Genomic DNA, 229840 nt, shown 5'->3' on the forward strand with positions numbered 1-229840 from the left:
CGTTTATAAATAATTTAATTTGATTGAATTTTCCAATATTTATGGATTTTTTGTGAAAAAATACTTGACTCATTTATCAATATGGATTATTCATTAACCTCTTTATGAATTCAAAAAAAATTTTTTGTGTAAAGATACTATCATTCATTTCATGTAATGTTGTTAATATTAATTGTAAAATAATACATCCTTTTCAAACATTTTTATTTTTGTAACTACTTAAATAAATTTATGTATTTGCTTATAATTTTACTTTGAATATTCCGTGCTGATTTTTAAATCCTACTATACATAATTGATTTAATTAACAAATTATTTGTTATTAATTTTACCCAACTATCAAAAGAACGAGATATAAACGAAAAAAAAAGGTCACTTTCAGAGGACAAAATTGCTGATTCAATGCTAGAAATGATGACATGTCAATCCAAAATATACGAAAAGCAGAACAATCCATCTCAATATACGAATCCGTAGAAAAGCAGCTAAACAAACATTACGACTCACGATAAGTAAATGCTCATTGGTCCAAATTTCAGAACGGAGAGGTCCGCATGTGGCCCACGAGTCATACTTTGCCCACCCCTGCTACTAAACCAAGGATGTTATTTTAACACTGGACGTTGGGAGTTGGAATCTTAATCTCGACAACACAAGTCGAGCTTCTGAGCGTTGCAATTATTTGCTCTTATCTGGCGTTGGAAAAAGAAGAAAGCTGCTTATCGGAACAATTCTTCTTTTAAGGATAAGATAATGCGTGAAAGGTACACACAGACAGAAAGAGATTTCAAGATGTCTGCCCTGCATGTAAGGTAGCACGTGACATGCGTGGGTTTTTCCCCAATACTTGTGGGAGCGCGACACAAAAACCAAGTAAAGTGTTGGTGTTCTCTTCGGAGGCAGTTTTAGGGCCATGCTGGAATTTTCTTCTTTTATTATGAAAGTTGGAATGTAATTAAAAAGAAATATAAATATATAGTCTATATTTTGCAACAGAATCATAAAATTCTACCTTTTTCTGCAAAACCTCACTCATTTAACTCATTCGCTGCCATTGACGATCATAGACGTCCAATCATGTTGCTCTTTTCTGTTTATCACTAGTAGACGTCCAATCCATTTGTACTGGGAGAGTACCCTCCCACTTCAAATTGATTTGTCTATCGCTGTCCATGGCAGTCAGTGAGTTCATTTTATATGGAAGTAAATCAGTGACACCTGAATTTGAATTTCTAACAGATTTTTTTTTTTTTCAGCATCAAAATTCAGCAGCACAAAATTCAGTCGCCGAAATTCAGCTTCAAACATTTCAGTAGCAAAAATTCTGTTACAAACAATTTTGTGGTAGAAAAAAAACAGTTGCAGCATCCAGGTAACTAGTGAGAAGCAATAGATCCTCATTTAATTTCAAGATTTCATCCTGTGGAGAAGTACCGTAATTTCAGGACTATAAAGCGCAACGGAATATAAGCACTACGGCCAAATTTCACAAAATTTTAGAAATAAATCCACATATTTGCCGTACCTGACTATAAGCAACAGGTGTCAATGTCTTATCATTGGATATTTACATTGAATAGTTTTGATTGACCAAAATTATATTAACTAAATAAACACGCATTAACACCACTGACTCGTGTTGTCTGAATGCTTAGAAACTTAAAGAAACAGGTCACCACAAAGATATATAATCCACTTTACCATGCCTTTTAAACTTGAAGTGGATGAAATCCTCTCAAAAACAGATAACGGCTAGCGCTAGCCCTTATATAGCAGCTTTGTTGTAATGTGGCAATTAAGTCCTCCGAGTGCCAACGGCGTGAAAACGGCTAATCAACGCTAGCATCGCGTTCTCTTTTCGTAGCAAATAGTGGATGCCCATCCATTTAAAATTGTTATTTTGTAGCAGTATATAGTATCAGTTGGAGCCATATTCATCCATAAAATCCTGAGTTTTTGAGTAGGTCTGACAAATTTCTTGCAAGCTTAATCGGTGCAAGCGTAGGAGCTGGGAGCTTTGTCATGGCAAAATCTGGAAAATAAAAATGAAAATAAAATATGTCCAATGACTCCAATCCCAAATTTTTATTTATTTTTTGTTTGCCCCCCACCCCCACAAAAAAAATCCATAAATAAGCCGCTTGCTTATGAAGTAGTGGCTTATAATCCGAAAAATACAATACAAGAAGCATCTGCTGCAGCAAAAGGTGTTCGCTCATTCATGTCTTCAGTGGGTATGACGACTGACAGTACATTAAAAGTGGGCCATAGCATATTGTGATTGTTGCGAATATTGAAATGAGACAGGGATCAACTGCTTTTTTTCCTGGGTCCCCAAATGTTTCAACAGAATGTTTTGTGACTGAATTTTTTGCAACTAATTTTTTTAGCAACTGAATTGTCGCTACAAATTTTTTTTTTTGCAGTTGAAACTTTTTGCTACTGAATTTTTGCGGCCGAATTTTGAGGCTGAATAAAATCAGTGTTAGAATTTCAATGCTGATAAAATAAAACAGTGCTAGACATTCAAATTCAAACTCTATTGGCGCCAAACGTGGGTAGTAACGCGTTACATTTACTCCGTTACATTTACTTGAGTAAGTTTTTTAAAGAAGATAATGTACTTCGAAAGTAGTTTTACCACACAATACTTTTTACTTTTACCGGTATTTCAGTATATTTATGATAAAACACTACTCTTATTCCGCTACTTTGGGCTACACTAGAGTTGTTACATTTTCCCTCTTTAACCTACATATTGACTTTATTTTTGCCAGAGATGCTGACAGTGGCTGTCTCCGTTTCACCAATGAGACGTCACAACATTAACCACCATGACTCCATTATACCAATCAGAGGTAACAATGTCTATTATCCACTAAAGGATACTCATGCTCTTTGGATGGGTGATGTTTCATTTTTCCCGTCTGAATTCTATGGTTTTGGTGTATTTTTTTTTTTTCTAATATGGTCATGTAATAGGTTTTAGTACAGCATAATAATAAGAGTTTATATAGATGAAGTTGTGCTGAGAAAAAAATATAGTGATCCCTCGCTACTTCGCGCTTCAAACTTCGCGCCCTCGGTCCATCGTGAATTTTTTTTTTTCAATTAAAATAGATAAATACAGATGAGCTGTCCCGATCTGATTACGTAGTCTCCCTCTCCCTCCTGCTGCTTTTCTTGGTCTGGCAGTGCACTGGAGTTGCTTATTAAAGTTAATGATGATTGATAGAGGTTAAGGTTTTATCTTGCCGGAGATGCTTGGAAGTCAAAACCTCAAAGCGCCGCATGTGTCAATCATCGTTTAGCGTGTTCAACAGTTGCTGTGTCAACTTATTGAGTGTAAATGAACAGCTTGAGCGGATTTGAGGGGAGTCCCTCAATGAAGCATTTAAGAAAGACAAGCTTTTTTATACTTTATTTTTGTTTAAAAATAATTCGGTGGGGCAGTAACATGTTTAAAACCATCATAATTTTTACATTTTTAGTGCTTAAAAACCATTTATTAAAATATATATGGCGGAAAACACTTAGGTGACTTGAAGACCCCCAATTTGCCAAAATTGAAAATTGTCCGATTTGCACGTGTGATACATCATCGGAAAGCTTAAAATGTCAATTTTTGGGGGAAGAAAAATTGTGAATTTAGAAAAAAAAAAATTTTAAATAGCAAAACCCTAACTGGAGGTGAGAGCAGAATTAAAGACGCCATGATTTTAATGAGATATTATCGCGTACTTACCTTCTTTCGATCCAAAAACTCCATGTAGCATGTATCCCTGAGTGTCAAGACACAGATGTGAATGGCCAAAGCTGGATTTCTTCGGGATTTTATGGGTGAAACATGGTAATATAACAAGGGTCGCGATGCAGAAATCGCAGACGTCAAGGAGTAATCGAGATTTTAATTTTCATATAATTACCCTTTTAAACGTTTTTTTTTTTCAATTTTTCTTTTTCAATTTTTTTCTTTGTTTGGATCGATTATTTATCATCTAAAATATTGGAGTAACTGCGACAGTAACGAAAAAAATACAATTAAGTGATAGTTATGGGGTAGTTATCCGTGACTATTTTACAGACACCAATTTTTTTCATTGTGACGTAATTTGTTTAAAACTTTAAAATATGCGAGTAAATAATTTTTTAAAGTCTTTTTTTTCAAACGAAATATTAGACATCAATCAATGATTCTAAGCTAAAAATGATGGACATTTTGAATAAGAAATACAATTACGTACCTTGTTTTTATGGCTGGGTTGAAACAAAAGCGGTTGCGGGACGTCTGTAAACGGGGGTTTTCAGGGTAAAACTGACAAATTAAAAATAGTTCGGGGACTTAATGCGCTATGAATCTGCTATTGCAGCATATAGACATATTGTTCTATCAGACACAAAAGTTCTTTTGGCTTAAAATACAGCAGTTCATTTTATAGAGGGGTGCGAGAGCAGAAACTGCTTTTTCAGCCTTTTCTGTGTTTTCCGCCATATACTTTTTCATTTTTTTAAAATTTTACTTTGGGAAAAAAGTTTACAAAAAAAAAAAAAGTCTTATATGTATCTCATTCCAATTGTAAATCCTTATATGTATCTCATTCCAATTGTAAACCTGAATAAGTACATTGAACACACACAATTTTTTTTTCTTTTGTGGGGTTGGGGGCGCTGCTTCACAGTTTTTCACTTATGGCGGCGGGTTCTGGTCCCGATTTACTGCGAAAAATGAGGGATCACTGTATACCGTTATTTAACAAAATCCGACATTGTAAGCAGTTACTCACGATGTTACTTATTACTTGAGTATTCTTTTCAACAAATACTTTTTTTTCACTTGTACTTGAGTAAATTTTTGGATCACTACTTTTACTTGAGTAATATTTAGAAGTAACTCTACTCTTACTTGAGTGAAGTTTTTGGCTACTCTACCAACCTCTGGCTGGCACAGATTTACTTCCATAATTTTGTCATTACTCCTCACTTTTACCTTTGTCCCTTTCCCTTCCAGTTTGGCCCTAATATATTAAGCTGATACAAAGTAGCAGGAATGGTGTGCGCTTCTCTGACTTGCATTTTCCTTCCTCACACTGGGATCGCGCTGATAATTCATCATGCTTCTCCTCTTGTACATTCCCTCCTAATGGCTTTCTCCACTGTGAATATTGTTGTTGTAGAAGGCCATTTATCAGCCAGGAAACTCACTTACAGCTTTAGTTGAGGAACAAAAAAAAATTGGCTCCACACATGGGGGGTTAGACTAAGGTGTCATCATCAACGCTTTTGGCACTTTTTACCTTCCGGCACAATAAGAAAAAAAATAGAGAAAAAAAAATCATGAAATATCTATTCGTGTGTATAAGCAGCAGCAAGATGATTACGAACAAGTTGTAATAACAGTAATTTCATCAGCGCCGCTTTGTACAGCGGAGACGCACCGAGCACGTCTTGTATCTTTTTGCACCACAGAATATATGATATATTGTAAATATATAGATTCTATTCTGAGAGGGTGGTCTCGCGTCCGTGTGTGCGTGCGTGTCTACGTCTGCTCAATTTGTACAGAGAAGAGTCTAGTTTAAAAGAGAGACAAACAGAGTTATAGTTATTAACTAAGACAAGCTTTTATAGGCTTTAGAGCGATTACCATGGCAACACAGAAATTACGATCATTATTACAGTAGTATTGTATTATTAAGAGGAGATGTGCAAAGGGCTATGCTGTTGATGTGAATACCCTGTCTCTCTCACACACACATGCATAAACACAGCAGCCAGATGAACACTGAAACTCATGTATTTTCAGTTTTTGGGGGGACGTTTGTTGGGTCAACTTCTAGTGACTTCACGAGGTCCATTCTGCATGTTGGACTTCAAAATCTGAACAGCTCCAGTTTTTGTTTGAGTCACCGTTGTCGTGTCAAACCGTGTCATTTTCGACTATGTTTGTGGTGTGAATGCTAAAGAGCACATCAATTGTTTGTCATTGACCTACAGTGTTTACTAAAGTGCTCGTCATTTTTTCAATAGGAACATTCTCAGACAGGTTGACACATTTTCGTATGTAACCACTTTTAACCACCAATTTCTGGATAGCTGATGTCAAAATGTTACAATCTGTTTTGCCATTAACAACTTTCCACTTTATGGCAAGGGTTAACTTAAATAGGAAAAAGATTTTTTTTCCCTCATTGATTCAAGCAATTCCTATATTGCAGGGGTGTCCTCATTGGGTGCCATTGACGGCAATACACGTCCAATCCATTTTGAATGGGAGGCATGGCAGCGATCATTCGTTTATCTAGGTCGGTGGCAGTGAAACATGATCACCCAATTCCAGCTTTCCCAGTTGAAATGGATTTAACGTCTATAAGTGTCAATGGTAGTGAATGGGATAAGGGCTACAAGCAACAAAATAGTCAGATGTACTGTAGTACCTCTACATACAAAGTTAATTCGTTCCAGGACTTTGTAAGTCGAAATGGTCGTATGTGGAGTAGGATTTTACCATAAGAATACATTATAATACCATTAATTTGTTCCACAGCCCATAAACCTATACTAAATCCTTAATAAATGCTGCCGGAACCATTGCAAAAAGCAATTACATAGAGCAAAACAAATAAATTATGAATAAAAATCAGAATGATAATATAATAAAAGCAATAGTAATAATAATAATTCCTGTAATAATGTAAAAAAATGGGTTCTAATGTAGCAGACTTTTTTTGGCTGTACCCGAACGCACCGCGGGGCTGAGTGAGAGAGGACATTTTACTCTCACTTTATTCAGCTGGGGTGGACAGTAGGCATGTTGTGTTGCACAAGCTGTGAAATAAACGATTAAAAACCTGACGAAGCTGGCGATTTTTTGGAGATGTTACCACAATAATATTTGTCACTTTAAATTATAAAGACTGGCGAACGGAGGTCAGAGGGGGACCGTCGAGATCGTAGACATATTGTCGAGCCAGTTCACGGACGCGCACACCACGCTCATATTTTTCCAACTTCATTTTAATGGTAAACCTCACCTTTTTCCTTTTTACACCACCTGCACTAGCATTCTTTGAACCCATGTTGATTTCTCACCAGCAAATCCGCCGTGTGTTCATCTTGCAGGAAAACAAAGAAATTGCGGTGCTGTCATAAATCATCATATTTTGAGCATGTTGTCGGATGTGGAAACAAATAGCGAGTGAAATTTTACCTCGGATGTCAATAAGATCGTGTTTTGAAGCGATTGTATGTCGAGGTACCACTGTAAATGGATATTGCAATATATTTATATTTACACGACTAAAACAAACTATGCAGAACAAAGAGAAAATTTCCAGGGACATTTAAAAAAAGGCAAGAAAATAACAACCAAGATATTTCAATTTACCGCACTGGACTATTTTTTAAATACATTTATGTATGTAAAACAAAATGCTGAAATGCTAGTTTCCTCCATTGATTTCAACATGTTGTCAAGTTTTGACCCCTGAGTTAATAGACAGGCACTGTTGAAGTTACTAGCTCCATCTTCAACTGAATATAGGCGGAGTTTCAGCTTCTTACGCAAGGATATACAGTGGTACCTCTACATACTAAGTTAATTCGTTCCAAAATCTAGTTTGGAAGTCAAAATGGTCGTATGTCGAGCAGGATTTTCCCATAAGAATACATTATAATTCCATTTATTCGTTCCACTGCCCGAAAACCTACACTAAATCCTTAATAAATACTGCTGGTACTATTGCAAATAGCAATCACAGTACACAGAGTAAAACAAGTAAATTGTGACTAAAAATTGGAATAATAATACATTAATAGTAATAATAATAACACCTGTAATAATGTGACAAATCAGATTCTAATGTGGCAGATGTTTTTCGCGTGGTGTACCTGAACACACCGCGTGGTTGACGTGCCAGAGTGAGGGAGGACTTTTCACTTTCACTTTACATGGTCAGCTGCAGAGGACTGTAGGCGTGTTGTGTTGCACAAGTCGATGGAATGAATAACTAGAAACCTGACGAAGCTGGCGATTTCTTTGGCGATGTTACTACAATAATAATTCTCACCTTAACTTATAACGACTGGCGAACGGAGGTCGGAGGAGAACCGTCGAGAGTAGACATTCTATGGCCATATTGTGGAGCCAGTACACGGATGCGCAGACGATGCTAGTATTTTTCTATTATTTCCAACATCATTTCAATGGTAAGCATCACCTTTTTTTCACAAACTGCACTAACATTATTGTAAGCCATGTTGATTGTTCTCACAAGAAAATCTTCCGTGTGTCCGTCTTGTGCGGAAAAAAAAACTGCGCCGCGGTCATAGATCATTGTCTTTCAAGCATGTCGTCGGATGTAGAAACAAATGGCGAGTCAAATTTTACGTCCGATGTCGAAAAGATCGTGTGTCAAAGCGATTGAATGTCGAGGTACCACTATATTCATAATTCGCTATGGGCTATAGTTTGGACACCCCTGCTGTATTGAAATGTAAAGGAAATCATTGTCACGTTTCAAAAAGAATCGTATCATGGAATATTGTTTATTTTCCATGACAAATTTTCATTCCGAACTGAGAACCTTTTAATCAAATTTCCAATCGTTCCACATACAGTATTTGAAATTTGTAAAATGTTTCACATTTCTGAACTTGTCCAATGACAAAATGTGTATTTCATTCAGGACAACCTTCAACCCATTTCTCCTTTTTCCATGAGAAATGATCCCAACTTAAACATTGGAAGAAAACTATCCACATCTTTCCATGCTGATCCAATTTCAAAACAATTCAAAACATTCATGCCATCTCGGAGTTTTTTTTTTAAAGATTCACACTTTTCTCCAGAATACCACAATTCCAATGTGCAATCCTTACAAACGACTATGTATGTAATTCTTCCCTTTTAACTTTAAATTTTCATTCAGTCCATTATGATATCTAATTTCCACACCTAAAAACTCTGAAAGTTCCCTGAATTCCACTTTTCTTAAACCATTTCATTAACTAATCACTTGTTTTATAGTATAATCTGCAATTTCAAAGGTTCTTCAGTGTTTAGGTTCTGTTCTCTTCAGCATACACACACACATTAAGACATTGAATTTGATACTTTTTATTGTCCTCCCCATTTTGAGCGTTCCTCCATGCCTCCTTTTTCGCATTGTCATGGGGATGCGGCTGCCTCATGTATCCTCACTGTGGAAGCACTGTCATGAATATTTGCACCCTCACGCTATTTATAAAAAGAAAAACAAAAAACAAAAGATTTCTTAAAGATGAACATGTTTATTATAAAACATAAAAACAAAAGGGGTATTTCTATTTATTTTTCTTTGTTTGTTTGGAGAGGATGAAAGAATAAAGTAGTTTTTACTCTCTGTGCATCTTTGTGTGTTGTCAATATTGATTCCAAAGTGTCGAGGAGCTCTAATGAAAGATTTTGCAGCAGGTGGATGAAGGGCAGGGAGCTTATGGGAAAATCAGCCTTCAACGGTTTTCCTGTGAACTTATTCATTACGGTACGGGGATGTAAAATATTGAGTGTGACAGCACTTGCGCGAATGGACATGAGCAAAGAGACACGGTAGTCTGCACGTGAACTAAGAGGTGATTTGGCTTATACAACACACCAGCAGAAGGTTTAAGGGAAGAAAAAAAATACAATTTGTCATTTCGGACTAGCAGAAATTTATTTAGTACCTCCACTTTCAGGGGTTAAAACGTATCATTTTGTAATCAATTGCATTAGTTGTCCTTAATGTGCATTTGCTGAGATTTCCCAAACTTGAAAGATGTTTGAAATCAGAATTGGTGATCACTTTTTCTGTCCTTCAAATGTGAGGTAATTTCACCCTTAATAAGGTATGGGCCATAAGCCAGAGGTTTACAATTCGGCCAACTGGGTCGTTTTGCCTGTCACACACTTTATAGCCCATTCGTACCATTGTTGTTTTCCTCACTGATGATGATAATGAAAATGTAACTCATTGCGTTAGCATAGCATTCACCTTAGCATTCAGCATTGTCTTAAACTCTCGGACAACATTTTTTTTTTTTACATAGAGTTCGTAGCATTAATTGAAAATGATGTACTGTTTTCCTGCATAGTGTGTATTATCATCACAAAGTCCTTGTAGACGCTATAATATGTGCTCGCGTGTCAATTTTCCTTTGAAATTGTTGGAAATATGTATTTATTCATTTTTGGATTAATACTTTTGAATTTTACAGTCGAAAACCTTTTGAGGAAACGTCGAGTATTTGAATTGCAGCAAATTATTTTACATGCAAAAGGTACTATCAAAATTACATCACAACAGAAAATGTTTGGGACTAAAGTGCAAAGGCTGCTCACAAAAATTATGTTTTGTTTTTTTGTTCAATTTTGTCCTGTAGAATTGACACGAAGAATTATGGAAATGCTTCCTGGTACTTAAATCTCTTAGGTAATTTTGTTTTTTTGTATCCGGATTCTTCCCCTTTTGGATCCTTGAACAAAAGAGCAGCTTCGTCACAAGACAGGTGGGCGGAGTCTATCTCACAGAAGCAACAGGAGAGGCGTTCCCGTCGGCACAGTCAAGAGAGCGAAAAGCACACGCCAGTAGAAATACAACCTTTCAGAATAATAGTACTTGGTCCAAACATTCATCGCTAAACTGCTCATTTTTCCTGCTAAACATGTGACAATTAAGTTGAATTAGCCACGAATGAACGCCATTATAGTTCTCAACACCCACGAATGAAAAAAAGATTTATTCAAATAAATCATTAGATTACTTTGAAGCACTAATTGGATTTTTTTTTTTTAACGTAGAGTTCATAGCATTAATTGAAAATGATGTACTGTTTTCCTGCAGAGTGTGTATTATCATCACCAAGTTGGTGTTGTGCTTGTAGACACTACAATATGTGCTCCTGTGTCAATTTTTCTTTGAAATTGTTGGAAAAATGTGTTTTATTTATTTTTGGATTAATACTTTTGAATTTTACAGACGAAAACATTTTTTAGGAACAGTCGACTAAATCTAGGCGAAATGTAAGTTGTCGACGACGAAACCTTGACATGGATAAACACATTTTCAAATGACTAAAATATGAATATGAAATTTAAAACGGCTGCCAAAAACCATTTTAAATCAACAAGAAGTGACCTGAAATTACCCCAAAATCAAAAACAATAAAATCCAAACTATGAAAGAAGTGACCCAAAATCAACAGAAAGTGACCCCTGAGTAACCTAAAATGAGCAAGTGATCTGAGTTCAACAGGAAGTAACCTGGAAATGCCCCCCAAATCAACAGGAAGTGGCCCGGAAATGCCTTAAATTCAACAGGAAACGATCCAAAAATATACTGTAAGTAAGTACCCTAAAATTACAAGGAATTGACCCAAAAATAACTTTGGCTTCTACAAAAAACAATAGATGTCCAATTGACTTAAACTGGAAGGAATGGCTGTAAGCTAGTTCGGCACACATGAGATATAATTGCCATGAACGTGACTCGTGAACCAAAATGAGTTTGATACACCTACTTTATAGGGCAAGTGACTATATTTGGTCATTTTAAAAGACTTAATTAGGAATTATTATTATAAAATTATCTTTTTAAAAGGATCAATCATTATTGTATTTTTTTTTTACATTTTTATAAAGAAATTTAATAATTAGTACCATGTTAATAAAAACGAAATTAATGACATTAAAATTAATTAAAACAAAGACACTGGTTATGGCCCCAAGTAACACTTTTAAGTAGAATATGTTTTTAATAGTATTTAACTCATTGCATGCCATCAATGGCAATACATGTCCAATTCATTTAGGCCAGGAAGACTGGCTGTGAATGCTCATGTAAATGATGCAAATGAATGAAAGTCATTGGTAGCCACTGAGTTAAATGAGTGCCCTGTAAGGGTTTAAAATCAATCAATCAATCAATCAATCAATCAATCAATCAATCAATCAATCAATCAATCAATCAATCAATCATAATTCGTGCATCAAAGGGTTAAGCAAATATGAGGAAATAGTCAAAGAAACTTGGCAAACATGCTTTATTTTATGTATTTATTTATTCATCGATTTCTACAACAGACAGCTAAAACAAATTGCTCAACATGAACGGATGTCTGAGTCAGTACCGTAATTTTCGGGACTCTAACGCGCACCTGACTATAAGCCACGACCCACCAAATTTGACACAATAGCGACATTTGGTCATAGGTAAGCCACACCGGACTATAAGCCACAACTTTCCTCACTCTATTATGGGATATTTACACCAAAAGAAATTAACCGGTAACACTTTATTTGACAGCGGCGTCCTAAGACTGTCATAAGACTGTCATAATCATGACATCACACTGTCATGAACATTAAATAATGCTTATGACATATCATTTAGTGTCATCTCACTTTTGAATAGATGTAAAAGATGCGAGCACAAATGGAGTTAGTGACAAAATTTACCGGATGACACTTCATGACATCATAAGCATTCATTAACGTTGAAGGGAGTAGCATCCTTTCCCATATTTACTGTTTGACTGTTTGTATTACTCTAACACACCTGATATAAAATAAATAGCATTTAAATCATAGTTTAAGAAAGCAAGTAGAATATATTTGACATTATGAGTAGATGGACTTGGGGTGATTGGACTTAACAGCGCCAAGACAATGGACAGATAAGGGCATAACAGATACAGGATGCCTTCGGACTATGTAAGCCAATCGCGCGCGTCATGCAGCTTAATAAGCGAAATTGACGCTGACGGAGGAAGACAAGCAGGTGACGGCCAAGACATCTACAAGCCCATGTCTGGGCCACCAAATCCCACCATCAGCTCTTCTGGGGTCTAGCAATGGACAGTGCAGAACAAATGTGAGATATCCTGTCTTGCCACAAGAAACGCCTGATAACAAGAAGACTCCACGGCTGAGAATTTGAACACTCAGCGCTCCTTTTGCCCAACCTGCAAAAGAAAATTACCCTAAACAACACCCAAACACATCCTTCTCCCAGACCACAGCTCTCCTAACCAGAGCCTTCAAAAGACTGAACTCTTTAGCTAGCGCTATCTTTTCTCAGGAACATTTTTGTTTACTTGTTGTTTTTCGACCCTGGAGCCAGCTTTCCTCCTCGCCAGGGTCTATTTGCTGTCAACTTGTGTTTCGAAGCCTTTTTCCAGCTTTTAAAATAGAGGTAGTTCAAGGGATTAAAACTAAAGTGAACGCACAGAGTTTGGCCTTTTGGTTGAGTTGTTGGTATTTCGCGGCCCGGGTCATTGGAATTGCACTAGCGCGGTGCCAGCGGTTCGGCTGGCATTATTCCGGCAATCTGGCTAAATGGTCAATTTCCAACAATGCCCGTGACAGTACCTTGTCATAATCATGACGGTCTTATGACAGTCTTATGACGCCACTATCAAATAAAATGTTAACTATATTTACCCAAATAAATCAACAAATAAGCCGCTCTGCACTATAAATTTCAGGATACAAAATGAGGGGGAAAAAGTAGCGGCTTCTAGTTCGAAAATTACGGTATTTTTATAGGCATTTTAACATCTTTTATCAAATTTCTCTACGCGTAATTCAGCACTTGTGAACACTTCCAGCACCAGCGGCTCAACTTTATAATATATACTCAAATAAATATTTGTGATATTATGTGGAAAAAGTGCCTTTATTGAGAAACAATTGCTTTACGGCTTGAACGAAAAGAAGTTTTAGAAATACATCTGCGGAGATGCGTTCAACTGATTTTCAAATCTGAAGTGGGTCATGTGGTAGCATAAGTAGAACACTGCTTGCAGCCAAGGGCTTAGGTTTGGTCTCAACATTGGTAGGGACGATGTAACAGCATACCCTGCATGTACACTTTTTGCTGGGGGCGGGGCATTAATAAGACCAAACAGACTGGGTGAACGGGGGTCAGGGCTACATTTCTCACAAATATGAACCTAATTAATTGATAGGCTAAATGGTTAATGCAAATTAGATCTGTATTGATGTATGGTGTATGTACAGTCCCTGACAGAAGTCTTGTCGTTTATCCATTTTGTAGACACAATTGCTAATAACCTGACTTTTAGTTATTCAGTTGGGTTCAGAAAAGCTAAGACCCTCCCAAATGATGATGAATGTACAAAAATATATTTGTTTCACTGAAAAAAGATTTATCATTTAACTAAGACATAAAGGTCAAATTTTGTCAAGACAAAAGTTTTGTCGCCTAAAGAAAGTAGTGTGAAAATTGAACAAAAAATGTACTTGAAATACAAAAACATGTTACATAACATAAGCGAATTAAGTAGTGGTGCTGTGGGATCCAAATTTAATATTTTGTATGACTTCCATGGGCTTCAGCAAGGATTCATACAATTTATTTATGAAGTCATCAGGAACATCAAAAGAAAGCAGTCTTGCATGCCTCCCAGAGTTCATCAACATTCTTGGGTTCCGTCTTCCATGTTTCCTCTTTCATCCTACCCCAGACATGCTAAATGATGTTCACGTCTGGTGACTGGGCTGGCCAGTCCTGGACGATCCTGATCTTCTTTGCCTTGAAAAACTTTGAGGTAGAGATTGAAGTATGCGATGGACCACCATCCTGCTGCAGAATTTGTCCCTTTTTAAGGTTAGGAATGTAAGAGGCAGCTAAGATTTGTTGCTATTTCAGACTATTTATGTTGCCTTCCACCCTGCAGATCTCTCGCAAACCCAGACCATGATTTAGCCACCACCAAACTTTACTGTTTTCTGAGTGACTCTCGGATCCACGCGGACTCCAGTAGGTCTCCTGCAATATTTGTGGCGACTGTGGTGTAATACAATAGAAGATTCATCTGAAAAATCCACCTTTTGCCACTTTTCCAGCGTCTATCCTTTTGACAGCCTGTGGGCCTTGGCAAATGCCACACGGTTTTTTAAATTGTCTGCACCCTGAGAGATAAATAGTCTAAAATATCAACAAATCTTAGCTGCCTCTTACATCCCTAACCATAAAAAGGGACAAATTCTGCAGCAGGATGGTGCTCCATCACATACTTCAATACTCTGGAGTCACAGTACTTATGTGTGAAATTATTAACACATTATTATATCATTTCACATGTTATTTTGCTGTTTTGGAGTGACACTGATGGTTTGGTAAACTTGTTAGCATGTTCTTTACGCTATAGTTATCTGAATAACTCTTTATAGCTATGTTACATTAACATACTGCCCACGTTCGCATTTCGTTGTTCATGCATCATGTAACATTATCATACTGTACACTTATTCAGCATGTTGTTCTGTATTTATTTTAAATTGCCTTTTAAGATGACATGTCTGTTCTATGTGTTGGATTTTATTTGATTTTTTTAAGGAAACCCCCCCAAAATGCGACTTATACTACGGTGTGACTTATATGTTTTTTTTTTTTTTTACCCCCTTCATTGCGCATTTTACCCTCTTCATTGCGCATTTTTGGGCTGGTGTGACCAGGGGTCGCGTTAACCGAATATTTTCCGTCGTTGACCGGTTTTTTAAAACAGTGACGGAAAAAACTGAAGTCCATCCGTCATTTTGACAGGTTGCAATTCACACGCCAGACCACAGGGTGGCGAGTGAGCATATTAATTAGCTATTCTCTCTTGATGCATGACGTCGTTGGCCTTACTCGGAAAAATGTCGAGGCAACTGAGTGTTTGCCTGGCACGGCCAGACTGTTCTCCCTGTATTTTTCAAACACTGAGAAAAAAGTCTGGGACACAGCCTCTCGAGTTGGTACAAAATCAATCGACAAATCAGATTTGTTTATTTGCGTGACGTGTTCTTCACGAGCAACGTCACTCTTGCGCGCCGAAAGTCGTCTCTACAACAACACGGATGGCGGGAGAGCCGGGAATATGTTCCAGTCCGCGGTAAATTCAGTTTTAAATGAGCTAAAACACATCGACACAAGACATTGACAACAGTCTGTCTCGCGCTAGCCATGTTGAATAAACTCTGTTCTCCTCGTATATTTACTTCCGCGCGCAAGTCCCTCGTCCTGCCCTCGTCGCTTTGCTAACGGCACGTCTGCCCGTCGCTGATTGGTGCACTCTGCTGTCTGTTTGCCTCTTGTTAAGCTTGTTCGGACAGAATATTAATTAAAAATGAATGAAAACTAAATACTATTGAATATGTCATTATTATCATTTTAAAAATGTAAGTGACGGGTAAAAATAGATTATGACCGGATTTTTATGACACTGTCAGTCAAAGTGACAGACAACGAAAAAGTCTAGCGCAACCTCTGGGTGTGACTTATACTCGTGTGCGACTTATAGTCTGAAAAATACGGTACTAACTTTCATGTGTACTGGTTCAGTTGATAAACTGTTCGTTTCTAACCTTTGTTTTCAAAAACTACTCAAGAAACATTTTTAAAACTTCCAGAATAAATGTCTGGATTTTATAAGCAAATTTAAAGTAAAATATTTAAACATAAATTATATTAACATACACAATAAATACAAACCGTTAAAAAATTAACATTCCTCTTAAGACCACTCAACATTTTCTGTCTAAAAAAATATGGTGGAAAACACAGTCAAGGCTGAAAAAGCAGTTTCTGCTCTAGCATCCCTCTTTAAAACAAACTGCTGTATTTTAAGCTAAAAGAACTGTTGTGTTTGATAGAACAATATGTCTATATGCTGCCGTAGCAGATTCATGGCCCAATAAGCTCCCGAACTATTTTTAATTTGTCCATTTTACCCTGGAAACCCCTGTTTACAGATGTCGCACAACCGCTTTTGTTTCAACCCAGCCATAAAAAGTAGCTCAGTAATTATAGTTATTATTCAAAATGTCTATGAATTATAGCTTAGAATCATTAATTGATGTCTATTATTTCGTGAAAAAAAAATAAAAAATAAAAACGACTTTAAGAAACTATTCACTCGCATATTTTAAACTTTTGAACAAATTATGTCACAATGAAAAATTTGGCGTCTGTAAAAAAGTCACGGATATCTACCTCATAACTATCGCTTAATTGTATTTTTTTTTTGTTACTGTCGCATTTTCTCTGATATGTTAGATTATAAATAATCGATCCAAACGAAGAAAAAAAAAAAAAACGTTTAAAAGGGTAACTATATGAAAAAGAACATCTCAAACACTCCTTGATGTCTGCGATTTCTGAATCGCAACCCTTGTTATATGACCATGTGTCACCGATAAAATCCCCCCAAAATCCGGCTGTTGCCATTCACATCAGTGTCGACACTCGATGATACATGCTACATTGAGTTTTTGGATTGAAACAAGGTAAGTACGCGATAATATCTCGTTAAAATCATGGCGTATTTAATTCTGCTCTCGTGTGCTCTCACCTCCAGTTAGGGTTTTGCTGTTTACAAAAAAATATATTTTTTTAATTTTTATTTTTTTAAATGCCCCCCTGTTCAAAATTTTACTTCCCCAAGAAAATTGAGATTTTAAGCTTTCCAATGATGTATCACACATGCATATAGGACAGTTTTTAGTTTTGCCAAATTGGGGGTCTCATAGCGGAACTTCAAGTCACCTGAGTGTTTTCCGCCATATATTAAACATAACAGAAAAAACGTCTTAGTCAGGGATTAGCAAAAATAAATAAAAATTGAGCCTTCCTTTAGCATGTTTTCTTTAGACTGTCAACACTTTCCTGTCAATCAATCAATCAATCAATCAAATTTACTTATATAGCCCTTTACAAAACCTGAAAGGCCCTGCGTCCCGGGACCTCTCTCTCTAAACAGCTTCTTGTTCACGTTTTTCTGGTTCTAAATTTTCCGACAGAGTTCACTGCATTTCTCACAGTTCAATCAAGGTTCACAGTAGAAAACACATACAGGAGAACACTTCTCTCTAAACAGCTTCCTACTTGAGTTTAGCAGGTTAGCAAGTTCACACAGTTGAATGTAATGCTAACTCGGATGCAGGTCGGACTTTCACCAGCCAAATTAGTGGTGTGTTTCCTACCTCCACAACATCTTTTTACATCCCTTACACTGGCTGCAACTGGTCGAAACAAAACTTGTAATATCCCTCCTCTTCGAAGGGGGCGGAGGAGGCGGCATGTTGTATTTCTGTGTCGGGGTTGGCTGCGCGTGCGTGTGGAAGGGTGGAAGTCATCAGCCAATCAAAGTGCGTTTGAGGGGAAAAAATGGACCGGTACATTCAGAAAGTGAAAGGCGGTAAATGTGAAAGTGAAAGTCTGAACATGATTAAAATAATTCACTTAATAATGGTAGGGTCAATTCTGTCCTTACAACATTTGGGAATACAATCTAAATGGCCTTTATAACTGAACTAATTAGACAATGCAAATAAGGGTGCTTAAAAGTTGGTAATGGTAAATTTAAGCATCCTGAAAAGTTGGTAGTGTTATGTCCCTACTGTCCCTATGCAAACCTACGCCCTTGCTTGCAGCATATCCTTAAGAAAAATGCAGAATTGTTCACGATCGCTTATGAGCATCCCTTAACATTTAGCATTTAAGGAAAATTAGCATTACCACCCTACCACCTGTAATCATAGCGAAAGTAACTTGAAAACGGGCAGCTTTTTTCAGTTTTCTCCATGCCTGTTATGGGATGCTACAAAGGCACTCTCAAACACAATTTATAGTTCAAACCTTCAAGTGAAAGTTTCTGAGGAGAAAGTTTATTTGTAAATTATTATAAAATATTTTTTTTTTGACAAAATAAAGCCATTGCATCTTGGGGGCTTCATATCTCATCTTGATGTTCTGTGAGAGGCGTCTGGATTCAGTAAAACGGCTTAAACGTATGTGAGACTAGCCAAAGCCTGTTCATTTTCTAATAACAAGATGGCTCTATTCCACCTAATATTCTTTAAGGATGCTGCTAATGCATGTATAAAAACAAAATAACAACAAAAATAGCACTGGAAGAAACGGGTGCAAATACCTCTTGAGAAAAGGATCAAGACCAAAATTGGAATGCAATCAACCATTCAAGCAAGTAGCAGGATTTACAAAGACGTAGAAAATAAAAGAAATATGGCTCAACAAATCATCTTACAAAAAAGCAACAGCTTTCAATATGATACAGTCATGACAATACGCAGTGTGTGCAAAAACATGATAGGACACTCAGAGTGCTCCCACTTCTTTCCCTACCCTGAAAAGGACTAGGTCCTTGAAGGGAGCAATGTTCCAAAGACAGTCTTGTTCTCATCCTTCCATCTTCTTTTTCTTTTTAATACTCCCAAAAATGAACACACCCATCTTCTGGTAAAAGTGTCGTCTACATCGTGGTCTCTTCCCATTCCAGTTCAATGTCACCTGAACACGTGTAGACATTGATATGTGTTTAATTGCCCCCAGAAATTACAGTTCATTTGCTCAAAATAATGTTTAAAAACTCAATATTTGCCCCTGATGGTGGTAGCAGTGATCATTCGCTGCCAACCCTCCCATTCAAAATGGGTTAGACATCTATCACTGTCAGTGGCAGCTAATGAGCTAATAATTTTCTTAAATTTCCTAAAGTCTGGGAAACATTTGACTATTGCGCATGCTGTTTCGTACCTTCCATGGCATCCAGAGAGTCCATCTTCTCCAGAGCAGAGTAGCTGACAAACCAAATGGACTGACTATTGCCTTTGTTGTTGAGCAGTTCCAGCGTGCTTTGGTGTAAAAAGATGTACTGGGCCTGACACACACACACACACACACACGCACACACACAGATTCCTGAAAATAGCAAGCGACACTAGCAAAACCTGCTGATAAGCCCAAAATGCAGCACATATGCAACCGAAAGTGACAATAAGTACTGAATGCTCAATCTGTCTTCCCCTAATGAGGCTTTAGTTGCTTTCCACACTCTATAAAAAGCAGTATGAACTACACATACAGTGATCCTTTGTTTTTCGCCGTTAATGGGGACCACAACCCGCTGCAATAAGTGAAAAACCGCAAAGTAGCGCTCCCCCCTATCAAAAAAAATATTTTTTTGGTAACACTTTACAGTAAGGCTCCCTTAATTAACATTAGTTAATGTATGTTTAGACAATAATGTTTAAGTAACATTACAATAATTAATATACAGTATTTTTCGGACTATAAGTCACGTTTTTTTTCATATTTTGGTTGGGGGTGCGACTTATACTCAGGAGCGACTTATGTGTGAAATTATTAACACATTATGATCTAATTTCACATGTTATTTTGGTGTTTTGGACTGATGGTTTTGTAAACTTGTTAGCATGCTGTAGTTATCTGAATAACTCTTAATAGCTATGGCCACGTTCGCGTTCTGCCTTTGGCAATGTATGTTCAATTGTATTATTGACTTTTTTATATTGAAATGGATGCATCTAGTTTATTGCGCTTTCACGCCCACTTGGGAGCGCACTCGCACTTGTTTACGTGAAGAAGAGCGCTCGCACGCCAGAAGAAGACAGACAGCTACGTAGCTCTGAGTGAGTGAGTGGGCGAGTTAGCGAGAGAGAAAGACGGCTGCGAACCTATGTTCATTGTTTATGCTTTTAAAATATCTCTACAGAGGCAACGCCTGCGTGTATCATCTTTTCTGTTGTTGTTGTGTGTTTTCCACCCGCGATCGGACACTTAGAGCCAGTTGTGTGGTTGTTTGAACAGTGTGCTAATGCTAGCGAACGCATGCTAACCTGTTACGTTATTGCTGTAATAGTACCTAATTATCATTTATTTATGTTGATGCGAACCTGTTTGCTATCGAGGACCAAATTGATTCAGCAAATTATGCGGACGTCCAGCATTGTCTTTTTGGAGTTCGCTGTATATAGCCAGGACCGAGCAGTAGCGTCCTGGTGAGGACAGTATATTCGCAGTTCGTTGTTCATGCACTGTACACTGTACATTTATTCAGCATGTTGTTCTCTATTGTATTTTTATATTAAATTGCCTTTCAAGATGACATATCTGTTCTATGTGTTGGATTTTATCAAGTATATTTCCCCCCAAAATGCGACTTATACTCCGGTGCGACTTATATATGTTTTTTTTCTTTTTGTTGGGCATTTTATGGCTTGTGCGACTTATACTCAGGTGCGACTTGTAGTCCGAAAAATACGGTAATAGCTTAACTAACATTTATTAATATATTAATTAACATGAGTTAATGCATTAGCTAATGCATTAGTTAATGCATTAAGTAATGCATTAGTTAATGCATAACCAGGCAGTAACTAATGATTTGGTAAAATTAAAAAAAAAAAAAAAAAAAAAGGTCTATATAGGGTTAGGGTTTAGGGCTTAGGGATAGGGTTTGTTAACTTAGCATTTATAATTTCTTAGTTAAGGGACACATGTGCTACACTTTACAATAAGGGTCCAAAAACATTCAGTAATGGTTAATTAAGGTTAAGTAATACTTATGAGGTACGTTCACGTGAAACACCATTCTAAAGGTTAGGTTAGCAGAACAGCACACTTATCCCTAACTAAGAAATTCCCCCCTCTTAACCTTTATTAACCATTACTGAATGCTTTTTGGATCCTTATTGTAAAGTGTAGCACATGTGTCCCTTAACTAAGAAATTATAAATGCTTAAATTCCCCCCTCTTGACCTTTATTAACCATTACTGAATGCTTTTTGGACCCTTAATGTAAAGTGTAGCACATGTGTCCCTTAACTAAGAAATTATAAATGATTAAGCGTCCCCCCCCCCCCCTTAATCTTTACTAACCATTACTGAATGCTTTTTGGAACCTTATTGTAAAGTTTAGCACATGTGTCCCTTACCTAAGAAATTATAAATGCATAAGTTAACAAACCATAACCCGAAACCCTAACCCTATATAGGCCTATATATATTTTTAATTTTACCAAACTATTAGTTACTGTCTGGTTATGCATTAACTAATGCATTACCTCATGTTAAGTAATATATTAATTAATGTTAGATAAGCAATTATATTAATTATTGTAATGTTACTTAAACATTAGTTATTATCTTAAAATGCATTAACTAATGCATTAACTCATGTCAATTAATATATGAATAAATATTAGATGGGATTAAATGAATTTTTGTCATGTTAGTTAAACATAAGTTATTGTCTAAAAATGCAATACCTAATGTTAATTAAGGGACCCTAATTGTAAACTGTTACCTCTTTTTTGGTTAATGTATACATTCAGATCTATCATTGGAAAGAGATACATATATGTTTTTTTACCTTTTTTCCCAAAGTATATATATATATATTATATATATATATATAAATTTTATGCATACATGTATATTTTGAAGAATGTTTTCAAGCACTTTAAATGTAATAATTATGATACGTTTAAAACATGCTACTGTCCAACAGAATTATTTTTAAACAAGGAAAAAGTAGATGCCCAATCCATTTTTAAAAAAGTAAAAGAAAAAACTTAAATCCACTTAGTCCACTTAAATCCGCTCCCGCTGCTCACTTATACAAAATGAGTTGCCACAGCAACTGTTAACAAGTTAAACGATGACTGACGAATGAGCGGCATTGAAGGTCGATTCTCTGGCAAGATCAAAGCTTAACCGTCTGTCAATCATTGTTTACTTTAATAAGCAACTACAGTTTACTCTCTGACGATTTAAAGAGCAGGGAGAGGGAGGGAGGGAGCGAGCGTGAGACAGCGCAATCGGCTCAGGACAGCACATCTGTATTTATTTATTTTTAATGAAAAAAAATCCGCGATCGACTGAGGGTGCGAAGTTTGAAGTGTGAAGTTGTGACGGATCAATGTACATTCTCTTGTTCATTTAAAAAAACAAACTATTTATTCATTCATTCATTCATTTATTTAACCCCCTTTATATAACAGAAAACTGTACTTATTCAGTTTTTTTTTTCCAACCGTATTTATATATATTTTTTTGTTATGTTGAAAAACAATCAAATAAATGTTAAGAAAGCATTAAGTAAATATGCTCTTTTTTATTCCATTATATTTACAATTTTTTATTTAATTACTTACATTCATTTAAAAACTTTTCTTGAATTGTGAAACAGAAAAAAAAATCCTCTTGTTTTTATCTATTTTATAAACCTTAATGTCTGTCAATTATTGTTAACTTTAATAAGAAACTCCAGTGCACTACCTGACCAAAAAAAGGAGCAGGAGCCAGAGTGAAACTACATGATCGGATCGGGACAGCACATCTGTATTTATTTATTTGTTTATTTTTTTAACTGGAAAAAAACATCCGCGATGGACTGAGGGCGCAAAGTTTGAAGTAGCGAAGGATCACTCTATTCTTTTTACTTTGTGAAATGATGATACAGTTAAACAATTCCATAGTATTCATAGTCCAATTTTTCTTAATCAATGATTATTCAACTATAAAAAAAAATCTTTTGAGGCAGCCTTAAACAGCGTCGGCAACAAATGTCATCACATGATCTATAAGTGATGAACGAGTCGGGTGATTTTAGGATAGCTCCATGCTTCGTTAGGATTGGGGAATCCTGCTCACAATACACATTTAATCCACTGCCAGATCATAATAGTCAAAAAAAGAGTATTTTCTAATAATGCCTCAGAGGGAATGGGATCACAGGAGGGCATGAAGAGTAAAGTAGGACAGCTACACAGACATTTGCTGATGCTCAAAAGCAACGAACACAATTTAAGAGGATATTCTGTAAGCAGCATTATTTTTGTGCGTGTTGCTTTTCTGGAGGTAGTTCATCTCAATTGCGTGTACTGACCAGATTCTGAACCATGCACATCCTCTCGCTGCGCAGCTCAGCCACCAGGCCGTAAATGTCCACAAAGTCGTGATCTCTGATGTGCTGAATGAGATGGTCCAGAGCGATGAACACGCCTGTTCGGCCAACGCCAGCACTGTGGCCACAGACACACAATAATCAGGGGTGCTGTATAGGGGTGAAAAGTGATACTGATTCTAAGAGCCCATGCCCGGATGGGGGTCCACAAAGAAAATTAGAACATCAGGCAATCGTTTGCAAATTTAAATATTAATCATTATGATTTTAATAGGAATAAAATGGAGGGTTTCTTTTTTTTGTTTTGCTTTTGGCAAAGAGTAAACACCCAGAGAGCATATGTATTGCCAACCCCCCCCCTTCCCCCTGAACCCCTCATATTTTCATTAAATGGTTTGGCCCGCCCTTCCTTCGATCAGACGGGGAGCAGCGGTGCGCATTTACACCAGTCAATAATGACTCGGAGTGCGCTCCGCGCAGTACTGCGGAAATGTTTTCCAAACAAAAATCGGGTTTTCAAAAGAGGAAAGAAAAGAAAGCAAAACAGGAGATGGGTAGAAAAGGCCAACACGATGTGACAAAGTACATCACAAAGGAAGGTTGGTGTCTTGTGTCAGTGTAGTGCTGAAAATTAACCTGTTATCTTAACTCCGGAGCGAGGTCCCAGCTCACTCAGTAGGATTTTAACGGCCTCAATGAGCGACATTCACCTATTCAAAACCATGAATTCCAAATAATGACGGCATTTTTTGGTATCCTGGTATGGAAATGTTCTTTTTTAAAATCGGCTTGAATCCAGTTTGTCAAGAATTTATTGAATTTAGTTTGTCATCAATTGAATTTAGTTTGTTAACAAGGGACCTCGCTTTGTAGCTGTAGCCCAGGGGTCGGGAACCTATGGCTCGTGAGCCATATCTGGCTCTTTGACGGCCGCATCTGGCTCGCAGACAAATCTAATTATATATATATATATATATATATATATATATATATAAAAAGCTTCGTTATACACCCTTTGCGCATTGTGCAAAATGGCGACGATCCCTGGCGACTAGAAAGCCGGTTTGCAGTTATTTTTGTGGGAAAGTGGCAAACATACATGTCGTTGCGTCGATCAATCTATTTATCTGTCTATCAATCGCATTGGCAATGCAGATGAGGCGACTAGAAAGCCGGTTTGCAGTTATTTTTGTGGGAAAGTGGCAAACATACATGTCGTTGCGTCGATCAATCTATTTATCTGTCTATCAATCGCATTGGCAACGCAAATGAGGCAGACACTGATCGAGTGGGGTCGCCATATTTTGCTGTCAAAAAGAGCGGCCGATGTGCGCATGTGCTTAGTAATTTTCCCACGGTTTTAGTTTCGTTTTCCCCGCTAATTTTGGAAACCCTTTTGAGATGATGGCAAAAAGAAAAAAAGGCGAGGAGTATCGTACTTTTCAGCAGGAATGGACAGAGGAATTTGCCTTTGCGGAGAGAGGTTCTGCGGTTTGTCTAATATGCAATGATAAAATTACATCTATGAAAAGGTCAAATATAAAGTGGCACTTCGACACCCGCCATACTACATTTGCATCAAAATATCCGGCGGGGGACAACAGGAAGAAAGCATGTCAAAAGCTTCTTACAAGAGTGCAAGCTAGTCAGTAGCAAATCGGTGTTTGGACCAAACAAGGTGACTGGAATTCAGCTAGCTTTGCTGGCGCTTTAGCAATTGTGAGGAACGGGAAACCATTCATCGATGGGGAGTACGCCAAAGCATTCATGCTTGATGTTGCCAATGAACTTTTGGATGACTTTTCAGATAAAGACAAGATTATTAAACGGATGAAAGACATGCAGCAAGAACTGTTCACGAAAGTACCATCATGATGTCAAATCAAACTGAGGCAACGCATGAAGGACATGAATTCGGCTCCATTTTTTTCACTCGCTTTGGATGAGTCAACGGACGTAAGCAATTTATCACAGTTCAGTTATACATTACGTGAGGAAAGTCTGGCAGTTTTGGCTATGCAAGGGACAACAAGAGGGAAAGATTTATTAAAGTCCTTCATTGAGTTCGCTAAAGAAAAAAATGGACAAACTTGTGTTCCGTGTATGGTTGGAAAAAACATAGGATTCGTGTCGTTTCTTTGTGAACATGAAAAGAGACGTATCGTAAGTTTCTCAATGCCTGCATGACGCTTAACCTCATCAAGTATCAACCAGACTACAACGCCATCAGCAACACCATGCAGCACCAGAAGTCGCATTAATGGTGAGAAATACTCATCATTGATTTGCAACAGCATAACAATGTTATTAAAAAGAATTCTGAGACTTATTGTACTTAAAAAATGTTGAAATTACATAAAATGCACACATTACTCGTATTTTTAGTTTTAAACATATTGTATGGCTCTCACGGAATTACATTTTAAAAAATGTGGTGTTTATGGCTATCTCAGCCAAAAAGGTTCCTGACCCCTGCTGTAGCCAATAGTGGAGATCACGAGTTTCCAGATGAGGCTAAGCCGACTCCATAATGAAATACTGTAATTGTTTGCTAGCTAGTGTTTGCTCCACTTTTTGCTTACATTTACTCAGTACAGCAGGCAAACCCTTAGCAATCTCTTCATACTAAAACAGTTGTATACTGTATACTTTAATGTACACTGTAGTACAGTTAAGTTAAAACAAAACATTTATTCGAAGTCATGCATCATTGTATTTGCTTTGAGAATATGTCTAATAAAAATATATTTAGATTGTAAAAGATAGCCTTCAGTACATTTCTTATAGATGATATGAGTCTATTCATTATTGCTCTATATGCTGTATGTTTACATAAATATATTTTCATCTTAAATTAATGCAGAAAAAGCACAAATTAGTGTGTAAAGATTCACCAGAATGCAGGAAATGACCTAGTAGATACTCTAAATGTGTGTGTGTCCCCCGGCAATGGTGGTGGGCAATGGTCCCTCTAAGCTGCGCGCGTGCGCATTCGTGCACTGCTGGCACCTACTCTGCGCACAAGAAATTCAATGCTGCGCACAAAAAAAAAAATCAACAGAAACGTATTAATTGCGTTGTAACTCGGTGAGTGACAGGTGTCCAGGAAATTATACGATAAGTTTCACTTCCGCTACGCAGCCAATCATAGCATTGACATTGCTTGTGTATTGCCCAGCCTACACGCGCGGTGTAGGTTAGCAAGCTGACAACAGTGCGTGAGCGCGGCGGAGTTGAGAGACGCAAAGGCCAACCCCTTATCATGGCGAAACGAACGGGCAACGACACCTCCACTCACCAAGCCAAAGTAAAAAAGAAATGCGGTTCATATAAGATGGAGTGGCTGTCGGAGCATGTGCAAATAGACGAACAAGCGGTGAAACTGAAGCCAAAGTACCAAGTGAGTTTTCAGAGGGAAAAATCTGGACTGAATGGAAGTTGGACTACCTCAAGCGTCATATTCAGCAGAAAAGTCATTTGAAAGCTGTTGAAAATTACAAAGACTCAAGATGCGACTGGGGATTGGTACATTATTGCGGGAGAATGCAAAAGACCGACAGAAGAGAAACGAGCTGTCCCACAAAATAAAATCTGACCCAGAGCAAGTTGAAGTTCTCATTGACAATATTTTACTTGCCATCGAAATGAATGCGTCAATGGTGTCAGTTCAACAAATCCGCAATCACATGGCAAAGTATGTGAGTATACCAGAAAGCTAGCGAAGTAAAAACTATGCCTCTGAATTTGTAAACTCAATCACACCAAATGCAAGTCCTATATATTAAGACGTGAAAAAAAAAGGTACAATTTCAGTCAGATTGGTGTGTATTCTAGTGACCTTTATTAAGATATTTTAACTATGGATATCAATCATTAAATGCTCTTACTACTAGATAATTTACGGGCAGTAGAAATGCTAATAGGCGTGAAAAGGCGTGATACTGGTGTGTGGCCTCTATGTACCATATTTTTCGGACTATAAATCGCAGTTTTATTCTTACATTGTACTCTGGAGCGACTTATATGTGAACTTATTCACACATTATTATATCCTTGTTGCTAGTTAGCATTATGCTATTGCTATCTGAATAACTCTAAATAGCTTTGTTACATTGACATACCAGGCATGTTCTCAGGTCGTTGTTTATGAGTCATGTAATGTTAGCATACCATACACTTATTCAGCCTGTTGTTCTCTATTGTATTTTTATTCTAAATTGCCTTTCAAAATCTTGGTGGTGGATTATACCAAATAAATTTCCCCCAAAAATGCAACTTATACGCCGGTGCGACATATATGTTTTTATCTTTTCATTGCGCATTTTTTGGCTGGTGCGACTTATAGTCCAAAAAATACGGTACACATCTGATGTTGCTCATTGTGGGCCGCAGTGTGCTCAGGGAGATTGTGCGTTTGCTCAGACACATGAAAAATTAGAGGGAACATTGGTGGTGGGGCCCAAACTGATATCTTTTCATGGGGCCCAAAAGCCCTGGCAGCGCCTCTGACAATAATGACGCTATTTTTGTTGAATTAGTCATTTCTCTCCATCAAACAAGTTCGCTTTTTTGGCTGCCGTTAGATAAATAATTTGCTCATTTACTGGAAGACCTCTCAGTTAAAAAACGCATATCATTCACGGACATCCCTCTGCAGGTACCTGCAATGAACTGCTATGGTGGTGTTGTCGTGGCGGTGCGCTCGGACTGCCCGCACAAACTTAATGAGGGTGCCGCAGCATTCCGGGACACCGTGCTCAGGCCACGATGTGTAGTTAAAGTGGCGGACCATAATGTAGTGTCCATGCTGCGGAGAAAGAGAAAAGAAGCTTTCATTTGAACTACACTTCACCATATTGCAATAGACTTCATCTTCAATTGACTAGACAGTCCCTACAGACATTGCGCCACGCCTTCCCGTAAGGGGCTGGGCCAGGCAGAGAGTCGTGCACTACACACGCTGCTCTCAAATGCTGGATTTAGGTGGAAATAGGACGAAGGTTTTACTGCATACAAGCAGGCAGGATTATCTCATGGGTGATTTGGTCGTGGATTAATGTTAATTTTTATTTTAAATAGCACCATGCATGCACTTTGAAACGTGAAAAAAATCAATGGGAAAAATTTGTGTAACTTTGGCTTGAAATATTTACGTAAAATCAATGATAACTGCCCATTTTTTGCTTTTAACCAAGAATCTAGACTGTTTTACATTCATATTTACAGAAATTCCGCGATTTAGGCATTTATCTACAATAATTTTCAACTTAAAAAGCTCTGTGTTTCGTGATGGCCGCCATGTTGGATTTAACAACACTAACTTTTGCATGAAATATTGACGTAAAATGAACGATAACTGTCCGTTTTTTGCTTTTAACCAAGAATCTGTTTTACGTTTATATCTATAGAAATTCCACGATTTAAGCATTTATTTACAAGAACTTAAAAAGCTCTTTGTTTTGTGACGGCGGCCATGTTGGAGTTTGTATCGCTACACATGAGTTGCTATTTCTGGCAAAAATTTATATATGTTACTATTGCTAAAGATCCTGAAAATATAGGTGATTATCTCTGCATTTGGTGGTTTTTGTGCATCTAGCGTAAAATCTGAGAATTTTATAGCCATTTTGGGTTTTTGTTATACTTATATAAAAAAATAATTAATCAGGATTTCATTCTGGAATGACTTTGAATTTTTTGAAGGCGCTGCTCATTGAGACTCATATCTGCCTATGTGAGGTGCCCGTTTTGGTTTTAGGTCGCTAGTGGCTTTGGTTTTGAAAATATTTGAATTTTAAAGTTTTTTTAAAATAGGTCCCCTACGTATCGGCCTCGAGCCCCGTGTCCCGTCAACTGATAGTGAAGTCTATGATATTTCGTATCTTATCCCCCATTCTTGAAAGTTTCTAGTTACTGAACAAACTTACACCTCAAAAACATTCATGTCAAGGTTTACATTTGAAAGTTGCATAGGTAAGTACTTTTGTATTCACACTCATTATACTTTGGGTTAAAGAAAAAAAAAAAACTTTTTACAGAAGCTTTTATTATATCACAGGTATCACCTGAAAAGTGCAAGACCCAAGGCGGAAGGATGATGGCGCCAAGTTTACTAAAAATAATACAAATTAGGGTGAACAGGTTATTAATTTGAAAAAACGGTGGTTGCCAAGGACTTTTGAAAGGCAATTATGCCTCATGCTTCTTTAGCTATTTTCTCAGATTTTTTTTTTTTTTTTTTTAATCGAATTCGACAGCTTTGACTTTGACAATTCCAAATTATATTTCAAATACCTAAAAAAAAAAAAATCAAGAATTTTTTTTAAACAAAATACACAAAGGAAATTAAATTCTACGGAATATACACTTGTCACAATTCGGCTGAAATTCCGTTTTGTAGAAGCGGTTTTGTCGCAAGGAAAATTCTGAATATTTTTTTTAACATTTTCAAATTGGCAGGTAGGCTTGCACTACAGAGACCCAACAATTTGAATGCAGTGGTGTCTCATTTATGGTAGGGGTCACACTCTAAAAACAACCCACATGTGAAATCCGCAAAGTTATCAGCTTTATTTTTTCCAATGATTATATGTTTTGGGTGGGGTTGTCTGACAAATTACAATGACTTTTAAACTGATATCCCAATATTGTCCAACTCAAAAAATCCAATACCGATATCAAACTGATACAAGATATATGCGGTCGTGGACTTAATATATTATGATTAATTGTATTGTGATGCCTAGCAGGATGCTTTAATAATGATAAATGTAACAACTTCAAGGTTTTCCAAATAAACATTCTGTGGAAAAATAAGAACAACTTCAACTGAAGTTTTGGAAAAAGTGCCAATATTGCACCACTACATTTATTGTTGAAATCAAAATTGTGCAAACAAGTGTAAGTGCACAGTGCAAATCGGGCACTGCCATATCACAAATGCACATGCACACTGGCCAAAACCGATAATGAAAAACCAATGTCGATAATATCCAATATCATTTTAAAATGCTTTTATTGGCTGATATATCGATCAATTCTGGTTTTGAGGATGTAAGACACTTTTCTCAAGCAGGCATTAACGTTCCTTGTTTAAATCGAAGTTCAAATCAGGACACAGACAACAATCTGTGTTAATATGCTGTACATTTTTTTTTTTTTTTAAATCAAGTACTCTATACAGTCAATTAAATATCCAATTGTTCACAATTTTTCCCTTACAAAACACCAAATCCCACTGTATCTCCATGAAATGAATGTTGTTTTATGTTACCTTCTCCACTTTAAGTGTTCTGACAGTCCAATCAGGAAGGATTTCTTCGGATACTTTTGAAATAAGGATGTCACCAAACACCGACATGGGCTTGTTGTCCTCCGGCCAGTATTTGTGACAACGAATCTAAAACGGGACACGCAGTACATCTGTGAAATCAAACGGAGATGGATTCTCAATAAACACTTTGAAATAAAAATATTGACGCACTCTGCCTTTTTCGTGACACTGCGTGAGCATAGCGATGGTGCGAGTGCCTGTTTCCCAGATCAGTTTCCAAAAGTCAGCCACTGTGTTGGGCAGAGGACCCTGTGTTGCGATGAACTCATTGGGACACAGGTAGCCCTTTAGAACACAGACATATGATGTGTAACTACTTATTTAAAAAACAAAAAGAGCTGCATTTTCTCACATTCCAGCAATTGATACTTACTGAGACAAAGCTAGCGTTGATGTAGTCTGAGCCTGCAGTTCCTGGTTCTGACAGCAGTTTTACCCGATTGTTGTTATCTGAACATAACAATGGATATTAGTAAATCCGATACCGATACAGCACTAACATGACGACATCGGTATCAGGAAGTACTAAGAAATAACGTGACAATGCTGTGCAATAGTGGTGTCAACAATAATCGATGCGGCGATGCATCCCGATGCGGGGCATGGACGATTCGATTCGATGCGGGCAACAAGCCGAATCGATTCAGCGCATTTTAAAAGATATAAGTACGTTCAAAAATCTTCCCTGCGCAATTCCGGTGATGCATCGGATTTGGTTTCCCCATTTGTATTATTATTCTCATGTTTCATTTTTTTACACACTGCATAACTCTGGTCAAATTTCCCACCAACCTCGTAGAAGCCAAAATGTCTCCAGATGTCTGCTTTCAATGTCTTAGGTGCATCAATAATCTTTCTCGCGCCCTCTTTCTCCGCTTCAGCCATTGTTATGTTATGTCCTATCTCTTAGAGGTTAGATCTTGTGCCCGAACCCGAACGGGTCGGGTCGGGCCGGGCCCAAAATGTTAAGCATTCACGTTCGAGTTGGGTTGGGCCGCCGCGCCGGACTAATAAATTATTTTTAAAAAATGGGATAAAACCGAGAGCAGGCTCTCTGTATTGTGCATTTGCTTGTGCACGCACATGAACGCAGTGGCGCCGCCCGCTTTTTCTTCTTCTCCTCCGCTGTGACGCTTGCGATTTGTTACGAAAGGCACTTTTATTTATGCACACAAAGGCAACACAAATGTGATCCTTTTGAATCTTCTCCTCTGGGTGTCTGCAAAATCGAATGTTTTTTTTTAAATTTTTATATTAAACTTTCCCAGCGTTATTTCGTTGTGTAAATGCTTTTATAAGGATCATAAAAATATGTGGCTATTTAAACATTAAGAAAACTTGCGTTTTTTTTTTCCCTGCCAACTGAGAATCCGTTACGAAAGATACTTTTTTATGCACACAAAGACAACCCAAATGTGATCCTTTTGAATCTTCTCCTCTGTGTGTCTGCAAAATCGCATGTTTTTTTATATTAAAATTTCCCAGCGTTATGTCATTGTGTAAATGCTTTTATAATGATCATAAAAATATGAAAACTATTTAAACATTAAGAAAACTTGCGTTTTTTTTCTGCCAACTCAAAGAAATGAAAATAAATTGCTGCTGCTGCGTTTTTTTTTTCGCGTCACTCCAAGCCGGGTTGGGCTTCAATACCAGCGGGTCGTGTCGGGTTGGGCTGGATTTTTTTGGCCCGCTCTAACCTGCACTTCATTTTAATTCATTATTTCCTATTGTTATGTGGTAGTTACTGATTGCATTTCTAAGTTGATTGCACATATATAGTGGGCTAGGCCTAAATTTTACTTTTGTTCTACATTGCAATTTAGTTGATGTTTTGTTTGCAACTGAACTGATCCCTGGATTGATATTGCGATAAAGATGCTGCTGCACTACAATATTTTCTTTGTCGTTTTCTTTAATATTTACTTGAATATTTTTATTGATGGGTCGTTGTGACTAAAATACAGTGACTGTTATTACTTATTTTGCACAGGAGTTCAGATGTTGCACTGTGTGAAAGGTTGCTACTGTGTGTAAAAAAAGAGAAAGCCCTGGTCTCATTCAAAGCACTAATTAAATGCTGTGATCAGTTTTTTAAAAAAATATATATATATCTGAAAGTATTTTCATTTGACTTCAACCAGGAGTGACACAAGAGCCAATAAAAAGTTGTTTAATGTCTGACCGCTTGTGTTGCCTCATGGTTCACGAAAAATATGCTTTGCTTCCCAGGCTTTAATGCATTGCGATGCATTGCCGAATCGAACCGAATCGAATCGTGACCCTCCCAATCGTAATCGAATCGAATCGTGAGGGCAGTGCCGATGCACACCTCTACTGTGAAATATGCACTCCCTGAGCTCCAGTTTCCAAACAGTAGGTTGCCCTACCCAAGGTAGCCGCCAGCTACTCATGCCGGTGCAAAAAAGCTTGCCGCCCTTCCCAAAATGATGATGGACGTCCAGTTATGACTAATCATCCTTCTGCTGTAAATTTAAATTAGTTTATCATTAGTAGACCTCCAATCCATTTGAAGAGGGACATTGGCAGCGAATGGAAGTTTGTTCCTTTTGCTGTCAACTAGGTGAACCTGATTTGTGATACAAAGCTCACGATAACAATGATCTCACGATATAGCGTAACAACGAGTAACGATACAGTGCCTTGCAAAAGTATTCGGCCCCCTTGAACCTTGCAACCTTTCGCCACATTTCAGGCTTCAAACATAAAGATATAAAATTTTAATTTTTTGTCAAGAATCAACAACAAGTGGGACACAGTCGTGAAGTGGAACAAAATTTATTGGATAATTTCAACTTTTTTAACACATAAAAAACTGAAAAGTGGGGCATGCAATATTATTCGGCCCCCTTGCGTTAATACTTTGTAGCGCCACCTTTTGCTCCAATTACAGCTGCAAGTCGCTTGGAGTATGTTTCTATTAGTTTTGCACATCGAGAGACTGACATTCTTGCCCATTATTCCTTGCAAAACAGCTCGAGCTCAGTGAGGCTGGATGGAGAGTGTTTGTGAACAGCAGTCTTCAGCTCTTTCCACAGATTTTCGATTGGATTCAGGTCTGGACTTTGACTTGGCCATTCTAACACCTGGATACGTTTATTTTTTAACCATTCCATTGTAGATTTGGCTTTATGTTTTGGATCATTGTCCTGTTGGAAGACAAATCTCCGTCCCAGTCTCAGGTCTTGTGCAGATACCAACAGGTTTTCTTCCAGAATGTTCCTGTATTTGGCTGCATCCATCTTCCCGTCAATTTTAACCATCTTCCCTGTCCCTGCTGAAGAAAAGCAGGCCCAAACCATGATGCTGCCACCACCATGTTTGACAGTGGGGATGGTGTGTTCAGGGTGATGAGCTGTGTTGCTTTTACGCCAAACATATCGTTTTGCATTGTGGCCAAAAAGTTCAATTTTGGTTTCATCTGACCAGAGCACCTTCTTCCACATGTTTGGTGTGTCTCCCAGGGGGCTTGTGGCAAACTTTAAACGAGACTTTTTATGGATATCTTTGAGAAATGGCTTTCTTCTTGCCACTCCTCCATAAAGGCCAGATTTGTGCAGTGTACGACTGATTGTTGTCCTATGGACAGACTCTCCCACCTCAGCTGTAGATCTCTGCAGTTCATCCAGAGTGATCATGGGCCTCTTGGCTGCATCTCTGATCAGTTTTCTCCTTGTTTGAGAAGAAAGTTTGGAAGGACGGCCTGGTCTTGGTAGATTTGCAGTGGTCTGATGCTCCTTCCATTTCAATATGATGGCTTGCACAGTGCTCCTTGAGATGTTTAAAGCTTGGGAAATCTTTTTGTATCCAAATCCGGCTTTAAACTTCTCCACAACAGTATCTCAGACCTGCCTGGTGTGTTCCTTGGTTTTCATAATGCTCTCTGCACTTTAAACAGAACCCTGAGACTATCACAGAGCAGGTGCATTTATACAGAGACTTGATTACACACAGGTGGATTCTATTTATTATCATCGGTCATTTAGGACAACATTGGATTATTCAGAGATCCTCACTGAACTTCTGGAGTGAGTTTGCTGCACTGAAAGTAAAGGGGCTGAATAATATTGCACGCCCCACTTTTCAGTTTTTTATTTGTTAGAAAAGTTTAAACTATCCAATAAATGTTGTTCCACTTCACGATTGTGTCCCACTTGTTGTTGATTCTTGACAAAAAAATGTAATTTCATATCTTTATGTTTGAAGCCTGAAATGTGGCGAAAGGTTGCAAGATTCAAGGGGGCCGAATACTTTTGCAAGGCACTGTATATTGGTCAGGAAATCATTCTAGGATATTCTACAAAACAACTAATAAACAGAAAAACAAGCTATCTTCATCCTTGTGCTGCAAGTTAATCACAAGTAGACGTCCAATCCATTTGAACTACAAGGGTAGCAGCAAATTAACCACTCCCACTTCAAACGGGCCCCACCCACGTCTATGGCCATCAGTGGCAGCCAATTCCAGGCAACGAGGTAATTTTTGGCCATTTCAGGTGACTGATTTTAAACCACCTCCTATGGATTTTTGGGCATTTCAGGGTCACTTCCTGTTGATTGTGGAAGTGACCCGGGACTCTCCCAAATGAATAGGCAGTGACTCAATCTCAATCTCAACAAATGCCTGTCATTTTTATCTTAGAATCATTAATCAATGTCTAATATTTCATTCAAAAACAAAAACAACTTTAAAAAAATTATTCACTCGCATATTTTAAACTTTTAAGCAAATTATGTCACAATGAAAAAATTGGCGTCTGTAAAAAAGTCACAGATATCTACCTCATAACTATCGCTTAATTGTATTTTTTTCGTTACTGTTGCATTTTCCCAGTATTTTAGATGATAAATAATGGATTAAAAAAAAAAAATGGAAAAAGCTGTTTAAAAGGGTAAATATATGAAAATGAAGCTCTCGACCACTACTTGATGTTTGTGATTTCTGCATCGCGACCCTTGTTATATTACCATGTTTCACCCTTAAAATTCCCAAAACATCCGGCTGTGGCCATTCACAGCTATGTCTTGACACTCGGTGATACATGCTACATGGATTTTTTTGATTGAACGAGGTAGGTATGCGATAATATCTCGTTAAAATCGTGGCGTCTTTAATTCTGCTCTCGCGTGCTCTCGCCTCCAGTTAGGGTTTTGCTGTTAAAAAAAAAAAAAAAAAAATTTAAATGCCATTTTTTTTCTTCCCCCAGAAAATTGAAGTTTTAAGCTTTCCAATGATTTATCGCACATGCATATAGGACAATTTTGAAAATTGCCCAAATTGGAGGTCTGAGAGTGGAACTTCAAGTCACCTGAGTATTTTCCGCCATAAATCATGTATATTTCTTTTTTTAAAAAAAAACATGGTCCTGGTACAGTATCTGGTAATATCCAGGGGTGAAAGTGGCTAGAATTTCTTGCCGGAATTCTCCGACGTGAACGTCGCCACGGAGCCAGAAATTTTCTTTCTTTCTTTCTTTCTTTCTTTCTTCTTTAATTTTTTTTTTTTTTGGGGGGGGGGGGGGGGGGGTCAAACATCTTAAACTACTTAAAATGCAAAGAAAACTGTTTTAGCAGTTATTTCCATAGCACATACAAAAATTGATTTTTATTCAAAATTGTATTTTTCAATGATTTGCAAAATAAAAGTTAACAAAAACAGTAATAACCCCAAACTCTATCTCCTATTTTTTATTTTCCCTTATTTCCTCACATACTAAATGCCAAATCTCAATTTTAACTACCTAAGAACATAGGATGTATATTAAAATTGAAATTAATGAAAGCATTTCCTTTTTTTTTTTTTTTTTAAATAATAAAGATATAAGTAACATACATTCAGAAAAATAAGTACAAATGACATATTATGCAGAGTGAAATGAAATATAGTTTGAACATTGACTTTTTGAAATCATAAGGAAATGAATAAGTAGCCTAACATAAATGAACAAATATAAGTTCAACGGGCACATTGACAGCTAAGATGTTCTGAACCTCCCCATCAGAGCAAATAAAACCAAATATGATAAATAAGCCTCCTTAACTCTTTCGTTGCTCTTAAAGATTTGATCCATTTTATGTTGCAGTGCCCTTTTTTGTCGCATCAATTCAACAGCTTTTTTTTTTTTTTTTTCTGTACCAGAAAACATGCACATTTGAACCAATCAAAGGTAAATATCTCTACTGATCCCATGTCAGTATGTCTGCTAATTGAACGGATAAATGAATCCAGGCGTTTTGCTTTGCTGCGTGCATTCGCACATTGACGTGACTCATCATCGTCAGACTCAGATAACTGCAGTAGCTGGGGAAACCTCCATGCCGTCCGTGGAATAAAATAAATAATAAATATTGGTGGAAACGGATTACACTACACAAGCACTTTATTATGCTTGTTGTTAACACTTGTGTATGTAAATCTGATGTTGGTAAATTGTTTTCTTCTTGGCATGTGTGTCAGCATAGCATTTAAAAATTTAAATTTTTTTTTACATAGTGTTTTGACAGTTGCAGTCATATTTTCGGAATCAAAGCACAGTGTACTGGAACAGCATTCCGGCCCTGAATCTTATACCGAAACTGCGTTCTGGCCCTGAATCTTATACCGGAACTGCGTTCCTGACCGTTCCGGCCCACTTTCACCCCTGGTAATATCAAATTGGAATCGAGTGAAAAATGGTAATGCTGCAATACGAACGGGTATGTGTAGCTCAACCAGGGGTCGCGTTAACTGAATATTTTCCATCATTGACCGATTTTTTAAAACGGTGACGGAAAAAACTGAAGTCCATCCGTCATTTTGACAGGTTGCAATTCACACCCCAGACCACAGGATGGCGAGTGGGCATATTAATTAGCTATTGTCTCTCTTGATGCATGACGTCGTTGGCCTTACTCGGAAAAATGTCAAGGCAACTGAGTGTCCGAAGTTTCTTCAAAAAGCCCCAAAACGACGATGGTGTTGATAAAAGAGGTGAAAAAAGAGGGACTGCACAAGCGGGCACGCAATGGCGTACCGCACGCAGGCTATTTTTAGACCGTGACGTCGCATCGTAAAGCGGAAGTAAAGCCGAAGTGGGACATTATAGACCCGCCCTCGCACAGACCCAACGTAAAAAGTGCTACTTTTCTCCGGAAATGAACATGCCGATCACGCATTGCTTTTTTGGAACTTGTAGGAACGACTCTAGACATTACGACACACGAAGGATGTTTTCTTCATACGTTTCCGGAAACCAAAATCTCGAGAGGAAAAAATGTGAAGACCGAATCAACTTGCGCGGACTTTAACACCAGCTCGGCGAATCCATTCATGTTTCATATGCAGTAAACATTATGTTGGGTTGGCATGGTCTCTCAGAGGACAAAGAGGTAAGCCATTTTTATATTTTTAACATTCTTTTAGCGTAACGTTGTGCTGTACTGCTTCTGTCTGACAATGAATGACCTGAAAAGAATTATCAATGGTATCTGACTGCCACTGTTACCGTTTGTTATATAAATAAAAAAAACGACTTTAGTGAGGGGGAAGTGTAAATAAATTATAGAATTAAGATGTGTTATCAATGAAAAAATTAAAAGTGTTCGTTGGCTGTCACTGAGTAGCATTTGCGATCGCTACACAAAGCTAACTAAATTACCCCCAAGAACGGTAAGAGACGTAGGACAACCAGAGGATATATAAGAAAGACAGGGCTGATAGTAAAGGATAGCTTGTTGAAACAGGAGAATGTCATTGTCAGTCGCGTCGATAAAAAAGCTAAAGTTATGCTTAGGTCGGCTCGTTTTTTTTGTCTTTTTCAGCCTTCGACACTAAAGCCATCTCTTTAACTGAACATTTTTATGTTCTTCCACATCTTTGCCAGTGAATTTGGCACCAGGCACATCATTTTCGGAGAGAATTGGTAGGTTTAGCTCTGTAAACATCTCCTTCGTACACAATTTCCATTCATTTCCTATTAGGGACAAACGGTGGCTACCTACTGGGGCCACAGTCAGCTGTTTTTGTCACTGTGGAGAAAAAGTTACTTAGGCTACATTCATACTACAGGTCTTAATGCACGAATCCGATTTTTTCGTGTTTTTCCGACTCGAGTGAGGCATTAACTTGACGGTCTGAACGTGACAAGTCGCATAGAACGGGACCATTTCAAATCCGATCTGGGTCACTTTCGTATGTGGTATAAATCCGATCTGGGCCACATTTTTCCAGACTGTCGCGGCGGTCTGTACTGTCCAGTCCCGCAAATCGGATTTAATGCAGCAATTACGTCATCAAATAGCGAGAGAGTCGTTACCGTAGCGATGCACCTGTGCGTTATTAGCGCCTAGCTTGCCTTTCGGGGAAGGGCTGGGCTTCACAACAGTCATAAAAAACAAAAATGGGTTGAGGATAAGCCTGAGAATGCTCAGTTTTCTCTGTTACAAGTGAGCAATATTTCAACATTGCTTACACGGCCGAGAGAGAGTCGGGACAAACTGCCGGTATGTGTGTGTGACGTGCACGGACAGTGCGTGCATGCTATCGATCCATATAAACTTTGAATATTTGCCTAAACGGGGATTATTTATGTCTGTTATTTGTGTCCACCTTTTGAAAAGCAAAATATGATATCCCTGGAATGACGGATGACGTCTGTCATTTGTTTTGATTGTTCTGCGCATGCGGGTCTTCTTGCTTAGCGGGTGTCGGACTGCGAATTAGTGCGCATGCGTAATACTTGAACGGTCTCAATGGATAAAGGCAGTCTGAACGGGCACGCCAAAAAAACGGATATGACAAAAAATCGGATTCGTGCATTAAGACCTGTAGTATGAACGTAGCCTTATTCATCTGCTTGATGTGTGATGGCACGGTGTTGATTCTCTGTTAAGCTTGTTCGGACAGAATATTAATTGAAAATGAATGAAAAATAAATACTATTGAATATGTTGAAGCTATATGCAATGTTAAGAGTCTTGTTAGCTGGAATTGCTGTGTCCAGCCGCTGTAGCTCTGCTGCTCTCTGTGAACTGTCTATTCAAGCCGGAACGCGCGCGGCTCCTAAGTGTCTCTGTCACATGACTGTGTCGTAGCCGGTAACGCGCTTGGCCAAATGGACACACGAGTACGGAAAGTGAATTATGCTAAACAAAGGGTCACCACAATGTCATTATTATCATTTTAAAAAATTAAGTGACGGGTAAAAATAGATTATGACCGGATTTTTATGACCGTGTCAGTCAAAATGACAGACAACGAAAAAGTCTAGCGCAACCTCTGAGCTCAACTAAAAATTATTTGGCCCTAGTATTGCCATTAGAAAACGAGTCTGCCTGTGAATGCAATAGGTTTATCTGCCATGTGCCAGTATACTCACAGGGCTTTATGTTGGGGAACCGGTTCTTGGATTTGTTCCAGGGCAGGTCTGCGTCTGTGGTGGCTAGATCCTGAAGCAGTTTTGGGAGCTCCTAAAGGGGGGGGGGGGGGACATGTTGAAAAGCGTTTGATTTGGAGGTTAGAAATCAGTTTCAGTCAAATTTGATGTTTCCATACGGAAAACTCCTCCTGGAATTTGCTGTTGTCGTTGGAGCACAGATCCTCAACATGCTGGAGGAAAGATTTCTTGTTGACGGGCCTGAAAGGATGAGCCTGTCAGAATTTATCTAGAAACACTGACTTTTCCATTTTCAGTATACGTACTAGGCAGGTTACATAACAACAAGAGAAACTGTTTTGTGTGCATATTTCTTTCGTTTTGTGCCAAGTCATCAAAATTGAGTATGTATAATAGAACATTTTTTTCCAGTAATAGAGCTAGTTTTATTTTTAGTAGACAATGAGTAGTGAGTAATTTAGCAGTAGACAACCTCATTAGACCCCCAGGCACATTAGGTACATAATAACTATTATTATTTTATTTATTTATTTATTTTACAACAGCAGATGCAATGTGGAAAGTGTCCGTTGAGCGTGTGAGTAACACTACCATACAGTGAGCAGCCCCAAACATTGTTTTGGGATGCCGCAGCTACTGTCAGCATATTATTTATACACAATTATACATTATTTATGCAGGATGACTTACTTGAGCGATTTCCGGTAGCTGAGGAGTCTGGATGAAAATAGATAGCAGAGTAAAAAAAAAAAAAAGAAGAAAGAAAGAAAAAGCTCAATCACAATTGCTTCTGTGCTATTTCTGAAACAGAAAATCCTCAGAAAAGAAATTCTTTTATCTTGTTGGTTTAAGCAAAGGGGGAACATTTTTTTTAAAAAACCAAAAAGAGACTGATAAATGTATTTAAGCCTACACATGTTGTACAGGATGGTCAAAGGTTTTTTCAAGACTTATTTCAGGAAGGAACGTTGCCAAGAATAAAGGTAAGATGGTAGGAAGGAAACAAAGGAGGATGAGAATGGAAAAAAGGGACATGAAAAAATGAAAAGAAGGAAGCGAGAGTGTGATGGAAGCACAAAAATGTATCAAAAAATATAGATGAGAAGCGGGATGAGGAAACAAAAAAGGATGGAAAGAAGGGATGAATGAAGTAAGCTAAGAGGAAAAGAAAAATAACTTAGAAATGAATGAAAGAACGGTTGAATGGAAGCCAGGGAAGAAGGATAGCTAGACGAAAGGGTAGCCAATGAAAGAAGGATGGGGGAGAATAGGAACAAGCAAAAGATGATGAAGAACAGAAGGAAGGAAATGGGGGAAGAAAGAAAAAGCAAGGAAAGAAGGATGGGAGGAAGGGAGTCATTGCTACTACTAAACGTAATTCAATGTACAAAGAAACCACACCATTATTTTGAAGCACCACTCCTTATTTAGAACCTCAATTCTGTCTTGTACGTAACTAGGGTTGAACTATATTGGAAAAAAACTTAAATTGCCACTTTTTGGGCCTTGCGATGTATATTGCAATATAAAAACTAGAAGAATTTTCACCAGATGACTTGAATAGCTCTGTTTGAATGTGCTGCTGTTGATCTTCATGTGATGTAAAGAACTTTGATTTGCCTTGTGTTGAATTGCGCTATACAAATAAATTTGCCTTGCCTTGCCTTGTTCGGGAAGACTTTGGTTGACTCACCAATGTTTTTGTAATGGTGTATTGCATTAAGTCATTTATTAGATTGAGTTTTCCCTTTGTTCTTCTCATTTATCCTTGTATTTCAAATGTTTTTCTTTTATATTCTTTAAACAATTATCATATTCTTCCACTATAAAAACGTTATCTTAGTGTCTGTATTTTTTGTTGCCTTATTTAAGGTGCTTCAATTTATTTTAATTGTATTTATTTATTTATTATTCATTTAAGACCTGAAAGTGCAAAAAATTGCAAAACTGAAATACAGCATATGGTTGTATTCATGTAATTACATTTAATCCCGGCGACAGGGATTTATGCCATGTTTCGGCACATTTGCTGCTTTTATCAAGCAAACCAAAAGTTTCCGTGTTCAAAAAATAATCTTAATAATTGCACACTCCGCGATAGGACTATTGCGCATGCGCACATTGCGATGGCGATATCCATCCGTCCGTCCGTCCATCCATCCATCCATCCATCCATCCATCCATCCATCCATCCATCCATCCGCTGCTTAATCCGGGTTCGGGTCGTGGGGGCAGCAGCTTTAGCAGGGAAGCACAGACTTCCCTCTCCCCAGCCACTTCAACCTAGCCTGGAACTCCAGACTCACCGCTGTTCCAGCTATAGAGTCTGGGACCTAGCTCCTTATTGGCCTCTCGAGCCCGTACGAAATCATCCGTGCAATCAGATTTGTTTATTTGCGTAAAGTGTTCTTAACGAGCAACGTCACTCTTGCACGTCGGAAGTCATCTCCACAACAATGGCAAACAGGAGAACCGAGAATATGTTCCTATCTGCGGTAAATTCAGTTTTAGATAACCCAAAACACATTGAGTCGCTAAAACCAACAGTCTGTCTCGCGCTTGCCCTGTTGAATAAACTTCTCCGTTCTCCGCACTCCTTGTATGTTTACGTCCTCGTGCTACAGTTTCTTGTCGCTTCACTAACATCACGTCCGCCCGTCACTGATTGGTCCACTCCGCTGTCTGTTTGCTGTGGCTCCCTGGGAATTTGATCCACTGAACAGTCGCCAGACTCTATAGCTGGAACTGTTAGGTTTTGTGTTGGTTTTCTCCTACAGGGTGACCCAAAAAAAAGTTTACACTGCCATAATACAACTTAAATGCCATGTTTATTCATCTTAGAATTAGAATTTAATCACAAATTATACATTATTGTAAAGAACATGTACAGTACACTCTATTTTTCAATGTGTCCTCCCTTAAGTGTCACAACAGCCTCCAGGCGCCTGCGGAACGCTTGACAGGTCTTCTTTATGTAGGATGCTGTCCTCTTTTTCCAAGATCTAACAATGGACCTCTTCAAGGCTGCCACAGAAGTTTGTGGCTTCTTACAGGCACTGTCCTCCACAGTTGCCCATATGCTATAATCCAGGGGATTGAGATCTGGACTCTGGGGTGGCCACATATCACCTTGTCAATCAACTTTTTGGTCCACACAGATCGGGCACTTCCAGACCCAGGTTTTCGTGAGGCTGTTCCAGTATCTTTCAGCATCTTTTTAACTTTGTAGACTGCACATCTGGATATTCTCAGATTTGCTGCAATCTCAGTAGGTGTCAGACCGGCACACAGCAATTCAGTTACAGCTAAAGTTTTCTCCATTTTCAGCAGAAGCACAGGAATTGTAGAGACGAGAGATTACCAGCTGCATTGAATGACCTTAATGAATCACTTAAGCATGACAACCTATTTAGATATGTTTCAATGGCTTTTAAACAAGCAGTCAACTGAGTGTAAACTTTTTTTTGGGTCACCCTGTAGTGTGACTTGTCTCTGTGATTGCCCACTGATTTCACCTGTTGTGCCTTCTCCTAATGTGTCCTGCAATCTGCATCCTACTGTGTTACCCAGCTGTTCCTCGTTGTCTCGTTACCCCTTGTCTGCGTGTGTGTATATAAGCACCCAGTTTCTTGTCACTCCTTGTTGCGTCATTGTCAACGTCAAAGTCTATGTCAATGTCTTTGTTCATGCCAGCGTCAACTTTGCCTCTTCCTACGTCACAGCCCTCATGACCCTCTGCCTAGTAAGTTTTTGAGACCAGTCTTTTGCCAATACCCTGGGTTTTGTTTGCAACTGTGTTTTTGGGATTACCTCAGTTTTGGTTTGTACTTTGTTTTTCTGTTGGCTTTAATTAAACTGCTTTTGCACCACCTTTTTGCCTCGCTTCCCTTTCCCTGCACTTGGGTCCACACACCACCTGCCTGCCCAGCATTCCTGACAGGAACAGCGGTGAGTCTGGAGTTCCAGGCTAACTTCAACCAGCTTGTGCTGGCTATATACATCAATATGGCTAGTTTCATACTACAGGTCTTAATGCACAAATCCGTTTTTTTTTGCCATATCTGTTTTTTTAGCGTGCCTGTTCGGACTGCCTTTGTCCATTGAGACCGTTCAAGTATCACGCATGAGCCCTAATTCGCAGTCCGAGATGCGATCAGTAAAGAGACCCGCATGCGCAGAAGCATCAAAACAAATTACAAATGCTAGCTGTATGTCATTCCAGAGTGATCATATTTTGATTTCCAACCAGAGGACACAAATAACAGACATTAATATTCCCCGTTTAGTCTTATATTCAAAGTTAATATGGACTGATAGAACGCATACACACACACACACGAGCCTTGACGTGTGTACGTGAAATGACGTGGGTGTGTCAGTTTGCTCCGACTTGGCCATGTGTGCAATAATAAAATAATGCTCATTGTACAGAATGAAAATTGAAAATTGTAAGGCTTATTCTTTTCTTCATTTTATTTTTTTATGACTGTGGTCAAGCCCGCTTCGTGCTTAAAAGCAGAGTTCAAGCTAGGCGCTAATGCCTACATGGGTGCCGTCCTCCGTGCCTCTTGCCCTTTGCTGACGTAATTGCTGCATGAATTCAGATTTGGGAGTCTTGACAGTTCAGACCGCCAGTCACGTTCTGAAAAAATATGGCCCAGATCGGATTTGAACTACATACGAAAGTGACTCCGATCGGATTTGAAATGGTCCACTTCTATGCGAGTTGTCCCGTTCAGACCGTCAAGTTAATGCTTGACTCAAGTCAGAAAAACAGGAAAAAATCAGATTCGTGCATTAAGACCTGTAGTATGAACCTAGCCTACGAGACATCAGTTGACCATTTGCAGTGCATTGCTGCCACCTATGTATGTACGTGGGTTGAAGTTTGTAGTATCGAGTATTGAATACAGTACGCAGGTCCTCCGGCGGGATCCCAAGGTGTTACCAGGCCAGCGAGAGACATGGTCTCTCCAGCGTGTCCTGGGTCGTCCCCGGGGCCTCCCGCCAGTGGGATATGCCTGGAACACCTCTCCAGGGAGGCGTCCAGGTGGCATCCGAATCAGATGCCCGAGCCACCTCAACTGGCTCCTCTCAACGCAGAGGAACAGTGGTCCGACACTGAGTCCCTCCCGGATGAGGGAGAGCCCGGACACCCCGCGGAGGAAACTCATTTCGGCTGCCTGTATCCGGGATCTTGTTCTTTCGACCAACAGCTCGTGACCATTGGTGAGGGTAGGAACGTAGATCGACTGGTAAATCGAGAGCTTCGCCTTTTGGCTCTGCTCCTTCTGCTCTCTCAAACGATATATTGTGCAGGCCTACTTGTAACCATGATTTGAAACGCAAGATACAAATCCCAACCCAAGCTTTAAGCCCAATCTTTAAAACAAGGGTAAATATAATAACAAGCATGTAATAAGTTGGGGGATAGCTAACCACTAATGTGGACTGCAGTAAACAAACAAAAATGTCCTTTTGATGACCCTGGTAATTCTTTTCCATTTTGACCCCACGAAGCAGATAAAGCTTCCCTATGATTGCCCTTTAAATTTGTTTGTCAAGCAGGTTGGATAAAGCAAGAGTAAACAAATAACACAAAAAACAAACTTTGCAGTGTGGCCAAACTTAACTACAGTATATATACAGCAGCAAAGGACAAATGAAAATTGGAAAACAGCATGTAGAAACACTTACTGGATGACGTATATCTCCTTCCGTCTAAAGAAGAAGGATGAATATCTGCTGGGAGAAACAAACTTGGTGAGAGAGGCCAGACTAATAAACATCCCAAACTTGAGGTGATCTTTTCAGAAAAGAGTCAACATTGGCAATAGGAGTGTGACAAAATATTGAAATGGTGATATATCGTGAGACTTTGTATACCAAAAGGTTATCGATATGCTCCTGCCAAGAATCGAGATGTCGTTTTAAAAAGGTGTCAGTGTTCAAAAAAGGAACCGACAAGTTGCTACCAAAATCTTACACCATAATAGTGTTATACAGTTATGTTTTTATGTATAGTTATATAGGTATTCCATTGACGCCATTGGATGCCCAGTCCGTTAAGACTGGGAAGGGGAAATGAACGGTCGTTCATTCGAAACCATTCTTTCCGATTTTCAGGGCATTTAGAGGTCACTTTCTGTCCATTTGAGGGCATTTACAGATCATTTCCTGTTGAGTTTGAGTCACTGCCTATTCATTCCCGGGTCACTTCCTGTTCTGTAACCCAAAATCAACAAAAAAGTGACCCATAAAATGCCACAAAATCAACCGGAAGTGACTGAAAATAACAACTAATGACCTGAAATGGCCCAAAATTACCTTGTTGCCTGGCAGTGGCTGTCACTGATGACCATAGAAGTGGGAGTGGCTGCCATTGACGGTGCTCGACGCCCAATCCATTTAGACTGGGAACGTTTGTTCATTCGGAACCAGAGCATTCACAATCATTATTTCCGATTTTTAGGGCATTTCCAGGTCACTTTTTGCTCATTTTAGGGCATTTCCTGTTGAGTGTGAGTCACTGCCAAATCATTTGGGAGATTCGCAGGTCATTTCTGTTCGTTAATTCAAAATAAGCAGGAAGTGACCCATGAAATACCCTAAAATCAACAGAAAGTAACTGAAAATCAATAGGTAATGACCTGAAATGGCCCAAAATTCCCTCAATACCTGGCATTGCTTGCCACTGACAGCCAATCCGTTTGAAGTGGGTGAGGGTGAATGAACATTCGTTCATTCGCTGCCACCCTCCCACTTCAAATGGATTGGACGTCTACTAATGATAAACTCATTCCAATTCACAGCAGAAGGTTGTTTTTCTGTTTATTAGTTTGTAGAATATCCTAGAATGATTTCCTGAATTTATCGATAATCGTTGTATCGCCATATCGTCAGATCATCGTTATCGTGAGCTTTGTATCGCAAATCGTATCGTATCGTGAGGGACCAAGAGGTTCCTACCCCTAATTGACAATCATAAATGTTAAACTGTTTTCATATTTTTAGTGTGTGTGGTGTGAAAAATTTCTACGTGTGTTACCCATTCAATTGGCTGGCTGTCACTGACGGCAGAAGACATCTAATTCATTTTGACTGGGAGATCTGGCAGCGATTTGACGTCCATCTCCGTCAACAGCGGCCATTGAGTTAACGTGTTACAAATTGCATATGATTGTATGGAAGAATATTTATTTTAATGACATGCATAAGTGAGTCATTATAACAGATTCTGGCAGCATCTCATACAAAAGGAACGTATTGTATAAGACAGAAGCCGCTTAAGGCAAAGATTAATATACACTGACCTCAAATATTTGCTGAAGTATAAAAAGAGTGGCTCCCTTTCACCAGAAGCATGCAGTATAATACGGACAGCATATTAAGGACCTGTATCTTTAAATATTTTATGGCACTGCCATATATTATCTCTTAAGTAGTGAAGTTGGACAAATTAAAGAGTAAAAGGCAGTTCAGTGACACACTGTTATTTACAGGTTTCAGTTTTATGATGTTCTTTATCCTCGAGTACTTATTCATTTTTATAATAGGAAGCGTAACGCAATGTGAACCTTTTTGTATTGACCTTAAAGGATATTTACGGTATTAACCCTTTCGGGAACAGTGGTCACAATAGTAGACATCTATTCAAATGTTATCATTAACTTAACTCATTCACTGCCAACTCAGGCCACAGAGTTTGTGTTGCGGTAGTTAGTAGAAGAGGGAAATTGATACAGTATTGAAAACACCTATTGCTGTTCATGGCAGACAAAGAGTAAAGCTATATGAGGTCACAAGATTCATAAAAGAGAAAAAATACACGCGGGCACACTTATTTGAGTTCATATTTTTATCCTGCTTCTTTCCAATTTATTAAAAAAATATTTAAAAACAATTTTGGGGGATTAATTCTATTTGGAATTGTTTATATTTTGTGTTACTCATGGATTTAAAAGAAATAAATTCATTCACATCTATTTATTTTTTCCCCGCAATGGATCCGTCAATTAATTCTATTTGTTAAAAAAAAAAAAAAAATATATATATATATATATATATATATATATATATTAGGGCTGTCAAAATTAACGCGTTAACGCGCGGTAATTATTTTTTTAAATTAATCACGTTAAAATATTTGACGCAATTAACGCACATGTCCCGCTCAGACAGTATTAAGTTTTACAGCAAGGCTTTTTGTGCTAACAGCGAACTCTTGTGGTCGCTTTGCGACATGGCTTATTGGTTTTCTCCTCTCGTTCAATATGGCTGCAAGACGTCTCTGTTGTGCTTATATGATCCTTGGACAAGATTTGTCCGTAAGTATGGTTGTTGTAAAGAATGTACATATTATGTTAATAAGCGAAATGTTATATTTTTTGTATGAGACACTTTTTGTTTATGTTTAGTTAACCTGTATAGCGTGCTAAGCTAACGTTGTTGCTAATGCAATGCTTGTGTACTTTTTTTTGTAGTTTTAAAGGGGACAATGGTTTGAGACCAATTTATTAATAAATCAGATGAAAAAGGCAGAAGTCTGATTATTAAGGCGTCGTTCACTAGCTGTCTAGCGTTGGAAAAAGTAGACGCTTCGGAGTGAGGACAGCATAGACAGATTTGAATGACAGTAGATTGAAATGCCCACTACAGTCCTTATGTACCGTATGTTGAATGTATATATATATATCCATATTGTGTCTTATCTTTCCATTCCAACAATTTATTTTACAGAATATATATATAATTCACAGAAAAATATGGCATATTTTATAGATGGTTTGAATTGCGATTAATTGCGATTAATTACGATTAATTAATTTTTGAGCTGTAATTAACTCGATTAAAATTTTTAATCGTTTGACAGCCCTGATATATATATATATATATATATATATATATACAGTGGGGAGAACAAGTATTTGATACACTGCAATGGGTTTTCCCATTGGCAGCTTTTTTTTACCACTGTTGCTTGGTGTGCTTAGTTGTAGTATTTGTAAATATCTATGTATATCAATGTATATCCACAGCAAATTGTTAATTGATCTTTTCAAAAATGTTTTTAACACGTAGAGGGTATTCAAACAATTACATTAAAATAAATTAACATTATTAAAATACTATTATTAAAATATCCTCAGAAGTTTAGCAGTTTAGTGTCAAGTAATAAGTGTCTCAAAGTAGCCTTACTGAGGAAGGTTTCGCCCAACCCCCTCCTGAGCTAATGGCTGAATATGCAAGTAAAGAGAAAGTAGCTTGACTTAGGATGGGCCAAACCGGTCAGGCAGGTTTGGAAGGAAGGTTTCGCCCAACCCCGTCCTGAGCTAATGGCTGAATATGCAAGTAAAGAGAAAGTAGCTTGACTTAGGAAGGGCCAAACCAGTCAGGCAGGTTTGTATTTGTTTGAATACCCTCTACATGTTAAAAACATTTTTGAAAAGATCAATTAACAATTTGCTGTGGATATACATTGATATACATACATATTTAGAAATACTACAACTAAGCACACTAAGACACAGTGGTGAAACGAAGAGCACCACACATGAAATTGCTGGGAAAAAAATATGCAAGATTAGTAAATACCACTCTTGGTTCAGAAACAAACTATCATTCAGGTTTCATACAATGGTGTAAATATTACATTGAATTTGAAACCTAATTAAATTAAACTGAACTAGTGCTCCACATCTGTGTTGTGGACCCTTCCGTTAGTCACAAGTGTTTGTTTTGTTTGCTTTGCTTAAATTAATTGAACAAGTTTAATACATCCAAATAATATTCTAACAGCTGATGACCAGTGTTATCTACTCTCAATGTGTTTTCTTCAGTCAGAAAAGTAATAGTTAAAAAAGATTAATCACGATAAAAAGTGCACTAATTAGGGGTGTAATAAATAAAAAATCGACACCACAAATTGTAATGTTAGTTTATTGTTCATTGTGTTTCTTCATTTGTAATGTTTGTTTTGTTTTTCAGTTTTGCTAAACGCACAAGTGCACTTAGTGCACTTTTTATCGTCACTTTTGGTTACGTAACAACTGGCCAAACGGATTTATGACGTTCGTGAGTGTAATGAGGTGTCCCAATTCGTAGGGCTGACGTTTCAAGCCCTAATCCTTATTGCTTCGTTTGAAGGGCCAAGGGATGTGGGAAGAAAAACAGAAATGGGATCCGGCTGGTGGTGCATAAGTAATGGCCCCATTTACAAAACAAAGGCTAGGTTCGGCTTGGGGGCGGATCCCAGGGTGTCCCACCCTTGGTAATATTAGGGAGCACCAGAACCCCTGGTACTTCTAGTGTTAAGCCTTGGGCAACTTTACATTTGTAAAGATGAATTAAACATCCATTTTACCCCAAATAAAATTCCCCAAAATGTTGACTGAATGAGATAAAATAAATAAACTCACCAAAATGCTTGTCTTTCAAAGCATTTATATACGTCATCTGTGCATTTTAGGGGAATTTGCGCCAGTCTGTCCACCTCAGAATGCCACATTTTATGTTAAAACGCCCAAGTTACATTTTGCCTGAGTACGAGGGTTTCACTCTGATCCTCTGTTCACTCTTGCCCGAAAATGGTGAGCTTCGGACGGCCGTGCAAGGAGCGCAAACCGCCCGGAGCCTCCTTGCTGAAAGTTCTCGTGCTCAAAAATGTCCACATGTTTTCATTCCACATGTTCATTTACAGTTTATCTGTGCATTGCAACTCAATAAATGACAATAAAAGTCATACTTAACCTCAGAGTGCCACATTTTGGGCTAAAACAGCCAAAGACGCATTGCGCCTGACAAACGGAATCCATCCCGATCCTCCATGTGCTTTTGCCCACACATAGTGACAGGAGAGCGGCGCATGGCACCAGGAGGTTCATTGCTGTGTTTTCATCCAAATATGCTCCAAAATGACCATGGCGGTTAGGGTTTTTATTGTTCAATAAGATCCAGAATTAAGTTTCGTCCGAGAACCAGTATTTCACTCTTGACAGTCAATGGGACGTGCGCATTGTCTTGAAGTCCAAACTATGGGGCGATGGGCAGGGGGACAATTAATGAGAACCAGTATTTTACTCTTGACAGTCAATGGGGCGTGCGCATTGTCTTGAAGTCGAAACTATGGAGCGATGGGCAGGGTGATAATTAATCGCACGTTAAATAAATTGACGGCGTCAAAGGGGATTTGCGTTAACGCCGTTATTAACGCGTTTAACTGACAGCATTAATATATACTGTATATACAGTGGGGCAAATAAGTATTTAGTCAACCACCAATTGTGCAAGTTCTCCTACTTGAAAAGATTAGAGAGGCCTGTAATTGTCAACATGCGTAAACCTCAACCATGAGACAGAATGTGAAAAAAAAAAAACTGAAAATCACATTGTTTGATTTTTAAAGAAATTATTTGCAAATCATGGTGCAAAATAAGTATTTGGTCAAAACCAAAAGTTCATATCAATATTTTGTTATGTACTCTTTGTTGGCAATAATTGAGGCCAAACGTTTTCTGTAACTCTTCGCTGTTGCTGGTATTTTGGCCCATTCCTCCATGTAGATCTCCTCTAAAGCAGAAAAAAAAAAATCTTTTTTAAAGAATTTATTTCCAAATTAGAGTGGAAATTGAGTATTTGGTCACCTACAAACAAGCAAGATTTCTGGCTGTCAAAGAGGTCTAACTTCTTCTAACGAGGTCTAACGAGGCTCCAATCATTACCTGTATTAATGGCACCTGTTTTAACCCATTATCGGTATAAAAGACGCCTGTCCACAACATCAGTCAGTCACACTCCAAACTCAGCTATGGCCAAGACCAAAGAGCTGTCGAAGGACACCAGAGACAAAATTGTAGACCTGCACCAGGCAGGGAAGACTGAATCTGCAATAGGTAAAACGCTTGGTGTAAAGAAATCAACTGTGGGAGCAATTATAAGGAAATGGAAGAGATACAAGAGTACTGATAATCTCCCTCGATCTGGGGACCTACAGAGAACTGGGACCACAGTAACAAAGGCTACTATCAGTAACAATGCACCGCTAAGGACTCACATCCTGCACTGCCATGCAGACGTGTCCCCCTGCTGAAGCCAGTACACTTCCAGGCCCGTCTGCGGTTAGCTAGAGAGCATTTGGATGATCCAGAAGAGCACTGGGAGAATGTGTTATGGTCAGATGAAACCAAAATAGAACTTTCTGGTAGAAACACAGGTTCTCGAGTTTGGAGGAGAAAGAATACTGAATTGCATCCGAAGAACACCACACCCACTGTGAAGCATGGGGGTGGAAACATCATGCTTTGGGGCTGTCTTTCTGCAAAGGGATCAGGACGACTGATCTGTGTAAAGGAAAGAATGAATGAGGCCAAGTATCGAGAGATTTTGAGTGAAAATCTCCTTCCATCAGCAAGGGCATTGAAGATGAGACTTGGCTGGGTCTTTCAGCATGACAATGATCCCAAACACACAGCCAGGGAAACAAAGAAGTGGCTTCGTAAGAAGCATTTCAAGGGCCTGGAGTGGCCTAGCCTGTCTCCAGATCTCAACCCCATGGAAAATCTGTGGCGGGAGTTGAAAGTCTGTGTTGCCCGACGACAGCCCCAAAACATCACTGCTCTAGAGGAGATCTGCATGGAGGAATGGGCCAAAATACCAGCAACAGTGTGTGAAAAGCTTGTGAAGAGTTACAGAAAACGTTTGGCCTCCGTTATTGCCAACAAAGGGTACATAACAAAGTATTGAGATGAACTTTTGGTATTGACCAAATATTTATTTTCCACAATGATTTGCAAATAAATTCTTTAAAAATCAAACAATGTGATTTTCTGTTTTTTTCCCCCACATTCTGTCTCTCATGGTTGAAGTTTACCCATGTTGACAATTACAGGCCTCTAATATTTTCAAGTGGGAGAATTTGCACAATTAGTGGTTGACTAAATTTGCCCCACTGTATATCTTTTTATTGCCCATCACAAAATACAAGCTGGTAATACTTATACAGTATACTACAACTTAATGTCAAATAGGGGCTGCAAAATATTGTTCCATGGCCATAGTTTGAGACCCCGGTAAAAAATATGAATGTAATTTAAGCAATCAAGAAAAAGAATCATGAAAGGGTAAAAAAATATTTTTCTTGCAATTTGAAACACCTAATGTATAACCATTTGGGATATTCATAAAATTTGCGTTGTTCAGTCTCTTTTCCACTGTGTTCTAAAAGTCCACTCAGTAAGACAGAAAATATAGATAGTTTTAAGCAAAGCAAAGACGAAGGTTGGAGAGTTGCAGACAGCATGTCGCCTAAGAAGAAAGGAGCCAACATAAAGCCACGATACCGCCGCGCCGTTTCGAAGACGCCGCTTCTATTTTTGCTCAAGCTCGGTAACAACAAGATGATTTAGCGCTGACGGGAACGTACACCATGTTGGCAGTGACAGAGACACTTTGGTCTTGTTGAATTCACATTTAAAGACGTAAATCTGGAACAGCTCCAAGTTGCCAATACTTGTTCATTGTCATTGTATCGGTCTAAATTGTATGTCCATCGCTGCCAGTGACAGCGATGGACATACAATTTATTTTGACTGGGGATAGGGTTAATCCGGGGGTCAGCAACCAGTGGCTCAAGAGCCGCATGTGGCTCTTTAGCGCTGCCCTAGTGGCTCCCTGGAGCTTTTTAAAAAATGGAAAAAGATGGGTGAGGGAAATATTTTTGTTTTAATATGGTTTCTGTAGGAAGGACAAACATGATTCTAACTCATTAATATTGTAATGAAGTCAAACCAGGCAGCATTGTACAACAGACTAGTCATGTGGGGCGTCATTCTCTATAGGATGCACTGCAGGGAAAATACATATTTAATCATGAAGGCTCATTATGTATTTGTAGCCAACGTAGTCATTTTGATTGTAGGCTGATATAGCTAATATAGATACATACAGCATGTGTTGCCTTCATTGTAAGCCTTATATAAGGATTTTAATTTTTTGCGGCTGCAGACATATTCGTCTTTTTGGTCCAATATGGCTCCTTCAACATTTTGGGTTGCCGACCCCTGAGTTAGTCAAATGGATTAGATGTCCATCGCCGCCAATTACAATGAATGAGTTTGTTATTATACTGACCGGTTGACTTTTTCTTGCTTAAGCTCCAAGTCTGCCACGGCAATCAGCTGATCCAATTTACACTTGGTCTCGATGATCTCCGCTTCTCGGGGGGAATACGTGCCGCCCTCCTTCTTGCGCTGGTGGACTCTGGCAAACATGATAACTTATTAAATGTATAAATTAAGCATTTTCTTCAAAATTAGTTCTACTGTTATATTCTCGATAAATACAGTCTGTCTGTTGGTTGGCGTGTATAATTATGTTCAAAATAACTCAAGAACAAATGAAGGGATTATTATCAAACTCGCAGGATATGTTTGTAATATGAAACAGAAGAGGTAATTCAATTTTGGGGTTATGAGGTCAAAGGTCACAGAGGTTCAAAAAGGCATTTTGCGATAACCTGATAACGAACTAGCCTATTTAACTCAAATTTGCAAGGTAGGTGATATGATGACAAGAGAAAGAGTGATGACATTTTGGGCATGAGTGCAAAGGTAAAAGATGTTATACAATAAATGAACATAACATTTGGGTGTCAATGTTCGAATTTGACTTCTTAGGTGAAGGTCTGCCACTCTGGTAAACTATACGTTTGGCATCTCAGTGTCATATTACAAAAAGAGTACCCTTATGTTTTCACCATTTCCTTTTCTACGACTGTCAATTTTACTTGTATTACTTGGCTGGCGACTGAGTGCTTTGATTAATTTCGGAGTGTTTGATAAATGCGTTAACAACAGCAGTGAGTGATTCCGCCTCCTTACTTGACAGACGCGCAGATGATGACAATCAGCAGCACTGCCAAGAAGAAGGAGAGCAGTACACCAAGGATGATCTGCTCATCTCTGCTTAACAGGCCGTAGACTATGAGAGACAAAAAGGTGCATTTCAATACATTGGAATATTTTAGAGAATATCATTTACAGTTATGTGAAAAAATTAGGACACTCCATTAAATATTCAGTTCATTATTAGGAAATGTTCACATATCAATGTCTGATATTGTTTTTCTTTATCTCTGGAAAAGAAAGTGATTTAATAGCAGGTAAACAACAAAAAATAACATTGTTTTACTCATTAAACCAAATTTATCAACAAAAATGCATACACTAACTGAGGAAAACGTTAGGACACCCTACCACCTAATAGCTAGTGTTACCCCCTGTGGCTGAAATAACATCAGTGAGACGCTTTTGTAGCCATCTACTCGTCTTTGACGTCGGTGTGAAGAAAGTTTGCACCACTCCTTAATGCAGAATACTTTCAACAGTGACTGACTGTTGAAGTGAGGGAAAACACCATGGTGAGATCAAAGGAGCTGTCTGAGGCCCTCAGAAAGAAGATTTCACAAGATCTTAAATCAATATAAAATCAGCCATCCCACTGTCTGAAAAATAGTCTACAAGTGGAGGACATTCAAAACCACTGCCAACATGCCCAGGTCCGGCCGTCCAAGCGAGTTCACCCCGAGAGCAGACCACAAGATGCTGAAAGAAGTCTCCAAAAACCCTAAAATGTCATCATGGGACTTACAGCAGGCTCTTGCTACTGTTGATGTGAAAGCGCATGCCTCTACAACCAGAACGAGACTTCACAAGTTTAACCTTCATGGGTGGTGTGCAAGGAGCAAACCTTTGCTCTCCAAGAAGAAAATGAAGGCCAGACTGAAGTTTGCAAGAGTGAATGTAGATAAAAACCAGGACTTCTGGAATAATGTTCTTTGGACAGATGAATCTAAAATGGAATTATTTGGACATCAGAACAGAGGACATGTTTGGCGTAAGTCCAATACAGCATTCCAGGCAAAGAACCTCATACCAACTGTGAAGCATGGAGGTGGAAGTGTCATGGTTCGGGGACGCTTTGCTGCAGCAGGACCTGGCCAGCTCACCATCATAGAATCCACCACGAATTATATTGTGTATCAGAGGGTGCTTGAGGAACATGTGAGATCATCTGTGAAAAAATTAAAGCTGAAGCGGAACTGGACCCTGCAACATGACAATGACCCAAAACATACCAGTAAATCCACCAAGGACTGGCTGAAAAGGAAGAAATGGAGAGTCCTGGAATGGCCAGTCCAAGCTCAGATCTTTAGTCCATTGAGATGCTCTGGGGTGACTTGAAACGGGGTGTACATGCAAGAAACCTCAAACAGCTGAAAGTATTCTGCTTTGAGGGGTAGGGCAAACTTTCTTCAGACCAATGTTAAAGACTGGTAGATGGCTACAAAAAGTGTCTCACTGAAGTTATTCCAGCCATTAGGTGGTAGGGTGTCCTAACTTTTTCCTCAGTTAGAATATGCATTTTTGTTGATAAATTTGGTTTAATGAGTAAAACAATGTTATTTTTTGTTGTTCACCTGCAAACAAATCACTTTCTTTTCCAGAGATAAAGAAAAAAAATATCAGACATTGATATGTGAACATTTCCTAATAATGAACTGAATATTTAATGGGGTGTCCAAATTTTTTCACATGACTGTATTGCGGTACTTTTATTTGAAATGCGAAATTCATATGTTCAATAGATTAATTATGTAAACCATTTTCACCTAAATAAGTTTTAATTCATTTTGAAGCTTTCTGATATGATATCCTCATTTCCCACGTCAATGGGTTTAGATTTTTTTAAAGCTGTACATTAAAATCATCAATACTGTTATACAACAATCAAGAAACACAGTATTTCACTCTCGGTTAATCAAATTCTAACAGCTATCAGGAGCACTGACTTATATATACATTTTACAATCCTAATTCTAACTTCTCCTTCATAATCCATGAAAAACTATTTTTCCCCAAAAGTATATCATCTTTATTTCATAGCATTTCTCTTTCCTGCATACCTTCAGGAAAGTGTATTTGGATATATAATTTGTTGACCAACCAGATTTTAGTATCAAATCGATGAATTCTGAAATTTTAACGGGATAGTGCAAAAATTAAGAGTTGGAATTATTTAAGTAAATCCATCCATCCATCCATCCATCCATCCATCCATCCATCCATCCATCCATCCATCCATCCATCCATCCATCCATCCATCCATCCATCCATCCATCCATCCATCCATCCATCCATCCATCCATCCATCCATCCATCCATCCATCCATCCATCCATCCATCCATCCATCCATCCATCCATCCATCCATCCATCCATCCATCCATCCATCCATCCATCCATCCATCCATCCATCCATCCATCCATCCATCCATCCATCCATCCATCCATCCATCCATCCATCCATCCATCCATCCATCCATCCATCCATCCATCCATCCATCCATCCATCCATCCATCCATCCATCCATCCATCCATCCATCCATCCATCCATCCATCCATCCATCCATCCATCCATCCATCCATCCATCCATCCATCCATCCATCCATCCATCCATCCATCCATCCATCCATCCATCCATCCATCCATCCATCCATCCATCCATCCATCCATCCATCCATCCATCCATCCATCCATCCATCCATCCATCCATCCATCCATCCATCCATCCATCCATCCATCCATCCATCCATCCACTTTTTAAATCAAACTACTGAATTAATTTATCAACCATATTTCAACGTGAGTGGAGTATATACCTGCAGTTTTGATATGGTCAGAGTACTCAGAGTCAGTGTGTTGGCCCATGATGTTAGTTGCTCTGAACTTAAACCTGTCGAATATAAAGCGTTAATTTTTTGTTAACTCAGTTAAACACACCTGCTGGAACGCGCTCCACTTACACGTAAACAGTGTTGGCCTTCAGAGGTCCGTTACACAAAGCGTCAGTGTGGTTCTCTCGTAAACACTCGTCTTGATCTCCTATCACATACGTCTCCGTCGGGGTATGATTGTGTCGGTGGTCTCCAGATACCCTATGGGTGTCCCTCAAGCACTGCGGGTTGGGGAAGCCCTGATCGGTCAAGTACGGGCCGGGCTGATCGAAGAAGGCGTCCCTCCAAGTGGTTAAGTTTGCGATATCCTTCACTGTGACATGATGTGAAGCAGAAATATTTTTTAATGCGTTTGGCAAACTGACAGACTCAAAGCGACATTTGTGAAGAGTCGTACCCCCTGATTCAGCGACGATGACCTGAATTTTTGTGATTGGCCCGTTCTCGTCACTGTAAAAACAAGCTGGCATGCGAATGGTGATACTCCTGTGGGTAACCATGGCAACCCCTCTGTGGCCGAGCGCTGCCTGGGGTCTTTGGGCGGGCTTGGCTGGAGCTGTAAAACCATACAAATTATCAACATTAAGCCACATGAGAACAATTACATGGACCCATACAGTAAACAGTACAGTATGCACAGTATACAAGTGTTTCTCGAACTTTAGCTTCAAATCCCAATACTACTGCGTAAACACCGTTATAAGGTACGTACTCACTGGCTGTCATTGACAACGCAAGACATGCAATCCATATACATGAATGTTCGGACTATATGCCGCTACTTTTTTCCCCTCATTTTGAATCCTGCAGCTGATAGTCCAGTGCGGCTCATTTGTTGATTTATTTGGGTGAAAAGGTTACACTTTATTTGACAGCGGCATCATAAGACTTTCATAAGACCGTCATAATTATGACATGACACTGTCATAGGCATTAATTAATGCTTATGACAGATGCATCTGGCAAATTTTGTCACTAACTCCATTTATGTCCAGCTCGGATCTTTTACATCCAATCAAAAGTGAGAAAATTGATGTAATGGATAAAATTGTTACCGCTTAATACCTTTTGGTGTAAATATCTCTCAATTTAGTGAGGACAGCTGCGCCTTATTGTCCGGTGCCGCTTATCTATGAAAAATGCCGTTTTTGAGTCAAATTTGGTGGGTGGCGGCTTGTAGTCAGGCGCGCCTTTTAATCCGAAAATTACAGTAGCTTGGGTAGGTTGGTAGCGATTATTCGGTTCCAGTCTCTCCTAGTTAAAATGGATTGGACATCTACCCATCACGCCCGTTTAACGTCAGTGCGCCAGATGCAGCCCAGATCTGCACTATGACAGTCCAAATGATAAATTACGCACCGTTCTAGGGCAGACCGTGCAGACCGGACGCGCTCAAAGTCTAAAATTTAACGGTCGAAGTTTGACGTCACTGTTAACGCGCACCTGAAAGGCAACTAAACACGCAGGAGTCACGACATATCAGCGGACGACAGATTTGTATGGTTAGTGCTTTATTCAAAGTTAAAATCCTGTTTTACTCAACCGAGCATTAATAAAATGGCCGGTGTATTCAAGTGATCTGCCATGTCTGCAAGTTAAGTAATTGAAAGTTTGTTGCATCACAACTTATGGAGGGAGAAGGCATTTACTCTATGTTGATGTAAATGTTTCAATGTTTGAATTCTATTATTCAAACTGAGCCCCTCCTCCTTGTGTTTGTGTATTTGTGTCACTGCCTTGATTGCACAGATGGGTGACCCTGTGACCAGGTGCTGCTGATCATCGTCAGCAGCTTACTTAAACCGGTCCTTGGCCTCACATCATCGCCAGATCAACAACTGACTGATGTGACGTTCAGCTAACAAAGAATCTTGTAATGCTGATACTGAGCTCACTTTTGTTTTTATTCCCCCCTAGTTCCTTTACTGCTTGCCTGCCAAAATGCCTGCCTGCCAGCTCACCTGTTCTATTACTAAACTGCCCACCAGATTTTTCGGACACGATCTGCCACTCCCTCTCATCTTCAATGAACTCTTTTTATCACTGCCAGTTTGCCTCTGACTTGTAAAAATAGGTCATCTTTAATGTAGAGTTGCTTGTTCCAATTAAAAGATATTGTAAAAAAAAAAGTATTGTTATGGTGCATTAATATCTTAGCATTAATAAATTGTATGAAAAATCATGTGTGTTATTATTTCTTTTAATAGAAAAAAAATATTTGCAATATAAACACAATACAGTATGACACATTGAACAAAATGGATCCCCAAATTTAATGCCGAAAACGGTTTTGATACAAATCTGGCCCAGATTGGGTAACATATGTGCCACATCCAGGCCATACATTAATGTAGTGTGCGAATTTGGACCAGTCCTGGCCCAAAACTGGTTGCTGATCCGGCAAGTGACTCCATACTGAGTTTGGGCCATTGTTCAAAAAGACACTGGGGCATATCCGTTTTACGAAATTGGGCCGAAATTTGCAGTACATCTGACCCATATCTGCTCCAGTTATATTTTGCTATCTTGGTTGTGTTGTCAATGACAGCCAGTGAGTTAAATTCTGGGGACCATAACCTGAGTGTATTTCTGCTTTTATTAATGTGACTAATTTTGTTTTTATTAAAATTTTATTTAGTATGTATTTTTTACTGATAAACAGGAATACAAAAAAAAAAATCCTTAATAATAAACACACGCACGCTTATGTATATGTATATATATATATATATATATATATATATATATATATATATATATATATATATATATGTATATACATATAAGTGGGGCAAATAAGTATTAAGTCAACACCAATTGTGCAACTTCTCCTACTTGAAAAGATTAGAGAGGCCTGTAATTGTCAACATGGGTAAACCTCTACCATGAGAGAAAGAATGTGTGTTTGATTTTTAAAGAATTTATTTCCAAATTAGAGTGGAAAATAAGTATTTGGTCACCTACAAACAAGCAAGATTTCTGGCTGTCAAAGAGGTCTAACTTCTTCGAACGCGGTCTAACGAGGCTCCACTTGTTACCTGTATTAATGGCACCTATTTTAACTCATTATCGGTATAAAAGACACCTGTCCACAATCTCAGTCAGTCATACTCCAAACTCCACTATGGCCAAGACCAAAGAGCTGTCGAAGGACACCAGAGACAAAATTGTAGACCTGCACCAGACTGGGAAGACTGAATCTGCAATAGGTAAAACGCTTGGTGTGAAAAAATCAATTGTGGGAGCAATTATTAGAAAATGGAAGACATACAAGACCACTGATAATCTCCCTCGATCTGGGGCTCCATGCAAGATCTCATGATAAGAACGGTGAGCAAAAATCCCAGACGCACACGGGGGAACCTAGTGAATGACCTACAGAGAGCTGGGACCACAGTAACAAAGGCCACGATCAGTAACACAATGTGCTGCCAGGGACTCAAATCCGGCACTGCCAGACGTGTCCCCCTGCTGAAGAAAGTACACGTCCAGGCCCATCTGCAGTTTGCTAAAGAGCATTTGGATGATCCAGAAGAGGACTGGGAGAGTGTGTTATGGTCAGATGAAACCAAATTAGAACTTTTTGGTAGAAAAACAGGTTCTTGTATTTGGAGGAGAAAGAACACTGAGTTGCATCCGAAGAACACCATACCCACTGTGAAGCATGGGGGTGGAAAAATCATGCTTGGGGCTGTTTTCATTTCAAGGTCCTGGAGTGGCCTAGCCAGTCTCTAGATCTCAACCCCATAGAAAATCTGCAGAGGGAGTTGAAAGTCCATGTTGCCCAACGACAGCCCCAAAACATCACTGCTCTAGAGAAGATCTGCATGGAGGAATGGGCCAAAATACCAGCAACAGTGTGCGAAAAGCTGGTGAAGAGTTACAGAAAACGTTTGGCCTCCGTTATTGCCAACAAAGGGTACATAACAAAGTATTGAGATGAACTTCTGGTATTGACCAAATACTTATTTTCCACCATGATTTGCAACTAAATTCTTCAAAAATCAAACACTGTGATTTTCTGTTTTTTTCCCCCCACATTCTGTCTCTCATGGTTGAGGTTTACCCATGTTGACAATTACAGGCCTCTCTAATATTTTCAAGTGGGAGAACTTGCACAATTAGTGGTTGACTAAATACTTATTTGCCCCACTGTATATGATACGATAATTTTAATTGAGAGATGAGGTCCATGCAGACATAACATTTTGCGTTGTTTTGACCACATTTGTATACCAAATGTTAACATTGTGGCCTACATGACCCCAAAATGTAATGTCCTCATATGTGGATGCCAGGTCTTTATGTTTTTTTCACTTGCCCAGTAAAGGGTTAAATGAAATATTCCCTGCAAAAATACGGGAAAAAGTAGACCTCCGCAGGACAAGTACAGACAGGAATTTAATTTAGAAGTGGCAGAAGTAGTCAGGCTCGAGCTGGCATTAAGTGGGAACACTGTACCTTTGATCCCTGTTGTTATTTGGACATGTGGGCTTGGTGGACTCCGTCCAGCGCCGTTCTTTGCTGAAATCTAGACAAACACATTGCATCTATCCATTTATCCAACAAAACTATGAACACAGCACTTTTGTTTTAGTGTCATTTTTTGTCATTAACTGAAAAGGGACACTAAAATGCAGTAAATACAACATGCAATAATAGCCCACACCCCTTTACCTGAATACTGTAGTCATGACCACCTTTCAGACCGTCGATGACAGCACTCAGAGTGTTGTTTTCTTTTTGTATGGTATTTAAGCTGATGTTCCTTACTAGGACCTCTTTCTCGTAGATATACACAAAGTAAGACGTAATTTGTCCGTTGGGCTCTTCGGGGGGTGTGAAGGTCACCTTGACTCGGTTTACCTCATCTGGGATGATGGACACGACTACATTCTTTGGTGGGTCTTTAGGCTCTGCGGACACACAACAGACCACAGAAAAGCATTTTAATTATTATATTATTTAATTTGGAATAAATGCTGTCATTGCTCTTTAGTGGTTTTGGGTTGAACTGCATAATAAATATATTGCATATTACCAAAATATGATTTTTACATTTGATGTTGTTACATATATATATATATATATATATACAGTATGTGTGAAAATAAGTATTTGAACGCCCTGCGATTTTGCAAGTTCTCCCACTTAGAAAAAATGGGCTGATTTGGAAATTTTCATGGAAGGTGCTTGTCCACTGTGACAGACAATCAGAAAAAAAATCCAGAAATCACAGTGCATGATTTTTTAACAATTTATTTGTATTATACTGCTGCAAATAAGTATTTGAACACCTGTCTAATAGCTAGAATTGTTAGCCTCAAAGACCTGTTAGTCGCTTTTAAAAAGTCCAACGAATAAGTGGAGTGGAGGTGGACTTTTTGAGTCTGACTTTTTGACCTGTTTGAGGTCGTTAGCTGGATATAAACACTTGTCCACAACATACTATCAGGAAGACTCCAATTCCTAACATGGTCAACACCAAACAGCTGTCCAAAGACACCAGAGACATAATTTTAGACCTCTACAAGGCTGGACAGGGTTACGGGGCAATTGCCAAGCTGCTTGGTGATATAAGACCCACTGTTGGAGCAATTATTAGAAAATGGAAGAAGCTAAACATGACTGTCAATTTCCCCGGACTGGGGCTCCATGCAAGATCTACTTCGTAGGGTCTCAATGATCCTAAGAATGGTAAGAAATCAGCCAAGAACTACACAGGAGGAGCTGGTCAATGACCTGAAAGGAGCTGGGACCACCATTTCCAAGGTTACTGTTGGTAATACACTAAGACGAGACGTCATCATGCATGGCCAAATGGTTCCCCGGCCTAAACCGGCACATGTCCTGGCCCGCTTTAAGTTTGCCAATGACCATTTGGATGATCTAGAGGAGTCTGGACAAAGTAAAGTGGTCATATGAGGTCAAAATGGAACTTTTTAGTCTTACTACCACTCATAGTGTTTAGGGGAAGAAGAATGAGGAATGCCATCCCAAGAACACCATCCCTACTGTGAAGCATGTGGTTGGTGGCATCATGCTTTGGGGGCATTTTTCTGCATACTGGACTAGACGACTGCACTGTATTAAGGAGAGGATGACCAGGGCCATGTATTATGGTATTATGAGATTTTGGGAAAAATACCTCCTTCCCTCAGTTAGAGCATTGAAAATGGGTCGTGACTGGGTCTTCCAACATGAAAATGGCCAAAATAAATAAATAAATAAATAAATAAAAAAAGTCTCCAGACCTAAACCCAATTGGAATCTTTGGAGGAAGCTCAAACAGCCCAGAAACCTAATTGATCTAAGATCTGTGTAGAGCTGTGGTGTGAAATCCCTGCTGCAGTCTGTGCAAACCTGGTGAAAAGTTACAGGAAATGTTTGACCTCTGTAATTGTAATCAAAGGCTACTGTAGCAAATATTTACGTTGATTTTCTCAGGTGTTCTAATACTTATTTGCAGCAGTATAATAAAAATAAATTCTTAAAAAAAATCACACAATGTGATTTCTGGTTTTTATTTTTAAGATTGTCTCTCACAGTGGAAAAGCACCTACTATGAAAATTTCAAACCCGCCCATCATTTCTAAGTGGGACTAACTTGCAAAATCACAAGGTGTTCAAATACTTATTTTCCTCACTATTTATATACATATATTTGTCATTGCTCCAGGTCGATATCGATTATATAAAAGCTCAATTCTGGTTTCAAAATGAATCCATTTTTATAGTATATCTTATTACCTATTCACTTAACTAGATAATTAATATACAATGTTTCTTTTTCATTAACCATTTTTTATAGATATGTTATTAACATCTATCTCCATCATGATTCCAAATTACTTCAGTAGGAATTACAAACATTCTAACTTTTCAAAGTAAATATTCTATAATATATCAAATTTGAAGGAATTAATAGTATTCTGCTCAAGACCACAGTAACCAAGACTTACCCCAGACCAAAATCAAGTCAAAACCAAATCCTTCAAAATGTGGTCTTGTGAATGTTCTTGAGTGTTACTAGTCAAAACACCACAAATCATTTGGAGTAGAGAAGAAATATGATAAATTCTCTATACACCTTCTTCTAATGTTTGAAACACAAAGGGCCCAATGGCCTTCCCATCTTCAGCAGCAAGTTCCACGGGGCCAGTGAAGGCAGTGACCATCACAGAATAAAGCGAGAATGCAGTCAAGTTTGTCACGAACACTGTGGTCAACTCCTCTGGTGCTCTGATGAAGGAGTAATTAAAACTGTGACTTTCCACCTAGAGTTGCAAGAGTTCAAAATATTCAGTTTAAATGGCAACCTAAAATGCGTTTATTTGAAAGTGAAAGAAATGACCTGCACGAGATAGGATGTCGGTCCTGAAATAATGTCTGGAGGGTCCCAGTCTATACGAAGGCTGCTGGAGGTGGGCAGCACTCTGATGTCACGTGGAGGGGCATCTGGATCTGAGAGATAGACACACATATCATCACTTCTTTCCTTTTCCCTGCTTCACTCATTAGTTCCGTTCCCTCAGGATCTGCTAATTTCAAAGATTATGGAGGAAGCATTACAGATGATTACTGTTTCGTTGCATCAATGTGAACATTTTCAAATGATTAATCATTACACTGCAACACTTGTTAAGAGCAAGGCTTAAAAGGAAAGTGAACACAACTCATTAATGAATGCACAACAGGTACGGGTGCATCATCGAGGATTTATCCATTCATTATCTTTTGCCATCTTCAAAAAGGTCATGTAGAAGTGCAGGAAAAACAAACACCACTCAATTCCCATGACACTAATTAGTTAAATGGATAGATGGAATTTTGTCACGCATAGTAAAATGATTAATAAAAGAAATTATGGTAAAATATTGGCACCTGTCGTTGCCAGAATTGTACTGTTTGAAAAAAAAAAAAAAAAAAGTAATATTTACTGTTAAACTAACAACAAACTACTGTAAAAAGAACAACATTTTAAGTGCTGTTTTACAGCAAACTCCTGTAAAAGGTATATGTGTAACTAGTCTGATTGTGGCATCACTGCACTTTCTAGATGGCAATGATCATTTGCTGCCAACCAATGAGTTAATGTAACATTGAATCTTTGTGTTTGTACTAGGGCTGTCAAACGATTAAAAATTTTAATCGAGTTAATCACAGCTTAAAAATTAAATAATCAGAATTAATTACAATTCAAACCATCTCTAAAATATGCCATAATTTTCTGTAAATTATTGTTGGAATAAGACACAAGACAGATATATATACATTCAACATACTGTACATAAGTACTGTATTTGTTTACCATAACAATAAATCAACAAGATGGCATTACACATAGACATTACATTCTTTGTGTTAAAGGGATCCACGGATAGAAATACTTGTAGTTCTTAAAAGATGAATGTTAGTACAAGTTATAGTAATTTTATATTAAAACCCCTCTTAATGTTTTCGTTTTAAAATATAAAATTTGTAAAATTTTCAATCAAAAAATAAACTAGTAGCTCGCCATTGTTGACGTTGCCGAGCGGTGACGTCACATGGGCTCCCTGCCGTTTTTCCACAGTGTCTTTAACTACGTAAGGTAGTGATTGAAATACACCACAAGGTGTCAATGGCGAGTTATAAATTACTTAGAAATCAAGCCAATGAGTGTGTTTTGTCCTTCGACTGACACCGTAGTTCCCTGTTTACTGGTCCATACATTGTACACGGTCATTTGAGTGTTGGCTTCACAACGTACGAGACCTCTCATAGTTTCTATATTGTGACTGAATATTGCCATCCAGTGTATTTGTTGAGCTAAACAAAATGTTTGAATAGAGTTTGACCAAAGTCTGAGTGAGTTTTATGTGTATTTTGCATAGCTATTTTGATTGAGAATTAACATTATTATTTTTTTTGCGATAGGAATATATATATATTTTTTTTTGTGCTTTCACTAAATGATACTTATATTTGTTGTGAAGGAGTGACCAAAGCTTATGCCAATAAACGGCGTGGTCCAATGAACGCCTGTGTCCACTCGCCTTTCTCTGCCTCTTAGCTCTCAATGTGCAAATAATTGTAATGTGTTTGAGGCAATGCATGTGCGGGTCATTCCGCGCATGCGTTAAATGCGTGAAATATTTTAACGTGATTAAATGAAAAAAAAAAATTAGGCGATATATATATATATATATATATATATATATATATATATATATATATATATATATATATATATATATATTAACGCGATAAATTTGACAGCACTAGTTTGTACTTACTCCCAGCCAAGGTGCGTACATAATTCCACTGAGTAAATTCCCCAACCCCTGCGTTGGTCACTGCTGCCACTTTGAAGCGGTAGTGTCTGTACTTTGCCAGATGATGAACCGTGATATCAGGGGCACCTTCCGAAGCGTTGACTGAAACCGTGACGATTGAATCTGCGCAGTTCGAGGTCAGTTCTCCAAGGTTTAGAATGTCGGGCTCACATTGAGTGGCGAGCAATTCCATGACCAGGTGGTACTCTTTGAGTAGGCCCGGGATGGAGATAGGGGGAGTCCACTCCAGTGTCACGTTGACGGCTGTGACCTGAGAGACGGTGAGGAATCGAGGCGCAGATGGGGCTAAACACAAAGATCAGGATTAAGGATTACATTTAACATCCATTCTGCTTGTTTTCAATTCTGGCAAAGGATTACATTGATAGCGTAGGTACCTGACTCTGAAAGTGTGGAAGCGGTGCAGTTGATTTGCTCTCCAGGTCCTACGGAGTTCACCGCGGCCACAGTGAGTAGATAGTACTGCTCTGGGGGCAGTCCACTCACTGTGTATTCTACTGTGTTGACCTGGTATGAGTCCACCTCCAGTGCAATCTCATAAAAGAGGATCTGCCCATTCGGGTTGACTGGAGGGTCCCAAGATAAATGAATAGAATCCCAGCTGATTCCTAAACATGACAGGTTCCTCACAGCTTCTGACACTGCAAACACAAAGCACAACCTTGTTGATCTTCTAAAATTAGCTCATGTAAGGATTCATGTCTGACGGAGTAGTATATCTACGTAGTTCTTTTATTAAAAGTGACTGTATTATCGCATTATGAGCAAAGCAGAGTGAATTTGTGAACTTTAAAAGGACAGAAAACATTTAGATCAGGGGTGTCCAAATCGGTCTTCAAGGGCCGCTGTGGGTCTTGGTTTTTTATTCCGACCAATCGAGCACAGACAGTTCAACCAATGAAGTTTTAGCTAAAACAAGCAGCACCGGACTAACTAGACTTGTAAGCAGTGTTGGGCACTTTACTTTAAAAAAGTAATTAGTTATAGTTACTCACTACTTCTTCCAAAAAGTAACTGAGTTACAAGTAACTAGTTACCAGGGAAAGTAACTATTTCCATTACTTTAAAAAGAAGTTGCTGTATATCAAAGAATTTGAAATTTTCTGAGCAGTATTCGAGTCAGTTGAATAGAGAAGAACAGACAGGTAGCTGTGTTATAGAACCTTGTAATATTTATTGCACCTCACCAGCAACAGATTTATCTTACACTTGAAGTGCAACAAGAATAAACAGATTTGAATTGCTTACCACAGATGTCGACAAAAGCTTTGCCCATGAAATAAATTACACTTTACATGCACGTTCTTTCCTTTAATTTCGACCAACTTGAAATAGTGTTTATATCTCCACCTTGTAAAGGACAAATTTTCCTCTGAATGCTCTGCCATCATATCCCTTCGCATCTGTTTTGCATGTGTGTGTTTGCCGCACACGCTGTTCCGGTTTGTGTGTGAAAACCCCAGCTCTGAAGTACGTGCGCTATTAGGCTCGAGCGTTTGCGTCACAGAATGGGGGATCACGTGAGATTTGACAACAACGCAGCCATATTGGAAGCAGGTCTGGCTCGCGGGACATTAAACTTTAACTTGCCAGTTCGATAAAGAGACAAACTCGTTACTAAGGAAGAACAGATATTTGATCAAACTTAAGGATGTGAACAATGTTGACCCTTACGAGCAAGCCGAAGACAAATGGAGTAAAGATGTCGACGGGCTTCCACAATTACGCAAAATTGACATTCTGCTGTATTTATTGTTTGTTGTATGTTACTAAACTCATCAGCGATTCCGAAATTACAAATCGCTACAAAGCTACGAACAGTTTTGCTGTGGATGGGTGCAGGACCTGCACATGATGACCGTATCAAACGGCAACTCCATCGTTCTTGCAAAGGGAGGCTATGTGTGTTTACTATTTTCATTGCCATGAACCTGAACGCACCCCAAGTCTTGAATGACAAATAAACAGAGCAGAGTAGACTCGGTACTACGGCTGGTAGTTTCTTCAATTTAATTTCAAAGTAAGTAACGCACCGCTTTTGACCTTCAGTAACGATAACACCGTTGTAACGGCGGAAAAAATAATTAGTTAGATTACCCTGTTACCGTAAAAATAACGCCGTTATGTAACAGCGTTATTTATAACGGCGTTATTCCCAACACTGCTTGTAAGACACACAGGGTGAGAAGCTCGGTCATCTGGGAGGGACTCGGTGTCGAGCTGCTACTCCTCCGGGTTGAGAGGAGCCAGTTGAGGTGGCTTGGGCATCTGGTTCATGTGAGAAAATTTTATTCATGCTTAAAACACAACCATTATACATCATATTTTGTATGCTTTTGTTATGCTTTCATGAGAACATTGTAGCATAGAGCATCGTTATATTAACCTGTTTGAGTGTGCCTTGACTATTGTAGACTGTATCACAATATGCCCAAATATGGACTGTTATGTTCCTGTGTTTTCCAATATGCCCTGAATGAATACAATGGGTATCTCTGGACCCCCTTATCAGATCTGACTCACTCTTTACCAGCCGGGACCAGTGCTCAAGGTCTAAGCTCAAAGATGTTTTTGTATGGAAAAATACCCAGGTTTGTGAGATGATGAGTTTCGTTTCTTAGTAAGTTTCGTTTCACGGTGGGCTTTGGCACCGCCCTTTCAACAGTATAAATGTCCAGCATCTATTTTACTTCTGGGTGATCACAGCTCCTGGCTGAATCACATCATTTTGTACCTTGTTTATAAAGCCTTCGAAACAAAGCAATCCATGGTTGGGGTCTGATTCATTTCTCATGATCGCTATCGAGGTAACACTTGTTCAAAATTGAATTTCCCTGACAGTTCAGAGGCACCGGGGACGACCCAGGAGGGTTTTGTTGTCTTGTTTTATTGGGATGAAATCCAGCACCCACTTCAGCCCTATGTGGAATTGTTTGGACACCCCTGATCTAGGTAAAAATGATGTTTATGTGAAAGATAGTAGCTTCAAAGTATTTAAGTCAACAAATTGTGAATTTCCTAGACCCGTGATAGTGGAGAAAATAATGTTTAAATGCAAAAAATAACACGGCTCATGAAGTCAGCCGCCACGCACATACAGTACACCCGCGGTCGAAGGTTTTTTGACACTTAACCATTCATTCATTAGGATGTGAAAGTGTCTCAAAACCTTTGACCGCGGGTGTGTACACAATGGGTATAACAGATGTTATGAAGAAAGGTGTACAATCTAGGCTACGTATATTTCATGGGCTAAAATAGTACTGGAATTGATAAAATGGCTCCCCTTGATAGGAGGCGGCCACTTCCTGGAAGTACTGGCTTGTATTTAACATTTTTCTACACTATCACACATCAGAAAATAAAATTATGTGTTTTTTTTGGCAATCTATAAAACAGCATTCTTTCCGCAGGGATGCGTACGATTGACATTTTTGCTTCACTATTCAAGAAGTGTATTTTTTTGTCCAGTTTCTTCCAGATGATTATCTGTCAGTCATTCATTCCATTGCCATTCCTGTCTTTTCTTACTTGATTCGTTGGTGGTGAAGGTCACAGGGCTGCTAAACTGGTTGCCATGGCCCACTCGCGTATAACTGTAAACACTAATCTCGTAGGACCTATGAGGCCTGAAGCCTGAGATGTACTCAGTGGTTGATGGACCAGATGAATTCTGTAATGATGCACATACACACACACACGTTTAAGAAGAAAAAAGAAAAAAAAAACAATCTCGATTACTTGCTGATGATATCTTATTGTATGCGCACGTGTGGGTGAATATAATGTTAACTCCGAGTGGCATCTGGAGTGTGAAATTAGAGCCGCTAATCCGTGTGACAGGTGTGTATTTTTTTACTGAGCGCATCTCCCGAGTGCTTTTTCATGTTTTCGTTATTACGGATTGGGCTTCCGGCGTGTGAAATTGACGGTACCCGGTGTGTGACGGTGTGTGTGATGAGCTCTCGGATGCGAAAGCCATACTGCAGGACCACCCCGTTGGGCTCCAGGGGGGGCTCCCAGGTCAGCCAAATGGACACTGCCGTGTGGTTGAAAATGGTCAGGTTGCGGGGAGGAGACATTGGGCCTAGAACACAAAAAGTTCTGAATCAATAGGACTTGCATTATTTGTTTTATTACTCGAATCAATATGTAGTATGTAGTCTTAGTGGCATGACTCACTTTAGACAATTATGGAGACCACTAACCACTCCTAACTGTTCCAGATTCATAGACCGTGTTTAATTTTTGTTTTCATCAATCAAGTTAAGGCTCAGATCCAGAATAAAAAAAGCAAGACTACATTTGATTGAACTGGTCAAGTTCACTTGACGCATAGACTTCACTATAAGTTGACGAGACAGCTCCTACAGACAGCTGTTGCCATAGTCGTGCACTCCCTGTGGGTGTGGTATTACAGTAATAAGGAACCTCTTTGATGAGTTGTGTGCACATGTAATGAGAAGCACAGTGAATAAGGAAGTATTTTTTCACTTAAGTCGTGGCCTTACATGTACTTAGATTGAGGAAGTACATAAAAATTTACAAGAGTTTTCAACTTTAAAAGTTCTTTGTTTTGTGATGGCCACCATGTTGGATTTTACATCCATACACAATGGCATAACTTTACATTCAAATAAACAGGTAATATTCGGCCAACAATCCGTTTTTTGGCAAGAAATTAGTAATTTAGACGTTTCTACGTCCGTACAAAAAAAAAAAAAATTCGGCTTTTACGTGTTTTACTTTATGTAACATATCAATCTAACCACGAGGGCCAGCTAACCGGCAACATGTGCTGAGACAATAGTGACATCGGAATTCAACTTAAATAAGTTGAGATTGTATTTAGAAGAATGCAAAATTAGCTTTTGTTGGGTAAAATTAAGATGATTCTGCATGCTTTCCTCAAGTATTAAGTTTCTGTTTTAAAATATGAGTGATTTATTAGCGGTTGAAAACATGTCAAAATTGCACTAAATAAAAAAAAAAATTAAGTCACTATTTCGGGCAAAAACTTGCATGGTATGTTGAAAATATAGGTGATTATCTCTGCATTTGGTGATTTTTGTGCATCTAGCGTAAAATCTGAGAATTTTATAGGAATTTGTATGAAAGTTTTGTATATAAAAAAATAATTGATTGGGATTTTATTAGGGAACGACTTTGAATTTTTTGATGCCATTACTCATGGAGACTCATATGTGCCTAAGGGAGGTGCCCGTTTTGGTTTTAGGGCTTTGGGTTTAATAGGCCCCCTGCGGAGCGGCCCTGCGCCCCGTTTCCCATCAACTGATAGTGAAGTGCATGCTTAACGCATACGTTAGGCAGAGAGTGTGAGTAAAGATAAGTTCACTTATTAGCCTGAAATCAGTTAGAAGAGATATACATACACAGTTCCTTGCTATTATTGTACAATTGCAAAAAGTGGATAAAAATAATGTTGCTGTTGTAATTTTCTTCTAGTCTGCCACTACACATGTGACTGTGACAACAGAGCTACTGAAGATGCAGGAAGAAATCCTCCAGCCTCTTTGAAAGGTGTGGCAGAAAGGCTTGGAAGTGCATTGGCTTGCCAGGGGAATCACTTCAAAGGGGAAAACATTTTTGATACACTTGATGGATCATTTGATGGACTCGAGCTGTAGTAATCCACACTAATTGTGGTGGCAAACAAGTGAGGTTGTTTTTACAATTTTTTTTGAAGTCATGTATACCAAGCCAATTAGGCTTAGTGAAATTAGTGAAATTCGGTGGTGTGGTTTGTTTGTCTCAGTATTTTTCAGTCTAGTCTGACACACAGTTGCGCTACGTAAGGACAGTGTTGTCACCAACGTGTTATTGTTAAGAATATTGTATTCATGTACGAAGAACATTTTGAATAGAAAATGTAAGAAAGGTTCGCATTACGTGTTTGTTTTCATGGTAACCGCTCACAGTTACGTCCTGTTTTGGTCTCGAGTCACACGCGCTAAGTGTTTTGGGACTGAGAAAGGCGTGTGCCAGCGCGGCGCACATTCGAGCTGAGTGCAGCCACCTGTGGAGATGTGCGAGGGAATATTAATCTATGTGCGTCCATGAATGAACATATTTTTCCTTCATTCTGGAGGGTTGGAGCGATAGGTTGGAGCTGCTACATGCATGGCCGTTTTGTAGCTTTGCCGTTGCAACGGTAGGTAGTCATCAGCAAACATTGTTTACATCATAACATTTGTGTTGCACATTTAAGCTGTGAGGTGGCATGTTTGTTTAGCATCTTTGGGATGTGTTGTAAGTCCGATTGAGTGTATAGTGCTTAGTTGCTGCCATGTTTTGTGGCCAAATTGCCCGCCTGTGTGTACGCCGTACTTCCGGGTTGTGCGCGCGCATCCGTACCTGCCCCCACCTTTGTGTTTATTGCACTCTGCAATTCATTTGTGTGTTGTTGATTATTCAGTGAATTTGCATTGTTTTACATTGGCACTGACAAGCTGTTAACCCTAACCTCTATCCCATAACCCGTAATTCAGAATTTTGGACATTTGGGTTAGTTAGTGGGATTTAATTAGTTGGTGGTGTTGATTTCAACAAATTACATTCAGTTTATCAGTTACCGTATTTTTCGGACTATAATTTGCGTTTTTTTTTTTTTTTTTTCATATTTTGGCTGGGGGTGCGACTTATACTCAGGAGCGATTTATGCGTGAAATTATTAACACGTTATGATATCATTTCACATGTTATTTTGTTGTTTTGGAGTGACACTAATGGTTTGGTAAACTTGTTAGCATGTTCTTTATGCTATAGTTATCTGAATAACTCTTAATAGCTATGGCCACGTTCGCGTTCTGCCTTTGGCAATGTGTGTTCCATTGTTTTATTGACTTTTTTTTATATTGAAATGCATGCTTTTAGATTGTGGCGCTTTTACGCCCACGTGGGGGCGCACTTGCACTTGTTTACGTGAAGAGCGCTCACACGGCAAAAGAAGACGGACAGCTACGTAGCTCTGAGTGAGTGGGTGAGTCAGCGAGAGAGAAACACGGCTGCGAACCTACGTTCATTGTTTATGCTTTTAAAATATCTCGACAGAGGCAACGTCTGTGTGTATCATCTTTACTGTTGTTGTGTGTTTTCCACCTGTGATCAGACACTTAAAGCCAGTTGTGTGGGTGTTTGAACGATGTGCTAATGCTAGCGAACGCATGCTAACCGTTTATGTCATTGCTGTAAAACAACCTAATTATCATTTATTTATGGTGATGCGAACCTGTTTGGTATCGAGGACCGAATTGATTCAGCAAATTATACGGACGTCCAGCATCGTAATTTAGGAGTTCGCTGTATAGCCAGGACTGAGCCGTAGGGTCCTGGTGAGGACAGTATTATCGCATTTCGTTTTTCATGAACTGTACATTTATTCAACATGTTGTTCTCTATTGTTTTTTTTTTTCATATATTAAATTGCCTTTCAAGATGACATATCTGTTTTATGTGTTGGATTTTATCCCCCAAAAATGCGACTTATACTCCGGTGCGACTTACATATATTTTTTCTCTTCGTTGGACATTTTATGGCTAGTACGACATATACTCAGGTGCGACTTGTAGTCCGAAAAATACGGTATTTGTTAGTTTCAGGACTCCGGAGTGGCCAAGGTAGCGCGAGTCAATGGTGGTTGAAATCAACTCAATCGACTAATTACACCTCCACTAACTCAAAGATTTAGCCTTATGTGAAAAATTCTGATCTTCCCCTTTAAATTCAATTATCGGAAACTCAATTACATGCGATGGCATACTTCTGTTGTCATTGTTATGTTGAGGCGGCAAAGGGAGAAAAATTGGGAAAAACCAACCGATAACTTATTTTTAAAGTAAATGAATCACTTTGATAATGAAGTAATTAGTAAAGTAACAAGATTTTTTTTGTCGAGGTGTAACCAGTAATCAGTAATTAAATTATTTTTTTCAAGTAATCTGTTAAAACACTGGTAAGGAAGCAGGTTAGACAATGTGCTAATAATTATTAGACACAGACACTCGAAGACGAAGGACGCATTCGATATTTTCTGCGTCCTATATGGTATACTGGGGGCAGGTTTGAATAAGCTTCGGCTTCTCCCGTCTGCCCTTTTCTTTTCGGGTTGAATTAATTGTACACACATATAAATGCTGTATGTTCATGCCTGAAGGGAAAATGAACGAATGAATAAATAAATAAATAAATAATTTGGTTGGAATGCACAGGCAGGCGTGTTTAAAAAAAAAACAGCCGTTTGCCCATGGTGTGATTATGCCAATTCCATTCGCCGCCAATCAAAACCTATCGTGTCATCCCTTTCAATTTAGGCTGCCATTGATGGCGATAGATGTCCAACCGCAAGGCCTGACAGTGAATGATCAAAAGCAGGCTGGTCATAACCGAAGCTTACGCTTACATGAAAATAAAAATGCTTCGGTTTTTGCGCTTGAACACGGCTGAAATGTCTACAAAAACAAAGTCTTTAGACAATGCACCAACATACAATATGACTGCAGAAGTTCCCCACGTGTACACATACCCCCTTCATCAGAGTGCAGCGCCATTATCAGCGCTGGCCCCGAGCCTTTACGTGTTGCCGCTGTGACACTCAGGTTATAAGCAGTGTAAGGCTGCAGATGGGTGAGCGTGAAAGAGTTGTTGGGTGTATAAGTGGTGTTAGAGCCCCCTGGGCCGGACAGCATGAGGATGTACTCTGTAATCTTTCCATTGGACTCCAAGGGGCGCTGCCACTCAACGGCGATGGAGGAAGACGACAAGTTGACGGCAGAGACAAGCAGTGGAGCAGAACTTGGGGCTGACGGCAAAGCAAATACAGATGCATTACATACACACAACAACGCCCACAGTTTGAGTCCCTTGACTTCTGTTCGACCGTGCCTTTAAACTACTGTAGTTTGTCACAAGTAGACATCAATGGCAGCCAATGAGTTAACTAACCGTCATCGTCCGTCCTCAGGTGCATGGTGCTGGTCTGGTTATGTGCTGGACCAGCCCCAGTTGCCGGGGTAACAGTTAGCACGTAAGGGAAATATTTCCTAAGTTTGGTGAAGAGAAAGACCGTGTCCGTGGTAGTGCGCCTGATGGTTTTGTTGACCACCTGAGGGGCTTGATTGGGAAGAACTGGGACGATGCCCGCCTCTTGTAGAGTGAGGATGTAGTGGGGACGGCCATTTGGCTCCAGTGGAGGGTCCCAGCTCACGATGATGGCAGTGGAGCTGAAGATTTGAGCTGTGAGGTTGTGGACCGAGTCAGATGGCACTGCATGGAAGAAGTTGGGATAGTGTCAGACTCATGAAACACATTGTTTTTATTTATTTATTTTTTTAAATTAAAGGGGACATATTTTGGAAATGATAGATATAATAATAGATGTATGGAGTTTTTTCTCACAAGACAACTTTAATTTACACTACATGATCATGTTAGTCCATTATTCCAACATAAACATCATAAATATAGACAATTTGGTCCAGATTAGTTTGGTGTCCTAAAATACAGAGCTATTTTCAAGTGACAGCTGGACTACGCTAATATGTCTCCTTTAATGTGAATGAGTCAGTCAACATTTGTCACGAACTGTCATTTTATCCGCAGTGTTGTGGTCAACAGGCAACAATAGAAACATATGGAAATGTTAAGTGACAGTGATAGAGAACAAAAAAGTGGCATTAAGAAGGGAAATATGCCTTTAGGGATGAAGGGGGAAAGAGTTTGGGAAGATAATACTCATCCTGAATGTTTAACCTGAGAAGCATGGAAAGGGTAAATGTAATATTTAAGATGAATTAGTGGATTGAAGTAGGCCAGGTATGTGTGGAGTCAGTGCCAAGGGGGGGGGAGTGAACCCCCCGCTGGGCTTGGCTGAACGGCAGAGACGTGGCGTGGTGGTCCGCTGTTCGGCTGAGAGTGGAGCGGCTAGATCACGGGCAGAGATACACAGTCAGTTACCAGGCGTCATCACTCATGATTATTCTTTGCCAGTACATGCCTACTGAATTAGAGCTAAGTCACTGGAAGCTGTCTGCACCCTTTTTCACAAAATCACATAAAAACAAAGCCTTGTGACGTCAAGTTGGAATACACAGCATCAAAGGGGAGTTCAAGTGAATATTACATGCGTGCGGGAGAATGCCTGTATCCATGGCAACGAGGCAACCGCGGCACGAGAGCGGCATGCGAATCCCGCTCACGAGACCTGTCAGCCTTTGTTTTTTCTCTGTCATCAAGTGCTTTTGCACTCGCACTTTGTTCTTTTTCCCTTCTAATCCCACACAACTTTCATCATGCTCAGTGAGAGGAAATACAAACTGGTTGTCCTCAGGACAAAAAATACAAGAGCCAGTTTGCCAGACTGAGAGTTATCTCCTTTTACCGAGCATCCTGAGCGGCGTTTTTATGTCATTTTTTTCTTTGAAGTGGAAGGAGAGTGTTAAAAAAGGTGTGCAGGTGCATCTTCCAGTGAGACTATGGCTAGATATGATCACCTATACGGTCACAGGACACTTCAATAGGAACACCCACACAATCTAATGAGATGTTGAAGCTGTATTAAATTTGTTGCTTTAGCAAAGATAATGCTCTTTATGACTGACACTGTTGAAAAGGGATGGAGATCAGTCAACAATATGAACGACTGACACTATCAACATAATGTATCTATCCAATGTATAACCCGTCTATAGTCACTACTCACCATTGAGAGCCACTTGAGCATACTAGTAGACTGACTAGAGCACACTATTATACAGTGGGGCAAATAAATATTTAGTCAACCACCAAAAAGACCTGTAATTGTCAACATGGGTAAACCTCAAACATGAGAGACAGATTCTGGGGAAAAAAAAACAGAAAATCACATTGTTTGATTTTTAAAGAATTTATTTCCAAATTAGAGTGGAAAATAAGTATTTGGTCACCTACAAACAAGCAAGATTTCTGGCTGTCAAAGAGGTCTAACTTCTTCTAACGAGGTCTAACGAGGCTCCACTCGTTACCTGTATTAATGGCACCTATTTTAACTAGGGCCATCAAAAGATTAAAAATTTTAATCGAGTTAATTACAGCTTAAAAATTAATTAATCGTAATTAATCGTAATTAATCGCAATTCAAACCATCTATAAAATATGCCATATTTTTCTGTAAATTATTGTTTGAATGGAAAGATAAGACACATGATGGATATATACATTCAACTTACGGTACATAAGTACTGTATTTGTTTATTATAACAATAAATCAACAAGATGGCATTAAAATTATTAACATTCTGTTAAAGCGATCCATGGATAGAAGGACTTGTAGTCCTTAAAAGATAAATGTTCGTACAAGTTATAGAAATTTTATATTAAAACCGCTCTTAATGTTTTCGTTTTAATAAAATTTGTAAAATTTTCTATCAAAAAATAAACTAGTAGCCCGCCATTGTTGATGTCAATAATAACACAATGGTCATGAATGTGCTTAAGCCCATAAAATCAGTTGCTCCCAAGCGCCAGCAGAGGGCGACAAAACACAGGCATTGCACTGAGCTGTCATTTTAATTCGTTTGAGCGGGGCATGTGCGTTAATTGCGTCAAATATTTTAACGTGATTAATTTAAAAAAATAATTACCGCCCGTTAACGCGATAATTTTGACAGCCCTAGTTTTAACTTATTATCGGTATAAAAGACACCTGTCCACAATCTCAGTCAGTCACACTCCAAACTCCACTATGGCCAGACCAAAGAGCTGTCAAAGGACACCAGAGACAAAATTGTAGACCTGCACCAGGCTGGGAAGACTGAATCTGCAATAGGTAAAACGCTTGGTGTAAAGAAATCAACTGTGGGAGCAATTATTAGAAAATGGAAGACAGACAAGACCACTGATAATCTCCCTCGATCTGGGGCTCAATGCAAGATCTCACCCCGTGGCGTCAAAATGATAACAAGAACGGTGAGCAAAAATCCCAGAACCACACTTGGGGGCCTAGTGAATGACCTACAGAGAGCTGGGACCACAGTAACAAAGGCAGTAACACAATGTGCCGCCAGGGACTCAAATCCTGCACTGCCAGACGTGTCCCCCTGCTGAAGCCAGTACACGTCCATGCCCGTCTGCGGTTCGCTAGAGAGCATTTGGATGATCCAGAAGAGGACTGGGAGAATGTGTTATGGTCAGATGAAACCAAAATAGAATTTATTGGTAGAAACACAGGTTCTCGTGTTTGGAGGAGAAAGAATACTGAATTGCATTTCAAGAACACCATACCCACTGTGAAGCATGGGGGTGGAAACATCATTATTTGGGACTGCTTTTCTGCAAAGGGACCAGGACAACTGATCTGTGTAAAAGAAAGAATGAATGGGGCCATGTATCGAGAGATTTTGAGTGAAAATCTCCTTCCATCAGCAAGGGCATTGAAGATGAGACGTGGCTGGGTCTTTCAGCATGACAATGATCCCAAACACACAGCCAGGGCAACAAAGGAGTGCCTTCGTAAGAAGCATTTCAAGGTCCTGGAGTGGCCTAGCCAGTCTCCAGATCTCAACCCCATAGAAAATCTTTGGAGGGAGTTGAAAGTCCGTGTTGCCCAAGGACAGCCCCAAAACATCACTGCTCTAGAGGAGATCTGCATAGAGGAATGGGCCAAAATACCAGCAACAGTGTGTGAAAAGCTTGTGAAGAGTTACAGAAAACGTTTGGCCTCCGTTATTGCCAACAAAGGGTACATTCCAAAGTATTGAGATGAACTTTTGGTATTGACCAAATACTTATTTTCCATCATGATTTGCAAAGAAATTCTTTAAAAATCAAACAATGTGGTTTTCTGGGTTTTTTCCCCCCACATTCTGTCTCTCATGGTTGAGGTTTACACATGTTGACAAATACAGGCATCTAATATTTTCAAGTGGGAGAACTTGCACAATTAATGGTTGACTAAATACTTATTTGCCCCACTGTCTATGAATATCTAACTAATGAAGCTTTTTCTTATTCAGTTTGAGGTAGTTACAAGAACTGTAACTATTAATGGCAAAACTGAATTTCCTAATGTCACTAGTTGTCCACTTTATATATGGGGCATATGCAGAATAAACAAAAAAAAAATCACAACTACATCTACTGTATGAGTAATACAGCTTATATTTTACTGTCTTGAAAATAAACATAGAAGCTTTCCATGGAGAGGTTCTAAATAAAATTGAAAACAGGATTTCCTAACTGTGAGGCAATCAGGCAGAGGTGCAAAATTTTAATCTAACATAGAAAATCAGTTTTTTCTTGCTACATTATTTCAGCAGTATAATAATAACAATTCAACTGCACAATAAAAAAAATGGTCAAGTTCTCTCTTGTGTAAACACAGCAGTACGGTCTTTGTAAAGGCACTTTTCACCACATATCTTAAATCAGCTCTCACAAGATTGTGCAGGCAAAACTAATGATAAGAGTCCCATGTGTGTTATTCTTATGTTGTATATCTATATTTTGGTGTTTATGCTTATCTGACTGACCGTCCTCAGGTAACAGCAGCGTAAGTAGCTCGCTCCGGACCCCTCCGTCCCCAAGTACAGAGCTTGAGGTCATCCACACTGTGTAGTTTGTGCCACTGATAAGACCAGTCAGAGTCCAGGACAGGGGCGTGTCTCTGTTTCTGATGGGGACATCTATAACCGGAACCTTCTGTAGGAGAATGAAATGACACGAGTGGCAGCATCTTTTCACTTAAAAACATACACTATAAAAACAATTTTTGTGGGTAGTAATTATTGATCCGTATAAATTGTATAAATTATACTAAAAGTACTTAGGTAAGCAAGTGAATTGTATTAAGTTGGTTAAAATTAACTCTCTTTAACCAGTTTTAGTCGGTATAAACTTCAACTTGAACGAACAAGATAATATCTACCCAAAAATATTAGGTGTGTTCTCCAACGCATCTTCTTTGAAACTGAAAGGAGGACTGTTTCATTTGGCGAGACACACCAACTTGGATGGCATCTCACACTAACAGGTATGGGGCACCGTTTGTAAAGCAGCACATGATGAAAATGACGACATTTTCTCGCATTTAGCGCCACAGAGTGTTTAAAATGGTGTGAAATTTTAATTCACTTTTTTTTTTTTTTTTTTTTTCATATTCCCAACATTATTTAGCAACTTAAATATTTATTTTTAAATAAGAAGTTTAGGACCTGATTGTTTAAATCCAGAACTAAATATTTAATTTAAATCTTGAATTTATATCCTCTAACCTAAATGTTAAATCAGGTAATAGTCGGAACTAAATATTTAGCTTAATATGCAAATTCACATAGCTGGACCCAGATGTAACAAAATAAAAGCTGGTGGAGCAGCTCAGACTGTCTGTTTACGTTGCTTGAAAATGAATAAAACCTATTCAACAGTGGGAGTCTGCTCTTGGACATGAGTCATTGTGATAATAACAATATATAAGTAAAATACATATTTACTAGAAACTATTTAAAGAGTATTTTGTGTGCTCCAGCTTTTATTTTGTTACTTCCGGTCTCCAGTCATGTGAATTTGCATATTAAGCTAAATATTTAGTTCCAACCATTTCCAGATTTAGCATTTAGGATATAGGATATAAATTTAAGATTTAAATTAAATATTTAGTTCTGGATTTAAACATTCAGGTCCAAAACTTCTTATTTAAAAATGAATATTTAGGTTGCTAAATAATGTTGTAAATGTGGGGGGAAAAAAAGTGACTCTAAAAATTTCACACCACGTTTTAAACAGTGTGTAGCGCTAAATGTGAGAAAATGTTGTCGTAATTTTCAGAATGTGCTGCTTTACAAACGGCGCCCCATAAACAGGTAACTTTGAACTTACCTTTTCTATTAAAATTGACAATGAGAAAACATTGAACAAACCTGGTATGCTGCGTGTTAAATTAAGAAGCCCCTACAGTCAAAATATTTCTATATTTATTCCTGGCTTTCAACAGTCAGTCCTGATAGATAGCTAAAAATTAGCTGTTTTTAAAAGCATAGCAACATGAGTTGCTGGTAATAATGTGGCTTAATTTGAACCATTAACCTTATTTTCTAATTAACCTTCCAGTTACGGCGTACAGTATTATCAAATGTTTCGCCCTTCAGTATGAGTGACGCTGGGCTGCTACTGAGGCGTGTAAATGGCAGTAATGGCGGCAACCACTAGAGGGCACCACAAGTCGGATTAGTCAATATGTATTAAGGAACAACTCATCAGCAAGCTATCCAATAGCCTGATAATGATCCTGATTATTTGATACAGTTGTGTTGGAGAAGGGAGACGTGGAAAACAGACTGGACAGCTGCCCTCGAGGACTGGATTTGGTGACCCCTGCTATAGGAAGCAGTTTTCTGCTGCTAATAATGTATTTCCTTTACATTTATTTCTTATATTTATTCACACACTAATTTCATGAAACTGTATTTTAACGTGCTACAACATAGCATTCCTGTGGGGTTCAAACATCTATGGTACAGCATTTTTACCTTATTAGTATCTCAAACTGAAAGGTGCTTGATGCACTCGTGCTGTGCACCGTTCAGTTAAAACTGTTCTTGAACTCATGTTTGCATATTACACATTTTGGACTTATGCCCTCATGTTCTTCACTTTTAAGTTAATACTGTACTTGAACTCATACTATGAGGGAAATAATGCTTGCATGCAATTTATGTTGGGCAGATAATTTGTTAAATGTTAAATCTAATGAGAAAATTGTCAATAAAAAACAGTTGACAAATGTTTCTCTTGCGTACAATGACTTCAGTGTAAAACAACTAATCTACAATAGTAATAATTAAGTCAATATTTAAATGAATATTTATTAAAAAACATTCAGTAAAATAACAAAACAATACACTACAACCATAAGTAATGAATACCTAATTTTAATGGGTATTAAGTGATATAAACTGTTTCAAAAGGTTAAGTAAACCTTATTGGCTAAACTTTACACTATCAAACTGAGTGTGAATTATTACCTCAATTTTATTGATTAAATTCTATAGATTGTTTTTTTCAGTGTACTTGAGTGAGTCTTTTACAAAATAATGATTTGATTCCCTGCAGATTGAGTACTTTTGAATCCATCAAGATATTTGACAGCCACTTGTTACTTTCCCATGCAGGCTAGTTTATCTCACCTGGTCAAACTCGGTGCTGTTGTCAGTGTAGTAAATTGTATAGAGAACAATAATGATTCCATTGGGTTCATCTGGTGGGTACCATAGCAAGGTTGCAGTGGAACTAGTCACATTTGCAAAAGTCACGTTCTGAGGTGGTTCAAGGGGCTCTAAAGGACAAATGTAGACCAGAGACAGTTTTATAAAAAGTTAGCAAAGCTGTTGACTGTGCTGTTGTTCGGGTACCACCTGCATTAGAGGTAATGTAAGCCCGCACCCCTCCGTCTCCAAGTCTGGTCCAGCTGGAAACGGACACACTGAAGCAACTCTCAAAGTCCACATTTATAACCACTGACGTTTCAGTTACATTCTGCAGTAGATCCATTGTTTCGTTCCTGTCGAAATGGTCCACCCATCACTTTTCAAACATTCTTGCTACTCGTTTTACATACAGTACATACACCACATGGGAACTCACCACACAGAGACAATGTAGAATAGTATGTCTGAATTGGCTTCAAGTGGTGGTTGCCAGGACAACTCTATCTCAGAGTTGGGTAACTTCCTGGCATGGAGGAACTGAGGAGGTGTGTCTGGTGCTGTGAATAGCATAGAAACTTTCCAGTCATGCAAAAAACAACAGCAACAATAGGCTCTATGGAGAACCAGTGGTTTTGGAACCTCAAGGGCAACCTTTGGTTGCTGCTAGAAATTTTAAATAAATAGTTAGTTGTCACAGTCCTATGGAGGAAGAACCATATGAAAGGAAAAGAAGCAAATAGGAAATGAAAGAATTAAGACTCCCTCCCTAACCCCCATTAATTACTCCGTCTGTCCATCCATCTCACCATCCTCCAGCGTAGTAATGTTGAGCGGCTCGCTGGTGAAGTTCCCTGGCCCGGCCCGCGTGTGCGCCTGCACTGTGACACGGTAGCGCGTGTACTTCCTCAGATAGGACAAATGCAGGAAGTTGGTAGGAGAGGTGAGGTTGAGGTAATGAGTCGAATTCCACAACTCCAAGCTGTAGTGGGTTATGATGCCGTTTGGCACCAATGGAGGCAGCCATGTCACATTCACCTCATTGGGACTAAGCGATACATAGGAAAGACTGTGTGCAGGACTTCCAGGTACTGGAATTAACACAAAAGTTGTTCAGCTACTGATTCTGATAGGATTTGAGATTTTATAATATTCTTAAAACTCACCATCCTCCCCAGACAACACGCTTATATAGTTCAAAGTATGGTTGCCGTGGCCAAAACGTGTGAATGCCATCACAGAGACATTGTAGTACGTATAGGGACGCAGGTGGGTCAGAGTGACTCGGTTGCTGGAGGTGTTCACCGAATGGGAATATGACCGGTTCTCATAAAGAACCATGTACAGTTGGATCACCCCATTGGCTTTCTCTGGCGCCGACCAGGTCAGGGTGACTGTGGACGAGCTGGTGTCCACCACAGTGAGGTTAACAGGAGGGGAATCCGGCTCTGGGCGAAAAACAATACCATCACCATTTATCCCTTGCAATGCGTTATACTGTACAGTGGTAACTCTACATACGAAGTTAATTCGTTCCAGGACCTTATTTGTCAGTCGAGATGGTCGCATGTCGAGCAGGATTTCCCAATAAGAACACATTATGATTCCATTAATTCATTCCACAGCCCAAAAACCTACACTAAATCCTTAATAAATACTGCTGGTACCATCACAAATGGCAACTACACATAACAAAACAAATAAACTATACAGTGCTGCTCAAAAGTTTGTGAACCCCCTCAACATTTTGGAATTTTCTATTATTTCAACCTGATTTCCTAATCAATCAATTCAGTAGTTTTTTTTTGTTTTTTTAACAGTTGTGTTGTCGAGACTAAATTAAAAAGAGTTTTCATCAACTGATGTAGGTGCAAAATTGAACTGTTTGGTCACAACCAAAACCGCCATGTCTGGCGAAAAGTCAACACTGCATACCACCAAAAGAACCTTCTCCCAACAGTGAAGCATGGAGGTGGGAATGTCAAGATCTGGGCTTGCTTTTCATCCTCAGGACCTGGACAACTCCACATAGTCCAGGGAATCATGAATTCTGAGGAATATTGTCAAATCCTAGAACATAACCTGACGCCATCTGTTTTGAAGTTAAAGCTTGGCAGAAGGTGGATCATGCAACATGATAATGATCCAAAGCATTCCAGCAATACAACCAAGGAATGGCTGAAAAAGAAGAAGATTCGTGTTCTGGACTGGCCCAGTCAAAGTCCTGACCTAAATCCCATTGAAATGCTGTGGCGGGACCTGAAGCGAGCAGTTCATGCCAGACGCCCATCAAACCTCTCTCAACTGACTGCGTTCTGCAAGGAAGAATGGGCAAAAATCCCCCAAAGTAGATGTGAGAGGCTGATTAGTCACTACAGAAACCGTTTGGTTGAGGTAATCTCTGCAAAAGGAGGCGCAATATCCTATTAACTGAAGGGGTTCACATACTTTTGCACACATGATATCTGAGTTTTTCTTAAATCAACCACTTTTGTTAAATAAAGAATGACAATATAACTATTTCTTTTGTTTCAGTCCATTATTTGGAATGTCAGTATAGTGGATTTGGGTATAACTTAACATTTAATAAGGTTATTTTAGTTTTTTTTACAAAAAATCTGACCATCGCTGTGGGGTTCACAAACTTTCGAGCAGCACTGTAAATACAAATCGGAATTATAATATAGAAATAATAATAATAATTCCTGTAATAATGTAACGAATCGGGTTCTAATGTGGTGGAAGTGTTTTGCGTGCTGTACCTGAACGCACCGCGTGGCTGACGTGACAGTGACATAGGTGCTTACGGTAGATATTTTACTTTCACTTATAATGTCCTGTTTTGGCAACAGCGGAGGACAGTAGGCATGTTGTGTTGCCCAGTTCTGAAATCAATTTTTGAAAACCTGCCGATTTCTTTGGCGATGTTACCACAATAATAATTGTCTTTGTCACCATAACTTATAAAGACTGGAGGTCGGAGGAGGGCTGTCGAGATCATCAACATTTCACAGCCTTATTGTTGAGCCAGTTCACGGACCCGTACACTACGCTCATATTTTTCGATAATTTCCATCTTCATTTCATTGGTACGCGTCACCTTTTACCTTTTTTCACCACCTTCACTAACATTCTTGGAACCCATGTTGATTTATCTCACAAGAAAATCCGCCGTGCGTCCCTTTTGCGGGAAAACAAAGAAACTGTGACGCTGGCATAAATCGTCCGATTTCGTGCATGTTGTCAGATGTAGAAACAAATGGTGAGTCAAATTTTACGTCAGATGTCGAAAAGATCGTGTGTTGAAGTGATCGTATCTCGAGGTACCGCTGTATTTGCAAATGCACTTGCACACTGTGAAAGAAATTTTATTCATGCTTATAAAACATAACTGCTGTGATACTATAGTCATTTGTTAGACTGTATTCATCCATGTTTGTGTGCTCTATTTCTTTGAACATAATACGAAAGGGTTCCTGTGGACTTTCTTATCTAATTTTCACTCCCTTTGGTGCTAGCCTCAAGGTTGTAAGTCACGATGTTTTTCTGTGGAAAACCACCAGAGTTGATACTTAAGTTTCACTTTCGTTTTCATAGGTATCGTTTCACAGAAAGCATCCTTGGCCCTTTCAACAGTATAAATGTCCAGCCGTTATTGTACTTTTTTGTATTCTTGTGTGTTCACGGCTCCTTGCCGGATCACGCCATTGTATCCTTGATATATCAAGTTTTGATATAAAGTCTTCGAAGCAGGCCATCTTTGGTTGGTTTGACTCATTTCTCTAATCGAGCTATCGAGGTAACACATGTCTTGGAGTTCAAAGTTGAATTTCCCTGACACACACTTAACCCCAAGTATTGCTACATCTCAATACAAATAACAACAGGCAAAAACCCTCTTACTCTGGCTTTTCCATTTTCATGTATATTTTTTTGTTTCCAACACATACCGTCTTCTAATGTGAGGACATAAATGCCATCTTCCTGAGAAAGCAAGCTCTCTCCAACAGCTGTAGAAGCAGCTACCTGTAGCATATACCCAGTATACTTGTCCAAATCTGTAAATAAGATATTAGTACATATTATAATGACAAATGCAGAATAGTAATCTGTTGTCACAGTTTGAACACACTACCTGTTATCAGTATGCTGGTAGAGTTTGTGATCCACTTCAGATTCTGACCACTGTGCAAAGCGAGGCCGTAGATGGTGTAGTGAGTGATCCGCCCATTGGGGTTAAGTGGTGGTGACCAGCTCAAAAGTATAGATGTTGAGCTTATGTTTTGGTAGGAAAGTTCCAACACTGAGCTGGGGACTAACGATACAGAGTACAGACGCACAAAAGTAACGCCTTGTTTATTGGGGAGGAATATGTTAAAACCCCAACCCCAAGATTTGAAGATTTGTGACACTACTTAAACTACGACTTTTTTTCGTTTGTGAAAGGATTGCTTGAAAAAAAAAAGAGATACAAAAGGGCCACAGGCAAATCATGGAATAACCGGCTGAACAAAGTACAGCATTGTACTTTTAGATTGAGCATTTCTGCAACCAACCTTGCTCTCGGGTCTTCTCAGTGACGTCGGTGGTGGGACCATCGCCTGCTACAGTGGAGGCGGAGACTCTGAACGTGTACTCGGTAAAAGGTTCAAGGTCGTACACCAGGTAAAACAGTGCATCTGCCGACAGGTCTGTCACCTCTTCTCGTACCATTACATCTTCAAGAAAGACACGATTTAAAAAAGCAGTAGGCTGAGTATCTAATCAGTCGAAAATCATGGAAGTCTCCAGAGCCACACACTTTCATCCCTGCTGTGGATCCCTTTCGCTATTGAGTGCCATTAAATTACCTCTTGAGAGCAGGCTGTAGTATGCCCTGGCTAGTGCCTCTTAAATTAGTATTAAAAATGAACAGCTTGGCAAAAAAAAATCATGAACTCACGTGTTGGATATCTTGTAAGTCAAGGGATTGTTTGAATCAAATTAGTAGGTTTTACCTGTACTTCCAGAAGACACGTGTCCTGTAACAGATGCGTGGCGAGTGGAAAAGCGTTGGTGGCCAGGTGTATGAGTAAGGTAGGATGACTCGGTGGTCGTTTCGTCAACCAGCGACGTTAGCCAGAGTGGAAGCGTAACAGGCGTCACAGGTGTAGCAGAAAAAGTTGTGGTGACGGGCTGGAAACGATTGTAAGTGTTGCTGGGTGTCTCCGTGACCAACGGGGAACCAGAAGGGTTAAAGCCTTGAGTGTTGGTGCTTAGCTTAGCACTTCTGAGGGAAGTAAGGGCCAGACTGAGGGAGGTGATGCCTGTAGACTCCGTAGGGTTAAAATGCGTGGCAGTGGAGGTCTCAAAATCAGCTGTTCTCTTACGCCGCCCTGGAACCATATCCTGATTGGGGTCAAGCAACTTGCCTTCATAGGGACGAGTTGCATCGCTATTCTGTGGGAGAATGAAAGGTCTACAGGTAAATGTACACGATTAAAAAAGGTCAAGTATAATGTGGTGAAAATTCAGTACAAACCTAAAATGCACTGTAACATTTAAAGATACACTCGATGGTACTCAAAAGCAGTGGTCTCCAACCCGGTCCTCAAAGGCCCGCTGTGGGTACAGGATTTCATACCAACCAGACAAATGACAACACTTTTTCACCAATCTGGTGTCTTAGAAGTGCAACCAGTTGATTGCAGTCAAGTGCTGCTTGTTTTAGCAGAAACCTCATTGGTTTAAATATCTGTGCTGGATCGGCAGAAACAAAAACCACGACCCACAGCGGGTATTTGTGGACCGAGTTGGAGACCACTGCTCTAAAGTATAAGGTTTCTCAGTATTGTTTTTAAAATGAAGCAGATTACCAGATTGCCAATGAGGGTGATGTCCTGCAACAGAGAGTCGTTCAGCAGAACTTGAAGTCTGTACCGAGTGATTAGACCATTCGGCTGGGCTGGGCTTAGCCAGTTCACATGGACTGAAACAGCGTCTTCGGCGACTGCGTTGAGGTTCTGAACAGCACTAGGTGCTACACTCCAAATGAGAGCAAAAAGACATTTTAAGCAAGGCACACACATAACTGGCTACTGTGCCAAATTTGACATTCTGCTTAGAAAACAGTTGAGCTGATCTGAAATGTGGAAACTTCGGAATTTAAAATCCCAAATCTAGTGAGGAAAAAGAATGGCAAGAACATTGTTTGATTTCAAGCGGGTCCATTTGAATGTCATCACCTTCAGCCAATGTCCTCACGTCATCCCGAGCCACCGGACCCACTTGGCCAGCCGCTCTGGCCCCCACCTCCAAAGTGTACTCTGTGTATGGCGCCAAGCCGTTGAAGGAGAATCGCATCTCTGCTGTGCTGTTCTCATACAAATATCCTATTTTTAGAAGAAATGGTTAAAAAGGTTTCCACTAATATCTGTGTAGACAGAGTAAATATGTACTGACCGGTTGGCCCATACAGGAAAAGCACATAGGTAAATTTCCCAGTGATGATCGTGGGAGAGTTCCAGGCAAGTGTTATTGATCGAGATGTGACTTCCAAGACTGTAAAGTTTTGTGGAGGATCTTCTGGGGCTGAGGCATTAAAATAAACAATAAAATTGGAATTTGGCACTTGGACCTTAAGTGTAAATTCAGCCTTTCAGAATGCTACCCCCGTACCTGACTCTGGCATGCGAACCATGGTGGAAGCAATCTGGCCCTCCCCGTCAGACGTGAAGGCAGACACTTCAAAGAGATAAGACGTGTAAGGACGAAGCTGATCCACTCCCACTGAAATGGGGACGCTCCAGGCGGATGCTGGGGGCACTGCGGTCAGTGTGTAGGGTGGAGACGCCGCGGTCATTTCCAAGGGGCTGATCGTTGCGCGTGACAGAATATCCGCTGCATCCTAAACAAAGAATAAAGCAAAATTTCACAACCAAAGTCACTGGTATTAATTTCACCAGCTAAGGTAGTGATTCCCAACTAAATTATCCAATATCAGTCAAATAATCCCAAAGTTATTAATATATATGTATACTGTATATATGCAGTGGTGCCTCTATTTATGAAATTAAATTGTTCTGGAAGTAGTTTCGTAAACTGAAAATTCCGTAAGTAGAGATGTGTTTTCTGTGTAAATACCGTAATCTGTTCCAAGTCCCCCAAAATTCAGACATGAATCTTTTATAAAGCATAAAAATGCATCAAAACATGTAACAAATACATGTTAAAATTAGATTATTGCACAATAAACACAAGTTGAGAGTTATGCATCATGTAAAAAAAAAAAACAAAGAATAGAGTAAAGAATAAAAGTTAATGCACTCATGTAAAGCTGACATAACACATTATGGCCCGTGGGGCGAATTAAGAGGATGCTGGGATGCACACATACACATAAAGTAGAGGTCCCTCTTAGCCAATTGGATGCCAGGAAGATGCTTGGCAATAGCCAATGGCAGAGAAGCTCTAAATATGTTACGTTCATTAAACTCTGGAGCTGCGAGTAGCAGCCCATAATATATTTGTGCCTTTCGTATTCTGACATTTCGTTCATAACAAGAGGCAATATTTTCTCATTGAGGCGTGTCAGAACCTGAAAATTCTGTATGTAGAGACATTCGTAAGTAGAGGTACCACTGTGTATATATATATATATATATGTGTGTGTGTGTGTGTGTGTGAGTGTGTGTGTATAAATATGGCGGAAAACACAGACAAGACTGAAAAAGCAGTTTCTGCTCTTGCACTCCTCTTTAAAAGAAACTGCTGAATTTTAAGCCAAAACAACTGTTGTGTTTGATAGAACAATATGTCTATATGCTGCCTTAGCAGATTCATGGCGCATTAAGCCCCCAAACTATTTCTAATTTGCCCGTTTTACCCTGGAAACCCCCGTTTACAGATGTCGCGCAACCGCTTTTGTTTAGACCCAGCAATAAAACAAGGGTAATTCATTATATTTATTATTCAAAATGTCTGTCATTTTTAGCTCAGCATCATTAGATGATGGCTAATATTTCATTTAAAAAATAAATTCTTATAAAAATTATTCACTCGCATATTTTAAACTTTTAAACAAATTACGTCACAATGAAAACAATGGTGTCTGTAAAAAAGTCACGGATATCTACCTCATAACCAGTGTTGTTAATCTTACTGAAAAAAAGTAATTAATTATAGTTACAAATTACTTCTCCCAAAAAGTAATTGCGTTAGTAACTCAATTACCTGAATGTAAGAGTAATTAGTTACTTGGCAAAGTAATTGGTGATTACTTTTTTTTTTTCCTCAAAAAAAAAAAAAAAAAACATTGGCCACACTATGTGAAGTTTTTTGGGAAGGTATTTGGTAAAATTGGCCCGAGCCCAATTCTTTACCCTAATTTACCCTTTACCCTGAATCAACTGTTAAAAGTTGTTAAAATTGCTCCCAATATTGCATTAGTTCCCTTTTCTCTACTTTCGACATATGAAAGTTTAAAACTGTTTCATCATTTAAAGATAGATTCAAGTCAAGATTTTGCCGATTTAGAAGTATTTTAGATAAAAAGTTACTTAGGTTCGCTAGGAAGGTTCTCTACAACAGAGCCGTCCTAAAAAGTCTACTGCTTTAAGATGGCGGCTGTCTACTAACGCATTTAGTGCCATGTCTGTCATTTTGCATCTAGTTATATCTATATACAGTACATGTGATATCTACCATGTCTGCCATATCTACTATAACATGCGGGCGTAGTTTGTAAGCTATCGGCTACAACATGTATTATTGGAGCTACCTAGCATCGCGTTTGCTCGGCGTCACAACTTTCTAGCCTCCTCCCCACTCCTGCTCTGCTCTGTTGTCTCGGTGAGTCCGTCTCCCTCAGACTTTTTGACCAATATAGTAACGCATAGTAACGCATGCCTTTCCGTCCTCAGTAACGGTAACGGCGTTGCCAAGATGAGAAAAGTAATTAATTAGATTACCCACTACTGAAAAAAATAACGCCGTTAGTAACGCCGTCATATTGTAACGCCGTTATTAACAACACTGCTCATAACTATCGCTTAATTGTATTTTTTTTGTTATTGTCGCATTTCCCCCAATACTTTAGATGATAAATAATCGATCCAAACAAAGAAAAATTGAAATAACGTTTAAAAGGGTAAATATATGAAAATGAAAATCTCGACCACTCCTTAATGTCTGCGATTTCTGCATCGCGACCCTTATTATATTACCATGTTTCACCCACAAAATCCCCAATAAATCCAGCTGTGGCCATTCACAGCTGTGTCGTGACACTCGGTGATACATGCTACATGGAATTTCACCTCCAATTAGGGTTTTGCTGTTTAAAATTTTTATTTTTAATGCTGTGTGTTCGTGCCTTTTATACTGTTCTCAGTTGTTCTTTCTGACATATTAAAGAGTACACAGTCCTTGTGATGAAAGCTTTGTGATGCATGAGTGTAATGCAATATGCTGGTACATTGGTACGTGACAATTTAATGTAGTCTTATTCTAAACCTACTTAAATTTTGAGTGTTTGATGATAATGATTTGGATAGTAATTATATAATAACATATTATATTTATTATTATTAATATTTTCTTCGCTAAATACAGGTTGGGAAACATTGATCGAAACGGGAGCAAAAGGTGTGTTCAAAGGTCGCACGTTGCAGTGAGGCAATGCCCCTGTCATGATTTCCTCGGCGTTGACTTCCAGATTGCGGATCATTTGGCCCGTGCGTGCGTGCTTGGCTTTGACGGCAAACTTTGTGATAAGACCATTGATGCGATGCGGCAGGAACCATGTGACCAGGACTGAGGTGTGATTCTGGGCAAAGGCGGTCAAGTTGGTCACCAGACCTGGAGCTAAACACAACACAAACACAGTTGTATTCCCATGTATCCATCCATCCATTAGATAGACATTTTTGTGAGGTCCTGTATGAGTGGTACTTACGGGACTCAGCGGTCTTTATGTAGACAGCTTTACTGAATGTTCCTGCGACAGCAGAAGACAAGGCTGCAACCTATAGACAGGAAATGAGGTGGTGCTGTATCACTGGAAGGTTGACCTCTATTCCAATCATCATGGCAAAGAAATGTTTACAAGTAGTCTTAGTAAAGGCAGCAGCACTATAGGAGGAGGAGGAAGGGTGTCCAGTTGCAAATTTGCATGAGACATGATAAGGTGCAGATCTAAGACTAATTTCAGCAAGAAAAGACAAACGGTATTTTAAGTGTGATGTTTTGTTGACGCTTTAAATGTTTTGATCCAAAACCTGTCACAGATACGTATATTGTTAAAATACGTGAGGCATCTTTTAAATTGTGAAGGAAGATCCATAGGGTATCCTTTAACAACCTCAACGTAGGAATATGACATACGAGCAAAAACATACTAAGATAGTATTTGCCCTCACTGCATAAACACAGAGTGTGCCACTAAGGCTTTTACATGACATTTGTATTAGGGTCAGTGTAGGTTAATGAATTCTCCAAGCTCATAAACACTGTAACATTCATTCGGTCAAAACAAGACTGTGAAAAGAGCCTGGGCTAATCCATAGCTCTGTTTACCTGATTAATAATGCAATCGGGATCAATTACCGACATTGAGCCAGAACGAGAGAGTGCTTGTTGGATCTGTGTGAGATATACTGTATGTTAAAAAGATTCCAGGTGAGTATTAAAAAATGTATGGCAATTCATTTTTATCCGTGTACGCAAGACCCAAGTCAGCAAGAGAGTCAGTGTTGTCAATAAAAGTATTTGGGCACCTTGGAGTCCATGAGGATGTATCCAACAACTTCACATATTTTTACCCATAATATCTTAGTGTTTTGCACTATTGAGTACTGTAAGTCATTAAACCACATCCAGCTCAAGACAGCTTGTTTGCAAGTTGACTGGTGGCCAAATATTGACTTTGCCAAAGTTGTCTCTGTCAACTATTTCATCCATCCATCCATCCATCCATCCATCCATCCATCCATCCATCCATCCATCCATCCATCCATCCATCCATCCATCCATCCATCCATTTTTACAACTCCTGTCCTCATTATGGCTAGAGCTTATTACTTTGGTTGCCAGGCAATGTATGATTAATAAATTGTTATTGTCAGGTCTCGTGATTCTTCTTTGTGTTTCATCAGGTTTTGTGTTTGGTCATGTTTAGTTGTTCTGCTTTTATTTTGGTAGTTTTGTTCCACCTTCTTTCACCTTTACTTCCTGCTCTTATTTCTCAATCAGGATGATTGTATCCACCTGTGACCCTAAACATATATAGTCTGCGTCTGCCCTTCCCTGCCCTTTGTTGGTTCATCTGATGTCCTGCCACGTCCTATGCCACTGCCTTGTGTAAGCTTTTTGACTAAGATTTATGTTTCGAAACAATGCTTTTATTTGTGATGGTGATATGAGGCATTGAACCACTTGAGCCAATTGCTTCGAGAAGCTTCATGTGAGCACGGTACCCCCTACTGGTTAAGTGCATGATCACAGTCAGTTGTCGCTCAACCACATGAGTGATTCGTTGTTGTTTTTTTGTGTGTGTGTTTGTCCGTTGGGAAGGAATTAATTTACCAAATATTGTTTGACCGAATCTTCTATGTACATAGATTATCACATGTATGTACAGTGATCCCTCACTTATGGCTGTTAATGGGGTGTAAAGTGAAAAAACGCGAAATAGGGTCACCCCCACATTTTTAACATTTTTTTTGTGTATCTATAATATGAATAAGTGGATTTAAATCGTATAAATGCATATGTTATCATCAGAACATTAAAGAATAGTATGAAACATAAATAAAATATTAATAAACATATATTAAATAATGTATAAATAATACTGGATGTTAATTCTCTCATATGATACGTGTGTAGGTGTGTGTGTGTACATAAATACGTAGATGAAAATCAATTGTACATGAACGTGAACTCTTATTCCTATAGCAAGATTAAAAAAATCTGCGATGCACTGACTGTGCAAAAGTTGAGCCGCGAAGTAACGAGGGAATACTGTAAGAAATAGTCTGTAGTGTGTGGGAGTGAAAACGATTCCCCAAATGGTATTATCATAATATGGCATGAACGTAATCAAGCAGAGGATAGTAGAAGTGTAACTTGAACATTGATGTACACGGGGGGGGGATTCGTTTCTAAACAAAAAAAGTTTTTTTCACACAAAGGAAGTCCTTTTTCTTGCTGGCTCCATTTGATCAACTATAGTACTACTCTTTCTCTCTTCAGTCCTAATCCTTTCACTCTCAAAACTACCTCCAAACTATCCACTCACCTGATCGCTACTCTCTTTCAAACACCCACGTTTTGAATGTAGCCAGAGGTGTTCATATACTATAGCGAGCTGTCAAACCGCGCGGCAAAATTTGAAGCACTCTCTGAGGCAATCACGTGGTACAACTGGACATCGTGATCGTTTTTGGAACCTCCCCTAAATGAAGCGAGCCTCGTCATACACTTCGCGGAAACGTCACTTCATTACTTGACACACGCTTCGAAGGCTCTAAGCACCTCATTACATCATTAGTATTATTTTGTCCAGCGATTGCTGTGGTTTTTCATTGTCTCCTTTTTTAAAAACTTGTTGGACTGAAAAATAAAACTTTCTGTTTGAACTGAATATTTGTGCATTTTGGTCCTTTTGGATAGAGAACACAGGAAAAAGTACCTGAATGTGATAGGTGGAACCGGAGGTGAATTCAGTGAGCAGGGTCTCTGGTACATCCAGGTACCTGGTCACTTGTGTAAAGACAGGATCCGGATAGGGACACACTTCCTTGTACCTAAGAAGCATATAGTCATCTCACAACATAGCATATTGAAATCATAGCTAAGTAGGCAAAACAATACCTGATGATATATCCGTCAATATTGCTGGTATCAGGAGGCATTGTCCATGAGAGGAGAATCCCGTTGGAGCCCACAGCCTCCCCTTGTAGTTCTAAAGGTGAGCCTGGAACTGGAGTGCAACATTACGTTACTGTGCTGTCACAAACAATGAAAAGGTTTACTGTTTATCGGCAAATCGTAATACAACGTCTTATGGTTAGTTCAGCGTTCTCGCACTCTATGGTGGTTCATCACTTTACTGTGTCAAAGCAGCTGCTGTCTGAAATTTCTGTACTAAATCATGACACCATCAAAGCCATTTATTAGACATATGGACATATGGAAAAGTGTGCTTTTTTTATGTGTTTAATGTTCAATGTATTAAAAAAGGATAGAAATACTTAGTTTTTTACAGGTTTTTTTTTTTTTTTTTTTTTTTTTTTTTTTTTACATTTTGTTTTGTTGTGTTATTGATATGTTCCCACCTTGATGGAAAATTTGAACCATTGCCTAATATATGTCTCCGGTTTAGCTTGCTAGTTTCTTCTTTTATAGAGATATGGGCAGGGGCTGATAAAATGTACTCTAATAACCTGTTTTCTGGTGTGTTGTATCATTCTACATCAGTGGTTCATAACCTGGGTTCGACCGAACCCCAGGGGTTCGGTGCGTAAGTCTAAGGGGTTCGGTGAAAGTAAAGACACGCAATGCCCTATTTTTTGTATGCTGATTAAATATAAGCAAAGTGGCTTTTTAGAACAGGTTTTTGACTGGGTTGCTCCCAATTTACAGCCTTAATCCATTTCTTTTAACTGCTAGTCCTCGTTCTAATGGGAGGAGGAACTGGTTTGCTCAGTGGTTGACTCGCACTTGGTATGAGGGAATACAACAGACCAATGGGCAGCGTGGTCTCAAATTTTGACCTGTTTATAAAACATGCTGTCAAAATGAGAAGAATTTTGAATGGGAATTAGCTAAATTATTAGCTTGCTTGGTTAGATATATTGGTTTTGAATTTGAAACGAATTGCTTTATTATCTACGGTGGGGCAAATAAGTATTTAGTCAACCGCTAAAAGTTCTCCTACTTGAAAATATTAGCCTGTAATTGTCAGCATGGGTAAACCTCAACCATGAGAGACAGAATGTGGAACAAAAAACAGAAAATCTTATTGTTTGATTTTTAAAGAATTTATTTGCAAATCATGGTGGAAAATAAGTATTTGGTCAATACCAAAAGTTCATCTCAATACTTTGTTATGTACCCTTTGTTGGCAATAACGGAGGCCAAACGTTTTCTGTAACTCTTCACAAGCTTTTCACACATTGTTGCTGGTTTTTTGGCCCATTCCTCAATGCAGATCTCCTCTAGAGCAGTGATGTTTTGGGGCTGTCGTTGGGAAACATGGACTTTAAACCCCCCCCACAGATTTTCTATGGGGTTGAGATCTGGAGACTGGCTAGGCCACTCCAGGACCTTGAAATGCTTCTTACGAAGCCATTCCTTTGTTGCCCTGGCTGTGTGTTTGGGATCATTGTCATGCTGAAAGACCCAGCCACGTCTCATCTTCAATGCCCTTGCTAATGGAAGGAGATTTTCACTAAAAATCTCTCGATACCTGGCCCCATTCATTCTTTCTTTTATACAGATCAGTCGTCCTGGTCCCTTTGCAGAAAAACAGCCCCAAAGCATGATGTTTCCACCCCCATGCTTCACAGTGGGTATGGTGTTCTTCGGATGCAATTCAGTATTCTTTCTCCTCCAAACACGAGAACCTGTGTTTCTACCAAAAAGTTCTATTTTGGTTTCATCTGACCATAACACATCCTCCCAGTCCTCTTCTGGATCATCCAACATAACACTTTCTCACAGTCCTCTTCTGGATCATCCAAATGCTCTTTAGCGAACCGCAGACGGGCCTGGACGTGTACTTTCTTCAGCAGGAGGACATGTCTGGCAGTGCAGGATTTGTGTTCCTGGCGGCGCATTGTGTTACTGATAGTAGCCTTTGTTACTGTGGTCCCAGCTCTCTGTAGGTCATTCACTAGGTCCCCTGTGTGGTTCTGGGATTTTTTCTCACCGTTTTTGTTATCATTTTGATGCCACGGGGTGAGATCTTGCATGGAGCCCCAGATCGAGAGAGATTATCAGTGGTCTTGTATGTCTTCCATTTTCTAATAATTGCTCCCACAGTTGATTTCTTTACAGCAAGCGTTTTACCTATTGCAGATTCAGTCTTCCCAGCCTGGTGTAGGTCTACAATTTTGTCTCTGGTGTCCTTCGACAGCTCTTTGGTCTTGGCCATAGTGGGGTTTGGAGTGTGACTGACTGAGTTGTGGACAGGTGTCTTTTATACCGATAATGAGTTAAAACAGGTGCCATTAATACAGGTAACGAGTGGAGCCTCGTTAGACCTTGTTAGAAGAAGTTAGACCTCTTTGACAGCCAGAAATCTTGCTTGTTTGTGGGTGACCAAATACTTATTTGCCACTCTAATTTGGAAATGTTCTTTAAAAATCAAACAATGTGATTTTCTTTTTTTTTTCACACATTCTGTCCCTCATGGTTGACGTTTATCCATGTTGACAATTGCAGGCCTCTTTAATCTTTTCAAGTAGGAGAACTTGCACAATTGGTGGATGACTAAATACTTATTTACCCCACTGTTATTCTGAAGGGTTCGGTGAATCCACATGTGAAACTTGTGTGATTCGGTACCTTCGGCAAGGTTAAGAACCACTGTTCTATGATTGTCTATCTAAGCTGTCAACAAATGGCAGTTTTGGATTTATTTGTGTTGCCTTATTCACATCTTAATCGTTAGTCCGCAGACCAAACCTTCTTCCTGTTTATATTTTTGTGAGTCATACTTAGATAATAACATAACCACGAGAATTTTGGTCACTTTATGCTGAAAAGAAAACACCTTTTTTCTCTTACGTATTCAATAAATTTCTTTATTTTATTAGTGAAAAGTAACCCTTGAAAATTCAAAGGATAGCATTATGAGCAGTACTCCAGTGAGCAAGCAGCGTGGGCCTGTGTTTGTGTTTCTGTTGATCTGAGGCTTCATATAAAAGTGATATTTAAGAAGCTTCTCAGTGCTGAGCCATTCATCCTGTAGTTCAGTGATTAAGTTACTAGAGAGCAATTAAACAGTCGTACTGACTAATGCTGACACAGTCAGTTCGCCAATGTGATAATGACGCTAAGAATAAGTGAAACACACGATGGGTAGCACTCCATGTCAAATAGTTCAATTTTTACAATGCCTTAAAGACGCCACGTGATTGAACAGGCTGGCGTGATCATAGAACGGCAAGCTTGCGTCTGATAGGTATATTGTAGTCATGTGATTATTGTTGCGACGTCTCATTGGTGAAGGTAGCTACTCTTGGCATCGCTGGATAAAAAAGAATAAATAAATCTAATATGTAGAATAAAGAGGAAAAATATAACAACTCCTGTGTATACCAAAGTAGCGGAGTAAGAGTAGTGTTTTTTTCTTCACAAATCTACTAAGTAAAAGTAAAATGAATGGCTTAGTAAAACTACTCTTACAAGTACATTTTTCTCAAAACGTACTTATAATGGGAAAACAATGACAGTTGTTTTTCTGTGTTAAAAATGGATGGATGGATGGATGGATGGAACTGATCCAAATCTAGCATTGGCATGTCTCACCACTCTCATTGGTGTGGATCATACGGCTGACTCCGGGGTTGATGTTGGTTGAAGATGCTGCAGAGACAGTCAGCGTGTGTTCTGTGGATGGACTTACGCTGTTCACGTCAGCCTGGGGGAAGACAAATCAACAACACACAACATACATCGGCTAAATGATCAGGGCCAAATTTAGCACAGAGAAATCTCATTATCATTCCACAGATGAATAAATTACCTTTTTGATGGTCTCAACATTGCAGAATGCATGTATAGAATGGTGAAAATGTATGTATTTTAAGAATCACAAACACCACCCCACAAAACTCATCCAATAACGCCTCTTTGAAAATAGAAAACGAGCCCCAATATTCAGTTTCTTCCATGACCATGAATTTAAAAAAAAACAAAAAAAAACGTATTAAATCATCATGTTAATACTTTGAGTGATGCACTAAAACAATTCTATTATTTTGCAGTTCAAACATGATCAGAATGGATTGGAAATAAACTTAACGGACATTAAAAGCAGACTTTAGCTTTCAGTTTGAGGGTATTTGCACATCTAAATCGATTGAGTGATGTCAGAATTACAGCAGTTTGTATTCATATGCCTTCCCAAGCAAGGAATCAAATTTTGACAATCATTTCAAAGATTCACCATTAAAAATGTGTTTGAGGTCTTTAATTTCAATTAATTAAAAAATCTAATGATTAATCATCTTTACTAAATCCGAAGGATTTGCGATGATGATTAGACTCATTGCTGCCAGAGAAAAATCTATTTTTTCCACAGAGTATCAAACATTGAATCTGATGATCCGTGGTGGGATATTTGTTTTTCATGTGGGAAAAGCAATATGTAATTTGTTTGAACATGAGAGCAGATGGAAGCAACAATAAAGCATAAAAGCCCGAAATAATAGGATGCGGCAGCAAAACGTGTAAGGAAAAACCAGGGCTTGTCAAGCAAAGTGAGCACTAAGATGAAAAAGCACTCCCATACAAGTGCAAACAAAGACAATAATTGATGTTGTTTGGAAAAAATACCCGAGCAAAGATGCAGACTAATTGATAGACCATGTGGACATGTGGCTCAGCTCTTATTGCCAACATAACATGCAGCGGCAAAGAGACAACAATGAAATTGGTTTAGATGCTCATGATAGTACTGTGAGACACATTGGGGAAACATTAGCATTGACAGTGGACCTTACCTGCGAGTGAACAAAATCCATGCAGAGTGTGAGGAACAAGATGCGATAAAATAAGGCCATCGTAGAAAGCTGAGTTACAAGTTTAGTTGAGTGACTTTAAGTGCTGAGGTGTTTCCAGATTCAGTGTAAGTAATCCATGGAATTAAAGATTTCTTGAAGCTGTTCCATGACATGACAGGACCTGGAAGAGTTAGTCATGGAGGAACTAACTAAATTTAAAGTATTCCAAAGTTTTGGTGTTACGGACAAAAAAGGACAAAAGCGAATGATTCCATTCTCTGCTTCAGCGAATAAAACATTCAGGCTGGAGCTCCTGAAACCAACTCAATTAGTCATGAAGTCTATTACTCAGATGCATGTGTGTGTGTGTGTGTGTGTGAGTGTGTGCGGTAGGGGTAGGATTACATTTTGGGGGTATGGGACACCTGGCAGCCGAAAGGAAAAAGAATGGGGTGTAGCATATTTGAAAGTGTCATATACAGTGGTACCTCTACTTATCAAATTAATTGGTTCTGGAAGTAGTTTTGTAAGCTGGAAATTCTGTAAGTAGAGACGCGTTTTACATGTAAATGCCCTAATCTGTTCCAGGCCCCCTTAAATTCAGACACAAATATTTTACAATGCATAAAAATGCATCAAAACATGCAACAAATACATGTTACAAATACATTATTGCACAATAACAATAAAATGTGAGCTGTGCATAATGTAAAAAAAAACAAAGAATAGAGTTATTACACTCATGTGAAGCTGTTGGAAGGCAAGGGGCGAATGAAGGCGATGCTGGGATACACACATACACATACAGTAGAGGTCCCTTTTAGCCAATTGGATGTCAGGAATGCTAGCCAATAGCCAATGGTAGAGCAGCTATAAGTATTTTACATTCAGTAAACTCTGGGAGCTGTGAGTACCAGCCATACTGTATTTTTGACCGTCGTGTCCTGATTTTTTTTTTTTTTTTTTTTTCGTAACAAGAGGCAATATTTTCCCGTTGAGGCCTTTTTTAACCTGAAAATTCTGTATGTAGAGTAGTGACGGGATCTGTCATTCACTTGAGGAAACGAATCCATCCCAGTTCGTTCAGTAAAAAGACTCGTTCAAACTGTTAGGGTCCGCGAACGCGGAAACAAGGTTGGACCTCACAACCGACAACAGACGACTGAAGGAAGCGTACAAGGGTTTATTAAATACAAAACAAAAAACACGCGATCGCGGAAAAAAGGGGAAATAACAAAACGGGTCCGTGACAGGAGGTCGACGGGGATCAGTATACAAACGCCAAGGTAAACCAAGGTGCTAGGCAGAGCCAATAAAACAACCAAAATACACTCACATACCTGCACAACGTAGAGGCATACAAAACTAAAGTCACAGGCGACCAAAACCCACGGAGGGGGCGATATTACCAAAATAGCAAGTTACTCGAAATGCAAGGAAGTCTAATGGCGACCAGCAAGAATAATATCTCGGCAGCCTTCTCAGAGATCACCAGGGCTTAAATGCCGTGTTGATGAGCCGGCATTGGATTCAGGTGAGACGTCGGACACGCCCACCACGACCAGGTCTGCAACAAAAATACAATCCAACCAGCAGCAGAATGTGACACAAACAAATCGTTCAAAGAATCGTTCGCCCCTTCATCCCCCTCCCCGCCCAAATGAATCGTTCGGTTAGTGAACGGGAAGTGATGTTGCCGAACGAATCACCAAAGACCGCTTCGCAGTATAACTGAACGGGAAGTGACATTTGAACTTGACTTGATTGCTCGGTCCCTCCCTCTCTTGCAAACAGGCTCCTCATTGACCGCTCGTCGTAGTTTCAGAAATGAGTGACAGACGATATCATTCTGCTTTCCCAGCCTCGTCTCCCTCACGCTGCTGCAAAAGCGAGGGAGAACTTCCGCGTCGTCTGTCGTATTTCTATGGGATCAAAGTCATGGCTCGTGCTTGCATTTCGATTTAGGACACTTTTAAACATTTTCCTTTTGTGGGGGGAGTGGGGGTTTGGAGTCGGGGGCGCATGGACTTTCTTTAGCATGATCTTGATCACATATACAATGCTGCTGCTACCAGCCAACGCGGCATGCTTGCTGTCACGAAAATAAAAAGAAATCGAAAGTTTAATTTCTAAATATGGAATGACCAACACATCATATTTACCTCACGCTCTGTTGTGTTTTGTTTTTATGCTCATCACTATTATTTATGGCAACTATTGTTAAAACAAAAGTGTAACTAGCTAGTTGTCAAATGTGTTGCTCTGAAATGAAAACAATACTACATTTTGATATTAGACAGTTTCATTTCAAATCACTGGTATTAATAAATAAAATAATCCGCTCAGCTCCCCTGTCGTCCCCTCATCTCAGATCGCCAAATGCTGACGAGAAATAATTGTTTGCTCTTTACGATGTCGCCTTTCTACTCTCATTAGTCTGTTAAGAAAACTGTAGACATTTTGCGACATCTCCCGTGTCCGCGTGCGTTGTTTTTGGGCGCTTGAGTAGCACATGGTGGACGGATGGACATAATTTGTCAAACCAACCAACACCCGACACGCTCTGACACGAAAAAAAATAATAAAACAGTCGGAAAAAATTGACATGTATATACAGTTTCATTGCAAATCAGTGTTATGGTGATCATACTAAATATTCTTTTTTTCTGTGCACATGAGGTAAATATCGCTGCCATGAAGTCTCCATTTCGTGACAGTTCTCTGCCCCTTCACTGCCGTCACGTGACCGCAGCTCACTTTTGCTTGCCTCGTAGCTACCCATGTTTTAAACCACTGTAAATTTGATAGTATGTCGTCTTAGGTAGTCCCGAGTCTGTTGAGAAAAGTAGTCACTAAACCATGCTCGCTAGATTTTTGTGGTGTTTTTGTCTGTTTGAGCAGCATTTGATAGGCTCCACATTAACAAATATGTGACAAAGTCATTTCCTTTCTTTTTTTGACTCGTTCACCGCATTACTGGAAAGTCAAGTTAGCAGCAAGCTAGGTCAGGAACCGGAGGACCAAGTCACTGAACGGGAAGTGACATAACTCAGTCTTGCCCCCCTGCCTGCACGCTGGCTGCTTATTGGCTACACGTGGAAGTGAGTGACAGACGCCCTGATTCTGTTTCCGCTCCCTCCCCTGCCCGCGATGAGGCTGGCGTATGATTGGTCGTGTGTGATGTCAGAAGAGGCTGCCGCTTGCTCAACGCCCTCCCACGCAGCTAACAAGCCCCAATTTCATAGAACGAATCAGTGCAGAAGATGATTAGTTCGGTCTCGTTCACCCAAACAATTCGTTCAAAGAGAACGAATCGTTCACGACCGATACAACACTAATGTAGAGACATTTGTAAGTAGAGGTGCCACTGTAATTCCGTGCTGTAATGTTACAGCATGTCTGACTAGCCTAGTGTAAATTGACTGATGAATTCTGTATAACATATTCAGATCCTGTTTAGCCATTTCTTCTTTTGACTTGATGGTGAGACTGGGTACACCCTAGTTGTCAGCCAATAACAAAAATCAAAACCACCCAATGTACTTGAATATATCCATCATCTGCCAGGTGTACTGTGATATTGTACTAGTTTGATTGCTGGTTGACTTGGTAATGACTCATACAGCTTGCAGCATCTTGTCATTGCACTGAGAAACCACATTCAGACACACTAACAACCCTCACATGAGTGGGCACTGAAGAGAAAGAAAGGGGAGACATTACTGTAGCTGTACATTTGAGAACTGAAGGTGCTTGACTGGGATGCCATGTCTTGTACATACCCGTGGTGACGGTTACCAAGGCAGAGGGCCCTGAAGTAGACCCTCTCACTCTGTGGGCGCTCATGTTGTAAGTGCAGCCCCCCGCTACTCCTGTAACCACGGCAACTCTATCCTCCATCGGTACGCTGCTGCCATCGATGGTGACGGAAGACTTGTACTCGGTGATTTCTGCGGAAGTCAAAATCACTGGAAGACATTTCCCAATTCACAGACATAGACGTAGAGCTAATATCAATCAAATGGAGGCCATAAAGGCCCAAAAAATTGCGAATTTGGGCAAATCCAAAGAAGCACATGACTTTTACTTAAAGTTTGCATAATGTTACAGTGGCTTACAAAAGAGAAATATACATTTCTGGAATGAAGAATCTCTCCCTCTTTGATTTTTTTTTTGATGAACACTTCGGCCAACTACAGTACACAGTATTAAATTATTATCATTATTGGTATTATTTGTATATGAAAAAAAAATGTGTGCATGTGGTTCGAATGCTTTCTCTGAACGATTTAAAACCCCTCTTGCTATGAATACTTATCATTTACTGTGACAAGAGGATCTTATGGCTCAAACAAATATCTCAGTGCGGGATCTTGTGTGTAAGGATAGAAAACAGAGAAACTGAGAAAAACACATGAGATGAAAATAAAACCTAAGGAACTCTGAGGGACAACATCTTGAAATACACTTGGTCATTCTTTCTGGCCTTTCTGGATCTGTAGATGATCATACATCTTTAAAGGCCTTGAAACTCAATCGCATATGTGCTGACAGACGTTGCTTAGTAACTAACAGGTGAGCCTAGAATGTGACGCAAATGTGCTGTTGTCTTTCCTCAATGCACACGTTTGCGCCATTTATGGGTCAGAAGAATGACATCAAGTGGTCCTTGATAGATGTCCCCCCTTCAATGTGATAAACACAGAGGTTGCCTCTTTTCCCCGACATCATCAATTCCAGCGGTACCTCAGGGACTAGAGATGAAACAATGCAGTGACAGCATCAACGCTCACTTGGAGTTTTAGCGTTTCCAATTGAACCAGAAAAAAGGAGCTAAATTTAGGTCTATAAAGGCACTGCTATCTTTTGGTCCATCCATTTTCTATTACGCTTCTTACAATCGAATTCACAGGTGAGGTGGACCCTATCTCAAATGAGTTTGGGTGATAAAGAAGGTCACCCATTGGAGTGGTCGCCATACATACATACAGTGGATATTAAACATCTTCACCAGGGGTGTCCAAACTTTTTGCAAAGGGGGCCAGATTTGGTGTGGTAAAAATGTGGGGGGCCGACCTTGGCTGACGTCCTTTATGTAGAACAATATATTTCATCAAATTTTAGCAAGCCATTCTGTGTGTCACATTTGCTCTATTTTTTTTTTTTAAGTTAATAATTTGAACAATCTCGCAACTAGCCTTTGTGGCATTGTCTTTCGACTCTAGGCCTCCTCCGAAATACTAATGCTGTAAAATTAAACTAGTTTCAGATTGCTTCAATTTCTCGCTACGTATCTTCCCTGTAATCTTGTCGTACATGTCAGTGTGTCTTGTTTGGTAATGTCGCCTTATATTGAACTCTTTAAAAACAGCGACTGTCTCTTTGCAAATGAGGCTGACACAGTTGTTGCGTATTTTAGTTAAAAAATAGTCCAATTTCCACCTATCCTTGAAGCGTCGGCCGTTGCAGTCAACTTTCTTTTTTTTTTTGTTGAGTGTCGCCATTTTAGAAAATTGGGAGTAAAGGGGTAATTTTGTTCAGAGTGCTGCTGCCTGTTTGTGGGTAAATGAGGAGCAGCATTTAGTGAGTAAGCTACTTCATATGCTGGTAGCAGTACTGCTGACCAATTTATTAAGTCTGTGTGCGGGCCAGACGTTTTTGATTTTATGACGGAGGCTGGGGGCCGGATTAAATTTGACCACGGGTCGCATTTGTTCCCCGGGCCGGACTTTGGACATGCCTGATCTACACAGTTAAAATGCCAGGTTTTAGTGATGATAAAAATAGGTTTAAATAGATCATTTGAAAACATTTTCCATCATAAATTGATCTATAAACTGTACAACAATGCAGAAGGGGAAGTAAACATAACAGAAATAAGGGGGCTGCAAAGGTGTTCTCACCATCTTGTGGTATTTGGGCCTGTTGTTTGGTGTTCCTTGCGCAGACTCCCCTCTACCTTTACTTTTACTTCGGTAACACTTCCCGTTTTGACTTGTGGCCTTAGTTAAACCTTGGCAGGCTGGGTGTGGTGTACCTGGGAGTGCACCTGCAGCTCGTCAGTAATCACCACTGCTTTTAAAAGGGATCCTCAATTTTTAAGACAAGTAATTCTTAAAAGATAAATGTTAGTATAAGTTATAATAATTTGATATTAAAACCGATCTTAATGTTTTTGTTTTAATAAAGTTTGTAAAAATATTTTAAGTGATAGGTTGCCATTCTTGTTACGTCGCAGTGCGTGACGTCACTGGTCCCGGTGCCGAAATTCCAGCATGTCACTCGTTAGCTTTCCCAACATGTCGTCAGTTCTACCCTTCCTATTTGAACCGGATCAAAAAGTGAAGAGCAGGACAGCACTGTCGGTCGTTCACAAGACGAGCTTCAGGGAAAAATGCGTGCAGCAAATACCTGATAAGACAAAAGTTGGGCAAAACTGGTGATGCGAGAGAGTGCTGTTGTGTTGGGAACTCCGGTTGGGAGCGAGAGTGTACACTGTCCGGTTTTATTAGCAGATATTCAAGGTAAGCATATTGCGTTTTCAAACTTATCACAATATAATTATGTAGATTGTTAGAATCCAGAGCTGTCGTGTGCTTTACATACAGTACAGGCCAAAGAGCACACCTTGTGTAATCCATTTCTAACGTATGGTAGCTAGGATACGTGTATAAAAGTACCAAAAAGGGGAGAAGCTTCCACTATGCACATTTATTCACAAAAAATAATATTTCCACCTTGACCACTCTTCACTCGGTAGCTCAGCAGTAAGCAAACACGCGTTCCCTGACGAACATTGTTGTGAGGTCCACGTCAGAGTCACTGTCGTCACTGTAGCGTGCCATAGTGCTTTAATTATTTAGTATGATTTGGGGAAAACTCCCACGAAGAATAGTCAACATAAAAGATAGCAATAGTAATCCAAATCCGCGTTTTTTACCCACTCGAAGATCCAGAAATTAGACCGATCCCATGGCAATGTCGCAGCCGTCGATTCCACAAAATAGACTGATCCGAAAAGCCGCTGTGGGACCGAAGAATCAAAAAAAAAAAAAAATGGACACATCCGAAACCAATATTGCAGACGTGGTGGGATCGTCGGATCCAGAAAATAGACGGATCCCTTACTTGACTGAGGATCCAGGAAAAATGTTCGGGCGCCAGTTTTAACGCGTAGTGGGTAGGATACGTGCATACAAGGACCAAAAAGGGGGAGAAGCTTCCACTTATGCACATTTATTCACTAAAAATAATAATTCCACCTTGACCACTCACTTCCCTCCCCTCGTTTCCATTTGACTGGAAATTGCATCCAAAAGCAGCACATCGTGGCATTTTACTTGGCGAGTTTAGGCAGCAATAAGCAATTGTTGAACACGCTACACATTTGGAAAGATACCAATTACGTCATCACTGCGAGCCCGCAAACCATGGCGCCAACTAACGGTCAAAATATGGACTAAATATAAAATATTGCCATTGATTTAACATTTTATGTGTTTCTAACAACATATTTTAGTACAAGAGAACAATTGTGGTTTATTAGAGCCTACATGTATTTAAGTTAGAGGATCACTTTAAGGAGCGGCCGGGGCAGCGAGCAGGTGCCAGATGATTTTGCCAGTCACCATTGCTGTTGGTTTTGACTCTCAATTTTGAACCTTTGACTAATTATATTTTTGCCGTCAGGACACCCACCCAGCTAAGCCTACTGCTTTGAAAAAGCCACCGCCAGCCATTGAAAACTTTGTCTTTGTTTAGTAAAAGTCACTTCACTGTCCATCTGCTTCCTGGTCGCACTTTGGTCTCCATTGGCTTTGCCTACCCTACCCTGACATGTTGGTGCCTTTGAACACCATTGTACTAAAAGATTTCCTTACTCAGATTATAACATTGAGAACGGTTGAGAATTACATCATACTTGAGGAAAAAAGCTTGCAATATGGCAAGTTTTCGACTCTGCTAATGCATGTCAACTGGATTTTAAGTTATCAGTTCAGTTACTATGAAGCTGCACATTTGAATGGGAATTCTGTTGTCCCCTAGTTGGACATAAAAATGTATTAGTAGTTATAATAAGTGTAGCATTTATAAGTCTATACAATGACTGATCCAAGATCCTACTGTGTAAATTAAGTATGCTTTATAATATAAAAGCTGTGGTGACAGGTAAGCGATATTAAATGGGAAAACATAAACAAGGCAAATTTCAGCACCTTTTTATTCCATCTTTAAGTTAAATTGTTATCAACATTTACGTTTTACCATTTTTTTCCCCAAAAGAGATTATTAATTAATGTGTATGTGCTATTCAAATTCATTTGACCATTAAAAAAAAATTATTTTTTTTTGATCATCGATCCTTGTCCTAGTTTCCCCCCCTCATTTTTATTCTTTTTAATTAGAATACAGTATTAACATTTGAATTTGAACATTTGAGTCCCTTCAAAGCACACACATCCCTGGCCTGGCCATGTCTTAAATATTGACTCATCAGAATCACCATGCACAGTGAAGAAGTCCTACCCTGGCAATGTCTTAGTCCAACCTTATTGTCACTACTTTCCTAAAATACTCCAACATGACTTTGAGACAGATGGAAAGAGGAACAGTGTTGTCTAGTAAAGGGCACGCAAACCACCTGTGTAATGTTGGAGATTACTGTAAATAACATTTTGTGACATTCTGTTTGATATGCCTTGAAATGCTTATGACACCAAAAAGCATGTTTATTTCATATTTCACGCTGTGATTTATGCTCCTGAATGAAATGGACCGCTTGGATGTGTGTGGAAGCGATCGTTTTATACACCAGTATTAAATTTTTGAATCTTGTGCCATGAAAATGAGTGACTTCTAGCTCAAGTCTCGGGTTTAGGACAAATGCGAATGTGACGTCACCCGGGCCAGCATCTCACAATGCAGCATTGCTTTATAGCATGCAGATGGACTGTGGATTCCGCTGATTTTGCGGGTTAATTCGTTTATTTTTCGCATCACGCCAGCCAAATGGCTGCAGGCTTTTGTAGCTGCACCAGGGAGAGGAGTGGGAGCCTTTTTGGGTTTCAGAAAGTTCCCGTTCACCCCGAGATCGGTCAAAACAAGTGTGCGACAACTGTGGGACCATGGGGCTTACGAGGAAGTGAGTAAACATTGTGTTTTGTATTATGGCAAATACTGGGAACATGGCACACGTTTTAATACGGAGGTGGCTTGCATTTTGTGGCTGACATGCTCCTTGTCCACCGAGAGTGCCACTTGGCTGACGACCAGCGGCTTGTCGCAATTCAGCGATTACAAAGCAAACCCTACAAACTGTCTTTAAATAAAGGAATATTTACTTACATTTGGTTATGGACGGACATGTAGAAAAGTTCTCTTCAGACATATCCTGCCTTGTTAGCTGCACACAAACACTGCACACCGCTCTCTCACCGTTTTCGCCATGTTTTTAAGCGTAATTTACGCCATATTCATGTTGACCATGTGGCAGCTACGCACTCCTCCGACATCCCCGGTTTGTCCGGCGGGTTTTGCCAGCTGCTTCCCCGGCAAACGAGCTCTCCTGTCCGCAGCAGTGGAACGACGAGCTGTAACTTGCTCGCCGCCGGGCGGGTTGCCGATCAGCAAAGACAATTGACAACCCCGCCGCCGTGTGACATGGGGTAGTTTTGTTTGATTTTTCGCTTCGAAAGGCAAGAATAAGACTTTGAAACATCACTCTGTCCGGGTTAGCAATTCGGCTAGCTGTCACGCCTCCTGGTTTGTTTACGCTCTCCAAAGCCGGGGCAGGGAAATGACAAAAGCCGGACTAACTCCGGTGGCATAAAATATCATTCGGGAAAGTGCAAGAAGTAGACAGTTTTGACCATTATGGAGTAATTTTGCCATGTCGTACTGAATAAATGCATTTTTAATATTTCATATTCCGTTTAGCACAAGACTGTTATTTGTCATGACCATACCATTTATTTGGCAACTGGGGGAAAATACTGAGATAAAAAGAATATCCTGTAAAAATATTAGAGTAGAGAGATTGAAAGAATGACATTTTGCAGCTCTTTTCGTCGCATTTTCCTCGTTCTGAATAATTCCCCCTCAATGGACTGAATTCTAAATAAGATGAAACCATGACCCTGCCGATGTCATCCCCCTGTTGGGGACGCTAGAGCACTATAATGACAGGCAAATGGCATAAATGGCAGATTAAAAGACTAATTTCTCGTTATCTGCGCTTTGCCAAATTGTTGTATATAGTCGAATCGTCACAAAATATGATTCTAATACAAATACAGTGGTACCTCTACATACGAAGTTAATCCGTTCCAGGAGCTTGTTTGTAAGTCGAAATGGTCGTATGTCGAGCAGGATTTTCCCATAGGAATACATTATAATTCCATTAATTCGTTCCACAGCCCAAAAACCTGCACTAAATCCTTAAAAAATACTGCTGGTACTATTACAAATGGCAATTACATATAGCAAAACAAATAAATAATAAATAAAAATCGGATTAATAATATAATAATAATAATAATTCCTGTAATAGTGTAACGAAACGGGTTCTAATAAGGCGGACGTTTTTTTCTGTACCTGAAGGCACCGCGGCGCTGACGTGACAAAGAGGGAGGGGAGCGGGTGAAAGTTTACTTTCGCTTTCAATGCTTTCTTGAGAACATCGTCAATTGCGGCAGACAGCAGGCGTTTTGTGTTGAATAAGTTGTGAAAGAAATGATGAAAACGTGGCGAAGCTGGCGATTTCTCTGGAGATGTTACCACAATAAGAATTGTCAGCTTAACTTATAAAGACTGGCGAACGATGGTCAGAGGAGGACCGTGGAGATGTATTGTTGAGCCATTTCACGGATGCCCACCCTACGCTCATATTTTTCTGTCATTTGCATCTTCGTTTAGAAGGTAAGCGTCAACTTTTTCCTTGTTTCACTACCTGTACCAACCTTTTCTGAAACCTGTGTTGATTTGTCACACAAGAAAATCCGCCGTGCATTCGTCTGCGGTGCTGCCGTTGTCGTATTTCGAGCATGTCGTCGGATGTAGAAACAAATGGCGAGTCAAATTTTACGTCGGATGTCGAAAAGTTCGTGTGTCGAAGCGATCGTATGTAGAGGTACCACTGTAATAATGCTATTTAAGATTTTTTTTTATCCTGTCATATGCACTTTAAGACTAGTGTGATAAGTGCTTAATAAATGTTGGGACATAACCTACTGATAGCTAACTATTGGCAGCTCATGCCATACAGATTGTTTGGTAATGGGAGAAGCTGCCACACTAAGGAGGGCAGCTTTGGCCCAGAAGGATGCAGACCACGTTTGCCAAAAGCTGGCTGCTGGAGGCCTTCTGACTGAGTTTACAATGAGAGAAGATTAGCTTTTTTCCCCCTTATCTCATCTACAGAGACATGACGGCTTGTTATTACTGTGGACAAAATTCAGTGACAAACTGGTGGGATTTAGTAAATTGTTTTGTTACTACTGTCACATCCTTATGCACAGGTGTGAAATTCAAGACACCAACATACACCTTTACTGTTCCTGCCTTGAATTACTTCACTTTCAAAATCAAATCCATCAGTGTAGTTAAAGATATGCTTAGAAGGAATTTTAGAAAAACGTACATCACAGCTTTCTGATAAAGGTGATAAGGCAAATAGTTTCGGGATTTTGACTTTGTGGTCTGGCCTGTCGCAACATATAATTTTCTCTCACAGGACGATGGACAAAACTCTACTCGGATGGCTCTAACCTTTCCAATGCAATGATGTCAACACAGGCAATCGATCAAACAGACTGTTTTGCCCCTCAGAGGAATTCCGCAGGACAGGATACTTCCTAACTACACACTTGTGTCACATCCCCTTATCATTCATCTGCCAGTCTCAATTTAAATATGTGATGTCTTAAAGGGCTAGATTGCCACTTGTGGCCCAAATTTGGACATATTACAGTGGGGAAAATAAGTATTTAGTCAACCACTAATTGTGCAAGTTCTCCCACTTCAAAATATTAGAGAGCCCTGTAATTGTTAACATGGTTAAACCTCAACCATGAAAGACAGAATCTGGGGCAAAAAAAAAAAAACAGAAAATCACATTGTTTGATTTTTAAATCATTTATTTGCAAATCATGATGGAAAATAAGTATTTGGTTAATACCAAAAGTTCATCTCAATACTTTGTTATGTACCCTTTGTTGGCAATCACAGAGGCCACACATTTTCTGTAACTCTTCACAAGCTTTTCACACACTGTTGCTGGTATTTTGGCCCATTCCTCCATGCAGATCTCCTCTAGAGCAGTGATGTTTTGGGGCTGTCGTTGGGCAACACGGACTTTCAACTCCCTCCGCAGATTTTCTATGGGGTTGAGACCGGGAGACTGGATAGGCCACTCCAGGACCTTGAAATGCTTCTTACGAAGCTACTCCTTTGTTGCCCTGGCTGTGTGTTTGGGATCATTGTCATGCTGAAAGACCCAGCCACGTCTCATATTCAATGCCCTTGCTGATGGAAGGTGATTTTCACTCAAAATCTCTCAATACATGGCCCCATTCATTCTTTCCTTTACACAGATCAGTCATCCTGGTCCCTTTGCAGAAAAACAGCCACAAAACATGATGTTTCCACCCCCATGCTTCACAGTGAGTATGGTGCAATTCAGTATTCTTTTCCCTCCAAACAAGAGAACCTGTTTTTCTACCAAAAAGTTCTATTTTGGTTTCATCTGACCATAACACATTCTCCCAGTCCTCTTCTGGATCATCCAAATGCTATCTAGCGAACCGCAGACGGGCCTGGACATGTACTTTCTTCAGCAGGGGGACCCGTCTGGCAGTGCAGGATTTGAGTCCCTAGCGGCGCATTGTGTTACTGATAGTAGCCTTTGTTACTGTGGTCCCAGCTCTTTATAGGTCATTCACTAGGTCCCCCCGTGTGGTTCTGGGATTTTTGCTCCCCGTTCTTGTTATCATTTTGATGCCACGGGGTGAGGAGGAAGTTGAAAGTCCGTATTGCTCAACAACAGCCCCAAAACATCACTGCTCTAGAAGAGATCTGCATGGAGGAATGGGCCAAAATACCAGCAACAGTGTGTGAAAAGCTTGTGAAGAGTTACAGAAAACGTTTGGCCTCCATTATTGCCCACAAAGGGTACATAACAAAGTATTGAGATGAACTTTTGGGATTGACCAAATACTTATTTTCCACCTATGATTTGCAAATAAATTCTTTAAAAATCAAACAATGTGATTTTCTGTTGTTTTTGTTTTTTTTCCCCCACATTCTGTCTGTCATGGTTGAGGTTTACCCATGTTGACAATTACAGGCCTAATATTTTCAAGTGGGAGAACTTGCACAATTAGTGGTTGACTAAATACTTATTTGCCCCAATGTATATCATAATGTAAAGCATTTAGATAAATTTTAGAAACCAACATGCAGTGGAGACTCTCCTTGAAGGTTAAATTTCAAATACGTTCCTTCAAACTAACAACTCTCCCAATGTCCTTTTTGGATACCAGTTTTGAGAAATCTCCCATCTAAAAGAGCACAAAAACTAAATAGGTGTTTTTTTTTTTGTTTGTTTTTGTGTATGGCGGCATGGAAAAGGTTCCACAATTACAACAACATGATAAGGTAAATTTGTAAAGAGTAAACAGCAAAAAACAGGAGAGCGTTTAGTGCATTAGTCATGATTACAGTAGTTAAGTGTGTGAAAAATACTTGCAGAATTGTTATGAAGACACCTGGGAAAGGTTCTAAATGTGGAAAGGGAAAGAATGTAACATTCTGGCTCTTCCACAATCCTTTAAGTGCTTTCGACATTCACGTTTGAGCTGGTTCAAGTGACCGAATGTCAATTGGAGCTACACTGGAGTGATCTGACGTCCCTCGGCCCAACGACTGATGGCCCGTCCTTTGAGACTTTCCTCCGCTATCAATGTGAGGTAGCAGGAGAGCGAAGTCCATGTCCTGAGAGATTCCGTTTAAAGAAACCTGTTAGGGTCCCTGTCTCCCTAGTGTCTAGAGGGGTAGCAGTTACAGGTTTGTCCCTGGGGAGCGTGTACTCCTTCATGCTTCAGGCATCTCACCCTGCAGGGGCTACTTTGGACTTTGGGACAGACAGAAGAAGTTTACACAACTAAGTCAAAAGACACACGAACAAGCTCTGTCATGCCAGCTGTAATGTCAGTTCCACAATATTTTTATTGCGGCTTGAGAAGACAACCAATTCCCTGCAGTAGAACAATTTCTATGACATTATCGAGGGGGGAAAAGGACAATACAATGATCCCTCGCTACTTTGCATTTCAAACTTCGCGCCCTCAGTCCATTGCGTTTTCTTTTTCTCAATTAAAAAAATAAATAAATGCAGCATTTATAGTATAGTATTTATATAGAGCTGTTCCGATCTGATCACATCTCTCACTCTCGTTCCTGCCGCTTTTCTTGGTCAGGCAGTGCACTGAAGTTGCTTATTAAAGTTAACGATGATTGATAGACATTTATAGTTTGATCTTGCCAGAGACGCTTGTAAGCCGAAACTTCAGAGCGCCACATGAGTCAACATCGTTTAACTTGTTAAACAGTTGCTGTGGCAACTCATTGTGTGTAAGTGAGAAGCTTGAGCGGATTTCAGTGGACTCACTCAATGACGCATTTAATAAAAACACATTTTTTTCAACTTTTCTTTTTTTAAATGGATTGAGCGACTACTTTTTTTCTTGTTTAAAAAAATGGGTGGAACAGTAACATGTTTAAAACTTATCATAATTATTACATTTGAAGAGCTTAAAAAACATCTAATAGAACGTTTTTTTAAATCATACTTTGGGTAAGAAAGTGAAAAAACATGTCGTGTATGTATCTCTTTCCAGTGATAAATGTGAATAAATACATTGAACACAATTTTTTTTGGGGGGTGGAGGGATCACTGTAGTTCACATTTTTGTGAAACTTGTACTGCCAGTGTTGTGGTAGAACGTTGATTCGTGTATCTTTTATTTTTCCTTTTACTTTACCGGTTTTTGCATGCTCTCTACACTTCTCTATCTACTCTGTATATGCGATATTGGTGCCCCTGAGAAGGTGGTGGGCGTTGCGCTCTCCTGGGGCCACCTAGCCTTGGCGTCATCCCCTTTTGGGCTAGGGGTGGGTACGCATCTCTGCTCCTCTGGTCCTGCCTTCTCCTTACACTTTTCTAGTCTCGCGGCTGTTGCGTCTGCCCTTTTTTTTTTTTTTTTTCACTTGGTTCCGCGGTGGACCCTGATAGGTGTTTGTGGGGTCTGGAGTGCCCTACACTGTCCTATTGAGCCAGCATTGTTGCATACACAACACAGAGAGAACAGAGATGCTACTACAATCTGTGAAATATAAGCTGTGGTGGTTGAGACAAGGATGTTGGATGGCAAAAACCTGCTCGGCCGAGAGGAATGATGGGAATATGAAAGGGAGAAAAGAGAGTTTTCCGATGAAAAAGTGACTGCCATAATTTTGTGGTCAAAGATTCTCTATGTTGCTAATAGACATTATGCACAAATTAAGGCTAATCAACATTTAAAACTTTTATTGACCTATTCTGTTGCATCAGTAAGTATTTGGAAATACAACTTTTTTTCTTAACTACTGTTGTAGAGGAACTAACCACATGTAAGATAACCATTAGCAAATACTCATGATAGCATACTCGAAAATATAGCTATATTTTTACATTTTTGGGCTAAAAACAGTAGCTGTCAGAATTAAGCAGATCAGACAGAAATATTGACTGGTTTGACAGAGTCCATTATTATTATTTGGAGTCTTGAAATTTATAAAGGAGACAATCAATATAAAACACTTCTTTGGTCTCTTAATAGCATGTCTGTGGCATGCTTTCATCAGAATGCCCCAAGGATAACAAATGACGATTTTCATTTCCCAAAATCATAAAAATAATATTTTTAGATGCCAACTGCCATCCTTCACTATAATCCATGGCCAGTGGAAAGTCCAGATTTTGTCAGCAAAATCTCCATAAGTGAACCTCATAAAAGCAACCACTTGGCAATTCCCAAAAGAAGAAATATCAAAGAAGCTACATGGGGAGCCCATCTAGTCCTGTCAATATGTAATTGCCCCCCCCCCAAATCTGCATTTTGTTTACAAAATCCAATTTTCCATATGTCCCCTTTGAAGCGTAATTTTTCCTTGATCTATCAGCATTGTACAAAATCTTATATGATACCTTCCATATATTGAGTCATTCATGCATGTCCAATCTCAGAGCTTTGCATTATTCCCCTTTCATTCAGCTCCACTGGCAAGTACAGTCTAGCGGCTCTTGAAAGTGGTATTCCACGGCGGTGGCGTTGCGTGTACAGTAGAGCACCACCGAGCGAGACTGCAATCCGTTCTCGCGGCAGCACTTGCAGAACCTGGCATGACTGTTGATATTGAAGTTGAAGATAGTGGCCGACGGACATTTGCCATCACAGGAGAAGACTGTCACCTGCAATGAGGCCAAAGTACAATCTGAAGACACGTTGAGGTACAATAAACAAATGAGTTTCAACAGCTGCTTGAGTGTGCTCATTGTTTTTACGTTTTTTTATACTCCTGGTCAAGGGCAGGTCGTAACATTTACTCTGTTACATTTACTTGAGTAACTTTTTGAGAAAAATGTACTTCTAAGAGTAGTTTTACCATGTCATACTTTTTACTTTTACTTGAGTTTATTTGTGAAGAAGATACACTTCTCTTACTCTGCTACTTTGGGCTACATTAGACTCGTTACATTTTTACTCTTTGTTCTACACATTAGATTTTACTTAATTTTTGCCAGACATGGCTCTCATCAAAGAGACGTCGCAACAAAAATCACATTACCAATACCAATCAGACGTAGCAATGCAGTCCCGTCACCACACACAAGCCTGCAGTCCGAGGTCCTCTGATCATGCCACATTGTTCAATCACTTGGTATCATTAATGCATCGTAAAAAATAAACTATTTTGAGGTGCGCGCTGCAATACATTACCCGAAACCGCGGATTTAAACCTTTCTGCTAGTTTATATTTGTCACCGATAGACAACGGAAAACCGGAGATATGACTGTTTTAATTTTCTGGTAGGAAATATATTTTCTCCACTAGAGGGGACTAATGCACATTTGACAGGTGATGTTTCAATTCTGTAAGTTTTTGTAGTCCGAATTCAATTATTTCTGCGTAGTTTTTTGGCTAAATATGACCACGTGTTAAGTGATAGTACAGTATAATAATAACTAGGGCTGTCAAACGATTAAAATTTTTAATCGAGTTAATTACAGCTTAAAAATCAATTAAGCGTAATTAATCGCAATTAATCGCAATTCAAAACATCTATAAAATATGCCATATTTTTCTGTAAATTATTGTTGGAATGGAAAGATAAGACACGAGATGGATATAAATATACATTCAACATGCGGTACATAAGGACTGTATTTGTTGATTATAACAATAAATCAACAAGATGGCATTAACATTATTAACATTCTGTTAAAGCGATCCATGGATAGAAAGACTTGTAGTTCTTAAAGGATAAATGTTAGTACAAGTTATAGAAATTTTATATTAAAACCCCTCTTAATGTTTTCGTTTTAATAACATTTGTAAAATTTTCAATAAAAAAAATAAACTAGTTGCCCGCCATTGTTGATGTCAATAATTACTTACACAATGCTCATGGGTGCTGAAGCCTATAAAATCAGTCGCGCCCAAGCGCCATCAGAGGGCAGCAAAACTCCATAAAACACAATTAACAAGTGGGCAGTTCACTGTACTGTCATTTAAATCTGTCTGAGCGGGGCATGTGCGTTAATTGCGTCAAATATTTTAACGTGATTAATTTAAAAAATTAATTACCGCCCGTTAACGCGATAATTTTGACAGCCCTAATAATAACATTTCAGATTGATGCCGTTGTGCCGAGAAAAAAAATATACCACTGTTTCAAGAGAAATCGGGCATTGTGAGCTGTTACTCACAATGTTACTCATTACTTGTGTATTCTTTTCACAGAATTTTTTTTTACTTGTTTTTTCAGTACATTTTTTAGATGACTCTACTCTTACTTGTGTATAATTTGCTTTTTTTTCTTTTTTACTATTTTGTGTAAACCCCCCCACCCCCAAAAGCCCCCTGAAAAATGCATTGGTGACCATTGTTTTTCTTTCCCATAAAGCATTTCCACAACAGACAAAAATCTGCAATATAATCAGCATGGTCGTGTGGGTTAACTTACCGGTGTGTGGCTCCTGCAGTCATCTTTACGTATTGTGGTCCGGATAGCCACTCGCTTGCATGTCTTACCATCCTCTTTACCTGTATTCATGTCACAAAACATACAGAAGTTGGATGAATCAATAACATGCAAATAATTCAGTACAATTGCGCAGTGTGTTGTCATCTGATACAAAAGCCGTTCCTAAACTTTCAGGGACTTAATAAATGGGACAAGCATTCGATCCAAAAAGTAGCAGGCTAGACGAGTAGTGCTAGATAGACTACAGTGGGGCAAATAAGTATTTAGTCAACCACCAATTGTGCAAGTTCTCCTACTTGAAAAGATTAGAGAGGCCTGTAGTTGTCAACATGGGTAAACCTCAACCATGAGAGACAGAATGTGAAAAAAAAAACAGAAAATCACATTGTTTGATTTTTAAATAATTTATTTCCAAATTAGAGTTGAAAATAAGTATTTGGTCACCTACAAACAAGCAAGATTTCTAGCTGTCAAAGAGGTCTCACTTCTTCTAACGAGGTCTAACGAGGCTCCACTCCTTACATGTATTAATGGCACCTGTTTTAACTCATTATCGGTATAAAAGACACCTGTCCACAACATCAGTCAGTCACACTCCAAACTCCACTATGGCCAAGACCAAAGAGCTGTCGGAGGACACCAGAGACAAAATTGTAGACCTGCACCAGGCTGGGAAGACTGAATCTGCAATAGATAAAACGCTTGGTGTAAAGAAATCAACTGTGGGAGAAATTATTAGAAAATGGAAGACATACAAGACCACTGATATTCTGCCACGATCTGGGGCTCCATGCAAGATCCAGCCCCGTGGCGTCAAAATGATAACAAGAACGGTGAGCAAAAATCCCAGAACCACACGGGGGGACCTAGTGAATGACCTACAGAGAGCTGGGACCACAGTAACAAAGACTACTATCAGTGACACAATGCGCCGCCAGGGACTCAAATCCTGCACTGCCAGACGTGTCCCCCTGCTGAAGAAAGTACACGTCCAGGCCCGTCTGCGGTTCGCTAGAGAGCATTTGGAAGATCCAGAGGAGGACTGTGAGAATGTGTTATGGTCAGATGAAACCAAAATAGAACTTTTTGGTAGAAACACAGGTTCTCGTGTTTGGAGGAGAAAGAATACTGAATTGCATCCGAAGAACACCATACCCACTGTGAAGCATGGGAGTGGAAACATCATGCTTTAGGGCTGTTTTTCTGCAAAGGGACCGGGACGACTGATCTGTGTAAAGGAAAGAATGAATGGAGCCATGTATCGAAAGATTTTGAGTTAAACTCTCCTCCATCAGCAAGGGCATTGAAGATGAGACGTGGCTGGGTCTTTCAGCATGACAATGATCCCAAACACACAGCCAGGGCAACAAAGGAGTGGTTTCGAAGGAAGCATTTTAAGGTCCTGGAGTGGCCTAGCCAGTCTCCAGATCTCAACCCCATAGAAAATCTGTGGAGGGAGTTGAAAGTCTGTGTTGTTCAACGACAGCCCCAAAACATTACTGCTCTAGAGGAGATCTGCATGGAGGAATGGGCCAAAAATATCAGCAACAGTGTGTGAAAAACTTGTGAAGAGTTACAGAAAATGTTTGGCCTCCGTTATTGCCAACAAAGGGTACATAACAAATTATTGAAATGAGCTTTTGGTATTGACCAAATACTTCTTTTCCTCAATGATTTGCAAATAAATTCTTTAAAAATCTAACAATGTAATTTTCTGTTGGTTTTTTTTCTTTTTCTTTTTTTCCCTTCTCCACATTCTGTCTCTCATGCTTGAGGTTAACCCATGTTGACAATTACAGGCCTCTCTAATATTTTCAAGTGGGAGAACTTGCACAATTAGTGGTTGCCCCACTGTATTACTCACACTCAGAAGTTTACATGGAGACTAACCAACGAAATTGGGTCAAAGCCCATGAAGACACAAACATAAAACGACTCTTGACTGTGAATTACACTTTATGAAACTAAACTATGTTGTGACATCACATCCGCCATCGCTTTTCAAAATTTTCAAACTCAAACATAAATCAATATAAAATAGAAAACTGTTGCACATCATTGTGTATTAATATTTAATTGTTAATTAATTGTGTATTATTTGGTATCTGTGATTATGAAGAGATATTTGTAAGCTTAGTTTTAAATTATGAAAAAACTAAATACATGGTTTTCTCCACTTCCACTATTACTGACAATGACTTACCCGGAATCAAATCCCTAAATGGTACTCAAATTACTCTTACTGATTCATACAAATACTTATGAATTTGGATTGACAGTAATTTATCATTCAAAACTCATATTCATCATCTAATCCGTAAATTTAAATTTAAACTTAGCTTCCTGTATAGAATCAAAGGCTGTCAACTTCTAACTGAAAAACCATTGTATTATCTTCTTTTATTTCTGTTCTTGATTATGGGGACATCCTGTACTGTCATGCAACTCCATCAACTCTTCAACAGTTAAACCCGGTCTATCACAGTGCACTGCGTTTCATCACCATGACAATTTCTACACTCATCATTGTACCCTTTATCATAACGTTGGTTGGTCTTCACTACAGTCAAGAAGAAATATCCATATCATGTTATTCATTTATAAGGCTTTACTGTGCAAACTTCCGAACTACCTCACATCTCTCCTGTCATTCAAATCCAGTAACTACAAAACACCATCATCCAACTACTTAACCCTAAAAAGTCCATCCACTCGCAATAATGTTGGCAGAACTGGCTTTAGCTGCTATGCTCCTCTTAAATAGAACGGATTGCAAACCACTCTTAAACTACAGTCAATCATTCATCTTGGTGATTTTAAATCTCTTTCGTCTGATGTTTTTACTGATTATTGTAACTGTTTCCGTTAGTGTATTTTGTGTTGTTTGATATTTGTGAATGTTTCTTTGTGCTCAGGCCTCTCTTGTAAAAGAGATATTAATCTCAATGAGACTGCCTGATAAAATAAAGATTAAAAAAAAAAAAAAAAAATAGGACTCAAATCTTGAATATTGTTGAGTTAAAAGGAGCACAGTTAATGAATGTTTCCGACGGTCATCTTTAAATTATTATCATCGACCAAATGATGATGGATTGTACAAATAAACATAAACACACACACACACACGTTATTTGAAACTATTGAGCTGGTTGCTTTGTTGCCCAGCAGCAGGCATTTATTGGTAGAGAGCTCAGAATGCTCTTGGTTAAGATTGAATGTGAGAAGTTGGCAAGTCAATCAAATGGATCAGGCCTCATCATCTAATATCAAGCTGCACATACCTGTGTCACAGTTAGTACTACCAGTGGGGGTTACGGGATTAACGGTAAAGGGTAAGACACCCACTCCAGCACCTGGTAGCATCGTCAGGACAGCAAAGAAAGAAAGCGCCGGGAAAACACAAAAATCAGTACCAAAAAAGAAAAACCTTTAAGAAGTCAACATGGCACAGAAACAACACAAAGAGGTCACAGGTCCACAGCCAACATGCACGTACATTTTGCTCCCTCTTCCACACCAAAAGCAACCCAGATTACAAAATGCGTTAAAATAATGCAAAGACGAGAACCTCTGCGCCAGTTTTCATCCTCGCCGTGGAGCAACTGCAAGGTCAAAGCAGGCAAGCGGTGAGGTGAAGAAGCAATCTACTTCCAATCATTCAGAGCATACCATTATGGTATTGATGCAGACGTAATTACAAGTTTCAGGTTTTCCGGCTGTCGATCAACAGACAAAAGCCTCAGGTTGTGGGGAAATGGAAAACAGGCCAAGCGTCAGGATTTGCTCGCCAATTGCTGCAGTAGGGCCACGCACCCTCCCACAAAAATTCAGCCAATAAACCCATTTGCTGTCAGGCAACAAGGCGCTCACCCTTCTCAAGCATGATTAAACACAGAGACTCACATGTCCTGCAGCAGCCGTCAACATAGGTCTGAACCACACCACCATTCTGCAAGTAGAGAACATTTCTCACTTATATTTTATGTTCTGATAATATTATATTAATTACAACAAGGTGTGCCAGCTCAGAAGGCCAACACATGTTGACTGCAAATTAATTAAATGTATCTATGAATGAATGAAATGTATAATGTAAATAATGTCAATTGTTAATTTTCACTATAATTGTCTCAAAAAGATCTTTGTCGTTGTCCCCAACCTGAATGCATTGTGTGTGATTGAAAGGCGGGCATACAACGCCAGAGGCCAGCACCACTGCTCCAACAGCCGTCTCCATGCAGTCGTAACGCGTACAGTTCTCCACCCAGGAACTCCCTACCTGTGCACGCACAAACACAACATTCCATTCAGCTCCACTTTTAGAAAAAAATGAGTTTTTATTTGCTCTCACAGCAAATAGCTCGCTGGTCCCGTTGTCATTGGTAAATATGCAGGAGATGTTTTTACAGGAGCCGCAGCACACCTGAGGGTCAGTAGATGAAACGTATATCTGGTTCTGTCGAGACAGAAGAGGACAGTACATACTGTAGGTGGTGTTCGCTAATGTCGACAATTGGTCTAAATATTTGATCATTTTCAACAAATTCAACAAAGGCCTGATTGTCATATGTCTCTCAAGATTGCCCTGGTGTTGGGTATTTTAAGACTTTTTCTCTCAAATCTGCTTGTTAAAACTGCCTGGTGACAAAGTTATGTCTTAAACCTGCTCAATGTTCATCATAGCAATTAATTTTCTAGGAGCTTACAGGCCATATGGCACAATGCACCTATGACAAGTCATTGTTTACATGTCCATGTACACTTTAAAGTGCCCGTGACAGCATAAAAAAATCTTAAATAGCATTATTACGTGAATTAGAATCATATTTTGAGCCGATTCGACTATATACAACAATTTGGTAAAGCGCAGATGACGAGAAATTAGTGTTTTAATTTGCCGTTTACACCCGCCTGTCATAATAGTGCTCTAGCGTCCCCAGCTGGACGATGACGTCGGCAGGGTCACGATTTCATCTGATTTAGAATTCAGCCCATTGAGGGGGAAGATTCAAAACGAGGAAAATACGACAGAGAGAAGCAAAATGTCATCAATGTTTCAATCTCTCTACTCCAATATTTTTATAGGATATTCTTTTTATTTAAGTATTTTTCCTAATAACTAAATAAAGGGTATGGTCATGACAAATAACAGTCTTGTACTGAATGGCTTATGAAATATTAAAAATGCATTTATTCAGTACGACAGGGCAAAATTACTGCATAATGGTCAAAACTTGCAACTTCTTCTTCTCCCGAACGGTATTTTATGCAACCGGAGCTAGTCTGACTTTTGTCATTTCCCTGCCCCGGCTTCGGAAACAGAGAAAAGAGCTTTGCTGCAGCCATGAACGCTGAAAATAGCCCGTTTTCAGTGGATACATCTGCTGACGTAGGAGAGGGGTGCTGCTCGTGGCCAAGCCGAGGAAAGCGCATTCTCGGTGGGCACGCGAATAGGACCGGGCGGGCTGGATCGGCCAGCCGAACCGGCCGATGTCGGCGCGGGGTGCTGCTCGTGGCCAAGCCGAGGAAAGCGCATTCTCGGCGGACACGTGAATAGGACTGAGCGGGCTGGATCGGCTAGCCTAATTGGCCGACGTCGGAGCAAGGTGCTGCTCGTGGCCAAACTGAGAAAAGCGCATTCTCGGCGGGCACGCCTTTATCGGCCGGCGACCATTGTGTGGCTGTGTGGCCTTCTCGGTGGACAGGGAGTATTTTCAGTTCACCCACAAAAAGCAAGCCACCTCCTTATTAAAACCTGTGCTGTGATCCCAGTATTTGAAATAATATAAAACACGTAGCTTACCTCATAATAGCCCCACAGTTGTTGGACTTGTTTTGGCCATTATCCGCGGTAAACGGGAATTTTTTTTAAAGCCAAAAAGGCTCACACGCCTCTCCCTGGTGCAGCCACAAAAGCCTGCAGCACACTGGGCTGGCATGATGCGAAAAATAAACGAAACAATCCGCAAAATTAGCTGAATCCGCAGTCGTTCTGCATACAGTAGTATTATCTGTATGCTGAAGATGTTTACCCCGCTGATGTCACATTCGCATTCTTAGTAAATCCAGGAAGTCACTCAGTCAGATTTTCATGGCGCGGGATTCAAAATATTCAATAAATATATTGATCGCTTCTACACATCTAGGCCTGCAGCTATCGATTATTTTAGTAGTCGATTAATCGATGAACTATAATAATCGAATAATCGAGTAATCAGGTAAGGAACATAATAAAGTAAAATACCTGTCCTGAGCCTCAAACGGTATTAAAAAAAAAAAAAAAAAAGAGGATATATGTACAACAAAGAAAAATTGGCTAACTTGCATAGCAAAAGTCCGCTAGTTTAAATGCTATGAAATGCCAACTATTTTTAACAACGCTCTTAAATAGTTCGAACACATATTCCCACAAAAAAACGGCTAAATATACCCTTAAACTAAATTACGAATGCATTATTAAAAACATGAGCGCAAACAAAACTTAGCTTATGTTGGTCTTAACAGGGAGCAGGTTGGTTCAGCCATGTGAAACGAGGCAGACTAGAGGGCAGTGTATCAACCCAAATCAATAAAACTAAAGGCAAACCATTATAATGCCACTTTAATTAAACGAATACTTGAGGCAGCCAAATTTAATTCTAATATTTTTTTCTAATTGAATACTCGAGTTTAGAGCTGAAACGAATACTCGAGCAACTCGAGTACCTTGAATTTATAAACTGATCCGGTAATTTTATTCACCTCGAGGAATCGTTTAATTTTGCCAGCTCTAAGCATCACGTATTGCCCGGACTACTTTTAATGCGGGACAACGCGCTGACGTCACGTGCGTAGAGGAAGAAGCAATTAAAAAAAAAAAAAATACCGCAGCTGACAGCCGCTACAAACTACGCCGACGTTGCTAAAAACTATGCCCGCATGATGCTAGTGTGGTAGGAGGTAGTGTCCGATGCGTCTCATAGATATCGCATGCATTTAGGACTAGATGCGAAATGACAGACTCGGCCGCGTCCGGGCAGCGTTAGTAAACAGCCGCCATCTTTAAGCAGTAGACTTCTCATCGCTAATAAATATAACGTTACTGTCACTCGCTCACGTAACGTTAGCCCTTCGGAGGGCTAGGTTTCTATTGATTATGACCACTGACGATGCGTGGCTAACAAGTCTTACATACAGGCTTTATTTAATCTGTAAAAACACAGCGCTGTAGAGTGATGAGGGTGTAAAATTAAAATATAATAAAGCTAACTGTCAGTTTTAGCTCAGTAGTCATTGCTGAATAAAACACCAAGTAGCACTGGTCCCTAATGTGCTCCAATACAGCAGGTATCATGCATTTATTTTGAACACTGCATAAACTCAAAATCCTATCAGTACTTACAGTTTAGACGAACTTAAAACTTAACTAGAACTTAAAAATAGCTTTACACAAATGGAAATTATATTGAAACACGTGGGAAAAACACATAGTTTTCAAGTGATGTGTGTTATCAAGCGTAATTACATTTTTAGGTAAGAAATATGTTTTTTTGTTTTTTTTAATAAGATCTACAAGTTTTTTGAGTGAAAGCAGTGAATTTTTTTTCTAGTCGCATTTGATATGCAATTGTTGGCTGTTTTCAACAATGTACATCGAAAATAAAGACATTGATTGACTGAAAATGGTTCAATATTGAATTAAATGTCTTTTTTTTTCATGTATATTTATAATTGCTCTTTACCTAAAAGAAATGTTTTATCCGATTACTCGATTAATCGATAGAATTTTCAGTCGATTACTCGATTACTAAAATATTCGATTGCTGCAGCCCTACTCGAGTTAATCGATAATTCGTTGCAGCACTACACACATCCAGGCGGTCCATTTCATTCAGGGGCATAAAATACTGCGTGAAATATGAAATAAACATCCTTTTTGCTGTCATACGTAGGCACTTTAAGGCTAAAGTTGTTATATGAAAATGCACTAAATATGTAGCATACATACAGGTTCACATTGCTGGGAACAGTTGACTGAGATGATTTCCATGGCGTAGAAGCCAGTGTTGGGGTCTTCGTGATGCAAGCAGTGGACAGTAGAACAAATCTCCGCCTCAAAGTACTGAACAAGGGATTGGCCCGGTCCGAGCACAGTCACCCCTAGGTAAAGGCACACCTCTGCTTTCTCTAAAGGCAAGCACAAAAGCGCATCGAATCAATAATTACACCACAATGGAAGAGCAAAAACACTTTCTTGGCATATGAGTGGGGTGCCAGAAAGCCCTGGATGGACTGACACCCCAGCGTGTTTCTTCATGCTTGAATTCCACATACGGCACACGTGTCGAGGACAGCCACAGTCGCTGTTGCTGATGTCTGGGACCTCGAATAGAACCTCCCCCTGAGAGAAGATAAAAGCCCTCACTAAAGCGATTCTGCTGTCTTGGTGTGAACAAAACCCTGCTTTAGAGTTTTAATGCAGCTTACTTACAAGCTGGCACACTTGGAGAGCACTGTCCTCACATTGACATTCTGGGAGGGACAGAGGCAAAAGCATAGTGCTTGAGGTTTCAGGGGAAAAAAAAACTTACTTGAATCTAATGTATCAATATACCACAATGCTGCTGCGGACAGCAATTGCCTGGTACAGTGGTTTTGACCACCGTAAGACCTGGTGCACAGATCACAGAGGACTCAGGACACTTGTTGATGTCACACACTTTAACAGACAGGAAAGATGAAACAATTTAAAGCTCTTAATATAGAGAGAACACCGATAAAAGATGTGATTTTGCAGGTTAATATATTGAGTCTTCACTAAAGTTTAGAACACCTATAGCAAAGATAAAAACAAAAGCTAAAATAATGCCCATTATTATGTGATACGACAGTCCCACTCACCACAGTGGTACTGTGGACAGCAGCTGTTGGTGGTGCTCAGAACCACAGCCAGGATTTCTGCATGCGAGCAGACTGGAACAGGCTCCATGCATGATTCACACACTGCGCATGCAAAACATACCATTATAGCCCTTCAGTTGATGGAGGTGTTCATAGTAAACAGTCACAGTACTCCATAAATAAGACATGATATTCAATCCCTGCTAGTCTTCCCATTTCAAATGTATTGGATGTTTACTAGTTACAAACTAATTTACATTCACAGCAAACGGAAAAAAGAGTTACATGATTGGATGTCTACTATCGTCAATGGAACTGAAAGATAATATTACCTCTACACGAACACCGTATTTTTCGGACTATAAGTCGCAGTTTTTTTTCGAAGTCTGGCTGGGGGTGCGACTTATACTCAGGAGCGACTTATGTGTGAAATTATTAACACATTATGATATCATTTCACATGTTATGTTGGTGTTTTGGAGTGACACTGATGGTTTGGTAAACTTGTTAGCATGTTTTTTATGCTATAGTTATTTTAATAACTTAATAGCTATGGCCACGTTTGCGTCCTGCCTTTGGCAATGTGTGTTCAATTGTATTATTGACTTTTTTATATTGAAATGCATGCTTGTAGTTTGTGGCGCTGTCACGACCACGTGAGGGCGGACTTGCACTTGTTTACGTGAAGAGCGCTCACACGCCAGAAGAAGACCGACAGCTACGTACGCTGTCTGAGTAGGCGAGTTAACAAGAGAGAAACACTGCTGTGAACCTACGTTCACTGTTTATGCTTGTAAAATATCTCTACAGAGGCAACGCCTGTGTGTATCATCTTTTCTGTTGTTGTTGTTGTGTGTTTTCTGTGACATATTTATGTCACACTGCTGTTGCCATAGTGTGCACTTCCTGTGTGTGTGGTATTACAGTATAAAAGGAATCTCTGTGATGTCTCTGTGACATACAGTGGGGAGAACAAGTATTTGATATACTGCCAATGGGAAAACCCATTGGCAGTGTATCAAATACTTGTTCTCCCCACTGTATATGCTGAGAAGCACACTGAATAAAGAACTGTTGTTCCACTCAAGTCTCGGCCTTACATGTACTTAGATTAAGGAAGTACATAACAAAAGTGGCGACGAGGACGTCTGGACCTGCGTCAGCTCGGACGTGCTGTTTTTGGAGTTGCTGCGGGTCGCGGTGCTCCAGGGGACAGATGACGCCGACCTCAGCTTCCACGTCGTGACTTCATGGGGAGGAGGGCGAGCAGAGATTTCAAAAGGAGCGTGAAGGTGCTGTATAACCAGGCACTATGGCTGGAGTTATCGGCTCTGTTGGTCATTTTGATGAGCTTATGGAACAGTGGAGCTCGGACACGGAGCGGTTTGGCTATTTCGTGGAAGCTAACGAAATAGCGGAAGAGAAAGTTGTGCCCACGTTTTTGAGTGTTATCGGGTCGAAGACGTTCAATTTACTGAGAAACTTGCTTCAACCCGATAAACCTGGTAGTAAAACGTACAGGGAAATCGTGGAAACTCTTAATGGACATTTTTCACCCAAGCCGCTTGTGATTGCCGAGAGATTTCGATTTCACAGGAAAAAATCAGGAAGAGGGGGAATCTGTCACTATGTTCGTAGCGGCGCTGCGGAAGCTGGCTGAACATTGTGAATTTGGTGATGTTTTAGAAGACACATTAAGAGACAGATTGGTATGTGGACTGAGAAATGAAGCAACATTAAAGAGGTTACTCTCAGAAAGTGGACTGACATTAAAGAAAGCCTTTGATGTAAGTGTGGCTATGGAAATGGCTTCAAAGGAGGCCCAACAACTGAACATGACGAGCAGAATACACAATACCTGTTCTCTATTGTATTTTTATATCAAATTGCCTTTCAAGATGACATGTCTGTTCTATGTGTTGGATTTTATCAAGTAAATTTCCCCCCAAAATGCGACGTATACTCCGGTGCGACTCGTATATGTTTTTTTTCTCTTCGTTGGGCATTTTATGGCTGGTGCTACTTGTAGTCCGAAAAATACGGTAGTTAGCTTTTGCGTGTGTACATTTGTTTGTGGCTGATTTACTTGTCCATAAATCACTCCCAACCTGAGTGGTTTCCAACATGACTTGATCAGCTAGGCTGAGTGAATATCACTTTAACTTTCATGTAAATCTACACTTTCTAACACACTATGATATTGAAAGACTTTTGCCTCCACCATCTTTTATTGTCTTTATGGGCACGCAGTTTATTTTATTGGGATTTTTTTTTTAGGTGGCTGTTTTATATGGTTGAAAAATAATGCATGTCTCTTTGGGGGTTTAAAATACAGTATCTCTGACCTACCACAGAGGTGAGAATAGCAGCACCGTTTCTCCTCTCGAATCTCCACTAAAAACTGGTCCTCCCTACAGCTGGGAGAAGGTGCAGACGGGCAAGCTGCAGGGTCACATTCTGACGGAGATGGGCAACAACACAGTGTCAGTGTAAAGGAAAACATATTAAAGAAAAGCTTCTGGATGGCAGTGCTTGTTCTCACCGCATCTGTACTCAGGGCAGCAGGAGAGTGCACTATAACCAATCACCAGCCGGTCGCCTTCTTCACAAGCTGGTGCTTCGATGTCACATATGGTCATGTTGCAGTCTGGGTGGAAGAACATGATGAGTTGTTTGTTCATAGAAACTGAAAATCTCTGAACACTTGGTTTAGGAATGAAACCAATTACTGATTAAATTTCAAGCTGTTAAGTAACACCATCCAACACAGTGGAATAAAGGTCAACATGTCAGCTTTCTGATACATGTTAGTTAACTGCGGGTACCCTTGATTCCTCCCACAGGTAAATAACCAAACACGCTAGGCTTATTAAAGACATCATCAGCATGATTAAGTTTTATTGGTATTTTTTTTGTGTTCTGTGTTTTCACATGTATACAAATAGTCTAGACAAGAGGAATTTTACCATTTGTTGAGTTTTGTGTTTAAATATTAGTAAACTTGAAATAAATTACGAACTCGAAATAAATAGCAGGATTTTGTACACAACAAATTGCATTGCTGACAAGTAAAATAAAGACATATATTAACAGAATCTGTTTGCACGAAATACCAAAAATGTAGCAAACCATGCCCTAAAAACTTAAGGTAGGGACAAAACCATGGGTTGCCTTTATCGCACACTGTTGAATAACTGAACTCATTGGCTGCCAATGATGGTAATGAACATTTAAAACTGGGAGGGCCGGCCTCCCCGCTAAATTGGATTGAACCTCTAACAATATCAAGCACAGCTAATGAGCTAAACATACCACAGATCTTCTTGGGACAACAGGCACCTTCCTCCAGAACATCCAGCACATACTCTCCATGCCTCTCGCATATCGGCGTCGGGATAAAGCCGCAGTCGGGTTCCACAGCGATCACTGAGCCATTTTCTATGCACTTATAAAGGCAGCAGCTTTGAGTGGAGCCGTTCCACACCTCGCCGGATGCCCGGGGCCTGCCTTCGTTGTCTGTGCATGCTATGGAAATCAGAAGCTACTTCACAGATCAGCAAGGTGGTCTTCCATAATTTAATAAATTTTGGATGAATTAAAAAAAACAAAAAACAATTTGAAATCAGCACCACTGTCTCAAAAACTTTTCTGACTTCACAAAAATTGTTAATACCGGACAGGCATTGCACTGGTTTTGTTTTATTTTTTTTTTAATGATGCTGTAATTATGGTGGAGATATGAAAATCTGCCGATCAATCGGGTCCGATCACGTCATTTTCAAAGTATCGGAATCGGCAAAAAAATATCGGACATGCCTTTTTTTAATATATATTTTGTTTTAATTAAATCGTTTTCTAATTGCATTTAACGTTACAGACAAAATGTCTTACACTCATCCAGAGTAGTTTTGGCTTAAAGTAGGGCTATCAAATTTATTGCGTTGACGGTGGTAATTAATTTTTTAAAAATTAATCACGTTAAATAATTAACGCATGCGCTGCACGACCCACTCACACATTGTCGCGTTCAATCTATAAAGACGCCGTTTTACCTATAGATAGCGCTAAAGGCAGCGTATAATGAGTAGAGAGAATTTTGACAGCCTTTGGAGCTATTTTTTATGTGGCTAAAGCCTTACAATATCTCTCTCAGCAATTAAAAATAACGTGGGAGGCAATGGAGGGAGGAAAGGTAGTAGTTGATCATTTTCTTAACACCCTATGTTTTTTCCCAACGCAGAGAAGATATATCAATTGGTGCCCCTACGCACAGTCATGGTTGAACTTCCCATCATGCATTTGGGCAGAAGTTAAATGGCTGCAGTATCATATACTGAAAGCTCAACAAATACACTAGATGGCAATATTTAGTCACAATATACAAAGTCTAATTTATCCTTTAAGAATTACAAGTCTTTCTATCCGTGGATCCCTCTCACAGAAAGAATGTTAATAATGTAAATGCCATCTTGAGGATTTATTGTCATAATAAACAAATAGAGTACTTATGTACTGTAAGTTGAATGTATATATTCGTCCGAGTTTTATTCATTTTTTTCTTAATGCATTGCCAAAATGTATATGATCGGGAAAAATTATCGGGAATGATTGGAATTGAATCGGGAGCAAAAAAAAAAGCAATCGGATCGGGAAATATCGGGATCGGCAGATATTCAAACTAAAACCATCGGGAGCAAAAAAACGATCGGAACAACCCTACTATATAGAGTTCATGCGAACTTTTTTTTGTGCTTGCATTTTCTGCTCTTGTAAGGCAGCCGTCAACAGACTAAAAGCCTGTCCACACGGCTGCTCACAAATCAATTTTTCCCCAAGATGACAGAAAGATGATTGTGTCTGCCACTGCGACTTACCGCAGCGATCCTCAGTCACGCAGTGTGGGGAATCGGCACGATGCAAGAGGGTCCCGCTGCGGCACACACATTCCTCTCGGATGAAGGGGCAGGCGGTCTCCTTGTAGTAGTCCCTGTTTAGGCAGGTGAGGCTGGTGCAGGTGTTCACGCAAGGTTGGTACTCCTTTCCAGGGGGGCACCGAAGAGCTGTGGGAGGTATGATCAGCTTTGTGGGCATAGTAGTACTCCTGTGTTACTAGTAGTACTACTAACCAAGCTTGTAAATCAATTTACTCATAAATCAAACATATGTTCCCGTTTGATATGAATTAAAATGTTATTATTATTAAACCTTACCCCACACCAAATTTAGGTGTTTTTAATCAAGAAAAAAACATTTAATGTTATTTGGAAAAAAAAAAAAAGTACAGTAGACTCCGTGCATTCGATGTGTGTCAGTTGCATTGGTCCACTTTTTCCACCTCATTTGAGAGCTGATAAATACAACATTTTCTTGTACCTCAAATTTTGGCTTGCAACAACAACTTGCCTTTTTAGTATATATCTATACTAAAACGGAAAAAAAAAAAAAAAGCCGTTTAGGTCAAGGTACCACTGCATCTGTGTGTGTGTTCTCACGGCAGAAATTGTGTCGTCTCCAGCTGACGCACACTTGATGTGTGTAGCAGACGGCCACATACGCTGCCAGGAAGTCGCACTGGTGGTCCTTGTAGTGCAGGTCGCCTGCCCACATAATGTCACAAAATTGGTTTGGAGGCACCTGCAAAACAAGACAGAATGTCATATTCCTCTCTTCATTGGGGACTGTGATGGTGTGCAGTCAGGCTTTAACACAGTGATTCACAAACAGTGCTGCACTATTGGGAAAACTGTTAGTTCAAAAAGAGGCAAATGCATCCTTTTACAGGACAAACCTTGCTATGGCATGGCGTGAAGGCTCTCTGGTGAAGCATGTAAAGACAAATGGAGCAGTCCCCTATGGTACAGTTGTCTCCGACCCGGCGAGTATGCTCGCTTTCATCAGGCGTAGGGACCCTCCAAGCTTGCAGGAAAAGCATCATGTCTCCCACCTCTCTCACTACAATGCCATTAGGCAACCTCAGGTCATTGTCCGGGTTGCCATCGCAGCAACCTGCCATGATGGGAGGACAATGGGTTAACTCCAAATGTCATTTTGTGTTTATTTGATATGCCTATCAGGCCTTTTGTACTGAAACTCACCGCACAGGCCTTGAGTGAGCACAGACGCTTCAGTTGGCGTGATGTACTGCAGCACCATAATCCCAGTGCTGTGATACCACTGTATGCTGACGTTGGCAGGCGTTTTGATAAGATACATTGTGCCAGTGTCTTCCACATGAAGAGAGTGAAGGGAAAATGGCAGCCGAGGTGACCTGTAGTTCACTGTTACCTAAAAATATATGGTACAGGGCATCTCACAAAACTGCATTACACTGGGAATAACTATATTATGTAATGTTCAGATTTCTTGAGCTATAATACAACAAAACACAGTTATACAGTATATATACCGTATATATGTTAGGCCTGAACGATATTGGAAAAAACTATTGCTGTGATTTTTTTGGGGTTTGCGATATTATATTGCGATATTAAAAAAAATATATATACAGTATATATACATATATATATATATATATATATATATATATATATATTTTTTTTTTTTTTAAAGACATTTTTACTAGATGACTTGAATAGCTCTTTGGAAAGACTCATCATGACCACAGTGTACAGTATTCCATCGTTTTTCGCGGTTAATAGGGACCAGAACCCGCCGCGATAAGTGAAAAACCGCGAAGTAGCGCATATCCCCTCCCCCCATTTTTTTTTGTGTGTGTGTGTGCTCAATGTATTTATTCAGATCCAGCACCGGAAAGAGATACATCATATAAGACATGTTTTTTTCTTCACTTTTTTCCCCCAAAGTATGATTTAAATATATATATATATATGTATATATATATTTTTTTTAAATAAATGTTTTTTAAGCACTTTAAATGTAATAATTATGATCAGTTTTAAACATAACTGTCCCACTGAATCATTTTTAAACAAGAATAAAGTACTGTAGTAGAAAAATGCTTGGCTTTATTAAATGCTTTTGTTTACCTAACATGGCTGTGACTCTTGGAGTGACATGTAGAAATTACAAACTCCTCATAATTACTTCTGGCATTTATTTTATATGTCTCGAACGTCTCCACATTCTCCCCCCACAGACACACACATTCATTCCAGCCCGCGCTCCTTTGCAGAAACTGTTTAACAAGTTAAACAGTTTGATTGACAGATTGCTGCCCGGCTTCTTTGACCAGATCAAAGCCATCGTTAACTTTAATAAACAAGTGCCGCAGTGACTGAGAGCTGGGAAAGGGGGTGAGAGAGGCTGTGCGAGCAAATGAAGCAGATCAAGGGTTTGTGGATCAGAAAAAAAAAACAAAAAAACTATCGCACGTCCTTGCGATGGGACTATCGCGCATGCGCACATCGCGATGGCGATGTTTAAATGATATATCGTTCAGGCTTAATATGTGTATATATATGGCTCTAAAAGTACAGTAGGAGCTGGAGCCTTTAGGTACCAAACTCCTGTCTTATCAGCTTCCAGCTATATTTAAGAGGCTGACACAGTCTGTACATTTAAGATTAGACTAAAAACGTTCCTATTTGACAAAGCTTATGGTTAAGCCTGTCGCAATATGCAATAATTCCATTTATCGCGCAATATATAAAAATGAAGGCGGTAATTTTTCCGCTGCGATTTATCGCCTCGCGTGCACGTGCGTGTGCGCGTGCGGCAGACGTGCTGTTAAAAGTTCGGATTCCTCGTTACCAACTGCGCAAAATGCATCTTTGTTCCAAGTCCGGCAAAAACTAGCGCCGGAGCCAATCTTTCCCATTATATCCTGTTGTTCAACGTATACCGGCCGCATCAGTGTTCCGGAGTGACTGTGGACCATCTACAGCGCGCCGGTGTCGTTGACGTGTGGGCGCTCCCGTCAGGAGTGACATTTCACGCGGGTGGCTGTTTTTCGGCACAACGCCGGATATTTACAACGAAGTCCGCCAAAACATTGTTACCGACTAGGCTGCTACGAACAACCTCGCTTTGACAATAAACAGCTGAATGAAATTAAGAGCGCTGTGTCATATGCTGGTGTTGTGTAATAATGAGCAGACCTGACTTCAGCGGCGCTTGTTAACTTTTTTAATGCGCGCACTCACTAGATATCATGAAATGGCACACTAGATGTGCTACGTCCCATGCCATTGTCTACGTGAGCACAGAGTGATTATGGGTCACGTAGTCCATATACCACATCGATGAATTCTAAACTGTCATGACTGAATGGAAGTTAAGAAGGCCAAATCATTCCATACCAGTGACTACAGATAATGTTGCAAATATTGTTAATTCAGTACGTGACACAGATGGATTCGGACCACAAATAGGATGTCTTGCTCATGTAGTAAACCTAGCTGCTAAGAAAGCTGTAGCAATCAACAGTGTGCCTTGCCTCACTTTACAAACAGTAAAGATTGTTCTCAGCACTTTTGTACAAACGTTTTTCAGTTCAGTAAGAAGTAAGCACATACAGTAAATATTATGCACTAAAATACATGTTTATATGATGGCAATTTAATTTTTGCTCGCCAGCAAAAAAAAAAAAAAAAAAAAAAAAAAAAAACGAAACAAAAAATATAATTGTTATTTTTTTTTTTTTACAGAGCATTAAATGTATTGAATCGGATCGAAAATCGTGACCCCCCGTATCAAAAATCGTACCGAACCGTGACTTAACTGTATCATTGCATCCATATGGAACACCATTGCAGAAGCTATGACGGGGAAAAGTTTTCATTTGCCTAAATGCTTAAGTTATTAAGTGCAATTTTTTTTTCTCTTTTTTTTTTTTTTAAGCACATTTTATTTATTCTGTGGTGCTGTGCGGTATCAATATTGTTGTTGTTTTTTTACTTAAGAGGCATGGTCTATTGTTTTTAGTTGTGATTTCTTAAAAAGTATTTTTGAATTTATCTATTAATGTATACTGTATTCTCACTGTGTTATTGTAAATTGGTTTAAAAAAAAATTGGGGGGCGCAATAATATCGCATATCGCAATAATTTATGAGAATAATTATCGCACACTAATATTTGTTATCGCGACAGGCCTACTTATGGTCAGGCTAGTTGAAAACAGACTGGACTCACAGTTCAGTCTAAGCTGCCCTAGGAGCTATAATGCTGGGGGAAGCACAGCCACTGAGTCCTATCCCCTGTTTTTCACTCTACCTATCAATTGTCTTTACTTTATTTCTCTTTTCTAATTCTAATATCTAGTTGACTAATCTCTTCATCACTAGTCACCCAGTGTCCCCTTTCCCCCATCCCCTCTGGAGGAGGGGCTACTTTTTCAGCCGCAGCCGCCTGACTATCCTGACCCCTGGCCAGATGGACGTCCTCGTTGCCCCCCGGGTCTCATTTGGCTAGATGGACCCCCTCACATTCCCTCACCCCACCGCATCTCTACAAACTGGAACTCCTTCTGCTAATACCCATCATCAATCCAGGTGCGTCTATAGCCTGTCCGTCCTGGGAGTGGCTCTCTCCTGACTGTGGTTCTCCCCAAGGTTTCTCTTTTCCTACTGGGTTTTTGGAGTTTTTCCTTGGCGCCATTCAGGGTCTAAGGATGGTGGATGCCAAGGACATGAACTCATCTCATTCATCTACTATATCTGACTGTGTATCAAATTGACTCTGTAAAGCCCTCTGAGACAACCTTGTGATATAGGGCTATAGAAATAAAATTGAATTGAATATGGCAGAAAACACTCAGGTGACTTGAAGTGCCGCTCTGAGCCCCCTAATTTGGCGTAATTTCAAAATTGTCCTATACGCATCTGTGATACATCATTGGAAAGCTTAAAATCTCAATTTTCTGGGGGAAGGAAAATTTTGAACAGAAGGGCATCTTTAAAAAAAAGTTTTTTTTTTAAACCCCTAAACCCTAACTCGAGGTGAGAACATGAGAGAGCATAAATAAAGACACAATGATTTTAACGAGACATTATCGCGTGCTTACCTTGTTTCGATCCAAAAACTCTATGTAGCATGTCTCACCGAGTGTCAAGACACAGCTGTGAATGGCCACAGCTGGACTTTTTGGAGATTTTATGGGTGAAACACGGTAATATAACAAGGGTCGCGATGCAGAAATCCCAAACATCAAGGAGCGGTCGAGATTTTCTTTTTTAAATATTTACCCTTTTAACTTTTTTTTTTTCTTTCCAATTTTACTTTGGTTGGATCAGTTATTTATCATCTTAAATATCGGGGAAAATGCGACCTTACAAAAAAAAAAAAAAAAAAAAAAAAAAGTACAATAAGTGAGAGTTATGAGGTAGATATCCGTGACCTATTTACAGACACTATTTTTTTCATTGTGACGTAATTTGTTTAAAAGTTTAAAAGGTGTAAATGAATAATTTTTTTAAAGTCGTTTTTCTTTTTTTTTAACTAAATATTAGACATCAATTAATGATTCTGAGCGCCGTGAAACTGCATGGCAGTATATAGATGTATTGTTCTATCAAACACAACAGTTCTTTTGGCTTACAATACAGCAGTTTATTTTAAAGAAGGATGCAAAAGCAGAAATTGCTTTTTCAGCCTTGTCTGTGTTTTCCGCCTTTTTCTTTTTCTCTGTGTGTTAAATGAATGTGTGCTATTCCTTTCGAAATGATGGTGGTATTGTAATCCGTTATGATACACCTGTAAATTAGGTTTATTCAATAGGAACAAACTTATGTCCTTAATCAAGTAAAGAAGATGACCTTTCGATCCAGTCGATTGATAATGATGCGGTCGGAAGAGGTGGTGATATTTAATTTTTTCAAGCATAGACCAGATGTTCCACCTGTTCCGCTCTGTGGGGAAAGAACATTAAAACACAAAGTAATAAAGAGAAATATATGCGTTTTAGTGGTAGTGACACAAGCTGTGTGTGTGTGTGTGTGTGTTTGGGGGGGTGTATGTGTGTGTTACTTACAGGTCTTCTGATTGAGTTTACGCTCTGGAAATTAAAAAAAGAAACATAACACAGAGTGGCTGCAAAAAAACATGATTCAAAGTATTTAAAATATGAATATATTAGCAATTGTATAGTCACAGTAAAAAAAAAAAAAAAAAAAAAAAACGATATGCATGCTGTTTACAGCAATTATCAAGAAAGATAGCACATATTTAGAACTATAAATCCCATTAAATTTTTAGGGCCATAGCGCAAGATTTGTCTGTTTTAGCACACTATAAAATTATGGAAATTTTTTTATTGAAAACATTATTTAAAAATAAATACAATTTAATGTATATCATGTGGATTCCTCATATTTCCATAATCAACCATTTTCGGGACACCAAAAATAATGGTTACCATTAACGTTGAATCATTAAAGAATGCAAACTATTTTTAACACTGTCATACTCTGCCTTTCGGTACCTTCTAATCAATTCAGCTATTACCTGGCTGGTTGGGCATTTCTCTACTGTGCCAACAATTGTTTCTCCCGGCAGCTTAACCAGGATGTAGGAGCCATTATCGTACAAGGCCACATTGTTGCCATCAAACGTGATCACGCGCAGGTCGGACATCACGGTGCAACGACCTGACAAAACAACTCCTTTTGGTCATCAATCCTGGTAAAGCTGCAATATCAGCATATATCAATGAGTGACAATGCAGCAGCTTACAAGGGCACTGCCACTGTGGACAGCAGGGGTCCATGTTGATGAGGACAGGCAGGCCTAGGAGGCTGCACTGGGGTCTGGTGGTGTTTACGCGGCAATGCAGGGATGCATTATAAAGCAGCAGCTGCCCGTTGAAACAGATGAGATCCGCGCACTCGTTGATTCGGAACACATATGGGGGCTGATGGAAAACAGAGCATTGAAGTAGGCACAATTAGAACGGACATAATAACTAGAATAGAGGATAGTATAGTTTATTCCTTTTAGTAAAAAAAAAAATATCAAATTGAACTACTGTGTATCCTCAGTTTACAAAGTGATTTTTCATTCAAATATTTATGCAATTATGACTTTAGTACCTCTTGAAATGGATAAATGAGATTTGAGTGGTGATACAAAAGTGAGTGGTAGTGATATAAAAATGAATAAAATTTTACTCAGGAGTGGGATGTTGCCTACTATGTAGCTGAATGGGAGGTCCCCTAATAAACCAACTCCAGTGTGCAAATTGTTGCTAACACTTACAGTGCAGGGTGTTGTGGGCATAAACAACGGAGATATGGTCGACACATCCTCTTTTGTTGGAGAGATGTCCTCACTCGTGAATATTTCTGTAATCACTTGTTGGGTGCTTGTGTCAATTGGTGCAGACGTTGCCACAGCAACCGTAGAAGCATCTGCAGGGGTGATCGCGGCAGTGTCAGCAGGCTCGGGTTGAGGTGGAGTTGCTGTGGTCGTGATGCCCGGGGAGATGATGGAAAAAGGCGTTGATGTCATGGGCACGGGTGGCACTGGTGTTAATGGTGCAGTAACAGTTGTAATTGAAGGGGTTGGAGTAAAAATGAGGGGTGATGTAGAAGGCTCTGTTGTAGTGGTTGAGGGTGTTGGAGGAGTTTTAGTGGGTGTTCTTGTGGGGGGAATTGTAGTGGTGGGGATCCCAGGAGGAAATGGAGTCAAAGTAGTGGCAATACTGGATGGCTTCATGATAGTGGAAGACGTAGTGAGCACACTAGTGGTACTTGTAGTGGTTGTGATACTTGCATGCCTCGTTGTTAAAAGTGTAGTGAGTGGCGATGTAGTAATGTCGGGCCGCGTCACGAATGCAAAAGGGGTGGGAGTCGGGGGAAGAGTTACGCCTAAAAAAGACAGTTCATAAGAGTTTTAATGAATTCCTTTACATTCAAAAGCAAAAGATAAAATGGTATGCATATGAATTTCAATATTCACAAGATAGTCAAATTCCAAATTTGGGGGATGAATGGGCAGAGGGGGTCGGCTAAATGGCTGTACAAAATCATTCACCTTTGCATCACAACACTGTGATTTTTTATTCAAACTCATATACCTTCATATCTTCCTTAGAGTACAAGAGTTTTGGGTTAAAAATCACTTTTCGAACCTTAACCCCTTTTCAGACTTGTATCCTGATAAATTCCTGTGTAATGTGACGTGGGATTTGCCAGTGTCACGGCTTTTACACATGGAGAGATGTCCCGGGAATAACCCGGGAACACTTTCACAGACTTGTCCTGTGTTGGCGACTCAGCGCTCTCTGTGCGTGGAGGGCGGCTGGCGCGATTTTATAACCCGGACATTACGTCATTTTTGGTCGGCATCACCAACAAAATAAACCACACAATGCCAAAGATGGACAATGGACTCTCTTCCTTGGCTCTACGATCCAGTAGCTATATAATTTTGTTGTTTTCATTTTAATTTTGCTACTTCCATTTGGCCATGTTGACAATTGTGATGTTTGTTCACCGCGTTTTGTCTTACTGCGAAGAAAGGAAATGACGATCGACCCGCCATGATATTTCCGACATCAGCCTTCGTGCCGTGACTCGTTTTCACACATTCCGCATCCAGGGTAAGTCTCGGACATTACACTACGACACGACCCGGTAAATGCCCGCGTAATCTTCGGTGTCAGTAGATCCGGAAAATTGCTTTCACACATAAGGGATACCCGTTTAAATCCCGGGATTTTAACGGTGTTCAAGTATATGTAAGGGGTTTTATTAAGTGGAGTCTGCAAGCCCTCCAGCAAAAATATTTTTTTCTTTGTACTGAGGCTTATCCCCACATTCCAAAAACATGCATGCATTTTTAAATGTCTGTATGTGCCGTGTTATAAACTGGGTCATGCTCTCTTCCATAAAACAAAAACTGACAGGGTTTAAAATTAGAGGAAGCGTTACTTACAATCCTCTATGTAGACACATCTGCTAGTGATCTCATCTAGGACCATGTTCTTAGGACATCGTGGGAAACAGCCCTCCACTCTGACACACAGAAATTTGTTAAAAACCCTGTATAATATGCCTGTGTGGTGTCACGAGAGGCAGTGCTCTTACAGAGGCAGGAAGTTGCAGTGTGTAGCATCTGGGTCACTGCAAGTGCGCACGCATGGGCTGGCGCAGGCCTGATAGCGCCACTCACACATCATCCGGTAGGGGATGACAAAGCGAGTCTCTGCATCAAATGAGGAACAAATTGGTTGATAATGATGCATATAATATGTAAATAGTCCTCACTTTGGTGCCCGTGAGTCATAACGTGAAAGCACTTCCATCAATAAATTACAGTACTGTACATTGTATCTTCCTAAAAAATTATACCTACATATATAAACCAATTACCCATTCCTATCTTAAAACACTGAAGACCGGTTATGGTTTTCAGACCAAATATTGAGGTCTTGGCTAGTGTGTGGTCTTGAGTAAAACCAGTGTTGTTAATCTTACTGAAAAAAAGTAATTAATTATAGTTACAAATTACTTCTCCCAAAAAGTAATTGCGTTAGTAACTCAATTACCTGAATGTAAGAGTATTTAGTTACGTGGCAAAGTAATTGGTGATAATTACTTTTTTTTTTTTTTTTTTCCCCCTCCAAAAAAAAAAAGAAAAAAAGAAGAAAAAAAACATTGGCCACACTATGTGAAGTTTTTTGTGAAGGTTTTTGGTACAATTGGCCCGAGCCCAATTCTTTACCCTAATTTACTCTTTACCTTGAATCAACTGTTAAAAGTTGTTAGAATTGCTCCCATGATTGCATTAGTTCCCTTCTCTCTACTTTCGACATATGAAAATTTTAAAACTGTTTCACCATTTAAAGATAGATTCAAGTCAAGATTTTGCCGATTTAGAAGTATTTTATATAAAAAGTTACTTAGGTTCGCTAGGAAGGTTCTCTACAACAGAGCCGTCCTAAAAAGTCTACTGCTTCAAGATGGCGGCTGTCTACTAACGCATTTAGTGCCATGTCTGTCATTTTGCATCTACTTATATCTATATACAGTACATGTGATATCTACCAAGTCTACCATAACATGCGGGCGTAGTTTGAAGGCTATCGGCTACAACATGTATTATTGGAGCTACCTAGCATCGCTTTTGTTCGGCGTAACCACTTTCTTGCCTCCTCCACACTCCTGCTCTGCTCTGTCGTCTCGGTGAGTCCGTCTCCCTCAGACTTTTCGACCAATATAGTAACGCATAGTAACGCATGCCTTTCCGTCCTCAGTAACGGTAACGGCGTTGCCAAGATGAGAAAAGTAATTAATTAGATTACCCACTACTGAAAAAAATAACGCCGTTATATTGTAACGCCGTTATTAACAACACTGAGTAAAACACTAGTGATCTATGATTGCCTACACATACAGAAAAAATAACATGGAAATAATTCGACTCAGATTGCCACATTGTCAGACAATAAACTTGCTATCCACATTTTTTAAAAATAGTAACTTAGCAAGTTAAATGAAAGTTTTAAGAACCTATGACAGACAGAACTACTTCCAGAATATAGAGTCTACAGCTGTGTCATCTCCTTAACCAAAAATGTATTACAGACCATCGAGTATGAAGCTACTACTGGCTTTGAAACCAGCAGAGGTGTCATATCTCAGAGCTCGGGCAGCAGTGCGTGTCAGTGTCAGAAAAACTCCCGGTTGGCTGGCGACTTCGAATGAGCTGTGACCAGGCAGAAACAATCCTTGATGCTGGATGAATGTCGCCCGCTGTCTGAACTCCTCCCCTTGACTCCAATGCTCCAGCTGGACACATCTCTTTCCTGACACGATGAGGAAGAAGTTGGGTCTCTCCGCAGACTCCAGGGATACCACAGGGATGCCTGGGGAAACAGCCACAAAGGAATGAGACTACTATGGAGTACGGCAGAAACTCTCAAATGGAACACAACTGAAAGTCTTCTTTCATCTTTTTCCTATATCACCTATCCTCATTGGGTTGGTAGGAGTGCTTCAGGCCATCACAGTTGACTTTCGAACTAGGATTGGGGTACACGTACACCCTGGCGTGGTCGCAGGTCACAAACAGACAAGAAACCATTCTCGTTCACATTGATGGATAATTAAAGCAATTGATGAATGAACATGTTTTTTTTGGTGTGTGTGTGACGAAAAGATATTTTTGTCTGACTGTGAGAAAGTGAGAACTCTTCTTTCCCTTTTTCCAAATGATATTATTTCCTATTGGAAAATGGCTTCCAGACAAAGTGTAAATAGATAAGCCTTTCAAATCATGTTCAACTGTGATGCTTACGTGACGTCTTGTTCCTGTGAAGGCCTGCTGTCACCATAAAGTTGAAGAGTAGACCAGGGGCAGGCATACGGCCTGATGTGTCTCTCACCAGAGGAAATACTGAGCCACTGGTGTGATTCACTCCTATCATTGTGTTATTGTGGACAGCGCTCACCAAGGAATACGGCCCGTCACCTAATGCTGAAGTGGACATGAAATGAGCTTAGCTTCAAGGAGGTCAATGAGTGTGTGCTGGAATTACAAATATAAATACCTTGGTTGTAGTATTCACAATCCTGGGCTGAAAGGAAGGCACATTTAGGACACAGTTCACACGCCGGAACATTGGTGTATATATTTATTACTCACGACACACAGAGGGCGACCTCCAGTGTACAGTGATGCCATGTTGGCAACATTTGTGAGCATAGGCGGCGATGGATGTGCACAGACACTCACAGTCACCCCCTCGGTCACAGTTGCAAGTGTCGGTCAGGCAGTTTCTGTAGAACCAGGCCACATCCACCTGCAGGGTACGGATGTCATGTACAGTACATGGAAGCAGACTGGAATACACAAACACTCTTACTGGCCTCTAGTGGCTGGAAGCATAGGCGGATCTACTATTCAGGCGAAGTAGGCGATCACCTTGGGCCCCCAACCAGTAGGGGGCCCCCCAACCAGCTGCCCCTGCCCCAACGAGCAAGGGCTTGGGCCACCGGAGCCAGCAGCACCCCCAACTATTCGTCATGTATAATTATGTCAGCATACCAAATAAACAAATAACAAAACAAAAAAGAAAGCCATTTGAATGTTGCATTTATATTATCTCTCCCCCACACACACGCACTATCAGTCGCTTAGCTTCATTTAGCGCTGTTTAACTTCGCTTTGCTCCGTTTAGCATCGCTTAACTCCGCTTAGCTGTTCGTTAGCTTCACTTAGCTCTCCTGCGTTTTTCACGCCACTAAGCTCGCTATTTTTACAGCTCACTTGCCACTTTGCACGTCGGCTATCGTTTATTTCGAACACATGAGCCAACGTGCTTTCCATGAAAGCCCAAGTGCAGTGAGGGGGAAGTTGAGAACAGGCCGCTAATACCTCTTTTAAGTTTCTTCTTCTTCTTCACACCGAACAATGAATACACGACAGCACACACTGTGGCGAAACAATGCAGTAGAGTTCCAATTAGTCATACAATAGCACTCAAGAGCTGGTTAACAGCGTTTGCTCACGAAAAAAAAATTAAATCTATTATTGACACCACAAGCAATGACGAAGAATGTTTTTTTACGGAGTGTAAAGCTTTCGGTTAGCGGTTTAGCGAACGTACCTCCGGTGAACATTTCAAAATAAAAGCACGTCATGTTCGTCATATAAATAACGATTTCTGGAGTTAATCACACATATTTCATAATTAATATTATAATATGTTGAGTAAATACTACAGAATACAGATTCTACACTAAGAATAGCTTTCAAATGACACTCTTTATGACAAATATGATTGGCAATGAATAATTATTATAATTATTATAGTACTATTATATATAGTAGTATACTATAATAATAATGCTAGAATTTTTTTTGAAGAATTGTTCTGATTAATGTTGGAAAGGCAAAGTCAGTGTTCTGAATCTATTTACTTTCCATTCTTTTGCACTAGTAAATGCTATCAGCATTTAACCTCATTGTTTATTTGTGATTAATTATTGTTATTTACATGATTATTTGTACTTTAATAAAGAATTTAAGTGTTCCAAAATGGTTTTGTGAATTAATAAGAGTCAACAAAAATTTCATTGCCAAATTAGTAAAAAAAAAAAAAAAAAAAGAAAATTATTAGATCAGTCGACTAATCGTAAAACTAGTCGGCTGACTAATCAGGAGAAAATTTGTCGTTTAGGACAGCCCTAGTGTACGGGAACATATTTCCTCCACACCCTTCTCACCTTTTTAACCCCTGACCCATGAAGAGGGCCCCTGGATATGTTCGCCTTAGGCCCCAAAATTGCCAAGTCCGCCACTGGCGGGAAGTAAAGAGCAACTAAATAAATATTTGGTTCATATACTTAAATCAATATCTGGAGGGGGTATTTGTACTTTATCTGCAGTTAGCTCATAACCAATTGAGGGTTAGCTGAAATAGGCTCCAGCACCCCCATGTCAATGTTCCCTCTAGGCTTCGCGCCTGCGCAGTCGTGCACTGCTTGCACATACTCAGCGCACAAGAAAATCTATGTAGCACACAAAATAAAATTCAACAGAAGCGTATAGTAGTGTCACTAGGACTACTGTCATCGCTGCAGTGATGTGTCAGCACGACACTCCAATTGGTGCGTTCAATATGGAAACGCGACGCCTCTATTGGTGTGTTTGATATGGCAATGCAACGCTTCCATTGGTGGGTTACTACACCATGATTGTACATACTGTGAGGGTGCAGAGAAAAAAAAAAGTGAGCTAGAAATAATATAATAATAAAAAGAAGTCAGCTAGACATGTGTGCTGATTTACTGAAGCAACATTCTACTGCCGATTTTGCAAGTGTTACGGTATTTATTGTTTTTTTATTTTTGGCTTTTCCCTTCAGGGGTCACCACAGCAAATCAGCTGTCTCTCTGGATCAGTTTAGTCCCTCTGCGTTCACACCAATTACCTTAATGTGTCATTGTTTGAACAGTTTTAATGTGGGAGTTTGATATACTCCCATTGTGGTTGTTCATTACATTTTGTTTATTAACGCACCCATGCCACAACTGGACCTTACCCAGGCCAAAGCAGGACTTTTGCTATGGTTAAAGCAGGACTCTTACATATAACATTGTACATATCTCATGAACAACAAGATTTTTGTCTTTTTCATTTTAAGTGGTCCAAATCAATTATATTAAAACTAAAGTAATCAAAATTTCTGCTGTAATTTCATTCTTTAAATAAGTCATGTAACTTGCTATGATCCAAGGTTTTGAACACGCATGATACTGATGTGTGACCACAGCGTACTATAGATATACAGTATTTCCTTTTATTCATGTAAACATATATCTGTTCATTTCACATTGTCACACATAATCATTTATCATCCCATAGCACTTTGTTTTGTCCATTTTGTGACGTCCAGAACGAGTACTATTTTCCTTACAAGGAGTCGCCTTTTGTTCAAGGTTGTTGATAGATATGGGGAGAAAGATACTGCTCCCAGTACTGTTCGTGATTTGCCTGTTTTTTTCCACTGTTTGTGCAGATGGCAAATATAAACTGTATGAACTTGAATATCGGGGCAATACTACTTGGGGAACGTTTGTCGGCCAGCTTTTAGTTACTCTTTTATTTAATAAATGTATGTATCTTAGTTGATTAATGCCTTCTTTTTGTTCCTGAATTCTGTGGCGTCATCTCCTGTTTGTTAAGACAATAAAAGAACCTGTAAAAAGAAAGAAATCAACTTTTTTCTTCAGTGTACATCAGATGTTGCTCACAGTGGTCTTCAGTGTGCTCAGGGAGCTTGTGTGTCTGCTTAGGAAATGAAAAATTAGTGGAAACATTGACCCTCGTGAGGTTAAGCAGTACGAATGAATGAATGTACTGTTCTTTCTTTCTACTTTTATCTCCTACACTTAAGCAGGTATAGTATATGTTCAAAGTGAGAAGCTCGGTCATCCAGGAGGGGCTCAGAGTAGAACCACTGCTCCTCCGCATCGAGAGAAGTCAGATGAGGTGGCTCTAGCATCCATGCCTCCCGGACTCCCCCCTGGTGAGGTGTTCCGGGCTAAGTGAGAGGTAAGGCTCACCCAGGACATGCTGGGGAGACTATGTCTCCAGGCTGGCCTGGAAAGGCCTTGGAAAGAGCATGATTATGTGGATAGAGAGAGGGAAGTCTGAGTTTCCCTGCTGAAGCTGCTGTCCCCGCAACCCGATGATGGATGGATGGATGGATGGATGGATGGATGGATGGATGGATGGATGGATGGATGGATGGATGGATGGATGGATGGATGGATGGATGGATGGTGTCTGTTCTTTATCTTCTTTGTTAATCATTATATACAGCGTTTGGTGATGTCCAGGTGTTTGAAGTTTCAAGCTGTCATTAATTGCGAATGATTCGCAACAAAATGTTAAAAAGTGTGATTTTTTTTAGTTTATTCAATAATTTTTGGTTCCCTAAAAAAGTGACTGCTACAATATAGATGTCAGAGTTAACAATATTTAGGTTCCATTTTGGATTAAAGTTTTAACTTGACAACGAGATCATGCTTATCAAAGTCCTAAATGATATTCGTCAAAATAATGACGCAGGCAAATCATCTGTTCTGCTACTATTCGATCTCGTTGCCGCATTCGACACGGTTGATCACAACATACTACTCATCAGATTGGAGCAGTGAGTAGGGCTCGCTGACACTGTTCTTCAGTGGTTCACATCCTTTTTACATGGTAGTGATTCCTTTGTGTCTATCGGAAATCATGAGTTGGAACGAACCAAATTCACATGTGGCGTTCCTCAAGGGTCCATTCTCAGATCACTTTTATTCAACATCGATACGCTTCTTCTAGCTCAGATATTGGAACAGTATGACACCTATGCAGATGACACACAACTTCACATTTCAGTGTCCCCACGTGATTATAGTCCATTAGTCTCACTGAGTAAATGCATTCATTAAATATTGAATGGATGTGCCAGAATTTTATTACTATAAAAAACTAGTGCTTTTCAACAAAACGCTTGATGGCCTAGGACAAAAATACATGCTTGATTTGTTTGACCCCTATGAAGCTTCTAGTCCCCCAAGATTGTCTGGAACCGGTCTGATGTATGCTTTTAGTTACCATGCTCCTCACCTCTGGAACAAGTTACCTGAAGGTCTGAAGTGTGCCTAAAACGGTTTGTTCTTTTAAATATGGGCTAAAAATGCTATTGTTTACCACAGCATATTCATAACTGTCGCTATTTTAAATGTCAAGTTATTTGCTTCTTATTCTTTTTTTTGTTTGAGGGGGTTTTATTTCCATTTCCGATTTCAGTTATTTTTTAATTTTCTTGATGATTTAATGTGACTTTTGTGTATAATTTTATTTCCTGTTTCAACTGTCTTTGTTTTTAATTTTTTTTAATGTGATTTTTATTAATCATTTTATCTCTGTGGATCTTCATGTGATGTGAAGCACTTTGAATTGCCTTGTGTTGAATTGTGCTATACAAATAAATTTGCCTTGCCTCTACAATTTGGAGAAAACTGGAGGCACTATAATAGTTTATAGATTAAATCTCTAAGTATGATATTAATGCTAAGTTTTGAGAGGAATTTTACTGCTGCTATTTGCACAGTTGTAAACTGTATTAATGGCGGAGGGGGGTCTCTATGGGGGTCTATGAATGGAGGCCTTGTTTAGGGATTGAGTATAGTTGTCAATAATTCAAATGAGTGATGAGATATCAGGACAAAGGATTGTGGTTAGAATAGAAGGGGATCAGGTGACCATGATGAGAAGAGTCAATATCCTTGCTCAGTGAGTCATTATATTCCAAAGGAAAGCTTGACATGACTGAGTCATATGCAGCATAACGTAAAAAAAAAAAAAAAAGTATTTGAAACATTTGGAATTCATAAATATATTTGCATATTGTCAAACAATATATAATTTGGTTTTATGTAAGTCACAACAACAAAAAATGATTGCCACAAAATAATTATATAAACCTTTATGTACTTTTATAGAAAGTGGCGTATAAAAATGAGTGCAGGGTGGGGGGAAATTACGATTTTGGAGCCATAACTGAATTTGTTATGGTCTACATAGTCTGTCCACTAAAAACATCCAGATATTTGTTGAGGTATTAATTTAGGATTGTTTTGTAGGATTATAGTCAATGGCTTAAATGGAGCTCTGGTCACATTTACAATATGACTTGCCTGTTCCACTGAGATTTTCCTCGCTCCTTCACATTATGACAGCCGAAAGGTTGTGGTCAGATATGGCCACAATCCTTAAAGAAATTAATCATTTTCCTTTTTTATTATGATTATTATTTCACTTATTTCCTCTTCAAGAGGGTTGTACCAGTAGTATGACAAATTTATTCAATCAGGACATCAATAATCATCTCCTAACAAATATCCTAGCGGACGTTATTTTTAGAATCTGTTTACAATTATAGGACTCCATCTACTGGCCACACATGTACAGTAAATACTGTATAACCTCATAAAGTGTATGCATGCGTCTTTGTGTGCTGACACGCATCACTCACTACAAGTGAATGAAGGGATTATATGGTCTACCATCATATCGTCATAATTTCAATTTGAAAGTTATTATTATACTATTACATTGTGAATAGGCCTACTGCATTTAGTATGTGTGACTTTGGTTAGTTTTTCTATGCTGTGAAACAGCATGAGAGACTAAGCCGATGGTGTTATTGATTGATATGCCCACTTGAATTTTACTTTGATGCTCTAAAAGGATTTATTTGTTAACTACAAGTAAATAAACTTTGAATGTACTTTTTTGGTTAAGCCTCATGGCTTTTTGTCTATCACACAAGGTGGTGCTTAGAGCATACCCTCTTCCTGTTTACATTGGAAAGAGAAGTGATCGATGTGGCAGGGATTATTTGGTATGTGGGATGCATGGCAATGAATTCTAACTGCTGTTTAAAATCAAATGTGTAAAGAGCGCAGAGGGTTTTTGTCTTCATATTTTACAAAATAGAGTTGGGGAGTATATACAGTGGGGCAAATAAGTATTTAGTCAACCACCAATTGTGCAAGTTCTCCTACTTGAAAAGATTAGAGAGGCCTGTAATTGTCAACATGGGTAAACCTCAACCATGAGAGACAGCATGTGAAAAAAAAACAGAAAATCACATTGTTTGATTTTTAAAGAATTTATTTCCAAATTAGAGTGGAAAATAAGTATTTGGTCACCTACAAACAAGCAAGATTTCTGGCTGTCAAAGACGTCTAACTTCTTCAAACGAGGTCCACTATGGCCAGGACCAAAGAGCTATCGAAGGACACTAGAGACAAAATTGTAGACCTGCACCAGGCTGGGAAGACTGAATCTGCAATAGGTAAAACACTTGGTGTAAAGAAATCAACTGTGGGAGCAATTATTAGAAAATGGAAGACATACAGGACCACTGATAATCTCCCTCGATCTGGGGCTTCATGCAAGATCTCACCCCGTGGCGCCAAAATGATCACAAGAACAGTGAGCAAAATCCCAGAACCACACGGGGGGACCTAGTAAATGACCTACAGAGAGCTGGGACCACACTAACAAAGGCTACTATCAGTAACACAATGCGCTGCCAGGGACTCAAATCCTGCACTGCCAGACGTGTCCCCCTTTTGAAGAAAATACACGTCCAGGCCCGCCTGCGGTTCGCTAGAGAGCATTTGGATGATCCAGAAGAGGACTGGGAGAATGTGTTATGGTCAGATGAACCAAAATAGAACTTTTTGGTAGAAACACAGGTTCTCGTGTTTGGAGGAGAAAGAATACTGAATTGCATCTGAAGAACACCATACCCACTGTGAAGCATGGGGGTGGAAACATCATGCTTTGGGGCTGTTTTTCTGCAAAGGGACCAGGATGACTGATCTGTGTAAAGGAAATAATGAATGGGGCCATGTATCGAGAGATTTTGAGTGAAAATCTCCTGCCATCAGCAAGGGCATTGAAGATGAGAGGTGGCAATGATCCCAAACACACAGCCAGGGCAACAAAGGAGTGGCTTCGTAAGAAGCATTTCAAGGTCCTGGAGTCGCCTAGCCAGTCTCCAGATCTCAATCCCATAGAAAATCTGTGGAGGGAGTTGAAAGTCTGTGTTGCCCAACGACAGCCGCAAAACATCATTGCTCTAGAGGAGATCTGCATGGAGGAATTGGCCAAAATACCAGCAACAGTGTGTGAAAAGCTTGTGAATAGTTACAGAAAATGTTATGCCTCCGTTATTGCCAACAGAAGGTACATAACAAAGTATTGAGATGAACTTTTGGTATTGACCAAATACTTATTTTCCACCATGATTTGCAAATAAATTCTTTAAAAATCAAACAATGTGATTTTCAGTTTTTTTTTCCCATATTCTGTCTCTCATGGTTGAGGTTTACCCATGTTGACAATTACAGGCCTCTCTAATATTTTCAAATGGGAGAACTTGCACAATTAGTGGTTGACTAAATAATTATTTGCCCCACTGTATGGCCTTAATATACAATTCATACAATAGATATAGAAGCTTTAATATATTAGAAAGCACCAAATGGCAATAACATTGATTTATGTGGATGTGTGCATGCGTGTGTTTAGTCCTCAACGGTTGTTCAAACTAAGATTGGTGTGTGTGTGTCCCCAACTTGTATCAGTATCCACAGATATAATAGCACAATATTTAAATAAAACAATTAATTTGCAATAATTACTTCAAAGAGATACATGGCCGTGTTTTATAATTCAAATAAATTCAAAATTCAATTGAAATTCAGTAATTCAAAATAAAATTTGCAAAGATGCTTTATGTGCCATTTAATTTAGTCATGTCATGATGATAGTGATGAACGTGATCATTTTTGGCCTGACAAAAATGGAATTAAATTTTAACAATAATTGTTCTCTTCTCACCACATTGTGACAAGATGAAAAGACGTCACTGTATAGAAGTGCACATTCTCGCTTGGCGTATGGTTGTCTCCCCAAGTCAGCTTCACATGGTCGCTCCACTACGTACTCACTTTGACACTACAACACACATGGAGCAAGAAATATGGTAGGCAAGATATGAGAATTGATAAATGTGGGTGGGGTGCATACCTGTCCCAGCGCCCAACTATCTCCAAAGGTCTGCGCATTGTTGACCTCCATGTTGCTCGACGTGGTCATATCATTGACAGTCACGCTGTCGAAGTTTCCACATAGTCCACCGAGAAGGCCCTGATGGGAAAATTAAAATATGATTTAAAAAGCACATATAATGGAAAATGTACTTTTCAACTGATTGACAAAAAGTAAAATTTAATTGTAAAAAAACTAAGTCTGCCAATTGCTCAAAATACATTTGCTAATTTACATGATTCCATCCCTATACAAAAGCTGATGGGTGAGGGGCTACAATTTTCAATCCAAGTTAGACCACAGTCTGAAATCCTGTGATGCCGAAGCAAAAAGTTTTGGATTTTTGTTTTGTTTTGTTTAAATTGGTTTAGTGTGTTTTTCTATTGTGCAGAAATGGTTGGTGGATCTGTCATATGTATATATTTAGAATTTTAATTTGTGTCATAATACATGAGGTTTCTTTAAGATTCCTTTGGAAATGTCTGTTGCAGACATTTTAACTGTATCCCACCAGACATCTTGGATTTTTTTTTTTTTTTTTTTTTTTAATGATACACTATCGCAGAATTTAAAGTCTCCAATGAATACAACAGGCATGTCTTTGAAGTACTATATAGGAGTAAGCCACAGTACCTGTATAAAACCCCCACACAAGCTTGGGGAGAACGCACACTTGAGTCCACACAGAAAGCCGAGAGATTAAGATTTAAATCCGGATATTACTTAGCCAACTTTGAAGTCGACGTGCAAACCAATACAAATTGCACTGTCCCTGTATATTATTGACAAACATAGCCTATCAAAAACGTGTCCCACCCTGACAATCAGGTTACAAATAAATCAAATGAAAACACTTGTGAAATGTCATGTCATCAAACTACTGTCCATAAAAACCCCAGTATTTTTTTCTCTTTGAAACATTGAAACACCGAATTTTGAATGTGAACGCAAATCTCTCGCCTGTGGTATCAACACACAAAAATCGCTTTAGACGAGAAGTGGTGGGCAAAAGGCTCACTGCGATTAAAATGCCTTCCCCAGGTCCCTTCGATGGGATGGAAAAACAGCCAGAGGACTACAAGATCAACCCTAATTTAAAATGATTGGCAGCTGCACACCTTCCACCGAGGCCCGGCTCTGATATGTACGGTTGTCTTACGGTCCCAGAGGATGGTCAGGTCCTGATCAGGGAAGTGCACCACAGTGTAGAAGCCGGCTTTCCACAGCTCAAATGCTGACTCTCGACCTACCACAGTGGATGGGCTCTGCATTGGAAAGGGAAAATCACACTCATGATATGTCTTATTTTCATATGTTTCAAATGCTCTGTGTATTTGTGTGTGTACAGGATTGCCAGAGTTGTCCTTGAAGTAGATCTTTGTAAGTCCCACGTGTATGACCAGTGTTTTCATGCACACAATGCTACTCTCATAGCAGTCCTTGTTTTGGGCAACAATGGATACTTCAGTCTCTCTTGAACTCTGTGCACAGGAAAAAGGTCATTCATTAAAAAAATCTCCCTTGAGAAGAACGCAAACATTGACATTTGGTGCTCGTATGTGCTCCGGATTTATACCAGTGTAATTACACAGCTAGGACGCACTTGCCCACTGTTTTTAGGTCTGCATGGTGGTCTGCAAATCTGTCAGTTCTCAATTGGCACACCTGTTCCACCTATTCTAATTCTATATCCCTGGGAGCACAGCAGCCTTGAGGTTTGGGCTGAACACTGGTCTCTTTGTCGTGCTAAATCCTTGCCTTGCATTACCAGGAAACAAACAATGGAGTACACACAAATGAACGCCTTAACCTACTCTGATTTAAGAAAAAAAAAAAAAAAAAAAAAAGGAAATACTAACAGACTTGGCTTCATGTTCCCTGATCCAAATCACCCATGGTCAAAACAGTGAGGGATGGTACTTCCAGGGATCTTGAAATTGTACTTTAATTATTTGTGAATAAATACAGTATTTTTCGAACTATAAGTCGCACCTGAGTATAAGTCGCACCAGCCCAAAAATGTGCAATGAAGAGGTTAAAAAAAAAAAAACATAAGTAGCACCGGAGTATAAGTCACATTTTTGGGGGAAATTTACTTGATAAAATCCAACACATAGAATAGATATGTCATCTTGAAAGGCAATTTAAAATAAAAATACAATACAGAACAACATGCTGAATAAGTGTACAGTATGATAATGTTACATGATGCATTGACAACGAAATGCAAATGTGGCCAGTATGTTAACGTAACATAGTTATTAAGAGTTATTCAGATAACTATAGCGTAAAGAACGTCCTAACAAGTTTACCAAACCATCAGTGTCACTCCAAAACACCAAAATGTGTGAAATGATATAATAATGTGTCAATATTTTCACACATAAGTCGCAATCCTAGCCAAACTGTGAAAAAAATTGTGATTTATAATCTGAAAAATACGGTAATTGCTCTCTGCCCATCAAGTGTGAAATTAAACCCATAGTAAATACTTGTAATTTGAGAAACTATCGTATTGGCCCGAATATAAGACGGCCCTGATGACAAGACGACCCCCTCTTTTTCAAGACTCAAGTTTGAAAAACGACTTTTTGAACACCAAATTAATTTTTATACAGAAAATAATTACAGTACATCCGAAACAAATGATTATAACAATATATTTGAGAGAAAAAGCATGTTATTTTGCTTCATTCAAATCTTAATATCTGAACATTTAAATATGTAAACTGAAGTGCAATCACATTCTTAAATTAATGGCTTCTGGTATTTGAAATGTAAATAAACCAATCTATTGTGATAAAACAACAAAATAGAAATAACTGCATTAACCATCAAAGTGAAGTCTAACTGTATGTAGTCTTGAAACAAATCTGAATAAGGAAAAACATTACAATAAAATAATGCAAACTGATTTAACTTGAGAGTAGCTATTTTTAAGTCTTTTTTCAATGCAAAAAAAACACCATCTTATATTCGGACCAATACGGTACTACAAGCAAGCCATTTTGAAATTTACTGTTAATAAATAAAAGCTAGAGTGAGGCCACATGCACCAATACACAGGTGAAGTGACGAGTATAATTCAGTGACAACAATAAATATACAAACGATAAGGTAAATGTCTTTTATACTGCCAACCACACCAAAATAGGGAAAGGAATGAGCTGAATATGGTTGATTCATCCAGTGATGGCTTTGCACAGGAGGGGATTCTTTTAAAATGTGGATACACATGTGAACATCTCTATTTCTGCAGGGAGTCTTACTGAGAGACTCCCAAAATTTCCAATAACACTACAATAAGTCACTAGATTTGCTGCTCATAGATTTTTTTGATGGCGGGGGATAGTCACCCCTGTCGTCATGGTAACAATAGGTATATTTTTCACTTCCAAGAGTGCAAGTGCAAATTAAGTAAATAGTAGATCTTCATACTGTATACTCACTTTGAGCAGATAGACCTGACAGTCTGAGTGGTAGTCATATTCCAGTCCATCGAAAGTGTGGTAATGTCTGTCGCTGTAGATGGTACACACAGCTGGACACGGTGAATAGCTACAGTTAAAATAACCACGATGACATACGCTGGGGAGGTGGTGGGTAGCAGTTGGACAAAAGAGGAAAAATAGAACAACAAGGAAATTACATTTTTTTTACCATGGGTTCATCAGACTTATCCTGTCATAGCGTGCATGACACACAGACGAAGAAAAAGACGTGTCCACCAAATCTTTATCATTTTTTCTGTTACCGGTGTTAGGGATGACCCTCCCCCCAATATTTTCTTGGGGGCGCCTATGTGTGCATACAGTGGGGCAAATAAGTATTTAGTCAACCACTAATTGTGCAAGTTCTCCCACATGGAAATATTAGAGAGGCCTGTAATTGTCAACATGGGTAAACTTCAATCATGAGAGACAGAATGTGGAAAAAAAAAAACTGAAAATCACTTTGTTTGATTTTTAAAGAATTTATTTGCAAATCATGGTGGAAAATAAGTATTTGGTCAATACCAAAAGTTCATCTCAATACTTTGTTATGTACCCTTTGTTGGCAATAACGGAGGCCAAACATTTTCTGTAACTCTTCACAAGCTTTTCACACACTGTTGCTGGTATTTTGGCCCATTCCTCAATGCAGATCTCCACTAGAGCAGTGATGTTTTGGGGCTGTCGTTGGGCAACACGGACTTTCAACTCCCTCCACAGATTTTCTATGGGGTTGAGATCTGGAGACTGGCTAGGCCACTCCAGGACCTTGAAATGCTTCTTACAAGCCACTCCTTTGTTGCCCTGGCTGTGTGTTTGGGATCATTGTCATGCTGAAAGACCCAGCCACATCTCATCTTCAATGCCCTTGCTGATGGAAGGAGATTTTCACTCAAAATCTCTCGATACCTGGCCCCATTCATTCTTTCCTTTACACAGATCAGTCATCCTTGTCCCTTTGCAGAAAAACAGCCCCAAAGCATGATGTTTCCACCCCATGCTTCACAGTGGGTATGGTGTTCTTTGGATGCAATTCAGTATTCTTTCTCCTCCAAACACGAGAACCTATGTTTCTACCAAAAAGTTCTATTTTGGTTTCATCTGACCATAACACATTCTTTCAGTCCTCTTCTGGATCATCCAAATGCTCTCTAGCGAACCGCAGACGGGCCAGAACGTGTACTTTCTTAAGCAGGGGGACACGTCTGGCAGTGCAGGATTTGAGTCCCTGGCGGCGCATTGTGTCACTGATAGTAGCCTTTGTTACTGTGGTCCCAGCTCTCTGTAGGTCATTCACTAGGTCCCCCGTGTGGTTCTGGGATTTTTGCTCACCGTTCTTGTTATTATTTTGACGCCACGGGGTGAGATTTTGCATGGAGCCCCAGATCGGGGGAGGTTATCAGTGGTCTTGTATGTCATCCATTTTCTAATAATTGCTCCCACAGTTGATTTCTTTACACCAAGCATTTTACCTATTGCAGATTCAGTCTTCCCAGCCTGGTGCAGGTCAACAATTTTGTCTCTGGTGTCCTTCGACAGCTCTTTGGTCTTGGCCATAGTGGTGTTTGGAGTGTGACTGACTGAAGTTGTGGACAGGTGTCTTTTATACCGATAATGAGTTAAAACAGGTGTCATTAATACAGGTAACGAGTGGAGCCTCGTTAGACCTCGTGATAAGAAGTTAGACCTCTTTGACATCCAGAAATCTTGCTTGTTTGTAGGTGACCAAATACTTATTTTCCACTCTTAATTTTTTTTCTTTCCACATTCTGTCTGTCATGGTTGAGGTTTACCCATGATGACAATTACAGGCCTCTCTAATATTTTCAAGTAGGAGAACTTGCACAATTGGTGGTTGACTATATTCTTATTTGCCCCACTGTATGCACTGCCAATATTTGTACCAGGACACCCCCACTTATAAACTGACTCAGGATTTTTTAGACATAACAAATGATTAAATGCAGTTCCAAGAAGGACTTTGGCAAACCATTTAGAACAGGATGTTTCCACTGTTTCTCCAGGGAGATACTCCAGGGCAAGCCAGACACAGGGGCAGTTCTCTGGATAGTAACATTCCCCACGGTGCATCACCAGCCTTTAAATAGAATATATCAATATGTGTATTCAGAACCAGATTGAGGAGAGACACGTATTCTAGAAGGTAAAAAGGAAGTTGTGCAGAACATGGTACTAATATTGGTGTGGCGATTTTGAAGATGAAAGCATACGGAGCATGCTCTCTCTCTTGATTAAGTACACTGTGCCTTTAATCATTGTAAATGACTACCCACTAATTATATCTCCATCTCGCAGACGGCCTCCGGTTTTTCGTCTTTTTGTGCTCACATCCCCTTGCATATATTTGAAAATTAATCTCTTTAATGAAATCATTTTTGCAGAGATTTGTCAAACGAGCTTAATTTAAGATGATGGTTTTTTTTTTTTTTTTTTTTTTTTTTTTTTGAGTACTTGATAGGCAATTTCAGGACCTGTGTAATTCAAATGAAAAACAATACCGTTCGGCAAGGGGCATGTATTTACCCAGGAGGGCAGACGCAGCCCGGGATACACGGGGTGTTGGGTGAGCAGGTGACGTTCAACATGAGGTTTCGGCATGTCGGCGCACAGGCCACACCGCCTCTCTGCTCAGCGCAACTGTGGTAAACTTTACCCCTGGGGCACTCCTCGATCTCTGGGCTGTCTGGCTCTATTCACATACAGAGATGCAGGTAAATCAATGCCTGTGTCCTCCTTGGTAACCCCACTAGGTAGTCCTGGGAAACAAGCTACAAGGCTACTACCATAATAAGCTTGATTTCAGCAAAAGGACACAGCCTGAAACAACACTTTGTTGTTAGAAGAAACAAGAACTGAAAGAAGGGGGAGTGTAATAAGGGGGGGTCACCTTTTTCCTCTGGCACACACTCAAACTTCCCATTCCTGCACAGACTGGTTGGAAATGAAAGAGATAAAAAGCAGGTTAACTGAAGTGCATTTCGTCTCATTTAAACATCATTGAACTGTACAGTAAACTATTGAAGATTTGCAAAACTGCTATTTGTCAACTAGGCTGCATTTTGCAGAGTCAAAAGAATGATAAAATAGCTCATGTCAAAGCAATATTTAGTATTGTCATGGGTTGTGAAATGGCAAACACACAGAAGCATTCAATGCAATTTTCCCAAATGAAATAATCTGTAAACTATGTGTTTTTGAGAACCACATTTTGATTGCAGTATATTGATGGTTTTATCAATTAAAACAATTTATTTGCACATTTGTGCTATTTCTGTCTGTCTGGTCCTGACACTCTACAAATAGTGAGAGTTGACTGTATTTGTTTGTCCAATGCGGCGTAGATGATGCAAATAGGAAAGCAGCCAAAATGTCTTTCTGCTTTTTCGAGCAAATCATATGTGACTCACCAGGGTCCAGTGACGCTGAAGATAACCTCGCCTGGTTGAGACACACCAGTCATGCTGTAGCAGTGGCACTGAGCTCTGCCAATGACAGAGAAATTACTAGTTTATGGCAGTTGCTTGTGTGCATGTTTTTCCTCATAATTTTCAATTGTACAAAACCCACAACTGAAAGGGAAAATTTATTTTAAAAAATTACGGAATCCATAGCTCTCTTTACTAGAAAAACACCAAACCCACTCATCTCTTCATCTGGAACTGGCACTTCAGCCATAGTGAATGGACTTTGTAAATAGAAATTAAAAGGTTCGGATTGACTCAGTCAGAGATCAGACTAATTTCCAACTGGCAATCACCGATGAAACCCAAAGGGGGTTATGCCCTTGCAATCTGTTACATTTGGAGGATTTAGACAAGGACGAATGAGCAATTAAAGCCAAGCCAACAGACTGTTGAATCCTTTCATTTAAAGCAAAGTACTGCTACAATTTAAGTTATACGTTGTGTAAATGAAATTTTACAAATTATATTTCACTCAGATTTATCTGCAATCTTGTGAGTGTGAGAATTTGCCAACCATAACGAGAAAAAAAAACGCACATGGAAGGACAGCTTCGAAATATTTCTCATGGTACATTGAAAAAAATCCATTTTAACAGGGTTAGGTTTACATCTTATTATGACTAAAGTCTTACACTCGCACACATCGCTGGCGCACGTCGTCATAGTAACTGCCATCAGGACAGCCACACCCCTCGGCACAGTCATCGGGGTTACATATTTCCATGCTGGACAGGGCGCGGCAGGACCGCCCACAGGACGACACACATGAATGGTACAGCATCCCTCCTAGACACACCACTCCTATATGTACACAACCAACAGGAAAAAAACGATGTGACCTAATTTCTACAAACAATCCCCCCAAAAATCCCACAAGCCATTCCCGACAGTTTGTTATTGCAATTATGTAAATATATTGTTTTCAAATCTCGACAGTGATTAAACTCACTCCAGCGGCTCTCACAACTCACCACATTCGGAGACGTGTGCTCGGAAATTAACGTCAACTCCGTGTTTAGAGCAGAGCAGGGCGTAGTGAGCCAGAGCAGTGCACAGACAAGCACTTCCGCAACGGCAGGCCTGGTAGCGACACTGCTGCCGGTAGATGTTTGGACTGATGTAACCGTGGCATGGGGCAAACACACTTCCCAGGAGCACCTCACATTTGGAGGCATAAAATACTAAAAAAAAAAAAAAAAAACACATTATTCACTTGACATGGAGTCTTGGATAATATAAAGTACTGTGCAAAAGTTTTAGGCAGGTGTGAAAAAATGATGTAAACTAAGAATGCTTTCAAAAATATAAACAATGATTGTTTATTTTTATCAATTTACAAAATGCAAAGTGAGTGAACAAAAGAAAAATCTAAATCAAATCAATATTTGGAGTTACTACCCTTTGCCTTCAAACCAGCATCAATTCTTATAGGTACACTTGCACAGAGTCAGGGATTTTGTAGGATTATAGTCAGGTGTATGATCAACCAATTATACCAAACAGGTGCTAATGATCATCAATGTCACGTGTAGGTTGAAACACAGTCATTAACTGAAACAGAAACAGCTGTGTAGAAGGCTTAAAACTGGGTGAGGAACAGCCAAACTCTGCTACCAAGGTGAGGTTGTGGAAGACAGTATCATATCACAGTTCGTACACCATGGCAAGACTGAGCACAGCAACAAGACACAAGGTAGTTATACCGCATCAGCAAGGTCTCCCCCAGACAAAGATTTCAAAGCAGATTGGGATTTCAAGATGTGCTGTTCAAGCTCTTTTGAAGAAGCACAAAGAAACGGGCAACGTTGAGGATCGTAGACGCAGTGGTCGGCCAAGGAAACTTAGTGCAGCAGATGAAAAACACCTCAAGCTTATTTCCCTTCGAAATCGGAAGTTGACCAGCAGTGCCATCAGCTCAGAACTGGCAGAAACCAGTGGGACCCAGGTACACCCATCTACTGTCCGGAGAAGTCTGGCCAGAAGTGGTCTTCATGGAAGAGTTGCAGCCAAAAAGCCATACCTCCGACATGGAAACAAGGCCAAGTGACTCGACTATGCAAGAAAACATAGGAACTGGGGTGCAGAAAAATGGCAGCAGGTGCTCTAGACTGATGAGTCAAAATTTGAAATATTTGGCTGTAGCAGAAGGCAGTTTGTTCACCGAAGGGCTGGAGAGCGGTACAATAATGAATGTCTGCAGGCAACAGTGAAGCATGGTGGAGGTTCCTCGCAAGTTTGGGGCTGCATTTCTGTAAATGAAGTTGGAGATTTGGTCAGGATTAATGGTGTCCTTAATGCTGAGAAATACAGGCAGATACTTATCTATCATGCAGTACCATCAGGTAGGCGTATGATTGGCCCCAAATTTATTCTGCAGCATGACAACGACCCCAAACATACAGCCAATGTCATTAAGAACTATCTTCAGCGTAAAGAAGAACAAGAAGTCCTGGAAGTGATGGTATGGCCCCCACAGAGCCCTGATCTCAACATCATCGAGTCTGTCTGGGATTTCATGAAGAGACAGAAGGATTTGAGGAAGCCTACATCCACAGAAGATCTGTGGTTAGTTCTCCAAGATGTTTGGAACAACCTATCAGCAGAGTTCCTTCAAAAACTGTGTGCAAGTGTACCTAGAAGAATTGATGCTGTTTTGAAGGCAAAGGGTGGTCACACCAAATATTGATTTGATTTAGATTTCTCTTCTGTTCATTCACTGCATTTTGTTAATTGATGAAAATAAACTATTAACACTTCCATTTTTGAAAGTATTCTTAGTTTACAGCATTTTTTCACACCTGCCTAAAACTTTTGCACAGTATATATATATATATATATATATATATATATATATATATATACACCCACTGTATATAAAACATTTATAGCTTTTATCCAAGGAAAAACTCTGTGCAAAGAGTTGGGTCCCTGTAGTTAATGCCCACACAAAACCTAAACTACCATATTTTTCAGACTAAGTCGCAGGTTTTTTTCATAGTTTGGCTGGGGGTGCGACTTATACTGTGGAGCGACATATGTGTGAAATTATTAGCCCATTATTATATCATTTCACATGTTATTTTGGTGTTTTGGAGTGACACTGATGGTTTGATAAACTTGTTAGCATGTTCTTGCTATATTTATCTGAATAACTCTTAATAGCTATGTTACGTTAACATACCTGTCACATTTGCATTTTCTTGTTTAAGCATCATGTAACATTATTATTAACAGTACACTTATTCAGCATGTTGTTCTCTGTTGTATTTGTATTTTTAATTGCCTTTCAAGATGACATATCTGTTCTATGTGTTGGATTTTATCAAGTAAATTTCCCCCCAAAAAATGCAACTTATACTCCGGTGTGAATTACATATGATTTTTTCCTCTTCATTGGGCATTTTATGGCTGGTGCGACTTATACTCAGGTGCGACTTATAGTCCGAAAAATACGGTACTCATCTTTTGTCCATTCAGGCATCTTACACTTATCTGGGCAGTATCTTAGGCAAGCCCAGGCATCATTCTCCTTAGTGACTTCATCTCATTTTTTGAGGGCAAGCCGCCCTCCAGTATTAAATCCAGGTTCCTAACCTTTATGCCAGCTTTCATGAAACTTTGTTGCAATATGTTATCCGTTCAAGGAGAAAAGAAAAAGTGGTTCCTTTCGAACATAGGAAAGGACAGTACAGTTCCAAACGAATCAATTCCAATTTTTTTTTTTTTTTTTAATATTTAGTAAATTCTGTTGATTGGTACCTTTTCTTTTATTTGGACTTTTTTGGGTTGTTTTTACTCTTTATATAATGTTCTCCCTTTTTTAAGATTATTCAATTGAAAACGTATAATCCCAAGACCATTGATTATAATAAAAACGTAAACTGGGATCATATTTAGAACGTAAGCCTAGAAGAGATTTTTTTAAGGGTATACTGATATTTCACTGTAAACATTCATTCGATTTTGCTTTTTATTCGAGGTACTTTACCGTTCTGTAGATTAATTTCGCACGGATCAACAATCGGCATGTTAACCGGTGCTACACAGGCTGAAGAGACCTTCCAAGCATTGGCATGTAGCTGTGGTGTGCCCTCAATCATACCAGCAGGAGACCTATACACGAATGGAATACATATAGAAAATAATTTTAAAATATATGTACGGTATATATAATGGCATGAGTGTATTTGATGTGAAATGTAGTGACATACAGAAAGTCGTCTCTAAGATTTCCATTCAAGGTCCCACAAAGACCAAGAGTCAAACCACGCCAGCGGCTTTCGAGCTGGAGATGGACTCGCCCACCTCGGCCATCGTAATGCAATCTTAGCCCCAGTCGTGCTTTCAGTTGCGTGAACACTGAGGTCAGTTTACGCACATCCATGACATCTGCACACCCAGACAAAAAAAGTGATGCAATAATTGGTAAAAGTGCTCATTTAATTAGAAATTTGCTCTGGATCAGATTAACCCTCTTGACTTCTTTTTCATTTGGGTTTACAACACAAGGTTGATCAGACAGAATTCGCTCAATGCCAGCCCTGCAAGTTAAAATGGGCTTGGCTTTTATGGCTGTTAATGGCAAAATGCTCAAAGAATACTACTGCTGTTCCTGAGAAATTTATGTCAAGGGTAAAAGTAGAAAATACAGTTAGTATCCACCATCACTGTAAGGCAGCATAGGTGCCGAGTTGATGCCGATCATCACCCCTCCTTCTCTGGTCAGAGTAATCTGGCGACTGACATCCGCTTCCAGCAACAGAGTCACTGACTGTATACATACCAGCTTCTGTACACATAAATATGCAGATTAGTCATGAGTGTTTGTTTTTTTAAATGCATTATAGGCCATCAGGGACAGAATTCTGGAATACCTCTCAAACACTTCCCTGAAACACTCTTTAACATACTTCTGAAACAATCTCACACACTATATGAGAACATTTCTCCAGTGTACATAAACAAAATATATGAGAGCATTTCAGTAATGTCTTAGGGGTAATCCTGATATACTGTATGTCAGTGAAGGCTCCTCATCTCTTCAGCACCTCAGTGCAGGTAGTGTACTGCAGTGTGACGGTAAATCTGCTGCTGCCGCGGCTCTTAGCGAGGACGTACTGGCACGCCCCTGGCTGAAGAAACATCCTCCCATCGAATGTGGTCACAAACACGTCACCCATGACTGAACACTCCGCTGAGGAAAGATGAACAGAATTAAAATGATGGAGTCATTGGTTCAATCAATGCTTTCTGTGCAAAAGGAGTCTCACCAGTGCAGTTGTTCTCAGTGCAGTTCCATATACCTCCCACGCAAACACTAAATAAAATAAGTGCTAAAGTCGTTTAACTTCATGATACTTCTTAACATAATAAAATTCAACACTCACCAAACATTACAACCCTGTCGAAGCACATGTCCATGCACGTATGATGAACCGTGGTAAACACACGGGCACTGAGAAGCAGCTATACATGTTCCATTTTGTAGAATGAGCCCTGATGGACAAAAGTAAAATGATCAAAATTTGCATTTGTGGCGAGTAAAGTGCAAAAAATGGTGTTTGGTTGTGAATTTATTTGATACATTAATATACAGTATATTAGTAAGATATTGAATTTAACCTTTTAAGGTCTGGGCCTATTTTGTCTGATTTTGCATGCCTTTGAAGTTGCCTTTATATTTCAAAGAAAGAATTGTTTACGATGACCTGGTTATGTCCCTTTTTTTGGACACCTTGAACTTCATGTCCAAACTGTTGTTTCCTACACTAACCAATTATAAATCATCATTTTGGGCCCAAAAAGACCAAAAATTCCAAAATCGTTTTGTCAAAATTTTTAATATTGATGTCCAATTGACAACCAAACATGCGTAACGAACCGTTTTGAAACTTTGTAATATTTATTCAACATGTTAGGATGAACATTCAACCAAAAAAATTTAGAATAAATAGTCTTATATTTGACAATTCAACATAAACAACAGGTATAGCCATAGGCGTTTTTTGCCTTTATACATGCTCTAGTCAAAACAGGTTATATACAGCAGACCAAACAGTGAAGAACAGTGAAAAAATATATACCATCTAACACAAAAAGTGTTTAGAGGCCATCTCTTTATGAGTTTAGGTATTGCGGCTCATCACCTGATGAAAACTATGTACACACAATCAAGCTTCTTGAACACACATTTATATACACAAATTGAGAATGCTGATTGTGGGGAAAAAAATATATATATAACATTGGGAAAAAAAAGTATTTTCAAAAATATTTACAATAAACAAGTTAAATTTTTGTCAGGCTTGCCACTCTGAAAAGCAGTTTCGTCCTGGAATTAGACACAGGGCTACATCACACAGCTCACACTTCCATGGGGTGTTGGTCCTCTTTCCACCCTTCCATTTTCATTTCTTTTTACTTTCATTGTCACTATAAATGTACATGAAAAAAGTCAGTATTTATGAAAATAATAAAGTATAAAATAAAAATATATACAGCAATAAATAATAATGGAAATCTATATGTATGACAATAGAAAGAATACCATAGCTGAATATGTGCTACATCCCTAATCTTCATATAGAAAGTAGAACACCACAAATTATAAATTCCTGCCTGGGATACCCACAGTGCACGTACGACTTTGATCTGATATGCACATTTTATTATTATATTCACAAACACACACTTATATTGCATCAAAATTAACTTTGTCTTGCAATATAAAAAGAAACTTTCAAAAGAAACTTTTTCATCATAAAAAAAAAAAAGAGTGAGTTGGCTTACCTCTGCTCGTCGATGGCGTCACCCACGTGTTCAAATCCGTCACTATCTTCACTCGAGGACTCTTCCGAAGAAGACGATGATGACGAATTTGGACCATCCTCTTCCTCAAGTTGATCAAAAAGCACAATTTCTTGCGCTAAATTTAGTTTTCCGTTCATTGTCAAAGTCACACAAAGTTGCTGCTCGAACCAAACAGCCGTCGCTCGCCACCTCGCTGCTTCAGAACACTCCTCCCCTCTCGTTCGGCAGAACCTCGCGCGGCAGTTATATTTATAAAAAACAAAACAAAACGCATTTTGTGCTTCCACTGTGACTTCGAAAGGGTTCGTTTGATTTGTGTTTTTTTCATGGAGCTTCCGTTTTGAAAAAGGACAAGAAATGATGGAAATATAGACATAAACAAATGATCCATGCAGCGTTTTAATGTTTTTTTGAGAGGACAATAAAACTATAAAACTTAAATGACAATATCTCACGTTCTAGTTGGTCGATTGACTTCAAATAATAACGAGAGTAAACCGCAACTTCCGCACTTTAAAACGAGACCAACCAAAGGCATAAGGGTGACGTAATTAAAACGTGAGGGCGCTTCAAAGACGACGTGCGCTGAGGACGCGCCGGCGCGTCCTTCGACTCTCAAGGGTTAATTACTTAGGCTTTTAGAGATGAATTTACTAAAATTACTTAAACTACTACTAGTCAATTTCCCACAATATGTTCGCTTGTACTTTTTTTCTGCATTCTATAAAAACAAGTAATAAGTGAACTACGACTGCCCGGCTCCCTCTACTGGCTAATTCTAACAACTAAAATTAAGAATTTTTGTATAGTTGAGAGAATTGCCTCTTGGAAAGAAATGACATAAAAACAGCACATCACATCATCAACATCGGAGTGCAGTAGTTACCTGGTCTTATATCTAATTTTTATATTTAAAAATAAAACACTCATTTTAAAACAAACTAATCAACTATCAGTTAATAGAAATTACTAAGTTCCTTGTCTTCACTACCATCAGGACAGTAGCAGCCATCCAGGCAATGCAGGTTGGTTCCAAGGCATTCCTTTTCAAAGGTACAGGTGGGAGGACAGCAACTGATACAGTCTCTGTACACGAAGCTCTCCTTGCAACCATCATCTGTAGGTAAAGAGAGTTATATATGCACAAAACAAAGAAGACCAATTAAAGGCCTGACTGTCAAATGCCAAGTATTATCCTGTGATTCAACTGTGGTGTGAGGTGTGTTTAGAGTGATTATTTATTCTTCCTCGATCTGCTCTGAAAAAAAAAAAAAAAAACGCTGGCCTCGTAGGAGACTCTTGTAACTGGATATATAATGCGTGTGGTATGCTGTATTGGTTCTTAAAACTCTATAAACACATTCACAAAACAGGACTATGCACTTAAATGTATATTTATTTCCTCAGTTACATAACATACATAAGCTGGTGAAACCTGTGTTTGCAAACTGGTCTGTTGTTCAAAATTCAGAAGTTGTACTAAGAACTTACTACAAGAGGGGAAACTATCCCTCCATTCCCTCACTGGATATCCCACATGAGAGCAGGCTCGGGTGTACTCCACCAAAGCTCTGCAAAATGTCTCCTCATCATCAGCTCTATGGTAGAAATACAGGTCGAATAATGTGGGACTGTACCTGAGCTATCATAAACAGTGGACACTGGAGGATGATGTGACTTACATACAAAGGTCAGAGACACAGCTGGCAACAAATGGATTGGGATCAATATTCTCGTGACAGGACAGGAAGGGGAAGAAGAGGAGAGCACTGCATTTCTCGATGGCATCCTGCAAACATGAACGGCATAGCAATGGAAGCAAGAGCTACTAAGCATTTACCTACAGTGTATTGAAGTATATACTTAACATTGTTTTTTAAAATATTTACAGATACAGTAAAATCACAATGTACCTTTCAGATAGTCTTCTACTGCACTTAAACATTTTGAAAGTAAATCAAGAATGTTCAGAGTCGCAAACAAGGCTAGCTTGGACTCGATGCCAGACAATCCCAAGGCACAATGAGAACATATACGCTCGTATTAACTAACGGGCAAGTGTTCAATTAACCCAATATGACTACAAGGAGTACCCTTTGGTAGAAAATACAAAGTCCATATAGGAATGTTGGAGTTGAGATGAGAACCTAGACCAGAGGTGGGAAAACCAGTCATCATGGGCCGCACTGGGTCCTGGTCTTTGTTACAACTGATCCAGCACAGGCGGTTTAACCAATGAGGGGTCCGGGAAAACAAGAAGCACCTGACTCAAATCAACAGATTGCTCTTGTAAGACGTGTAATAGTTTGCCCACCCCTGAACTAGACACTCAGAGTCTCAGACTGTGAAGCTGACACGCCTAATTGCTCAGTCAGTATAGAATAGAATAGAATAGAATAGAATAGAATAGAATAGAATAGAATAGAATCTGTATTGTCATTTGTCTGTAAAAACCTTCAGTTTAGCTCATCAATGTGGTACTTACATCCATGTCAGATTCTGAGTCACACGGTCCACTGAAGTCAAGGTCCACTAAGGGACAAAGTCTTTCATGAGGCAGGTCAACTGCCCAGCTGTTAGCAAACACAGCCGGCTCATTAGTCCGTATGCCTGAAATAACACAATTGTGACATACTGTACAGTGTATATTGATAACATAGCAAATCAAACAACTAACTAAGACTAATGTATGCCCAGAATAGCTCCGCATACGAACCTTTCTGTACTCCAAAAAGAGTTTCAGCAATTTATTTTACTGTACTGGTAGTTCATTGGGCCCCATTTTTGAGAATTTTCTTATTGGTTTTCTAATATGCAAGCTCTGAATTTGGCCCATAAATCAGTTTAAAACCAAAATGGGTGACAGCCTGTTCAATTTTGAGTAGGTGTGTTTTGGGACTTTTGTTTTCTCCTGTTGTAATAGAAATGTCGACACAATTTTGGGTCATCATTGCATCGTATGAAAAATAAATAGGGATTCCTAGAGAGGCTCCATACTGCTTCATGCTCGGAATTTCATAATAATTGAGAAGATTTGTGACAACTCTTACCACGGACAGTGGTCAGGTCGTCACCTGGTATGTGGTTGAAATTCCCACACAAACCACAGGGGGCGCCCTGGTGCTCCTCGCTCAACTTCAGGTAGACACCAGTGCCTCCATCCCAGGCCAGAGAAAATCCGAAAACACTCTTTACCAGCAGGTAATCGGCAAGCCGCTCAATGAAAACACCTCCTATCGTGTGTGGTAGACTGAGCCTAGCATCACACAAAAAAGATTCAAATCCTCAATCAAAATAGGCTGTTAATACGCGAATATCTGTGCACAGCACATACCTGTGTCCTCCCTGGTGGACATGGTATGCAGATATATGGATCTCTTCCTCATTTGGAAAAAGCAGGGTGAGAGCTCTTGGGCATGAATACAAATTGCTGTTGCACATTCTGCTGTTGTGCACCTGAGGACATGCCATAGTATTTGCTAATCACAATTTGCAGTGGGATAGTACAGTGAAAACTTGACATACTGTTGTCGTATCGTGATCTATTTCACTGTATACACTAGCATACACTGAGATGCAGCATCTTACAGGTGATTCATAATTAACTTTTTAATGCGTTATACTGTATCTCGATTGTTGGGTCACCTCATATTGTGAAATTAGTCAACCAGGTATTGCGAGCTGCCAATTTCCCCAAATCCTTTATCTTTACTGTAAAATATTTTGACAAAAGCATGTCAATAAACTTATTGGGACAACTGGTAACTTTTAAATGACCTGTCTAATACTACAGTAGAAAGGAAGTGGATTTATAATTGTAATGACTTCATTAAAATAAATTGTTCTACAGTATGTGATTGCTCTTACCCACACAGTATACTGAGGTGATGTCGAATGGCAGTCTTGGGCCAGGACGTAGGAGCACGTCCCAGGAAAGTAGAAGTAGATCCCATCGAAGGTTTCATAGTGGTGCTGACCCCAGGACCTACAAATCCCATCTCTGTCTTGACCCTGGTTAGGTACTGACAGATCAGTATTAGGTTTTGGCGACATAAATTCTGTCAATTAAAAGTAATGTGATCTCACTTTTATCATCAGATTGTATTTAAGAAGGACCCTTCAGCCACATGAGAATCCTCCTTGGTTTATTCAATTTTCACTGCTTATGATGCGGACTTTTAAAGGGAGTTTGATGGTGGGTAAAGCGAATTATCTTATCTGCTTTGCAAAGGACACATTTTTATAACTGTTATAATTTATCTGTAAATGAGCAGATAAAATCTATGATTATTTTCTAACATACCCAGCTGCTTTGGCTTTTAGTCTTATCTAGTAAAATAATCTGCTCTATTAATTTGGCCCATGAAAAAAAAATCTATTTAATATTGTTAAAAAAAAAAAAAAAAAAAAAAAAAAAAAGATCTCTTAAAATCTTGAACTCTCAGCTCGGTCCCATATCTGTGTCCTACATGTGAATATCTTTCTTTTCCTGTTGGGTATGTAGAGAGCAAGAGATACGGAGAAATTAATAATATGGTAGTGCTTTAATCTTTCATGAATATTTGCTAAATTACCAGGGAGTATGACATGCATAGAATAACAAATATAAGAATGCTTACAACCCACACAGGGAACACACTTAGAGTAGTACATAATAATAAACACAGTGGCCCCAGGAGGGTATTCATTCCCCCTGGGGTTTGCACTCTCATAATAACTGAGAAGATATGGGCTGACAGAAAGGACAAATGCTTCCTCTTTTCTGCGAAATCTTTGAATATTTTAACTCCCTTGTTGTTCATCACAAGGATGTTCAACCATGTTTTACCGTATAAAACTCAAACAAACATGCCTCTATGAAGGAACCTTACTTTGTGCACTGGGGTACCGAGAGTGACCTTAGGTATTGTATCTCATTGTGCCACGTTGCTGTGCTTTACTCTTACTTTACTTACCTATCTGGCAGCGGTCTCCCAGCGCCTGGAGTTGGGTGCAGTCACACACCCCATCATCTTGACACCAGCCACCATTTAGGCAGCCACAATTTTCTGAAGGGAAGGTTATGAAAAAAAAATTATTTGGGTAGCTTCCGTTTGGTGATATCATCAACTTGATTATGCAAACCAGCAGGCTACTTACCTGAGGAGGAATCTCTGGCTGTGTAGTTGTGCAAAATGCTGCGTGGCAAAGTCCCATCAGAGAGGACCGATCTGAATGCCTGGTTATGGGTACTAATCAGTGGCTGTCTAACTTTTTTCCATTATGTTCCACTTAGCCTTATCAAGTACGATGACCAAAAATAGCCTTTGCATATAGTTGGAATCAAAATTTGACAAAAAAATGTACCGTATTTTTCGAACTGTAAGTCGTAATTTTTTACATAGTTTGGCTAGGGGTGCGACTTATACTCAGGAGCGAGTTATGTGTGAAATTATTAACAAATTATTATATAATTTCACACGTTATTTTGGTGTTTTGAAATGACCCTGATGGTTTGGTAAACTTGTTAGCATGTTCTTTATGCTATAGTTATCTGAATAACTCTTAATATCTATGTTACGTTAACATACCGGCCACGTTTGTATTTGGTTGTTCATGCATCATGTGACATTAAATACTGTACACTTATTCAGCATGTTGTTCTCTATTGCATTTTTATTTTAAATTGCCTTTCAAGATGACATATCTGTTCTATGTGTTGGATTTTATCAAGTAAATTTCCCCCCAAAATGCGACTTATACTCCTTTGCGACTTAAATGTTTTTTTTTCTCTTCGTTGGGCATTTTATGGCTGGTGCGACTTATAGAACGAAAAATACGGTAGTATTTTCGTGGTGGACATCTTAAAAGTTTTTAATTTATGTGTAATAAATGTACACCCAAAAATTTGGATTTTTTTCGCTGTGCATTATGGTGAAAACATTGTTTTGAATGCGACAAAATAGAAAACAAAAATATACCCTTTACAGTGTAAACAAAAAGTGAATTATCATACATCATACAATAGACTTCACGACTATCAAATGCATAATAGAGTATTGCTGTTTTCATCAATTGATTTTCTACTGTTCTTGCAAACCTTACGGTCACTGATGAGTAAATTTCCTAAAGTTTAAGAAGCCCACTAAAGAACAGAGATAATATGCAAACTTAAGCCAAGATGTACACCCAGAAGCTCTTGACCCAAAATGCATTAGCGTGGTAACAAAATAAGGCAGTTACATTTTATTCCTAAAAAGTATATTTCTCTTTTTATTTGATTGCAATCCATTTTAACAATATAAAAAGTTTAACACTCTAACTTTAACATAGCAGGGATCCTGATTTTTCATGTTTTTTTCAGATTTTTCATTGTGATTTTTCATCTATTACTGGAGAGAGAACAACAGAGCTGTAACTGCTGTAGTTAAAATGAATACAAACACCAAAAGAAATTGACAGCATTTGACTGAGAAAGTGTAAATGTTTGTCACATTGTATACAAAGAAAACATTGTGTGTTATTTAAACGTGTTTTTTGCACCCTGACCTGCTTTGGGTTTCTTCGGTGTCGTGTACCGACCTCATCCCAGAGGATATCCCGTTTCGTTCTAAGTGCATTGGCCCGTCTGTACACACAAACAGACCAGCGTGAATGAGTGGTCAGAGCAGTGAGTTAACTAAGGTCCTGTTTGCTACATGCAGTGGATAGGTTCGTCACACAGGGTTGAGAGAGCACAAGGGGACATGTCACTGTACTAAACACTGAAAATCACTCATTGGACTCGGTGTTGGAGCCACATTGAGTGTCAATAGCTGTATCTAAAAGTCTGCACTCTTTTGTCCTGATGAGTTAAAAGTAAACGTGGAGAGGCAGTGTTCAATTCTTATGTGATACAAATCTGGAACAAACCCTGAGTTATAGTAAAGTGGAAAACCTTTCTTTTTGCTTCAGTCTTTTAGAGAATAACTTTTTAAGACACACAGTGTAAACCCAAATAAGTTACAACACTGAAAAAAATAGCTGGTGGATTTACTTGACAAAATCATTGTGACAATTTGCACGTACTTTTATGAATGTATGCGGTGGGGTATGGATAATTTCCTATGACTGATCCTACAAACAAGGTGGTGTGTATGTAGATTTATTTTTTTCTTGTTGGATGGGGTAGGGTATTTGGTCTTAAAAAGCTGTGCTACCTGTGCACAAGGCATTAATCTAAATTGCCGAAGTTATTGAAGTCTACTTTGGTTCTTACAATATTTCTGTATTTTCTTTTTTGAACATTGTTTGCACAATATATAAATACATAGGATTTTTATCCGGACAGGGCTGATTGAAAATGATCATGTGCTTTTATATCATCCCTCATCACACTATGACTTTATTAAGATGAGACACGTGCAGTAATGTTGAAACAATAAGTACATAGCCATACTGGACATGGTTAATTATTGTTATATTAATTATATTAGGTTGTGCATTTTTAAGTTAAGTTTACTTAACATACACAAATAGTTTTAGGTTGATCAAAAAGTTGGTGTTAGTTACTCAAAAATAGGAAGAAGTTACACAAACCTTATATACAGTACTTAAATTAGTAGAACGTATTGTAAAACTAACTTCACACTACTCAGTCTATTTGATTATATTGAACATCAGTGCACTCAGCAACATGATTTTTACTCTCCTACAAAATAATTTTCTTTGAGAAATATTTTCAATAGTATTTGTCTAAAAAATGCAAATAAATTATGCTGTATTCTTCCGCTCAATTTTCCTGTTTTGGATTTACATTTTGTCATGATGCCTAATGTAAAGCATTCCAAGTGTCCTCTGCCTTCAACATGCCATACAAAAAACAAAACAACCTTACTTTGCCTTTTTAGAATGACAACAATGCTCAAGGGATTTGACACTGTGCAGTGTGGAGCTGGCACAATAGTAGTGTAGCTCTACAGAGCATCACATTGAGTTTTGACTGATGTTTCAGAGACAAGGCATAAACCAAAATAAATCTAAAAATGTGAAAACATTGTTTCGAATGCGACAAAATAGAAAACAAAAATATACCCTTTACAGTGTAAACAAACAGTGAATTATCATACATCATACAATAGACTTCACGACTATCAAATGCATCATAGAGTATTGCTGTTTTCATCAATTGATTTTCTACTGTTCTTGCAAACTTTAAGGTCACTGATGAGTAAATTTCCTAAAGTTTAGGAAGCCCACTAAAGAACAGAGAAAACATGCAAACTTAAGCCAAGATGTACACCCAGAAGCTCTTGACCGTGAGGCAAATGTACTATAACCACTGCTACTCTGGGATAAAGCAAGTGTCAGAAAGGTTGTGCTTGCAAAGTAATTTGTAGGCAAAACAACATTTCAAAGTTGTATAAAACAATTCCATGCTAGTTAAAAAAAAAAAAAAAAATTCTGAACCCACAGAGACAGTTTGTGGTCGCAGTAGAATCATAGTATGAGCAGGAATAGCAGGTATGAAATGTTTGTCCTGAAATGTGGAAAATTTACCCTGCCAATGTAAACGTTTTGCAAAAAAAAAAACAAAAAAAAACCTGAGCACAGGTGTGATGACAGTTTTCTGCATTGATTTCGACATGTCTGGTTTTGAGCCCTGTGCTAATGGAGAGGCGCTATTTAAATGAAGAGCTCCATCCAGTATTAAAACTGAGAAATGCAACATAGTATAGATTGAATCAAAGATTCTTGTGCAGGCCATACAGTCCTGGCAAAAAGTATTGGCATCCCTGCAATTCTGTCAGATGATGCTCTATTTCTCCCAGAAAATGATTGCAATTACAAATGCTTTGGTAGTAATATTTATTTTGCTTCCAATGAAAAAACAGAAAAAAGAATGGAGAAAAAAAAATTATATCATTTTACACAAAACTCCAAAAATGGGCCGGACAAAAGTATTGGCACCCTCAGCCATTCTTCCAAAACGTTTTTGGCTTTCTCAGGTAAGTTTTGGAAAACTCCAGCCCGGCTTTTTAATGTCTCTGGGCCAGAAGTGGGGTCTTCCTGGGTATCCTACCATAGAGTCCCTTTTCATTCAGACGCTGGCGGATAGTACGGATTGACACTGTTGTACCCTTGGACTGTAGGACAGCTTGAACTTGTTTGGATGTTAGTTGAGGTCCTTTATCCACCCTCCGCACAATATTTCGTTGAAATCTCTCGCCAATTTTTCTTTTCCGTCCACAACTTTACACTTATTGATGACACTGCATACAGTAGACACAGCAACATTCAGGTCTTTGGAGATGGACTTGTATCCTTGAGATTGCCCATGCTTCCTCACAATTTTGCTTCTCAAGTCCTCAGACAGTTCTTTGGTCTTCTTTCTTTTCTCCATGCTCAATGTGGTATACACAAGGACTCAGGTTGAGTCAACTTTAATCCATTTGAACTGACTACAAGTGTGATTTTGTTATTGATACCACCGGTTATGTGCCACAGGTAAGTAAAAGGTGCTGTTAATTACACAAATTAGGAAGCGTCACATGATTTTTCAAAGGGTGCCCATACTTTTGTCCAGCCCATTTTTGGATTTTTGTGTAAAATGGTAATGATTTAATTTTTTCCCATTATCTTTTGTGTTTTTTGCTTGCATGCAAAATAAATGAAGATATTACTACCAAAGCATTTGTAATTGCAATCATTTTCTGGGAGAAATTGAGCATTATCTGACAGAATTGTAGGGGTGCCAAAACTTTTGGCCAGCACTGTAAGTAGCGTGGACATCTCCGGCAAAGGCGTAGGTTTGCATAGGGACGTTAGGGACATAACACTACCAACTTTTCAGGATGCTCAAATTGTCCCAACGAACCTTTAAGCAACCTTATATGCATTATATAATGGGTTCAGTTATACATATATTTTAGATTGTCTTCCCATATGTTGTAAGGATAGAATTGACCCTACCATTATTTAGTGAATTATTTTGATTATGTTCAAACTTATATTTTCCTTTTCACTTCCTGAAAGCGCCGTTACACCCCCCCCCCCCCCCCGCAAACGCACGTTTGATTAGCTGATGACTTGACCCACCCCCAACACGCACACACAACATGCCAACTCCTACGCCCCCCTTGAAGAGGAGGGATATTTTCAGCCAACAGCAGCAGCCACTGTAAGTATATGTAAAAAGACGTCAATTTAGTGGAGGTGGGCAACACACCGCAAATTTTGCTATTGGAAGTCAGACCTCCATCAGAGTTAGCATAATGTTAAACGGTGTAAATCTGCTAACCTGCAAAACTCGAGTAGTAAGCTGCTTAGAGAGAAGTGTCCTTCTGTTTGTGTTTTCTACTGTTAATGTTAATTAAAGTGTGAGAAATGTAGTGAATCTGCTGGAAACTATAGAACTAGAAAAACGTGAGCAAGAAGCTGCTTAGAGAGGGACGGGTGCTGCATAACCTCAAATGTTGCTCACACAACACAACATGCAAAAAACATTATCATAATTAACCATGTACATAGAAAAAAATGGGGGGGGGGGTGCTATCATAATTAACCATGTACATTGAAAAAAAATTTGGGGGGGGGGTGCTGCGAGCTACCCACACTATTGCTGCGACGGACTGGTCAATCTTATCAATGTAATGAGCACCGCTGATTTAGCACATCAATTAATTAGGTTTATATTTGTGAGAAATGTAGCCCTGACCCCCATTCACCCAATCTGTTTGGTCTTATTAATGTCCTATCCCGAGCAAAAAGTGTACATGCAGGTTATGCTGTTATATATGGGGCGCCGTTTGTAAAGGAGCACATGCTGAAAATTACGACAACATTTTGTCACATTTAGCGCCACACATTGTTGAAAACGTGGTGTGAAATTTTTAGTCACGTTTTTTGCACATTTACAAAATTATTTAGCAACTTAAATATTCATTTTTAAATAAGAGGTTTTGTACCTGAATGTTTAAATCCAGAGCTAAATATTTAATTGAAATCCTATGTTTATACCAATATCCTAAATGCTAAATCTGGAGACAGTCGGAACTAAATATTTAGCTTAATATGCAAATTCACATTACTGGCGACCGGAAGAATTTAGCTTAATATGCAAATTCACATGACTGGAGACCGGAAGTAACAAAATAGAAGCTGGAGCACACAAAATACTCTTTAAATAGTTTCTCCTAAATATGTATTTTACATATATATTGTTATTATCACAATGACTCATGTCTACGAGCAGACTGCCACCATTGAGTAGGTTTTATTCATTTTCAAGCAACGTAAACACACAGTCTAAGCTGCTCCACCAGCTTTTATTTTGTTACTTCCAGTCTCCAGTCATGTAAATTTGCGTATTAAGCTAAATATTTATTTCCAAACGTTACCTGATTAACAGTGGCGCCTCTAGAAATTTTTCATTGGGGTGGCCAGATGGGGCCACTTAAAATCTTGGGGTGGCACAACAAAACTAAAAGCCATAATTTCAGGTTTGCATTATATTATTGCAGTAAAAAGGTAAGGGAAAACTATCAGAAAGACTTAATGACACGGGTACTGATATACTTTGGTGTATTGTGTAATATTTGATGTTACTAATGATTTAATGTGCATCGTCCACAACTGTCCAGTCAACATTTTGAGTTCCACAACAATTCTGTTTTATTGTGTTATGTATATATTAGGCATAAAGTGTACATTTAACAAAACAAAATAATTACTGGGGAAAAGCAGGTGCTGCCAGATTTGCATTTGGGATGAAATGCATAACTGATGCTACAACAATCTAACAATATACTGGCAAGCAGGGTGGCCAGTCGGGTGGCCAACAAATTTATAGGGGTGGCCGTGGCCACCCCCTGGGGGCGCCACTGCTGATTTAACATTTTTGATATAGGATATGAATTTAAGATTTAAATTAAATATTTAGTTCTGGATTTAAAGAATCAGGTCCAAAGTATTTAAGTTGCTAAATAATGGTGGAAATGTGCACAAAAAAAAAAAAAAAAGTGACTTTAAAAATTTCACACCATTTTAAACACTGTGTGGCGCTAAATGTGAGAAAATTTTCAGCATGTGCTGCTTTACAAACGGCGCCCCATAGTTATATCCTCCCTACCAATGTTGAGACCAAACCAACGACCTTGATCTCTGGCTACGACTTAATATTGCTGTTCTGGCAAACAACAATTCTTTTGAAAGCACAAACTCAGGTATGCTCTTGAATGCCTATCATGGTTTAATTTAAATAAGCGGCTTGGAAAATGAATGAATGAATCAATAAATTCATGAATTTATTTAAAAAAACAAAACAAAGATAATAACACTATAGGCTATTTCTTTACCTCGGTATTTTTGCTTCTGAAATTGAAGGTCGATTCTGGACTCCTAAAGATGTCAAGAAATAATCAGAAAATTCAAACAAAAGCATTCTTTAAATTGCCATTATCATTTTTACAGGTCTTCTTTTGTTTTACGACAAGAGTTCCATTCCCACAGTGACTGCATAAACTAAGCATCAGGATCCAGGAATTAGTCGAAATACACCATAATCAATCACTAACAACGTACGACGGTGGTAAATGAGCATACCTTCTTGTTGGTGATGAACTTACCCCCAAAGAGAAGAATGAGGAGTTGGGAAAGATAAAACAACATGACAGCAATCTGTCTTACTCTCTGCTTGAAACTCATCTCAGAATCCAGTGCATGTCACTGGTCTCGGGAGGACATTTGGACCAGGGTGGCCCTCGGGAACAAAAAAATAGCAAGTGGATCGCAGACGTAGACAGTCAGTGGAAGTGGAATGGGGGGGAACTTTATCAGCCTGGTCACAGCACACAATCCACTCCCACTCAACAGGTGAAAACGCAGCCAAGGTACTAATCTCCAGTTCTTCCACATTAGCAACGCAAACGGACTTTTTAAGCTTGTTTTTTCGTTTCAAGAAATGAAAAAACTATTTGTATACTCTCCTCTCGACTACATCTAGTTAGCATCATAGCTAATAGCAAGTTAGCATCTCAAGGATTTAAAGGTAGCGTCAAACTATGCTTGTATGTTCAAAAATAACAACAACACCATTATTGTTTTTGTCAGTATGACTATATGAGTTTGAAATAAATAGGTTACATAGTTCCTCCTTCAATTATCATGATTCAAATTCCATTAGACAGTTTTCCTTTACCTACCTTGAATATCTTTCCAACTGTAGTATGAAAGGCACAGTTTACAAATAAAGTACATTTTCAGTTTTAATATATATAAACCATATTATTTATTCTATGCCGGTAAGTAATGCAGTGTTAGGATGACCGAACGTCCTCTTTTGCCCGGATATGTCCTCTTATTTCGTGCTCTCCGGAGGGTCCGGCCGGGTTTCATAAATTCATGAAAATGTCCGGTTTTATGATTTTTCACGGGACCAATTTGAAGAGAATCCATCCGGCCACTAGGAGGCAGCGCCTGCCTGCTTTGACGTGGCTCCGACTAGTAGGGGCGGGAGAAGGAGTAGATCTTCTTGTTTTTTGTTGGCAGTTTGCCCTTTGTTTCATGGGGAATTACCACCATCTAACGACGGTAGACAGTTTGGCAAGAGATCAGACTACAGAAAGGAGTTTTAAGACATGGCTCCACACACCTTTCTGTAGGTTTCTCTCCTGATGATGTCGATCACATGTCTTCTGTTGTATATTGGGTTATATGTGTACACAGAGATGCAGTATATTGTATTAGTCTTGTTTTAATTGTTCTGCGTTCGTGTATTTGGTTGAGTGTTAGTATATTTTAAGTAGGAGCGCCTGCCCAGTTAAGAGTTTTTTACGATAAATACGTATATAATGGCAACTGTTGACTTCTGTCTGAGATTTGTACTGGTGTAATCTGTAAAATCCTGTTTGGTGTCGCATCGTTGCGCTGCTGATGATTGTAAACTTTTATAGCAAAGTTTGATTTTGCCTCGCCCGGTACTTGCTAACAGGGTAGCTATCAGTGCGCTCAGCCGCGCTAGGCATTATGGGCAATGCAGTTTTGAATTGCTGCGTTTGGAAACATGCAGGTTGAATAGCTTGTCAGTTTATTTCGGTTATTGTTTGCGTACAATCTAGAACACTGAATGAGAATAAAAATTGAGTGGGAATAAAAATTTGTCAACGACAATTGTCGTGATAGCAATTTATAAAAATGTTGAATTGGCACATAGCCTACTGTGTGTGCGTATTGACTGGACTACATTTCCATGGGTCTGCATTATATATATAGATATTTTTTTAATCATTATGAGGTTTTTTTTTTTTTTTAAGGTTTGATTATTTTTTTAGGGAAAATAAAGCCTGTTGAGTTACCAGTTGAGTAAAAAAATATTTCCATATAGTGTATAGTATATACTACAGTATATGGCAATAGGCCTATGTTTTTTTTTTTTTTTTGTTTTTGTTTTTTTTTTTGTAATAAAACGGAATTTTTATATCCAGATGGAGGAGGCACACTTTAGATATATTAATGTTATATAGGCATCTTTGAGTGGACTTCGAGTAAAAATCTCGAGGCCGGGCCGAGTGTCCTCTTTTTTGGAAATCAAAATATGGTCACCCTATGCAGTGTCTACTTTAGGCTTACACTTATTATCCGAATATTACTTACCGCCCACTTACGTTTTAGTGGTTTTTATTAGAGCTGTCAAATCGTCTGTTAGTAGGCCTATTATTAGAAAGCAAACAATTCAAACAATTTATACTGTAAATTTGGATGGTTATCAATTTTTCGAACTTTATCATCTGTGTGTGTGTGCATATTGAACATCTAATCAAGCGAAATAGTTCCACCCTCCTTTAATCATAATCAGAATCAATTTTCCTCAAGTAAGAGTAGCGTTACTTCAAAATAATATTACTCAAGTAAAAGTATAAGTAGTCGTCCAAAAAATGTACTCAACTACAAGTAAAAAATAATTTGGTGAAAAGAATACTCAAGTAATGAGTAACATTGTGAGTAACTGCTTATATTTTTGTTGGATTTTTTTTCTTTTTTAAACAATGGTATTATTTTCTGAGCACAAAGGTATCTATATGGACTGTTGATATAATGATACTCTACAATAACCCTTACATAACCACATTAAGCCAAAGAAATACAAATAAATAAATAAATAAAAATAAAATCTGTGAATTCCGATGAGAGAAAAAAACAAAACATAAATGAAGCATTATTCGTTCAAAGAGCATGAGTGCCCTCTGGGGGAGAAAAAAGTTTCTTGTTAGAATAGTGAAGAGTTACTTCATAATAACTATTTTGGAATTAGAAGGATCATATCTCCGGTTTTCCGTGGTCAATCGGTGCGAAATAAAAATTTGGAGAGAGGTTAAAATCCACGCTTTCGAGTCATGTTGAGGGCAGTGGTTCATATCAAATACTTCATTTTTTATGGTGCTTTAAAGACACTGCATGATTGAACAGGCTGGCGTGAAGATAGAACGGCAAGCTTGCTTCTGATTGGTATAATGGTGTCATGTGATTATTGTTGCGATGTCTCATTGGTGAAATTGGTAGACCTATCCCGGTAATACACCAGGCACGTCTCAACTCTTGGCATCGCTGGCAAAACAATAAATAAATAAATAAATGTAATATGTAGAATAAAGAGGAAAAATGTAACGACTCTTGTATAGCCCAAAGTAGCGGAGTAATAGTAGTGGTTTTTTTCTTCACAAATCTACTCAAGTAAAAAGTATTGCTTAGTAAAAGTTACTCAAGTAAATGTAACTGAGTACATGTAACGCTTTACCACCCACCTCTGATCATAATCATGATCAGTAATTGATATCCTGAGTGTGTGACTGAATAAAGCAGACAGAGGAAATCACACATAGTTTTTCATAAAATGTATCTTATTGTATAGAAGGTGTATACATAGTCTGGAACAGTACATTTTTTCCCCTCAACAAATAATAAAAAAACACAAGTGGTATAATTGATAATTGTCATAATGTTCATAATAGGATAAGGAAAAAAGGAAAAGTGTTGAGTAAATATTTTTTAAAACTTTGACATTCTTAGGGACTCAAACAAGCTCAATTTTGTAATGACCAAAATCTTCATGAGATTTTTACCTTTCTTGTCACACAAAATCCCAGTAGTAGAGATTTCCCTAACCCTCCGTTAATATCAAATGGATTCGATGATAAACCATGAGTGTTAAACATTTTTGGGTTCTCGTACAGAAGGGCACAGCTGATACAAATGGAAAAGTGTGTAGAAAGCGTCTGTTGTTGCCGTTTGTTACAAAATAGCGTCAATTAATTGACATCAACGTATTAGAATAATGGTACAGTATACCTCAAAGTTAGTATGTTAATGTAAGGGGACTCCCCTCCCGTGCATATGCAGTAAGGGTGCAATCAAAATAAAAGGCAAGTAGTTACGGCATATAGATTTACTACACTGTGAGCAACTTGTTCTCTACATTGGATCTACTGTATGTCCTATAAGTATGCTAAATTGTTATTTGAAATGGTTCCTGCAAATTCAATACATTTTAGGAGGGTAAAAGTTGAACCCAAAAATGATACTATGATACATAAATGATAAAGTAGAAAGACCCAAAGTTTGACCAGCATCCTTGAACAGGTTGTGTTCACTCTGTTAGTTTCCACTATATTCATAAATTATACCGTCTGCAGAGTTTGAGTCGTGATCACTTTTTACACAATTGATTCATATTTTTAATATCTATTGAAGACTGAAGAAGCCTAAACGGAAAAGGAGTTGACGTCAAGGAGGGTCAGTTTATTAATTGTCACCCTTGGGTATTCATTTCTTGGAAATTAGGGCGTTGATGTCATCTTCTGGTTGAAGGCTATGCCACTGCGCGATTGGCCGCCTAGGGTTTGCGAGCATATCCGACCAATGGTGATGCTCGGTTCCAGCGACGCTGCTTCCCAACAGTACTTTCCCAATTGCGTCATTTTTTCCTATCTTGTCATAGTCCAGTACGGTCACTGCAACCTGTACCTTCTGGAGATATTGATGAATACACAAACATAGAAGATCAATGCATTTGTTTTAGATGTAATCCAAGTAATTTATAGTGCTTAAGAATTACGTTGTGCCTTTTAGTACCTCTATCTGTTCACACGACACTTCAAAACTGAAGGACTCATTGTAGTAAGGGTTCAAAGTGTTCTTTTTGATTGTTGTTTTCTTTTTCTTAAGTCTTTTCCCATTCAGCATCAAGTGGATCTTCACATAAGGATCTGATGGGCAGAACAGGAACTTAACTAGTGCAGTTCATTCATAATTAGGTTTTGATAGTGAAATACTTAAACACTAAAAAGTCTCAGGTGGCAGTGTGTGTGTTGCTTCAATTTTGACACACCTGATAATCCACCCACATCCATTTTCTTCAGGTTTTTGGCCTCAAGAATCACAACAGTCAGCTTCCCTGCTGTTGGAACATACCTCAAGGACAAACAAATGTCTCCAAGCCTCTCACTCTAATACACAGAAAAAGAGGTACTGATACTTGTGGAAAATATGTACTCCTCAGCTTTGTGCAGAAATATTTACTGAATTGACAAAAAGTGTTATACAAGCTTGACTACGGTCAACTTTAACTATATTTCTTATGCAGTGGGGCAAGTAAGTATTTAGTCAACAACCAAGTGTGCAAGTTCTCCTACTTGAAAAGATTAGAGATGCCTGTAATTGTCAACATGGGTAAACCTCAACCATGAGAGACAGAATGTGGAAAAAAAACAGAAAATCACATTGTTTGATTTTTAAAGAATTTATTTCCAAATTAGGCGGCACGGTAGCTGAGTGGTTAGCACGTCTGCCTCACAGTTCTGAGATCAAGGGTTCAATCCCGGGCTTCGGCCTTCCTGTGTGGAGTTTGCATGTTCTCCCCGTGCCTGCGTGGGTTACCTCCGGGAACTCCGGTTTCCTCCCACATCCCAAAAACATGCATGGTAGGCTGATTGAACACTCTAAATTGTCCGTAGGTAAGAGTGTGTGCGTGAATGGTTGTATGTCTCCTTGTGCCCTGCGACTGGCTGGCAACCAGTTCAGGGTGTCCCCTGCCTACTGCCCGTAGTTAGCTGGGATAGGCTCCAGCACCTCCGCGACCCTCGTGAGGACAAGCGGCATGGAAAATGAATGAATGAATGAATGAATTTCCAAATTAGAGTGGAAAATAAGTATTTGAGCACCTACAATCAAGCAAGATTTCTGGCTGTCAAAGAGTGGACTTCTTCTAGCGAGGCTCCACTCGTTACCTGTAATAACGGCACCTGTTTTAACTCATTATCGGTATAAAAGACACCTGTCCACAATCTCAGTCGGTCACACTCCAAACTCCACTATGGCCAAGACCAAAGAGCTGTGGAAGGACACCAGAGACAAAATTGTAGACCAGCATAGGTAAAACGCTTGGTGTAAAGAAATCAACTGTGGGAGCAATTTTTAGAAAATGGAAGACATTCAAGACCACTGATAATCTCCCTTGATCTGGGGCTCCATGCAAGATCTCACCCCGTGGCGTCAAACTGATAACAAGAATGGTGAGCAAAAATCCCAGAACCACACAGGGGGATCTAGTGAATGACCTCCAGAGAGCTGGGACCACGGTAACAAAGCCTACTATTAGTAACACAATGCGCCGCCAGGGACTCAAATCCTGCACTGCCAGACGTGTCCCCCTATTGAAGAAAATACACGTCCAGGGCCGCCTGCGGTTTGCTAGAGAGCATTTGGATGATCCAGAAGAGGACTGGGAGAATGTGTTATGGTCAGATGAACCAAAATAGAACTTTTTGGTAGAAACACAGGTTCTCGTGTTTGGAGGAGAAAGAATACTGAATTGCATCTGAAGAACACCATACCCACTGTGAAGCATGGGGGTGGAAACATCATGCTTTGGGGCTGTTTTTCTGCAAAGGGACCAGGAAAAAAGGAAAGGAAAGAATGAATGGGGCCATGTATCGAGAGATTGTGAGTGAAAATCTCCTTCCATCAGTAAGGGCATTGAAGATGAGACGTGGCTGGGTCTTTCAGCATGACAATGATCCCAAACATAAAGCCAGAGCAACAAAGAGTGGCTTCGTAAGAAGCATTTCAAGGTCCTGGAGTGGCCTAGCCAGTCTCCAGATCTCCACCCAATAGAAACTCTATGGAGGGAGTTGAAAGTCCATGTTGCCCAACGACAGCCCCAAAACATCACTGCTCTAGAGGAAATCTGCATGGAGGAATGGGCCAAAATACCAGCAACAGTGTGTGAAAAGCTTGTGAAGAGTTACAGAAAACGTTTGGCCTCCGTTATTGCCAACAAAGGGTAGATAACAAAGTATTGAGGTGAACTTTTGGTATTGACCAAATACTTATTTTCCACCATGATTTGCAAACAAATTCTTTAGAAATCAAACAATGTGATTTTATGTTTTTTTTCCCCACATTCTGTCTCTCATGGTTGAGGTTTACCCATGTTGACAATTACAGGCCTCTCTAATATTTTCAAGTGGGAGAACTTAAACAATTAGTGGTTGACAAAATACTTATTTACCCCACTGTAGATATTGGCAAATCAACTAAAAATACTGTATAGGATTGTTTTGTTCGACTCCTACCCCTATTTAATATATCACTATTCTCAGTTGTTTACATTTCATGAGGTCACACATACTTGCCAAAATGAAATAGTTGGTGCTGTTAACAATTTTTAGTTTCAAAAAGTAGGTTGCACATTTTTACTTATATCATGATAATTATACAGCTACCACACTGACAGTATTAAAACCAAGCATTGTCTTTGTAATTATAGAATATTTGATACAGCTCTTGTGTTGGATCTCATTCAACGATGCCGGGTTCACACATTAGTAGAGAAATCTATTTATGGCATACACACACACACACCTCCTCTTTTTCGGCCTTCTGCAGATCCCGCCACTCCTGCAGTGACTGGCTGAAGTCCACGCTGCTCATCGGTATCTTCACCACCCCGATTGCGTCGTGCTTGGAAAAGCGGTCAAAGTCGTACACGGTCATCACTAGTGTCTTGCCGCCCAGCTCGGTGTATGGTACCTGTATGTACATTCATACAATTATTAGGTTTTGACTCTGTTTTTGCCTTTTTCTTTGGATTTCGAATGAAAAAAATGAAAGTACCAATGAAATTGTGATAATGACTGTAGAACAGTAATGTATGTGTGTGTGTGTGGGGGGGGGGGGGGCTTTTGATATACAATATACAACATAATCTTAGCACATTGAACTCGGCATTAGTTCTTAGATCCATATAGAGGTTCCTCAACTTTCCTGTAACTTCAATAGACTACGTTCTGGCTTTCTGTCATAATCTAAAAACCTGCATATACAGTACTTGAAATTCTCCATAGACTACAATGTGACCGTCAATGGTATATTGGTATTTTCTCTGTGTGTGCCCTGTGATTGGCTTGTGACCAATGCAAGGTTTAACAAACTTTTTCCCAATCAATTTAGATCAGCTCCAGCTCATGTTATTGGATGGATGGTTTACATTACATTACATTGACTATAATGGGATTATTGAACTGTGGGGATTTTTTGTGTGATTTTCCATGAGGGCAAAAATATTAAAAATGGCAATTTTATGGCAATCAGTAATAATGCAAAAAAAATGTTGTCTGTAACTTGGTTTTACCATAAATTTCATCATTTCAACAAAAGAAAATGAAAAAAATTACCTTAAATATAAACGTCTCATTGAAGTTGGGCTCCAGAGTCTTCCGGTGTACTTTGGTTTCAAACTTCTTCTTTTTGTCAGGTAGCAAATAGACTTTAACGTAAGGATCCGAGCTTCCGCCAACATCCATAGCAGGAAGACCATCTGCCTGCAAGATGCCCACTACAAGCTAGAAGGTGAGTGCAGAAAAATTTTACAGTCACGAAAAGTCGTATTTATCAGGTGACATTTGGAAGATATCTCACCATATTATCAGTGAAGTTGTAATCTAGTGTAAAATGGAGTCTGCCCAATTTCTCATCCTCCTTTGGTTGAATGTCTGACAACTCTGTCTCCTTCTTGCTTTCGACTTTCAGTGGCTACACACACAAATGTATCAACTTTCTGATTTCAAATTGGCATCAAATATGCTGGCAATAACTAAGTTGAACTCAATATTGATTCAATACTTGATAATAGTAATGCTCGTATTCTTTCTATTTGAGTGATTACACATTTAATTGTTCACAATAACCCATGAACATTTACAGCAAAGAAAAAATATACATTACAGAAACACAACAAATAATGCATTGCTAGTTCAACTTATAACACAAAATAAGTGATCTCTTAATGTGATTATGAAGTAACAACTTACAGACATGGGCAAAGATGTCAACACTATGATACACAAAAAAAAAGTTACACAAGGCTCCAGGTGAGTTTTACCTCTTTGGACCAACCATCATTTTCAGTATCACAATCTCCTCCCTTGCTCTTCTCTTTTCCCTTTTTCTTATCCTTGTCTTTTTTTAGGCATTTCTTCCACGCGCACACGCCAAAGGAGAGCAATACACACAAACTCACAATACAGAAAGCCACCACGACCCACGATGACGCTGCAAAACAAAATACATTTGTAAAAAATAAAGATGTTATGATCTGAATCTGAACTTATTCACATCATAATAAGGGGAATATATGGGAAATTACTATTTCAGTGTTTGTAAATAGTGCTTGTCAAGTGTTAAATTATACAACCAAGTAAATCTTGATCTAATAATTGATTTTAAGGTAGCTTTAAACAACAAGACTACAGCATATGTTGGGTTAACTCACTGTGGATTCCATGAGGCTCGCTCATGAACCTGTCTGGGCTTTGGCCTGCAGGATGTGTTTGGTTTTCTGTGCTGTTAGGCCATTGGACGGCTCTTGTTGGGATGATCGGTACAGCTTGGTGGTCTCCCGTCATGTTGTACCCCTAACAGAACAGAGAATTGCATCAAGTGTAGAAACAAACCACATTCTAGAACAAAAACTTCCACCAAGTCTATCCTAATTAGGATTAGCAGCAAAAGACTCACCTTTAATCTCATTTGCAATCATTATTCTCGTAGCATTACATCTTAAAGTCATAACATAATGACTGTCCTAGCATTATAACTTCATTCTTATAATGTTACAGGTTTATTCCAGTAACGTTACGACTACATTCATATGATGAATACCTTCCACTATAATATTCCAGTTAAATTCCAGTAATGGGACTGCACTATCATTTATATTTCATTACTTTTTTGTCCTCAAATCATATACATTTTTATTTAATGAAAGTGATGTCTGGCTCTCTTACAAATGTTGCATCCTGCCAAACAAAACAAACACTAGCTACTGTAAATGCAACTGATCAATTGATAATACTCTCATATGACTGTCGGTGTCAAATGACTTCTCCTTTTTCTGCTGTTCAGGCACTTAAAGTGAAAGCAGGATGTGCAATGTATGACTGCATCTGACCGAGGCGTGACATGGAGGGCAGAGGGGAGCATCACGCGTGAGGACGTGTGCGCACTGCTCCACAGAGGTGACAGCCATGCACAGAGGTCATTGTTGCACCGAACAAACTACCTCCACCTTGATGACATTTATTCAGCAGTTTTTTTTTTGTCTGTTTGTTTTAATGGACTCTTCATCAGGTTATCACTCTTCTTTAACCATTATACATACACATCTTCATCCTGGACTGGTCTCCACAAAGCAAAAAAAAAAAAAAAACATTCACAATTTAAAATTTAAAGTCATCAGTGAACCATTCAGCTGGGAATGTAAGAGGAAAGTAAAGCAGAGAAAACCTGTACCCGTAGTAAGGCATATAGTACTAGTATATATGGATATAGTACTTTTACTAGTAAATACTCTTGTCCGACGCACAGCCAAAGTTTCTCCTTTTTATTGAAAAAACGGACCAAAATTCATCGTCATTGGACAGTGATACAAAATTTGATTCACTAGATCATCAGATCTACAGTTATAGTATATATACTTGCCAAGGTTTTTAAGAATCATGCATGTTTACCTTTTAAAATACATATCAATGATACTCAGCTATGCATCATGCTTACAAATATTTTCCATTATTAAAACTGTGCTGAGAGAAGCAGTTTACTAATCTTTCCCAGGAAATGTGACTGTTGTGTAAAACAATAAAGCAACCTGAATTCTATTAAGACCTAATCATGCAATTTTGTATAATTCTTAGTCCTGATGATGTTTTTAAATGCAATCCAGGTTTTTTTTTTTTTTTTTTTTTTTTTTTTTTTTTTTTTTTTTAGGGATTTTTTTTTTAATTAAATTGTTCTGCATTAAGAGGTAAATACCATAAATGGACCTACCAGTATCCTGACTATCCATACAGCACTGGTATCCAGACTCAGAAGTGCTCCCTTTTCCCCCTACAGAGAGGAAGAGGAGGAGGAGAGAACATGACAGGCCAGTACAGGACAGGCGGAGGACAAGTGTGCGGTAAGGGAGAGAGTCAGTGCGACGCCCTTTGTGTTTTTGTGCCACTCAGAAAGTTTTAAAAACAGTAATAAGGAATTGGACAAGTTTTGACTATAAACTTTGGTCATGTTGTGTAGTGTGTTAATATAGATGAAGCGTATTAATATAGGAGTTTTTTTTTTTTTTTTTTTTCATTATTTTTTTTTACTCTGTCTAATCTATGCTGTTCACCCCCTCTGGACCACAGCTGAATATTCATAAGTGTAGTGACACTGCTTTTTAAAAGCTAGTTTGCATAAAGAGTATACAGCCAGTTGTTACCATTAACATTTACATAGCGCATACATAACAGCGTGTGCGTTTTGTGTGTGAGCGTCTCACTGCAAAAGCACCCTGATGACGTCTATGCATAGAAAATAGCCGACAGATTTAGAAACTTAGGATGTGGTTTCTGCAGGAACAGAGCGAGATCAAGTTCCGGACCTGAGCCCCATTCACCTTGAAACACCAGAAATAAGCGAGAGATGTTGTGCAGCATGGAGGGTGAGAAAGAGATGAGGGGGCGGGGGGTACACACCTGGATTCAAGGATGAATTCAATCATTTTTGACAAAGGTTAAGGTTACTGCAGCTTCATAAAACACAGCGTAGGCCTTTTTGTGTTATCAAGGGAATACATTGAGGGACTCCTTCAAAAGTTATATGGGAAATCAATGAAGTGACTAATATACTATGAGACAAACATGAGTAGGGTTGTGCATACAAAGGACCAAATATACAGTATGTAAGCATACACACAGGCACACTATTTCCATTGTTTTTTTAAAATAACGCACTATTGAAGTATATGTAAATAATACATTTACACAAATTACCTATTTCAAATGTGGGGGAAAAAAATCTCTGATTAAAACTCTTTTGAAAATGTTAAATATTAACTGCTAATAAATCAATTCAAAGTTAAAAACTCAATCTCTACCTCTGGTTTACTCATTGATTTATGGCTATTCACTTTTTGCACACAATCTACTCAAAATATCCACAAAAAAAAAATATTTTGATTTAAAATGTGCATATGATTTACAACAAACGTATAAATAAAAAACTAAATCTTAATCATAACTTTAAAAAAGTTTTATTTTCATCCCAATCATAACTTTATTTATTTATTTATTTATTAAACAAACTTTATTAACAACAAATACACATATAAAAACATAGGGCGAGACAATTCACATATAAACAACAATGTACAACAACAAAAACAATAAATAAAAGGGTGGGGTTATTTTCAACACAAGCTGTATAGTTTGCAGTGTTTTTTGGTCCTTATAGCCTTTGGGTTCAAAGAGGAACTTAAATCGTCCAAATATAAAGAAAACATTTTTCCAAAAACATAAAAATTTGGTCTTTGATTCGCATATTTTACACAGTGAATGTGAAATTTTGCCAAAATTAAAATAAGATTGATAACGTATCTTTTATCCATTTCTAGTTTGTCAATGTTAGATAGGCCAAACAAAATATGTCTAAAAAGTAATTTCAATGAGGGCTCAACTTTGGAGTTGATAAAATTATTCAAGTCAACCCAAAATACGTGAGAGTATGTACATTACCAAAACAAATGGGAGATAGTTTCCTCTGCAGTTGCACAAAAAGAACATAATGTATCGATATTAATTTTAAATTTCACCATTGTTATTTTTAAAGGATAACACGTGAAGTATTTTGAGTGCGATTTCTTTAACTTTATTTCTCAATAGATATTTTCAAGGCAAAAGCCAAGTCTGTTTCCATTCAATATTTTCGTATAAATTATTCCAATAAAAAATTCCAGCAGGTTTGGAAACGATCTCCCTTTGAAGAAGTCCCCTCACACAATTGTTTGAGGCTTCAGAGTTTAACAAGGCACATATGTGACCAATGAACAGGGACTTTCGATCAAAGATTGGAAAGTCACAATTACCACCTTTAGGTGAACATTGTAATAATCTTCAAGTGGCCTCTGGGATTGCAACAATGAACATTGTAATAATCTTAGAGAGCCCTCTGGGATTGCAACAAACACAATAGAATATTCACGAGGTGTAACAACAATACCATAAGCAAAACAAAATTCTTCATATGTAAAAAGTTGACCGTCATCATTCAATAATTGACTAACTAAGAAAATGTTATTCTTGACCCAACTTTCAATGTATAAAGATTTATTTCGATATTGTATATCTTGATTGTTCCAAATGCAATATCTATGTGGTGAAAAATTGTGTTTATATATAATTGACCATGACATAAGAAGTTGAGTGTGGAATTTGGCTAATTTAAAGGGTAATTTAGAAATGTTGTCATCCCAATCATAACTCGCACAATGACGTAGTTCGGGAAAATGAGGGACACTACATGGATTTTTAATTTAAATGCAAGTCATCCCGCTCAACGCTAAGAGGCAGTAGTATCTCCGGAGGGATCTTGCCTCTCCGTGACAACAAGAGAAGAAGCACCGTCTCCTGGATACGGATAGAGGCGCTGTTGTTGCTTGGTATCGCTCATGGTGAGTTGTTTCTTCCCTAAAAGATTCCAGCCTGCAATTCGCTGACTAAACTAGATGGTGCAGACAATGATACTTATTGAGACGGCGTTAGTCGACACTTGTCAGTGTGGTAATGGACTGGCAAACTAGCTAGCTAGCTAACTGACACTGCATTGTTTACCTCGACTTCTACTGTTATTTGCTGTGGACGCACGTGTACCTAACGTGATATCCGATGTGTATATATGAACAGTTTAGCCACGAAAAATACGTGTAAAACAACTGAGTAGAATATTTATTTGCAGGGTTATAAAGCCAAGTAAAAGTTAACAGAGCACATTGAAGTCACCTGATGTGGGCGAGCTGCCTTTCAACCCATCCACTTTAGATAGCACTAGTTTAATTCCTTATTATGTATCTGGGTTTGAATTTCCATCAGTTAAACTGGCCAATTAAACATCCTGGTAACACCAATGTGTTATAAATAAAGCTACAATGCTCAAGTAGGTCGAAATCCAGCGTTGGGCTACTGCACCTTAAATCATGTTTTGTTTTCTCCTTGAGGTAACTGTTGTTGTGATTTGGTCTAAACCAGGGGTGTCCAAACTTTTTGCAAAGGGGGCCAGATTTGGTGTGGTAAAAATTTGGGGGGCCGACCTTGGCTGACGTCCTTTACGTACACCGATATATTTAAGCAAATTTTAGCGAGCCATTCTGTGTTGTCACATTTGCTTTATTGTTATTTTTAATTAATAATTTCAACAATCTCGCAACTAGCCTTTGTGGCGTTCTTCTTCGACTCTCGGGCTTGCGAAATACTGCTGCTGTAAAATTACACTAGCTTCAAGTTGCTTCAAATTAATTTCTTGCTACGCATCTTCCCTGTAATCTTGTTGTACATGTCAGCGTGTCTTGTTTGGTAATATCACCTCACGTTGAACTCTTTAAAAACAGCGACTGTCTCTTTGCAAATGAAGCAGACACAGTTGTTGCGTATTTTAGTGAAGAAATACCTATCCTCAAAGGGTCGGCCATCGAAGTCAACTTTCTTTTTTTTTTTGTTAATTGTCGCCTTTTTAGAAAATTGGGAGTAAAGGGTAACACGGCGTAATGTTGCTTAGAGTGCTGCTGCCTTTTAGTGGGTAAATGAGGAGCAGCATTTAGTGTGTAAGCTACTTCCAATTTACGACCAATTTATTAAGTCTGTGTGCGGGCCAGACGTTATTAATTTTATGACAGAGGCTGGGGGCCGGATGAAATTTGACCACAGGCCGCATTCGGCCCCCGGGCCGTACTTTGGACATGCTGGTCTAAACAAATAAAAATTTGATTTGATTTTATTTGACTTAGAACACATCCATAACTGAACAGTGTGGACATGCAGGTGACAATGTTTTTTTTAGGTAACCTATTATGATTCCTCAGTTTTATTATTCTTTGTTCCGCTGCCCCTTTGAGCTCAATTTGACCCACTTAGAATGCTTCAAGACAGGTGCAATCTTTTATACCGTGTAAAGACAAATTCCAAATACACTATGTAGAGCCCCCTGTAGCAATTTTCTTTGTCCCGCCGATGCCTTGAACCCTTTTTTGACCCCCTCAGAATGCTTCAAAACTCACCAAACTCAACAGCCAGGTGAACAATTTGATTAAATGTATTAAAAAAAAAAATTTAAAAAAAATGTGTGTAGCACCCCCTAGGAACAAAACCAACATTTCTTTTTTTTTTTTTTTTTTTTTTTTTTTTTTTAAGGTGAAAGAGGAGGTAACAACGCAAAGGTTAAAACTTAGAAAACATCAGTACTATATGAATGGGATACCATACGCAGTACCCAGACTGCCGTTAGTACTACATCAGAGCGTGTCCGTGGGTGGGCACTGCCCCCCCCCCCACCCCCGTAACACCCCTTGTTCACCAGTCAATTACAGCGCACACACAAGTTCACACATATAGACAGTTTAATCTTTAAGTCACCTATCATTAGGAATAGGAATTGACAGGATTTTTACGATTCCGTTTCCATTGTCGATATTGCTTAACGAGTCGATTCTTTATCGATTCTCTTATCGATTGTAATTTGTGGAAAAAGAAGTACAAACATTTTGATTGACATCTAGTTTTTAAATCAGACGTCACAACCTTACAAACTCACAAAGAGGTCAAAAGAGGCCCATAGCCTCGATGTTAACTGTAGCAATATGTAACTGTGGCAAATAGACAAGAATGTGTAACATTTTACTGAAACATTTTTCTAATAGAAATAAAAAAAATCCTCCTTTTTAAAAGGACATATGAGCTGATAGCACTCAATAATAAAAAAAAAGATAAATACTGTCAAATACAACAGAACAGTGCATACTGCAAATGTGCAAAATTAATAATTCTTTAGCAGAAAAATAAGCATGTCTGCTTTTTCAGGTAGGGTGCGTGATCCTTCTGGACTTATGGTGTCTCCAGCAGTAGAGAACACCCTCTCAGATGGGGTGAAGAAAGCCTGCACACACAGAAAGTGCTTAGCTAGTCCAGACAGCAGGGGCAGAGTATCTCTTTTGTTGTCCCAAATATAAACAAGTTTATAATTAGGTTGGTGTAATTACATAAGGAAGGTCGGATAACTTGAATCTCATACAATATAAGAGGAATTTTAGCACAATCCTCTGTTATCTTTGATTTGTTAACTTCTTAGACATAGTTGGGGTACACTATGGAAAGGCCTTTTGATACTGAGTAGAATAAAAGTGGTTTGGGACGAATGGGACCATCCTATCTCGAATTCCGGGCGAAAATACGCTGATTAGCTGTAGTCATCAGGTGCATTTCGGGAAGTAATTTGGAACATCCACATCCATTAGTCATAGCAACACAAAAAATTTGGAGTGCAGAAAGGTGCCGTACTACTCGGAGATTATGCAAACTATACACAGGTAGGTGTCAGCCAGGATTCAAACCCAGAACCGCTAAACTGATGTAGAACGGATAACAACTTGACATATGTGTTACACTTACATTTGCCAAAAAGATTTGCACTACATCTGCCTAATGATTGTGGACGACATATGTGTTTATTTGATAATATGCCTTGATTCATTTTTTATAGTTATTAGGAATGTCATCAAGACACCACCTTCACCAGAAACATGTCCTGCAGATTGTGTGTGCATTGGAGACCATCGTCCTACGCACCTTTGGACCCGAGGGAGGTCAGGTGCTATTCACACGAGACAACGGACATGCAATGTTGAGCCGCAGTGGCACATGCATTCTCACGGCGCTACGACTTGAGCACCCGCTTGCTAGGTAAGACAAACTACACAGCTTCCTGCAGTCCCAATATTATTACATACATGATTACAACATTGTCACGTGTAATGAATGAAGTACTTTTTTGACAGGAACAATTGGCTTAACACAGGTAGGAAAAATAAGTCAAGAGTGCCTTTACAAGCATTCAATTACCTACAGGCGAGGTCCTGCCTTTTTGATACTTTCCCCACTACTAAAAATGTGCTTGATGAAATATTAACAATGATAAAAAAAAATATTCAAAAATGATTCTATATTAGAAATTATTGCAAACTGTTTAACCAGTGTTTGCATCTGTTTTACTGTAGGATGATTGTTGAGTGCGTCTGGAAGCACAGCAGGAAAACAGGGGATGGATCCAAATCATTCATCCTTCTTCTGGCATCTTTGTTACGAGCCATTTACACCACAGCATCTAAAGAGTCCAAAGAATCTAATGTCTTTCAAACAAGGGAAGCAGCAGAGTCCGCCACTGCCAAACGATTCTCAGAACAATTGGTGGCTTTTGCACTGGAGAAGTTGGAGGATGTTATTGCTGTTGCTGTGGAACCTAATGGATTGTGTCTGTCAGTTGAGGATTTAACAGCAAGCAACCAATTGGCATCTGAATTGAATGTTAAAAAGTTACTTGTGTCTTTCTTTCTAACTCGTTTGGGTTTTGCCAACTGTGACTTAGTAGGCGAGCTCACTTTCAAGCTGCTCGCCAAATGGAGCTGTAAAAAGGGCAAAGCTTTGAAACCAGACAAATTTGACAAAAATGATGATAAGTATGATTTATCTCCAATTCTTCTGTTTCTAAATGATCATTTTCCTGCCCTGCATACACAGGTGTCTAGCTTTCCTGTTAGTTGCTCACGTTTAATTGACGGGCAAGTTATTCACAGGGACTTTGCAACACACTACCATGGAAATGGCAATTATCCGGGTCCGGCCAAGGCAGTTGTTTTTACGATACCCCTACAACCCAAATGGGTAAATGAAAGGATCGAGATGGAAATCGGTAACGGCAAAAGCATCGTGAACTTTAGCGCCTGGGCGGAAAGCTCACTGGAGCGTATATTTGCCACCCTTCAGACTCTTGGAGTCTCTGTCCTGCTGTCTGCGGTCAAACAGTCTGACGCCTTCCTGACTTTAGCGACACAGGCAGAAATGGCCGTCGTAGAGTGCATCAGCAAAGATGAACTTGCACTCTTTATTCACCTGAGCAGGACCTCAGCTGTCACAGACTCTCAGGGGATTCTACCAGAACACGTTGCTTCTTTGGAGTTTTGTAGACCAATACTTCTGGGAGCCCATAGGTAAGAAAACATTTGATAGCAACACAATATTGATACTGTGGTTTAGTCTTTCTTTGACTCCTCCAACAGGTACGTTCATGTGGCTTTTCCAGTTTCCATGGAAGAGCAGCCCTGTAATATCGTCATCTGCGGCTTGGGTGAAGAGCAAACGGATCAATATGCCAGTGCCATTCAGGATGTTTTTCGTATGCTGCATACAACATGGGAGCCCCAGGCTGCAACCATTTCACCGGGCTGCGTCATACCCGCTGGCGGCACATTTGAGCTTATTTTACACCACGCCCTCTTACAACAGCGCCATTGTCAAACCATTTCTAAAGACGTACCAGTGGTTTGCAAGCTCTTGGCAAATGGTTTACTCCATCTTCCACAACAAATTCACGCCGACAATCCAAGACTTGTTTTACAGATTCAATCAAAAGTCTGGAGCTTTTATCAGAATATTTTCCATCATGAAACCACATTTAACCAAACGCATCATGCCAAGAAATGTGTTCAAGGAGAGAGAGAACCAAGTATGTATTGTTCATCATTCAACAGTTTGAAAACATTATCAGGACTGGAGTCTGTTTCATGTAAATATCATCTGATTTTGGCTGTGCTGCAGTGTGTCAAAAGCCTCCTACGATTAGACACTGTGTTTCATATACCCACAGAATTGCACCCAAAATCACCCAATCCCATTTACTCCTCTGAGGATGAAGACTGAGGTTTCTGACTTAATATGAAAGCTAGAATCATATTTGTACAACTTCAGTTAAGGTCCATTCAAATACTTATTATGCAATGGATTTTTTTTTTTTAAATAAAACCTTCTACAGACATTTGTAAGGCCTGTCTCACTGACCTAGTTGGCGCCCAAATGGTGACCTGAGTCCCTGCTGGTTACAGAGATGTCCCCGTGTCCCCGCGGCATTTCTTAAGGGACTATCTGAGTCACCGGGGAGTCGAGGTAAATTCCAACATGTTTAATATTTTTTGCGGTGCCCTTTTTGAAGTGTCCCTTAGGTCTGAAGCGACATCTCATACACTTCCAGGTGGCTCATTGCCTGGCACAGCCAGACTGTTCTCCCTGTATTTTTCAAACACTGAGAGAAAAGTCTGGGAACCAGCCCATTAACGGCCTCACGAGCAGGTACAATATCAATCGACAAATCAGATTCGTTTATTTGTGTGACGTGTTCTTAACGAGCAACGTCACACTTGCGTGTCGAAAGTCGTCTCCACAACAACACAGATTGTGAACAGGAGAGCCGAGAACATGTTCCAGTCCACGGTAAAATCAGTTTTAAATGACCAAAAACACATCCACACGAGTCGTTGACAACAGTCTGTCTCGCGCTAGCCATGTTGAATAAACTCCGCTCTCCTCGTATGTTTACTTCCGGGCGCAAGTCCTTCGTCCTGCCCTCGTCATTTTACTAACGTCACGTCTGCCCGTCGCTGATTGGTCCACTCCGCTGTCTGTTTGCTGTGGCTTGCTCCGCCCTGGAAATTGTATCCGTTGAATGGTGGCCAGACTCAATAGCTGGAACAGCGGTGAGTCTGGTGTACCAAGCAAGGTGGCTCATGCTAAGGGCTACCAGTTCAAAACACACCTTTGAAATAACAAACTTCTAGAATAACTGTGAATAATAGGTAATTATATAATGGTGACTTTTCGGTGAATTGTTCTCTGTGAGATGTTGCCCTGCCTAGCGTGAGTGGAAGCAACATTTTGGTCCCATGAGTTTCCGTGGTTGATTAGTCAGTCGCCGGAGTTGGTTGCACATGTCTTCGCTAGTGAGATAGACCCTTATTAGAAGAAAAATTTTAAATTTTTATTCATGTGAATGTCTGCCCTTTCCACACATACTACAGGTAGTCCCTGGGTTACGACGTAACCGACTTATGTGATTTCGACTTTACGACACCAGAGTCTCGTCCGCCATTCTGTCTCCAGTCGTTTTTATGTTCTTTTTAGTCGCGTAAACAGTACCTAATTCTTGCCATGTAAGGATCTCCTCTTTGCCCAGCAGCGTTGCTCCCATCCTGCAGTTCCTGATGACGTCAGGTCCCACTTCCTTGTTGTCATGCTGCTGCCGACTCCTCTTGCGTGTTCCAATCCGTTTTTTTGAGTTCGGACAACGGGCTCGCATTAAGAGGCAACACTGGCAACCTGAGCGGCCATGATGTCCCCCTCTCTTGCCTCCCCACTCTTCCCATAGCGCCCTTTTCTCGTAGCAAGGCGACTCACTCGGGAGTAAAGCCAGAAGTTTTTTTTTATTTTTTTAAAGCCTTAATAGTCATTCAATATAATGACATTTAAAACAACGTACCTCACAGTATCTTATTCATTACTTTATCTTATTAATATAACGTATAATGTTTTTTGACAGTCATTTTGTGTTTATTGGGTACTTAAAGGGTTATTTCTGACTTGTGCGGAAATTCGGGTTACATCACCAGCCTAAGAATGGAACTCGTTCGTAACCCGGGGACTACCTGTATTTTGAAAATATGTTCCTGTTCAACAGCGCTTGATGTTGGAGGCTAAAATAAGCATACTACATTGTGTTTTCTACGTAATTCGACACCCTTGGTCAAAGGTTGTGAGACAAACTAAATTTCCAAGCCAGTTGTTAATCTATCTTTGGAATCGTGCAGTGCCTCTTTTTCTTGCCCCAGCGTTTATTTTGGCCCTCACCACAACTTCTGTTTTTTTTTTTTTTCCTCTCCTTTTTCAGCACTTCTGTTTCTCCAATTTTCCCTTGCTCTCTTCTCCTGACCACTGCCAAGCAAATAAGGGCACAACAAGCTCTTATAAATTGACACATTCCTTCTTATAATCAATGTTATCTTTAGCAGGAGCATAATGGGCTGTGGCTGGGCTGTCAACAACCAAATCACTGTGTACTTCCCTGTTCCCTAATCACACTCGTACCAAGTCTAGTCAACACAGTGAGTTAGTTATTATAAAGTGAAGTCATGAGTTTTTGAAGTTGACTGAATGAAGCAAGCATGCACAAAAACAAGTTTTTAGCTTCAATCTTGTGCTTAAGATCAAACGAGTCACACATGTTAAAAAAAAACTAACCCTTTCCTGCTCCCTAAATCCTTTCCGTAAGTGATACCTCGACTTCAGTTTAATATATTCTGTGACTGAAGTCATAAATATATTTACTTGTATTGCGATTTGTCTGACACAGGATGCTGCTTGGTGGATAGTGTCTCCGACGACAACAACTGCCTCAAATTTTGGCCATCAAACCAAACCACAGCAAAAAAACAACAAAAAAACCAAACAACAATTGCACGTCTCACAAAATTCCTAGGTTAGTGTACCCATAAATCAAGGTATAACTGTAGGTATAACTGTTCTATAGACAATTGACATTCGAATTGCAAAATTCTGTTGTGGCTGTCCTCTCATCGGGCTGATTTTGGTGACACTAAAAACTGGCAAAGTAAAACTGGCAAATTGTTTAGTCGTTAATTCTGTTTGGGTTTATTGGACTCTCAAATCATCATAATAAAAAACTCAGTTTCACTAAAATGAGAAGGTATTCTATGTGTGCGTGCATGTGGGCATAAAGATAAAAGACAAAACGTAAACAAAAACAATGCTTTAGAACACAGTGAGTCAACAAAATGTCACAAAGTAATACAAATTGTTTTAAATTACAAAAATTGTTTACAGCTGAGTTTCCTGTTAATTCAAATCAATTCAATCATTTATTTGGCAGCAAGCTGATGCATTCTACCATAGAGGTACTTATTTGGCTATGGTCCACAGCTTCTTTTGCCAATACGTGAAAGTCCTCAATAGAGTAGTGATCAATAAACAAACTTATATCCCTGTATATCGAGCATTCGCTTAAACACTAAATTCATTCACGTGATCTCAGTGTGGTGCATTTCTCACTCAAGCACAATTGACACCCATTCTATAGCTGGGATTGACAACCACATTGATGTAGGATATGATATCCCCCATTGTCTAAGCACTGTTTCCATTGGCAGTGGGGAGCCTTGTGACTCTTGAGTATGGCATCATGCAACATTAAGGAGGACTCATAATGCAACAGCGGATGTCACACTACTTCCCGAGACTTCCTGATGGCGCAGCACAGTAGCATGCTAAAGATCATTCCAAACACCTGCCAAGAGAGATTTATTTAGTTGCATGTATTCCTATTTGTGTGGCATGACTATGCCAATCATGTGTTACCATAATGACCCCGATAGTTATTCCTACTCCTCCTATGATGTGCAATTTGGAGTTGAACACGTCATCAATGGCATCGGGGCAGCTCTGCAACACAGGAAGGAGCATGTGATTCATTTGGGCTTTTCTCAGACAGTTCAGCGAGATGACTTGGAGGACGCACCAGTGTTTCAGTTAGTAAAACCATAGTTGCCATAGAAACCATCGTAAGAAGGCCAGAGGAATGTGCAATGGAAAACTGACAGCCCACACCATTACTTATGTTTTTGACATATAATTACGCCATCTCTCGTGTTCATAAAGCTTCAATCTTTAAAGTTGTACTTTTTTCATTAGACCGCGGGAAGCAAACTAAACCCAAATATTACGTTAAAAAAAAGACAATTTAACAGTTTTATTTAATTAAATCCATTTATTTTTTCAAAAATGTACATGAATTCTTTATCCCATACTTTTTTGTTCATGTCTATCAAGTACTTTTTCAAAAAAATGTCAGTTAACTTGCTTGTGGAGCAGCAAGGTCTTCTGGCAAAAGTGCAAAAATATGAGTATAATGTTTATTCCTGACTGCCTTATCTACCAACAATTCCAAACAGATGATGCACATAACATGCGCAGATTCCCTGTGTTCCTTTTATTTTAAAGTTACCCGACAGTGTGACATTTTACCATAATGCATACTATGAACAATTATTGTGGCAGAGTAAGAACAATTGTTGACTTTGAATTTTTGATTAGAAGCTGGCCTGAACGCTGTTCATATTGCCATTATACGCTGCTGCAACCAACGTCAATACAACAGCATCCTGAAATTACGTTCAATTACTAATGTAATACACTATGTTCCTATTGATCCATTTTTATCAAACCAGACAAAACCAGACTTACTCAAATTTTCAGTAAGCAAGGCAATGTAGGCTTTGAAACTTGCGTCTGGTTTGCACAAGGCTACAGACACTTCCCTGAAACTAATACGTTATTTTGTTTCATTCTTATCCCATGGATGCAATTAAGCATGACAATTATCTTTAAAATTAATTTATGTATTTTATGTCCACAATCAAACATGTTTTATTTTGCTAAACTAAAAACTTAAATGTAGGTATGAGGCACAAATGTGTGTAACCCCTGCATTATGCAAACAATGTTTTTGCCTACCTTGGTGATGAGCTCCTCAAGTATCTCTCCTGGAGGACAAGTGTCTTTGGCAGCATCGGCCACAGTACCAGTTGGACCGCAACAGTTAAGCTGGAACAAAAAAATTTTTAGAATCTTCTCTGGTGTTGCCATGCAACACTTTTTTTTTTTCTTTTTTTTTTACTGGATCCATTCAAATTGTTTGCATGTTTATAATCAGTAACTCTTGAAACCAAATTGCGCACTACTTTCAGGCTTCCTGCCGTGAAAGATTGATCAGGTTGTTTCAAGCCTTGCTTACATTGAAACACCAGAAAGTTCTTGCAACATTGCGAGATTCCCTTCATACAAACATCATCTTGCCTCCACATTTGATGGGTAAACCCTCTGAAAAAGGAAAATTACTGTGTTGGCTTTACTACTGACACCCCCTCCATTCCATGTCATTGTTTTATAAACAGAAATGCCAGCTTCAGTGTAAAACATGAATGTGTTAGGGTTGTAAAAAGAAAATGCAGATCTGTTTATGTGCACAAGTCAGAAACAGCAACATGTTATGAGTTGAACACTGCCAGATTGTGACGCGAAAATGCATCTAATCCACAGAACTGAGTTTCTCCACCGACAAGTTGGCAGTTGGGTTGGGCGAAGAGTAGTCATGGTCTTGTCACCAATGTAGAGCTGAAACGAATACTCGAGCAACTCGAGTAACTTGAGTTTATAAACTGATCTGAGTAATTTTATTCACCTCGAGGAATCGTTTAATTTTTGCCAGCTCTAAACATCACGTTTTGCCCGGACTACTTTTAATGCGGGACAACGCGCTGACGTCACGTGCGTAGAGGAGGAAGAAAAAGATAAATAAAATAAAAAATAACCTTACTGCAGCCGACAGCCGCTACAAACTACGCCGACGTTACTAATAACTACGCCCGCATAATGAGTGTGGTAGCAGGTAGTGTCCGATGCGTTTCATAGATATCGCATGCATTTAGGACTAGATGCGAAATGACAGACTCGGCCGTGTCTGGGCAGCGTTAGTAAACAGCCACCATCTTTAAGCAGTAGACTTCTCAGCGCTAATAAATATAACGTTACTGTCACTCGCTCACGTAACGTTAGCCCTTCGGAGGGCTTGGTTTCTATTGATTATGACCACTGTCGAAGCGTGGCTAACGTGTCTTACATACAGGCTTTATTTAATTTGTAAAAACACAGCGCTGTAGAGTGATGAGGATGTAAAATTTAAACATAATAAAGTTAACTGTCAGTTTTAGCACAGTAGTCATTGCTGAATAAAACACCCAAGTAGCACTGGTCCCTAATGTGCTCCAATACAGCAGGTATCATACGTTTATTTTGAACACCGCAAAAACTCAAAATCCTATCAGGACTTACAGTTTAGACTAACTTAAAACTTAACTAGAACTTAAAAATAGCTTGACACAAATGGAAATTCAATTGAAACACGTGAGAAAAACACATAGCTCTCAAGTGATGTGTGTTATCAAGCGTAATTACATTTTTAGGTAAGAATTTTTTTTTATTTAATAAGATCTAGAAGTTTTTTGAGTGAAAGCAGTGATTTTTTTTTTCTAGTCACATCTGAGATGCAATTGTTGGCTGTTTTCGACAATGTACATCGAAAATAAAGACATTGATTGACTGAAAATGGTTCAATATTGGATTAAATGTCTTTTTTTTCTCATGTATACAGTGGTACCTCTACATACGAAGTTAATCCGTTCCAGGACCTTGTTTGTAAGTCGAAATGGTCGTATGTCGAGCAGGATTTTCCCATAGGAATACATTATAATTCCATTAATTCGTTCCACAGCCCAAAAACCTTCACTAAATCCTTAAAAAATACTGCTGGTACTATTACAAATGGCAATTACACATAGAAAAACAAATAAATTATAAATCAAAATCGGAATAATAATAATAATAATTCCTGGAAAATGAATGAATGAATGAATGAATGTATTAATGTAACGAATCGGGTTCTAATGTGGCGGACGTTTTTTGCTGACCCTGAACGCACCGCGGAGCTGACGTGCCAGAGAGACCGGTGAGCTTGAGTTTCACTTTCACTTTGAATGCTTTCTTGAGAACACCGTCAATTGCGGCAGACAGAAGGTGTTTTTGTTTTGAATAAGTTGTGAAATAAATGATAAAAACGTGGCGAAGTTGGCGATTTCTCTGGAGATGTTACCACAATAAGAATTGTCAGCTTAACTTATAAAGACTGGCGAACGATGGTCGGAGGAGGACCGTGGAGATGTATTGTTGAGCCATTTCACGGATGCCCGCCCTACGCTCATATTTTTCTGTCATTTGCATCTTCATTTAGAAGGTAAGCGTCAACTTTTTCCTTGTTTCACCACCTGTACCAACCTTTTCTGAAACCAGTGTTGATTTGTCACACAAGAAAATCCGCCGTGCATTCGTCTGCGGTGCTGCCATTGTCGTCGTATTTCGAACATGTCGTCGGATGTAGAAACAAATGGCGAGTCAAATTTTACGTCGGATGTCGAAAAGTTCGTGTGTCGAAGCGATCGTATGTAGAGGTACCACTGTATTTATAATTGCTCTTTACCTAAAAAAAATGTTTTATCCGATTACTCGATTAATCGATAGAATTTTCAGTCGATTACTCGATTACTAAAATATTCGATAGCTGCAGCCCTACACCAATGCAACAAAAGCTGTAGTTGGCATCGGTCCCACATAAGGGCAGTAGTGTGATCAGTGGTTTGTTTGGCCCCACATAATGGATTAATTTGAACTGACTCTACATACAGTGATCCCTCGTTTTTCGCAGTTAATGGGGACCAGAACCCGCAGCGATAAGTGAAAAACCGCAAAGTAGCGCCTCCATTTAAAAAAAAAAAAGTGTCTTTATTAAATGCTTCATTGAGTGTTTGTATAATCAAATCCTCTCCAGCTGCTTACACACAATGAGTTGCCACAGCAACTGTTTAACAAGTTAAACGATGATTGACGCATGAGACGCTTTGAAGGTCGAGTCTCTGGCAAGATCAAAGCTTAACCGTCCGTCAATCATCGTTTACTTTAATAAGCAACTGCATTTCACTCTGAAGAACAAAGAGCAGGGAGAGGGAGGGAGCGAGCGGTAGACTGCCGATTGACTTGGGACAGCTCGTTGGTATTTATAATTTTTTTTAATTGAAAAAAAAATCTGCGATGGACTGAGGGTGCGAAGTTTGAAGCGCGAAGTAGCGAGGGATCACTGTACTTTTATTTTGACAAAAGCATGACATCACAAATGTTTTATTAGGGCGCTTGATCACTCTTTTAAAACACTTAAAAATTTAAAATAGCTGAATTTTTCACCTGAGGTACTTATTTTTTAAATTTAATTTACAAGTGCCTCAAGAGAGTATTTTGAATCTTAGTGAAAACACTGACACATTATCGCCTCAATCCTCTTCAGGGCAATATCAAAAAGTACCTGCTAAAATCCTCCTGTAATAATTATGATATAAATGAAGCTTACGCCTGTTTGAATCACACGCAGAGTCTCTCTCAATCGGTCGTCCTTGTTTTCCAGGTATTTATTGTAGGTTTGCCTATAGAATGTATTGATGTCATCCACGACCTGCCGTGCAAACAGAAAATGATCTTTGGCTTTTCTTTCAATAATACACTTTTGTTGTGTTTGGCAAATAAATATTTTAAAATACAATGCATTACAGTCAAATGAGTTACCTTGCTCTGGTTGGAGAATCCCCAGATGCCAGCAGCAACTTCAATGGCAAAAATGATAAGCAGGAAGAAGAAAAACTACAAAATATAAAAAGGAGTTAGAATGCTGTGTGCGCATGTCTGTTGGCACACACAAACAAGTCAGGTCATTTGAGCAGAACTGAACTTGATTTACATAGACCCCTCCTACTGGGAGATTTAGTACAAGACGATTAAGGCCAGAGGGGAGGCGACAACCGAGCCACACAGGAAGTGCACAATAGAAATATCTAAGCCTGCTGGTTGGTCTTGGCCCTCTTCAGTAAATGTTGATGAGAGCTGGCATTTCAACGGCCTAGGGTCGATTCACATTCTACTCATGCTAACAATAGAATGTAATGCAGTCAAAGAGTGACTTGACGTTTTGCATAATTGAAAAATAAACAGGGAAATGATACATTTGTTATACGACTTGGTATTCTCAGTTGGTCTGCCATCTACCCCTTTTAAGTGCTGACCAGGGGTCGCGTTAACCGAATATTTTCCGTCGTTGACCGATTTTTTAAAACGGTGACGGAAAAAACTGAAGTCCATCCGTCATTTTGACCGGTTGCAATTCACACCCCAGACCACAGGGTGGCGAGTGAGCAATTAATTAGCTATTGTCTCTCTTGATGCATGACGTCGTTGGCCTTACTCTGAAAAATGTCAAGGCAACTGAGTGTCCGAAGTTTCTTCAAAAAGCCCCAAAACGACGATGGTGTTGATAAAAGAGGTGAAAAAACAGGGACTGCACAAGCGGGCACGCAATTCAAGTCCATGCGCACCAGGAGGAAAGTGTGAGACTACGTTCAGGCCACAGCAGGTGAACTGTTAATTTCATTGTTCCATATGCTACATATGGTTGGCTACCTACCTACTGGGGCCACAGTCAGCTGTTTTTGTCACTGCGGAGAAAAAGTTACATATTCATCTGCTTGATGTGTGACGGCACGGTGTGGATTCTCTGTTAAGCTTGTTCGGACAGAATATTAATTTAAAATGAATGAAAACTAAATACAATTGAATATGTTGAAGCGGTATGCAATGTTAAGAGTCTTGTTAGCTGTAGGCGCACTATCCTATTCCCCTCACTATCCACTCGCGGGGGCCTGCTCTTGTCAGTGACGTTCCTTATTCTCGCTATATGATTATACAACTTTAACATTTGTTAATAATACGCTCTGTGTGTAGTAAGCCTGAACGATATATCGTTTAAACATCGCCATCGCGATGTGCGTGTGCGCAATAGTTCCATCGCAAGCACGTGCGATAGTTTTTCTTTTTTTTTTTTTATCCACATACGCCTCACTTTCTGGTCTGCGCACAGCCTCCTACCCTCCCTCTCCCAGCCTTTTGATCCTCTCAGTCACTGCGGCACAATGATGGCTTTGATCTGGCCAAAGAAGCAGACTTCACACGGGCATCTGTCAATCATCGTTTAACTTGTTAAACAGTTGCAAGGAAGCCGAGCTGGAATGAATGTGTGTACTGTGGGGACGTTGGAGACATTTAAATGCCAGAAGTGATCATGAGGAGTTTGAAATTTCTACATGTCACTTCAACGGTCACTGCTAAAGTAGATAAACAGAAGCATTTAATAAAGCTAAGCATTTATCTGCTACAGTACTTTATTCTTGTTCAAAAATGATTTGGTTGGACAGTTATGTTTAAAACTTATCATAATTATGACATTTGAAGTGCTTAAAAAACATTTATTTATATACATTTTTTAAATCACTTTGGGGGGAAAAGTGAGAAAAAAACATGTATTATATGTATCTCTTTCCAATGCTAAATCTGAATAAATACATTGGGCACAAAAACCACAAAAAAAAAAACCAAAAAAATGGGGGAGGTGCGCTACTTCGCGGTTTTTCACTTATCGCGGCGGGTTCTGGTCCCCATTAACGGCGAAAAACAAGGGATGACTGTACACTGTGGTGACGGTGAGTCATCTAAAGTCTTTCCAAACAGCTATTTAAGTCATCTTGTGAAAATTTCTTGAAAAAAATATATATACATTTTTTTTAATATCGCAATATAATATCGCAATATATCGCAAACCCCGAAAAAATCGCAGCAATAGTCTTTTCCAATATCGTTCAGGCCTAGTGTGTAGTATCATCCATCGCTTTTCCTTTTTAAATGGGCACTTATAAGCGAACGCAAGAAGTAACAACGGGAACATTTTTAAACAGGCATTTCACGGTAGAGCATTTCGACTCTTCGGCCAATCATATAGCGAGAGCGAGTGGATCGTGAGGGGACCGCGCGCGGCTCTTAAGTGTCTCTGTCACGTGACTGTCGTAGCCGGTAACGCGCTCGGCCAAATGGACACACAAGTACGGAAGGTGAATTATGCCAAACAAAGGGTCACCACAATGTCATTGTCATCATTTTAAAAATTTAAGTGACGGGTAAAAATAGATTATGACCGGATTTTTATGACCCTGTCAGTCAAAATGACAGACAACGAAAAAGTCTAGCGCAACCTCTGGTGCTGACCACAACTGACCCTGATGGTTCATGAAGTCTTGCATTCTCAGTAAAATGGGCCCTTTTTTACTTACAGTGCCTTGCAAAAGTATTCGGCCCCCTTGAACCTTGCAACCTTTCGCCACATTTCAGGCTTCAAACATAAAGATATAAAATTTTAATTTTTTGTCAAGAATCAACAACAAGTGGGACACAGTCGTGAAGTGGAACAAAATTTATTGGATAATTTAAACTTTTTTAACAAATAAAAAACTGAAAAGTGGGGCGTGCAATATTATTCGGCCCCCTTGCGTTAATACTTTGTAGCGCCACCTTTTGCTCCAATTACAGCTGCAAGTCGCTTGGGGTATGTTTCTATCAGTTTTGCACATCGAGAGACTGACATTCTTGCCCATTCTTCCTTGCAAAACAGCTCAAGCTCAGTGAGGTTGGATGGAGAGTGTTTGTGAACAGCAGTCTTCAGCTCTTTCCACAGATTCTCGATTGGATTCAGGTCTGGACTTTGACTTGGCCATTCTAACACCTGGATACGTTTATTTTTGAACCATTCCATTGTAGATTTGGCTTTATGTTTTGGATCATTGTCCTGTTGGAAGATAAATCTCCGTCCCAGTCTCAGGTCTTGTGCAGATACCAACAGGTTTTCTTCCAGAATGTTCCTGTATTTGGCTGCATCCATCTTCCCGTCAATTTTAACCATCTTCCCTGTCCCTGCTGAAGAAAAGCAGGCCCAAACCATGATGCTGCCACCACCATGTTTGACAGTGGGGATGGTGTGTTCAGGGTGATGAGCTGTGCTGCTTTTACGCCAAACATATCGTTTTGCATTGTGGCCAAAAAGTTCAAGTTTGGTTTCATCTGACCAGAGCACCTTCTTTCACATGTTTGGTGTGTCTCCCAGGTGGCTTGTGGCAAACTTTAAACAAGACTTTTTATGGATATCTTTGAGAAATGGCTTTCTTCTTGCCACTCTTCCATAAAGGCCAGATTTGTGCAGTGTACGACTGATTGTTGTCCTATGGACAGACTCTCCCACCTCAGCTGTAAATCTCTGCAGTTCATCCAGAGTGATCATGGGCCTCTTGGCTGCATCTCTGATCAGTTTTCTCCTTGTTTGAGAAGAAAGTTTGGAAGGACGGCCGGGTCTTGGTAGATTTGCAGTGGTCTGATGCTCCTTCCATTTCAATATGATGGCTTGCATAGTGCTCCTTGAGATGTTTAAAGCTTGGGAAATCTTTTTGTATCCAAATCCGGCTTTAAACTTCTCCACAACAGTATCTCGGACCTGCCTGGTGTGTTCCTTGTAGACATGTGCCGGTTACCGGTTTCACGGTTTACCGTGGTGTGAAAACGTCGCGGTTTCAAAACCACTAAAATTTTCCGTCATACCTTAGTACGGTATTCGCTATTTTTCATGTGCCAAAATGCAGCCTAAGTGGCTTGGTGCGGCACCGCTCACCCCTTCCCGTTTGTTGCCGTGAGTGTCACTAAACAGCCAGCAAACCCAAAAACAAATCCTCCAAACACAAGGCGTACTTTTCTTCAATTTATTGAGCTCTCAAATCGTGGTGAAATATACAAATAAATACATTTAAAACGTTGTACAATTGTATTTTTCCACGTGTGATTAGGTTCAACAGGATAGCAGTAGCACCATTAAAAAGTTCGCCAAAAACAAAACACACATTTTCCTTTCAAATTCAATATACAAACTAACTAAAACTTATAAAGACGAATGTAAGCCTAGGCTAAACTGGGAGAGCAGCTTCTTTTATGTCTCACAGCCGCTGAGTGAGAGAAAAGCTTGAATGAAGGGGGGAAAGAAAAAGAATAGCGTCAAAGATCGCTAATTGAGAGAGGAGGTCACACTCCTCACTTTTTTCTTTTTTTTTTTTTTTTTTTTGATGAAACATTTCTTCAACAATATTTACATTTTAACTAATTTATAAAACTAACTTATACATTTTTAACTAACATTAACTTATGAATTCTTTGTTCTTTTTAACACAAAGGCATGGCATCATGTAGACTAGAGTTGACACAGTGGCTGAAAATGGCGAAACTTCACTTGAGCTTCCCCCCTCAAAAAAAAGTCATACAGTATATATTTTTAATTTTATTTAGAAGTGTTTTTACTATTTATAGCAATTATTTTGTTCTTACTCTAATATTGAGCAACTTGAGCTGTGGCTGTGGGTATAGTCTAGGTTCTATTTATTTTAATTTTATATAATATTTGTTATTTTGTGTTAATTTATTTATTTTCACATTATATTCATGTTCCAATTTGCAAATATGTTTTGAAAAAAATCCTGTTCAATGGATTTTTTTTTTTTTTTTTTTTTTAACCCATACATCTCAAAATTTTGGAGCTATAATTGCAATACCGTGAAACCGCGGTATTTTTGCTCACGGTTATCGTACCGTGAAAATCTCATACCGGCACATGCCTAGTTCCTTGGTTTTCATAATGCTCTCTGCACTTTAAACAGAACCCTGAGAATGAGACTATCACAGAGCAGGTGCATTTATACGGAGACTTGATTACACACAGGTGGATTCTATTTATAGTCATCGGTCATTTAGGACAACATTGGATCATTCAGAGATCCTCACTGAACTTCTGGAGTGAGTTTGCTGCACTGAAAGTAAAGGGGCCGAATAATATTGCACACCCCACTTTTCAGTTTTTTATTTGTTAAAAAAGTTTAAATTATCCAGTAAATGTTGTTCAACTTCACGATTGTGTCCCACTTGTTGTTGATTCTTGACAAAAAAATTAAATTTCCTATCTTTATGTTTGAAGCCTGAAATGTGGCGAAAGGTTGCAAGATTCAAGGGGGCCGAATACTTTTGCAAGGCACTGTATAAATTTACTCAGCAATACTCATTTGAAGGACATATAATTGTTCTTCCAATACGGTGCTGGCATCTACATTATACTAGGGCTGCAGCTATCGAATATTTTAGTAATCGAGTAATCGACTGAAAATTCTATCGATTAATCGAGTAATCGGATAAAACAAATATATTTTTAGGTGAAGAGCAATTATAGATATACATGAGAAAACAAGACATTTTATCATTTTCAGTCAATCAATGTCTTTATTTTTGATGTATATTGTTGAAAACAGCCAACAATTGCATCTCAGATGTAACTAGAATTTTAAAAAATGACTAATTCACTGCTTTCACTCAAAAAACCTTTAGATCTTATTTTTATATATATATATATATATATATATATATATATATATATATATAAACACACCTAAAAATGCCTTTACGCTTGATAACACACATCACTTAAAAGTTAGGATTTTTTCCTACGTTTTCCAATTAAATTTCTATTTGTGTCAAGCCATTTTTAAGTTCTAGTTAAGTTTTAAGTTAGTCTAAACTGTAAGTCCTGATAGGATTTAAAGTGCCTGTGACACGAAAAAGCATGTTTATTTCATAATACACGCGGTATTTTATGCCCCTGAATGATATGGACCGCTTGGATGTGTGTGGAAGCGATCGCTATATTTATTTAGTTTTTTGAATCCCGCGCCATGAAAATGAGTGACTTCCGGCTTCGGTCTTGCATTGAGGAGGAGGGCGCTGTGACGTGTACGGTAGAAGACGTTCTCTTCACTATACAGTGTACTGTTGTGTATGAGGACGAAGGATTCAGCTGATTTTGCGGATTAATACTTTTATTTTTTGCATCACGCCAGCCAAACGGCTGCAGAAAAATCATTCTGTATGCGGGAGAGGCGTATGCGCCTTTTTGGAGTTTCAAAAGGTTCCCATTCACCCTGGATATTTACTGTGGGACCATTGGACTTACAAGGAAGTGAGTAAACATCTTGTTTTGTATTATGTCAAATACGAATACAGTGATTACAAAGTAAACACTATAAAATTCCTTTAAATAAAGGACTACTTACGTTTGATCATTGATAGGCATGTAAAAAGCTATCCTCATGCTCATTAGCAGTTAGCTGTTAGCGCGTTAGCTACACAACAACTCCAGCCACCCTCCTCCAGGGAACGAACTGTAAATTGCTTTCCGCCGTGCGGTTTGCCGATCCGCAAAGAAACTCGACAACCGGGTCGTCATGTCAAATAATCCAGGCTAGTTATGTGTGATTTTCCACTTCGAAGACTTTGAAACATCCCTCGGTTCGGGTTAGCATGTCGGCTAGCTGTCACTCCTTCTGGTCTGTTTACATTCTCCGAAGCCGGGGAAGGGAAATTACATATGTCCGATTTAGGTGTCATAAAATATCGTTCGTTCGGGGGGTGTGACAGTAAAGGTGAAGTCGACTGTTTTGACCATTATGGAGTAATTTTGCCATTTCGTCTTGAATAAATGGATTTTTATTATTTTATATTCCATTTAGCACAAGATTGTTATTTGTCATGACCATGCCATTTATTTAGCAATTGGGGAAAGTACTTGGGTAAAAAGAATATCGTGTAAAAATATTGGGAGTAGAGAGACTGAAACAATGACATTTTGCCGCTCTCTTCGTAGCGTTTTCCTCATTGTGAATAGTTCCCCCTCGACGGGCTGACTGGTCCTTCTCAAGCCATTTATATAGCTATTGGGGAAAAATACTTGGATAAAAAGAATATCCTGTAAAAATATTGGGAGTAGAGAGACTGAAACAATGACATTTTGCAGCTCTCTTCGTCGCGTTTTCCTCGTTCTGAACAATTCCCCCTCAATGGGCTGAATAGTAAAACCGATGAGCCTAGTCTACCGCTGACGTCATCCACCTGTTGGGGACGCTAAAGCCCTATAATGGTAGGCGTGGCTAACCGGCAGATTAAAAGACTAATTTCTCGTCATCTGCGCTTTGCTAAATTGTTGTATATAGTTGAACCGTCTCAAAATATGATTCTAATTCACATAATAATGCCATTTAAGACTTTTTTTCTGGTGTCATATGCTCTTTAAGTTTTTGCACTGTTCAGAATAAATGTATGATACAGGCTGTATTGGAGCACATCAGGGACTAGTGCTACTTGGTGTTTTATCCAGCAATGATTACTGAGCTAAAATTGATAGTTAGCATTGTTGAGTTTTTATTTGACATGCTCATCACTCCACAACGCTATGTTATGTTATAGCCTGTATGTAAGACACGTTAGCCACGCATCGAAAGCGCTCTTAATTAATTGAAACCTAGCCCTCCGCAGTGCTAACGTAAGGTGAGCTAGTAGTGACAGTAACGTTAATCTTAAACAGTATATTAGCGTTTAGCGCTCTTTATTAGCGCTTAGCGCTCTACTGCTTTAAGATGGCGGCTGTTTGCTAACGCTGCCCAGACGCGGCCTAGTCTGTCATTGCGCATCTAGTTCAACATACATGTGATCTCTATGAGACTCACTGGACGCCACCTGCAACTAACGTAGCATGAGCGGGCTAGTATTTAGCAACGTCGGCGTCGTTTGTAGCGGTTGTCGGCTGCAGTAAGTTTTTTTTTTTTGCTTCTTCCTCTACGCACGTGACATCAGCGCGTTGTCCCGCATTAAAAGTAGTCCGAGCAAAACGTGATGCTTAGAGCTGTCAAAATAAACGATTACTCGAGGTGAATAAAATTACTCGGATCAGTTTTTAAACTCGAGTTACTCGAGTTGCTCGAGTATTCGTTTCAGCTCTACATTATACAGTAGAATAACAAAGATAAATTTGTAGTAAATGATTTAAGTTATGCCGTGAACTAGTGTGCCATTGGACAGTGGTAGTGAATCACAGCATTATGTAATACATACCAGTCCAAGCATGCAGGGAGACTCCTGTATGGCACCACAACATCCCAGAAATCCTACCACCATCATTAGAGCCCCAGCTCCGATCAGGATGTACACACCTACAAAGTAAGACTAAGTTAGTAAAACGACTTTTTGACCAAATCAGCCCAATTTATGTGCTGTACCAGTGTTAGTTACACATGTTATATGGCCAAGAACATGTTTTAGTAAATTGCATGTTGTTCTAAATTGCCGTTTGACGAGTATACACAAAGTTGCTTCTCTGGAATGCCTGCCCACCATCCAGTGTAAAACTAAACTACCAAGTAAATCTTCTATTTCTGAAAATTACTAAACTTAATTCCAAATATTTTAATTCTAAATATATATATAATAACCACCTGCACACAGTGTGAAATAATTACAATTTAAGCCTCCTTAAAGTCAAAATTGGTGTTAACACGCATCACGGTAAGGCCGTGAAACCCTTCTTTTCTTTATGATCACCCAGTCTCATAATGTACTGCAATAATTGTCTGAGTCTTGAATGTTAAATTTCAGTGTCTTGATCACAAGTTGTTATTATAATACACAGAACACATCTCTCTATTACTAAACTGGAGGGTAGCATTAAAGATTCCAGTGCTGTTATTACCAGATGAAGGAGAAAAATGAAGCTGCGACACTTCATTAACCACAATGCACTCAAAGGAAATGGATAAGTAATCCTTCATTTAAAGACAGCACTTGTGTTGAAAAGCCTCTTACCGGTGTAAAACACGTATGGAGAGTCTGTTCCTTCAAACAGGCCTTTGGTCTTGGGGTCTAATCTCAACCACAGGCCGATGGCAAAGACGGCAGTGCCTGCTAGCTGAAGCACAAACACATAAGACTAATGTTTTTTCATTTTTTTAATAATAGGCACAGGAGTCAGAAAACTTGATGGGAATAATGTAATTTGATATTCTCCAACCTTTATTGAGGTTAGGCACATACAGTGGGGCAAATAAGTATTCTATTTAGTCAACCACCAATTGTGCAAGTTTTCCTCTTCGAAAAGATTAGAGAGGTCTGTCATTGCCAACATGGGTAAACCTCAACCATGAGAGACAGAATGTGGAGAAAAAAAACTGAAAATCACATTGTTTGATTTTTAAAGAATTTATTTCCAAATTAGAGTGGAAAATAAGTACTTCGTCACCTACAACAAGCTAGATTTCTGGCTGTCAAAGAGGTCTAACGTCTTCTAATGAGGTCTAACGAGGTCTCACGAGGCTCCACTCGTTACCTGTATTAATGGCACCTGTTTTAACTCATTATTGGTATAAAAGACACCTGTCCACAACCTCAGTCAGTCACACTCCAAACTCCACCATGGGCAAGACCAAAGAGCTGTCAAAGGCCACCAGAGACAAAATTGTAGACTTGCACCAGGCTGAGAAGACTGAATCTGCAATAGATAAAACGCTTGGTATAAAGAAATCAACTGTGGGAGCAATTATTAGAAATTGGAAGGCATACAAGACCACTGATAATCTCCCTCGATCTGGAGCTCCATGCAAGATCTCACCCCGTGGTGTCAAAATGATAACAAGAACGGTTCTGGGACTCAAATCCTGCACTGCCAGACGTGTCCCCCTGCTGAAGAAAGTACACGTCCAGGCCCGTCTGCGATTCGCTAGAGAGCATTTGGATGATGCAGAAGAGGACTGGGAGAATGTGTTATGGTCGGATGAAACCAAAATCGAACTTTTTGGAAGAAACACAGGTTCTCGTGTTTGGAGGAGAAACAATACTGAATTGCATTTGAAGAACACCATACCCACTGTGAAGCATGGGGGTGGAAACATCATGCTTTGGGGCTGTTTTTCTGCAAAGGGACCAGGGCGACTGATCTGTGTAAAGGAAAGAATGAATGGGGCCATGTATCGGGAGATTTTGAGTGAAAATCTCCTTCCATCAGCAAGGGCATTAAAGATGAGACGTGGCTGGGTGTTTCAGCATGACAATTATCCCAAACACACAGCCATGGCAACATAGGAGTGGTTTCGTAAGAAGCATTTCAAGGTCCTGGAGTGGCCTAGCCAGTCTCCAGATCTCAACCCCATAGAAAATCTGTGGAGGGAGTTGAACGTCCGTGTTGCCCAACGACAGCCCCAAAACATCACTGCTCTAGAGGAGATCTGCATGGAGGAATGGGCCAAAATACCAACAACAGTGTGTGAAAAGCTTGTGAAGAGTTACAGAAAATGTTTGGCCTCCGTTATTGCCAACAAAGGGTACATAACAAAGTATTGAGATAAACTTTTGGTATTGACCAAATACTTATTTTCCAACATGATTTGCAAATAAATTCTTTAAAAATCAAACAATGTGATTTTCCGTTTTTTTTCCACATTCTGTCTCTCATGGTTGAGGTTTACCCATGTTGACAATTACAGACCTCTCTAATATTTTCAAGTGGGAGAACGTGCACAATTAGTGATTGACTAAATACTTATTTGCCCTACTGTATACACTGATTTGCCCTACTGTATACACTGATTCAGAAAGTGAGGCTGTGTCCTTTCTCCGGATGCTCTGTCGTCGTGATATAAACGAGCAGTTACATTTACATATAAAAAATATGACACCTAAACAGAGGACACAGCACTGTTTTCACAGAGCTTGTTTTTAATATAACCCTAATAGAGCTTAACATTATTGCACGCTTAGATGGCAGAAAGACACACACTATTTAAAACAGTGCAGTCAAAGTTCAGCAAAGCTGGCATCGACTGAAATGTTAAACAAATAAGAAACCGCTGGAAACACTCAAGACTGGCTACTATAGGGCTAAAGAGCAAAAATGGTTAAGAGTTATGACCCCATCAACTTTTCAGTTTTTTGAGCTGATGGTTGAAATCATGGGAGGGCAACAGCTGGCAAACGTCGCTGGCAATGGAGTGGATGTGGGTTTTGAGAAGAGTCGTGTAATGAGAGTTCAAGCAAAACTTGTCTGGATCATGGTGAAACAAGCATTTTTGATAGGTTTTTCTGACAACACAAGCTAGTTGCTAACCAAAATTAATTTGCAATAGCAAAACTATTACCAGTCTGATACGCATGTTACAGTAACATGTTACATGTAAGCTTACAATGCATCTGCGTGTATCAAGTATATGTAAAACAGACGTTCTGATTAAAACATTGTAGCACATGTAAACTCCACATTGGGATAATAACATCCCAGGCAAACAGTTCACTCGAGAGCTTCAATCGAAATAATTTTAATCGTATAAAAATTTTAATCGGAATTTTTAAAACGTCTGCATGTAGACCTGGCTTATAATCAAATCCAATAGAAAGGTAAAATCAGTAAATCTGTTAGGTTCTGACTACCATTACGACAACAAAAGTGAACATTTACTACTTAACACCTCCATGACACACAATGTCAATCAGTAAAAAAAACTTATCTTCCTTAAGATATTATAAAAAAGTTCCTGCATTACATGTTTTACCAGGTGTTTGTTAGTGTGATAGTCTTCCATACAAGAAGCCATTTTGTTTTGAATGCATGACTGTTTAACTTCCTACATTGACTGCCAATGCCGACATGACATACAGTCAATGTGACCACATACATCTGTACATTGGTTTTTCTTCATTTTGACACACAAAGGTAGAATCCTGCGAAGACCACCCGTATGCCTTTCTGTCCAACTCGCTTATATATCAAAGACAGGAAACAGTGACGGGAAAACTGAAGTACACCTACCCAAAAGAAGAAGTTGAATATGAAAATGAGATACTTGATGCAAGCTATCCCTCCAATAGCCATGCTGACTGTTTTTTTGACGAACTGTGAATTCCTGAGAGGAAACAGCGTTAGCGTGCGCTGAAAAAAGTCAGGCGGTTGAAAGTGAAAGCGTTCTCAGAACGCCACGCCTTCAACAGCCTGAATGCACACTTGGGGAGTGTCAAGAACATCAGGGCCTACTGAACATACTTGTCTACCAAGATAAAGCCTGCCCATGTTCCTTCCTGTGTTTGTTCCATGCTTGGAAAGATTGCAGCTTCAGTAACTCCTGTGCAAGAAGCTGCAGGCATTTAGCCAAGATCGCAACACACCTGATAGCAACAGCAAGGGCCCTGTTAGAACATGCTGACATGTAAGGTCTTATTTACGCACCTGCTTTCTCAATGACGCACTACACAGTTGTGCAAAATGTGTTGAAACACCTCTTCATCAATTCATCAAACAAATGTTTGAAGACGGGTACTTATATGTATACGGGTTTTTAACATTGTAACAGATATTTTTTAAATTTGTTAAACCCCACACGTGATCTTTTTTAAATTATCATGTGTTTACGCATTTTAATTTGCATGAGTGTACTGTAAAGTAACAACTTACATTTACTCTCAATACTGTAAATAGTTTTTGTGTGTAATTTTTTTCTAAAAATCAGTTCTGTAATTTTACTTTTATTTAAGTAATTTTTGGGAACTTCATTTGTTATATTAAATTTTATGATGCTGCCATTAGAAAACAAAATAAAAGATGCCCGTCCCCACTAGCAGCGCGTACCAGGCATCAAGTTTTATATATGTGACATCAATGACTGACATCGCTAACGTAAAAGTCAAAATACGTTACAATATTAATACAATAGGCGGAGTTTGACTTTTGTGTGGGGGGGGGGGGGGGGGGCAAAACATGTTGATGCAGTGTCAGCAATAACTTACCATATGTATATAAGTATATATTCATGTATATGGCGGAAAACACTCAGGTGACTTGAAGTTCCCCTCTGAGACCCCCAATTTAGCCAACTTTCAAAACTGTCCGATATGCATGCATGATACATCATTTGAAAGCTTAAAATCTCAATTTTCTGGGGGAGGAAAAAGTTTGAGCAGGAGGGCATTTTTAAAAAAAAAATTTTTTTTTTAAACAGCAAAACCCTATCTGGAGGTGAGAGCACGTGAGAACAAAATTACAGACGCCATTACTTTCACGAGATATTTCGCGTACTTACTTTGTTTCGCTCCAAAAACTCCATGCAGCATGTATCACTGAGTGTCAAGACACAGCTGTGAATGGCCACAGCTGGATTTTTTGAGGATTTTATGGGTGAAACATGGTAATATAACAAGGGTCGCGATGCAGATATCACAGACATCAAGGAGTGGTCGAGATTTTCTTTTTCATATATTTACACATTTTAAACGTTTTTTTTTTTTCAACTTTTTTTTGTTTGAATCAATTATTTATCATCTAACATATCGGAGAAAATGTGACGGTAACAAAAAAAAAAACAATTAAGCGATAGTTATGAGGTAGATATCCATGACTTTTTTTATAGACGCCATTTTTTTAATTGTGACATTATTTGTTTAAAAGTTTAAAATATGTGAGTGAATAATTTTTTAAAGTGTTTTTTTTTTTTTTTTTTTTTTTTTTTAACCGAAATATGAGACATCAACGAATGATTCAAAGTTAAAAACGACAGACATTTTGAATAATAAATATAATTAATTACCTTCGTTTAATGGCTGGGTTGAAACAAAAGTGGTTGCGCGACGTCTGTAAACAGGGGTTTTCAGGGTAAAACGGACAAATTAAAAATAGTTCGGGGCTTCATGTGCCATGAATCTGCTATGGCAGCATATAGACATATTGTTCTATCAAACACAACAGTTGTTTTATCTTAAAATACAGCAGTTTCTTTTAAAGAGGGGTGCAAGAGCAGAAACTGCTTTTTCAGTCTTGTCTGTGTTTTTCGCCGTATGTATATACGTATGTGTATATAGTGTGTCTAACATTGAAGAAACAAATGCTACTGCTGTTGATGAGGGATAGAATGTTTTTAATAAGCATGGCTACCATAATTTACATCACAATGCACAGCAGCAGCACTCAATTTTTGCAAAAATGGTTTCCATTACTATTGTGCTCATAATTTGTCTTCCCCGTATTCTACAGAATTAAAAAAAAAAGTAACTTTATCAGACCCAAAAAATGTTGTTGTCCCCGACCCCGCACAAAGTAACTAAGTAACTTGTACTTTGAGTACATTTTAAATGAGCTACTTTTTAATTTGAGAAGTTTTACAGCAGTACTTTTAATTGAGTAAAGTTTCATCGATGTAATAGTACTGGTGTAGACGTTCAACCTTTGGTTTTTTTGGGGAAACTGCTGCAAAAGAGCTCGTATATTTTACAGGCCATGAGGCAAATATTATTGTTTAATGGTATACAAAGATTTACAATTTACAAATTAAGACTAGCTTCACTGGGCTTTCCAATTTCACATCTTTCTATTTTATGTCACAGTCCTTGCTTCAACCAGAGTCAGTCTCGACCAGACAGTGAAGGGCTTTCTAATATTTAATACTGAACACGGCTTTTACAATTGTTAGCCCCGGAGAGTGTAAAAATCCCTCTGAAATTTGGATATTCATATATTCTGTAGTTATACCCTGAATTCTTTGGATGTCAAAAGCGTTCTTAAATCTTAATGGTACTCCTTGGTCACCCAATGTTTGAGCAAATCCTTAGAAGACCTAGTGTCTACCTCAAAGTCAGGATACAGTATATAGGTTTGGATGTCCAGGCAAGGGCATAGGTTTGCATAGGGACGGCAGCTTTTCAGGATGCTCAAATTGTCCCCACCAACTTTTAAGCAATTTTACATGCATTATACTGTATAAGGAGTCCCGTTATAGATCGTCTTCCCATATGTTGTAAGGATAGAATTGACCCCACCGTTACTAAGTGAATTATTTTCATTATGTTCAAACTTACATTTAGCCCTTTTTACTTTCTAAATTTGCCGGTGCCCCCCCCCCCTCCAAAACACGCACGTTTGATTGGCTGATAACTTGACCCAGCCCCGACAAACACGCACGCTCACACTCACACAACCCCGACAGAAATACATGTCGACAACATGCCGCCTCCTCCGCCCCCTTCGAAGAGGAGGGATATAAGAAGGTTTTTTTGACCAGAAGCAGCCACAGTAAATAATTTATAAAGACGCCAATGTTGTCGAGGTGGGAAAAACACCAATAATTTTGCTACTGAAAGTCCGACCTGAATCAGAGTTAGCATAACATTAAACTGTGTGAACTTGCTAACCTGCAAAACTCAAGTAGGAAGATGTGTAGAGAGAAGTATCCTTCTGTTTGTATTTTCAACTGTTAACGTTTATTAAACGTATTATTGAACTCTGCTGGAAACTACAGAACCAGAAAAACGTGAGCAAAAAGCTGCTTAGAGAGAGAGACGGGTGCTGCATAACCTCATATGTTGCTAACACAACTCAACATACACACAACATAATCATAACTTACTATGTACATAAAAATATATGTATATTTTTGGATGCCGCAAGCTACCTACAGTAGCGTTACGATCGACTTATCGACAGTGATCGACGTAATGAGCACCCCCGTTCACCCAATCTGTTTGGTCTTATTAATGTCCCATCACTAGCAAAAAGTGTACATGCAGATTATGCTGTTTTATCGTCCCTACCAATGTTGAGACCAAACCTACGCCCTTGTGTCCAGAATATTATTCTGGGGATTTTCACTGTCTATTTTTCTGATTACCAAACCAAAAAACAAATTGTACAATATGTGTGAATGGTCTATAGGTGCACGTACCTGCACGTACACACGCACACACACCATGTCTCATCCAGATGTCATGCACTGTGCTCATTTCTATTTGGAGCTTCCAGGTTTAAAATCACCATAAAAGGGTAAAACATCCTAATGGCGGAACACTCACGCACTCACAAACATATACAGTTCTTGATAAACAAACACATTCGGGACACACCCCGCGGGCATACTGGGACCTGGACATAAATAGCGTGCAAGGGATCTCCAGGACACACAACAACAAAAGAGCGAGCGCACAAACATACACAAATACTACACAATTTTATTCTAGGTTACACGTGCACTACTCTTCCTCACGTGACTTCACAGCATTTTACACTCAGAAAATGACAGGCTGTGAAATTAACTGTTCTTTCATCACGACCATTTTTTAAATACTGCAAGCGCAAAATGTCGACGTGCTCCTTAGAAATGGGTCACTTGGCCACTGGGGAGGATTACAAGCAGCACTCAGCACACTGAGCTTGCATACACGCGGGGACTTGCTAACACTACGGCCCGGTGCTTATAAAATCATAATAATAATTATAATAATAAAAATCTCTAGACAGTTAGAACACACTGCGACGTTCTATGGACTGCAGTGCATTTCCGCTCGCGACGCAAGCCTTGTCACTACTCAATATAAGACTCAAATAGATTCTAGTTTTTAAACGCACTCACCCAGAAAACCAGGTTAAACGCAAACATCAAATACTTGATGCATGTCTCTCCACCGGATAGCGCCGCCATGACGACGAAAAATCTCGTGCAGTAGGAGACGATTCGAACCACTGTGGGTTTTTTGATGATGTGTTTCTCCACGCGTGGCGCTGCGCTGCTGGTGCGCGCGTGTAAAGATCTCCGCCCACACTCGGCTACAAAGCATCAAAGCATCAAAGGGAACGATATGCACACTGGGCTTTCTACACTAGATCCTTATAATTGTGTTTTGCATGCTCGTCAATGCACTAGAACGCCAGTAAAGTATACAGGACGAGCACTAGACTTGTTCCCTTTTTTTTAATTTTTTAATTGAACGATAGACATACAGACATACATAAAAACATACATACCAAACAACAGTAATACAGAAAAACCAGCTCACCTAGAATAAACCCTTATCAACAATATTTCCTCTTACATAGTAAGACATACAAAAATAACAACAAATCATAAGGAAGAAAAAAAAGCATGTTATATACATAAGCGGAGTTTAAGGGTGGGCCAGGGGGTCCAGGCCCCCCTGGTGGCCGAAATATATGTATAAGTTGTAAAGCAATAAAATAACAAAAATGAATGAAATGAACAAAAAAAGATATTTTCATAATGGGTCAAAATGATTTTTCGAACAGATCATGTGACGAGCACCTTAGACTGTCATTTGCTTTGCATATTATTAAAAAAAAAGAAAAAAAAAAGGGGGAGGGCAATTTTATTTTTCAAATAAATTTTTTCTTCATTTGAAAATATTTTTTTTTTTTTATTGAAGCAGCTTTTGGGGGGATTGAATGATGTAGACACAAATGTCACTCAAAAAGGATTGCTAAAATCAAAGACAACTTTTTTTTAATGAAAAATTAAGTGTTCGAATGCAAATATTTGAGTCTCAAATATTTTTTCGCATTCAAAAACTTTTTTTCTATGATTGAAATTTTTCATTTTTTTGATTGAAGTAATTTGAAGTGATTTTTCTTTTGAAAATATATATTTTTTTGTTTGAAGCAACTTATTTTTTGATTGAATAATAAAGACACAAATGTCCTAGCCAAAATGTGGCCCAAATGCAAAACAACATTCCTTCAATCAAAAAAGTTGCTTCAACCCAAAAAAAATTACTTCAATTAAAAAAAAAAAAAAAATCAAAGAAAAATAGCTTTCAAATGCATTTTTTGAGTTGCAAATTTATTTTTGCATTCAAACCCTTTTTTTTTTTTTTTTTTTTTTTTTTGAAGTGACTTTTTGGGGGGGTCGAATAATGGAGACACAAATCTACCTCCATTTGGCTCCGCTCCATTTTTGACTGGAGTAACTACATTGGCAGGACACGAACGGGCGTACCATATTCAATGGGTCTTGGCGAAAAGTATAGCTGTCCTAAGCAGCCTGATTTAGAATTCCCCTCAAAAATGATTGGAAACAAAAAACGCTCATTTTCAACTTATTATTATAAACATTCTTGTAAGTTAATTTTATTGCTGACACTGCGTTTTGGTGTCATCAACATGTTGTGCCTCCCCTTCCCCAAAAGTCAAACTCCGCCTATGGTTTTATACTAAAAGACTTGTTCCTCATTTAAATCAGCTGCTCCAGGCATTGACGTCATTCTTCTCTGTCACCAGGCAGTCAGTGGACTGCACGTAAACGAGCATGCCTTTGTCCATTTGTATGGAGGAAGAAATTCATACATCAGTTTTCAGTACTGCACTTGTCCTCTGGCTGGCTTGTGAATACAGGAGTTGTTGGCGTTGTCTCTCAACTTTGGACCTATAACGCGTCGTGAGATCGCTTTCTGTTCTGGAGGTTTTAGTAACACAAACACAAAAGTCTGAGTCTCAAGGTGCAGTCACACAATCATCAAGGCTTTATTGAATGAGGTACACTTTGTCTATTATCTGACTCCTATTTATTTCAAGCAGACGTGTTGGTGTGTGTATCCATTATGTTTGGGTTAAAACTTAAAAGTTCAGTTGTGACCATTGGGCAGGGGGGGCACAACATGTTGATGACCCCGAAATGCAGTGTCAGCAATAACATTAATTTACAAGAATAATAATATGCTTAGGACAGCTATACTTTTTGCCAAGATTGCCATCCATTGAATATGGTTCGTCCGCTGGTGGCTTGCCAATGTAGTTATCCTCGTCAAAAATTGTACCCCCTGGGCAGAGTCATTGCGCTGCACTGATTTGCTTGATTTCCATGTTTAGGTGATGTAGTTTTAAAGCATGGCTCATCCATAAAAAAAATAAAAATAAACTTTTTTTTCTTCAGTCGAACAACATACATACCGAACGTAAACAAGGCAATGTTTTACTGTTTGACTCGTAGGATGACCTATAACTGTTATTACTATAATTCAAGTCCTGTATGGAATTTCTCCAGTTTAATAAATGTCGATGTCCAAAATATATACGGTAACTGTGGTTCTTTTCCGGCTTCAATTATTTGTTTAAGTCGACATAACTCATAACTAATGAGTGCGTGTGCGCGCTCCCGCGGCCAGTTGCGTACAATTTTTGACGGGGGTAACTCCATTGGCAAGACACCGGTGGTGGCTCTGTTGTACAATTAGCATCTTTAGCGGGGCAAATTGAAACTTCGCTCACTGATTTGGCGGTGCTCTCTGGCGGTTCATGGTCCACATTTTCAATACTTGGTTCTTGCTCAGTAGTTGTTGTCGCTTTTGAAAGCTTTTGAAATTACGTATATCCATCTTGCCTCTTCGGTCCTCGGGTGGTTTTGGCTAAGCAAAGCAAATGACCGTCTGAGGTGCTAGTCACATGATCAATTTCGAAAAATAATTTGTGATGATGTGCGCCCCTTGCAGTTGAAGAAGCGATGTATGCACAGCGAGTCCGTTTCTCTTATCCAATAGTTTTTTTTTGCTGGCGTTTTGTAACTTAACTTAAATGCTCTTTGTCCAAATTAAAGTAACAAACCAAAAGACTCAAAAACGTATTCACAACGGAACAAACTGAATTAGTACTTTCCTTTCGAGCACAATGCACTAAGCTACAGTCAAAAACTCTGCCCTCCTAACTACCAACCCCTGTGTCATGAGTAGTTGTCATTTTAAGTATACCGGGGCTGACTCCAGGTCAGCGGAAAGAAACGTTTGACAGCCCCTTGTGGCAAGGAGTAAAGTTACAATAATAAAACAAACCAGGAATATATGGCTCATACAAATTTTGACCCATTATAAAAAGATATATTTGTTTGTTAATTTCATTCATTTTAGTTGTGTTATTGCTTTACAATTTCTATAGAGAATATTTTACAGGGGAAAAAATCTATATTTTAAAATCATATATAGGAAAGTCAATTACATGCAATTATACTCTTCAGCCACTGGGGGGGTGATTGTGGCTGGACCCACCGGCTCGCCTTAATATTTGCTTATGATTGTGACCTTTTCTTAGTGACAGTCGTTTCTAACTGAAGAGATTGTATTGAGATAAGAGATAAGGAAGGAACCAGACAGATGGGTGTCAGACAGTTGGCAGGTCATTTTGTGAGGTGAGAGATGGAGAGAGTACCAGACAGATGGAGGTGTTAAACAGGGTCATTTTCAGGTGAGAAAAGCAATCAATATATGTTATGCGACTATACTAGTATATACGTAAATAGCTGAAAGCAGGATATGCGTGTTGAGCAAACAGGGTTTAAACAGGCATTGATATACATGTAAATACATACATATCCGAGCCTACTCCCATAAGCGGACTTTAAGTGGGGGCCATGATGGCATGCACCCACCCCCGTGGCTGAAAAGTGTCCTTGCATGGAATTGACTTTTCCTGAGTTCTCCGGTAGAATGTTGCCTATAAAAGTTGTAAAGCAATAAAACAAACAACAAAAATGAATGAAATGAACAAAAAAATAGATTTTTTTTAATGGGTCAAAATTATTTTTCGAACAGATCATGTCACTAGCATCTTAGACAGTCATTTGCTTTGCAATGGTAAGCCAAAACCACCTGAGGACTGAAGAGGCAAGATGAATATACGTAATTTTTTCAAACCTGAGCTTTCAAAGCGACTACAACTACAGAGCAAGAACCAAGGATTGAAAATGTGGACCATGAAACGCCATAGAGCACCGACAAAATGGTGAGCGGAGTTTATATTTGCCCCACTAAAGACGCTAATTGTACAACAGAGCCACTACCAGCGGGCGTACCATATTCAATGGATGACGATCTTGGCTGTCCTAAGCAGCCTGGTTTAGAATTCCTCTAAAAAATGATGGGAAACAAAAAATGCTCATTTTCAACTTACTATTATAAATATTCTTGTAAGTTAATTTTACTGCTGACACTGTATTTCTGGGTCATCAACATGTTGTGAACCCCCTGCCCAAAAAGTCAAACTCCGCCTATGCCTACTCCAATATACTTATGGAGAGCACCCCCTTGACTAGTCGTCAGCCAGGACACATCAACAAACAAGCATTCACACGAACATTTGTGCTGAATGTGCAGAGTTATTAGTCATGTATAATTTGATATAATTAATTTTGTAATGATTTAATCAGTTAGGCACAAATGGTACCAACCTTTTGGGGGAAACTAAACAGGATGTCTCCTTTTTTGAGTACATCGTACTAGCTCTTTTCAAAAGTAGTTGCATTATACAATGATTGCATCTTGATGACACAGGTATATATGCATTAAAATAGAATGCCAATTGGCAGGGGGCGGCCAGCAGCCCCATGGAGTCTGCACAGTAATTATGACACCTCAACCTCTGGGGTCATTCTCCTCCTTCTGGGCCGGAAAGAGAACAAAGAAAATGCAAATATTTGTCATGGGGTATATTAGTGAAGTGGGATAGGGGTTTGGGCTCTTTTTTTTCCTTTCCTGACCTTGCGAGACCACAGTTTTAAGAATAGGCATTAGCCCCCTGCGAGAAATAGTCTCAATTTGTTCAAACAGAACGAACGAACGAACGTGTCCGTCCTTTCCACAACGCCCGCTGTTTTGTGGACTAGTTGGAGAGTCTTCAAGGAACCCATTTGGTCTCAAATATTCAATGTACTACACACCTTCTGACATTTTTTTCTTAAAGCAATAGACCACACCAAGTATGAATTACCTGTTGCACAAAATATTAAAGTATGCATATCACACATTTCTCAGAGCTTTGATAATGGAAAAACTAATACTTAAACACGAAAAAATGACACCGTTTATGAGCACAGCCAATGTGTGGTGAGCCGGACGCAGTAACGCCACGCGAATAAAGCACATAAAAGCTGATACATTTGAAAGAGTTCAATAGCAGCCAGGAAAATAGGCACATGCATTTTAGAGTTTCTTTACCTGTTCAGTCTGTCTCTCCTGCCTCTCTCTGAGACAGAGAAAGCCCATTTCACTTCCTGGGTCCAATAAAACATGTTTTTCCCAGCAGCCGCACGAAGCACAGTTGGTAGTCAATGTGTGACAGCATGGTAAGACATTCTGAGATACTCATATATTATTGGCTAAAATAATACTGACATTTAAAATTGTCTGACAATGACTATTATGTCTACTTCTGGGAAATATAGGCCTTTATTTACATGTTTCACGCTATTACACATCGAAAAAAAGAAATTCTGTGTTTTTATTTTAAAAAGTTTCTTTCTGCAAGGATGCACGTGTTTTCTATCCCTTTAAGTAAATCTTATATGCCCATTTTTATAATGTGTGATGAAGCTACAAAATAGTCACTAGTGATGAGGAGAACATGCAAACTCCACACTGGAATGCTGGAGCCTAGAGTTGACCTTTGAACTTAGATGTAGAACAGTTCATTTCAGTATACAGCCAACAGATCTACACTTCTTTTTTTTTTCAAAAGGGCAGCGTGATGGTACACAACACTGTAATTATACCTTTATTCACACACATGTGACAAAGACTCTTACTTTAGAAAGAGAAGAAAACAGGGATTGAATCATGAACCACCAAATTGTGGGGGATTACTTTGTGAATTTTGGAAGATTAACAGGATATTTTTTTTTACCTACCTCCAGGCTGC

The 229840-nt window shown here is 39.2% G+C and overlaps 5 protein-coding genes and 2 long non-coding RNA genes across 22 annotated transcripts; 3 read left to right on the forward strand and 4 right to left on the reverse strand.

Annotated features, from left to right (window-relative positions):
• Nucleotides 1–15112: 15112 nt before the first annotated feature.
• Nucleotides 15113–101801, reverse strand: ptprq (protein tyrosine phosphatase receptor type Q). Of its 2 annotated transcripts, XM_057836673.1 has the most exons (46): nt 101515–101801; nt 100319–100430; nt 96656–96764; nt 96474–96588; nt 93738–93807; nt 93447–93646; nt 90461–90689; nt 90245–90373; nt 90028–90174; nt 89659–89822; nt 88801–89242; nt 88360–88521; nt 87939–88118; nt 87754–87861; nt 84970–85251; nt 84613–84894; nt 84243–84363; nt 84014–84159; nt 83786–83934; nt 81134–81302; nt 76572–76892; nt 76153–76428; nt 71545–71696; nt 71141–71282; nt 67987–68250; nt 67550–67894; nt 65626–65735; nt 65362–65548; nt 62949–63187; nt 62733–62802; nt 58669–58827; nt 58341–58584; nt 58197–58270; nt 55356–55455; nt 54607–54735; nt 46177–46221; nt 41170–41196; nt 40638–40719; nt 40462–40552; nt 31458–31534; nt 31235–31369; nt 31025–31150; nt 28413–28558; nt 23734–23869; nt 19578–19701; nt 15113–19331 (listed from the first exon to the last, which is right to left on the reverse strand). In XM_057836673.1, exons 1-46 carry the CDS (start codon nt 101572–101574, stop codon nt 19294–19296), a joined length of 7215 nt encoding a protein of 2404 aa, XP_057692656.1. In that variant the 5' UTR covers nt 101575–101801; the 3' UTR covers nt 15113–19293. The 2 variants fall into 2 exon arrangements, with proteins under 2 accessions (XP_057692656.1, XP_057692657.1); XM_057836674.1 differs by lacking the exons at nt 81134–81302; nt 83786–83934; nt 84014–84159; nt 84243–84363 and having other exon boundaries at nt 101515–101799.
• Nucleotides 48658–60418, forward strand: LOC130916176 (uncharacterized). Its single transcript, XR_009063236.1, has 3 exons — nt 48658–48806; nt 55363–55472; nt 60189–60418. It is a non-coding gene; the product is annotated as an uncharacterized LOC130916176 (long non-coding RNA).
• Nucleotides 101802–116770: 14969 nt separating the features above from the next.
• otogl (otogelin-like) lies at nt 116771–180478 on the reverse strand. Of its 7 annotated transcripts, none has more exons than XM_057836669.1 (58): nt 180115–180477; nt 179845–179887; nt 174059–174137; nt 172670–172748; nt 172486–172578; nt 171398–171552; nt 170865–170986; nt 170581–170786; nt 170016–170140; nt 169213–169319; nt 169022–169128; nt 168501–168647; nt 166108–166216; nt 165991–166037; nt 165769–165914; nt 165383–165509; nt 164932–165109; nt 164709–164833; nt 161692–161901; nt 161353–161521; nt 160664–160738; nt 160144–160187; nt 159780–159945; nt 159226–159333; nt 157194–157332; nt 155091–155225; nt 154863–155009; nt 153724–153843; nt 153535–153651; nt 145264–145420; nt 145169–145195; nt 144916–145095; nt 144206–144484; nt 142704–142821; nt 142552–142631; nt 140872–141482; nt 140350–140527; nt 140122–140264; nt 139649–139672; nt 139434–139526; nt 134794–134983; nt 134487–134704; nt 134191–134332; nt 133573–133758; nt 132011–132223; nt 131241–131345; nt 131048–131155; nt 128699–128800; nt 128412–128516; nt 128289–128329; nt 128132–128198; nt 127806–127984; nt 124170–124274; nt 123978–124097; nt 123722–123767; nt 123100–123171; nt 119798–119877; nt 116771–118021 (listed from the first exon to the last, which is right to left on the reverse strand). In XM_057836669.1, the coding sequence occupies exons 1-58, from the start codon at nt 180191–180193 to the stop codon at nt 117821–117823; spliced, it is 7674 nt and encodes a 2557-aa protein (XP_057692652.1). In that variant the 5' UTR covers nt 180194–180477; the 3' UTR covers nt 116771–117820. The 7 variants fall into 7 exon arrangements, with proteins under 7 accessions (XP_057692652.1, XP_057692649.1, XP_057692648.1 ...); XM_057836670.1 differs by having other exon boundaries at nt 116772–118021; nt 168522–168647; XM_057836666.1 differs by having other exon boundaries at nt 168522–168647; nt 172486–172748; nt 180092–180477.
• On the forward strand, nt 179618–191871 carry LOC130916175 (uncharacterized). Of its 3 annotated transcripts, none has more exons than XR_009063235.1 (8): nt 179623–179712; nt 179960–180378; nt 184903–185008; nt 187430–187575; nt 188298–188392; nt 189947–190078; nt 190934–190997; nt 191434–191871. It is a non-coding gene; the product is annotated as an uncharacterized LOC130916175 (long non-coding RNA). The 3 variants fall into 3 exon arrangements; XR_009063233.1 differs by having other exon boundaries at nt 189947–190059; XR_009063234.1 differs by lacking the exon at nt 179960–180378 and having other exon boundaries at nt 179618–179712; nt 189947–190059.
• LOC130916174 (synaptotagmin-1-like) lies at nt 183409–190954 on the reverse strand. The gene is made up of 9 exons (XM_057836676.1): nt 190868–190954; nt 189315–189456; nt 188925–189094; nt 188462–188575; nt 188218–188385; nt 187406–187573; nt 184872–184989; nt 184616–184749; nt 183409–184510 (listed from the first exon to the last, which is right to left on the reverse strand). The coding sequence occupies exons 2-9, from the start codon at nt 189445–189447 to the stop codon at nt 184307–184309; spliced, it is 1209 nt and encodes a 402-aa protein (XP_057692659.1). The 5' UTR covers nt 189448–189456; nt 190868–190954; the 3' UTR covers nt 183409–184306.
• Nucleotides 191872–193424: 1553 nt separating the features above from the next.
• bbs10 (Bardet-Biedl syndrome 10) lies at nt 193425–199062 on the forward strand. 6 transcript variants are annotated; one of them, XM_057836498.1, is made up of 6 exons: nt 193425–193526; nt 196604–196803; nt 197118–198107; nt 198177–198622; nt 198764–198817; nt 198929–199062. In XM_057836498.1, the coding sequence occupies exons 1-5, from the start codon at nt 193524–193526 to the stop codon at nt 198814–198816; spliced, it is 1692 nt and encodes a 563-aa protein (XP_057692481.1). In that variant the 5' UTR covers nt 193425–193523; the 3' UTR covers nt 198817; nt 198929–199062. The 6 variants fall into 6 exon arrangements, with proteins under 6 accessions (XP_057692481.1, XP_057692477.1, XP_057692482.1 ...); XM_057836494.1 differs by having other exon boundaries at nt 198177–198817; nt 198929–199059; XM_057836499.1 differs by adding an exon at nt 196899–196918 and having other exon boundaries at nt 198177–198946.
• Nucleotides 199063–201697: 2635 nt separating this feature from the next.
• On the reverse strand, nt 201698–223948 carry cd9a (CD9 molecule a). 2 transcript variants are annotated; one of them, XM_057836500.1, is made up of 8 exons: nt 223782–223948; nt 216211–216313; nt 215464–215561; nt 207184–207258; nt 206972–207073; nt 203473–203562; nt 202318–202401; nt 201698–202246 (listed from the first exon to the last, which is right to left on the reverse strand). In XM_057836500.1, the coding sequence occupies exons 1-8, from the start codon at nt 223848–223850 to the stop codon at nt 202181–202183; spliced, it is 687 nt and encodes a 228-aa protein (XP_057692483.1). In that variant the 5' UTR covers nt 223851–223948; the 3' UTR covers nt 201698–202180. The 2 variants fall into 2 exon arrangements, with proteins under 2 accessions (XP_057692483.1, XP_057692484.1); XM_057836501.1 differs by lacking the exon at nt 223782–223948 and adding an exon at nt 219203–219617.
• Nucleotides 223949–229840: the final 5892 nt, after the last annotated feature.

The sequence above is a fragment of the Corythoichthys intestinalis genome, chromosome 5, assembly GCF_030265065.1.
Source record: "Corythoichthys intestinalis isolate RoL2023-P3 chromosome 5, ASM3026506v1, whole genome shotgun sequence".
NCBI classification, from domain to species: domain Eukaryota; kingdom Metazoa; phylum Chordata; class Actinopteri; order Syngnathiformes; family Syngnathidae; genus Corythoichthys; species Corythoichthys intestinalis.

What these genes read in the sequence shown, in the direction of transcription:
- otogl (XM_057836665.1), bottom strand. Translation starts at nt 180,193, where the DNA reads ATGAGTTTCAAGCAGAGAGTAAGACAGATTGCTGTCATGTTGTTTTAT. An exon ending in TCAATCGACTGGATCGAAAG is followed by an intron (nt 134,984 to 139,433) that starts GTCATCTTCTTT and finishes ATATATTTTTAG; the next exon opens with GTAACAGTGAACTACAGGTC. An exon ending in CTCTCCAAGTGTGCCAGCTT is followed by an intron (nt 128,199 to 128,288) that starts GTAAGTAAGCTG and finishes ATCTTCTCTCAG; the next exon opens with GGGGAGGTTCTATTCGAGGT.
- cd9a (XM_057836500.1), bottom strand. Translation starts at nt 223,850, where the DNA reads ATGGCGGCGCTATCCGGTGGAGAGACATGCATCAAGTATTTGATGTTT. An exon ending in TCCATACGTGTTTTACACCG is followed by an intron (nt 215,562 to 216,210) that starts GTAAGAGGCTTT and finishes CTTACTTTGTAG; the next exon opens with GTGTGTACATCCTGATCGGA. An exon ending in TAACTATCGGGGTCATTATG is followed by an intron (nt 202,247 to 202,317) that starts GTAACACATGAT and finishes CTCTCTTGGCAG; the next exon opens with GTGTTTGGAATGATCTTTAG.
- LOC130916174 (XM_057836676.1), bottom strand. Translation starts at nt 189,447, where the DNA reads ATGACGGGAGACCACCAAGCTGTACCGATCATCCCAACAAGAGCCGTC. An exon ending in CGAGCCTCATGGAATCCACA is followed by an intron (nt 189,095 to 189,314) that starts GTGAGTTAACCC and finishes TTTGTTTTGCAG; the next exon opens with CGTCATCGTGGGTCGTGGTG. An exon ending in TGTCGTGTGAACAGATAGAG is followed by an intron (nt 184,511 to 184,615) that starts GTACTAAAAGGC and finishes CAATATCTCCAG; the next exon opens with AAGGTACAGGTTGCAGTGAC.
- bbs10 (XM_057836494.1), top strand. An exon ending in CTTGAGCACCCGCTTGCTAG is followed by an intron (nt 196,804 to 197,117) that starts GTAAGACAAACT and finishes GTTTTACTGTAG; the next exon opens with GATGATTGTTGAGTGCGTCT. An exon ending in ATACTTCTGGGAGCCCATAG is followed by an intron (nt 198,108 to 198,176) that starts GTAAGAAAACAT and finishes CTCCTCCAACAG; the next exon opens with GTACGTTCATGTGGCTTTTC.
- ptprq (XM_057836673.1), bottom strand. Translation starts at nt 101,574, where the DNA reads ATGGCCTTATTTTATCGCATCTTGTTCCTCACACTCTGCATGGATTTT. An exon ending in TTTCCTGTATGGGCCAACCG is followed by an intron (nt 90,175 to 90,244) that starts GTCAGTACATAT and finishes TTCTAAAAATAG; the next exon opens with GATATTTGTATGAGAACAGC. An exon ending in AAGGCCAACACTGTTTACGT is followed by an intron (nt 58,271 to 58,340) that starts GTAAGTGGAGCG and finishes TATATTCGACAG; the next exon opens with GTTTAAGTTCAGAGCAACTA.